The sequence below is a fragment of the Hydra viridissima genome, unplaced genomic scaffold, assembly GCF_058129835.1.
Source record: "Hydra viridissima isolate aposymbiotic clone 2 unplaced genomic scaffold, HvirCarnegie_v1 scaffold_19, whole genome shotgun sequence".
NCBI classification, from domain to species: Eukaryota; Metazoa; Cnidaria; class Hydrozoa; order Anthoathecata; family Hydridae; genus Hydra; species Hydra viridissima.
In genome coordinates, this window is record NW_028324318.1 from 189,040 (window position 1) to 443,465 (window position 254,426).

At 28.5% G+C, this 254,426-nt stretch overlaps 16 protein-coding genes, 1 long non-coding RNA gene, 3 other non-coding genes and 5 pseudogenes across 34 annotated transcripts; 11 read left to right on the forward strand and 14 right to left on the reverse strand.

The window, feature by feature from the left end:
• Positions 1-16,190: 16,190 nt before the first annotated feature.
• LOC149876495 (DNA-directed RNA polymerase III subunit rpc1-like) lies at positions 16,191-23,174 on the forward strand. Its single transcript, XM_090075254.1, has 4 exons — positions 16,191-20,454; positions 20,540-20,683; positions 22,810-22,824; positions 22,936-23,174. Exons 1-4 carry the CDS (start codon positions 16,191-16,193, stop codon positions 23,172-23,174), a joined length of 4,662 nt encoding a protein of 1,553 aa, XP_089931380.1.
• Positions 23,175-36,671: 13,497 nt separating this feature from the next.
• Positions 36,672-43,221, reverse strand: LOC149876496 (uncharacterized). The gene is made up of 2 exons (XM_090075166.1): positions 41,106-43,221; positions 36,672-40,971 (listed from the first exon to the last, which is right to left on the reverse strand). The coding sequence occupies exon 1, from the start codon at positions 43,219-43,221 to the stop codon at positions 41,446-41,448; it is 1,776 nt and encodes a 591-aa protein (XP_089931292.1). The 3' UTR covers positions 36,672-40,971; positions 41,106-41,445.
• On the forward strand, positions 40,431-41,414 carry LOC149876497 (uncharacterized). The gene has a single exon (XM_090075255.1). The coding sequence runs from the start codon at positions 40,431-40,433 to the stop codon at positions 41,412-41,414; it is 984 nt and encodes a 327-aa protein (XP_089931381.1).
• Positions 43,222-50,646: 7,425 nt separating the features above from the next.
• On the reverse strand, positions 50,647-51,465 carry LOC149876498 (uncharacterized). Its single transcript, XM_090075256.1, has one exon. The coding sequence runs from the start codon at positions 51,463-51,465 to the stop codon at positions 50,647-50,649; it is 819 nt and encodes a 272-aa protein (XP_089931382.1).
• A 3,405-nt stretch (positions 51,466-54,870) lies between these two features.
• Positions 54,871-59,136, forward strand: LOC149876499 (uncharacterized). Its single transcript, XM_090075170.1, has 2 exons — positions 54,871-56,046; positions 56,154-59,136. The coding sequence occupies exons 1-2, from the start codon at positions 55,691-55,693 to the stop codon at positions 56,557-56,559; spliced, it is 762 nt and encodes a 253-aa protein (XP_089931296.1). The 5' UTR covers positions 54,871-55,690; the 3' UTR covers positions 56,560-59,136.
• A 3,575-nt stretch (positions 59,137-62,711) lies between these two features.
• Positions 62,712-68,451, reverse strand: LOC149876500 (uncharacterized). Of its 3 annotated transcripts, none has more exons than XM_090075219.1 (7): positions 68,336-68,451; positions 66,732-68,253; positions 66,219-66,383; positions 64,126-65,997; positions 63,954-64,043; positions 63,370-63,426; positions 62,712-63,241 (listed from the first exon to the last, which is right to left on the reverse strand). In XM_090075219.1, the coding sequence occupies exons 2-6, from the start codon at positions 68,224-68,226 to the stop codon at positions 63,392-63,394; spliced, it is 3,657 nt and encodes a 1,218-aa protein (XP_089931345.1). In that variant the 5' UTR covers positions 68,227-68,253; positions 68,336-68,451; the 3' UTR covers positions 62,712-63,241; positions 63,370-63,391. The 3 variants fall into 3 exon arrangements, with proteins under 3 accessions (XP_089931345.1, XP_089931344.1, XP_089931346.1); XM_090075218.1 differs by having other exon boundaries at positions 63,370-63,728; XM_090075220.1 differs by lacking the exon at positions 68,336-68,451 and having other exon boundaries at positions 63,370-63,728; positions 66,732-66,836; positions 67,669-68,010.
• A 711-nt stretch (positions 68,452-69,162) lies between these two features.
• LOC149876501 (uncharacterized) lies at positions 69,163-74,716 on the reverse strand. Its single transcript, XM_090075257.1, has 5 exons — positions 74,307-74,716; positions 70,197-70,220; positions 69,521-69,583; positions 69,427-69,447; positions 69,163-69,218 (listed from the first exon to the last, which is right to left on the reverse strand). Exons 1-5 carry the CDS (start codon positions 74,665-74,667, stop codon positions 69,163-69,165), a joined length of 525 nt encoding a protein of 174 aa, XP_089931383.1. The 5' UTR covers positions 74,668-74,716.
• A 1,840-nt stretch (positions 74,717-76,556) lies between these two features.
• LOC149876502 (uncharacterized) lies at positions 76,557-77,670 on the reverse strand. The gene has a single exon (XM_090075169.1). It carries the CDS (start codon positions 77,668-77,670, stop codon positions 76,711-76,713), a length of 960 nt encoding a protein of 319 aa, XP_089931295.1. The 3' UTR covers positions 76,557-76,710.
• Positions 77,671-77,866: 196 nt separating this feature from the next.
• LOC149876503 (uncharacterized) lies at positions 77,867-78,922 on the reverse strand. Its single transcript, XM_090075167.1, has one exon. The coding sequence runs from the start codon at positions 78,920-78,922 to the stop codon at positions 77,876-77,878; it is 1,047 nt and encodes a 348-aa protein (XP_089931293.1). The 3' UTR covers positions 77,867-77,875.
• A 23,787-nt stretch (positions 78,923-102,709) lies between these two features.
• On the reverse strand, positions 102,710-111,854 carry LOC149876504 (uncharacterized). Of its 9 annotated transcripts, none has more exons than XM_090075226.1 (6): positions 111,572-111,795; positions 110,416-110,436; positions 109,983-110,012; positions 108,707-108,823; positions 108,399-108,570; positions 107,828-108,301 (listed from the first exon to the last, which is right to left on the reverse strand). In XM_090075226.1, the coding sequence occupies exons 1-6, from the start codon at positions 111,591-111,593 to the stop codon at positions 108,127-108,129; spliced, it is 537 nt and encodes a 178-aa protein (XP_089931352.1). In that variant the 5' UTR covers positions 111,594-111,795; the 3' UTR covers positions 107,828-108,126. The 9 variants fall into 9 exon arrangements, 7 of the variants coding, with proteins under 7 accessions (XP_089931357.1, XP_089931355.1, XP_089931351.1 ...); XM_090075228.1 differs by having other exon boundaries at positions 110,547-111,793; XM_090075231.1 differs by lacking the exons at positions 107,828-108,301; positions 108,399-108,570; positions 108,707-108,823 and adding exons at positions 102,710-105,359; positions 105,442-105,465 and having other exon boundaries at positions 111,572-111,854.
• Positions 106,972-107,992, reverse strand: LOC149876505 (uncharacterized; annotated as a pseudogene).
• A 16,413-nt stretch (positions 111,855-128,267) lies between the features above and the next one.
• Positions 128,268-128,439, forward strand: LOC149876506 (U1 spliceosomal RNA). Its single transcript, XR_016448688.1, has one exon. It is a non-coding gene; the product is annotated as a U1 spliceosomal RNA (small nuclear RNA).
• Positions 128,440-129,172: 733 nt separating this feature from the next.
• Positions 129,173-129,291, reverse strand: LOC149876507 (5S ribosomal RNA). The gene has a single exon (XR_016448683.1). It is a non-coding gene; the product is annotated as a 5S ribosomal RNA (ribosomal RNA).
• A 1,520-nt stretch (positions 129,292-130,811) lies between these two features.
• Positions 130,812-227,668, forward strand: LOC149876508 (uncharacterized). The gene is made up of 11 exons (XM_090075168.1): positions 130,812-130,835; positions 206,999-207,079; positions 212,046-212,205; positions 212,691-212,848; positions 217,824-217,950; positions 218,746-218,804; positions 219,369-219,488; positions 226,822-226,908; positions 227,002-227,059; positions 227,152-227,238; positions 227,497-227,668. The coding sequence occupies exons 2-11, from the start codon at positions 207,002-207,004 to the stop codon at positions 227,586-227,588; spliced, it is 1,026 nt and encodes a 341-aa protein (XP_089931294.1). The 5' UTR covers positions 130,812-130,835; positions 206,999-207,001; the 3' UTR covers positions 227,589-227,668.
• On the forward strand, positions 136,292-136,463 carry LOC149876509 (U1 spliceosomal RNA). Its single transcript, XR_016448689.1, has one exon. It is a non-coding gene; the product is annotated as a U1 spliceosomal RNA (small nuclear RNA).
• On the forward strand, positions 136,849-148,933 carry LOC145183184 (uncharacterized). Of its 4 annotated transcripts, none has more exons than XM_090075173.1 (13): positions 136,849-137,287; positions 138,432-138,507; positions 139,381-140,059; positions 140,204-140,332; positions 143,367-143,464; positions 144,967-145,096; positions 145,325-145,415; positions 145,598-145,667; positions 146,334-146,390; positions 146,484-146,543; positions 146,638-146,709; positions 146,803-146,874; positions 146,960-148,933. In XM_090075173.1, exons 8-13 carry the CDS (start codon positions 145,664-145,666, stop codon positions 147,334-147,336), a joined length of 642 nt encoding a protein of 213 aa, XP_089931299.1. In that variant the 5' UTR covers positions 136,849-137,287; positions 138,432-138,507; positions 139,381-140,059; positions 140,204-140,332; positions 143,367-143,464; positions 144,967-145,096; positions 145,325-145,415; positions 145,598-145,663; the 3' UTR covers positions 147,337-148,933. The 4 variants fall into 4 exon arrangements, with proteins under 4 accessions (XP_089931299.1, XP_089931298.1, XP_089931297.1 ...); XM_090075172.1 differs by lacking the exon at positions 136,849-137,287 and adding an exon at positions 137,391-137,437; XM_090075171.1 differs by lacking the exon at positions 136,849-137,287 and adding an exon at positions 137,391-137,437 and having other exon boundaries at positions 139,381-140,332.
• LOC149876510 (5S ribosomal RNA) lies at positions 137,197-137,315 on the reverse strand (annotated as a pseudogene).
• On the reverse strand, positions 153,235-154,209 carry LOC145184952 (uncharacterized). Its single transcript, XM_080060731.2, has one exon. It carries the CDS (start codon positions 154,078-154,080, stop codon positions 153,235-153,237), a length of 846 nt encoding a protein of 281 aa, XP_079916857.2. The 5' UTR covers positions 154,081-154,209.
• On the reverse strand, positions 154,239-157,164 carry LOC145191556 (uncharacterized). The gene is made up of 2 exons (XM_080068675.2): positions 154,378-157,164; positions 154,239-154,262 (listed from the first exon to the last, which is right to left on the reverse strand). The coding sequence occupies exons 1-2, from the start codon at positions 157,162-157,164 to the stop codon at positions 154,239-154,241; spliced, it is 2,811 nt and encodes a 936-aa protein (XP_079924801.2).
• Positions 172,339-172,851, forward strand: LOC149876511 (receptor-interacting serine/threonine-protein kinase 1-like). The gene has a single exon (XM_090075258.1). The coding sequence runs from the start codon at positions 172,339-172,341 to the stop codon at positions 172,849-172,851; it is 513 nt and encodes a 170-aa protein (XP_089931384.1).
• LOC149876512 (uncharacterized) lies at positions 172,938-173,815 on the forward strand. Its single transcript, XR_016448652.1, has 4 exons — positions 172,938-172,969; positions 173,233-173,277; positions 173,428-173,481; positions 173,761-173,815. It is a non-coding gene; the product is annotated as an uncharacterized LOC149876512 (long non-coding RNA).
• On the forward strand, positions 173,922-180,190 carry LOC149876513 (uncharacterized). The gene is made up of 10 exons (XM_090075259.1): positions 173,922-173,977; positions 174,229-174,421; positions 175,035-175,184; positions 175,641-175,703; positions 175,862-175,927; positions 176,012-176,056; positions 176,275-176,346; positions 176,530-176,586; positions 176,691-177,771; positions 179,477-180,190. Exons 1-10 carry the CDS (start codon positions 173,922-173,924, stop codon positions 179,527-179,529), a joined length of 1,836 nt encoding a protein of 611 aa, XP_089931385.1. The 3' UTR covers positions 179,530-180,190.
• An 8,510-nt stretch (positions 227,669-236,178) lies between the features above and the next one.
• On the reverse strand, positions 236,179-243,242 carry LOC149876514 (uncharacterized; annotated as a pseudogene). The gene is made up of 4 exons (XR_016448608.1): positions 242,109-243,242; positions 241,690-241,983; positions 241,367-241,497; positions 236,179-236,667 (listed from the first exon to the last, which is right to left on the reverse strand). The product of XR_016448608.1 is annotated as an uncharacterized LOC149876514 (transcript).
• On the reverse strand, positions 240,332-241,312 carry LOC149876515 (uncharacterized; annotated as a pseudogene).
• A 1,271-nt stretch (positions 243,243-244,513) lies between the features above and the next one.
• LOC149876516 (uncharacterized) lies at positions 244,514-250,124 on the forward strand (annotated as a pseudogene).
• The last annotated feature ends 4,302 nt before the right edge of the window (positions 250,125-254,426 follow it).

Here is a 254,426-nt window from a genome sequence, read left to right on the forward strand (position 1 = left end):
TATTTCATCTTTTTTTTCATCAGTTTTAGATTTAATCAAATTTTTTAGTAAAATATTATTATTGTTTAATTTACTAGACATTTTTAATAACAATAAATAAGAATACTTCACTAAATTAGTATTTTCAAATCTGTTATTTTTGAAATCAAATTACAAAACATAACATATCAAATAGTAAATGTACTAATTAAATAAATTTGAATATTATATTATAAGATAAATAAATTAAATATATATTAATTAATTGTGTTGTTAAATAATTAAAATGAATAATAATCAATGTATAAATATTACTGATTTAAAATGTGATTTTAATCTTAAAGAAAAAACAAAAATAACTAATTATTTTGATTTTCGTCTAATTAATGGAACTAGTCATAATATGGTATATTTCTATATAGAAGTTGATTCTAACATAGATTTAAATGATATATATGATAAAATTTCTAAAGCTAAATATATTAATCATACTAATTTAAGACACACAGTGGAGGATGCTGTATATGATTATAAGAGCAGAATATCTCGTTTAGGAGATAATTTAAATCAAATAGCTAATACATTTAATAACATTATTAAAAATAAACAAGATATTATATCTTACGATAGTGTAATAAGTATGTTATCTAATAAACAAAGACAAACAATAGAAAAATATAAAAACTATATTATGTATGATGTGCGAATAATAAATTCATATTTAGAATAAATTAGATTACATTATGATTTTATAGTATAAATAATTTTACTTTTTTTTTTGCGTAAAAAAATATCGATATTTATTTTTTTGATTAATGGTATAATTATTACATATTACAATATACATTTGCTTACACGTTACACCGTATTACACTGCACTGCATTATATTGCATTTGCATTGCATTGCATTGCATTTAGTTTATTATAGCACATTATCACTTATCTGATTATAGTTTTATTAGTTTTTTCAAGTCAATGGAACATAGAATAAAAAACTCTATCAGAAAAGATTTTGATGTTAGTAATAAAAATCAAATTCTTGAAAGATTTAACCTAGTATATAATAAAGATGAAAAAAATGGGATAGATTACAAGAATGATGGTTTATATTATCCGACTAAACAATTAAAGGATATTGAAGACTATAACAACTATGTAAAAACTAAAAACTATGAAGAAATTCTAAGAAGATCTCAAAACAAAATACAATGCGATGTAACAATAAAATACTTATGCTATATAGATGGGACAAATTCTTATATAGATAAAAACAATATCTTAAAAGAATTAAATGAAACAGATGTAGTAGTCAAAGTTAATGGAGAGGAAATTTTGATTACTATTCCTTTAAATACACTGAAGGCTTTTATAGGAACCATATCCTGTGATTTAAAAAAGGTAAAAAATCATAATTCTAAAATAGGTAATTATGATAGTATGTCAGAATATGATAAGGAAATAGTCAAAAGTAAAATACATGATTATGTGGTTAATGAAGCGAAAACTTATTTGAAAAACAAAAGTTTTATAATAAAGGAAGAACCAATAAGAATGTCAAATAATAATCCTTATTTAAGATTAACAGAACAAATTGAACGCGAAAGCAGGTATAATGGAGCCTATAAAGATTATGGAGATACCTTACGCAAAGCCGATAAGCATATAGACGATCATCATAACGAAAATCGTAATAAGGTAAAGGAAATAGAAGAACGTATAGCTAAGTATCGTAACCATGATCCATGGTCTAAAGTAAATACTAACAAACAGTGTTAATTTTTAATTGTATATATATTTACACTTTTAGCACTATAAAATATAATCATGTTAAATTTTTAACCAAACTGTGTTATACATCAAAAATGTAACAGTAAAACAAAAAAAAAATAATATTTAATCTTAATTTTTAACACTTATTATGATACGTTTAAGTATCAAATGTAAATACATTAGCATTTTATTATTTAATAATCACATATTTATTTACTTGTTTAAAACATCACAATAACAATTTAATTCACCTTCTTTTGTATAATAATATTCTTCATTACATAAAATGCATTTTAAAGTCTCTTTAAATCTTTTAAATGAATTTCTATCTAAAATAATCTTTAAATATTCTGGATAACACCAACACACTTCTTGTTTATCTATATCAAAAGCAACAAAGTTATTGCACTCTTTGCACTTTTTTTGTAGTACTTTCATTTAATTTATATTATTTATATTAATAATAAATAATCAAAATATATTATATTTTTTTTCTGTTAATTAAAAAACATTACATGTTTACAAATTTGAATTTGCTATTTATTAATTTAAACAATTCAATTAAATATTAATTTAATATTAACATTAATTTAAAAAAATGAGTAATAGAGAATCAGAAACAGAAAGACAAAGAAGAGAAAGAGAAAAAGAAGAAGATAAAAGAATGTTTGCCTTTTTAGAAAAACAACGTCAAGACAGTTTAAGGGCTAAAGAAGAAGAACAAAGAAGAGCAGTAGACGAAGCATTTAGAAGAAGAGAACGTCAATTATTAGAAAAAGAAGCAGAAGAAAGAGGAAGAAAAATCAACTGGAATATTACCTACAAGCAATAAATATAATAGAATATTAATTAATAAATCTAAAATAAAACAAAAAAAAATAACAGCAAATTAAAGATATTTAAATATCTTTAATTTGTTATTATTTTTTATACTATTGTTTATCAGTTAATCCGCTAAAGTGACTAACTGATTTTAATTATATTTAATTAAAATTATTTAATTTTATTTAAATTATGGCTATACTATATAACACATAATACTATTAACAATGTTAATAGCATTATATATTATATTATATAGTATGATTAAATTGTTTTATTGAATTTTCTCAATCTAACAGATATTCCACTTTTTAGTTTATTTTTTCTTTCATTAAACTTGGATTGTATCATGTTAAATAACTTTTCAAAAACAGTGAACATTTTTTCTATGACAACTATTAGTTTTTCTATAAAACTTATAATAGTGTCTATTTTGTTGAAATCAAAGTCCATTATAAATTATATTATATAATTTTATAAGTAGAAAAAAAAAATAATTTAAATTAATATATTTATATAAATATGCAACATAATAAATATTTTTTTTCTGCTAAATTAATACACTAAAAAATAAATTAGCAAGGATTATATATTTGAATTAATAAATTATATAAAAAAAAATGTCTAGTTATATTCTAACTACTACATTAGATGATAATAAGCAAAATAAAATAATAAATATAATTAATAATTCTATTAAAATATTAGAAAATTACATTGAAAATAATATTAGACACCAAAATTGTGAGATGCAGTATATAATAGATGATAGCAAAAAACATCTTGTTCTATCTAACTTAGCAATATCTAATATAATATTTAAAATAAAAAAAACATCAGAAAAATATAAAGAAAAAGGAAAACATGAGCATTTTATTAAAACTATAGAATTATTTGCTTATTTTATTAATGAATTTAACAGAAAAAAAACTGGATTGCGCGCAAAAATATTATATAAATACATGTATATTATATTTAATATATTGATGTGGCGAATACTAAACACAAATAAGTATAAATTACGCCAATGTTACATAAACTTTGTAGTTAAAGAGCTAAATAAAATAGATAGTTATTATACTGCTAGCAGCTTTTTTTTAGTAGTAATACATGATCTAATAGATATTTACATACCAGAGCTAAAAAATTTATATAAAATAATAATATTTTTAGATGAAATGATAGAAAGAAAAAAAGAGATAAAAAACATAAAACTGCTAAGTAAAATAATATTATATGAATTTATGATAAAATATATTATAGATATAAATAACAAAGAAAAACTAAGTTGTAGTTTAAATATATTAAATGCTTTAAACTTTATAAATTATTATAAATTAAATAAGATAAATATATATATTGAAAGATTATTACATTTAGTTGAAATAACAGATAAAATAACAAATATTTTATATGCTTTGTATAACAATAATGAAATATTATATTATATATAATCGCTAATTAGCAGAAAAAAAATACTTATTATGTGTCAATTTAATTTTGCCAAAATTAATTAACAGAAAAAACATTTATTTTAATATCATTTGTATAAAGTAACTTAATCTATTTTTTTTATGCTAATTTAATTTTGCGTAAAAAGATTAATAAAAGAAAATATCAATATAACATATATATCAATTTGATATTTAAATAATATAAATAAATACTAAAATGACTTCTTGTTTAAACGAAAATCAGCTTTGTAAAAAAATACATTATATAATATTTAAATACAACAAACTAAATATTAAATCAGAAGTAATTAATATCTCTGATAATTTAGATTTTGAATCAAAAATATATAAAGAGTGTTCATCTGATTATCAAAATAAAATAGTTATTAATATAATAAAAGAATCTAAAATAATTTCACTTAGCCCTTCTAATTTCATTTTTAAATATAACAAAGATTTTAACAAAGAAGAAAAAATACAACATTTAAATTTAATAATAAATAAAAAAACACTTGAAAAGTATATTGAAGATAGAAAAAAAACAATAAAAGAAAAAAATAACAAGGAAATAAATATTAGCAGATGTATACTAACTTTTGATATAATCAATGATAATATTTATGAAATGTTATTTGACGAAAATAACATAAAAATATTAATATAATTAGTTAATTATTAAATGTAAAATATAAAAAATAAATAATATTTATATGTTATTTATTTTTTTATATAAATTATAATAATTTATAATAAGAATATTATATACTTGATGTTATTAAACCAGTATGTTTGCTAAAAATTATATTAAATCTTCCTTTTATTATTAGAAATATTAATAAAAATTTTGCCAGATAGATAATTTAATCTAAATTAGTATTATTTAATATCATATGAAAATTTAACAGAAAAAATATTTATTTTTTGTATATTCTATATAAGGAGATTTTAATTTAAATATTTTTATGCTAATCTAATTACGCGAATTTAGTAAAAAGAATATTTAGGTGTTATTTATATAAATAATATAGTTTATTTTTTTTTTCTGCTAAATTTCTATATTTTAATTTGATTTTATAACTTATAACTAATAAATTAATATTTATTTTTCTCTTACAAAAATGAACAAATGTCGTGATTACCATCTTTATCATTGTAGTGATCATTATTATTATAATATAAAAATAATGAAAGAAAAAATAGATACTTTTTATGATGATATTTCATCTTATTTATTTGAAAAAAAAATAACAAATTATGATATAATTATAAATCATATAGATAAAGCAAAAAAAATAATTAAAAAAAATATTATAATTCTATATTTTAAAGATCCTCTTCTTCAATATGAAGAAAATACAGCTGAAATAACAAATAAAACAATAAAAAAAATATACGAATTTATAGAATATAATATAGAAAATAATAATATAACAAATTTATCTGATGAAAACATTAATAATATAATAGATAAAAACTCTTCATATTATGATGATTTTAATAGTATTATATTTTATATCAAAAGGCAGATTGATAAAAACTCTTATTACCTTAGATTTAGCCTAGAAAAACATCATTATAATAATCTTCAGTTAATAAATTTGCTTTATATTATGTATTTTAATATTAATATTATATCTTTATTTTATATATCGGTGTTAGAAGATATAAATAAGCTTCTATTAAAATATTATAATAAAAAAAATAATACACTAAATATAAAAAAGATTTTAGCAGCAAATAATATATTAATAGAACAGGAAAAAAATAATTTATATTATATATATCCTATATAATATATAATTTAATTATAAATGATTTTATAAAAATTAATTTTTTTTTCTATTGAATTTACACAAATTTAAATTAGCATAAAAAAAAATTAAATTATATTATTTTTATATAAGCAGCGCCAAATAAAATATTTTTCTGTTAAATTTGAATTATTAATATATTTAAAAAAATAAAATGGAGACTGATTTAGATACTAGAGATAATGATACTAGCTATGATAATGAAGAATATAATAATATGCCTTCTGATAATTTCGCAAGCAATTTTTCAGAAACAATGGTAGATTTTCAGATGAAAAAGTTTCATGATAATATTTTAACTGAAATTAGAGATCATCCTATTCAAATAACAATATTTAATAAATCATCATATGATATAATTATAAATGACAATAATCTTTCTTTTATAACTGATGTATTACACTATAAGATAAAAAATAACTTTGATGATATTAAAATAATAAATGATGTTTTTTATAATGATTTAAAAGATACAGTTAGTGTAACATATGAGATAATTTATAATTTTGTAATCAAATATAATGATGTATTTAAATCATATAATCAATATAACAAAGAAACATTAGATGATTTAAAAAAGCTAATTTTAAAGTATGAAAGTATTTTGCTAAAAAATTTATGTGATATATATAGTTATCAGATAGTTAATTATATAGAAAAAAATAGTAAAGAAGATATTTTTCTAAAAGATATCAAAATTTTGATAAATTTTTATGTAATATTTATAAAAAATTTTAAAATTAGTTTGTTAGAACTTATAAAATATTATTCCAAATTCTAATTTAATAAATATTTTTACATTAATATAAAGGCGATTAAATTGTTTAATAAACATCATATATGGATAATAACAGAAAAAAATATAATGAATGTATAAATTTTAAATATCTATCTAAAATTTTCTTTGTTCCATCTAGAGATGCTTATAAAAATAAAAATGATTTAGAACTTCTAAACTGTTTGTTTTCTGATATATTGAAATATTATAAACTAGCTATGATAAAATTCGGTGAAAACGAAGTGGATATTAAACTAGAAAAAATAATATTAGAAGATGAAGAAAAAAATCAATTTATGAAAGGATTTAACATATATATAACAGGAAAAAATAAAAAGGGTGATGTAATAAATATTTTTGCGATAAAATCAAAAACAAAAACTAATTTTAAATGTATGGAATATTTTTATTTGTCATTTATTTTAACTTTCCAGAAAAAATTAAATGATATAATAAATAATCTCGAGCAAGAAAGCGAAGTAAAGGAAAATTACTATTCTGAATCCTATTATCTAAATAAACTAGAAATATATAAATTTATTTTCAACAAAATAAATAATAAATTATTCATGTTAAATTAATAAAATTAATAGCATATTATTTTAATGTTATTTTTTTTATTTAAAATATATTAATTTAATATATATATTAAAATACTATAAAATAATATGGAAACAAATTATAATAACATTAAAATAAAATTAAAAATGTGGAAAGGAGAGAATGGAGAAGATTTTTTTAAATATCATGATGATATGAAAAATAATAAAATTAATTATTTAGTCTCTTATATTTTAATGGGTTTAAATGAAGCTTCATATATGATGAAAGAAGATATTATTATTATATTTTATATAATAAAAAATTATATAGATAAAGAAGAAGAAAAAAAAGAATATAAATCCTTTGATATATTTATAAAAATAGTTGACAAAGAAGAAAAATTTAATGATATTATATTAGAAATAAATATAAGCAATATTGATGATAGTAGTAATAAAGTTGACAGCTCTTTAGATAACTTCTATGATATTCTTGTTTATTCTTTCTATACTAAATTAGAAAAAAAAATCGAATATTTAACTGTTGAAGCGGCTAATTTTAACCCATTTCTGTTTGGGGCAGATAAATTAGTAATTAAAAATAAAAACAAAGAAAAAAGATTAAAGAATAAATTAGCATTATATAAGAATATATTAGAAAATAAAGGCAAAGATAATGAATTTCCACAGCAAATAAGTATTACTGAGTAGTATAATAATATTATATATTTCTTTTTATGTTAAAATATTAATAGCGTAGTTATAATGTATTTTTTTTTTTCTGTTATTTAAATTTTTTGACAGTAATATCATTATATTATATTTAATTTTAGTTTAACAAAAAAAATAATTATTGCAGTAAATACTAATATTGTCAGTAAATAATAAAAATGTGTATTCAAAGCAATAATACTATGAATAATAATAATGTAATATAAATTATTATGTATGATTATGGCTGCAACAGGCAAAAATAGATGATAGCATTTTATATAATATTATCTTTATTTTTGTTTAATTTACTTGTATGTTTTATTTTATATACGATTAGAGAATGTTTTTTAGTAATAATTAATTGTTTATTTGGTTGATGTTTAAATATATTATATTAAATAATTTAATAAAAAATAAAATAACAAAAATATTATTTTATTTCTTGCTATTTACTAAGATAAAATAAATTAGAATATTTTCTAATTTGATTATTATTAAGCTTATAATAAATAATTAATTTAGCTACTGTTAATAAAATGACAGAAATGTATAAATGTATATGTAATGGTTATAATGATATAATAAAAAGTACACCACCAATTGTAAATAATATAACAAAAATAATGAATGTAACTAGAAATATAACAGAAAATAATAATAAAATTTCGCATACTTCGCCTTTGAATAATGCAGCTTCTATAATATATCTTTTAATCATATGTACAAGTGCAGCATTATATTTTGGCTATTTATGTTTTGGTTTTTGTTCTTATATTGGAGTTATTGATTATTTAATTTGTATTAACAGAATTATATATTAAATAATATGTAATTCATGTAATTTATTTAAAAATAAATATATAAATTTAAAAAATTCTTTAGTTAGCGGCACATCTGATGCTATAGAAAAAGTATCAGAAAAAATTAAAAATATATACAATAGAAAAAATAATAAATATAAAAACATTATTAGTGAAAATTATATTTGTTAATAATATATATACTAATAATTGATATGATTTTTATTAGAATATATTCTAATAATTAGTTTTACTTATAAGACGTTAAAATGTATATATTAAATACAACAAAAATATATAATAAATTTTACTATAAATTATAATAAATATGTAAAATCAAGTGAAAATTCAAGAATTTTTATATATTATATTATTTACAATTATGTTCATTTTTATATTTTATTCATACTATCAATGGTTTAAGTATTGACAATAAGTTATATAATATTAATTATAAAATATCTTAATAATAAAATTAAAGTTTTAATTAATTATTTAATTAATTTATTTAAAACATTATACACAAATTTAAAAAATATCTAACTGATATTATTATAAAATTGTCAAGTGTGATAAAATATTCATATACATCATATATTAAAGAAAATATTATTATAATAAGTGATAAATTTTAATAAGTAAGTTATTTAGCAAAAAATAAAATAACAAAAATATTATTTTATTTTTCTTCTATTTATTTAAATAAAATAAAATTAAAATGATTTCTAGTTTGATTTTAATATAGTATATAAATAAATTATTAATTTTGCTGCTTATTAGTAAAATATTAAAATGTATATGTTTAATATTAATATGACTAAAATAATAAATAAGACTGAAAATATAAAAAATAATAAAGTATTGCATATAAAGCCAGATGCTTTAGCAATGTCTATAATAGGATATATAGGCGCAACAGTTATAATAATTTTTATATTCTGTGCCTGCACAAATATTCTTTATTATTTAAATTATGCTGTTAAAAAACTACGTCCAGTTATATATAATTTAAATATATATTGTAAAGATAAATATACAAATTTAAAAGACTTCCTGGCTGGCGGCGCATCTAATACAGCTGAAAAAATATCAAAAAAAATCAAAACTTTATATTATAAATCTGAATGTGAAAAAACAAAGTTATTTATGACTGGAATTGATAATAACAGCTATTAATCCTAATAATGATTATTTAACAGAAAAAAATAAAATAACATATATATTTTCTTTTTCATTTGGTTTAAATTACGCGTTAACATAATATAAAAAAAATAAATAATTTAAATATTTATTTTTTTTTATTATAATATGTTATTAAATTATAAAATATTATTTATATTTTATTTTTTATCAGTTTCTTCATTTAAGTTTTTAATATTTTTTTCAACATCTTGATCTAAAAAACTTATATGATATAATTGATATTTTCCTTTTTTCTTATGAAAAATATTTTTACAGAAATTAAACTTACACCATCCGTTTATAAAGCATGATAAAATAACTAATATAATAGATAATATAAGAGGAATAAAAGCTATATAAAATGTATCATAGCATTTTTCCTTAGCTGCAAGTTTTACCTGACATTTAAGACATTCATTTATGCTATATAAAATTTGATTGATATTGTTTTTTGTTGCTAGCACGCTAAATTGATTATAGTTTAAAATATTAGCATCGCAAATCTTAGTTTCGTTTAATATTTTAAACATATTAGTATTAATATACATTTTAACTTAACGTTAGTTTAATATTATAAAATTATTTTTTCAAAACAGCTAATATGTTTATCTATTATATATTTTATATTTTAGTGATTATATATTTTTTATCTCTTTTGATTTTGTAACAAAAATCAAATGAAAATAAAAACATTATTAACGAAAATATAGTAAACATAATTATAACAAAAATTAAAAATCCCGTATTTTCATCATGAAATTTTTTTTCTTGTTTCATTAGCTCTTCCTTTAACCAGTTATTTAATATATTTTTATATTTTTCTATGTTTTCTACTTTTGTTTTGCTAACATCGTATGTAACATTAGAAATATGAAGAGAGCTAAAATAAAGAGTAATCGTTATTAGAGACATTTTATATTTGCTTATAATATCATTTATTTTACAATAATTGTTATTCAAATTAGCGAAAATAATTAAGAAAATATTTAGTATTTTTTGCTAGTAATAAATATATCAGTCATCGTATTAAATTTAAAATTAAATATTTTTTTGTCAAATTGCATAAACTCAAATTAGCATAAAAAAATTAAATTAATTTATATTATCCTTTTAAGCGGCGCGCTATTAAGTATTTTTTTTTCTGTTAAAATTAATTTAACTCACGCAAACTTAAATTAACATAAAAAAATTAAATTAAATTATATTACATTCTTAAGCGGCGCAAATATTTTTTTGTTAAATTTAATTTGATGGCTGTAAAGAATTTAAATTAGTATAAAAAAATATTTATAAATATTTATTAAATATAATTATTAATACTGATATTTATATATTTATTATTTTGTTTTATTATTTTTATATTATTAATTATAAACTATTATAATCACAAATAGTATCGGATGGAAATGATATATCAAGATCAGATACTTTTGCTATAAGATTTAATATTTTGTATATTTTGTTGTTATAAAATTCAAAATATATATGATATAAATATATTTGTCCAAATAAAATACTAAACAAATCAAAATACCCTTGTAATTGGTATAAATTTTCGCTTTTTGCATCATATTTAATATTTTTATATTTGTTTTTATTTTTTGGTTCTGTTTTGCCAAGTATTATGGGTTTATATTTTTCTCTATTTATTTTAAAATCTTTTATAATTGAACTAAAATCATCTATATATTTATTCTCATAAGTAGGTATAATATAAGTTTTTAATCTAATTCCAGATAAATTAGATAACATGTTTAAATTATATAATATATAAGTATAATCTCCATCATTTTCAATAATATCTTTATCTATAATTTCTTCAACTTTACCTGTTTTTTTATTTATTTTTCTAATAAAAATATAATATTTTTTATTTAAATTATTTAATATTTTTTTTCTTAATTTTGCTATAGTTTCATCACTACAATTATGATATTTTAAGAGGTTTTTAGTATTAATTTTTATTCTTTTAATTTTTTCTTCTTTATTTATTTTATTTATATTATTAAATTCATTATTAATTATATTGAATTTATTTTTTGGAATAACATATAATTCATATATATGATCAGGATAAAGATCATTTATTTGTTTATTTAAACTTGAAATAAAGCATTCACTTTTATATGAAAAATTAAGGCTATTATTATTATTCATTTTTTTTTTATAAGAAAATAATCAAATTAATATTATAATTATATATTAAATTTAGTAGCGCGTAGATTTAACAGAAAAAAAAATACTTAATAGCGCGCCGCTTAAGAAAGTAATATAAATTAATTTAATTTTTTTATGCTAATTTGAAATATATTTTAACAATAAAAATATAATAAATGGATGAAACTAAAGCAGAAAAAATAAAAGAATTGATTCTACAGAAAAAAATATACAAAATATTAAAACTAATTGGATCATATACTGTAGATAATCATTATAATATTAAAATCAACACCCTTCATGACATAAATAATTTCATGTTGGATTGCTTTGGACAAAAATTTAAATCTTTATGCTATAATATTGGCTTAACAGAAGAGGATTATAAAACAATAGAAATGGCTGATACTTCTAATATTAATATAGGTTATATAACTGCGCGTTATGTAAAAAAATTTATTAAAAATAATCATAAAAAACAAATAGAAGTTATTAAAATTTTATCCTCATTGGATCTCAAAGATGAATATAATTTTTTCATTAATTTAGAAAAAAATGATGTTTTATTTAGTAGAGAGCATATGATAATATTTAGCAAAATTTTAAATAATAATATTAATAAAATTAAAATGATATTAACAAATTTAAATGCAGAAAAAAAATTTAATAGTATAGTTGATAGAATAAACAAAGAAAAAAGAAATAATACTACTAGATTATTAAATTTTAGCAAAATTATCATATTAAAACAAAAATGTATAAATTTAGATTTTTTCATTGAGATGATGTCTAAATCAGGTTATAGCGAAGAAGAATGTATTAAATTTATTAATATACTTGTGAAAAAAAATCCATATAATTATGGCTGTGACGAGTATGGCGTTAACTAAATATATTCAAAATTACAATCACATATAATACATCCATTATCATTTATTTTTTTGTTTTTGGAGAAAATTTCTTCATTGTTAATTTGAGCGCTTATATCCTTTTTTATTTGCTCTGGAAGCCAGTCATATTCTATATTTTTTTCTTTAAATATTTTTTCTTTGTTATTTTTATTATCCTCTTCTTCTTTTTCTTTAGACTGTTTTAGATTTTTGATGCATTGAATCTCACTACCGCAGCTATTATGTATAACACAAGGATGATCTCTAACTATTTTATTTAAATTTTGATCATATAATACATACGTTTTTTTACATAATTTGTATCTTTTTTTCTTACAATTTAGGACATTCTGTACTAAATTATTTTTGGTGCTTATCTTAACACCATAATTATAATTGATTAGATTAGATATTCTATTTAATATTTGCTTTGTTGTTAGCTCTGTTTTTATATTATTTTTTTTGCAATAATTTTTTAGCGCCAAATCTATATCATCTTCTTTATATTTTAGCCTACAATATATATTATTCATTTTTATATCTTTAAACACTTTATTTATAATGTTTATATGAGATATAGAATAATCTTCTATGTTAAATTTTTCATCTGTTATTATTGATTTTAACATTTTTATCTGTTTATTTAATTCAATTTTAATCAAAAATATTATCTATAAATTTAATATAAATAAATTAATAAAATATATATATATTATTTTACAAAAAATTTCAATTTAAATGATAATCTTTTTTAGCAGAATATATTAGAAAAATAAATTTTTTTAAAAAGTAATAAATAACAGGGAAAATTTATAACTTATAATAAATAATAAATAACAGATAATAATTTAATTTCTTATTATAGTATGTTATATAAAAAAAAATGATATAAAGTAAATATATATTATTAATATTATATTTATTTATTATTAGTATTATTAATATCTATATCTACATCAAATATTTTTGCAACAAATTGTAGCATTTTATTAATAATAGGTTCAAAGCATTTTTTATTTTTATAATAGTAATTATCAGGATGATATAAATGTAATTGATTATACATAATATTAAAAAGATCAAAATATTTTTTTCGTTTAAATAAAATATTTTCTTTAATATTATGTTTAATATTTTTATATTTGTTTTCATTTTTTGGTTTTGTTTCACCAAGAATTATAACTTTATAATTTTCCTTATTTGTTTTAAAATCTTCTATAATTGATTCGTAATCAATTATATTTTTATCTTGATAAGTCGGTATTTTATAAACTCTTGTTTTAGTGTTAATTGAATTAAATAACATATTTATATTATATAACACATATGTAAAATCTCCGTCATTATCGATTATGTTTTCTTCTGTTATTTCTTCATCTTTTTTTGTTATTTTATTTATTTTTTTAATAAAAATATAATATTTTTTATTTAATTTGTTTAATATTTTTTTTCTTAATTTAATTATCATATTATCAGTAAAATAGTAGTAGTTGTACATAAGCATATTCCTGATATTATTATCTGATTTTAAATCTTTTAAATTTTCATTCTTTTTATGTTCTTCATGATAATGAATGTTACTTATTTCTTTTTTTGGAATCAAATATAATTTATATATATGATTTGGATAAAGTTTATCTATTTCCTCTTCTAAATCTGAAGTAAAACATTCTTTATTATATGAGAAATAAAGCCTGTTTATATTCATTTTTTTTTTCTATAATAAAAATAATAATCAAATTTGTATTATATAAAATTCAATAATAGTATAAATTAACAGAAAAAAAATAAATTAGATTATATTACTTTCTTAGAGGCGGCGCGCTATTAAGTATTTTTATTTTTTTTTTATGTTAAAATTAGCATTGCGTAATTTAAATTCAGCATGAGTAATATATATATAAATTTTTTAGCTAATCTAATAGTTATTAGTTATCATCATCATCCATTGTTGTTATTCTATTAGCTATAAAAATTCTTTCTTCTTTATTATAGTTTGCTTTTTTTAATAACTTTAAAAAATCTGATCTCGTTATATCTATATTTCTTACGCTAATTATAGTTAAAATTTCTTCTAGCTTTGTTTTTTTATTAGTTGTATTCTTATGTGATTTATATTTATTTATAATTTCTTTTTTTTCCCATTCAGAATTATTATAGAGGCTGACTATTTTTTCCCATTTGGCTATTTTCTCATTAATAGATGGATACATTAGAGTTTTTATATTTTCCCAATCTTTATATGAGAGATTTAAATCGTTATCATTATCATCATTTTGTTTTTTTTCATTTATTATGTTATTTATATACTGTTCTTCTTCAGTTAAACCTGAAGCTCTAAAAAAATCTCTTAATATAACAGCATTATTATTTTGTTTATTATATTTTTTATAAAGAAGATCATCTACAAATCTGTTAGTAGATAATATTGAATTATCTTCTTTATCTCTTATATATTTCATATCATTTTCTGATATTCCTAGCAGTAAACATAAATTTAGTATTCTATCATCGTTTACTGAATTTTCGTAAAAATCGTATAAAATTGGTTTATGTACTTTTTCTGATTTAAAATCACAATCTTTTAATTTTGTTTTAAAAATAGTTTTATATGACATTTTATTTTAGATAAAATATTCAAAATATATATTTAAAAATGATCTTATAACGCGGCGCAAAAATATTTATTGACCGCATTCTTTTAGCATCTCAATTCCTTCTGTTACATAATATTCACCGATCTTTTCTATTTTATTTGGCCACTTACCATCAGGTGAATATATAATAGGTATATTATTTAGTATTGAACTATCACTAGTTCCATGACATTTGCGGCATAAAGCGCCATTATTACACTCAGCTGCATTCTCGACGGCATAAAGATAATCAGTAGTATATGTGTTTGGGCATAATATTCTTTTGCCTTCTGAATTAACTAAAGGCTTAATTTTTCCACATTTTTTTTCTATTGCTGCTTTTTTATTCAAAAGATATAGATAGTAAGTTAAAATTAAAAGCGATATGCCTATTAAAAAAAGTATAACACTCATAGTGTTTTTGATTATATTAAAAAAAAATATATTTTAATATTACAATTAATTTAATTATATAAGTGTTTAATCTTGATTATTAAATTAAGTTTAACAGAAAAAAAATACTTAATAGCGCGCCGCCTCTAAGAAAGTAATATAGTATGATTTAATTTTTTTATGCTAACTTAAATTTGCGTAAGTTAATAAAAAAAATTATATTTTTGGTGAAAATTTTATTTATTATTTGTTTAAAAAAACATGGATGTAAAATATAAAATAACAGATATAATACCTAACGGTTATGTAATAGGATGTTCGTTTAAGCTAATGAGTGATGAAGAGATCAAAGAAAAAGCAGTTATTAAAATAACTTCTAGTGCTAACGCCACGCAAGATAAAACTCCTCATGCTTACGGCCCGCGAAGTCAGTTTCTTGGTACAGATTCTAACAGATATAAATGTTTAACATGTAATCAATCAAAGGAACATTGTAGAATAGGTCATAATGGTTATATTAAAACCTTTGCCCATTTTAGTCCACATAAGAATATAATGATGATAACAAAAAAAGTTATATCAATTTTGTGCCCTAATAACAAATGTAATAAAATTATTTTTTCTCCGGAAAAATTAGAATGTGAACGGGATTACATAAATCAGAAAAAAAAAGATCTATTAAATCATATGTACGTAATAGCGAAATTGGAAAAAGGCGTATGTTTTAGTTGCAAAACACCAGTAAGAATAGCAGAAGATAATAAAGCATTTCCAATGATTTTTAAATATGTATTAAATAATAATATAAGAAATGATCTATACCCATATATGGTGTATGATACTTTAATGCATACATCTGAAACTGAATTTAATAAATATTTTCCTGATGTGCGACCAAAAGAGCTATGTAATACTCTCGCGCTAATAAGTGGTATACCAATGCGCCTTGATTCTATTTCTGCTGTTACTAATAAACCTGAGCCAAACGAAATAACTACAGCATATAATATGATATTAAAATTAACAGCTGAGTGTGGTAAAGGTTTTAAGCTATCATCTAATCAGGAGTTAACAGAAAATGTAAAGAAAAATCAAGATGCTGTGCTATATCTAATATATACTATAGTTAATGGTAAAGTATCAATTGGACAGGATTATGCTAAAAATGAAATAATTAAAAGCATAATATCCTTTATAGATAGAAAATCGATTGAAGGCGGTATAGCAAATATATCTGGTAAAGATGGTCCGGTTAGAGGCGGAATTTTGGCAAAAAGGATTAATAATATAGGACGTCTAGTAGCAACATGTGATAATACTGTTAAATTTGGCGAAATTGTTTTACCTGAAAATCTCATGAAGAATTTATATATAATAGAAGTATATAATGAATTTAACATGATAAGATTAAACTCTTTTTATGTTAATGGCGCTAAATATCCAGGCGCTGAGTATATAATACGCGCATCAGATAATAATAAATTATATTGTGAAGAAGTTAATAAGACATATATTCCTCAAATAGGTGATATAATAAAAAGAAACATTTTCTCTGGCGACTTAGTAATAGTTGGTAGAGCTCCAACTCTAATGCCTTATAACATTTCTGCTTATAAAATATCAAGAAAAATAAATGAGTTAGGCGACTCATTAGGTATAAAGTCGTCTGAATATAAGAAACTAAGAGATGGAGACTTCGATGGCGACGAAAGTTCTATAATAGCGCCTCGTGATATGAATGGAATGGCAGAATTATCTATGATAATGAAAACAAAGAATTTAGTTACAACAATAAAAAATGGTGATGTTTTGTTGGGGATAGAATGCAATTCATTAATTGGCGCGTCTATGTTAACGCAAGATACTAACATAAGTATAGACAAACTAAACTGGCTTATATGCTCAATACCTGGTGTTTATGAAGATAAATATAAAGATCTAATGAACAAAAATATAACACCAAATAGAATTTTTACTGGGCGTCAGATAATATCTTTGTTTATGCCGCGCGGTTTGTATTATACAAAGGCATCTTCATTCTATGATAAAAAAATAGAAGATGTTATGAATTACACAGAAGATGAGAAAATGGTAGTATTTAAAGATGGCTATATGCTTAGTGGTGTATTAGATAATGATACTATAGGATGTTTCTCTAATAATTCTCTGTTTAGAGCCACGTTAGAATGTGTGGGAGCAAAAAGAACATTAGAAATAATGCACTCATTTAACACTCTTTTTATGCGATATTTGCGCAGCACAAATCTTACTTTATCTATGAAAGATATAACTCTCACTGATGAAGCTTACAATTACATTGATTCTAACATCAGAATAAAAGAAGAAGAAATAAAAGAACAAAATAAAAGATTTTATGCTGGTGAAGTTGTGGCTAATTATAATGAGACGCCATATAAAACATTAAAAAAGAACGTATATGATATGTTAAAACCAACAGATGAAAATTTTCGTCATATCATAAACGGCTTAGAAGATTTTAGAAATAATAATCTTGTTAGATGCGGCATGGCTATTGATGGTAACATAAGTAAAGCTATATTAAAATTAGGCACCTCGCTTGGGCCGCCAATATATAAAGGCGAGCCAATTGAGCACCAATTTGGGCGCCCATCAAGACATACTAAAAGAAATCATCTAGATTTAGATACATGCTATATTAAAGGAAATTACATTAGAGGTCAATCAGCATTAGATGTAATAAAAGGAACAGTTACTAGAATAATGGCGTTAGTACAAAGAATAAATGGCACCGCAAGTGCTGGAACAATAAGAAGAGAGCTAATGAATGCATTATCTATTTATGTTTTGAATAATCATGGTCATGTTACTTATGGTGACTATACAACTGACATGTATCATTCTAGTCTGTCTTATGGTCATGATGGACTAGCCGTTAATAAAATCATGTGCCCTGCGATTTTTAGCAAATTTATTAAAATGCCAGTAAGTAAGATATATGAGACATATTTTAATATTGACAGAGGAAATGAGGAGCTGCAAAATTACGCAAAACAAACATGGGATATGTTTAAACTTATAGTAGAAGAAGTAAAATCGAGTATATTACTGTTAAGTAAAAGCGGCTTAATAGATTCTAATTATTATATGAAAATATCTGTACCATTTATAATAGAGTATAAAATAGATTTAGATGCTAAATTTGACCTCGAAAATGCAGAAAATAATATTTTTATTGCTAAAGATTGCATAAACAGAATTAATAATGTATACTCCAATGAGTTAAAATATGTCAAAGACGATTTTATAGTAAGAAGCAAGCTAAAAATAACTATCATGTATTTACTATTTTCTTTTTCACCGATAATGCTTGGAAAAATAAGCAAAGAAAAGATGAAAGAACTTAGTGAATATATATATTTAAAATATATTGACTCTATTGAATGCGCTGGCACCGCAGTTGGTATGATAGCGGTTTGCAACCAATCTAAAACTATGGTGCAAAATAGTCTTGATGCACCCAAAAAGCAAGCTGATAATACTATGCTAGAAGACGAAAAAACTCATAACAGAATAATATTTCCTAAAGGCATACTAACTGGCGCAAATATATATATAGCTCCTCTGTTAAAGGAATATCACGGTGTAGATATTAAAAACGAAATTATAAACAAAATAGTAGAAGATAGTCTATCTAATTATATAGATACTATAAATGTTTCTAATAATACCATTACTGACGAGCAAATATTTGATCAAATAACCAAGAAGAATATGAATAACAGTGTTATAATGGATTTATATCTTACTGTTACACTTGTGAGATCTCAGCTAGTAAAGAAAAACGTCAAATTAGCTGATATAATAGAAAAAATAGAAGACTATAACTCCGGCATATTAGTAGCAGAAAAAAAGAATACAGATTATAATAAAATATCATATAAATCTACTATACTTCTTCTGTTTACTGTTGAAGCTGGCAAAGTTCTATTTAATGGCGTAACAAATGATATGTTTAAAATAGCAATCAAAAATTTTACTGATTCTATTATTGTTAAGGGCTTCCCTCATATAATAAACGCTGATGTTGTTTATAACACAATATGGGAGGAAAACAAAAATGGCGAACTTGAGACAAAAGTTATACCTTATATTAAAATAGTATCAGATAATATATATGGTGTGTTAAATTTAAAATGCTTGGATCTCAGATATTTATGCTCAGAAAATCCTAACATATCATTAAAAATGAATGGATTAAATTCTGCTAGGGTGTCAACTATGTTGATGTTAATGAAAATAGCAAAAACTCATATAACACATATAATGCAATCTATTGATGCTTTATTTTATAGAGGATATGCTATAACATTTAAATCTTCTGGTTTATCAAAAAGAATACCTGATTCTACTCTGATATCTGCTGTTAGCTCTGATCCTAAAGGCAGAATAATAATGGCGGCAAAGTCAAGAAAAGATATACCAGTATATGATATAATGTCGCGTCTATTCATGGGTCAAAATCTAGAAATAGGAACTAGTTATTGTAAGTTATACTACAAAAAAGAAGAAAATGAATCAGATGAATAATAATTTGAATTATGATATTATATTTAAAATAACAATTATAGTGCGCAAAATAAAGCTAAATATTTGTATGAAAATAATGACAAAAATAAATTATTATATGTCTGTTATTGCTGGATTATATTACAACTATAATCATTTGCTAAATATAAAAAATTATCCACTAACTGTCGATTTTCTATTAATAAGTTTGTGTTCTATAATTATAATAAAATCAGCTCTAAATATAATTAAAGTAGTAGCATTTAAAGACAAATTAGAAAAATATTTCAGTTTCATTAATATTGAATACTTAATATATAATAACAAATCAGAAAATTTAAAAATTGCTATATTATACTCATATCGTTTTATAAAAACAATAATTAAAAATTATTTAATTAAAATAATATTACGCTATACAATATATAATCACATATATGCGTATTTATTTAACACTGATTTTTACTACTCTTTTATAATAATTTATATTTTAGTTATATCAAATATTAGTTATAGTGTATTACTTAGCGTAACATATGATATTATTTACGTATCTGATTTAATAAATAAAATTTTATACACTTATATTGGAGAAAAAAAAACAGATAATAATGCTTCAAATAACAAAGATATAACAGAAGAAGAAAAAAATAATAATTATAATATATATTTAATATTTTTGTTATTAAATGTATTATTAGGGTACATAAGATTTATTTACTATTAAATTAAATTAGAATTAAATTACTATATATATTAAAACTCAAGTAAATATTTTTTTTTATGTTAAACTTAAGCAGTATTAGATTAGCATAAAAAAATTAAATTAAATTATATTACTTTCTTAGGCGGCGCAAGTAAATATTTTTTTTTATGTTAAACTTAAGCAGTATTAGATTGGCATAAAAAAATTAAATTAAATTATATTACTTTCTTAGGCGGCGCAAGTAAATATTTTTTTTTATGTTAAACTTAAGCAGTATTAGATTGGCATAAAAAAATTAAATTAAATTATATTACTTTCTTAGGCGGCGCAAGTAAATATTTTTTTTATGTTAAACTTAAGCAATATTAAATTAGCATAAAAAAATTAAATTAAATTATATTACTTTCTTAGGCGGCGCAAGTAAATATTTTTTTTTATGTTAAACTTAAGCAGTATTAGATTGGCATAAAAAAATTAAATTAAATTATATTACTTTCTTAGGCGGCGCAAGTAAATATTTTTTTTTATGTTAAACTTAAGCAGTATTAGATTGGCATAAAAAAATTAAATTAAATTATATTACTTTCTTAGGCGGCGCAAGTAAATATTTTTTTTATGTTAAACTTAAGCAATATTAAATTAGCATAAAAAAATTAAATTAAATTATATTACTTTCTTAGGCGGCGCAAGTAAATATTTTTTTTTATTTTTGGTATTATTTTATAATTATTATGATAATTAATCATAACATTGCGATCTTCTTTTGTTTAGCAAAGGATTATTACTTATTTCATCTATACTTTTTAATATTATTTTTTTTATATTATCATTATCATTATCATTATTATTATCATTATTATTATCATTATTATTATTTATATTTTTGCCATCATTTGATTCATAATTATTATTATTTTTTTTATCTAATATTGTTTTTTTGTTAAAATCAAAATAAAAATTTTCTTCTTTGGTATTATTATTTGAAGACATTTTTTTTAATTATTTTATGAATGTATTAAAAAAAATCAAATCTATATATGATCAATCGTATTTTAATTAGGAAATAAAACATCTAATATATTAATAATTAATATTATTAACATGCTAATTTCTAATATATTATATATCATATTAGATAGAATAAAGATTTTATTATAACTATTTATAATTATCACTGCTATTTTTTTTGTTAAACTTTTTAATATTTCAAATATAGTAATAATAAATGAGCATAATAAAATAACAATTAAATTATCTTTAATATATATTATTGTATTTGCTTTGTCAGTATAATAAAAATACATATTAATTGTTAATATAATTAATATATAATCTGATATATTTAATTTTTTTTTCATATTTATTTAATTTATTTTAAATTAAAAATATTAACAGATTAATAATATATAATTTTTTTCGCTATTAAAGAAATGAGTCATACAGATAAAGAAAAAATATTAGAACTATATAATGATTCAATAAAGGAGTTCGAAGATTTTATAAAGGGAGATATTAATAGCGATTTATATACTGTTGAATATATGTTAAATAATCTATCAAAAACATTAAATATTTTTAACTTTATTACTGTTTCTATTTATAATTTAAAATTATCTCATGATTTAGAAGAGCTAGATAAAGGTATTATAGTAAGCTTATATTTAAATAAACAAATAAAAGATACAATAGAAAAAAATAAAGATAATCAAGATATAGAAAATATAAAAGCAGATTTAAAAAACATTCTTTTAGAATACAATAGTGTTTTAAAAATTTCGTCTGATTATTATACTATAAAGACATATTATGATGAAAAACCTCTTGAAATTAGAAATGATTTTGCTAAATATGGCGGATTTCTTAAATTTATATCTGATTTATTAGTTGAAATGGATAAAATAAAAGCGAAATATAATAATAACAACACTTATGAGGCTTTTTTAATTATATATGATTATATTAAGAAAATATCATATTTAGATTATGAATAAGAATTAACTAAATATATTTCATTTTTTTTTGCATCAATAAACATAGTAAAACATATTATATCAATCATATCGTTTTCTTTGAAAGCCGCAGATTTATATTCTTTTTCCAAGAATTTATAAATATTGTCATGATTTACATAACAGAAAATACCATTTTTGTTTATTTTTTCTTCACTTATATCTTCGTCAGTTATTAGCTTAACCGCATCTTTTTTGCTATATAATTTAACTATATTATATTTATTTTCGTTAATAAATAAATCTAAATATTTTTTATTTTTATCTGACTCACATGTATATTTGTTTATATAACATTCTAAATTTTCTTCTGTTTTTGGGCGCTTATCAGTGTAATATTTAAAATTTATATATTCTATTTTATAATATTTTTTTGCTATCAAAGATATATTATTCTGAACCTCTATTGAATTATTTTTTTTGCTATATTTGTTATTTAAATAGCAGATATTATATTCAAAGTCAACTATTAATTCAAAGGTTATACATATATTTTTTTCTTTTTTTACTGTTCTATTTAAAAAATCCCTTATAGTTTTAAAATTTATATATTCATTAATATTATCTAGAGTTAAATTTTCATTTAATTCTTCATCCTTTATTAATTTAACAAAGCTGAAAAATGTATATTTATCTGGATATCTATCTAAATTATACTTGCTATTTTTTTTGTTTTCATCTTCTTTCTGAACTGAAGATATAAAATTTAAACTCATTTTAATAACCTGAGATGAGAAAGTTTCTTCATATATCATGTTTTTTTTATTCAGATTTTCTTCGTTTGATTTGTTATTAAGTGAATAGGTATATAATTTAAAGCAATTCATTTTATTTGTTTTTTTTATCTATAATGAAATCAAAAATATTATTTACCAGATGTTATATTTCCTTTCTTCAAGTTATTTTCATTCATTTTAGTATTCAAGTCAGTTATTCTAATACTATAATAACAGATTAAATTAAATATTAAATCAAATTTATAATACACAAAAATATATATATAAAAAAATATAACAGTTAAATATGTTAAATAAATAATTAAAAATATTTATATGGGATATTATTTATATAATCATCTGAATCTTCTAACCAGATCGATTCATCTACACATAAAAAGGCGCATAAATCTAGTCCATAATAATCTATAAAATATATTTTATTATTTTCATTTGTTTCTTCTACTATGCTCACATGTCTGTTATAATTTCCTCTTGAGTTTATAAGATCTTCATCTATGCAGTAATATATCTTTAATATTTTTAAAAACATATCTTTTAACATAAATGTTATTTTATTTTGTATATTCTCACTTGTATACCATCTTTCCCTGTTTTTTTTAAAATATTTTATAATTTTTTCATAGCTTTTTTCAAAATCTTCAGAGCGATATATTATTTTATAATATTTTATTTTATAATTATATGGTTTAAACTCTTCATCCCTATCATTTATTTTAACACCATTATCGAACATATGATAGTTATTACTAATATTAAATATGTTAAAATCTTTTCTTAAATTAATTTCTAATATTTTATTTTTTATTTTTTCCTTATCACTTGTTAAATTTAAATTATTAATAGCAAAGGCATTAAGCCCAGTAATAGAAATATTATAATAATCTATAAAATGTTTTCTATTATTTTCATTCGTTTCTTCTATTATATCTATCGTAATTTCCATTTGAGTTTATAATATACTCATCTGTACAGTAATATATTCTTAATATGCTCAAAAACATTTTTTTTGACATTAGTGTTATTTCATCTTGTATATCAGAACTCTTATTATATCTTTTTTCATTTTTTTTGTAATACTTCATAATTTCAGTATAATAATTGCTAAATTCCTCAGAAGGACACGCTAGTTTATAATATTTATTTAATCTGTTATAAGGTTTATATCTTTCATCTATGTTGCTGATTTTTATTTTATCATCTCCAACATCAAACATACCTGGTTTTCCATATTCATCTAAATGCCCCATATTAATTTCTATTATTTTTTCTTTTTTTATAATACTATTTTGCGCGTTAGCAGGCTTATTAATAAAAATCATATTAGCCGCAAATGAGATATATTAGTATTTAATAATTAGTATGTATTTCAAATTATTTTTATTAGAAGAAAAAATTATATTAATAATTAATATAACCTTTTAATGTTAATATAATATTATAATATTATATATTTATTAGTTATTTATTACAATATTTATAATACTTAAATAAATTTTTTCATTAAAAGTACAAGATACATATACAAAAATAAAAATATAAAATAACAAATATAAAATAATAGTATATATTAAATATAATTTTAGCTACTAATAAAATTGACTTTAGGTTATACATTTTAGCGATATTAAAGTTAAATTACATATTAATAATTTTAAATAAAATAATGTTATAATTAATAAATTTTAATTTTTATTTATTTTTATATACAAATTGTAAGCTAATAAAAAATAACCTCTAAAAAGGAAATAAATGAAGATAAAAAATTAAGTATATAACTAATAAAATATAATAATAACTAATATAACAACAAATGCTATTATATAATTAATTATACTATATTATATTAATAATAGTTTTAAGAAATTCATATTAATTTAATATAATTATATATATTTATTATTTATAAGCGCTATTTATTAAAGATAAATTCAACAGAAAAAAAAATAAATATTATAATTACGTATATAAAGCAGCCTAATTTAATTTAATTTTTTTTATGCTAATTTAACTAAAATCAATTAACATAAGACAAATATTTATTATATTCTTTTACTAATATTTTATTTCTATTTCATTTTCGAAGAAATTTAATAAACCATATAATATAGAGCAGTTATAAATTGAAATAAGATATTTTATAAGTATGTTTGTCTTTTTTTCTTTTTTTAAATCAAATATCGGAGTTTTTCCTTTATTTATACAAGCTATATTTATTAAGGATATATAATCATTTTTAAGTATATCGTTTATATAATTATAAATTGGTTTAGATAAACATTCATTTATTATGGTGAGATGTTTTATCATATTTTCGCTTCTTTCTTTTGTTTTGCCTAATGTAATATCAACACTATATATATATGCTCTTTTTTCATAAAAATCATAATAGTTATTATACACTTTAAAGGAGAGACAATCAAACTTTATTAATTTTTTGCATTTTTCAGATTTTCTATAATAGTAAACTTTATTTTCTATAAAGAAATATATATTACTTTTTTTTTTTTTAGAATAATTTTCAATAAATTTATTTATATTATTCCATATAGAAATAAGATCCATGAATTTTTTTGTAATTTCACCATGACGACTAAATGATCTATCATTTATTTTTGTGTAGTAAACTAAATTTTTATAATCATTTTCATTTATTTCATCAAAGCTAACAGAATACATTTTATTATATAATTATTTTAAATTTATATAATTAACTGTTATTTTTTAATTATGTTATTATATTTCAAATAAACAAACATATAATAATATAAAAAAAATATTTAACTATGTTATTTCTTCGCTAAGAATTATTAAAAACATATTACTGGAAATCGTTATTATTATATTATTAAATTAGTGAAATTATTTTGATGTCAAATTATTATAGCCGCAAAAATAAACTAAACATATTTAATTACATCTGAATAAATTATATATATTTATAAATTTGAATTAATTTATTAAATAATAACTACAATTAGCAGATAAATATTAATATAGTAATATATAAGTAAACATATTACTTTATATTTGATTACTAATAATGATTAACAACACTGCTGATTTTAAATTATCTTGCCCAATTAATATAAATAATAAAAAATCCAATTTGACTTTTAAAACAGATTCTAAAAATAAAAATCTAAAAGGGAAACAAAAAAAATGCAAATTTTGTTATTCACCTCTTTTTTTAGAAGATAGTGAAATGACATGTTCAAATTTGTGTTTTTTATATGGAGGTCAATTTAAATAATAATATTTAATTAAACTGAAATATTAAGCATCAAAGAATTAAGTATATTTTTAATTTATATTATAATATTATTTATAATTTTTTTATATTCTTCTGTAAAATCATTTATAATAGATAAATTGTTATTTTTGTTTAAATTTTTTATAAAAGTTTTATAGGTATTTATCATGTTTTTATTAAAATTTTCAATTTCTTGATTATATTTTTCTGCTGTTTCTTCAATATTTACAATATTATAAAGACCTAAAAAGATCGAATCAATCATAAATTTTTTAAAAGATTTTTCACTATGAAATATACTTTTTTCAATAATTTCATAATATTTACTTAATTTAAAATTTTTATCGTCATAATATTCTTTTTTTTTGTTATATGCTATATTTCTATAATTATAAAATAATTCATAAAGACATGATAAATGATTTATATAAGATATAAATAAATTAATTTTACTTTTATTATCATATATTTGATTATCATATATATCAATTGATATTGTATTTATTGTATGATAATATGTTAGAAATCTTTTTAAATGATATAAGTAAAAAAAACTTACTAAGTCTGCATTATTACTTTCGCCTAAATTAATATTAACATCACAAGTAAAATTAAAAATTTCTTCATATGTGCTAAAATATCCATTATAATTAATTATTAGTTTTATTTTAGAATTAGCATTATCTAAAGATAACATTTCAGATAAGTCAGTGTATTTTTTAATGTTTAAACTTATTTTATTTCTTTTGTACTGATTTTTATTAGGAAGAAAATTGCTTATTACTGTGATTAGTGAAAACATTTTAGTGTGATTTATTATAATCATAAATAATAAAATAAAATAAATAAACATAAGTTATTTAAATGAAATTAAGTTTAACAGAAAAAAACACTCAATAGCGCGCCGCCTCTAAGAAAGTAATATAATATAATTTAATTTTTTTACGCTAATTTAAATTAAATATATGTTAATAAATAAATAATATTTACTTTTATTTAATTTTGGCTATTATAAAATTATTTTTATACCATTAATATATTATTAAAAATTTCTTATTTATAATTTTGATTTTATTTTATTTTTTTTTTATGTTATATTTTCTTTTTTTTAAAATTATAATTTATAATTAATTTATTATTTGTTTTAGTAAATATAACAAAATAAAAATGTCAGAAATACTAAGTATTGAAAAAGAATTAGAAATAATGAAAACTGTGATAACGAATAAAATAATTGAAGAGATAAAAAAAATGACAAATTTGAAAGGTGATTTATTAAAGGTATCTGCTTATGATTATACTATATCTGATACATGTCATGGTGAATACATAACACTCATTTTCATGTTTTCTAATCATGATAACTCATCATCTTATTATACTAATTTCTGCATAGAATTTATTAATATAACTTATAATAAACATACAATGCGTAAGGTGTATAACTTAATACGTATGGGTTTAAATGAGTTTTTTAAAAGTGAAGAATGTGGAAAAGAAAATGCTACAGTTTTTAATAATATTTATGATTTTTTAAAATTTGTATGTGATGCTCTTAATTCTAACAATAAAGAAGGTAAATTTAGAAATACAAACCTTATTAAAACTCATTAATATTCTGTATATATTACTTTCATTTTGTACATTGTAAATAACATAAAAACTAGCACCTATAATCCATATAATCAATAGCCAAGTTTTTGAGATATATAAAAATCAAACGTGTTATGATTAATCTTAATAAAGATTATGATAATATAAAAACGTAAAAATTTTTATATATCTTTTTTATTATTTTTACATTGTTATAACTTTGATTTTTATTTCTGTTATTTTTTTTGTTATATTTTACATTTTTTAAATTTTAGTTTAATATTAAATTCAATTACGCTTGCTATTTTAATATTTAAATATAAATTAATTAAAATGACTGCTAACGTTAATCTATCTAATTTAATAAAATTAATAGATGATATTTGTGAGTGTGCACTTAACAGTATTAAGGCGATAAAGGTTGAAAAACTTGACTTTCAAACTAACATAATAAATAAATATACAGCAAAAATTAATGTTATTTTTGTGTTTGAAGAAGCAAAAAACTTATATGAAATCAAAAACTTTTTTATTTTTGAAATAAAAAATGAAAATCTAATAGAAGAATGTAAAGAAGTAATATCGAAATTATTCGAGTTAATATACTATTTTATTACCGAAAGATGTCATAAAGAAAACATACTAATTAGTTGTTCTTCTTATAATGATGTCAAGATTTATGAAACTTTACTACTTTTTGGGGATTTTATAGATGAAATTATTGAGAAAAATAAAAACGGATGTATTATTTCAAATGATGATGAATTAATTATATATCACACCGATTTTTAATTTATTTTACATCTTATAAATGATGAAATAATATCTTGATTAGTTTTTACTTTTAATGAGTTTTTTGGTATAAGAAATTTTTAAAATGCTATTTAAAAATGACTCTAATAAGTTATAATATAATTAAATAGCATTTTAAAAATTTCTTATATTTTTTATATTGTATAATTTTGATTTTTATTTTATTTTTTTTTTCTATCATGTTTTTCTTATTTGAAATTTCATATTTATAAATAATTTGACTTGAAAGTAAATAACTAATTGTAAAATTAGTCGCTAAAAAAACTAACATGGCTAATTACGAATTGGCTTTCAAGAAAATAAACAATAATAATCTCAATTTTTCAGATTTTATTGAAAAGTTAAAATCTATTGTTTCTAGAGAAAAAGCGCCATTGTTTTTTGAGGAAAAGGAAAAAAATGAATATGAAGTAAATAAAATATTCTATCATATAGTTCATTTAACTATAAAAAATGAATTAAATAATAAAGAATTCAACTTTAAAGTGACATTTCAAACTCCATCAAGTGAAAATTCTAGATCTATTTTAACAGAAAATATACGTTATATTTCAGATGAAATAGATAATTATATATCATTTCTTAATATCAATGAATATTATAAAACTGTAATAGATAGAAATTTTTTAGAAACTTTACATAACATAAATAGTTATATGTTATTTAAAATATTTTAGCTAATTTTAATTTTGTTTAAGTTTTATATTTATAATCTGTAAATAATATAAAAAACTAGCACATGTAATCAATATAATCCAGCGAAGTTTTTTAATATATAAGAATCTATTAAATACATTTATGATTAGTTTTATTAAAACTATGATACAAAAAATGTGTATAAGATTTCTTATATATTTTTTTTTATTAAATAAAATATCAAGAAATAATTTATAATTTATATATTATTTAAAAATAATATATTTTTCTGTTAAATTAATTTATATTACTTTTTAGTGGCAACACTAAATAATATTTTTTTTTGTCAAATTTAATTTACACAAACTTAAATTAACATAAAGAATAATAATATTCAGTTTGATTAATTTTTTGGTAAATTATTATAGTTATCTTTTTATTTGAATAATTTAAATGTTCTTTAATATAATTATTTTTTACTAGTATTTAAACTAATATTTTAAAATAAAATGAGCGAAAAAAAAATAACATACTTTAATGTTGATATTTGTTTAAATATAATAGGTGTCATAAAAGAAAAATCATTTGAAAGAAAAATTTTAGCTAATAAAGAACAAATAATATATACATATTTATATTGTAAAGTAAAATATAATATAAATGATTTAAAGAAAATAATAGATAATATTTATCCTGATATAAATGAAAAATACGATTCAGGATTATATGATATATGCGGTCCTGGTTATAAATATAATTTTTATAAACTAAAAGAAAATAAAGATATAATAACAAAAGAAATGTTATTTGATTTGTTAGATATTAATATTTATAAAGTAAAAGATAATCATAGTGAAAAATTAAATAAAAAAAGTAATACAAAGAAAAAAATAAAATGTTATAGTAAGATAATAAAAAAAGAAAAAGAACTAACAGAAGAAAATAAAATGAAATTTATAGAAGAAAATATCACTTATTTATTTGATTATTGTTAAGTAATAAAGTTATTATTGTAAAATTATATAATGATAAATTATAAAAAAAATATAAATATAATAATTATTATTATTTTATTTTTTTTTATATTTAATATACGTAGTCTATATACAATCTGATATATTTATTGCTTTATCTATCACATTTTTAATTCTTATATCTAAATTATTTAAATAATTAATTAAATTACTATATAATTTATAATATTCATTGCATTTTTTACATCCTTTATCATTACATTCTATTATATCATGATTAATTTCTTTTTCTATGGCTTTATAATAGTTATTTTCTTTCAGAGTAAAATTATGTAATGTTATAATTTTGCAAAGAAAATCATATCCTTTTTTTGTTTTTTCTGATTCTTTAATATTTTGGTTTTTTATATTCAACATTGTTATTAAAATTATTTTAAAATTTTTGAGTTCATTATATATTCTATTAAACTCAAAAGCAAATTTTTCATTTATACCGCTATGTAATAAATCATTATATAATTTTGTATTTTTACGTTTTTCTTCATTAAAGGCTTTAGTTATTTTTTTAAAATCATTTAAATAAGACATTTTTTAGATATTATTTAATTTTATTACTATATATTATAATATTCAAATATGTAAATAAAGTCTTAGTTTAACAGAAAAAATATTTAATAGCGCGCCGCCTAAGAAAGTAATATAAATTAAATTATTTTTTTTATGTTAATTTAAGTTTGCATAAATTAAATTTAACAAAAAAACATTTAATGACGCGTCATCTTAAATAATAACATAATTTAATTTATATTTACATGAACTAATAAAAAAATATTTTAATAAATAACCGCTAAGAAAGTAATATAAATTAATTTATTTTTTTTATGTTAATTTAAATTTAATTTTATCTGTTGCTAAATTAAATAAACTAATATGTTTTTATTTTTGATTTTTAATTAAAATAAGTAATAAAATGGCGTTTGAAGTTAGATTTAACGAAAATAGCTACATTAACACAGATGGAAATTTAGAAAACGGATATTATATTAGAATAGTTTCAAAAAGAAAAAATAAAAATAAAATATTTTATTTTCATTTTATATTAAAAGAAGAAACACATATATATGATGATGATATTACATTATATAGTCAAGATAAATGTGAAATAAGAAAGTTAAACGAAAACGAATTTAATAGTTTAATGCTTTTAAATAATAACATAAATGAAAAAGAATCAATTGAAATATTTACTAATATTTATAAACAAATAATAAGAACTATGATATTTTACTTTACAAAGAAAATGGAAAAAAAATGAATATTGATGATATATATAAGTATAATGATGTTTACATTTTAATTAATATTATAAAAAATCTTTCATTAAATTCTGAAGAAAATCCAAATATATATTTAGTCAGAGATAAAGAATATTATGACAACAAAAAAATAAATAATTTAAATAATTTACTTAAAATTTCACCACATAATGTAATAGATTTTAATTATAATAATCTTATTAACAATTATAATAATCTTTGTTATTATTATAATTATTACAATGATTACCATAATGATATTTCTAATAATGTTAAAAAAACAATTATTTATATACATGAATTAATAAATGTTTTAACTGGTTTATATAATAGTATTACATATTCTACATTTGAAAATTTTTTAAAAGATACAAAAAAAAATACAAAAATACGCAAATTTGTGTATGAAATATCTAAAAAATATTTTTCTAAATTAATAGAAAAATATGATGTAGTAGATTTATTAAAAATATATTTATGACGACGCAAGTAAACATTTTTTTATTAAATTTTGCGCAAATCTAAATTATTATATTTTATATATATAATAGATATTTATCAATTTTATTTTTATAATTTTATTATTTAATTAATTTATATTAAATATAATTGTTTTGTGGTAAATATTATTAATATAAAAAAAAATGGCAGGTTATGGTAATAAACCTGATTTATCTAAATTTAAGGTAGATGATAAACATGGTCATATTAAATTAAGTAATGGAAATGCAAATATTTGCTATAATACTTATAATGGCACACTTTATTATGAAGAAATAAATAAATTACCTAAAGAAGACTCAAGTAATGAATGTTCAGATATCATTATAAGAGATATATTAAAATTATGTATTGATAATTTAAAAATATTAAGACTTGAAATGAGAGATAAAATAAAAAATTTAGAATTAAGTTTAGAAACATCAAACAATGATAATAGAAGTAAAATTAGTAATGTCAATAATATTAATAACAATAATATTAATAACAATAAACATAAATATAATGATAGTGATAGTGATAATGATATTTATTAAGACAATTATAATTAATATTGTAACAAACATTTACATATCTATTACTTAATTTAATATGTTTTTGAAGTAATTCATAATTTAATTTCTTACTAATATCATAAAGTTGAATTGAATTTTCTATAATACTTTTTATTAGTTAATATTAAGCTATTATTAATTAAATAGATAAAATAATATTTTTCGCCAATTTAATTTTAGCTAAAATTAAATATGCGCCAAATTTAAATTAGCATAAAAAAAAATAAATTAAATTAGTTACTTTATATAGAGTATACTAAATAAATATTTTTTTCTGTTAAATTTATTTAGCTAAAATATAATATATTATAAATTAAGATAAAATCTAGTTAATAAAAAAAAATAATAATTCTTTTGTTTAAATATCTATGCATGCTATAATGTTTATGTTTTTGAATATTATTATAATAATATTTAAAGATTAGTATTAATTTAGATTATTATTTAAAATGACTGATATCTTAGATGTTAAAATTACTAATTTCGATAAAGAAAGTAATAATATATCATGTGATAATACACTTAATACACTAGATGATATAATTAATAAAATTGATATTAGTAAAAAAAAAGAAATTATAAAAAACGAAAATATTATTAATAAAACAATTAATAGTATATATAAAAAAGCAATAGAAAAAATTTCTGATAGAGACAATTACTATTTTCATGTTTTTAAATATTTTAATGAACTTAGAATTCAAATAACTAATGAAATTATACGAAAACAAATATCTCTGATATTAAACAAAAATATAAAAAATAATGTCATTGATTATAACTTTTTTCACAATATTAAATTTGTTTTGATCTGAGTTTTTATTACTGTATACTTTTGTTTTTATTACTGTAAAATATATTTTTAGATGTTTATTAAATTATCAATTTTACGTGACGAAGATAAAGAAGAAAAATTATACGACGATTTACATCTTCATGTGCTTTCCAATAAAAATTTACAAGATGAAATGGAAAAGTTGGAACGATTTAGTATACAGATTGCAAAATGTCATTCGATTAGTACTAATAATAAAATAAAAGTGGAATGTATTTTCTCAGAAAAAACGATAACCACAACTTACAGAAATATTTTACCTTTTGATTACACTTATTCGTTTATATTTCTACAACTTCTAGTGGCTGCTGCTTTAGAAGAACATCGTCTATATAATACAAGGTTCGTTTATTGTTCTGAAAACGTGAAATATATCGATGATTGGTTAAATGTTATAGATGAAAATTGGAATGAATTTCTAAATCCGCAAAAAAAGCATTTGCGTTTGGGTTTAACGGTAGGACTGTTGGTTGGTTTTTCATTGGGACTAGCTATTTCTACTCAAGTCATAATACATTTTTTTTAACAGAAACACTTTTTTAAAGTATATTGTATAGATTTTACTTTAAAATGTCATTTGTTGAAAAGTAAACATGACAAAACATAAAACTGATTTTTATTAGTTTTCGAATTGTTCATCCTATGATAATGAGACAACATATTCCATTTTTAAATATCTTCTCTAAATTTATTCTATTGAAACTTGTACCTTCTAGCTGATTATTTAGTGTTACTATTTTTTTTAGATGGAAATAATGTTTTTAGTAGAATATGTTAATTCTGATAATCAATCATTTATACAACGTGAATTTCAAAGACTTAAAACTAATCGTGGTTTTGATGAAAAAGAATTTAAAGAAATTGTTTATCAAAAGTTATCACCGTTAATAGATAAAGATTGTCGAGTTTATTGTGTTGGTATATTTTGCAATCAAGAATTCAAATTATCATTTAAATTAAATAGTCATTTATATGAAAAAGAAATTTTTTTAGAGTTAACATAACAATGTTTTGTTACATATGCTATATTATTATTAACAATAACATAAGTTATTTTTAACATATTTATCTAAACTAAAACTACTTGATTACTCACAAACTTAATCAAGTTATGATCAAGGTTTTGTGTTTAAATAATCGCTATTAATAAATGTTTAAATAATCGCTATTATTTAAAAAATTGTAGAATTTTATAAAAAACTTCAAATATTTAAAGAAACACCACCAAAAATTTATGCACCCGAAAAACGCAGATAGTCCAAAAATGTATCTGGCAAAAATGCAGATAGTCCAATTTTGTTTTACGCGGAGATTGCATATATGCCAATTTTGTTTTTGGCGGAGATTGCAGATATGCCAATTTTGTTTTTGGCGGAGATTGCATCTATGCCAAATTTGTTTTCCGCGGAGATTGCAGATAGTCCGATTTTGCGCGGAGCCATCGATATATCAAATGACATATAGATATAAATGCTGTTAATTTTCACATGGCGTTTAGTTTAGAAAAAAAATGGTTCGTGTTATCTATTTTCAAAAAAATCGAATTAATTGTGAACCAACGTTTCTCGATATCGATAAACTTCCGAATGATAAAGATTTATTAAGTTATTGGTTATTTCCTACTCACGTGGTTTCGTTTTTATCTGGCGCTAAAATCGAAGCGTATCGCGAGAACCCCGACGAAGAACGTTTGTTGTTTATAACTTTGACGAAAAAACAAGACGTTTATATTTCAAAATGCAATGAGGATAATAACCTTATCGATATAGAAGAAAATTTTTTGGATGAAAGTTTTGAATTCAACGAATACGGAATAGAAGAATATGTTTTCATCGTGCGGGATTTTTGTTTATCCATAGAATAATTCTAATAATAAGAATATATTCTAGACATTGTTTATATACATTTCTAAAATATACTTTGAAGTTAAATTACGATTTGTTTTGTTTTTTATTTAATATCGATTTAATTTCTTTTTTAGTGATGCCTTGGATGTTAGTAATGAATAATTTCACGTTGTTCCTTTCAAACTGTTTATATTTTTGAATCCATTCGGTGAGCATGCGTAGTGTTTTCATGGATTTGTTATCGTTAAAGTCTTTAGCTATCATGTTAATTACAGTTTTAGAAGCTTTTATTTTTTGGGCAATAAGCGGCCATACTGCTACCATTTTTGAATTTGAAATAACGCGGAAAAAATCTTCCCATTGTGAAATGTTTTTAAATCGGGTTTGATTCATGCTCATTTTTTTTAAGGTGTTGACCAGTTTCTTTTTTTCTTCATATCACGCATCAGCGTTTATTTTTAAGTAAATATTTGATGCAATACAATCGCTGTTAAAACTCCGGCGAAAATTCCCCAACTGATTCTTTTTAAACGAACGTGTTTACTTTTTCTTTTGAATAAACAATCGCAATCGATAACAGCGTTATTCGGATGTTTAGCTTTTATCTGAAATAACATAGCTGAAAAAGGTTGATTTTTTTTAGGTTATCGTGAGTAACTTTTTTTAAATATATTTACATTTAAAATATTTCCTGTACCTCATTGAAAGATAGTTCGCCGATGTCTTCGTTCCAAATGTTGTCAACAACACTGCGTGGCAAGGTTTAAATTTTTTTTTATGAAGAAAAAAATTCAGCATTCGTTGACCAGAAATGAAAAGTTGGTGTTAAAAAAAGCAATATCGACAGTAGATAAAAATAAAAAAAACGGTTCAGAAAAAAAATACGAATGGATTTCAAATCGAACTATAATAAACTATTCGAGCAATGTGGAAACCCTAGTTATGTTAGAAGATTTGCAAAATTTGATGCATTGCATGTATGAGAATGAAAAAGGATTTACTTTATCGATGTTTTTATTGGGTTTGTTTTTTTACGAGAAACGCTTACTGAGAAATCATTATTGTAAAAGTAAATTTTTTTCTTGCTTAAATGGACGATATGAATCCGATGTTTTAGGGCATACTTTAAAACAATGTCGTTTTTGTTGCAATATATTGATAGAACGTATTAGAAAAACGAAATGGAATAAATATTTAAACGAGATGAAATAATAATTTTAGTTTCATTTAACTAAACTGTATTTGTTTTATTCGTATTTTAAAAATTTCAGTTTAGTCTAAAATAATAGAAATGGTTCGAGTTTTGTATATTCCGATCAGTGAACAAGAACAACCTTCGATTCGTAAAGTGAAAGAAATACCCTGCATGGAAGAATTTCTTTCCATTTCTCCCCACCATTCGGTGTTGTATAATATGCATACTAGGGATGTATCAAAAAATTATCATGTTCGGAAATACGCGTTGTTGAAAGATATAAGAGGAGAAATATGGATTGTTCGAAATGATGAAGAAGGAGAATCTATAGACGTGGAGGAGAATATTTTAGAGCGATTGCCGAGCATTATGCGAAACGACGAAAAAAAAAGGAAATGTGGGAATTCATGTCTAAAAAAAAATAAAGCGAAGAATCCTTTTTTAATAGTTATACTTAGTAATTTGCTAAATAAAAAAATTATTTTTTTATAAAAATCTTTCCCAAGTAAGATTGTTTATTTCTTTAACCGTGTTTACAAGTTCTTTGTTGTAGGTGTTGTTATGAAAATCTTGCATGTGCCTTAAGGAAGGCGAAATTTTAAGTAAGTACTTGTTATAATCAACCGCGTTGAGGAATTGCGCTGATTCGTTTTGAATAATAGTTGGAATGCTGCGAATGTCGTTTCCTGATATTTTGGTGTCATCATAATCATTGTTTGTTCTTAACAAGTCTAAACTTGTCAATATGTTTTTAGCGGCGTTTTGTTGAGCGTTAAATTCTTTGAGTGTATCGCGTTCAGGTGAAATTTGATCTACTTTTTGGTTGAGCACAGTTTGAAGCGTCACTCGTTGATTGTGCTTTTCAGTCAAGGAGATAAAGTCTTTGGTAAACATTTTTTTGGCTTGTTCGTCTAAATAATTCCAAAGTTTGTTTTTCACAAAGTAGATAAAATCGTTATAAGCATGGAGAGCGAGAGAAGCGTTTTGGAAATAATCGACGGGGAAAAAGTAAGTGTTCAGTAAAGAGCTTATAAAAAATTTGTCCATTTCTTTGAAGTTTTTAAATTCGGGTGATTCTAAAATTAGATGTATGAAATAAGCGCACCAAGCTCCGCACAGCGAAGTGTTATCTGTTTGATATTGTTGTTTGTTATACATAAAGAATACCGTCTGAAGTCTATTTTCTATACTGAATTTGTTGACAAATCGGGTGAAAAAACTAAACTCGCTTCCTTTATATATTCTGGGATTTTCTTGCAACTCTTTGGGATAATAAAGTTCGTTGTAGTTGAGTTCGAGAGTGCCAATTTCGTTGTTTAAGTCGGATTGAGAGGCATGTTCAAAAAGTTGTTGGTTCTCCATAAAAGTGATGGGGATTTGAGATAGAACGCTTTCTTCACCGAAGCTATCAAAGCAAAATTGGGTTTGTCTGTCTATTCTAAAAAGCGCTCTCCAATGCATTCCTCCTTTGTAGCTCGGTTCGGAATTGTAAATAAGAAAGCTGAGGTTTTTGTCTAACGTGTCGCTCGATTTAAACGCATTTTCTAATTCATCGAAAGCATATACGTTTATAAAGTACGGTCTTTCGTTTTTTTGGGCTTTAAAAAAACGAATCAGCGAAAAATTAGATGCCATTCTTCGCACGCGAATGTTCTTTCTTTATGTCATTAAAAAAAACTACTCATTATTTTATTTACAATAAAAATACTACGCAAATTATTCGCTCATTATAGCGCGCATTTATATAGTAAATGAAATGCGAATATATGTTTTTTCAATCGGTTTCTATTTTTGCAAAAACTATTTCTAAAATGATGTTAACAAAGGCGTGAGTAAATTTTAAGGGGTGAACATTTTCTTCGTTCACGCTTTTCAACAGACCTTCGATGTCTCGTTTGAAACCCGAACTTTTTTGAGCAGTCACCAATTTGTTTTTGAATAATTTTAAGAGATTCATAGCGGAATCGAAAAAGTTTCCGTCTGTATTATCGTCGTTGTTTAAATGTAAAACGTCTCGCTTGAATATAAAATTTTCTAAAAATGTTTTGTAAATGTCTAGCACGACGTGAAGTTCGCTTTTGTATTTGTCTTTTTCGTTGATTACAAACATTTCTATTTTGCTTTAATGAGGTCCGCACAAGTTGGTGTGAAATACTAAACTTTGGAATCGAGGAAAATCTTTGAGTAGTTGATTGATCACGACTTCGTTAAGAATTCTGTGTTTAGAATGAAGCGCCTTTTCGATGCTTTGAACTACGTTGTCGTGAAACTCGTAATAGGTTCCATCTTTAACGCTTTTGTAATCGCAGAGAGCGTACGCGTTAGAAGAATGGACCGTTCCTTCTATAGAAAAAAACCGCAATGCATTTTGGTCTTTGTATTCACCGAAAATAAACAAATCTGTGTTAATGCTTTTTAAAATATACAGTCAAGTAATTTAATTTAAAAAGACTTTTCAAAATGATTTCAAATGATACAATATCTTGTGATAAACTAATAACTCATTCTATTAAAGAAGATATTACTGTTGAGTCAACAACAACAACAAAATACCGCGGTGGCATAACTTGTTGTGTTCCATTATGCAACAATAATTCGCTCAAAAACAAAAACTTATCGTTTTACATCATCCCAAAGGAAAGTAATTTGAGAAAAAAATGGCTATCTTTAATTAGTAGGAAAAACTTTGTTCCTTCTACTTCTCATCGGGTTTGTTCAGTTCACTTTATAGGAGGAAAAAAGACTTATATGAACAACTGTCCATCTTTACTGTCAAAACAAGTTAAAGACAAGTTAAAGACAACATAAAAAAACCAAGAATCACAGTAAATAGTTCTATTGGATATAAAAGAAAAATAGACGAAATTGAAAACGAAAAAAATGATGTTAATTTTTCATTTGAAGAAACCGAGTCTGAAAAGTTAAAAAAAGAAATTATTATCCTAAAGGACAAACTGAACATTATAAAAACTAAAAAGAAAGAAATGAAAAATATTATTATGAACCAAAATCACACTATCAATCAATTAAAATTTACAGTTGACAGATTTAAACATAATCAAGCCCACTTTAAATTTTATACTGGCTTTGAATCATACAATCTATTTAAAGTTTTACTAGAATATTTAGAACCTGCTGCAAGCAAACTTATATATTGGGGGTCAAATACAAACATTGAAAAAACAACAGACTTTAATTACAATAAAAAGGGAAGAGAACGCATAATGAGTTCAGAGTCTGAATTGTTTTTAGTTTTAACAAGATTTCGACTTGGCCTTTTGGTTGAAGACATGGCACTGCGCTTTGACATATCCTCAAGTCATTTTAGTAGAATCATAGTGACATGGACTGATTTTTTGCATTCTCAAATGCGTATGCTACCAATTTGGGCAACAAAACAAACTGTAAAAGAAACAATGCCAAAATGTTTTAAAGAAAAATATGAATCAACAAGGGTAATCTTAGACTGCACTGAACTGTTTATCGAAATGCCTACATCTTTTCGAAGCCAATCTGCAACTTTTTCTAATTATAAACATAAAAATACAGCAAAAGGATTAATTGGAATAGCACCAAATGGAGCCATAACTTTTGTTTCTGATTTATACTGTGGTCGTTTTTCGGACAAACAAATTACTAAAGATTGTGGAATATACAACCTGCTTGAACCAGGAGACAGTGTAATGGCAGATAGAGGTTTTGATATTGCTGATGATTTACCGGAAAACGTTTCATTAAATATACCACCATTTCTAAATGGAAAAGCTCAACTCAGTCTAGAAGATGAGAATGAAACTAGAAAAATTGCTGCTGTTCGTATTCATGTAGAAAGAGCAATACAGCGAATAAAAAATTATCACATTTTACAAACACCATTTAAATTGTCTACGGCACCAGAAATTAATAAAACTTGGATAATTTGTTGTTATTTAGCAAACTTTTTGCCACAACTTGTTTCAGATAAATAAAATGTTTGTAAAAAATATAAAAACAATTAATCTAAACTGCAAATATATTTTCTTGCATAAACTCAAAGTAAAATTTAGTTAATTTTGGTAAAGTAGTTTTTTCCCATTGCTCTTTAAGAAATTTAATACTCTCGATAAAAACATCTTTTTCAGTATAAACTATAAAATCTAGTTCTGTGACCTCTAATAATGCCATAACACCTTGACATTGATAAAAATAAACATGATTTTGTTTAAGCATTGTTTTACCATCAACAACAGAAAGAAAAAATGTTTTATCTAGGCAAGCTTCAGCTATAGTTAAATCTTTTTTTGAATAAGGACATTTGATTTCAACAGCCCTTATTTTTTCATTTACAAATACAATTCCATCAGGGCTTGTACCAAGCCAAGGCCATTTTGGGTTTATGATAAATCCACATCTCGTTACTGATACGTTTTTTATATTTTCATACTTTTTTATTGCGGTGTTTTCATTTATTTTACCCCAATTACAAGCTTTGTTGCAAGAGCTTTTTTTATTGTTTTTCAAAATTCTATTCAAAATAGAGGCAGGAAATATACTTTTTTGTCTATTAATAACAAAACCAAAGTTTGAAGATGTCAAGCGTTTTTTTCTTTCTTCAAGCCATAAACTTGTAGATTGTGATAAAGTAGCTCTTTCCAAAGTCTTTATTTTCTCTTTTGATAGAACTAAATATTTTGTAATAAACTTTAATTGAGTTTCATCAAATTCAAATGAATCACTGAATTCTACTTCAAATCCATTAATTATGGTATCAACAAGATTAAACATAACATCAGAATTTAAATCGAGTTCTTTTACATTTAGCTGATATTCAGATATTGATGTTTCATAGTAGGACGTGGAATGATAATTGTTTCCTTTTAAAAGATTTGCAAATGCTATTCCTTCTCCTAGATTATATAAACTATCAGACAGTTTTTTAATTTTTTCATCACTTGGATTATGTGCAAAAATTGGGGTTGCACAAAAGTTTCTATTTCCTGATACAAAAGGACGCTTTCGTGAGTTGTTTAGATCCTTTTCTAAATCACTCTTTTCAAAGGAAACTTTAGAAAGTTTAATTGGTTCTGAATTTCTTCCTTCAGCAGGAACATGCCATTGTTGTAACACTTCTGTGCATGTTTTATCGAATGGTACAGAGTTTAAATTTAATTGCTTATATTCATTTAACTGAAATAATACTGCCGCAACATGCTTGCAGCATCCTCCCATACCAGCTTTACAATTACATTTAGCATACAAAATATCTCCTTCTTTTTGACAAAAATGTACATAAATAAGGTACTGATTTTTTTTCATTGAAGCTGAAACATTAGCTCTAACAAGAAAAGAATTTATTTCAATCTTGACATTAGGTTTTACAACTAAATTTTTAACGAAGCTATCCTTAAATAGCTGATACCCAGAGATTTTATGCTTTGAAGCACCTCTAGCTCCGAAATCAGTCGAACTATCGTCTATAATTAAATATTTGTGTATTTTTTCTTGGCTTATATTAGGTAGTAAGGAAAGACATCTTGACCAAGTGCTTATTTGTTCTTGTACAACTTCTTCAGCATCTATTTGATTAAACTGACTAGATATTTCTCGAAATACTGGTTGAGAAATACTATTTGAATCATTTTCCAAACTAGTTTCATGGCTATTAACTTTGTTTATTGCTGACATGATAATATGTTTTGATAATTTGTTTATTTTCGGTGAATACAAAGACCAAAATGCACCGCGGTTTTTTTCTATAGAGGGAACGGTCCATTGATTAGTTGAGCCATGTAACATAAATTACAATTATTCCATTTCGATAAATTACTCAGGTAAATTTCCCATTGTATTTTCTGGCTTTTTAATTCTTCCTCATCCTCCTCTTCTTCAATCGAATTTTCGAAGTTTTCTTTAGGAGCGATTTCTTTAGTTTTTTCAGAGCTCATTTCTGTGTCGAGTTTAAGTTTTAAATGAAACATCCAAACGATGCGCGCAGTTTTTATACTGAGTTTTATAACCTCCTGGAATAATAAAAAAAAATTTTTTTTGTATTATAGACACCCCAATTTTATTTGATGGATGTAGAATATTTTACTGTTCACGATAGCAGATTTCACGCGCATCGCTGCATTCGAGAATTAGCCCTGTTAAACACGCATTCGTTATCGAGTACGAATATTCATTTTTCGCCTTGTTTATCCTATGAAGAGATGATTAAATGGAAAAAAGATAAGGATAGTTTTTCCCACAATTTCAATTATGTGCACGGATTAAGTTATTATCCATCTCATCAAGTGAGTCCGCTTCGATGTTTAGACGCGATACGATAATGTATAAGGGCGGGGACATCGAAAAATGGATAGCTCACCAAATCGGATGTAAAGAATTCAATATCGAGCATTTCAATGTGCCTCGTTATGACGATATTATAAAAAATTTCGCTTTAACGGGCAATGTAAATGGATGCGGTTTTCATAAAAAAGGAACTACGCACTGTCCTTTGTTAGAAATAAAGGTTTTTTTATAGTTACTTATTAAAAAATGTAGACGAAAGAGTGTTGCGCGATAATTATAATTTTAATATAGAGAAAAATAAAGTGTATTGGGTTTAATATTTGTATTCTAAAAAAAAAACGATATAAAGTATTTACAAAATGAGGGGAAAAAAATAATTTAGTGTTTGTGTTTTCAGCGTTGACGTCTTCCTTTGCCGAGAATTTTAGAAGCAGCTACTCCAGCAGCGCCAGCTAGAGCTCCTTTAGCGACTACAGGAAGAAGTCCGGCTAATAGAGGTAAGAAAGGTAAAATACCTCCGCGTTGATATCTGGATTTAAATACGGGTGAACCGTGTTTAAACGTTTGATTGACAAAACGAGGTGATTTATGTCGATTTTTTTTTCCACCTCTATTCGGAAGCGAGTTTTGAATGGGAGGAAAAGTTCGTCGGGGTCTGTTCCCTCCTTTCATCTTTTCGATTCGATATTTGATTCCGTTAAAAAAATTAACGATAGGATTGTGGGCGACTTTAATTTGTTTCGTTTTTTATTTAGTTAAATTGCCTCTTCTTTTTACGAGATAATCTAAAGCTTGACCGCCTAACGCTGAAGCTAATCCTCTGTCGAGAAGTGATTTGATTTTAGCCAATCTACTACCGCCTCTTCTTTTTTTATGATGTGTTCTTCGACGTCTTCCTCCTTTGAATACTCTGCGAATTCTACTTTTCATATTAGAATACTCATTGAAAAAAATTTTTTTTGCTTTATACGAAGCAAAATACTAAATGCTAATGATGAATCGAATAGAGAGATAAGACTTTTATGTTGATTTGATTAAAAATAAAATAACGTTTTAAAAAAATGTCTTGCACACCCGCGAATAGAAGAATTTTAGTTGGCTTTAACTTTGTTAGGGAAGAAGGTCAACTGCGTGTTTTTGCCGTATAGAGTTTGAATAACTCCAGCCATAGTCATGACATAAACTGACACGACACCGGTCATTTGTTTTTTTAGGTTGAGAATTAATCTTGTAGAATTTTGTCCGGTAACTACGGCTGGAGGTTTGTCTTTGATGAAATTTTTGTCCGAGGTCAAATCGATATATACGAATTGATCGAAATTGCTATCCGGGTTAAAATAGGAACTGATAGTTGGAATGAAATTGTTGTTTTCGGGATCGTATAAATCTTTCAAGTTATCTATGTTGTACGTAGTAGGAGTGTTTCCGTTGCAAAATGAAACGTAATCAGCGTAAAGAGATTCTCGATGTTCTGGTTTGTTAAAATCTAATTCGTATTTGTCGCCCGGAGCATTCACGAATGATATTCGTATGTTTTGCAAAGACAAACTATCGATGACTTGAGTGCTTAGCTCTCTAGCGGATTTACAAAATTTAGAATTATGATCGGCTTCGAATTTATTTTTGATGCTAATAATGATACCGTGCGGCACAACGTCGGAAGTTTTGTTTTGCCCCAAAGAAATTTGCACTTCCGATTTTTGCTCGAAAAAGAATTCGATTCGTTCAAAATGCGGAAATCTTTCTTGAAAATAAGTTTGGTTGGGATGTTGTTGAAGTAGAGCTATTTTTCGAGCTGTAACTTCTGTCGATACTCGATACGATTGAAAACATAAAAGAGGGTTTTCCATAATGAGAACGGCGTTGGCATTTCTAGCCACCAGATTTTCGGCTTCGGTTCCGTCGTCTCGGATGGGTCTAATGTGTTCTAAATATTTATTGGGATTAGTTTCTAAATTAATTTCTATTTTGGTTTTGCAGTTTTTTAGAACGTAGTCGTTGACTTGAAATATTTCGCAAAAAAGTTTAAGCGGTACGGTGAATCTCATTCCTTCGTTAGATGTTAAAGGTTCAATGTAAGTGTTACGCATAAGGGTTTGATATCTAGACGGAGCAGTGGCGTCTTTAGCTGCTGTGCCGTAAGGCGCAGCCGCAATTTCGGATTGAGCCACTGTTGGTAAGGTGTAGGCTACTGTTAGATCTTCGGCAGTTACTATATTGCTTAAGTACCCCATTTGTCTGTTTAATTAGAGATCTTTAAATCCTCTTTTGTATGCTTTTTTATTAAGCATGGCTTTTAACGTGCTGGTTTCTCTAGACCAAACGTTATTGTTAGAACAGTTGTCCGGGTCTAAGTCGGTGTTTGTAAATACTTTGATGCTTTGTATCCAATAATGCATGAAATTTTCGCACAAAGTAATTTTATCGACTGCTGCCGCGTCGGACGGGTTGGTTAGTCTGTCGGCTCCGATCGGATATCGAATTTTTTCGTTATCCGTGTATTTTTTATAGAGTTTAGCAGTAAATTCTAAACGAGCATCAGCGGGTATGATGTAATCGTTAAAATCGCAATTGAAAACGAGTTGTTGATTTAAATTGGAGTTATTGATGGGGGCAAAAGTGATTCGACTCACTTGCAGAATTTCTTCTTGAGGAGTAGGAATGAGAAATCCTGTCTGAAGAATGGGATGAAGAGAGTGAATCATGTTTTGTTGTCGAACGCAGTCTTGACACCTGCTGTGAACAGCGTCTACGGCTTGCACGATTTTATAGCATGCGCTGCATACGTAGTTCTTTTCTCCGGTTTGGGAAAAAAGTTTCGATTTTTTGGCGACGTGCTGAAGGTTGTTTTCGTTGGATGGATTGTAAGAAAGATATTCGCTATAGCTATCTCCTTCATTGTCTAATTCCTCTTCTTCTTGAGTTGATGCGGGAGTTTTTTTAATAGCTGTTCGTTTAAGAGGAATTTTTTGTCTTTCTAATTGTTGTTGTTGTTGTTGTTTAGCCTGTTGCTCTTCAATTTTTTCTTGTTGATATTGAAATTGTTCTAAAAGCTCGTTTTTAGTTTGAGTGTGCGCTTGTCTATTTTCGTTGTGCACGTCCAATAGGTTTTCTTTAATGGATTGAAGAGTACTATTGAGCAAATTTTTTTGTATGAGAGTGTTTAGGTTATTTCCAGGTCCAAAAATTAGCGGTTCTTTCTTAGAATTTAAAAAGGCGCATTTCATTTGTTTGAAATCTTCTAGATCGTTAAAAGTAAACGTTCGGACGTTTCCATCGCGGATGTTGTTTCGTCTTTCGGCAAAGTTTAAATTGAGAAAGGTTTGACCCGGCACATTGAAATCTTTAAAATTGAAATACGAAATGATGTTTTTTTCTATCACTTTGTTCATAGTCATCTTCGGCTCCGCTTAATGTGATAAAAATCATTTGATCGTCGGGTGAAGGAAAATTAATGATTGTGTTTAGAAGATTCCCGATTTGGTTAATAGTCATGATGATTTTTTTCGGTTTTTGCTTCCCTTATCTTAAGTATTGAATGTTAAGACCGTTTATTATGGATTGATCAACCAGGATGGTAAAAGGATTGTTCTCTACGGCTAACGCCGTTTGGTCGCGAACTTGTCGGAAATAACTCGGAACGCTCGTTTTGTTCATGACGGGAGAATAAATTTATAGAATGACGTTCTTTAGCGGTAAACTGTCTTCCCAACGTTCGACGATGTTTTTGTTCGGCAACGTTTGAAATACTGTTCTTCCGTCTTCTCTTTCGGTAAAAAAAGACAAGTGCTTTAAGGGATCGTTTTTTAACAAGCACTTAAATACGTTTCTCCACGTGCTGTATTGAGTAGACAGTCCGTTGTTCACACCGTCTATAAGTTCACACCGTCTATAAACATGTTCGTAATAAATTCTTGTTCTTGTTGGTTTGATTGAATTCGCACGATATCTCTTCCGTACAAATTGATTTCTATTTTGGGTTGTGTTTTGTCAAACATGTTAGTAATGTCACTCAACAAAGAGGCATTTTGAATGACGTTAAAAAGTCTGTTGGGAATACTAGTAGGAGCGTTCGGATCTTCAGGCACATTTTTGTTGGTGGAGTTGTTGAAAAATAGAATATCTGCTAATGCCGATATTTCGCTTTCACTCACTTCTTGTTGAAAAGAAGGCAAGCACCAAAAATTTCCCGCTGACGGATTTCCGTTATCAACCTGTATGCAATTAGCGTATGACGAAAACCAATTCACAAAAAAATCTAGATTGCTTGTGTTGGTGTTGTATTTTTTAAGAAGGTCGTTTCGGTTTTGCAATTCCAAAACGTTGTTAAAAAAATTGTGCATTTGTAATTGTCTTTCGGGCCAAAGACAAGTGCTAGCGTTAAACCAAGGTAAAGGCAAGTCTTCGACCGGCATCGAGGGCGTTTCGATTCTTATGTCAGTATCTAACAGGTTGTCGTCTATGACCATGACGTAAGTATGGAATAGAAATTCTTCCGGCATGATGTTGTTTAGATAGACTAACCATTCGTTTAAAGTGTTGGTGGGTACAAATGAAGATTTGTCGAAAAAAATATGATATTGCATTAACTTTTCCATGTAAGTTTTGGTAAATTCGCTGTCGATTTTCATGAAATAGGGAACAGTGGGATCTGATAAGCATTCCCAAACGCTTTTGATGTAAACGTTTTGATGGAGCAAGGATGTTGTTTCGTTTGCATTGTTTGTGACTGTAATGTTTGGAGTGTTGTTTAAAACGTTTTGCAGAGCAATAGCTAACGAATGCGGAATAAAATGCATGTTTCTAGGAGCGCTGTCGGCTTTGTTGGTTAGAAAGACGCACATTTTAGCTTCAAATGGTGTTGAGCTAGTTGGAAGGATTGTAATGTGAATGGGTCTTTTGATTCGATCAGCGAGGCGCACGCTTGGTGCTAGGGGTGGATTTAAAATGTCCATGTTAGCGTTTGCGGGAAACAATGCTGATCTCTTAGGCTGTTGAGCGAAAATCAAAAACGGAAATTTGTCGTAGTTGTCATAACATCTGTAAACGTTGGGTGTCACGCTTGTGTCTAGGTTAGCATAATTGGATACTGTCTAAGCGATGAGGTTATCGTAATACGAATTTACGGAACCACTCCAGGCGTTACCGAAATTGATGCTGGTTTGCCATTTATAAAGGATCAAAGAGGAGAGATCTTGTAAATGATCTCGAAAGTAAGTTTGACGTTGAATTTCGGTTAGATTGTCTGGATGAAAAAGATTATCCAAGTAGGTGTCGTTAGAGTTTGCCATTTTATCGAAAAAAGCAAAATTTGAAAAAGACTTTTCCGTAAAAGATTCTCCTTTGGGATATCCGTTCGAAAGAGTATTGGGTATTTGCACGGTGGGAAAATTTTTTCGGTAAGCGTTGGCGATATTTCTATTTTGGTATTGAGTTATGGCTTGATGAAAGTACCAAGCGAAGTTTTGATAGATGTTTTCTTGTTCTACATTGAGCATGATTTGAAGTCGATCTGTTATTTTGTTGTTTGCGTCTTTTCTCAAACTGATCTGAAACATTTTATTTCTGTTCGGGCCAGCTCCAGAGTAATACACAAAGTCTGCGTTTTCGTCTTGTTGATTGATGACTTTAGAAGGAAGATAAATATTTCCGTCGAGTTGTTTAGATACGATAGAATTGACAGGTGCTAAAAGATTGGAAAATTTCAAATTTTCGTTGGTTGACGGGTTGAACACAGTCAGCTTTTTAATGAGCATGGTTTCGTCGACGTTAAAATCAATACTAGGAAAAAGTGGGTAGATAGTTGATATTGGAAAATTGTTGATCATGTCACTTGACGTTACTATGCTTCCGGGAGTGATTACATCAAACACTTTGACTTGAGTATAGTTAGGATTAGATCCGTGATGTTTGTAAATGGAGCACACTTTAGAGGTGTTTAAAAGAAATGGGAAAGGTTGTGTGGTGTTGAGAACAACATCGTTTTTAACGCTAGCTATGTAATCGTTCATCAAGGAAATGTTATTTTGAAGACCTTCAGTGAAAATAGTCATGTTCGTAGGAATGTCCATAGAAACTAAATGCACAACGCTGTTGTTGGGAAATGTGACAGGACCGTGTTCGTCGTCTACGAAGGGCAATTGAAAGTCGTACAAAACATTAAAGTTTTTAGAGTCATTGGCTTTTACCACATCTTCTATTTGGCTGAAGAAGAAATCTTGGCAGGAATAGACTTCGGGATCGGAGAGTTGCTCGAAAAAAATGTTTTCTGCCATTCCGGAGGTTTAATTCGGTTATAAAACTTCTCTTTGTAGTGTTCAAAGTTAGAGTAAAATGTTTTGGTGTCTCTTTTATCTACGGGCAAAATGTCTTCTCTTTTTACAATCAGACTTTGTTGATCTTCTAACGCTTCCACTCTGTATTCGTAGACGGGTCCGTAATCGTTGGTTACGACGTTTTTATGTTTAATAACTTCTCTGATGATGTACAATTTGGAAGGCCAAAATGGTCTTAATCGAGTGCTGCTTTTAGCAAAAATATCTTTAATGTCCTTTTTAAAAGATCGAACATAGCATTTTACACCGACTCGAAGTGGTTTTAAAATGGACAGTTTTTTGTTTTTGCTCTCTTTTTCTATTCGATAGTAGTTGTTAAAAATAAAGTTGTTTTTTCGTCTAGCGCTTTGCGCGTATCCGTTCACGAGGAGAAGAGCTTTGCTTTCGGGCGAATTCTTTTGTTCCAAATCGTTGGCGCTTATGCCTGATCGTGTTTTTTCGGTGTTGTTTAACTTTTCCTCTACAGCTGGCAAGTAATCTTTCCAATTTTTTCTTTTCAGTTTTACTTTGAGCTTTTTGAATATGTTTTTTACTCTAGCTATAGCTGATTCGGCTAAATAAGCTTTTCCGTAGTTCAACGATGAATAGTGCTCTATTTTTTTGGTTTTACACCATTGGTTAAATACGTGGTTAAAAAATCTAAGTCATACTCCTCGCTATATATTTGCACATTCTGCGAAGTAATTTCTTTTACTATTCCCATCATACCGTTTACCAGTTTCAATTTAACATCTATATTTTTGGTCAACATAACTAGAGCGCCTACTTTTAAACTTACTCTCTCGGGAACTTGAAAATCATTATTGTTTATAACGTAGTCTTTATCTATCGCAGTCGTGCTGCTAAGAAATGTTTTTTTTACACTTTTGATTTCTTTTAAACGTAGATCATATTTATCAATGTCCGAGTTTTTATAAAACACCCGCAAATGCGTTGGGCATTTACCATCATCATATTTTAACAGTCTACTAAAAAGCGCTTTTTTTGATTCTTCCTTTAATTTCTCATACCTAATTTCATTCAATATAGTAAAAAAAGCAGCATCATTCTCTTGTCTAAAACTCTTTCTTAAATTCACCCATTTAAAATTTCCGCTACGCCAAGCCTTACTTAGAAAACAAAAATTCCTTTCTACCGGAGGTAACTGATAAAAATCTCCGCTTAACAACAATTGAACTCCACCAAAAAAACGATTATTGTTTTTCATGCGTTGAGCGACTAAATTTAATAAATCAAATTGAAAAGCGTTCAACATAGACACTTCGTCTATTATTAACAACTTAACTTTCTTCCAATAATCTCTACTTACTGAGTTCATATTTCGAACGACGTACGTTACGCATCGCTCGATATCATAATCAAACCTATCAATGTTAACTACTCCTATACCAGAAAAAGAATGCACTGTCATACCTGTTTCAAACTGCACCGCAGCTACACCCGTAGACGTTGTAACAAATACACCTTCTCCGTAAGTATTTAATAAAGACTTGATTATAAAACTTTTTCCAGTACCAGCATCTCCAGTCAATAAACAATTATAATTTTGCCATATTAAATAAACTAATTTATTTTGTTCCTCCGACAAAGCCATTTCATAACGTTATGTATTTTCCATAAACAATTATAATTTCAGCATATTAAATAAACTAATTTATTTTCTTCCTCCGAATAAACCATTTCTTTACGTTGCGTATTTTCCATCGCTTAACTTCATTCTTTCACTAACTTCATTCATGACACTTTTTACCGAAGTCGCTTACTTGATGAACTCTACACTTTTTCGAAGCCTTTTTAAACGTTTTTAAAATCCTTGTAATGTTTTTTTTTCCAAAAATAGCTTATTAAATAAAACCACTTTCCCATTCATCATATTACTTTCACCTATATCATGTAACTTATCCATCCCAATATCGAACCATCGTACCACTTTTTTTTAGAAAAATGAATGAAACTTCACCTTATAAGGTAAAACAAACAAAACTCATCTGTCATAACCTGCGCGAATATAAATAAATATTTCAATAACTTAGATTCATTTCGCGCTTACGCTTCTCTTATCACCATCAAACATGGATACTGTTACAAGCATTTACAAATCTGCCAACAATGAAAAATTCAAATTGTTATCAGCTTGTATTTTATTTAAAATACATTTCGTGTCTAAGGACATTCATGGCCATTATATTCAAGCGGAAATTTTGCCCTTAGCCTACTACGACATGCTCGACAAAACATGGTACCTTTATAAGGAAGAAGTTATTCCAGATTGCATATCATGTTTAATTCCCTATAATCGAGTGGAAAAATCTAGCGGCAATCACAACAAAACCGTTTTTTATAAATTCGATTTCGATTGTCATCCCACTAAACATATGGCAGAATGTCAAATAAAACGCAAAAGAGAAAAAGGAGAAGAAGTTTACAACAGCTTTTATACGAAAGAGGAATTTTTCTATTGTCCAACCTTCGATGTAAAAAAACCCCAGGAAATTCTGAAAATATGTCTTCCTCAAATAGCGAAAAAACAAAATTTAATTTGGAAAAAAAGATTTAATGAAGGAAAAGATCCACAGAATTTCACTACTTCGCATATGCTCAAACAAGCGATATATAGTCAAACGAGTAAACCTTATTTTAATACTGACAGCGAAAGAATTATGACGGTTTACGGAAATCCAGATAAAATAACGGAGAGAATTTCCTCGCAAGCGACAAATTTAAAAAATCAATCGCTTATAGAATTTGCCTCATCTAGTCAAGGCGCCAGCGTTAAAAAAACTACCAAAAAGAAAAAGGCTAAACGAATCGAGAGCGACAGCGAAGAAATCATTCAAACCTAATAAAAAAAACATTGCGCTTATTTTCATGTTCGTGTCTAATATGGAAAATAAAAAAAAATAATCAACGCTTGATTAAAAAGATTTTATTTCATTACGCTTATGTACATTAATTCGCTTGTTTAAAAAAATAAATATGCAATCTACATCTGTTTGTTTTTCATTCGTCATTAAGTTCCAAAAAAAAACTATCCATTTTTTTATATTTATTTTCTATATATATGTCTAAAACAAGCTTTATTCTATTTCTCAGCTACTTTCTTAAAAAACACTGTTTAATAGCAAACAACTAAAACATGCCTACTAAAAAACGCAAAACAATCAAATCAAAACATAAAAGACTCAGAAAATCTACTGCTAAAAGATCAACAAATAAAAAAGATAAACGTCGATTATTGAAAGGAAAAGGATTGGTTCAGTACGTTACACCGCAAAACGTAGCTCTAGCTGGCGAATTAGGTTTATCATTATTAGACTTTTTGAAAAGAAAAAAAAAAAGCGAACCCGATTTCCAGCACATCCGTTTCTCCTATCATCAAAGCTGTAGCAGAAAACGAAATGCTTTTTAATAAACGAGAACTAACTGAAGCTGAAAAACGTTATTTAATAGAATGAATTTTAAAAATTTTATTTTATACCTACGGAATATATTGGAAAATATTCAGTTTATAAAAAAAAAGAAAGTTATTTAGCACGCGCCTATTTAATTGAGAGTTTTTTTAGTCGCAGTTTTTTTGCTTTTCATGTTTGCTCTAAAACAAACATACTCATCTAATCCCTCGTTTTTGACGCATGTTTATTCTAAAGTGGTGAGACTTTTTTTCTTTCCTTTATCCACTAAACTTAAGTATAAAAACGCAAATTCCTTATTTAATTGGCAAAGATTTCGCTACGTTTTTTAAAACTTCAAAAATGGCATTATCTGGTGAAGAAGAAAAAACGATTTTTGATCCAGCTATAGCTAAATTAGCTACTTCTATAGATATCGAGTCCTTCGATTATCTATATTCAGATCTGACAAGTTTCATACAAGACTATGCAGTAATTTTAGAACAAGAAAATTATTACGAACAACTTCGAAACAATATCTCTTATTGGAATGTTATTTACCAAAACATCGCGTATATCAGTTTTACGCATAAATGGCACAGAATTTTAACAAGAAAACAATACCGCGTATTATATCAAAACCCAATACGCAATATAACGGTATTCAAACACACCGCTAGAGAAATAAAAACTAGGTTACGAACGATGAATCACGTTTTTAAACCGCTAACTATTAGCTTAAGCAAAGCGAAATTTAACACCGAAGGTATCGCAGTTAATTTATACGTATACTTTCATCTTATTACTTCATTAATTACCATTCCTTTTTTTTTCAGATCATTTTATTTACGAAAAACATGTTTTATATCATTTTACGCTCTATTCATTATGTACTGAAGATGAAATCAGCTATAATTTGTTTTTCAAAAATAAAGATTGTTATTTCGAAGAGCACACGGTATTTTATAGATTAACGCCGCTGGAAATAAATTTTCATGTCATTTTTTACGAATACCCTCTAATAAAAACGTTGATTGTATTAAGAAAAAATTTTATGATGGATTTTATGTATAAGCGAACTGAAAACGGTTTCGATCTAACTCGTAGAGACCAAATATACCAAAGCTATATTTTGTAAAATTTATTTTATTTAAAATATACATTTTATTAATAAATGGCTACTTTGTGTTTTTTTAAACATTCTCTTTCGAAAGGAAAAAACACTTCTTTCCCATCTAGCGTCGTGCCGGCCTTAACCAAACTCAGTTCTCCTCGACCCTGACAGAAAACACACTCCACCTGGTATTTCGTCGTACGACCGTTTTTTTTTTTTTAACAAACTCCATAACACCATCTCTCTTGCAGTAACTACAAACCATCACTGCCACGTCGCTTTCGTTTAAATCTTCGGCTGCTATATGAATACATTTTCTTTTCATCGATAACCTAGTTCGACTTCGAGTTTTTATTTCTTTCTCATCTCCTTTAGCTGCTTTATCGGTTTCTTCTTTAACGACCATTTTTTGAAACTGCTACTAAGTTATATAAACGCCATGTGAAAATTAACAGCATTTATATATATATGTCATTTGATATATCTAAAACGAAAACAAATGGAAATTCGATCCTTTCCGTCGTACGATCTACGCGTCATGCTTACAAAACACCATGCACTAATGTGCGCTTTTTTTATTTTTTTTTTCCCTGAACGAAAGTTACTCGCGCTTTTCAAACACTAAGCTACCTATAACTATTTAAACTATTTCACCTCTATCAGGTATACTTCGCTTTTTACTTATTTAGTCACACTAAATTTCGACGTTTTTCATTTATTTTCATACCCTTGTTAGGAACCATATCGATTTGCTTCCATTTTGGGACAGCGAGACCGATCGAGACTGACACTAATATCGATTTAATTTTTCGTTTTTACCTCGTTAACAAGTATACACCACGCGCCAAAAATCGCATTCCAATGCACTAACATGAGCATTTTCTTAGGTCATACATTTTTTAGGTTTTGGGTATATCGCACATATCATCACGCGTCGGCACGAAACCAGTTTTTGTGTTAAAACTATACCCCTAACCCTAACCCTAACGACGATTTAAGATAGCGCACTTAACCTTTCTGTATTACTATACCGCTGCTGTTCCTCTGTTGGAGGACTTCAAAAGGTGGCTGTGCCTGGTTAAAATGCAGCAAAAAACTAATGCTGCTCTGCATGTAAGCAACGTTACTTCATTATGGAACTTGTTAGACCCTACTTTAAAAAAGTTATTCTTCCTTCTAAAGTAATTCCTTTATGCACACTATGCGATGAAAATCTCTTGATGGATTACTACGCTGCTCCTTTAATTCGAACTATAAAGGAGCAGCAAAAGTTGCCTACGAGGGATCAAAGACCGCACACTCAGCCACTGACTATTGTCAGCAAGCTAGGATCGCTCAGAATGTTTCTGGAATTTTTAATTACCCGAAGAATTTATGCAGGGGTGAAAAACTCTGACATTGACGTGATTAAAGGAAAAATAAGTGAAGTAACCTCCATGCTAAATCCGTTAGTAAAACAACGAGAGATGGACATGAAATATTTGAAAAGGTCAAACGTCCTTACATTGACGTGATTGAAGGAAAAATAAGTGAAGTAACCTCCATGCTAATTCCGTTGGTAAAACAACGAGAGATGGACATGAAATATTTGAAAAGGTCAAACGTCCTTACACAAGCGGTAAGGGAAAAATATTTCAACAGCAAGCACATCAAAGATGATTGCAAGAAACTGCTCCATCTGGATTATTTGCCATTAAAACTTGAAGTGGTGGATGCAAGAGACTATCTGTTGGTAATGATATGCATGTTTAATGCTACAAGAGCCTCCAATCTTATCAACATGATGTGCAGTGACGTTGAGTCCATGGTACAGGATGAAACATACCCTGACGCATGGTGCTTCAAGTCAGATCGATACAAAACATCTCTTCTCTACGGAACAAAAGTGATCATTGTTGATGAACCTTTAATGCACGAGTTGGTAAAAATTCGTGATGGACTTTTGTGCCAGTTATCTGTCCTTTCTCTGATTCTACCAAGCAACCACTCTTCGGAACAGTAAGGAAAGTCTAAGATTTCATATTCCGCATTTTCGAACGGAATGTCGAAATTTTTCTCGAAGGCAGAAGTGTATACTGCGGCAAGCGACTTTAAACGGATCTGTCCCACACGAATCAGAGTCTCAATTGCAATAGAGATGTGTGGGATTGGAGAGGAAAACTTGACAGAGTTTGCAACAGTAAGCGAGTTTTCCGTAGTTCTCTTACACACTGTTGCTTATGTCTATAAACTAGTTTATAATTGAATTTTTTTTATCATTTCGACATTCATGAAGAACAAACCATCCACAACTGAGAAGTTTTATGTTGCTCACTTTGCCAATCGAGCTGCTGCTTCGATCAGTTTGAGAGTGGGTGAGAAGTTCAACATCTACAGAAAAACCGAGAACCACACAACAAAAGATCTGAGAGTTTGGATTACACAAACTTCCAAGCACATTGAAGAGGAGTTCTCAGTTAAGTATGAGGATGATGAACTTGCTTGGTTAACTATGAGGATGATGAACTTGCTTAGTATCTTGAGGCAAACGTTAATGCCCAATTCGAGTTCCTGAAGAAGTGGAAGGTATAGTTCACAACTATTCTTTAACTGAACACCATTTAAACGTCAATTTAAAAACGTTAGTATGTTTTAGAAACAGATTTGGTGATGAAAACAAATGCCATCGTTGAAAAAGAAACTGTTCCAGAGGCTGATCCAACAGGCAACACATTATTTAGAGTTTTAATTCAGATGAACTAACTTTTTTATTTAATTAACATTGAAACATTTACCATCAGCTTAATCTGCTTTTATTTCAGACATTAACTTTTTAATAAGTGGAAGTCGAAGTATTAATAAGTCAGAATAGTCAGAAGAGTACGCAGGTAAAGCATTTAAAATCCTTATTATTTGTTAACATTCGCTTTTCATTCATTAAATTTTTTATTTTTCTCTCGCCCAACTATGTTTATCTAAAACTTATTTTAGTTTTAACAAACAAGTCTGATACTAATTTAGTAATAAGTAAAACGGACACAAGCTTCACAAGCAAGTCAACAGGTAATGTATATAAGTAAAAAAACGTTTGGAATTTAAATGCAATTTTAAGTAATGCATATATATAACTGTTTCTTTCTGGCTAATAGTTTTTTCAGAAGTGAAACCCCAAGCGAAGCAAGTCAGTGTGAGCAGAGAAGTGTCAACAATCGGTAAGTTAAAGTGTGGTATGTTTAGAATGGAAAAACAATATTTACTAGATAAGAAGCTTCTTAAACTAAACATGTTTTTATTGCTTAGATGGGCTAATTATACCAAATGAAACTGATTGGTACAAACCAAGGGGTTAAAAATACAAAAGAACTACGTTCTTGGCCATTGCTCTAACCGCCCTTAGAATGATCATTTCTGAATCCATTATCAAAAGAGAATGGAAAACAGCAAAAGCTGAAACAGGTCTCCACAAATTTTATGCCAATGTTCCTTGGCAAGAACTACGTTGCATACTGCGTGATATGGCAGCCAAATACAATAACGAAGTCTGCCACGATAGTCTAAGAGAATATATGGCCTACGCGCAAACATTATGGAACATTTGCAACAGTGCTTGAAGAAATAAATTACCAAAGTTAAATAATAGCGTTTTTAATCCATTTGTGATTGCTAATATCTAAAACATTTGAAATCCCTATTTTCAATCCCTAATACATTTGAAATTTAGACATATATGCGAAAAGATAATAAAAATCCATCATATTAACCTAAATAAGACTCAAAGCTTCCAATAAAATTTAAAATAACAACAGACCCGACTTAACCCCATGACCCTAAGGGTTAGGTTTAGGGTAAGGGTTAACCCAAACCCCATCGTTTGATTCAAAATCCCTAATAAACAATCATTATACCACAATAACACTTTTATATTCGTTATTTTACTATTTTATGTTGATATATGAAGAAACAGAATGATTATTCAGAAACATTCGTTTAAGAATAAAAATACATAATAAAATTAAAAATTTGCGGGGGGTTAACTTGAGGTATTAGATATAAAAATAAAGTTTTAGATCCATACATTTTGCTAATAAACTATCTTAACTATTTTAAAAGTTACTTTATTAAAAAGTCACTAACAGAAATTTTAAACTTATTTAATAATAAAAAAAACCTTATAAGATATTCTCGACAATTAATTTCGAGCCCTTTCTACGTTATAAATAAAATGCAAATGAATATGTTCTTTTATTCAACGTCTTCATTCTATCAAAATGAAAACCAGGCCGTGAATTCTTTGAAATGATTACTTTTATACAAAACATCATTTTTTAAAAATCTAACTCTAGCGTTTAAAAATAAATGCACATGAATTAATTATTGTTGGTCCTTTTCCCACATTTCAACCTTATCCTTTATATTGTGCCTCATCACGTAACACCCCAGATATCAAAGTAACCTGTAGGAGAATCAAATTACTGATATCTAGAAATTTTAATTGATGTTGATAATACAAGTCCGTCCGGAATGTCGAACATATCGGTTGTTCATAATGGTGTTAACGATGTGTCCCACAGTAGTAAATTTAGTAACTTAACATGCTACTGTCTCTACTACAATTCGCGTTCATTTTTTATAGACTTTCGGGCTTTTTTTTTCCGAACTTTTATTTTAGCTTATATTTTCGGGTTATTTGTATTCGGCTTTATTTGTTCGGGTCTTTTCTCAGTAAATTTTCATTTCAGATAATTTCAGGTTTAAAATTTTTCCCAAATATTTTCATTACTTAATGACAAAATTTGAACTATAGAAAATGCGAGAAAAAGCAACGTCAGCGAAGTATAAAAGAACGATCAACTAGATTTTGAAATGTTAAAAAAGAAACTTATAGAACGAAAAATCATCATCAACAGAATGAAGATCTAATAAAGATTTTATATTATCATCTAGAAATGAAGATATAGCGGCACTACTACATTTCCCCCCCCCCCCCCCGCCCCCATTTTTTTTATCATTGATTATGATAGAAATATTATACTGATTCAGAAAAATATAAAAATATAGACCTGAAAATCAACGGAAAGTGCTCTAATTCGAAGTCAAAGTTGTAAAAAATCTCACTAAAAACCCTTATATTCGTCATTTTGAAAATAATAAAATGATCTTTTTGCTGAGAAAAGCAATACATTAGTAGCATGGTTTTTATGTTAAAAAAAGTCGTAAAAGTATGTTTATCTAATTTTTGAGGCAATTAAAATAGCCGTTTATTAATATATTATTCATCAATTTGTCTAAATTCTCAAATTCCATTTTCAACCTTTGTTTGAAATTTTTCATTAATTTTATTTCGTTATAACACTTTCGTTATAATACTTTTAAATAATAGTGAAAAGGCTGATGGAAACCATGTCTGTTCATTGCGCAATGTAACGCTAATTGATTTTCGTTAAAAATGAAAGCGTTTTGAAAAAAAATGGCGAATATTAGGGTTTTTAGTGAAATTTTTTTAAACTTTGACTTCGAATTAGAGCACTTTCCGTTGATTTTCAGGTGTATGTTTTTATATTTTTCTGAATCAGCATAAAAATCCCTAACATAAATAATCATCAAAAAAGGTGGAGGTGGGGAAGGTGGAGGAACTGCAGTAGCGCCGATTTAGCTTAGCTCGGGCGTCTTGAAAAAATTTTTGTTTCAAGACATTACAATACGAGATCTCGAAATGACGCTGAGTTTCAAGAATAGTTTCGATGGAGATATGGTTTTTACAACTTTCAAGAATTTGTTTCGAGATTTTACGAGAAGTATCGAGATTTTCGATTGAGAATTAGCCACTAATATTCCCTTCTCAAAACATCCAAGGCCCCAAGTGCGATGAGTTGCGCAAATCGCTATAAACTTTAAATGTGTTTTACTCCTTTGGCTATAGAGATTAGATTTTAATTTTTTCATCTTGTGATATCTGAGACATTGCAGATTAATGCCCCATCGGTCGTTTTTTCGGTCTTCAAAATTGAGGTTGGGACCATTTTTGGATAGGTGTGCGTAATACGGGTTATGGTCGGTCTGTTACTTAATTTATAGTGGCTGTTTTCCACAATTTTTAAGTTGCAACACCTTAACTAATACCCTTTTAGGGTATTAGTTAAGGTTTTGCCCTTTAAATTGTAAAGATTAAACCATCTGCAAAAAGAAAATAAAAAATTTGCGGAGGTAAAATAATTTACCAATTATTTAACATTATTTTCGTAATTTACATGACATGAGTCATATCAGAGTGGGGCAAAACCATTTTCCTCTACATTACATAATTCAACATATTGCGTTTTTAGTTACTAACACAAAATAATAGCGCATCAACATGCTTTGAATTGACGAAAAAATAAATCGGAAATATTGTTATATTTTTATATCATGTAGTTTATTTAATCACATTAACGTAAAGCGAACGTAATTTATACTTGATTTATTAATTATTTAGTAGCTACTTGTTACATGTTTCTTTAAGAAAGGAAATTGACTTTAAAACGTTAAATACACATTACTTAATAAATTTATAAAAAATAACTAAGCCATTGAGTACAAATACGTTTTAAACAAAAAAAAGTTAATTTACAATCAAACATGTGTATAACAAATTTAAAAAATGTAAACTTTCATCTTTTATATTGCATTAATGCGTCATACGATAATCCTAAATAAAAAATTGTAAAATATATGTAGACATAGAATGAAGAGAGAGGGAGAGAAAGAAAAAAAAAAAACCAAACAAACTGAAAGGCAATATACCTGAGTTTCGGTAACCTGTTGTTGTACTTAAGCTACTGTCATGCAGCTCCTCGGTGTTGTTTTATGACGTTATTTCATGTTGGCTCTTAGTAGAATTTAGTTTAATTTAAAAGACATTACAATAGATTTAAAATACTAACTAAAAAACAAAATAACTAATGCTTCAAATAGCCAAACAATAAATCGATAAAAAAAGATAAAATGAAATTGAGATTTAAATAAATTGCATTTATATAGCAAAACATATTGACTTGATTTATAGAAAATTTTAAAAGCAGAGAGTTCAATAAATTACGAGCCGTTAAATACAGGAAAGTCTCCCTATTTTGATTGGATGGCGAAAAATTGGTCTACAAAGTCCGAAAAACATTATTCTCGTTTGCCGGACTTAGTGACTTCTATATGATATATGTGGAATACGTATATGAAATATTATAAATATATTTTTAGAGATAAGGACCGCGTGAGACACATATTTTAAAACAATAGCTAAAAAAACAATTTTTTTTGGATAAAATGGCACTTGGAGCCGTTGCCAAAAACACTAAAATTTTAAATTACCCCAGCCATCGCATCTAAAAATTTACACAATTTTAACAAAATCTTTTTGCCATACTGAAAGGGTTGTTCGAAAGAGATTTTTCACAATTTATAATAGGCAAATATATTTGACCTAATTTGGGGTAAAACATTTGACCGAATTTTGTAACTTTTTTGATCTGTTCCCTGACTCGAATCAATTTTATAAAAAATCTGCCGCGCTTAAATCACAGAAGACAATAAAACCGCAACAACCCCCGTTTTCAGAGGGAGTAATTGCAATTGCAAAAAGAAATAAAACAACATCTCTGTCCTCTATTCTTGCTCTGATAAAAATATCTCTTCACTGAAAACCATAAACAGCTGCCGCTGCTGCTTCATGGAAGTAATAAACAAATGCTGTGGAGAATGAACTAATATTTTTAATTATAGATTTCATGGTGTTTATTTGTAATTGTTGATTTAAATCCACATTGGGTACGGTAAAAAGTGTGTTGTTGAAATTTTAAAAGTTTTTTTCTTATGTGAATACAGAATTATGTATAAATATATTAATTGATATTTCATTTGCTCTGAAAATTCTGAATACACCCAAACATAGAAAACAGGTTAAAAGCTGGACTTATATAATGACTCATTAACTCCAACATTTGCTTACTCGAATTAACTTATCTGCCCCTTGGAGAGCCGACATATTGGGAGTTAAATATGCAATTAAATATCTACAAAACTGCAATTACAAATATAAATTGGTAAATGAAAGAAGTTTTGGGAATGAAATTATCGAAGTTTTTATTAAATTAGTTTAAACTAATTTAATAAAAATACTTTGTTGTATAATACATTACACAATTATGTGTTGCAAAAGCTCTGTTATTTAAATAATATTATAATGATGTAACCAACATTATTTCTTTATATAATCTATTAAAAACAGACTACTGAAAGGTTATTAAAACATCAAAAAATGTAACACATCAAAGACAAGTAAAAAATATTTAATTAAACAAAACTAGTTAGAGTGAAACTTTTTCTAAATTGTAAAAAACCACAATCAAATCTTTTACTTTAACACTTCACACCAAAACTGTTAATCTCAGTAATGCACAAATGTGTTGTATAAACATTTTCAATAGAAACTCCAAAAACAATAAGAATCACACTACAACATAATTTATCTTGTTCTATTACTGAAGTTGCATCAACATTTTTTCTAATAACTCCTTTTTTTAAACTAACTTATCATCACTCTTTTTCTTAACTGAAAAATATTTTTTATAGTAACTACTAATCCAGTGTTTGATGTAGTAATTCATGTTAATGCTTGATAAATCCACTTTCAGTTCTTCCTTGGCTAAAAACAATGGCTAAAATGGCTTCTTTGGCTAAAAACAAAAACAATTTCTTTAAAAAATATCTAAAGAAATTGCTGCATAAAGTCTTTCATATTAATAATATCATCAATAGTTGAGTATTACTGGATCTTGAAGACAAAATATTTAATATTAGATACCTTCAAAGTTATAGGTACATAGTTACCAATTTGATACTTCAACTTTGGCCACATAGTCTTTCATAAAGTCAAAAATGAAAAAAAAAAAAATTTTTTATATGGCTATTTCATTAGTCAATGAGTTTATTTGCATAGCATTAAAAATTAGACAAAGTAAATACTATATGCATGGTCAAATAAACGTTTTTTTTTAACTTTGACAAATACTTCCGGATATATTAAACTTTGGATAATTGTAATGTCATGGTTAATTATTTCCGGAGATAGATGAGCAGTATCTATGTTCAGTTCATTTTCAGTCAACATATGATTTGTATGCGATTTTCTGTACCCAAAAAATTCCAAAATTTTTTTCTGATCTAAATTTTAATCAATCAAAGTAAAATAATAAAAATCAAATTGCAAAACAATCAAAAAGGTAAACTAATTATTGAAACAAGGGTTTCAAATAGGCTAAAGTGTATATATGCAATGGTTTAGAACTTATGCTAGCTTTAAGTTTTGGAAAAAGTAATGAATACAACATATATGACACCAAATAAGCAGTATTGATTGAAATTAAAAAATCAAAAAAAGTATTTTACCTGGTGATAAAATGTTTTTTTTAATAATACAATTAGTTTGTGTTTCAAGTTTTGGCTTCTTTAATTTACTTGATGACTGTAATTGAGAGTCTTGATAAAAAAAAAAAACATATTTAAAAGCATAAAATTGAACATATAGATATCAGTAAGGCCAAAATATATATATATATACCTTTTATTTTTAAATTCCAGTTGGTAAAATCAAGAAAACTATCTATTTCATCTGCAGAAGGCTTTGCAAGTCTTATGTTTGATGTTTTACGCTTTTTTTTTGTTGAATAAAATGGAGACTGCTTGGTTATTTGAGTGTTTGATGGAACATTACTTTTGAAATGTAATTCATTTTGCTTATTTGTTGTTAAGTTTAAAAAGGTATTTTGAGCTAATGATATATTTTTGTGTAAGCTCTTCAAACCTTCTTCATCTGATACTGTACTACAGGTAACTAAATTAACTAGATTGTTTAAATTTTTAATAATGGTATTTTTTAAAATATTAATATCTGCAGGTTCACATCCTTTTACAACTTTACACTCTAATTCAATAGAATGTGTTGGCAAATGAATAGGTTCATTTTTTTTAGTTTCACAAACCCTGCTAAGACGATGTATTAAATGAATGTGTTTACAGGGGATATTTTTGGTTAGAAAATCCATACAGTCGCAACTATATAAATGAGCACATACTTTACATTCTGGACATTTTGTGAGGCATTCGTTTATTTCACACAATTCTTGGTGTTTTAAAACTCTGTATAGGCAAGCATTTGTTTCAGACTGTACTAGCCTTGCTCCTTTATCATCCAAAGTAAAACTTTCATTCAGTTGCAGACTTGCAATGTGCCTAGAATGCACCATTTTCAACTTGAAGCTGATTTTACCTTTAGTTAATTTTATTATTCTTTCATATACTTTGTCTCTGTTAAACTTTAACAAAGCAAACAAGCAATTATCAATTCTTTTATTATGCTTGCCTTGTAGGTAACTGTACTTGAAGACTTTGTGAAAAGATTCAACATACATATTTGTATTTATGCCAAGACCCATACGATAACAGAATGCCCAATTTTGTTTATTACTGACCCAATATTTCTCAAAATACTCCGCAAATAATTGTGTTAAATCAGATGATTGCAAGTAATTCATTAATAATTGTAAATAGTCATCAAATAGGTTTCTATCACTTAGCTGTAAAAGAAAGCGAATACGTTTGTATATATCTGCTTCCATTTCAATATTGTGTATTTTTTTATGCAATTCTTCTCTCCAAGCTTTATCAACATGCCAAGTACACCAGAACTTTAAAGGCTCACACAAATAAGCATCACAAAACGCTTCGTAATATTGTGATGCCATATCACTCATTATCCAAATTGGACAAAAATTTCCAGAATGTTCTTTTAGTTTTATAAAAAATAATTTTAGAAATCTGAATGAATCACTATTTGATATGCACCATCCAACAGGTTGCCCCTCTCCAAATTCATCAATAACTAATATTGTTGTCAGCAGAAAATCATAGGCATTTGTGCCATGTGTAGAATCAATACAAACACCATTTTTGCCAAACTGTTGTAAAATTTTTTTTTGATGCTCTGTTTGCATTATAATGATAAAGTCAGCATCTTTAAGTTTATTAAATGTATCTGACTCTCCCTGTAATTTATAATGTAAAACATGATTATTTTCCTTCATTTGCCACTCTTTTAGCCAAATTGCAACACTATCTTGGTCATTAGCATGAAGCTGTATAGAATTAATGTTAAATGCTTTTTCGAGATTTTTAATATCTTGGTATTGAGTTAAATGTAATCTGGATTGAACAGAACCCATTTCATCTCTAATATCATCTAGGATTCTATCTTTGGTTACACCCATTTTTAGTTTGCTGGCAATTTCTAGTCTTTGAGCACTTGATAGGGAAATATGTTGAATTTCATTGCTATGTCCATAGTGAGAATAACAAGCGTGAACCAGAATTGTTCCATCTAAGTTTTGGTAAACTTTTAGAGTGGATGTGCAATTTTTTGCAATTTTTCGAGTGCCTATTTTGTAAAATATTCATTATGGTAATAAATAATCTATTATGGTAAATAGATAATTGTAACTATTAAGATTACAATTAACTGTACTTATATATTATACATAACTTTTTAAATTGTTTTAAAGAAAGATAATAAAGAAAATTCTAATAATATAAACAAAACATAAAAATAATTAAAAAATAAACAAAGTAGTCTTCAGAGACTATTTCAGTGAAACATACCACTACTTTTAGCTATTCTTTTCTTTGCCATGCTTTTATAAAATCCACTTCTGTTGCATTGATAGTATGATACTTTCCTACCATTTTTATCCAACTTTTCACCAGAAGGTAAAACATATTGCATTGAGTTATTACTTTCAATATCTGATTTCCACAAATCAAATTCTAAACATTAACAAAAAAATGAAACAACAATTATAAAAAAAAGGTAATAAGAAAGACAGATAACTGATTGTTTAATTCCTTTACAAATTTGGCAATGATTCATAATATAAGAAGCTACTATTCTGAAAGATGCATTATAAAAGGGCCTGCAACAATAACTTACAATATAAACTATGAATAATCTACTCCTGTGAGTATTGTGAAATTAGTTAACTATTTAATTTTTTTTTTTTTAAATCTTGAAAACAAAATGAAACTCAAATTTAAAGAAGTAAACAAAAAAATAAATAAAAATCATTTTTTTTATAAAAGCATATAAAACAATTTACTTCAAAAACATATAACTACCTTTAAAATTAGAAAATGATAATTTTTCTTCCTGAAAAGTATAAAAATGAACCGCAGATAAATGTTTTCGTAAACCATTAATTTGTCTGCATTGAAAACCACATTCTAGACAAAAAGAAATGCCTGACTGAATATATGCTTGAGCTTCATTAATCAATTTGTGCTTATTTTTTATATGTCGCTGCATATTCTTTTTTTTGGTGAAAGTAACATTGCAAAATGCACATTTTAGAGATGAAAAATTGTTACTTTCTATATTAACAATAATATTCTTATTTAATGATGATTCAGAAACATTTGTATATTTGAAATCTTCATTAGAAGGCACTTCGAAACTGCTAGAAACTTTGCCTAAAGCAGGAACAACAAAATCCAAATTTATTTCTTTACTAATAAACCATGACATTAAAACCAATCTTAAATATTTAGAATATTTTGTAGGCTCTTGTAGAAAAATGTAATTATTGTTCTCTCTTTTATCATTGCTTATTATATGTACAAAGTAATCATAATTTAAACAAGATATCGCACAAATTATTATAGTAATAACTCCACAAATATTTCCACATGTCTGCTTTGGGTAGTTTCCTCTGCATAATGAACTGCATTTTTTGACGCCATATCTGTGCGTTTTTGGATCATGACAGTATGTAATGCTAACCTCTTTATTTAAGTGATACAATTTTCTGATCAATAATTTAACTTTACATAAAAAATCATCTGGAACTGACCAACCTAATGAATCTCCATAGTAAAAACTACACTCAATATTATTATAAACTGCAAATGCCCAATGGGAACCAGGATTAAAATCTGTGCCAGAGAATGTTTTTTCATTGTTTCCTCCAACATTTATAATTAATATCAATTTAATAGGGACAGAAGTTAATCTTGACACATAATGCTCAATATTTCCTATAAAGTTAAAGTAAATTACCTTTGAATGGCTTTGAATAGAATTTAAAATACAAGATATTTGCATCATATGATCTGAGGAGAGCCATCTAGTACAGCATAACTCAGCTAAAGTATTAGGGTTCATCCCATATTCTGAAATTTCTGTACTAGCTGGCTTTCTAAAAAGCAATTCCTTGAATTTTTCAATTAAATTTTGAGGAGGGAATATACCAATTGATTTTGGTACCAACTTTGGAGAATTAAACCATGTCAGCTCTTGATCAACTGCTAATTTGATCTCTTGAACCCTATGAAGCGCTATTAGATGCTGAACACTTTCATAGAGGAATTTCCCTAAATTACATTCTACGTAATGAATTCCACTTGCAATATTATTACGGAGAGATAATTCAGTTGACCATCTCATTAACTGATGTTTAGGTGGCAAACTCATAAGAGAAAACACATCTTCAACTTTATCAAAAGAAAACTGGCTGGTTTTGATGGAATAATCTTGAACAGTTTTTATAAATTGTTTATGTGACTCGTATGCATCTTGTCGATTATAACTATTGATCGTAAGCTGATTAAGCTTCATTTTGTTTAGAGATAAGCTACCAGATACCTTAAACATAAAATTTGTTATTTAGAAATAATAAAAAAAAAGTTTAAAATAGTTATATTATTAAAAGAAGTAGCTAACTCACAATCGTTATTGCGAATTAGAAACTGGAAACTGTAAGCGTGCTCTTTAGTATATATATTTCTATATATATATATATATATATATATATATATATATATATATATATATATATATATATATATATATATATATATATATATATATATATATATGTACATCCATACATGGTCATAAAAACATAAACTTTTTTACGATCCGGCAAACGATTAAGTTGTTATTCGGGCTTTGCGGAACAAGATTTCTTATCCAATCAAATTAGGGAGACTTTCCTGTATTTAACGTTTAGTAATAAATTAAACTACCAATGAATTATTTTTAACAAAATATTGTTATATTATGAAGAATGTTTTATTATAAAGAATGTGATTTTAAGATATCATGTTATGCTGATTGAGTAATGGTTCAAGTTTACTATATCTAAGTTTAATTAATAAATTTAATTGGTAAAAATAAAATTTTAATTAAAAAAGACTAAAACAAACCATATAAACAAAATATTTTATTAAAGAAAATTAATAAAAAATTACAATTATAAAAAAAAAGTGAAAAAAGCGGCAACAAAAAGGTTATAAATATCATCACTGATAGAAGACATTTACAACCTTTTGGTTGCTGTTTTTTCTTCGGTGTCTCCCAACACCCCGGTATGGATGGGCCCTCCATTTAAAGGAAGGCTCATCTATACCGCAATTGGTACACCACTTATTAAAGGACCTCTCCGAGAGAGGTCCTGGGTGTTGGGAGCGATATCTTTTGTATTGCTCAAAAGTTAACGGATCTAAAATTAAAAATAGAAGGATATAATAAAAATTAAAAATATTTGCAATTTTATATAATCAAAATATAAAGCATATCCTCACCATTTTCACAGGATGAAGAGGATGCTAAAAATGTTTAAAAAATAAAAACAATAAAAAAATAAAAAAGAGTTAAACTGGTAAAAAATTTAATCTTAATAAAAATGAGTAAAATGCGAAGTTGAAAGATGTCATATTTGAATTTATCTAAATAATATTAATAATTTAAATAATTCTTTCACCTATAACACATATTTCTCCGGAAAAATAATTAAAATTTAAAACACAGTCCTACCAGTTGTACTTCTACCAGACACTAAAGATAAAAAATATACCTCAAAATAATTGATGAAATAATATTGACATAAATATATTATAATTTTTTTTACCTAATCCCTTCATTTCCTCCATAAAGTTGCCTAAAGTAAGAAAAAAGACAGCTGAAGCTAAAACTAACAAAAAGTAAACTAAATTTGACTATAAACTAAACCAAAAATATAAACTAAGATAAACTTTAAATCTTAGTATCTGTACCTCAGAAGACAAAGGTTGATTGTCCAGAAATGGCTTTTCACTTTTTTTAATTTTTGATTTTTAATTTTTTTCAAAAATATATTTAATTTGCTTCAAGAAAAATTAAATAAAACACAAAAAAATAACAAATTTAAACATCAAGAATAAGCCAAAAAAGACTAATTATTTTACTATTTTCTCTCTCCTTGACAATTTCTACAATGTGACAACTGACCTTGGACTTTTGAGTTACAGAGATATATGCTTCATTTATTTAACTATAATAATCATAATCATATAATTTATACTTAGTTTTTTTTCCAACTCTCCTAAAAGAACAAATAAAATAATGCTTAAGTACTTGAAGTTTTAAAATTCCAGTTACAGTACAAATAAACAAATTCCTGTTAGCAAATATCTAATAGCAAAAAACACTGACTTAATTCTTCCTTGACTTCGGTATCTAAATAATCAAAGCACTTAAATGTATAGACGGTAAAATATCTACTTAACTTTTTAAAAATTAACTCATTTAACTTATGTAACTAATACCATTATTAGCTCTTTCTTTAACAACTAAAGAAAATAAATCTTAATTAAACTTACTTGATATAATATAATAAAAAGCTGTCTTACTGAGAATTTTAAATTTCTACTCTTTATTACTGACAATTTAAAGTAGGACCTAAGTTCTTGGTCTTATTGTAAAAATTATATAAACCTACTATTTTACTTTAAAGTCAACAACGTTTTTTTAAAAAACATTTTAGTTACTTTTTAAAAAAATAAATCCTTTAAAACTTACTATCTCTCTCTACATTGTTGGCAACTAAACAGAAAAACAAACAATTGATAGTGAATTTTCACTATGGTAGTAGGTTAAGTAGATTAAATCGATCTTTGATCTATTCAATCGGCTCTAACTGTCTACAACCTTATCATTAAACTAAAACTATTTTCTACAACCTAAAGTAATTTAACATAGACGTATTTTTTAAGTAATTAAAAAATATTTAAGATTATAATGCAAGATTTTAAAAACCTGAAATTTTAAACCTACTTAAAAAAAAAACATTAAAAAGTTTTTTTTTTCTATTTTTAAAAGGTAAAAATGCTTAACTTACTTTCTCCTATAATACTGTTGTCATTTAAACAGAAACGCAAACAAATATTGAATTCGATTCTTTCTTAAACCTCTTTAATTACTTCAATATTAAAATAATTATTTAATCTTTCTGGATTGAATTAATTTACATAGATTTTCGTCTAAACCAATTTATTATTGTAAAGTAAATTTAAATCAACAAACACAAAATAACTGCAATTGCAACATTTCATTATAACAAAAGGGAACAAAACTTACTTCTTAGTAATTCAGCGACTAAAAATAAACATATCTTTAAGAACTAACTACCTAACATGATACGAATCAGTAACATGACACACATCTAAATAAATACAAACCTTCATCGACGATTTGGGACATTCTATTAATTAATTCGATATAAAAATAAAAAGAAATATAATAAGAAACAAATTTAATATAAAAATAGACATATTAAGATATAAAAAAAAAAATGCAAACGATTTAAGTGATAATAGAGTATGTAAAATCAAGATGACCGTGTTGTCATAACAATAACAATTTATAAAGTTCTCTCCTTTCTTCTCAGCTTTTACAATTTATATATATTTTCCAAATTAATTGTGTACAATGAATTTCTTTACAATGAATATATGACGCACGCACAACGCTCCTTTTGATGCGCTATACAATAATGCAATTTTTACGCTAATTACAACACAGAATATAACCTATTTGAAAGATATGATAAGATGTAATAGAACAGATATAATAGAAACGTGCTTTTTTAAATAACTGGAAATTCCAATCTCAAAATTCCAGAACAGAAGAAAAACTAACAGCGCACAAACAAAACCTGTCCTTCACTAAGCGTAACAAAACAACCAAGAGTAACTAAAAAGTAAAAGCGCATTTAACTTTAGCATTACATCATTACAAATTACATTACGATTAGCATATTCAATTAATTATATTGTGTTTAGCAATTTTATTCAATGCCTAAAATAACTCATCAATGCGTCTAACTCATTACGCAAAGAATTAGTTTATTTACTAATATGTGCAGTAAACATATCTGGACATGAGAGCCAATTTGTGTTAACTCCATTTTTTGTGAATGAGTAAAATACAAATTTGATATTTATGTCGCATATTCCGTCTGGGCCATATTGCTTTCTAATCGTTGTTTATTGCGGTTTAATAGGAAACCACAATCGATTAAGTCTTAAATCCCTTTTATGAGCCAAAAAATCTTAAAATAGTATTTTTACTGTACTATCACATTTAGCTTCCACATATGTTTCAAATTGGCTTTAAAGGTTACGTAATGTAGCCTTTAAAGCCAATTTGAATCATTTTTGGAAGCTAAATAAGATAGAACAGTAAAAGTAGTTTTTAACCTGACATACTTTCATGTCTGTTAACCAAGCTGACCGCACCCGGGTCTTGTTAAGTCTGTTCAACAGACCATTTTTATATTGTGGCCTCTTTGTTTCAATAGTTTTTGGTAAACGGTAATTTGCTACCATTTACTAAAAATTCCTTTTGTTACTCGAAATTTAATTCTCTTAAATATTTTGACACTAATAAAGGACCTCCCTTCCCCGTTTTTGCTATAATGGTGGCCAGGAGAATAGTTATTTTCATTAAGAGAAATCAAGTTTTTGATGAAGACCTTTTACCAAAATAATAAAATGTAAAACAATGATTTCCATGTAAAAGAGTTTTTCTTTTTAATATATAAAAATATTTAGGATATTTAAGAATTTAACATATATAAGAATTTTTTCTTTCCTCAAAAGTGTTGCAAATACAAACTAAGCTCATTAATTAGTTAAACACCTTATAAAATTTAAATAACTCGATATTCGACAAATGCGCAAAACTACCATATTCATGTTTTTTAAAGGTTTTTAGTTGCGACCCCCGGTTTAAAAGGATCCCCCAAATTAGGTACAACAAATTATTAGAGATAAAATAGAGAAAATTTAAAAATAATTGAACTAATTGCATATATTTATATCATTTTAACTGACAAAAGTTTACAATAAAAAGAAATCAGCGTCAATCGTAAATCTTAAAGAAAAAAAAAAAAAAAGGAATTATGATACCATAATTACACAAAAAAAAAAAACACCACATAAAAACTGAAAATCAATTTACCTATTTATAGTAACCTATTTTGAAATAAAAGTTCATTTTAAACATGAAAATGTAACTATAAAATCTGTTTCGAAGTACAAAAGGATTAACAATTCTAAAAAAAAAAAAAAAAAAAGTCAAATTAAGATATAAATTTCTTTTTTGGCATAATGATGCCTTGGCTTTTAGTAAATGAACAAAAGCAGTAAGTTTCAATAATGAAACTACCTATTATTCATTTTTAACAATAGACACCAACGTGAAGGTAAGCCAAGTAGTCTATCAACACAAAACAGCACAACAAAAACACATAACAATAGAATATTTACACCCTTGATCCTAAAATCCAGCGAAAATAACAAACCAAATTAAAATATGAAAAGCAAAATTAGAAAACCAATTTAAAGTTAATTATATATTTATCTTTTTACTCAACATATAACTACATAAAAGTATATTTGTTTTTACGTTCAATATAAGTTATTCAATTACTTCAAATTTAGGACATTAAAACACCCTAGATTTAAAGATCAAGGTTGCATACTCTCTCATACACATTACGCTAAACATTAACAGACATTATTATGTGTTTCCAAAATAATTAAAAAAGGCTAGACAACACCTAGCTCTAGACAGTAACACCGCCTGGCACTAAATGCTGCCAAGTCACACCTCTGCTATAAGTGCACCGCTTGGCTGGCAAGATTATCAATCTTGCTCAACATAATGCCAAGTCACACCACTTTGAAAACATGGAAACAACATAATTTAAACATATATACGACTATAAACAAATATGGTGGTATATAACACATATAAACATATTTTATAACAATATTAAATGACAGATATATTTATCAAAAACTATGAAAAAAAATATTAAAATAATAAATAAAGTTATACATACAAAATATGCTCACAACCTAAAAACAGTAAATTTTCGAAATGAAAATCTAAAGACTATAAATTAAGAACATTAGAAAATATAACATTATTTGTGTAACACTTTTCACCTACCATACCTTGAATGAGATGTTTATCAATTTTGAAAAACAAACTATTTAATGCTCTAGTTCTTGAACATGCAACATATAATTGACCATGAGAGAAACACGGTTTTTTGAGATATACCCCAACTCTATCAAATGTTTGACCTTGACTTTTGTTAATTGTCATTGAATAAGCCAATCTGACAGGAAACTGACGACGTTTCAGAACAAAATGTAAATTAGAATCCGATGGAGCCAACTGAATTCGAGGAACAAAAACTCGTTTACCACCAGAAACACCTGTCAAAACCTCTGCATCAATGTAATTATTTTGAAGAGCACAAACCTTCATTCGAGTACCATTGCATAACCCAGCTTTGAGATCTAAATTTCTAAGTAGCATAATTACACAACCAATTTTCAATTTTAAACAATGAGGTGGCATACCTGAAGGAGTTAAGCTGTTCAAAAACTCAACAGGAAAGTGATTTCTTTCATTAAGGTTATCAGTGTCAATTTGATCAGCACTTAAATATATTTTGACCTCACCCGGCAGACATTCAAGCACTTCTTCATTGATTGATAATGAATCAACATTAGTTGGTGTTAAAATCGCGCGTTTTGAATAATCATTTTGATCAGCATCTCCAAAAATCTTTTCAACAATCGATTCATTTTCTCTAATAATGCACTGATTTGGTATTTCAATGCATCCTTTAGAAGGATCCTCTTCTTTGACAGGTATTGTTCCATTCCCAAGTTTTAATAGCCATTGGGAAAATTCACCTTCCCCATCTTGTACTCTCATATTTTAAGTTAATGCAAACTTCTGCACCCATTGCCAATGCAAAGAACATTTTATACACGAGTCCACAATTTCAGCTGGTTGTCCTCTTTTCACAACAGGCAGAATTTGCCTAAAGTCACCACCAAAAAGAATGATTTTTCCTCCGAACGGATAGTTGTTGTTGCAAATATCTTTTAACAACCTATCAATTGCATTTAAGGCATGTTTAGGTATCATGGATGTTTCATCAAGCAAAAACAAACTAACTTGTCTTAAAAAATCCCCGTGCATAGAGTTAGGAGTTACATTACATGTGCTATTATCTAATATTGGAACAGGAAGTTTGAATAAGCCATGCAATGTAGATCCATTTGAAAGAAGAGTTGCTGCTATGCCAGTCCATGCAGCTGTAGCAGATTTAAAGCCCCTACTTATGGTTTCAGCAATCAAATAATTATAAGTAAAGGTTTTTCCATTACCAGCTGGTCCATCCATGAAAAACAATCTAGAATGTTGATTTTCTACACTTGGTTGCTCATTCAGTGCAGCAAGAATAGCATTACATACATTTAATTGATTGACATTAAGCAACAGTCTCATTCGATTGGCTTCGTCAATAGATTGTTGAACATTTTCATTAAAATTTTCTAGATTTAAGCCTATAAACTCATCAATAACAGGCAGATTGTAATCAGCCAGCGTTTTACCACTTTGATTAATAATCTTCTCAATTTGATGAAGAGTAGCTTGTTAAGCTATTAGAAGAGGGACTGAGCGGTGAATGAAATCTTCCATCATAAAAGCTTTGTATGTATTCCAGAGATGTATAGGATTGTCAGGTTCACAAAAGGTCAAAATAATTGAAAACAACTGTCTAATTTGCTTTGGCGTATGTGTTAAAACCGCCTCAGAAAGAGTATTCTGCCATTCAGTGTCATCTTGCAACAAACCTTTCAAAACACATGCTTCACGAAACGTTTCAAGGACAATACCATAAACAGTACACACATCCTCCCAAGACGTTGCTCCTTTTACTTGCAAAAGTAACAGTCTAAGAAAAAACAATTCTCCAGTTGGATTAACTTTATACATTCTTACTATCACCTTATCACCACCCCTTTGTTTAATCTTCCATTTACAATGTTTGTCATCAAATACAAAGTGATAAGGAATGTCTACATACGAATAGCAATGTGCTCTTTCATTTTCTGTATTTAACTTAAACCATGCTGTTAGGTGCGTATCACGTTGAGCTGCACGATCTTAAGCCATTTGTTCTGCTCCTTCTCTAAAATACACTAACTGATTTTTAGGTAGATGAACTTTAAGGCGTATAATAGTGTGTGACATATGACTTATTGGATACTCAAAAATTCGCCACAATGCTTCAGGTACACTAACATAACGACAATCTAAAAAAGTGTTTACTTCATCATGATTAATTTGTTCACTTATTTAAATATTGGCACAGTTGTGACCCTTGTATATGTATTTGTACAAATATTTAACAGCCTTAACAGACATGCAAGCTTCAACATTAATGTGAGCTTGATATTTCTTTGATAAACATGGATTGTAAGGTACCACCCAGCGGTTATCTACATTGTCACCTTTAATATTTATAACCAAACCATTATCACGACGTCTATATCGCGGATAACCATTATGAACTGCTACTGTGTTAGCATTAAATTCTTAAGGATTGTTTTTGCTGCACACCCCATCTTTCATGCAGGGAGAATTCGGATTCAGTATGCCACATGGACCGTGAATCATGCAAGTTTTAACAACGTCATAAAGGTCTCGATTAACAATCGGATCTGGTATTTCAGCAGATATTAAATTATTGATATCATGTGCTGTTTCAAGCTTATCATCATTTGCAAAGTGAATTAAAATAAGAACATGTGGCAAACCACGCTTTTGAAACTCAATAACCTGAACATGTGTTACAACTTTCCCTAATACACCATGCTTAAAAATGTCATTAAGAAGGTTATTTAATTTGAGTTTAAATACTCGAATAACCAAGTCAGGTCTATCATTTGCTGTCTGACCTGGATATTAATTTTCAGTTATCTCGCGCCATTTTGGGTTGCAAGTGAAAGTAATAAAAAGATCTGGTTTACCATACTTTTTAATTATAGCCATAGCATCTTCAAAGTTTTCTTTTAAAGCTCTAGGACTTCCTACATAAGTTGATGGCAAAACTACAACACGCCCTGGTCTAACATTATGATCATTTCTGAGGTTGTTTACATGGTCGTGTAAGACATAATACTGCTCGCTTCTCAGTTTGTTTTGGTTATTTCTGATGAAAGCAAGGCGCTGGCCTTCAATTTTAACATACGCATCAACAGAATATTGCTGAAACATTTTTTTGCCATAAAAGAGTGAAGAAAAAAATTGTCTAACTGAAAGTTTATAATTGTAATACTGAGATAATGTAACATGATTTCTAACCAATGTAGCACGCTCAGGGTTGTGAACCAATTGATTATGCCAACCAGCATGACCCCTCGGAAAAAATAGAGGATAAACCATAGGATCTAAGTTGGCAGACAAACTTGATATAGTTTTAAGAGGATGACCTCTTGGGTAAATAACAACTTCCCTGGAAGCAGGTGTTGCACCATCTTCACCAACAAATACAACTGCAACTTCGTTATGTGAAGGGAGATTATAGCGACGTCTATCTTGCCCTTCAAGTAAAGGCATTTTTACAACTGACACTGAGCGACCTTCTAGAGCTGCTCGACGAACTTCTTCATCTTCCACTTCAGCCATGTTTTTAAATGCAAGAGCAAATGGGTTCTCTTCACTAATAATAGTTTGCAATCGAAACATTAAATCATTTAAGCAAAGATCATTACCACGTTGTTGCATTCTAAAATTTACTGCTGCAAGTGGATCATAGATGTATAGTTGACAATATGTTGGCAGAACATCTTGATTTGGTCTTAGATTACCTATACGATGAAAAACTTGACCACATATTCTAAAACATGGCGGCCCATGGTTCATGGGTTGAACTACATTAGCTTCAAATGAAGCAAAAGAAAGACAGGCATTATAATTTCTAATATATTTTAAAAAATTCAGATTGGCATTTCTATCTGCATAGTTCCCTTTAAATAAATCTTCTAAATCTTGTGGAAATGATGAAGGTTGCGACAAAACTACCTTTCCATTATGGCAACATAAAAAATGTGTTTCATCAGGAAATTTCTTAGCCACCACAATGCTGACAAATATAACTCATTTCTCCTAAATAATTATAATCTGGAATAGTATTGCTTCTTGCTATACAATACATTCTTTCGTATCTAGCAGCATTTCTAGCATTTTGTCGATTATTAATTTCATCTCGCCTAAGTCTATCTCTTTCATTTCTGCGACGATTATTTTCAATTCGTCTAATTAAGCTCTCCTCATTTGGGTTTGAATTATTTGCTGCTTGCCGAGCAGCATTTCTAGCATTTTGTCGATTATTAATTTCATCTCGCCTGAGCCTATTTCTTTCATTTCTGTGACGATTATTTTCAATTCGTCTAATTAAGCTCTCCTCATTTGGGTTTGAATTATTTGCTGCTTGCCGAGCAGCATATCTAGCATTTTGTCGATTATTAATTTCATCTCGCCTGAGCCTATTTCTTTCATTTCTGTGACGATTATTTTCAATTCGTCTAATTAAGCTCTCCTCATTTGGGTTTGAATTATTTGCTGCTTGCCGAGCAGCATTTCTAGCATTTTGTCGATTATTAATTTCATCTCGCCTGAGCCTATTTCTTTCATTTCTGTGACGATTATTTTCAATTCGTCTAATTAAGCTCTCCTCATTTGGGTTTGAATTATTTGCTGCTTGCCGAGCAGCATTTCTAGCATTTTGTCGATTATTAATTTCATCTCGTTTGAGCCTATTTCTTTCATTTCTGTGACGATTATTTTCAATTCGTCTAATTAAGCTCTCCTCATTTGGGTTTGAATTATTTGCTGCTTGCCGAGCAGCATTTCTAGCATTTTGTCGATTATTAATTTCATCTCGCCTGAGCCTATTTCTTTCATTTCTGTGACGATTATTTTCAATTCGTCTAATTAAGCTCTCCTCATTTGGGTTTGAATTATTTGCTGCTTGCCGAGCAGCATTTCTAGCATTTTGTCGATTATTAATTTCATCTCGCCTAAGCCTATCTCTTTCATTTCTGCGACAATTAACTTGCCTATTAACATTTCCATTTTCTAAACTAATATCTGCTTCTAGCCTAATATCATCCATTTAAACTTCACTTTCAATTGAAAGTTATACGAATCAGAAAAGAAACGAATCCTGAAGATCGCGATCTTTCCTATATAATTTCCTTTCTACTCTAAATAGCACACACAAATAATTTTTAAATATAACAGACTGCCATTTAAATTAAATTATACAATAATCTTATGACTATAAAAAAATATATATATCAGCTGGGAGATGTTTGAAAAAAATTGGCTTAGCAAATAATTAAAAAAATTATTAAAAACATGCAATTCTAATAATAAACATACTGTTAACAAAGAAAAATTAAAAAAAAAAACAAAAAAAATAAAACATTGTAAACCCTTTTTTGCAAATTTAAACATTATTTCTTCAAAAAAAATTATTAGCAAACATTTTTTAAAAATTCACAAAGCTCTACAATATTTTGTTCTTCTATACCACATAAATACATCATCTGATAAATCTAAAATAAAAAAATGTAATGAATAAGTAAATAAATAAGAAAAACATTACATACAAAAAATGAAAATCCATGAACCTTATAGAGAAAAGCTGTAATGATTTACCAGAGGAGTTGTAAAGTATTAATATTTTATGCTACCTTTTACAAAATAATTCATGCTGGAACATCATGATTCCAGAATATTTATAGCAAAATCATGTAGTAAACAGCGCTAAAGACAAAAAATCAAATTGAGATAAATCAAATTGTATATATGGCAAAATAATTTGTATTGACTTTTAGATTATTGATTTTTAATAAAACTACCTATCCATTTTTAACAATAGACACCAACATGAAGATAAGCCAAATGTCTATTAACTCAAAAGATAACAAAAAAACATCACAGCAGCAACACACAACAATAGCACACACCATAAGTTAATATAATGTATGTAGATAATAACTTAAGTAAGATAACATTCATATAAAACAAAACATAAGTAACAACATTACGCAAAATGTTATTGAAATACATTATTATGTATTTTTAGAATAACCTTTAATAATAAAGGCTTGAAAACAGCTAGACCTAAAGCAGTAACAGTTTGACACTAAACACCATTGTGTAACCCTCTGTTAAAAGTACATCACTTGGCTGGCAAAGTTGACAAATCTTGCTCTACACGTTTACCAAGTAAAAGCACTTTGAAAACACGGAAACAACATAATATAAACATATGTACCAACTATAAACACATTAAATATGTTTAAATATGTATATAAGGTTAAATATATATACCTCATATACATATTTAAACACATTTTTAAAACAATTATATAACACATATCAACACATACACAAACAATAAAAAAACACTTTACTTTATTTTAAAAACACATTGATAAAACTATCCCCCACATCTATATGGCCCGAATTGGACCATATAGATGTGGGGGATATGTGGTTTCAACAGGATGGTGCCACTTGCCACGCAGCTAACGGAACAAAGGCTCTTTTGCGCGAAAAATTCAATGGCCGTGTTATCTCACATGGTGGCGTTGTCAATTGGCCGCCAAGATCATGTGATTTGACACCGTTGGACTTCTTTCTTTGGGGGTATTTAAAAGAAAAGGTGTACGTTGATAAGCCAGCAACAATTCAAGAGCAAAAGGATGAGATAATTCGGCACATTAACGCCATAGAACCTCAATTATGCCTCAGCGTCACCGAAAATTTGCACCATTGGATGAAGGTGTGCCACCGAGGTCAAGGCGCCCATTCGGCCGATATTTTATTCCATACATAATTGAATCATACCATATTATCATAATAAAGAGATGTTACAATAAATTCCTTAATAATTTGTGTTTCATTCAAATTTAACATCGGCCCTTAAAATTTAACCACCCTTTATTATCAGCAATAATGCAATACAATTTCTTCTTAAATAAAATGATTTTTTTTGTTATTAAGTTTCCCTTTTTTATTGTAAAGTTTCGCTTTTTTTTCAACTAATTCTATGAAATAGAGGTAACATAGAAAGTATAATGTAATAGAAACAGGAATTTTTTGTATCATTAACAAAACTATGTTTCTTACATTCATACATTCATAAAGTGAATTTTGGAAATTTATTCTTCTAATACATTTTTAGTCAAAAATATATGGTTCTATTGTGACAAATAATATATGACTTTTCTATTTTACTTAATAAGAAATGAAGATTGTTGCTAATCCCCTTATTTCCCATAGATTAGATTGTGGGTTTTTTGAGTTATTTTTTCATTTTGGAAATCTTTTTTGACTGATGGATTTTGTAACCCATTTTGATGCATATTCTGTTAAACTGATCTGTATTTGCTGGAGAGCTGAAATATTATGTTCAACATGGAGATTTATACATCATTATATAAAATAAAATGAAGTTTCCTTTATTTTATTAGCTTTCATATTGATTAGCAGACAGTTCAGTAGTTTTTTATAAGAATGATGAAATTTAAAAATTATATTGCTAGATGGCTACCTAGTTTTGCTAGATCGCTCGCATTTAGTTTGGTAATATAAGTAAAAACTACTAAAGTAAATTATTTATTACTTGATGCCCTCGATGGAGAAATTGCCACATTTAGCATTTTGTGACAAACTTAAACTTTAAAACGCTTGTGTCTTAAATGAAAAAAGAGGCCGCAAAAACCATTTAGAAAGATTAATGTGTTTTTTAAATAAGTTTTAGTGAAACTGAATTTTAAGTAAAAGAGAACTGTTTTAAAATTACTTATATTAAAAGAATATCTTTTATTCCTTTTTTCTTATTTTAATTGGACTTTAAGCATTATATCATTAGTTATAAAAGAAATTTCATTAGTTATAAAAGGCACGCTATTTTTAAAAAACCAGGAACAAAAGTTTTGCTTTTTTTTTACAAAAGTCATTTTTTAAATAAATCGAATTCTCTGAAGTTAATTAGAAATGGTGCGTTTTCTTAATTTGTAACACTTAAAAGTTTTTGATGTTACAAATTTGTATTTATTCATATAACGTATTTTTTCTAAATTATTTAAACGGATCAAAGGAAAAATAAGTTTAATGAAATGGCAGTTCTGCGCAACCTCTTGGTTTGAAAGACAAAGTTAAAGTAATTTCAGGGTCTTAGGAAGTCCGTAGATAGGTGAAAAATTGGGTACTTAAGTGAATTTTAATTATTAAACGAACAAAACTCGACTTTTTTTTTTTTTGCTAAGTACGGTCGATTTTCTAATCAGAGCCATACGTAGATATGACACTTTACATACTCTAACTATCATTAATTTTTAAACTAATAACTGAGATGAATAAATGATTTCAAAGTATTAATGAACTACTAATTTGACAAAATAACAAATTATCAATTTTAAGGAAAAAATCTAAAAATGGTTCATTGGCAGACAGGTATCTGTCAAAGGAAATAATATTTTTTTTATCATCTAAGATCTCATTTTAAGACTACAGTATAATTAAAAAGATTGAAACTATGTTCAATAAAAGCTAAAAAAAAAACTTTCAAAACGGAAAAAAAAACAACATTTAAAAAGGAAAAAAGTATTTCCTTCGCTTTTTAATTTGATTTTTTTCAGAGTTAGTAGAACTTCCAGTAGGTTATTTCATGTGGAAGATTTATGAAAAATTTATGAAAAATTAATTATCAAAAAGTCACTTAAAACAGAGCTGCCAAATTTCAATCTGGAAAAAAGTAATAATATAACATTTCTTCAACAGTTAAAGTTTCCTTTTAATGGATTTTTATATTTTTTTATATCTTTTTATTAATAATTAATTTTTAGGAAGAAAACCTTCCACCAGAATTTAAAGATTCACTTTTAGCGAAAAAAGAAAACATGAATTTTTTAATCACTGAGCTTTGACAGTGCTAATATTCTAAAGATGACAAAGATGTGACAATTGCTGGCTAAATATCCAAATAGCTATTAAAAGTACTACATGTCAAGTTCACACCCTCAATATATGATATCAAAGATAACACCAAAAGTTAGTTAAACACTTTGTAAAAAAAAATGTTTGACAACATTTAAGTGACATATAAAAAAAAAAAAACCATAACTTATCTAAAATATTTTGAACTCAAAGTGTCGTTGGTGTAAACAAGACACTCTTATTAAACTATTAATGATTAAAAAGAAATTAATAAAAGAATTTTTCATACCTATAAACTTATTTGAAAGCAGTTAGTTTGTTTTTTCAAATATGAATATAGGTTAAACAAAAAACTGCAGACGAAACTAGAGTAAACTGAACTACTTTTGAAATTTTAAAATAATGTTTAAAAAAAAGTGCTCTAAGTAAAAGCTCAATAACTAGAAGTTTTAAGATTTTATAAAATTACATGTGACCATGAAATAAAACGCAACAGTTGATATATAAGATAACAATACTAGAGCTATATTCAAATGACTTTCTCATGATTTCACCTTTAGTAAACTTGTGTTTATGGTTTCTGGTAAAATATGTTTGTTTTTTTTTTCATCATTGATCAACCTATTACTTCTTTGCTATCAGCTTCTTTCTTCTCAATTATTAAATTTTCAATCTTTCAATTACTTCTTCTGATGTTTGGCATTCATATCTGTAGCATCTTTTTGTTGTTGTTGCTTGTCTTACTTTCACATGCATGAATATTTTGTCAACATTAGCTGTTATTTGACTTTTTTTCATACAAGATCATTTCTAGTGAAACTTCCTGTTTAAATAGTTTTTTATAATTTTTAAAATCATCATCTGTAGATGCTATAAATCATCTTTAAATCATCACCTTGTGTCAGTACTATTAGGTAGTCCTTTAGCAAACAAAAGTTTTGAATTGCTATCAGCATCAATACAACCACTAATGTCTTTAAGTCTCGATTAATATTGTTAATGTCTTCAGCCATCACATTCACCATTTGTTTCCAAAAGAATTCTTTCTTAGATTTTGACAGGGATCAATTTGTCAGATTCTATTGCAGATGGATTAACTAATCCTGCTTTGGCAAAACCCTGCTCTAAATGAGCTTGCCTAAAGAAAACTTTGTAAAGTTTGTTTATTAAAGAAGGAAAACTAGTTTTCCCCACTACGTTCTTCTTTGATTATTTTTTATAAAAATCAGCAAGAATTTCATGCCACACAGATTTGACTTATCGAAAGACATAAATATAAAGGGACTGCAGCATATACAAATAATGGGTTAATAACCATAAATTAATAATGCATTAACTAAGTCAACATCTTATTCATAAGTGCTTTCCCAGCATATAAAGTAAAAGGATTAAATTTCATTCCTGCAGCTGAAGTTGTTGATAACAAATCATTGTAAACTGTTCTTATTGGATCCAGGAGTAATTATTACGGGAATTTTAATTCCCCTTTGCAAGTTATTTTTTTCTTTTTAAGATTAGTGCTAAGACCGCTTTCATCAGTCGACAATTTCGTTCGGTGCACTATAGGATAAAATAATAAAAATTTATCACAAAAATCAAAAATTACAATTTTTTAGTTTTCAATTTAGATATGATTTTTTATTAACTAGTGATTATAAAAATTTGTATTTGAAAATATATTTCACGGTATTGATATTGTAGGTTATCGAAATTTATATTTATCAAATAAAAAAAAAAAAGAAAATTTCTGATATTTCTTGCAAAAAATTTGAGCAAATAAATAGAAGCTTTTCCCACAACACATATTTAATTGTTACAAATGTGATTCTTAGCAATTGATTGCAACTGATCAGATCTATATTTCTCCACGTATAAAACATTTTAAGAAATATTTAGAGATACGGAATTAGTGGTTATTACCATATTTTTGGCTTTACAAGACCCACATTCTTTATAAGTATCAAAAAGTATAAATTATTTTGGTACCAAATGAAAGGTGAATACTCCGGGTTTCAAAAAGGTTAAGGTTATATACCCTCAAAATCTCCGTTTGAGAGTTATAGAATTTAAAACAGAATGATGTAACTTCACAAAAACCTCAATTTTAGGGGGGTGGAAACTTTATAAAGTCATTAAAGCCGATCAAAAAGAGATTATTGAATCAAATTTGAAATTTGTCGATAAATACAAATAAAGTTTAAAATTAAAAAAATAATAACAAATTTGACTAATTGCCCTCATATTTGGGGCTGGGGGCTAACGTTTTGGGGTTTTTGTTGTTCCCTTTCTCCAATCACCGCAATTTTTTGCGTAGCACCCTCATTCCTTATATGTATGAACATACTTAAATCTGGAGTTTTCTTCATGTTTCAAAGTTACTTAGCTCAAACATCAAAAAAAGTTGTCTTCGGCCTTGCTAATACATACATGTGATCATCTTTATAATTTGCATTAAATATTATTTTTGAAAGCTTACATGCACAAAATATTTATTTAAGTATAATTCGTTTTTAAGTAAAAATTCTTGCTGCTCTTAATTTTCACGAACATTTGGACTTTGAAAAATTTGGGTCCTTCTGCCATGTTACATATTCCTTATTTATTAGTAAGTATAAATGGTTCAACATGCACGTCTCTCTTCATAAAATTCTTTGTCATGCAAAAAAGATTATTATGACACTACCATTATCACCTGGATTTTTTGGTGAAGAGGGAGCTGAATCTTGTAATAAATACTATAGGCAGAATTGATGATATCATTCTCGAAATTGTTCTCGTAAAAGTAATTTGCTCGATGTATTTAATCGAGCATTTGGTTCATCGGACCCTATAGTGTCTTCAACAAAATTGGATGTGAGAATGAAAAGAATTAGACAGGTATCAGAAGCTGTCAAAAATTTCCTATTACTTAAAAATTATGAACAAGAAGCTGATTTGGACGCTACAACTGAGGAATCAAATTTCATGGATTTAAAGGAAGGTTCTCTTATTGACTATTTTGAAGACATGGACTTAGATATTTAGCAGTAAATTTTGATATTTATTAACTATTAAATAACTGCAATATCTACCTACTTATAATAACTTATAATATAATTCTTAATGCTATAATAAAAAACCGAAACTAATTTTCATTTACTTTTTATTGAGAACATATCAAAAAATTGAAAATTGGATGGAGTTGTGAAGAAAGGAACCAACCTACAAAATCCTTTGTCAGGACTAAGTCCAATCTTCAAATCTCCAATTTTGCAAATATTCTGATGAAAACCAATATGGGGTTTCTGTAATGACATTTACAGGCATATACAAACAAAATATTTATAACAAATATTTTTGTGCAAAATTTGTATACTTTTGTCCCATTGTGCGGTGTCTGAAGAGGTTTATCATGATGTCACACTATTTAAAATTTTTGTTTAAATATTATTTTAGGCCGTTTAACTGTAGCATCATCAAAGTTTGTTTTAAGTTAAAATGTTTTTATACATCAGGCTTCAACATTTTACGGTGTGTTCATGAGTTTATTTACAATTATTTAACTTAATATTTTGCTGAAATGTAATAAATGCTATTGGGTGGAAAGCTAAAACTTGAAACACGAGGCAGATGTAGAAAAACTACAACTAGAGCAGGCACACGTAAAGTTTGTGTTGATAAACTGGACCAGTTTTTAACCCTTTCTAAAATAAAACAAGATTTTTATTTAATCCCAGCCTCTGATTTATTTAAACAATGTTAACAAAAAGTATATCGCACAATAGAATACCTAGGTAAGTTTTTTAAAAAAAGAACTTGAAAGCAAGACAAGAATTTTTTAAAGAAAATTTTGAACAGTCTTTGGCCAAAAGTGAAGTAAGATTTTATAAAGCGATAAAAGGTTTTTAGTTCTTTATTGATCAAATGGTCGTAGAAAATAAATTCAATAACTACAGATAGACAAGAAATACTGTAAAACACATTGGTTGTAATACTAGAATATGTTGTTCATTTAACATTGTAAGAACCAATATTTCAAATAGTAGAGAATACGGACCATTTTTTTTAAAAAAAAATTTTTGTGGCTTTGTGTATATGAATTTATAAAAATAAATAAAAAAAGTGATGTTTATTTGCAATTTACTGAATTAACTTTCTCGAAAAATTAATAGCTCTAAAATTGAAAACAAACAAAGGATTCAGTGAATTGACTAAGAGTCTCTAGAATAAACAAATTTGTAAAAAAAATTCTTTTTCGATTTTAACTACTATTTTTAGAAATAAATGAAATTTGAAGGTAATTTAATTTCGGTCATATTGGATGGCTCGTGCTTTAATAAATCGTTTGCAAACTAATACCTACAATCATGCGTAGAATTGAATTTTCAAATACACAAAGTGAAATAATGTGTGAAAAAAATGAGTGAAAAAAAAAAGAGTGAAATAATGGAATTACTATTAGTATAATTAAGTCACGTGGAGTTTTGAAAACGAAAAATAATGTTTACACTGAAACTTTAAAGTAACTTCACATCTACTTGGGTAGATGATATGTTAGAGAAATGCAAATAAGCTTAGAAGTAAAAAAATTCCTTTTTGAAATTAAAAAGTTTATTACTTTTAATGGTATTAGCTAGTTTTTTATTATGATTCTACTTCAAAATAGTATGTAAAAACTAGTTTTAACAATAAATTTGTGACTTTTGTAAAGTGACTTTTGAGATATTATATTTATCCATATAACATAATACTTTAGATATATATAGTCTTAAAAATTTGCCAAAATTGATATTTTCATTTGAACTGAACTACTCAAAAAGGTTATGTTTCACTGTATTTTTTTAGCCCAAATAATTTTTCTTTTAAATTTTTTTTTTTAAGTTAAATTTTTTTTTAATTACTCAAGTTTAGATATAAACTTTCGCTTTATAATTGAAGAATCATATTTTGGTATAAAATGGTGCTGCTTTAAATGAAGATAAAACATTAAATTGAGAAAACAACTTTTTCAAAAAAGTTTTAAGTAATATTTTTAATTTCTAACCAGTAATATGTCTGCAAACATATTAAAGGTCGAAAAAATTTAGTTATTTCAAGTTTAAGATTTGTTTTTTCCATTTTATATGAAAGTTTTTGTTATTATGAGTGTGAAGAACACACAAATTGACATACGACTAGTTAGACTTTTAAAGTTAAACCTCTTTAGGTTTATTTAAAAGTCTAAGCTCAAAATTTAAACATTACTGTGATATGAACCACCCCTATTTCACAGTGCCATAAAACTATTTAACAAGAATTCCGGTCTTTAAATTACCAAAGATTAATGTAAACATGTAAAACAGCGGGCAGAATATAAATTTACTATTTTCTTGTAGAAAATATCTATACATATTTTATTACTCCATCTCAAAAGTTATGTTAAATTTTAAACAATATCTATAGATATTGTTTAAAACTTAACATATATTGTTTATAAACAAATGTTGTAGACCGGAAAAAAAATATGTTTGTTATAACCGAGAACAAGGAAGACAAAAAAGTTTTAGAACATGCATTAACGGCGTTGAGTATTGTATCCATGGCTAACTATATTCACGGCCGTATATCTGACATTTTTGAGGGGGAAATTAAGAGGCCGATTTCTGTTTGAAAAAATGGCTGCACAAAATATCTAATTATTAAAATGCAGTTCAAACCTTAAATATTTACTTATATTTCTTTAATATAAAAGTGGCAATTGCTGTTTATCATTATATATTTATTCAAGATATATTAGTTATCAAAGATTTGAAGACATTTGTGTAATATTTGTTGGAGATTTGTAGTCAATGCTAAAATACCAAAGTTAACTGATAGTCACAAAAATTATTCAAATCAAAGTACATTTATATCTATGTATGTATATTATATCTATCTACAATATATATCTATATTCATGTATATTCTTAAACTATAAGAAAAATTTCAAGAAATAATTCAAAGAACTCAAATAGAAGGTAAATTTTAATAAAGTATATAAACAAATGCTATACAACTTGCATAACATATAGCTTATATTTCCAATTTTAAATTTTTTTTTTTTTGTCTCTTTTTAAATGTTTTTAAGTTATCATTGGAAAGGAAATCCTTTGATATTTTATGTTTGTTGTTAAAAAAAAAAAAATTGACAAGAATTTTTGTTGAAAACACAATTCCCAAACTTCCAGGATTCTCTCAAACAAATTTACTTTTTGTTGCATGTTTATATACCATGTATGTTGATGACTTAATGACAGGAATTGATAAAGATGAGATTTCATTCTCAATTAAATCCAAAATGGCAAATACACTACAAACAAATTCTGCAAGCTGTTTGGATGGAACAAATAGCCCACCACGTGATAACAGAGATAGATAAGAGTTATTTTCAAGATCGCAGTCCCCAGCTTTCAAATATGTTTTGCAGTTTTCACATATAGACCTTTTTGATATTTTTTTGCAACAAAGCCTGCTATAGTTATTGCAACTTCTTCACTATTACAATCAAGAGAACTTCCCATATTTTCCTCACTTCAATTATTAAACAGTTCATCAAGTATAGTTAATGAAGGATGAGCATCTGGTAGTAGATTTTTTTCCCAAAAGTTTATATACTCTTTAATTAAAGAATGACATGAAAAAATTCTTTCTGAATTTATAACTTTTCTTAAACTTACAAGAAATCTGCCCCCACTCATTTGCCTGTATTGTGAATCTAAATGTCTCTCAATTGGGTCACTTAGTAAATGATCATATCCATCATTCAAGAGTTCCTTAACAAGCACTGCTTGAGCATATAGAGTGACTACAAATGCTGATGCAGTTTGATTTGTGAGGGTGAATGCAGGTGAAAGAGACCACTGATATCCAATCAGCCAGAGCTTGGTAAAATGTCATTTTCATGTCTGATACAATAGCATTGCCAATAATATTAGGTGAAAGTCTTTGTTTAGAATTAGTAATTGTCCACATAAAATATTTTGATTCAGAATTGATTATTGTAACTAATGATGAGAATGCATTAACATTAGTGGAATGATTGTCTGGCACTATTCTACGCACAGTAAATCCAGCAGCTATTAGGCACTCAAGGTTTTCAGCTATTTTTTGTGCCATTTTCCAGAAAATGTGACTTCTGGAATTGCTTGAACAATATAAGGAAGTGATTCTTTTAGTTCAATTATCATGAATGCAACTATTCCTTTGTACCTTTGTACCTAAGTTGCCTTCTTCATCAGCACCGACATACTCTCCTCCCTCATATTGTGCTACTTTTTGTAAATACATTTCATCTACCATGATAATACAATCACAAGAAATTTTTCCTTTTCCAAGTAGAAGTTTTAAAGCCTTTAAAGAATTAACACCTCCTTGTTAAACCTTATTTAACAAAGATATTGATGGTAAAGGGAACTTTTTAAGTAAAAGTTTGTATGCCTGCAAAGAAGCATATCTTAGAAGTAATGCATACCGAATCATCTCTTCAGAATATGGTGGCCTACCTTGTGGCTTATAAAGCTCTTTATTTTTAATCTCATCCAAAATAGTGTAGCAATTTTCTAATGCTATGTTTCTAGTATAAGAAGGAAAAGTTTCTAGCATACTAATTTTATCAAGTTTTGTATTATATCCTTTAACAACCAACTTTGTAATGGAAGTGGTGTGCCCTTGCAGTGTAAATGCACATTTAGGTCTGCATCAACTGTTATTGATTCTAATATAGTTTATTATAGAAAATATGTCTGTTCATTAAATGCAATATAATAAAATACAGCACCTTTTTCAAATCGTTTAAATTGAAACCCAGGTGGTGCTACTGCTTCATTCAAGCCATGTAAACTTGTAAGTGTATCATTTTCCTCGAATGTATCTAACTGATCTTCTTGGAATATTCTCTTTTTAGGAGGATTTCGAGAAGTCTTTGAAACTGGTAGAGAAGATTTTTTTTGCAAAAGTTCACATGGATACTTGGAAGAAACAGGTTTTATTAGCCAATTCAGGGTGCATTTATCACCTCTAGTTATATATTTATCTTCAAAATGAAGTTCACATAAAACAGAATGCTTTGTTGGAATTCAATCTGAACGATTAACAAATCGTATCCAAAGTTGATTTAAATTTTGGTCTGATGGGAAATGAAATGAAACAATTTGCTTATGTTTGTTGCTTAAATAACCGGAGGAACATTTTGGTGCAGCACATTTGTTGACCATTTAAAATATAATTTCTTTAAACTAGTAAATTCTTCAAGAAGAAAAGATTTTAAAATAAAACTTGAGCAATTTTTTGTGTCAAAAAAATTAAAAACCGGCCTCTTAATTTCCCCTTCAAAAATGTAAGATATACGGCCGTGAATATAGTTGGCCATGTTGTTTCCTACTCTTTTTTTTATCTACTTTCGTTAAATTTTTTTCAAATTTAAAACAAATTTATTTAAGAATGCCATGGGCTATATCTTTCCGAAAAAATTAAAAAAAGATTTTTTATTCGTGAGATATGAATGTTCAAAAGTTATGTGACCGAACTTAAGCAATATAACGTTACTCCAGTAGTTCTTGATTTTATATAAAAAATGAAATTTTTTTGTTTGTTATAAATATAATTAATTATAATATTTTGTACTTAATACCAACACTTTTCTTTTTGCGTAGAACGGAGTTAAAAACGATCGAGAGATGTTATGAACATTGAACCGATCGCAATGGTAATGTAAAAGTTTTTTTAAACTCAAGAATTGTAAGAAAAATGAGATCTTTCCATCGAAGAAACTAAAACTCAAAGAACAAAGTTGCAATACGTGATAACATATTTTGCGCGAAGCTGTTATTACGACCGCAAGCGATCTTTTAAAATTCTTTTGATATTATTAAAACATAAAATGCATATAAATTATTTTATCATTCACTTATATTTTATTCAACTAAATATACATTGTAAAACATTCCCACTACTAAATTAATTTTTTTTTTTTTTTAAGATAAATTAACTTTAATCTTAAAATGTTCATAAATACCGCTACGCACAGAAAAACTTTCAGCACTGTACTTTAAGAGGCATGGGGATGAACCTTGGAAATTTGAGTCAGTTCGCTTTGTAGGCGGTCTAGTACCACCATCCACTACCTCACCGTGATTTATTTTTAATGTTTTGTTTGATATTATTAAGTCATATTAATATATAAATTGTACTGAATTAGGATATTGCTTACACACAGCACTCAGCTGAATCTAATCCAAATTGATTTGAAGAATGTTCAGTACATGTGACGTAACCTGATTTACTTCCAACATTCGAGCTTATGAACCAATTGTTGTTTGAAAAATGTTTCAGCAAATCTGAAACGGATAGACTTTTGTAAATCAAATTTTAGTGACGGTTTTCTGAATCGAATTTTCAGTACTTCCGGTTTCGGATGTTCCCATCATTTATCATCTGTAACTAGTGAATGACCAAAACTGAAACCAAAAGTATAACAATTAAAAAAAAAGAAAACTAAGATTTTAAATTTTTTCTAATTTAACGACTTAATTATAAATCATTTCTTTTCAAAGGCTAACTTTTCTTCGGAGGCCTGGGGCAAAAACTTCATGAAAATATAGAATTTAAAGTATTATATACACACATATATATATTTTGTAAGAAACGGAAACAAATTATTTTTTTTATCTTGTTAATTAGAAATTCAATGAGAACAAATAAAAAAGTTAATGGGATTTTCAACAGCTTTACATTATTTTTTAACTAAAATTCAGATTATTAAGTTTCCAAATTTATTAATCACTTCCATTAAACGTCTGTTAATAAAGTATGCAGAGCTTCTTTATTTGTGGAAATAGCATCAGACGTCCGTTACATCTCTGACTCCTTTTTTTTTTTTCTATTATGCAAATAATAAAATACAAAAAAAACAACTTGACTTTGCATTTTCTTTGCTACTGCTATTATTTTGAATACAAGCAGCTACATGTGTTCAGATTCTGAACCTTTTTCTTTTTTCACAACACCATTTAAATGGTGGGCTATGGTAGTTGCACATGGTAATATTTCTTTTACATCTGCCTTTCCATAATTTGCCCCAACAGCAATCAACTTTCTAGCAAAATTTTTAAAACCCTCACCTTCAACTATAGAAAAAGGTCTTATATCTTTAGCACACATGGATGTAATAGCATCAGCAACTTCTGATTTAACCGATGCCGGAACTTTTTTCGAACTAGCTAATGAAGATGAAGCCCCAAATAAAGTAGTTATTTTAACTGATGGAGTTCTAATCATGCAAAAATCCATATGGGTCCATATGCCATTTGTGCCATCTCGTGCCTTCCATGATAAAACCGTTGTGCAACGCGAGCACGTCACAAACGATGATTGTTGACCGTCTACAAACACTAATTTAAAATTACGCCAAACGTTATTTTTTCCATCATTTACTTCAAAAGAAATTTGTTCGTTTTTTGTATCGATCAATTTCTGATATAAAGTTGATATAAAGCAAAGGAGATATGTACAAAAGATTATAAAAATTAGCTTAAAAGTAAGCATTGTTTATAGTTGCTATGCAGTTGCTTAGGGCTTCTTTTAGAGATAATATTAACAAATTAAGATTTTCTGTCACTAAACAACTTACAAACGTAGTAAAACTATACATTTTTGAAATCGACAATTATTCTATTTTTCAAATTTATAGAAAAAAAAAATCTTAAAATTTTGAGATTTCTTGGGCTTGTACCACCTTAATAATATATATAATAATTAATAACAATTTCCAATCAATTTATTTGATAAAAGTCAACATGGCTAAATTACTCAATATGGCTGAAGATCAATCAATCACTATGACAAAAAAAATTGCTTAACAATTTGAATTACGTTTACTATTGTTATAATGAGATTAGACAAACAAATTTTTTGTGAGAATGAATAAAAATTTGATCCTTCATTTTAACTAATATTTTGAAAAATCCATTCCATACCCGCGGGGTTCCCGCAGTTTCGCAATCCATCCCCATGGGAATCCCGCAGGAACTGAACACATCCCCGCGGGAATCCCGCGGAGTCCGCGGAATTCCCGTAAAACCCAACCCCATGCAGCTCTCTAGTTCAGAATAGTGTTCCAAGAAAGGGTACACTGGTTTGTAGTGGAATTAATTCCATGTTGTTGTCATTTACGTAGAATAATTAAAAAGTGAGAAGTGACTAATCTTAGACTACGCCAGCACATCATCCGACTTTTTAAAGCCATTCAAATATGTAAGGAAGGAGGCTGTTGCTGTTGATCTCAAACAAATCAACAATCTATGCATTAAATTAAGTCACAGATCCAAAAAACTTTTGATGTAAGATATAAAATATATCTAGGAAAATGTTTAGGGCAGAAATAAAATAATCGCATTGCTTTATTTTGAAGTTAAACAATATAAGAAAGATAAGTGTTTCTAAATTGCACCCAAGTTTGTCATATAAAAATCTCCAGATACGGAAGCAGTTAAAAATTTTTTTAACTTTGATGCTGTATTAAATAAAAGATCATGGTATAGGGGTATCTAAAAAACTATTGAACATTTATTTAAATAGAAAATATAAAATGTGTTTAAGTAAAAGTATGATATGCACCATGGGAAATGTGTTTGACTTTTAAAATGACAACGTGACAACTTTTTTAACGAATGATAAGAATAAATGGATTTGTTGCATTTCAAGTTATTTAAAAAATGCTTTTTCTTTTAAAAAAACGTTCTCTTTTAAAAACAATTTTAATGACTTAATTGTAAAATGTGTTACGCACAAAATCTTGATTTCACAGTTGTGCTGTTCACAGCTTTTCAGTTTTGTATGTAAGACTAGAGAGATTCGATAATCAACGCCATTTAGTGATTTTAATATGCTATTTATCACGGTTTTGCAAACAATTGAACTTTTCTTAGTTTATAGAAACATGTATCTAAATTGAGTTCATTTTCATCAAAAATGTACTTACCGCATTTTTGAATTGTGCCACCGCTTTTATTTAAAAGAAAAAAAATTCTGAGTACTCTTATTACGTTTTTAAAAATTATTTACTCTTTTTTTAAAAGGTAGCCGAAGAATAATTTGTGACTTTACTAATAAATAGTAATTAAATAAGTAATCAACTGCTCATTACACTAACCTAGTTGCAAGTGTAATTACTTAAAGTAAATTAGTTAAAGTAGAACTACCAAAATTATTTCATTGCGTTTATCATTTTATTCAACTATAAAATAAGCAAGTAGAGTGAAATTTTTGATCTATTATACGAGTGTTTTTTGCGAAATGCTGGAATAAGGTGTTAGCTTCATTTTCACTTTGGATTTATTAGCGCATAACTTCCGTGCGGAACTATTTCTGTACTTCTCATTGGTTCATCATAACTTCAGGAAAAAATCGATTGTTACTGTAGAGTTTCTTTTGCAGCTGTAGAGTGAAATCAGCGTCAAAAGCGTAAATTTCCAACGAAAGGAGATTTAATCAAAGCTAGAAAACTACGTTATCTAAATTTTTTGTTTAATTAATATCTTTAAGTCTTGAAAAATAAAGTTATTACTAAATAAGGCTACTATCTGAAAAAAAATTGCCTTAAAGGGAAGATAATGAGTGAGTGAGAAATAGAATCAACTATAACTTTGCATGTTTGTGGCAAATATTAAAAAAATGACAAATTTAAAAAAAAACTTGAGTTAAAATGTTTAAAGGTTGTTTTTACACTTTATTATACTTTAAACTTTGATTTTTTCTGCTAGACTCTTTCAATAAAGCCACGGTTATGCTCAATTTTTGACATCATACTTACACTTATAATTATACGTTTTTACGGAAAACTGATTAAGTAATAAGATGTTAATTTACTATTCCTAACACCAGGACGATTATAAACATTTCAATGATGGACTTTCATTCTAGTTTTAATTCTATGTTATCAGAATATAAGTAAATTAAGTTGAACGAAAAACAATACTTTCATGGTATTAGAATACAGGAACATTAAGTTGAACGAAAAATTACAAAATAATTGTAATTTTCCGTTAACAAGAATGTAAAACAGATTTTTAAAATAAACAAAACTCTAATGAAAAACATTGTACGCGACAATTACTTTGGCTTTATGTAATTAAAGATACATGAACTTTAGGAATTCAAAATGGTTTTTTAACCTTTACGTAATAATTTCAAAAAAAAAGTCGCATTAAGAATTTTTGTGAAAAGAATATTTTAATTAATTAAAAACTTAAGAAGACAATTTCAACCTTTATTTTGAAAAAAATTTCTAAGATATCAAGAAAATATTATATTGAAAAAAAAAAAGTCTTATGGTTTTAAATTGCTCTTATATGAAATAAATTTTTAGATTTTTCGCTTTCTATAAATGAGACTTATCAAACTTAAAGAATGTGAAAACCATAAGAATTTTATGACATCACTGAAGCCAATCAAAAATTGTAGCTTTTGAAATAAAATTTTATTGGAAGTTTTTGGTTTGGTTTACTATTAAGTGAGAAAATCGTGTTATGTGCTGCAGAAGATTACTAGCCTTTTTTGATCATCCTTGTGATACAAACTAAATAAAGTTTGTTGGAGAATGTTTTTGAAGACTACTTTTGCATGAACTGTTGCAAGGGTTTTTGTTGGATTTATGTGAGATATTAATGTTTTAATACGTACCGACGCCAACTATTAAAACATTAAATAAGAAGAAATGATTTTTGTTAACTGTTTTAGATACTAAATAAATTTTTCATGACGAAAATTGCAAGCTTAAAAAAAAAAGAAAAATAGCTCATTAAAAAAACTTCATGCAACAGATATTGTTTCTTTCAATCGATAATTACCAGTGAAAAGGTTTTTGTTCAACCAAAAAAAACAACAAAGAACTAAGAAATTAAAATAAATTAGTGCACACATCCATGATTGAAATATTTTTATTGAGAAAAAAAAAACATCCGTAACGAAACACTTCTTCGTGCAAAGTTTTCTTGACTTCGTGTTTTTATTTCACTGCTTTAAAATCGTTAACTTTCGCGATTTGAACAAATTTTGTATTCAAGTTAGTAAATAGTTAATTGAAGAACGGAACATAAAATTTACATAGTATAGATTTAAAACCTCTATTTTCGTACGCTAATCTCTGAAAGGATGAAATGAAATTTGTTTACAAAATACAGACAAGAAAAATGCTTTTCTCCAAAATATAATTTTTGTCTCTACCTTGAGTGCCAAAAAAAAGCTAAAATTTCTCTTTTTGTGTAAGAATTACCAGTTTTACGTGGAATTTGGAAAATCCGTAAGTTCGCATTTTTTTGTAGGATTGCTGTTTTGAAAATTGCGTAACTACACAAAATTTTAATTTATGCAAAAATTTTCTGCATTTACTTATTTTTTGCGTTTTGCGTAACAAGCATTATAGGGCAGGGCCCTGGCTGCGTTGCTAGTGAGCTATTTACGTCAACTAGAAGCACAGTTATCGCTCTTTTTTTCTAAATTCTTGTCAAAACCAATTTTTGATAATTTACGGTTCTTCAATTTTAGAAAAACAACTTTGTTTAAGCAAGCCTTAGTTTTAAAACAATAATTTAGTTTTCTTAATCTGTTATAAAACGGAAAAATTCGAATAAAGTCAAACTAGATAAAGGTAATATTCCAAAGTATTTTAATTGCTAATCTACTTTATTTATTTAAACTAGTGTTGTTTTAATCTTTTCTATTTTTTATTTATATTCATTATTTTTAAATTATTTATTTAATTAATATTTAATTTTATTTATTGAACTTCGATTTGATAGGATTCCAGTTGATAGGAAAGTTTAAATATGCGAAGAAAACGTTGTTCTTAGATAACGAACACTGTACACGGAGTTTTCCATTTATCCATTCTTCGATTAAGCGCATTTTTAGAACGTATCGTAAAAACGTATTTTTTATATAACCTTAATGAAAAGCATAATTAAATTAATATGATAACCTTAACAATAACTAACTTAATTATATAACTTTGCTAAATATTTTACGGAAATGTTTAATTTACTTTATGGTTAAAAAAATAAATGCTTGTTTAATTTATTTTATGGTTACAAAACTAAATATAAATAGTTATGGTCATAATAATTTATATAAATTAAATTATTATGGTTTTAATACTTTACATATAAATCATTATAACCATTATAACTAAACCTTTTCTTGTTATTAAGTAAAAAATGTTTTTGTAATCGCAATTATCATTGAATTTACTTTAATATTTATTTACTTTATATTTATTGTTCTAGAAAAATATTCCTGTTAACAGACCCCTAAAGAAGTTCAAATAAGGCTCAGCTTTTTGCTCTGCGTCTTACCCTGGGTGAGGCCCTATCAGTGGGAGTAATGAAAAAAAAATTTAAGCTTTGTTTTCTATAAGATTTTTCTTGATAACATTGCGTTTTTTGAAACTATTTAATTTTTTTGTAATAAGAAAAAACCGTTGTAATAGTTTCGTTTATGATGTTGTTTTTTTTTTTTTAAATAAAAATTTCGTTGCCACAAAAAATTACAATCAAAAAAGTTCTGCAGGTCAGGCGGCGATTGGAAATCTTTTCCCCCATGTAGTCGTCCCGGGGTTCTAGAAGCCCATCGAATAAGTTGTTCAGGGCCTTGCTTATTCACTATCTACAAGGGATAGCTTTCGCATATATTTTTCCTTTATTTAAATGACGTAGACTTTTATTAATCTATAAAACTAAGGAATAACTATTTATAATCATGTTGTTAATATTATTTGTTGATTTAAACTATTTGTAAAAGTAAATCTATTCAGCGTATATTTCATTTTGGCAATTTTTCGTAATGTTCGGAAAAATATTCAATATGTAAAAGAAATGTGACAGACAGCAAATCATTAGAGAACGTTTTCACTTTCACTCTTAGACTTCCTTTATTCTCTTTTTCAGTTAATTGTAAACCTTTGCTGAGGAGAGTGCTTACTAGTGGGTAGGCAGGAAAGGGATGTGTATTTCTAGACAACTGCAAAAAAACTGTGACTTGTTAATGCCACCAATAAAATATCAAAAAAAACTACACCTAGCCACGGAAACTTTTAAAATTGCTGGTGCTATCAAAAATTTAATCTGCAATTTCAGTACGATAAATAAGTGTATGTAATTTTTAAAACAGTTGGAAATATAGTTTTTCCGGAGCAGACGCTCAGGAAAAGTAAACGAAAACATACGAAAAATTATTTCGCATGTTATCGCGTTATAGAATAAACAAGAGGACGTATGAGACATGAATGATTCTGGAACATCATGAAATTGAGTGGATTAATGAGAGATATAATTTTTGTTTAAGATCAAACGCAAAACCCAATAAAATGATAAAAGCTAAAAAACTTAAAACTAAAAGAAAAATATTAGAACTTTTAAAATCTTTCACATTATCACATATATGATAAGTCAACAGTTTGCATATTTGTTAAGTAAGGAAAACTGGACTTAGTTTTCACATTTTTTTACTTTGATTGACAGTGCAATAGCTGTTCAATCAGAACACATAGACTACGTACGTAAATTATAAGCATACCAATTAAATTGCTTACTAAACAATTAAAACAGAAAAACCCAATCAATATGTATCTTTTTCTCCACAACTTTAGATTTTCATACGATTTCACCTTTGAAGCCAATTTCGTCTAAATTACAAACATTTGACGCAGAGAGTTCATTGATTTTTGCTTCAAGAAATTGAGTCTTCGATGCTTTGAATTTTTTATTTACGTTATCTTTAGTAAAAGGAGCTACTCTGAGCATAGGCGCCGAGTCCACGGGGGCAACAGGGGCAGTGCCCCCCCCCCTCCCTCAGAAATTTATACTAATAATATATTGTCACGGATTATCTCGGGGGCGAATAGATACTCTCGCCCTCATGATAATCCGTGATAATATATAATTAGTATAAAATTCCGGGGGGGGGGGGGAATGACACTGCCCCTGTTGCTCCCGTGAACTTGGCGCCTATGACTCTGAGTATTGCAATTTTTCATGCAGTTCTCTCGTTTCATCTGTTTCTAACGTTTGATGAAAGTACAGTGCCAAGCTTTGCCTGGTTTACTGTTCATAAATAAAATAATACTCCTTTGCGGGTCCTACCGAAACCGGCAAGTTCAATAAGCATTTCACCTTATGTTAATTCAGTAAGAGTACTTAAAATGGTGACTGTGCCAGTATCAATAGAGCTTGCAGGGTTCTTTATCCTGAATGATAAAGTTGTCTTTAGAATGTCTTATATAAGTGGATGCTTTGCATAATGAGAAGTTACCTTATTTTGTTTGTGCAATCGTTGCATTGAGTTGCTGGTCTATGTAATTCCTTGTTTTTTTATTTACAATTGTATGCACCTTTCTTTATTCAGAGTGAGCAATTTTTTTAAGCTACTAATTTACCTGGGTGGCTCATATTTTTATACGGACTTGTTGCATAACTGAATTTAATAAAGTGTGACATATTTTTATAAATATATAAAATAAATAAAAGGGGTGTTTAACCAAACAGAAAACCTTTTTACTTCAGTTTTTCTTCGTATATTTCTTCCGGAAACTAGCAAAGTTAATTCTGAAAAAAGGGTCATCTTCAGCAGAATTTTTGCTGCAAAACTACATTTAATGTTTAACGCTGAATGTTTTTGATTACGAAACTGAAAAGTCAGCGAATAAAATTTAAAACAATTTACTCAAAGAAACTCTTTTTAACTCATGTTAAAATTTTTAAATAGTTTTTTTCCGTATGATGGAGCGAAAAATTCTATACATTAATGTGAAAAAAAAAAAAAAAAAAAAAGATTTTAAACGTTTTTCCCTTTAAAAAGTAGTTCGTAAAAACTAAAAATGCCAGTTGCATAGTTTTACTTAACTTTTAATTATACCCGCTTTTATTCTCCTTAACTAAAAAACTTTTGTGGTCAAAATATTCAAGGAATAAATTGAATGGATTTTAAATTAAACTGAATCAAAAACTTTTGATCGCAACAAACTTCTTTAAAAGCTATTTAATTTAGACAACGCATGATGCTTGGTATTTAAAAAGTTACGGCGTCCTCCTTGTTGCAGCTTTTCTTAATTTAATCTCTTAATTATAATTTCTTTTTTTTGATTACACGAAAAAAAAACTTTTTTTTCAGATTTTTTTTAGTTTTTAAGATTACTTAAATTTTTTATTTTTAATGCGACTTTGTGTTACTATACTTCGTGTTATTATACGCGCGTAATTTATACAATGTAATGACTGCATTACAATGAAATATTTGTTCACTCTCTGGCCAAATTCACCCGTGGATGTCTGTACTTTTTGGAAGGTCGTTTTTTCTCCGCAAAGATTAATGCATTAAATTGAGAAAACAAACGGAGTGCTTTTATCGTAATGTTTTCTGTATTTTTAAATCAAAAAATTAAAATCAGTCATTCGATAAATATCACTATTATTTTATGAGAATGTTACAAAAAAATTGATCATTGCGTACAGTGACTATATAAAATGCAACGAGCCAAGTATATGAGTATCCAAGAAGACGCTGAAGATGAGCAAATAATAAACTTAAACGGAGTTTCATTGAATAAGTTATGGAGAAGTGACATTGTATTTTACACAAAAAGTTATAAAGTCAAAAACTTCAAAGAGCTTCGCGCAAATTCTCACTGAAACTACAAATGATGTACCTAATCATTTATGCCAATTCCAGTGAACATTGCCTGAGTTAGCCCTCTCCCTTTTTCGCTAAACTATTTTAAAAAAGCAAATTAATAAATTTCAATCGAGCAGACGTTGAAAGGTGAGTTTACATGAAAGCTCAGAATTTCTCCGATATAGATCATCTTATATGGCTTGATAAAGTGACGCAGAATTCGTTAAAAATCTTACCAGTGTTTTTTATTTTCAAAGTTCATAGGTGTAAATGTTAGTTGTTAACTTTTATATCATTATTTTTTGGTCACATTTAGGTGCTCTTTGAACTATTTCTTTAATATTATTTTTATTTTACGCATACTACTTCTATCATTATTTTTTGGTTTTATGATATTTTGACCTTTTAAAAAATAAACAACTTTTCACAATACTAAATAAAAAATAAGTAAAAAAAAAAAAAGAGCGAATAAAGCTTATAAATAAAAGTAAATAAAAGTAAAACTATTAAAAAAACTGCAAACTCTTTCAGTTTATTTTAAGATAAAATGATTGAAATAGGTCTTTTTGGGAGATAGTTTTGCGCTATACAAGCCGGTTTAATGCTCAAATACGTCACAAATAATCTATAATGAACGATGATTTACAAGAACATATAAGAGAAACAGAAGCTGCTAATGGTTGAGAGGAGATAATCAGCCGTTTAAGAGGACTTATTAACAAATATATGCTCCGATAATTTACATGTTTATGCATGTAACATAATAAATTAGCATCTGTTTTGAAGTAAATCTCTGACGAAGCAAGCTGTGCATTTAAAAATGATTTGAAATACATCATATTATAAAATCTTTTGTATTATACAAATTTTATCGAGACTCTTACAACTCAGTTTAATGAGCTCTAAAGAATTTCTCAATATGGTCTTATTTAAATCACTCTGTTGCCTTATTTAAGCAATCAGTAATAAATATTCCTGACTAAAAGCGTTTGAAATTCTGTAATTTGAAAGGCACCAAAAATTTACTGCAAGGAAAAGGGCGAACTTTCAGGTAGCCACCTTTCCGGCAGAATATTTGTTGTGGTTGTCTTCGCGTGTGACTAAGGAAAGGTTTCTTTAAAAATAAACAACCATTGTAACGTTTGTTTCTGTTAGAAAAAAGTTAATTATTTTCCAATTTATCTATTTACAAAAAAAACATACAGCAATCGACAAAATCCATGAAAAAAATTCAATTGATTTTTTTAATTTTTCATAATTACAGCTAGTGAGTCCCCAACCAGTTGAAGGCATAAGAAGAAATACTCGCCAAGCCCGTCTCTCGACGGGTACCTACAGTTTTATTAAATGGAATTTTTTGAAATTTGAAATTTGTTGAATGCAAACACATGATTGACTTTTGTAAAAGGTGGATTGAAATTTTTATTAGTGCGCACCATAAAAAAAAAATGATGCGCTCTGACTAAAACTTTGCACAACAAGCTATTTGCTTTTTACTTTATTTTCTACCTTAGTAAACGAACTACAATGGCTTCGTTGCGTAAATTGCGTAAGTTTCTCGTACAAATCGATAAGATCATCAACATAAAAGTTTAATAGTTCTCCAAATCAGGTCATTGCAAATGGTATTCACTTAAAATATATAATATCCTTAATACGATGAAGACAGTAAGAAATATATTTTCAAAAAGAAATAAAAATACACTTTTACATAATTTACAGTAATCACATAAAAGACTTAAAAGTAATGTAAGGAGCAAAGATTGCGCACAAGTATAAAAGAATATTGTTGATCCTAAACAACTTTACAATTTAAGGACTTAATTTAGCAATAAAAGTGAAGAATTTAGATTTTCCTCTAACTCGATAAGCAAGTCGTGAATATGACCCGAAAAAGGTTACACATACTTCAAGTTCTACATAATGTTAACTTTTTACATACACTCTCTAAGAGCATTTCTGCATATTTTTTTAAATAAAAATCAATTTTCCTTATACTGCAACAGTTTTTGATAAGTCTTATGCGTTGAACTTATAGCGCATTTCGAAGATAAGGTAGCTAAGCTTTGGTTACATGAAGCGGAGGATCGAAAAATTCAATGACAATCTTCGACGCAGAACATTTAAAAGATGTGTAAAACAGTATGTGGTTATTTTGTAAGTTATTTCTTATTTCCTTCTGTATTTTTTTTTGTTAAAGTACTGTTCTCCAGTTTCAATTAATAAATATTTAACTTTATCTGAATAATTGAGTTCAGATGCAGCTATGGGGCTATGAGATCCCACTTGCATTTAAATTAGCTAAACTCTATGATTTTGAAAACAATGCTTTAATGAATATTTGGGAAAGTAACCCTTTTTTTTTTTCGCTAATATATAATTATTGCAATTTTATGTTTACTGATGAAATAAACTGAAAGATCTTCATGCAATCATTTTTATCATCAAGAAATATGTTGATAGAAAGTGATTTATTTGTTGATTTAATAATATACTTTCATTATTGAACTAATGATACTTGCAAAAAGCAACCCGTAATACGGGTTATGGTCGGTCTGTTACTTAATTTATAGTGGCTGTTTTCCACAATTTTTAAGTTGCGAAACCTTATTAATATCCTTTTAGAAAAACCCCCCATTTGTAAAAATAAAATAAAAAAATTTCCAAAGGTAAAATAATTTACCAATTATTTAACATTATTTTCGTAATTTACATGACATGAGTCGTATCAGAGTAAGGAAAAACCATTTTGCTCTTCATTACTTAATTCAACATATTGCGTTTTTATTTACTAACACAAAATAATAACGCAACATTATGCTTTAAATTGACGAAAAAATAAATTGGAAATATTGTTATATTTTTATATCATGCAGTTTTTTAATCACTTTAACTTAAAACAAACGTAAATTATACATGATTATTAATTATTTAGTAGCTACTTGCTACATGTTTCTTTAAAAAAGGAAAGTGACTTTAAAACGTTAATTACACACTACTTAATAAATTTATAAAAAATAACTAAGCAATTGAGTACAAATACGTTTCAAACAAAAAAAAAGTTAATTTACAATCAAACATGTGTATAACAAATTTAAAAATATGTAAACTTTCATCTTTTATATTGCATTAATGCGTCATACGATAAGCCTAAATAAAAAATTGTAAAATATATGTAGACATAGAATGAAGAGAGAGGGAGAGAGAGAAAAAAAAAACCAAACAAACTTAAAGACAATATATCTGAGTTTCGGTAACCTCTTGTTGTACTTAAACTACTGACATGCTGCTTGTCGGTGTTGTTTTAAGACGTTATTTCATGTTGGCTTTTAGTAATATTTAGTTTAATTTAAAAGACATTACAATAGATTTAAAATACTTCAATTAAAAAACAAAATAACTAATGCCTCAAATAGCCAAACAATAAATCGATAAAAAATGATAAAATCAAGTTGAGATATAAATAAATTGCATTTATTTAGCAAAACATTGTCTTGGCTTATAGAAAATTTTAAAAGCAGAGAGTTCAATAAATTAAACTACCAATGAATTATTTTAAACAATATATTGTTATATTATGAAGAATGTTACTTTATAAAGAATGTGATTTTATGATATCATGTTATGCTGATTGAGTAATGGTTCATGTTAAATATATCTAAGTTTAATTAATAAGTTTAATTGGTAAAAATAAAATTTTAATTAAAAAAGACAAAAAAAAACCAAATATACAAAATACTTTATTAAAGAAAATTAAAAAATTACAATAACAAAAAAAAGTGAAAAAAGCGGCTACAAAAAGGTTATAAATATCTTCACTGATAGAAGACACTTACAACCTTTTGGTTGCTGTTTTTTCTTCAATGTTTCCCAACACCCCAACGAGAGAGGCCCTGGGTGTTGGGAGCGATATCTTTGATATTGCTCAAAAGTTAACGGATCTAAAATAACAAATAGAAGGATATAATAAAAATTAAAAATATTTGCAACTTTATTTAATCAAAATATAAAGCATATCCTCACCATTTTCACAGGATGAAGAGGATGCTAAAAATGTTTAAAAAATAAAAAAATTAAAAAACTAAAAAGGGTTAAACTTGTAAAAAATTTAATCTTAATAAAAATGAGTAAAATGCGAAGTTTAAAAATGTCATATTTGTATTTATATTAAGTTAAATAATTCTTTTACCTATAGCACATATTTCTCCAGAAAAAATATTTAAAGTTTAAAACACAGTCCTACCAGTCACAGTAGGCCTGAGCATGCTCAAAAAAAAATTTTTGTACCCAATTTTTTCACATAGTAGGTCTGAAAGGTGTTACTTTTCTCAACTCAAATCTGTTAAAATTAAAATGTTTAAACGGGGGTTTTTGAAAAAAAAAGTATTTTCCTTTTTTAAGAGTTTCTCAGTAAAAAGCACAAAAAATAAAATGAATTGCTATCTATGCTGTCTTTAATATTTCATAAATGTTTAGATGTAATAGAAGAATTTAAATATCAATAATAAAAAACATTAATTTATAATTAAAGCTAGTAATTCTATAGCAGTATTGTTCATATATTGATAATAAATGAAAAATCTCAAAATATGAAATGTCATTAGTGAATATTTGTGCATAATATTACAGATATATAATAATGTTTTGTACATTACATCAAGTCTGCAGAGCTATCAACTATTTAAAAAAAACTTTAAATCTTATTTATGTTTTTATTAAGTTTATTCATTTAAAAAGCTTCGATATCCACAACACAAAATAGACTTATTGAGTACTTATTAAAATTAATTTACATAAATAACTCTAATATATACTTTAAAAGTGCGCAATATTGTATGCTGCAACAGCATTCTTTAATGTTTTGGAATAATTTGGATGATACTGCCCGATTTTTCTTCGGTTCCAAAATTGCTTGAAATCTTGGTGTACTGCTTCCAACGCCAGCTCCGTCCAATAACCAAGGCATAAATATTTTTTTATATAATATAATTTAAAGATTTTTTAAATTTGTTTAAATATAAAATAAAGTTTTCGCAAAAATATAGTCCGTATTTAACTAAGTGTTCAATATTATCTAATAGATATTTCCTGTAAAAAAACACTTACCAAATGTGCCCCCTTTAAGGTCAATAAACTCTACAATATGTTTCTCAACAATATGAACTTTAACTGTTACACTGGCTCCTAAGTTTCTGTAGTCATCTGAGAATTTTTTGATGTCATTTTTGTAAGTTTTATACAATGTTTTCCCAAAACATCCTTCTATAACCTTTTTGAAAGATATTAGCGCCTTTATATATTTGGCCCCATGAATACCAAGACCATGTGTACAAAAAAATCTATTTAAAATATCAACTTTTTTTAAAAATATATTCGAAGCATTTCCTTCAAGTCTGCGTTGTCCTTGATATGATACTCTGCCAAGATTAATGGACTTAAGATAGACTGACATGAAGTTAAAACCATCTTCTTTGTTCTTAAACATATTTTTTTCAATTTCGGAAATAATTTTGTCAACAATACCAAGTAGAATATGTAGTCCAGGAATGTTTATTATCTCAACAATTTTTTTGTAAAAAAACACTTACCAAATGTGCCCCCTTTAAGGTCAATAAACTCTACAATATGTTTCTCAACAATATGAACTTTAACTGTTACACTGGCTCCTAAGTTTCTGTAGTCATCTGAGAATTTTTTGATGTCATTTTTGTAAGTTTTATACAATGTTTTCCCAAAACATCCTTCTATAACCTTTTTGAAAGATATTAGCGCCTTTATATATTTGGCCCCATGAATACCAAGACCATGTGTACAAAAAAATCTATTTAAAATATCAACTTTTTTTAAAAATATATTCGAAGCATTTCCTTCAAGTCTGCGTTGTCCTTGATATGATACTCTGCCAAGATTAATGGACTTAAGATAGACTGACATGAAGTTAAAACCATCTTCTTTGTTCTTAAACATATTTTTTTCAATTTCGGAAATAATTTTGTCAACAATACCAAGTAGAATATGTAGTCCAGGAATGTTTATTATCTCAACAATTTTTTTCTCAGGATCTCCTATAACAAGAGGAGGATGAATGCTATTTTGAAATTTTTTGGCCTGACTAAGTTTAGAACCATTTTCTAACCATTTTTGGTGCCATTGATGCAAAGAACTGATTGTGTTTGCCTTAGCTTTAGGCAACAAAGGTATCAGTTTCGCAGAATGGACACGGGTGTTTAGAAGATGCACATTGCTTTCAAACCATTTGTAGTTGAACTATAATATCTTCTGACAATGAGTAGTCTAAAGATCCTATATTAAGCTTTTCAATAAGCATTCTTAAGTTTACATAACTTTCATCCAAGTGAGGTACAATTGCTAGAGTAAGGGTTTTAAAAACACTGGAATCTTTAAATTCTTTTTTTTCATAGCCTTCTGAATATTTTATTCTCTTTTGAGGAGTTTCCTGATCTCTTTTATCAGGCTTGTATGTTATAGAGGCAGTACACTTTAAAAAGCCTTGTCCACCATCTATTCCTACTTTAATATCAATCTCATTTGGTAGTAGTTTCCTGTGGTTCATTACCGATATCAGTTTCTCTACATCATTGCAAATTACCCCAGGAACCTCTTGTTCAATAAACTATAAAATTATTGTTTGATTAAATCAATAAAATTAATAATCAATGTATAACCATTCATAAAACATTAGACTGCCTAATGTGAATTTCCAACTTTATCTTTTGTGAAAACATTTAAAAGTTCAGAACTGAATAAAGGAACTAGTAATAAGTTTTCTGTTACTCTTGCAGCTCTGTAGTTGCTTGCAACAGAATTTCTATCTCCGGTCTCGTACCGAAGAAACTTAGCAATCTCTAACATTTTGTTGTCGCTAAAAATAATTTTTGAGGTATTTGATTTGCTATAACTTTAAATATAATTTATAGGTTTATAAATCATAAAATAAAAACTATATATTAAATTCTTGCCTAACATGAATTTTATTTTGCAGCATTTTCAATTTTTCTAAACCAAAGTGTGGCTTCTTAATTTCAGTATTGGTAAAATAAACCAGACATTTATTCCGGCCATAAGTTTTTAGCTTGATTTTATTGTCACTTTTACCAGCCATATGTTTTAGAGTAGAGGATACAACTCTTTCTAAAAAAAATTTTACAAAATATATGACAATATTTTAGTTTTCTATTAAAATAAATAAAAAATTGTTTTCTTTTTAATTAATATATATAATAAAAATAATAAAATTATAATTAATAATATTATGAAATTATTACACCTTTAGTTTTAGGTGAAGCAGCCTGTAATAAATTGGACAAATTTTTCTTTCTGTCTTTTATTGCATGGATGACGCAAACCTTTTCCTGTTTCTTTAAAGCAGAACATACAGATCGGCCTGACTTTCTGGTGGTCTCTTTCCAAATTTATTTCTAGTTCTTTATTAACTTGCATGAAACTTGGCACTAAGTGAGTCTTATTTTCTTTACTATTAATAGTTTCGCGACCTTTTTTACATATAAAGCATTGGCATCTGGCTCCTCTCATAACTCTTGTGTTCAAGCCTAAAGATAAATCTTTATAACTACTATACTGTGTTTTACTAGGTTACATTAATGTATAAGTTATCTGAGATTAAATACATTAATTTTTTAAACTTTTATATTACTTACTTTCGTATTTTGGTAGAAAACTAAATGGTTTGTATCTGGGATCTTTTTCCTCTAGTCCAATGAGTTTTCTTCTGCATGAAGGACATAATTTTTTAGGCAGATTATTATTTCCAAAATTATATTCTTTCCAGCAATGATTTTTTATGACACGTTCATAATCTATACTCATTTTACAATACTCTCTTGATTTGATAAGCCTAAATTGTGGGCTTCCTTTCTTTTCTTTAGAAAGACACAGAAGACACACTAGTTTTATGAAATCATTGTGTTCTTTTGGTTTCATTTTTTAAAATATTATTTTGTTTGTTTTCTATTAAAAAGTAATAAATAAATTTAAAAATAATGACATAAGACTAGATGAAAGTTTACTTAGTTTGTTAGATTACATAACTTTATATAAATGTTGGTATAGACAGTATGATATATAGAACAGTTATAGTAATAAGTGTATTAACTATTTTAAATGATATCATAATAATATTCTTACTGCAATGTATAGTACCAATAAAATACTATATATACGTTGTATAAAGTATATAAAGTAAGCATTCCTTGTATTTGAAACGAATGTTTACTTTTATATAAGGTATATAAATTTGTTTTTTTTGTTGTTGTTGTTTCTTTTATAAAAAAATTCATAAAAAGGAAAATACTTTTTTTTTCAAAAACCCCCGTTCAAACATTTTAATTTTAACAGATTTGAGTTGAGAAAAGTAACACCTTTCAGACCTACTATGTGAAAAAATTGGGTACAAAAATTTTTGCTTTTGAGCATGCTCAGGCCCACTGTGCAGTTGTACTTTTACCAGACACTGAAGATAAAAAATATGCCTCAAAATAATTGATGAAATAATATTGACATAAATATATTATAATTTTTTTTACCTAATCCCTTCATTTCCTCCATAAAGTTGCCTAAAGTAAGAAAAAAGACAACTGAAGCTAAAACTAACAAAAAAGTAAACTAAATTTGACTATAAACTAAACCAAAAGTATAAACTAAGATAAACTTTAAATCTTAGTATCTGTACCTCAGAAGGCAAAGGTTGATTGTCCAGAAATGGCTTTTCACTTTTTTTAATTTTTAATTTTTAATTTTTTTCAAAAATATATTTAATTAGCTTCAAGAAAAATTAAATAAAACACGAAAAAATAACAAATTTAAACATCAAGAATAAGCCAAAAATGACTAATTATTTTACTATTATCACTCTCCTGGACAATTTCTACAATGTGACAACTGACCTTGGACTTTTGAGTTACAGAGATATATGCTTCATTTATTTAACTATAATAATCATAATCATATAATTTATACTTAGTTTTTTTTCCAACTCTCCTAAAAGAAAAAATAAAATAAAGCTAAAGTAATTGAAGTTTTAAAATTCCAGTTACAGTACAAATAAGCAAATTCCTGTTAACAAATATGTAATAGCAAAAAACACTAACTTAATTCTGCCTTGACTTCGGTATCTAAATAATCAAAGCACTTAAATGTATGGACGTTAAAATATCTACTTAACTTTTTAAAAATTAACTCATTTAACTTATGTAACTAATACCATTATTAGCTCTTTCTTTAACAACTAAAGAAAATAAATCTTAATTAAACTTACTTGATATAATATAATAAAAAGCTGTCTTACTGAGAATTTTAAATTTCTTCTCTTTATTACTGACAATTTAAAGTAGGACCTAAGTTCTTGGTCTTATTGTAAAAATTATAAAAACCTACTATTTTACTTTAAAGTCAACAACGTTTTTTTAAAAAACATTTTAGTTACTTTTTAAAAAAATAAATCCTTTAAAACTTACTATCTCTCTCTACATTGTTGGCAACTAAACAGAAAAACAAACAATTGATAGTGAATTTTCACTATGGTAGTAGGTTAAGTAGATTAAATCGATCTTTGATCTATTCAATCGGCTCTAACTGTCTACAACCTTATCATTAAACTAAAACTATTTTCTACAACCTAAAGTAATTTAACATAGACGTATTTTTTAAGTAATTAAAAAATATTTAAGATTATAATGCAAGATTTTAAAAACCTGAAATTTTAAACCTACTTAAAAAAAAAACATTAAAAAGTTTTTTTTTTCCTTTTTTAAAAGGTAAAAATGCTTAACTTAATTTCTCCTATAATACTGTTGTCATTTATACAGAAACGCAAACAAATATTGAATTCGATTCTTTCTTAAACCTCTTTAATTACTTCAATATTAAAATAATTATTTAATCTTTCTGAATTGAATTAATTTACATAGATTTTCGTCTAAACCAATTTATTATTGTAAAGTAAATTTAAATCAACAAACACAAAATAACTGCAATTGCAACATTTCATTATAACAAAAGGGAACAAAACTTACTTCTTAGTAATTCAGCGACTAAAAATAAACATATCTTTAAGAACTAACTACCTAACATGATACGAATCAGTAACATGACACACATCTAAATAAATACAAACCTTCATCGACGATTTGGGACATTCTATTAATTAATTCGATATAAAAATAAAAATAAATATGATAAAAAACAAATTAAATATAGGAAATAGACATATTAAGATATAAAAAAAAAATGTAAACGATTAAAGTGATAAAAGAGTATGCAAAATCAAGACGACCGTGTTGTCATAACAATAAAAATTTATAAAGTTCTCTCCTTTCTTCTCAGCTTTTACAACTTATATGTTTTCCAAATTCATTGTGTACAATGAATATTCATCGTGTACAATGAATATATGACGCACGCACAACGCTCCTTCTGATGCGACACAATAATGCAATTTTTACGCTAATTACAACACAGAATATAACCTACTTGAAAGATACGATAAGATGTAATAGAGCAGATATAATAGAAACGCGCTTTTTTAAATGACTGGAAAATCCAGAACAGAAGAAAATCTAACGGCGCACACACAAAACCTGTCCATCACTAAGCGTAACAAAACAACCAAGAGTAACTAAAAAGTAAAAACGTATTTAATTTTAGCATTACATTATTACAAGTTGCATTACGATTAGCATATTCAATTTATTACATTGTGATTAGCAATTTTAATCAATGCCTAAAATAACTCATCAATGCGTCTAACTCATTACTCAAACAATTAGTTTACTTACTAATATGTGCAGTTAACATATCTGGACTGAGAGCCAATTTGTTTTAACTCCATTTTTTGTGAAAGAGTAAAATACAAATTTGATATTTATGTCGCATATTCCGTCTGGGCCATATTGCCTTCTAATCGTTGTTTATTGCGGTTTAATAGGAAACCACAATCGATTATGTCTTTTATCCCTTTTAAGAGCCAAAAAGTCTTTAAATAGGATTTTTACTGTACTATCACATTTAGCTTCGGAAAAAGTTTCATAATGGCTTTTAAAGGTTACGTTTCGTTCTTAGTTTTTAACCTGACATACTTTCTTGTTTGTTAACCAAGCTGACCGCACCCAGGCCTTGTTAAGTCTGTTTAACACAGACCAATTTTATATTGTGGCCTCTTTTCTGACCATTTTTATGTATGGCCTCTTTGTTTCAATAGTTTTTAGTAAACGGTAATTTGCTACCATTTACATAAAATTCCTTTTGTTACTCGAAATTTAATTCTCTTAAGTATTTTGACACTGATAAAGGACCTCCCTTCCCCGTTTTTGCTTTAATGGTGGCCAGGAGAATAGTTACTTTAACTTTTATTAAGAGAAAAAGTTTTTGATGAAGACCATTTACCAAATTAACAAAATGTAAAACAAAGATTTCTATGTATAAGAATTTTTCTTTTTAATATATATAAAAATTTAATATATGTAAGAATTTAACATATATAAGAATTTTTTCGTTCCTCAAAAGTGTTGCAAATGCAAACTAAGCTAATTAATTAGTTAAATACTTTATAAAATTTAAGAAACTCGGTATTTGACAAATGCGCAAAACTACAATATTCATGTTTTTAAAGGTTTTTAGTTGCGACACCCCCCCCCCCCCCGTTTAAAAAGATCCCCTAAGTTAGGTACAACAAATTATTAGGCATAAAATAGAGAAAATTTAAAAATAATTGAACTAATTGCTTACATTTATATCATTTTAACTGACAAAAATTTACAATAAAAGGAAGTCAGGTTTTCTTTTAATAAATCGTAACAATGCGTCAATCGAAAATGATATGATATATATTTATTTATTTATTTTTGTTTTTATGATACCATAAATACAAAAAAAAAAAAAAAAAAAACACCACATAGAAATTGAAAATCGATTTACCTATTTATAGTAACCTATTTTTACATGACAGTTCATTACAAACATGAAAATGTAACTATAAAATCTGTTTCGAAGTACAAAAGGATTTACAATTCTAAAAAAAAAAAAAAAAAAAAAAATCAAACTAAGATATAAATTGCATTTTCAGCATAATGTTGCCTTGGCTTTTAGTAAATGAATAAAAGTAGTAAGTTCCAATAATGAAACTACCTATTATTCATTTTTAACAATAGACACCAACGTGAAGGTAAGCCAAGTTGTCTATCAACACAAAACAGCACAAAAAGAACACATAACAATAGAATATTTACACCCTTGATCCTAAAATCCAGCGAAAACAACAAACCAAATTAAAATATGAAAAGCAAAATTAGAAAACCAATTTAAATTTAACTATATTTATCTTTTTACTAAACATATAAATACATAAAAGTATATTTGTTTTTATATTTAATATTAGTTATTCAATTACTTCAAATTTGGGACATTAAAACACCCTAGACTTAAAGATCAAGGTTGCATACTCTCTCATACACATTACGCTAAACATTAACAGACATTATTATGTGTTTCCAAAATAATTAAAAAAGGCTAGACAACACCTAGCTCTAAAGCAGTAACACCGCCTGGCACTAAATGCTGCCAAGTCACACCTCTGCTATAAGTACACCGCTTGGCTGGCAAAGTTATCAATTTTGCTCAACATAATGCCAAGTCACACCACTTTGAAAACATGGAAACAACATAATTTAAACATGTATACAACTATAAGCAAATATGGTTTTAAATAACACATAAAAACACATATTATAACAATATTAAATGACAGATATATTTATCAAAAAATATGAAAAAAAAAAAATTAAAATAATAAATAAAATTATACATACAATGTGCTCCCAACCTACAAACAGAAAATTTTCGAAATGAAAATCTAAAGACTATAAAGTAAGAACATTAGAAAATATAACATTATTTGTGTAACACTTTTCGCATACCATACCTTGAATGAGATGTTTATCAATTTTGAAAAACAAACTATGAAATGCTCTGGTTCTTGAACATGCAACATATAGTTGACCATGAGAACACTGTGTCACGAAATAACTATTAATTCGAACCTCTTGTCCCGAGAAAACCCTTTGGAGGTTTGAGAGTACACATGTGTAGAATTACACTAGAGTTGGTTCTGAAATCTTTCATCATTGTCCGAAAAAGAAAAATCAGTTTAAAGTTTCTAATTTTATGCTTACTTAATAAGGTCAGTAAACTAAGAGTTTTTTTTTCTTTCTCAAAAATACTGTCTATTTTGGTTACTTGTTTTGCAAATAGTACATACAAAATATTTTAGCAAAAAAATAATTAACTACAAAACTCCGGGAAAAACCTGCAAACAGTTTAGAAACCGTTTTAAAAGAACAAGGTGTGCGTCATTTTTCAAAATGCCTAACCAAGCAAAAACTCATGAAGACAACAGGAAAACTGTCTGTTTTCTCTGTATGAACAAAGCTAACAGGCAGCTAACTGATTTTATGATTAAACGCAGTCAAGAAATTTTGGGCCAAAGAATCAACTTTGAAGACCAAAGAGTACCAATTGGAATCTGTGAAAACTGTCGAGTAAGTCTCAGAAGAAAAGGTGAAGGGAGAGATGTCCAACTTCCTTCCTTGCCAGACTATCAAAACATAAAGATCCGTCCTGCAACAAGAGAATCAGCATGTGATTGCTTGATTTGTAGTGTGGGAAAAGCAAAATTCAGAAGCCCTCAGATAAGTGGAGCAACAAACACTGCCAGTCAGCTTATAGAACAGCCAATTGTTGAGAAAAGATGTTCAGCATGCTTTTCATTGATAGGAAGAGGCATCCCTCATGTCTGTACTAAAGCAATGTTACGACAGAACTTACTCGAAGTTGCAGAAAAAGACAAAAAAGCAGCAGAAAGAGTGGCTGTTTCTGTAATTGCCAACAAAGTTCCTTCCCCCCCATGGCACTGTCCGTCTCAATCAAGGAGTAGGAAGACCCTTTCCAGGTAAAAACTGCAGGTAAAAACTGTACTTTTTAAACAAAAAAAACTTTTGTCAAAGGGCATAGCAATAAAATATACACTATGAATTTCGGAAATGATACAATGGTAACTTTCTGTGATTTTTTGCAGGTCGATCGCGACAAAGAGAATTATTTCCTTCATCTACACCCACCTTGACTGCACAACATCTAGTACAAGTTCAAAACCAGATTGGTCTTTCAAATAGAGGAATGAATATGCTTGCTTCAACTCTAAACAAAGTAGTTCCACAGCGTGTTGTGGAGAAAAATTTCAGAGAAAAGTTTGAATCTCTTGGAAAGCAACTTTCTGACCTCTTTGTCACCTCTGAAATTACTGATACATCCAAAAGCACTAGCCAAGAGTCTAAACATTTATTGGTGTGCTGCAATGAAATGGAGTCATTAAGAAACACTGTTGCTGAAGTCAGAGGCCCTCAGTCAGACCAGCTTATTAAGGTGGGGATAGATGGTGGAGGCGGGTTCGTGAAAGTTTCTTTTGGTATTATGAGCTTAGAAACACCAGATACTTCTCCTCCATCAAAGAAACCTCTCTTTAAAAATTTCAAAGACTCAGGAGTGAAGCGTCAACTTTTGGTGGCCATTGCAGAAAATGTCTCTGAAAACTATGACAATGTCAAACAAATCCTGGATAAACTGTGTTTAGAGAGAATGTCTTTTGTGTTGTCATGCGACATGAAGCTTGCTAACATAATTTGTGGCTTGCAATCTCACTCTAGTGAACACCCTTGCACCTGGTGTGACATTGAGTCAAAGAATCTTCATCACAGTGGTGAGCTTCGAACATTTGGCTCCATTCGTTCTGATTTTGAAGGCTTCCAAGCAGCCGGTGCCCAAACAAAAAAGGCAAGGGACTTTCAAAATGTTGTTCACCAGCCAATAATAAGATTTTATGATGATACTCTTGTCCTAGATTTTATTCCTCCTATGGAACTTCACCTTCTTATTGGTGTTGTGAACCACCTCTTTAAGAACCTCTGTCAGGTTTGGCAAAATGCAGATGAGTGGCCAAAGATGATCAACATTCAACAACAACCTTTTCATGGAGGACAATTTGCTGGCAATGAGTGTAGAAAGTTTTTGAGAAATGTTGACTCACTTCAACGACTTGCAGAGAAGCATGCTTGCTTTTTGGCATTTCCATTTATTGAAACCCTCAAAAAATTTGATGCTGTTGTTCATGCCTGCTTTGGGAATACACTCCAACAGAACTACTGTGAGCTTATTGAAGAGTTTAAAGCTTCCTATCTCAACCTTCCAAACACAAGTGTTACCCCCAAAGCACATGCTGTTTTCTTCCATGTGACACAGTTTATTGATCGCCACAACCACTCTCTGGGCATCTTTTCTGAGCAAGCCATAGAGCCACTTCACCACAACTTCAGTCTTCATTGGCAACGTTTCAAGAGGCCAGCCATCCATCGGGATTATCCCAGGAATCTTCGAAACTGTTTGATCGAGTATAACAGTAAACATTTATTTTGATTTCTATTTGTGGAAGAGACATTTACAGTTATTAATTACATATGGTGTGTAAGAGTTTAATAAAGGCTTGCTTCTTAATCAATTGAGTAGAATAATTTTGTATAAGTATCTAGAATCATTAATGTTTTTCACAGCTTGAATTTCAAAGCTGAAAGTAGAAAACTGTTTGTCTTTCAAGAATAGTTTGTATGTATTTTTTTTGGTTTTGCTTTGTTTAGAGTTGCAAACACATTATATGTTGAAAAAACTTATATGTTATAATAGAGAACAAGATTTTTTTAAAGAAATTATTTTTTTGTAAAATTTTTATTCTGAGCAATAAAATTAAAAACTTTAAATTGATTTTTCTTTCTCGGACGATGATGAAAGATTTCAAAACCAACTCTAGTGTTATTTTACACATGTGTACTCTCAAACCTCCAAAGGGTTTTCTCGGGATAAGAGGTTCGAATTAAAAGTCATTTCGTGGCACTGTAAGAAAAACACGGTTTTTTGAGATATACCCCAACTCTATCAAATGTTTGACCTTGACTTTTGTTAATTGTCATTGAATATGCCAATCTGACAGGAAACTGACGACTTTTCAGAACAAAAGGTAAATTAGAATCTGATGGAGCCAATTCGAGGAGCAAAATCCCGTTTACCACCAGAAACACCTGTCAAAACCTCTGCATCAATATTATCATTTTGAAGAGCACAAGCCTTCATTCGAGTACCATTGCATAACCTAGCTTTGAGATCTAAATTTCTAAGTAGTACAATAACACAACCAATTTTCAATTTTAAACAATGAGGTGGCATACCTGAAGGAGTTAAGCTGTTCAAAAACTCAACAGAAAAGTTATTTCTTTCATTAAGGTCATCAGTATCAATTTGATCAGCCCTGAAATAAATTTTGACCTCACCCGGCCGACATTCAAGCACTTCTTCATCGATTGATAATGAATCAAAATTGGTTGGTGTTAAAATCACACGTTACTACTAGGAAGTGCCGATTCTAGCGCATTGATACCTTTCCTATTGGCTCCTCTCCTATACTTAAGGTTAATAATTTTGATGCGTTGACTTACCTTTGAAAAAAAAGTGTTGTTTTCTTTCCGTTAAGTTATAAAATTTTTTCTTGTTATAAAATATTTCTTGCCATGATTATGTTTTCATAAAAAATATCTTACCGCAATGATTTAAAATTATTTTCTTCTTTTAAAAAAATGTTTTTAGAGAGAACAAAGCATGCAGGTGAAATGAAAGCGTTGTTTGATCTTTTGTTCAATAACATGAGGATGGTGTGTTTGAATATAAGTAAAGAAGGAATTCATGTGAAAACAAAAACAACGATAAATTTGATGTTTGAAGTGGAACTTTTAGCAGAGAAGTTTGACGAGTATGTGTTTGATTTTGATGAGTCGTTGCATGTGGGTGTTGAGAGTTGTATGAGCAAGGCGTTTAAAACGGTGAAAAGTGGTAGCGAGTTGACTTTGTCGATTTTGAATGCGGGAAGTTTGGAAACCGCCGTGAGATCTTTAGACCAGTTTTCGTATAATATTATGGTGGCGACGGAAAGCGTTCTAAACGTGAATTTGAGTGAGCGCTATTCTTTTCGGTCAAAGAGAAGAATTTCGGCTTCGAGGTTTAGCGATATGTGTAAGATGATAAAGCCGACTTCGGAATATATAGTGGCTTTAGAGAAAGGGGTGCTGATATTTTCAATGGAGATTAGCGGTTTTTTTTATGAGAGCTTTAAGTTTGGAGAAAAAACTGAGGATCAAGTGAAGGTGCATCGGTCTGAGAGGCTTTATCGAGTTTCAAAAATAGTTTCTTTTTCAAGCGTGTTGGATGTGTTTGTAGGAGAGACGTTGATGATTTCGTCCAAAGGGGAAATAGGGACGGTAAAAGTGTATTTTCTCTGAATTTTTTTTTCTTGTCAAATAAAAAATTTTTTAGAGAATGGCGCCTAAAAGGGGAATGCTTGAAAAGGGTGAATTGGGTCCGAGCAATAAACCGGATCCGGCAGATTCGTAGCCTTTGCCAGTTTTTAAGAAGAGCCCGTCTCCGTTGACGCTTTTAGACCAAGGTCTTAAGTATAAGCCAGAGCCAGCTGCGGTTAATTTCATTCCTTTTCCATTTTTTTTCAAGTAGACTACGCCACGTCCAGCGATTTTGTCAACCATGGCAGAACCGGCAGAAGAGCCAACACCGGCAAAAAGTCCAGTGGCAAGAGCAGGGACTATTGTGGCTAGAGTGCTTACGAGCATGCCGAGCAAAAAGAGTAGTGCACCGATGAAACCTCCTTCGATTTTAGAGTTGTGCATGAGTTGTTTCTTGCTGAGTTTGAGCGTGACTCCTTTTCCGTTGCTGTAGGCTTTTCTAATTTTGTTCAATTGGGAGTTTGTGACTGCGATGATGTGATTTCCTTCTAAATCTGGTTGAGTGAGTTTTATGCTGACGTCGGTTTTGTCTAGAATGGCTTTTTAATTTTGTCAGCTTGTCCTTGCGAAATGTTTAATCTAATTTTTTGATAACTGCTCATTTTCAATAGGAAAGGAAAAAAATTATCGATTGAAAGCGCTTCCGGAGAAAAGATCGGATAGAGTTGAGGAAATTCTTTCTCTGATGTGATATCTGACGATGATGTCTTCTACTCTAAAATCGATCAAGTTTCCATTTTGGTCGACAATTTGCGTTTCCATTCTTAAAATTTTGCTTACAACGAGTGGTAATTATAACAAGTGAAAAGGTTTTTCAACAATTTTCTAGCCGGGTTCAAACCTGTGGGAAAAAGGAGTAAATGTCGTTTTTCCGTCTAAATAAGACGTGCCGATAATGTCGTTGGTTACTTGGATCACCGCAGTATCTTCAATTCTCACGATATTTTCAGACTCGTAAGTGTCGATCACGCTTGTGACTTTATTAGGGTCAACAGGGTCTTCTTTTTTCTCAACGTAGGTGTATTCGTTTTCGTCGAATCCGAGTAAATGAGCTATGCTGTTATTCACGTTAAAATCTACCCAGTATTTTGTCGTTGCTCCAGGCTTTCCAAAGGTCAATACGGATTTAAACGAAGACTCATTTGCTGTAATGTTGACTCCGTCTACTCTGTATAAGCTTCCTGTTTGTTTTTGCATTTCAGTTTGAAGGTTCTCGTTTATCTGATTGATGTCATAGGTTCCTTCTTGAATGTAAATGATGTAGCAGTTTGAGCCAGCGTTTGGACTGTATCTGAAAACGTTATTTTTAGAGGTGATGTTTGGGTAGCTGCGATAGGTTTCTAGCCCCCACAAGCGCCATTTCGTACTGTTTGTTTAAATCCAGCTCTACGGGTCTTTCGAAGTATGTTTTGATGGAGCTGTTTGATACTGTGGGTGTGTCAATTTTCGATTTTGCAAGCAAATAAAATCCGGCCATGTTTTTTATACGTTTGGAAAATAAAAATTGTCAAACCCGCTTCTGTATTTTCCATGGCTTTTTTTGGAGGATAAATCAATAACGGCAAATCCGTGAGACTGAGACCAGCAATATCTGCAAAACTTTTTAAATTCTTCTTTTTTCATGTCGCTCGAAACGTGATCTTGATAAATGTGGTGGACGTTTTTTTGGTCTAGTGGAAAGAGACAGATAAAGTTGGCATTTTCTCAGATGGTTTGTCTTGGAAGCATGAAATAATTTTGAGCGAGGTAAAAGCAGTCGACGTTAGAGTGTCTTCCTCGTATGTAATATTTTTCCCATTTGTTTTGCTTGGTGAGTTGCAAGTCGTCAAAGATGATCAAATTGTTTTTGGTCGAGTCTAAGGATTCAGGTTCAGGCACGTCTTCATCACTTTCGAAAAATTTGCACTCCATGTCTGTTTCTTCGTTCCATTTTTTAGAGACTTCTTCAATGACGGCTTCTGTGTTTAAATTCAATTTTTCCATTTCGTTTTGAATGTTGAACAATTGGAGGATGATTTCTTTTGGCAGTTTCTTTTCAAAGGTGCTTTTGAGTATTTTGTATTCGGGTTGAAAAAGGGATTTGTCAAAGACTTGCAAGCGGTTATAATCCAGCCATCCAGGTCTAAGCAGCAAATTGAGCAGCAACGTTGTTTTCCCGCAACCGGACTTTCCAACGATGATTCCTCGGATGCTTCTTGGCAAAAGCGCGTTGTTTCTTTTGTTTTTACCGATATTCCATGACAAATCAATGACTTCCATTTTGTATTAGGAAAAATTTTTTATTGTATTTAAAACGTACTGTGTTAAATGCAAAAAGGCGACAGAGACGATTCACTTGAAAAATGAGATGAGTAAAAACAACAGACATATGTTGAAAGGGACTTGTGATTCTTGCGGAACAACCAAATGCAAGTTTGTTTCTTCATCAACAAAAGGAGGTGATTTGGTTGAATCGATTAATAAACTGTCGAGCAAAATCAAGTTTCTATGGGCAAAATTTCCAGGAGAAATGCACATTTCAGGAATGAACTTTGCAGGACCGGGAACCAATTTGGATAAGAGACTGAATTACACGGACATGTATCAAGAATGGAGCAAGCCGGTGGACAGAGTGGATAATGCAGCGTATCACCATGATTTGGCTTATAAATATTTCAACAACCGGCAAAACAGGAATGTGGCAGATCAAATGATGCTTGAAGAGATGAATTCGATCCCCAATCCCACTCAAAAAGATATCAATGAGAGAATGCTCATCACACCGGTGATTAAAGCCAAAGCAAAATTTGGATTAGGTGTCTCTGCGAAAAAAAAAAAATGCCTCTGAAATGGACGGATCAGCTTGCATTGGAGCTTCATAAACCGATCATTCGTCATTTTAAAAGAAGAAGGGTGATTGTGAACGACATTGATGAAATATGGGCTGCAGATTTGGTTGACATGCAATCTTTTTCAAAATTCAACAACGGCGTAAAATGTTTGCTCATTGTGATCGACGTGTTTTCAAAGTATGCATGGGTTGTTCCATTAAAAAGCAAAACAGGTCTTGAAGTATCTGAAGCGTTGTAAAAGATTTTCGTAGAAAGAAAATGCATGAAATTGTGGGTGGACAAAGGGAAAGAATTTTACAACAAGCATGTGAGAGCGTTGGGTGTGCAATTGTATTCTACTGAAAACAAGGAAAAAAGTTGTGTCGTTGAGCGATGGAACAGAACGATGAAAGAGAGAATGTTTAAATATTTTTCAGCCAACAACACCAATAAATACATTGACGTTTTAGACAAAATGGTAAAAAATTATAACAGCACAAGACACTCTTCCATCAAAATGACGCCAGTTGAAGCCAGCGATGAAAAGAATAAAAATAAAGTCTGGATCAACCTGTATGGCAAACAGAAAGAAAGAGCAGCACCGAAATTCTTAATGGGTGACAAAGTGAGGATCACAAAAAAGAAGTCTCATTTTGAAAAGGGGTATACGCCGAGATGGACTGAAGAGGTTTTTACCGTGTCAAAAGTGCAGTATACGGATCCTCCCACGTATAAAATCGCTGATGCTAACGGTGAAGAAATTCAAGGCACTTTTTACGAGCAGGAGATGCAAAAGACGCATCAAGACATATTCAGAATTGAAAAAATCGTTCGCAGAACCAAGAGCAAATCACTGGTTAAATGGTTGGGATACCCAGACTCGTTTAATTCGTGGGTGGATAATAAAGAATTAATTAGTTTGCTTTCGAGCGACATTGGCCATTTCTTTTCCCAAAAAAAATTTTTCCTTCCCATTAAAAAATGAGCAAGATGATGGTTTTGTTTGAGCCTTTTATAAAAGAGTACCTTAAGACGGAAGATTACGAGGAGTCGTATTATTATTCGCCTTATGAAGAAAAACACCATTACAAGATTTACAGCTTTGAAAATGATTTGGATTTCACCATTATTCGTCGAATGGATGAATTTGAGTTGAAAATAAAGTGTGGAGGGATTCGTTTTGAAAAAAGCGGCATGGTGATGGAGGATATGTTTGAATATGCTCGAAGAAAAATAAATAAAGTCAGGGAGCAGGATAAAGTCAAAGCGTCGAATTTTGAAATGATCTAAATAAAATTTTTCTTTCTATTAAAAAAGATGAATTTTGTGACGATTGAAAATTTTGACGAGAGCAAATTATTGGCTGGGGAGATTTATTCAGCCACAAAGCCCATTCAGTACCAAAAGATTACGTTGTATTACGAGTATGCGAGTGGAAAAGGTCCTTTCGTTTTAGAAACACCCGTTTTGTTTTCTTTGGGTGTGTTTAAAAACCTCGACACCAAGACAAAAGAGCTGACAGGATATTCCATGTCTTTTGTTGCTTTTGACGAGAAAAAGGGTGCTACATCAGAATAGGAAAAGTTTATGGAGGTTACAGAAAAAATATCAAAATTTCTTCGCGAGCAAGTCATCCATTACACAGCCTTGTTGAAAAAAGGAGGAAGAACTAAAAAAATAATGAATGAGGACTTGTCTATCTTTAAGAAGAGATCAGAGAGTCAAAACGGTATTCTTTTCGGAAAGTTGTTTACAAAAGAAACGAGCATTACTTCCTTGTTTTTAAAAAGGGAGAATAAGAGTGTTTTAAAAGCTGATCCTTTGAATTATTTTCGTCAAAGGTGTTTTGCTGTTGCATATTTGAGGATTGAAGGTGTTTTTATTAGCTCTCAGATTGAGTCCATTCAGGTTAAAATTCTCGAAGTGGTCATTGCAAAAAATGCGCCTTCTTCTTCTGTTCAAAGCATTATGAGCGATTTGGATTTGGGAGAGACTGATGAAGATTTGTTAAGTCAAAAGTGATTTTTAAATTTTGCGCGAATTTAAAAATGATCAACGTTGAAGGAATAAAATTGCCAAACGAGGCTTTGACGAATTTTCAATTGATAGAGGTTGCAAAGAAGCTGAAAATAAGAAGCTTTCAGGGTGTTTTTGAAAGAGACACATTGCCTAAAAAACCGAGAAGAAAAGAATGCGGTATTGTGAATACAGGAGACTCGAGCACAGGTGGTTTTCATTGGATGTGTTGGTTTAAAGACGGTGATAAGAAATACAGTTTCGATTCTTATGGTCAACCTCCTCTTGTCGAGCTCGTTAAACATTTAAAAAGTCTTGTTTATTACAACAGCGAAAGGATTCAATAAGGATACACGGTTTACTGTGGTCACTTGTGTTTTTACGTCTTGAAAAAATGGGACGAAGGGTTTGACTTTCAAGACGTCATCAATACCTTGTGGTGACCAAAAAATAAAATCTGAGGCATATAAAAAATGATTGACAAATTTGGTAGATCAGAATTGGGTCAGTATTTATACAACCCTTATTCAACCTCTCTTTCAAGCGATCTGTATGTCAGGACAGATGAAACAGCACCATCACTGCAGATTTGGATTTTAATTCTCACAAAATCATTAACCTGGCAGAACCGACTACTTCTCATGACGCTGCTACGAAAAATTACGTGGACACGCATTCATCGGGTGGGACTACAGTGGGAACGGCAGACTTGGACTTAAATTTTCACAAAGCGATCAATTTGAACGAACCGACGGCTCTTCATGAAGCTGCAACAAAAAGTTACGTTGATGTCAGCTTGAGCATGAATGTTAAATTGGGCGGATCGAGCACCATCACGAGAAACTGGGATTTAAATTCTCACAAATTGATCAACGTCACCGATCCAAATGCTTTAAAAGACGACCATTGCCAGCAAATTGTCCTCCATGAAAAGGTTGTTGTTGAATGTTGATCATCTTTGGCCACTCATCTGCATTTTGCCAAACCTGACAGAGGTTCTTAAAGAGGTGGTTCACAACACCAATAAGAAGGTGAAGTTCCATAGGAGGAATAAAATCTAGGACAAGAGTATCATCAGAAAGTCTTATTATTGGCTGGTGAACAACATTTTGAAAGTCCCTTGCCTTTTTTGTTTGGGCACCGGCTGCTTGGAAGCCTTCAAAATCAGAACGAATGGAGCCAAATGTTCGAAGCTCACCACTGTGATGAAGATTCTTTGATTCAATGTCACACCAGGTGCAAGGGTGTGCACTAGAGTGAGATTGCATGCCACAAATTATGTTAGCAAGCTTCATGTCGCATGACAACACAAAAGACATTCTCTCTAAACACAGTTTATCCAGGATTTGTTTGACATTGTCATAGTTTTCAGAGACATTTTCTGCAATGGCCACCAAAAGTTGACGCTTCACTCCTGAGTCTTTGAAATTTTTAAAGAGAGGTTTCTTTGATGGAGGAGAAGTATCTGGTGTTTCTAAGCTCATAATACCAAAAGAAACTTTCACGAACCCGCCTCCACCATCTATCCCCACCTTAATAAGCTGGTCTGACTGAGGGCCTCTGACTTCAGCAACAGTGTTTCTTAATGACTCCATTTCATTGCAGCACACCAATAAATGTTTAGACTCTTGGCTAGTGCTTTTGGATGTATCAGTAATTTCAGAGGTGACAAAGAGGTCAGAAAGTTGCTTTCCAAGAGATTCAAACTTTTCTCTGAAATTTTTCTCCACAACACGCTGTGGAACTACTTTGTTTAGAGTTGAAGCTAGCATATTCATTCCTCTATTTGAAAGACCAATCTGGTTTTGAACTTGTACTAGATGTTGTGCAGTCAAGGTGGGTGTAGATGAAGGAAATAATTCTCTTTGTCGCGATCGACCTGCAAAAAATCACAGAAAGTTACCATTGTATCATTTCCGAAATTCATAGTGTATATTTTATTGCTATGCCCTTTGACAAAAGTTTTTTTTGTTTAAAAAGTACAGTTTTTACCTGCAGTTTTTACCTGGAAAGGGTCTTCCTACTCCTTGATTGAGACGGACAGTGCCATGGGGGGGAAGGAACTTTGTTGGCAATTACAGAAACAGCCACTCTTTCTGCTGCTTTTTTGTCTTTTTCTGCAACTTCGAGTAAGTTCTGTCGTAACATTGCTTTAGTACAGACATGAGGGATGCCTCTTCCTATCAATGAAAAGCATGCTGAACATCTTTTCTCAACAATTGGCTGTTCTATAAGCTGACTGGCAGTGTTTGTTGCTCCACTTATCTGAGGGCTTCTGAATTTTGCTTTTCCCACACTACAAATCAAGCAATCACATGCTGATTCTCTTGTTGCAGGACGGATCTTTATGTTTTGATAGTCTGGCAAGGAAGGAAGTTGGACATCTCTCCCTTCACCTTTTCTTCTGAGACTTACTCGACAGTTTTCACAGATTCCAATTGGTACTCTTTGGTCTTCAAAGTTGATTCTTTGGCCCAAAATTTCTTGACTGCGTTTAATCATAAAATCAGTCAGCTGCCTGTTAGCTTTGTTCATACAGAGAAAACAGACAGTTTTCCTGTTGTCTTCATGAGTTTTTGCTTGGTTAGGCATTTTGAAAAATGACGCACACCTTGTTCTTTTAAAACGGTTTCTAAACTGTTTGCAGGTTTTTCCCGGAATTTTGTAGTTAATTATTTTTTTGCTAAAATATTTTGTATGTACTATTTGCAAAACAAGTAACCAAAATAGACAGTTTTTTTGAGAAAGAAAAAAAAACTCTTAGTTTATTGACCTTATTAAATAAGCATAAAATTAGAAACTTTAAACTGATTTTTCTTTCTCGGACAATGATGAAAGATTTCAGAACCAACTCTAGTGTAATTCTACACATGTGTACTCTCAAACCTCCAAAGGGTTTTATCGGGACAAGAGGTTCGATTTAATAGTCATTTCGTGACACAGTGGACGAAATCTGAGATGGCTCTTTATAAAATTTAAAATTATTTTTTATATTATAATCTTTCTAGCAGTTTACAGGTTGCGTTTAAACTAGTAACTATTATTTTATAAGATCAAAGATAAGTTTTTTTATAAGTCTTATAATTGTAATTTATCAAAGGTAATTAAATAAAACCTTTGTTGTATTATACCGCATTACATTTTCATTTACCTTTGAAACAATAATTTAAATAAAAAAAAGTTGTAATATGTAGCATTATTTGTTTTTAGGTCGAATATCTGCGTTCTATTAGCAGTAAAGTTGAACGTCCAAAATACATACGATGTGTGTTGGCAGCCATGTTTTCCAAAAATTTTAGCATTTTATGTAATCTAAAGGGATCTTCAAGTAAGATGATAGCTATTGGAATGGGCAAGATTAAGTTGCAATGTTGTCATTTGTGCTTAAGTGCTTACTATGTAAGTATTACTAGTTACGTAAATTTTTTGTCTATTAAAATCAACCGTATTTTTATATTTACAAAAATATGTTTATAACACTAAGAAAGTATATAATATGTTAGTACTTATGACAATTATCAGTGTTGTCATTAGTCGTGAATTTTGCAAGATATTATGTAAATTTGTAAGATATTATGTTCTCCCTTGGTGACTTGAACTTATTAATGCCGTATTTTGGTGAAAACAATAGACATTAATTGCCAATGGAAACCATGATTTATTAGTATTCATTTAAATGATTCTTAAAGAACATAAAGAAGTTTGTCTTGAACTGATAAGCTAATTGCTCTCGGTTATCATATGCACATATTTTTAACACTGCTAACCAGTTAATGTAATTCTTGATTTGCAAAGTATACGTATAAAAGCTTAAAAATAACTTAAAAATAAATTATAAATAAACAAAAAACAAATTGAGTTTTTAAATTTATTTTCATTTTATTCTTTTAGCAACAGTAAGAACTCAGTATCTTAATTCCAAAGATAAAGATATTTACCTGATCGTTTCAAGATGGTTTCAGGGCGTAATTGATCAAGGAAATGGGCGAATAAATAGACAGACGAAAAGAAAGGTTATAAAAAATCAGTTGCAGTTAATGAAAAGAACATGTCTTCTTCACAAGAAAACAACTCTGTTGTTTATAATCTATTTTATTTTTGAATACGAAAACAAATAGGAATGAATAAGTAATTGAGTTGAACAGTGAAAATTTGAGACAAAATGTACTGTCCAACTGCAATACTGACAATACCTTAGTTTAGCAAGTAATTGAAGCCCAGCTGACTGATTAATTGAAGGCCAGTAATTGAAGAGCCCAGCTGACTGATTTTTCAATTGTACGGCAACAAAAAGGCATGGGGACAAACCACTCGCCACAAGCAATTGAATATTTACTAAAGCTCGACCTTTCTCAGCGCCTCGATAGGCACGGAAAAAACACACACTTCTACTAAGTCACTGTGTGTTAAGGTACATGTCAACTCTTTAACTGTCGAATTTCGTTAGTTTCGGGGCTTCGGGAAGGGCAACCACAAATGTACAAAAGCGAAACATCGTCTTCGGACGCATCAACCATTTATGCACGAGCACGAGATCAGCCAATCGACCAACTCGTACTTACTTACAGTGAGAAAACGTTAGATAGCGGGAAAAAGCATACTTACCTGACGGTGAAGCAAACCTGATCAACATGGGGCTTCTTCCAGGGTGAGGCTTTTGCATAGCACTTCGCCTGGGCTGACTCTGGGTTGACTGCGATTACCGCTAACGTCGGTAACTCGACCGTACACTTTCTGGCTGTGGGGGCCTGCGTTGGCGCTCGCCCCTTTCTCTTACGATGCAATCAAAAGCATCGCTTCTCGAGCCTAAACATTAGGCTCCTAAAGTAGACGCAATGAGCGCTCCCTTTTTTCTTTTTTTAACTGCAGGTGCTGCTGCCCAGTTCCGGCTTCTGCAACTTTTGCCAATTTTCTTTCTCCGTTAAGTGTTACATTACAAGAGCATTATGGAGCTAACTTCTTACGGAGATTAAGTTTCCTTTGTGTTTATAGAATACCAATGGATGGGTGCCAATAAGGTCACGTGCGTGCACACTTTCTATTCATGTTACGCTGGATCCGCGCAAAAGTGAGGAATTTGGTACATCCACGTGACCTATGACGCATTTTTACCAAACTCTCTTACTTTATTCTCCCTTAGGTTATAGTTTATGTTCAATAAAAATGGCTGCCGAGAATGGTTTTGCTTTACACTTTTTCTTCGGAACTTCTGATTTGCTTTGAATGTGCATGCACTTCATTGGAGAGGTATGTCTTTATGCTGTCTACTAGTGTAGTACTATCTTGTTTTGGCTTCCTTGTGGACCCAACCCTAACGTTTGTTCTTTTTTGGGAAGCACCTTAGCAACCCCAAAACATTGAACTTAAAATGTTGGTCAACTAGCATGCGTGTTCGTTTTTACCCAATAGCAATAGTCTCAAACACGGATTTGCAGAAATAAAAGGCACACACTCACACACGCACTTCAAGCTATTATTTTGTTTTCGCTAGGGCAAAACAAAAGCCTACGGCACCAGGAGTTCCCAGGCGGTCACCCATCCAAGTACTACCCTGGCCCGACGGTGCTTAACTTCCGTGATCGGACGAGAACGGGTGTGTTCACCGTGGTATGGTCGTAGGCGAAGAGGTTCGTCACCCATTAACGAGTTTATACTGTAAACGCCTCATCATGCAATTTTAATTGATAAAATATTACAGTAAACAAATACATTTTTGCAGGATTATATTTGGAGGAGACAGAAATACACCTTGTGAGCCTGTGCACCAGGGACCGTCGTTGTGGAACGGAACACATTTCTAAACACCTAGATCAAGAGGAAAACTACGCTAAAACAATTGGAAGCTGAATGTAAACGCTTTTCATTACTTATATGACTTTGTTACATTCAAATGCATACAGGTGTTTGGGAAAATACTCATGAAACTCCACTTTAAGGTTTAACTTTTAAACGTTTTTTTCTAAAATTTTTTTTTTTTTTTTTTTTTTTTTTTTTTTTTTTTTCATTTCACGACTGTGTTAACTTTGTCATTTTTTACTATATACTCTTACATTTTTTAAAATGGAGCTCGGTGAGAAGACAAACTCCTGTTTTATTCTTGGTGCAGCCATCGATTAGTTTATTACATGGAGTTTATTTTGTAAAAAAAAAAGTTCTAAACTAGAAGAAAAAGAAAGAGCTCGCTTTTAGTATAGGTTAGAGTTGCTTATGTCAATCTTTAGATATACTATACGTCAAGATGCAAAAATTCAATTTCACCTTTTTTGAGTCCCTCGGGTACGCTTGTTAAAAGACTAGTAACAGCACGTAACTTCTTACGTAGGAAAAAGTGCTTTTAATCTAAAGTACTACATTTACCTGCTGGTGATGATGGCTGAGTTCATAAATCGAGTCTTTTCGCGTCAACTTTAAAGTTGCTTTTGTAAAGTAAGGAGCATTGATGAGATAGCTAGCGTTTAAGAGACAAACTTAGGGTCATTAAGAAGAACATTAAATTGTCTGCAGATGTTACTCAATTTTGACGGTTAGATCCATTCGAGGAAAAGGAAAAGAAGCCAAGTTTAGTTAATGACTTTTACCAACGTTTTTACGTCGAAGCATGGGCATGGGTTAACAGAAAACAAAGGTAACGACGAACTCATCGATTCTTTTTAACAATTTAGCAAAGCGTGACGAACACAAGCAGAACTTTCAAAAGGAGATTTGCCAAAAGCAGTTTTAAAGAACAACTTTGAAGAGCAGATTTCAAAAAAGAAACAACTTTTAAGAGCAGATTTCAGGGACCAACAAAACGAAAGAAAGGGAAGTAGAAAGTGCATGTCATTTTTACTGGTCGGTTAAACGAATTCATGTTGGAATACGAAAACAAATAGGAATGAATAAGTAATTGAGTTGAACAGTGAAAATTTGAGACAAAATGTACTGTCCAACTGCAATACTGACAATACCTTAGTTTAGCAAGCAATTGAAGCCCAGCTGACTGATTAATTGAAGGCCAGTAATTGAAGAGCCCAGCTGACTGATTTTTCAATTGTACGGCAACAAAAAGGCATGGGGACAAACCACTCGCCACAAGCATTTGAATATTTACTAAAGCTCGACCTTTCTCAGCGCCTCGATAGGCACGGAAAAAACACACACTTCTACTAAGTCACTGTGTATTAAGGTACATGTCAACTCTTTAACTGTCGAATTTCGTTAGTTTCGGGGCTTCGGGAAGGGCAACCACAAATGTACAAAAGCGAAACATCGTCTTCGGACGCATCAACCATTCATGCACGAGCACGAGATCAAACAAACAAACATTTCGAGTTTGCCCTCCACAATTCAGACTGTCTTGCTGCTTTTCTAAACGCAGAGGTCATAGTTAAGGGTTGTGTTCTCCGCTTCAAACAAAAAATCATCCCCAAGGTACATGTGCTAATTCAAAATATTCCTATCGGCTTCCTAAAAAACGGGAACTCTAGTGCCATCGCTCTACTAGCAGAACATTTATCCAAAGGTAGGGGAAAAGTTGACTCCTACTACTGTCAAAAAGTCAATGTCGAAGGAGAGGACATTTGCACAGGAAACGTTATTGTAGTGATATCCGATTGGAAAAACCCAGCGCAAAACCCTCTGCCTAGATACGAAAATGTGGACGGGTTGACTCTGCGTTACAGACACAGAGGCCAACCTGAACATCGTCAGCAACCTCAGACAAACACTTCCAAAACACCATCATCAGAGGAAGAAAGAAAAGTCGAAAAAACCATGAGTGAGGAAAAGGAGTCGATAGACACCCCTATGACCTCTGAAGAAAACGAAAATCAAAACACTGAAGTTTATGTCTCTAGACCTTTTCTAACCCGAAAAAGGCATGGGGGAAGGAAAGAAAAGAGGAGCCCCAAAAAAACAATCCAAAAAAATGTAAATATCATCGCTATCTCTGAAAACAAAAAAGATAACACAAACATTGATGACACCAGTTTTTCCACTGAATTTGACAGCGCTATCGGTACCTTAGACCAACTTTGTGAAGAGGAGGCCGATCTTAGTTTCGAAGAAGAAGAAGACTATAACCCTCCAAAATGAGTGGAAAAAATCCAGTGAGTCTCTTCTTTTTCCTTTTTGTTTCCTTACATCCTTTTTATCTAAATCTGATCTTTATTTTTCCTTCTAGTACTATTTTATTATCCAGCTTTAGTTATGCCTTTCCAAATTATAACCATCATATTAAAAAGTATTTAAATTTTTATCATGTAATCGAAATTTTTCTTCTCACCACATTGACGCATTTTGTTGAAAACAATATGCGTCAGGTGCAGATTGAAACCATGCGCAAGGTGCGTAAGCTATTACCATTTTTGTTTATCATGATAAAAAGAAAAGAACTCTATAAATTTTTCTCAGAATATTTTTTAACACGCAGAAAAGTGCGTAAAGAGCACACTGGTCCTCTCCACCATGGCGCTTAATATTTTAACATGCAACATACGCGGGTTGAATAACCCGACAAAACGCACCAAATTTTTCGGGTTTCTCCAAAATTCCTCCTATGATCTTATCCTCCTTCAGGAAACGGGCTCCGGACCCACCACAGCAAAACAGTGGAGTGACGAATGGTCGGGTGCGTCCATCTGGAACTCGGGTCCCAGCAGCTCGAGTTGTGGGGTGGCTATCCTCTGCAAGCCCAATATTGAACTAAACGAACTAAAAAGGGATAACCATGGTAGAATATTAAGTGCCATAATTTGCTTCGAAAAACACGACATGCATATCATCAACGTATACGCACCGAACATCCCAAGCGACCGTTACGATTTTTTCGACGGACTGCATGACTATTCACAAAACACAGGACTCCCCATCATATTAGCAGGCGACTTTAATATGGTGGAAAACGTTACGCTAGACACACAAGACTCTAACTACGCAAACTATCACACCACCGGAACAGTACAACTGGATAACTTCAAAAACCGCTACAAACTAACAGACGTATGGCGCGCGAAACACAAAGACAAACGGGCTTACACTTGGACAAACAATAACGTCAAATGCAGACTGGACAGAATTTACTGCCGACATGACGACGCGACAAGAGCGACGCGCACAGACATATTGACAAACACTTTCTCCGATCACGACTTCATGACAACCACGCTCCATTTTAAAACGGTAAGGAGAGGACCAGGGTACTGGAAGCTAAATTGTTCCCTTATTGAAATCGAGGAAGTCAAACAAAACATCAAAACTCTAATTCGCAACCTGCGCGCAAAGAAATCATCCTACTCTTCCACTCTGAGTTGGTGGGATGATTTCAAAGCGCTTATTGCGGCGGAACTGCAAAAGAACGCAGCGCAAGCAGGCCAAACCAAAATACGCGAAATCAGGCGCCTTCAACATCACCTTCACCACCTAGAAAAAAATATTTTAGCGAACGCGGATGAAATCAGCGACACGCGAGAAAAACTTTTTGATTTGCAGTTCCGTGGCGTAAGCGTGCGCACAAAACAGAAACTGCTAGAAGAGGGCGAAAGACCGTCAAATTTTCTTGTCAATCTTGAGAAGTCGCAGCAAAAACATAAGACCATATCCGAAATACGGAAAAGCGACGGATCATTGACAAGTGAGCCTGGTGAAATTCTACACTCCCTCAAAACCTATTATCAAAACCTGTTCACGAAAACAGAACTCTGTGAAAACAGTCAAACAGTTCTGGCTCACATCAAGAACGCTCTAAGCGCTGAGGAGAACCAACTACTCAACGAGCGCCTAACAAAACAAGAGCTAAAGGCGGCGCTGAACAGGTTTGAAAACGGAAAGTCACCAGGCTATGACGGTCTTCCGGCCGAGATCTATAAAACCTTCTGGCAGGATCTGGAAGACGACTTCGAAGAGCTCGCCAACCATATTTTATTCACAGAAAAACAAACCACACCATCCATGAGAAAATCCATCATATCGCTCATTCCAAAACAAGGTGACTTAACAGACCAGAAAAACTGGCGCCCCATTTCCCTCCTTGGCGCGGATTATAAGATCATAACAAAAGCTCTCGCGCTAAGGCTGTCCAAAGTGATGGGAAAAATCATAGAGCCAAACCAAACGTGCGGCATCCCGGGAAGAAACATCTTTTCAAATTTGCACCTAGTCCGGGATTTAATAGAATACGCTGAGCTTAAACAAACTCCATGCTTCATCTTGTCCATCGACCAAGAAAAGGCTTTTGACAAAGTCGATCGCTCCTTTCTTATCAAAATTCTTGAAAAATACAATTTAGGCAAGAACTTCATCTCGTTCATAACCACTCTATACTCTAACGTCTCAGCATCTATCATCAACGGCGGATTCTTATCACCTTTCTTCCATACAGAGCGCGGTGTCAGGCAGGGCGATCCGCTGTCGCTGCTGTTATACGTTTTCGTCGCGGAAACGCTAGCTCTGCTGGTCAGAGCGGATGACGGCATCGAGGGCTACCCTTTGCCTGGCACATCAAAACCTTTAAAAATCCAGCAGTATGCCGACGACTCTCTTCTTTTTGCCAGAAACGGCCAGTCTGTTCAAAATTTCTTCCGGAAGGTAAGTATCTTTCAAAAAGCCAGCGGTTCTATTATAAACGCTTCTAAAACGAGAGGTTTGGCTCTGGGCGGTTTCGAACCCGGTTCCGACGCTAGTCTAAAGGACATAGCTTGGACGAACGGGAACGGAATGAAAATTCTGGGAGTCACCTTTCATGCAAAACTATCGCAAACCATAAACTCTAACTGGACAACAGCACTAAACAAGATTGAAAAAACTTTACACTTTCTGAGACTCCGCCTGGTATCATTGAGAGGAAAAGCCTTGCTTTATAACGCTTTGGGTTTGTCGAAGGTATGGTTTTTGGCAAACACACTCCCCATGCCTAAATGGGTTGAGACACGCCTACACGCCACCATCTTTGACAACCTTTGGCAAAAACAAAATTACAACCCCGTTAAAAGAAGCACTCTTTTCCTCCCTACCAAAAGCGGAGGTCTTGGTATACTCTCACCAAAAGACCAATGTCTCGCGCTACACCTAAAAACTCTGTTTCAACTGAGACAGAGATGCGCTGGAGACACACATGACTGCCATCATCTCTATAAATACTGGCTGGCGAGCTCTTTGACAAAATTCACACACAAACACCCAGACTGGACCTTTCTCAGACAAAACGACTTTCCGAAACACTGGGACGACAAAACGCCACAATACTACAAAACAACAGTACAATACTTGACCGAACACCCATCCATATTTGACATACCTAACAAAACTTGCAAATCCATATACACAGAAATAACAAAAAACAAAAAGACAGTTGTGACTGCAGAACGCTACTGGACTGGAGTGACGAAAACAAAACTGCCCTGGACATTAATTTGGAAAAGGAACTTTACTTCGCATGCACACGGAACGACCCAAAACATACTTTACAGATTCTTACACAACAGTCTACCGACAGCGACTTTACTAACGAGAAACTCACGGCAACAATCATTCAAAAACAAAAACTGTACAACATGCGGGCGCGTAGAAGACGCGATTCACACCTTCACCCTTTGTCCTCCCTCGGTTGAAATTTGGGAATATTTCAAACACATTTACAAGTCCTTCGTGCCGAGTAGAAGAATAGAACCGGCAAATTCTATTTTTCTTCTCGACATTGCGCATTTGTCGGAGAGGCACCCGGTGTCGCGTCTGCTTCTGACGCTCACTCAGATTATAATGGGTGAGATATGGAGCGGACGCTGCCACGCGGTGCAAAGAAAAGGAAAAGTGGATTCACAAAATATCATCCGAAAAATCGTTAATAAAATTAAAGGTTTAATCAAGATAAAGTATGACCATCACGCTGAAAGAAACACATTAAACATCTTTCGCGATCTTTTCTGCCATATGGACATATTATGTTATCTTGAGAATGAAAAACTAAAAATGAACATATAAACTCACTCAAGCGGAAAATTTAAACCTCAACTCCGTTCATGAAATCTTTTAAATCTAACTCGTTCTGATCAAGTTATCTTATTTCAATTTAACTAATAAGGATATGATATGAGAAATCATATCAAAAATTCTTTATCTATATCTTCTCCTATTCTCCCAATCCTAAACAAAAACCATTTATCATATCAAAAACCATGTTCAAAAAATTTTTTTTGCTTCTTTTCTCTTTTCTCCTTACCTCTTCTTTCTCTTAACATTTCTTTTCTTTTAAAAAAAAAAAAAATAAAAAAATAAAAAAATAAAAAAATAAAAAAATTTTCCACTCCAACATCAGACAGAAATATTTATTATGAAAAAAGAAAACCTTGTAAATATAACCTTGTAAATAATATTTATGTATATATATAAAACACGCTGAAAACTGTAAATACTTTTAAAAGCAAATATATAATAAAACAAAAAAAAAAAAAAAAAAAAAAAAAACATGTCAACTCTTTAACTGTCGAATTTCGTTAGTTTCGGGGCTTCGGGAAGGGCAACCACAAATGTACAAAAGCGAAACATCGTCTTCGGACGCATCAACCATTTATGCACGAGCACGAGATCAGCCAATCGACCAACTCGTACTTACTTACAGTGAGAAAACGTTAGATAGCGGGAAAAAGCATACTTACCTGACGGTGAAGCAAACCTGATCAACATGGGGCTTCTTCCAGGGTGAGGCTTTTGCATAGCACTTCGCCTGGGCTGACTCTGGGTTGACTGCGATTACCGCTAACGTCGGTAACTCGACCGTACACTTTCTGGCTGTGGGGGCCTGCGTTGGCGCTCGCCCCTTTCTCTTACGATGCAATCAAAAGCATCGCTTCTCGAGCCTAAACATTAGGCTCCTAAAGTAGACGCAATGAGCGCTCCCTTTTTTCTTTTTTTAACTGCAGGTGCTGCTGCCCAGTTCCGGCTTCTGCAACTTTTGCCAATTTTCTTTCTCCGTTAAGTGTTACATTACAAGAGCATTATGGAGCTAACTTCTTACGGAGATTAAGTTTCCTTTGTGTTTATAGAATACCAATGGATGGGTGCCAATAAGGTCACGTGCGTGCACACTTTCTATTCATGTTACGCTGGATCCGCGCAAAAGTGAGGAATTTGGTACATCCACGTGACCTATGACGCATTTTTACCAAACTCTCTTACTTTATTCTCCCTTAGGTTATAGTTTATGTTCAATAAAAATGGCTGCCGAGAATGGTTTTGCTTTACACTTTTTCTTCGGAACTTCTGATTTGCTTTGAATGTGCATGCACTTCATTGGAGAGGTATGTCTTTATGCTGTCTACTAGTGTAGTACTATCTTGTTTTGGCTTCCTTGTGGACCCAACCCTAACGTTTGTTCTTTTTTGGGAAGCACCTTAGCAACCCCAAAACATTGAACTTAAAATGTTGGTCAACTAGCATGCGTGTTCGTTTTTACCCAATAGCAATAGTCTCAAACACGGATTTGCAGAAATAAAAGGCACACACTCACACACGCACTTCAAGCTATTATTTTGTTTTCGCTAGGGCAAAACAAAAGCCTACGGCACCAGGAGTTCCCAGGCGGTCACCCATCCAAGTACTACCCTGGCCCGACGGTGCTTAACTTCCGTGATCGGACGAGAACGGGTGTTATTACCATGGTGTTTTGATTGCGGATAACGTGTAGGTTTTTTAATATATATATATTTTTTATTTTGCTTTATAAAAATATATTATCTTTCTTCCGTCGCTGGATCCTCTTATTGTCTGTGATTGTTGACTTTCATATTTGCGGATGTATGTATAATAATTTATTTATTTTCGTTTTTGTATGTTACATATATCTGTTTTTTTTTTTATTTCAGATAGATTATTATTACGGTTGTTTCATTGATTTTGTTTGTCATTTTGTGTATATGTTTTCTTTTTTTTATATATATCTTTTTTTCATACTTTAACAAATATACCTAGCCTTTTTAATCTTAGTTAGTCTTTATTATTTTGTTTAAGTTTTATTAATATTTTCCACGGTTTCATTATCTTTTTTGGCTCACTTTCCTTCTATTTTTTGTTTTACTCATTACCATTTTGGTCCCTGTCATCAGCTTTATTGTATATTAAATTTTCTTGTGTTTTTTTTTTTTATTCTTGTGTAGTTAAATAGGTTTCCTCTGTTAGTTGTTTTTTTGTTTGTTTTTGGTAACACTATTATTACTATAATCTTCTCTTTCAATTAGATAATGATTTTGCTACTATTTATCTGTCTTCTCCCTATATATATATATATATATATATATATATATATATATATATATATATATATATATATATATATATATATATATATATATATGTATATATAGATATATATATATATATATATATATGTATATATATATATATATATATATATATATATATTTATATATATAAATGTATATATATATATATATGGATATATATATATATGTATATATATATATATATATATATATATATATATATATATATATATATATATATATATATATATATATATATGTATATAGATATTATTATAGATATATATTTATGTATATTTATATATATATTTATATTAGTTGGTATTCAATTTCTATTATTTTTCCATCATAAGTATGCAATATAGATAATTAATGTTTTACTATTTGTCTTATTAAGCAGCATCATTCCATATTTTAATCTAAAATTTTCATTCTCCCTTTATGATGTTTTAAGTTCCATTATATCATGAAAAAGTTTTAAATGATTTGGTTTAATATTTTAATTTTAGCGGAGTCTATTTTTAAGTAATGATGAAGAGAACTTCCACTAAATTGTAGTTGGTTGGTCAAAGGCTAGTTAGTTAGGTATGTTGACTTACCAAATGTATTTCTTTCACAATTCTCTTATTTTGTTTTTGACATTTTTGATTTTTATGTATTTATATTGTTTTTAATTTAAATACGCTATAGCGAGTAACCATGTTAATAAAAGTGTTGAATAAGAAAGACCTTTAATTCTGTTGTTTTTAATTTTTTTTGAACAATCACTTTAGAATGATCTTTTTTTGTTCAACTTAAGCATAATTTTGTTTTACTGTTAAGAAGTTTTGATTTTTAAGTATGTTTTTAGCACTTTTCAACCATTTAGGCAATTTTTATGTTGCCTATATTTAGATCATCTGAAAAACTTGGTTTTTTTAAATTCTGTGTTACTCATATGAAAATATAGGTCTAATAAAATATTGGTCTCAATACTTGTTCAACTAATTTTGTAATATATTTCAACTAATTTAAATAAAACCATGAGTGACGCCATTTCTGATTTGCTGATTTCTACATTATATCTGCATTAGGTAAATAGGCTAAATTTGCAGTTTTAGACTTCCAGGTGCAGCTGTTTAGAAATATCAGTTGGCACCCCTCATTACCTTGAACCTTAAAACTGACAACTTCAAAGCCTCCAAACTTTTTTCTGATTTTTTTTTATGTGAATAGTTTTTCTAAAACTGTTTTCTGGATTTTTTTGTCTCAAAAGTTTTTCTTTTATTAACTTTTATCATGTACGAAAAAAATCTCAAAATTGGAAAATTTCTGAAAAAAATGGTATAAAATGACAAAATGAATTCATCAACAGCTTCTTACAGTTTTCTTATTAGCTGTTATTGTCTGCAAAAAATAGGTGAAATATAAGCTTTTTTTTTTTTTTTACAGATATTATGGGTTCATTTTATTTTAGAGGCAGTCTTCATGAAATCACTTGGATACAGCAAAGTAACAATGCTGTAAAGGCATGTTTATAGTACCAGATGAAAAGCTTTGTCCACAATTCAAATATAGATTAGCATCAGGTGAAGAATCAGAAGTGGGTAAGATGAAGATTGAAGATGATAAAGAGAAAAAAATTATGCTAGAGTCAACAAGATAATTGCTCAACAGTACTTTGTGTGAACTTGAAAAGTCTCCTATAAAAGTTTATCCAGTGAAATCCTCTAACGAAACTTCATTTGGGAAGAGAAATTTAAACTAAATTGAAGAAGCAGTTACTAGGAAACTTGCAACTGTTCTGAATATCACTGAATCTGATCTTAATGCACTAGATAAGATTGAAGTTCCAAAGGAGATTTCAACCAAAGTTGATGAACTAGACTACCTTGTTAACTGCATGAAATGATAACCCTTTAAAAACTTCTACCCTTTAAAAACCCTTTAAAAATTTCTTAAAAAACCCTTTCAAAATTTCTAACAGATGACAGCAACTTCAAATTTTGACATTAACCTTAAAATCTTTGTCTGTCAGAAAAGAAGCAAATGAGTTTTCAGTTTCCAAAAGCAAAATTCAGAAGGGAATTTTTTTACATGAGCAAAAAGGCATCATGACATACCCTGATGTGATTAAATGTGACAGGCTCTCTGACAGGTTGTTGCTGTATATTTTTTTGTCAATATTTTTACCAAAGTCATTGAACCCTATTTTGACACTTTTTGGGGATGATGTTTTATGAGAATTATTCTATTTGAGGATTTCAGCACCATTTCCCTCATTGCCTTTTTTTTATTTTAGTGTAGAATGAAATACAAAGTTGCAATGAGATCATTGGTCATTGTAGAAGGGCAATCTTGGGAAGAACAAAACAGGATATTGTTATGGAATTTTGCAGTTTTGCAGTTCTGCTTGTAATGGAATAATGAGGCAAGGAAATTGTTTTTTTAACATATCAAAACACTATCCAACTGACATAAGTGCATTTCTCTAACTGTAATTGTATCAGATTTCACTTTCAATTTTTGGGTTAGAAAAAGGTTACATTAAAAATTTTTTGCAAGGATGGCCAGAATCACCTATAACATGAATATATTTATGAGCTTCTAAAACTTGTTTAATAGCTGAGTTTGTAAAATCTTGTGAGTTGTGAACAGTTCTAGGTCAAGTTTGCTTCTTGTATTTTGTTCAAGTCAGACTTCAGATTTGAAGTCTGACTCCTTTTCTGACTTGATAATTTTGTTATTGTTGTAAACCAAATATATCTCCCTTTCAAAAAATATAAAGGCAGTTTTAGAAAAAGTTGATTGTATGCGAAGAAAATGTATTCAGAAGTAGAAGTGAGACAATCATAATGGATGAGTGGCTTTAAAATTCTAGTATTCCAATTAGTTTGCAAGCAAAACAGTATAGTTCAAAGGAATACTGTCAGTCTTATCATCAAAATTTGGGGTGAAGATAATAGATTGGAAAGAAGTTTGAGAAATCTAGAGAGTGGTCTACTAAGTTTAAAACTTGTCAAGTTGGAAAAATGTAAATCTAGAGTTCTCTGTTTTGGATATTCAAAAAAAAATTATTGCTCCCAAGTTGATAATCCAAGAAGTCAAAAAGAGGTAAGACTACAAGTCATATAGGAAGCAGAAATTCTCTGGAAGTTCCCAATCGCAGTTCAGGTAAGGCCAAAGGAATCCAAAAGTGCATTACAATGAATGATGAAACCTACTGAAACTCATCTGTTTGATGCCAGCAATTTTATGCAATCCCAAAAGGAACAAAGCCTAATTTTTTGCTAAAAGCAATTTAAACCAAAAAATTTATCAAGAAAATTGTAAATTGGCAACTCATCTGTTCATGTGGTTTCAAAACTCAGCCATTTTTTCATCTCCAAAGTTTATGTTAAAGAATGCTTAACAAAGCGACTTATGCCTATGATCCAAAAGCATGATCATCCACCCATTCTCTGGCCTGATGATGGATCTTGCCATTACCAAGAAGTGTAATCGAATTAACAAAAGTGTAATTGTATTAACAAAATGGTGTCAATATTTTTCCAAATAACATGAATTTAGCACACATGCCACCACTTTGTCCAATTGAAAAATTTCAGGCAAGTATGAAATATGAGCTGTGTAAGAAGGGCTTAATACAGTAAACATCAATAACACTGCTGAATTTGGGGTGTGGCATCACAAAATTTTATTAAAATTGTTTTCCAAAAGTTAATGTGAGGTGTCCACACTAAATTGAGAAAATATCCTGATCAGCTCAGCTATCAAAATAAGCATGGCAAACTGTAAATTTATAACATAACTTATGGTTAGTCATTTGAAGTGTTTACTAAAAAAAAAGTTAGAAACATTTAAAGTGAAAGTGTTGTCAAAAGATTGACAAATAATAAAAAACGTTTTAATTAAAACATGTTATAATTTTTTTACATATGCACTGGTTCTACTTTCAAAAAAGTTGGCTATTTATGGGCAAATAGTAAAAAAAAAATGAGGGCTACCAAAGCTTTTTCTAAATACCCTATAATTCATGTTGTTTGGTTTTTATGAAAAAGATACAAACTTTTATCATACAAAAAAGGATGTGTAACAACAATCTATGAAATTTCCACCTTTATTTAGAATTGTTAAGACCTATTGGGGAAAGTCATAAAATTTCCTTGATTTCATATAACTAGAGATTAATTTTATATAACTAGAGAATTTTCATATAACTAGAGAATTTTCAGATGTTGGTATTTCTCAGCGTCTATCTTAATAGACTCAGTGTGCAAAGGTGGTATTTCTGTAGTTTTCAAGTTCATTTTTTGTGACAGTGGTTCATAGCTGTCAATTCAACTTGAGTTCAATTTTAAGGTAGGAGTACAAAAATCTAAAAGTCATGTTATGCTACTAAACAGATTGGTATGATAGGTGGATGTTATATAAAATATATTCTGTGTATTACTTAAAAAAATTTACCTATGAGTTTGTCATTTAATATAAAAGCTATACTGAGATGACATTTTAGATTTGTTTCTACATGCGTGTTAATATTTGTAGATCTATTAACAAATTAACTTGAATGAAAGATTTCTATATCAGATTATCCAGTCAATCAATCTCAATGATAAAGTGCTCCTAATTTTTAACTTTTGATAATATTGAATGAAATAAACCTAATCCCAAAGTTTGACTTACTTTCTGTGTTTCTTGAAATAATAAATGAGTTGCACACAGCATCAAAGTCCACCATTTTCAAGTTGTAAAAGGTACTACTAAATTTGATCTTTTTTTCAGAATTCTGCAAAAAAGTTACAGAAATTAAAATTATTACTTCATTAATCAGCAAAATCATAATCAGCAAAAAAAGTTTGAAAAAAGTTGAAAATAAGTGGAAAAATTTGTTCCTGCATTGTTTCAGGTAACTTTACAGCAGTGATGAAAAAAAAAGATCTCTTTTAGAAGTAAATGCTTTGATTCTCCTTCTAATTATTAGAAACCTTTGTGTATGTTTAAGTATTTTGTATTGAGTATTTATTTGTGTATTTTTTGAGATCATCAAGTAAGGCTAAAAAGGAATTGGTACTAAATTAAATACCAAACTCAAAGCTTTAGGATTTCAAAGGATTTAAAAAAGTGAAAATTTTAGAAGGCATTTTCAGAATAAGTTGAATTTCTAAATCAGAAGTTTAGAAAACCAAAAAATTCTCTCTTTGTGCTGAGGAAACTATCAATTCCAAAACAATTATTTTTACCTCAATAGTTTTTTTAGACACCAAAAATATTTATTATGTAAATCTTTTTCTTTCCTTGAATTTAGATAAAGATGAAAAATTTAGCGAGATTATGGTTGAACAAGCATCATCTGACTGGATGAATTTTGCTAATGTCATTTATTTGAATGAGTTTTACAATATAGTAAATTTTATGTCAGTTGTTGATAAATTTCAATTGAACTTGGAAATATTTCTTTGTAGGATTACTAAAATAAATTGATTGAACTATGAGGAAGGGATTGCAAACTGTCTTTATGCTCTAAAAATATTTGATATTTTGTTGGGTGTAGCATTAAATGGTAAGAAATTGAATTTTATTTCTGTGTAAATAGAGTAACTTCTTATCTGTACAATATTTTACTTCTACAAAACTATTTCACAGAATTTCTATAGTTTCTAGCAAAATGTTTTCAATTACAATTAACTTTTTAGTTCCAGAATAATAAATTGTACACTTTTTTCTTTTAAAACTTTTTTTGTAAATATTATTTAACAGAGATAATTAGGATACTTTGGTTGCATTTTGTGTATTTATTTATAAAAAGAGATGCTCATAGAAATAGCACATCCCACAAAAAAGATTCTTTTAATTACATTTAGTAAACAGTGTTTCTATGTATTTGATTTTAATGGCATTTCTTATGACAACTTACAAGTTGGAACTTGCATTATTATTTGGATGTACATATAACAAAAACCATTGTTGTTAAATATTGTTGTATAAAAGTGCTCAATGAAATATCACATGCTAAAGGAAAATCTCTTTATTAAAAATTAGGGTTTTTCAATAAAATTCTGAAGTGGGAATCAGAAGAACAAGGCATTGTAAATATTATTTGTAATGAACATTTACTTTTCTTGTAATTGAACATGGGGCAAAAGAAGCATTGCTCTGTTGAAAAGAAAAAAATGGTTTTAAACATATTAACAAATGAAGTTAATATTTCTAGAGTTTTGCATCAACTAGGGTGTTCTAGAAAATTGGTTCAAAACTGTCATAAACATATTAAAAATGCAATCCAGTGATGATAAAATTTGACAGCCACCACTAAGAAAAACTTCAACCAATACGGATGACCAAATTATTATGATGCCTTAAAAAGATCCTTTTTTAATTTCTCATGAGATGAAAACCAAAATTGAAAAACAGTATCACATAGTTATGTCAGCCCCAAACATTCATGATTGTTTATGAGAAGCCAGCCTTTGAGGCTATATAAGCAAATTTAATTGCTTCCAGTATGATGGGAAAGTATACATTTGGCATCCTATGAAGCAAGAAAACAACCCATTATGTACTCTGAAGATAATGAAGTACAGTGGGGATAGTATTAAGGTTTGGGGAGCTATTTCCTGGCATACTATTGGTCAAAATTGATGGAAATTTGGATCAATACAAATACAAAGATATATTGCAAAATTTAATAAAACAAAAAATGTATGCTAATGATAACCTACCTGTTACTTGGATTTTAATGCACAACAAAGGCCCAAAGTATGCTACAAGATCTGTTAAATCTTGGTTTGAGGAAAGTAATTATAATAAATTATAATTATAATAATAAATAAAAAGTTAATGTTTTAGAATGCCCACCCAAAGTCTTGATCTAAATCCAATCAAGAACTTATGATATTTGGTTGGCTTAATGAAATATATAAACCTCAAATTTAAGGTTTACTTATTTCATTAAGTTTTGGGGGATGTTGGAATACCAGTGCTGTCAAATGAAGTCAAAAGCTTGTTACTTAAACAACTGAAAATGATGTAAAATGATAAAAAAATGATTATTTTTAAATTTAGAAAAAACAGTTCCACTTCAAATGGAGTTGCAATATGGACACGTGAAGAAGCTGGTGAATGTTGGATTTTACCAACAACTGCCTAAATTACTAAAAAGCACTTTCCTGTTGACAAATATCTCCTGGTCTACGTAAGTAAGCTTGGTAGGTCATATGAGGCCTGCAGGCAACAGGTTTAGTACTGCTGGTTTAAGTGTATGACAATTTTTGTCTAAAATGCTTTGATTTTCCAATAACTTAAATAAAATTCTGAACAGTGTAGAAATCAAAGTAGTACTTTTATTGATGACTTCAAAACAGGAAGCTTAGATTTATCTACCTTCTATTCAAAATAATTGTATTACCATCTTTTTTTTTAGTATGATTCTTTCTATATCCAGTTGAAACTGATCATTGTTAACTCAATTGCATCTCTTATAAATCCAATCCTTGAAGGGCAGCAGTAAAAAGGTATTTTAAAAATAGTTTTTACATCTAGAATCAGTGCAACTTAACATGACTCTTAGGTTTGAAATTTTAAACTTTTTTTTGAAAAATAAGCAAAACTTTTATGTAGGACATTATTTAAAAGCGATACTACTTTTTTTAAGGTATCATTTGAACACAATTCTTTCTTTAATGGTCACTTGTAGGTCATGCAATTATGTCAAAGATTGGTTTGTTGTTAAAGCTCACACAAGTTTGGTATTGCTGTTCTTATGAGTAGATTTGAACTTTTATCATTACTATTATTTTGTTACACTTCTTATACCATAATTCTGTATGGTATATTTACTTTAATATAATATTATTACTTTGATATAGGCTGGGATGAGTATTCATTTATAGGTCATTACAATTCAGCTGTACAACGTAAAACACAGTAACCAACATTTTTATCAAAATTTACTTTTTTATATACTCTTTGATACCAACTCATGCAGAATTTTTATGTAATATCCTCTTTGGAAACAGGCAATTATATCAAGAGTTACCACACAGTAACTACAACATTTTATTCTGATAAATAAAAAAAACAATAACAAAACCCAGTATCTACACGAAGTTGTAGATAATGTGTTTTGAATTTGTTATGATTGTAATCTGCCAAAAATATATTTCAAGCGTAGTGAAATTCAAACTCAAAACACAGTAACTAACTACTAGCAACGACTTTTTTTTAATTCTTAAATTTTTACATTAAAATTTAATGGAAAAATTTAAGATTTAAGTTTTAAGACTTAATTTAAGTTATTTAATAACTAATCGAAAAAAGAATTATGGACTGGGATCACAATTATCCATTACCAAGACGCATAAGTAAGTTCTCTTAAGTAATTACTTATTATTATATTATGTTTTTACATTAACATGTAATTCTATTTTTAGTCGACAACGTTGAAGATGATTTAGATCCTGATTTTATTCCTATTACTGTTAATGAAGGTACTAAATGTTTTATACACAGTATTTAGTTAGTTGCACAACATATTAACACATCATGTTATATTTTATATTAGTGTTTATTATATTTTTTAGTTGAAGAAGTTGTAAATGTTTTTAATGACAGCGACTTTGTTCCAATTACTGAAAATCAAGGTACTGAATAATTTATATACACTATAAATTTATTTATTAATATAAGATATTTACATGTCACATCATTTTGTATACTAATATTTATTTTTTTTAGTTGAAGAAGTTGAAGAGGATTTGGATGAAAATGACTTAGATCCTGATTATATTCCAATTACTGAGCATTATGGTACTAAATAATTTATATACACAACAATGCATTTGTTAATACATCATATTTAAATGTCACATAAAGTTGTATACCAGTATTTATATTTTTTAGTTGAAGAAGTTGAAGAGGATTTGAATGGAAGTAACTTTGATCCTGATTTAACCCCAATTACTGAACATCAAGGTACTAAATAATTTATATATACCTACAACAATGCAGTTGTTACTACATCATATTTACATGTATACAAATATTTAACATATTCCAGATAATCAACTTATTGAAACTGCAAGGAAAAAGAAGAAGTTTAGTCAGGCAGATAAGAAAGCAGTATTAGAAGAAAAAAGGGAATTAAAAAATGTTAATGCCAAGACAAAACATCCAAACCGTTCTCTTACATGCCCTGTAGAGTGTAGAAATAATTGTAGAGACAATCTATCCACTGATCATCAAAAGTTTTTATGGAAAACTTATTGGTCTCTAACAACATATGTCCAGAGGAGACAATTTTTAGCAAAATGTGTAATAATTACATCTGTAAAACGTCAAACAACAGCTGAGGGTTCTGTTCATAGTTTTAAAAAGTCACAATCCAGGATTTACAAACTTCCAGACTCCAAAAAAAAAAGAAGTACAGGTATGTAAGACCACTCTTCTAAACGTTCTTGGCTATACAAATGATTCTGTTTTAACAGAACTAGTTAAAAGGATGAATAGTAATTTTTTAATGTCATCTGTTACTGAAAATAGAGGACAGCAAAATATTAAAAAATGTTTACCCAAATATATTGTAGCTGATCATATACGGCTGTACAAAACATCTGTAAGTCATTATCGGCGACTTAATGCACCAAATATAATGTACTTGCCTTTTGGACTAACAGTAAAAGCCATGTATGATGATTTTCGCTCTCAACATAAAAACTATTGCTCTCAAGAGTTTTATAGAAAAATCATAAAGGATTTAAATATATCTTTAAGAAATCCCACAATTGATAAATGTGAAGATTGCTATACCTATCAAAATATAATTGAAAATTCTACTGATGAGAATAAAATTAGAGATAATATTACACTTTTAGAAAACCATAAAGCCAAAGCTGTAGCAGCAACGTCAAAATATAAGGAAGATTCTAAACTGAGTATCGAGTCAACTTGTATCTACTCAATGGACTTACAAAAAGCTATATTAATTCCTAATATGCCAGATACTAAATCTAATTTTTTCACCAGTAGACTAGTGGTATTTAATGAAACATTTGCTCAATTAAAACCAAATGCCTTATGCCACTGTGTACTTTGGCATGAAGCCATTGCTGGGCGTAAAGCTGAAAATGTTACAGACTCAATATTGACTTTAATAAGTAACCAAAGAAATGTACAAGATTTTATTTTCTGGGCTGATAATTGCACTGGCCAGAACAAAAATTGGACCTTATACACGGCATTGGTATGTAACTTAAATTCAACAAATTCCTTATTTCAAAATACAATATCAGTAACAATGAAATACCTAACTAAGGGTCATACCCATATGACTGCTGATGGGGTCCATGGAAATATTGAAAAAAAAATTTTTAAAATTAGGCATATATATGACTTTGAAGACCTTAAGAGTTGTATTTCCCAAAGCCGAAAAAATTTAAATATTTTAGAATTGAAAGATTTTTATGAGTGGCAAAATAAAAAAAGGACTACCAATGTAAAAACAGAGACATTGTGTGGATTTAAAATGAACAGTGTTGTTATGGCTAAATTTTCAAGAGGATCAACTTGTATGGAATACTGGACAGATTTTAATGGAGAGCCAAAGACTTTGGACTTCTTACAAAAAAAATTTTTAAAAAACATTAAAACATATGCCCCTTAAAAAAATTACTCAACATAGAGGAATTAACCTCAATAAAAAAAAAGGAATCGTTGACAAACTTGTTCCAGTAATCCCAGAAAACAGGAAACATTTTTGGATAAATCTTCCAGTGTCTGTCACTTCAGAAGATTTGGTTGATGAGATGGGCATTGGTAATGCTTTCATAACTTCTGATTATGAATAAGACTTGATAAAGACTGAATATGGCTTAATAAAGACTGAATAAGTACTTTACAATTATTTTATTATGTTTTACTATAATTTATTTTGTTTATACTTGTTGTTATTATTATATGAAACTGTAAAAATTGTTCTACCTGAAGACTAGGTATTTTCAAATTATATATTTTATGCAATAAAGAAAGTGATACATATTTGTTTTCATTTTTGAATTTTATTTTAAGTGGTTTTTTCTAGCTTTCACATAATTTTGTTAAATCTGTCATTTATCTGTTATTCTTTAGTTTGAAACCAGTAAATTATGCAATTTAGTATGATAATTGTTAGGTTGAGATTAAAGAAAATTAACAAAATACAGTTTGTGGTAAGTAAAAGTAAATGATTCATAATACCAACAAAATGTGGTGCTTTAAAAGACTAGATTCAACCACTACCATGTGGACGTTACTTACTAATTGAGCATTTAAATAGAAATTCAATATTAGTTTAAGTAAATTAGTGCGAAATAAGCATTTGTTAATTGGTTATTGTTTTGAACTTTCATACAAGTTTGTGTAAATACTCCACTCATAAAACAATTTTAACATTTGTTAGTTCATTGGAGTATTTAGACTTTATTCTAGGAGGAATAGGGCAACTCGATTTTTCGAAATAACTTTTTAAAATATTATCATTATATTATTTATCAATATTATTAATATATTAATGATAAATTTTTTATAAGAAAACATTAATAATAATATTATTAAAGTAATGTAATATTATTAAAACATTATCTAAAATATTCAGATAATGCTAAAATATATTTATTTTAAAAAATTCTATATCACAAATTACATCAAACATGCTTACCTTTTGTATTATTTTTAAACCATTTGTGTTTTCATACTGTTTCACACTCATTGTAAAAATATCTCTTTTACTTTGGCAATATATTTGTGGGTTAAAATAAATAATTACAAAAAAAATCGAAATACGAAAAAAATATAAATATAAAGGTAAGTCAAAACCTTTTATTAAGATAATTTTATTTAAGCATTTTTATTTATTTTTTTTTTAAAATAAATAAATATATTGAAGCCTTTAAAAATAGTTGCTAACATATTTGTACGCAAAAAACCCTAACGAAAACAAGCGCTTCATGTTTATCTCTTACACCTAACAGTTCTTTTTGCTGAAAATCTTAAAACACGTAAAAGATGATATTTTTTATTTATTTTAATGACACATGGGAGCGTTTTACAAACCTTATATTAGTACTATAACTATCCCCGGTCCTCTCTAACAAAATTTTAGTTTAAAAGTGAGGCACGTTTGTAGCTTTTCGCCCATTTTCTAGTTCGCGCTTAATTTTGTCTTTCTTATGGTTGAAATTAAGCCCTTTGCACTAATGCATATTTAAGCATTGACATTCATCTGTTAATTGGAAAAGACCTATCTGGTGGGATCCCAATGTATCAAAAGGATTTGTCATGGCCAATAATCCAGACCCCACCCTCAGTATAATGGCTAAAAGTCTAACAATTGGATTTGAATTTTATTTACATCAATGGGTATGTAGTTTAAATTTCACTTCAGAAAAAATTTCTACTTAATTCAATAATAATATTTCAATATTAATTTCTGCTTCTTGCTGAACAATTATTGTTAATTCACGTGATAAAATTGATATTTGCAAGCTATACTTCATTTTTCTTAAGAGTTTGTAAAAAAAAAAAAGTGCTAACACTAAAAATTGTAGTGCGCCAAAATTAGTTTTTTAACTAACAGATTAAAAATCGTTTTTATGAAAAAGTGAATTTGAACAAATTCACAGACTTAAAAAACATAAAAGAAAGAAAAGAAAAATAAGCAGTTAATTACTAATTAAAAATAAGGCATCTTATTGCAGCGCGCGGTGAATGACTCCACAGCGTCACAAAAGTAGGAATCATGGAGATTATCCCGTGCACTTTTTGGCTGGTCATGTTCAGGTCCTCTGACCAAGTCATGTAATTAAAATACTTAAATCATTCATGATAATAAAAACATTTTTTCCTCCTTTGAATTACAATTTAGGACTTTAAATTAAAAAAAAAAACAAAAACTGGATCTTAACTTTTCCGCATTTTTAAACCTTAACATTTGTTAATCTTTTCAAAATCTTTATTTCAAAATCTTTATTTCAAATGCTTTATAAAAAATTCCTTTAAATGTTAAAAATAAAATGTAATTGAAATATATATTCAAATATGTTCATATTAAGGTTAGCTGCGATCTTTGTAAAAGCAGTTTTATTGATTTATCATGAAGCTCCGATTTGATTTCTTCTCCTCTTCTTCTTTGTTTCTAGAGAACGGATCAAAGAAACAAAGGAAAGTTATTTTCAAGTCCAGGTTAATGTTTAACCAGAAAGTTTTCCTGGAAAAAGGCTATATATATTGAAATCTAAATTACAGGAGTTGCAAGCCTCCTAAATAAATGTAATAAATATTCAGTTAACAATAAATAAAGAGTTAGAAAATGGATTTCTATTGGGAACAGCTCTTTTGAAGTTGCATAAAATCAGCAACAATTTTGAATTTGAAGCAATAACCATAACTCACAGGGCAAACAGTTTTCGTAAAGTGTTTATGTTAAGAAATGAAAATTCAAAATTTAGATATTTTTTAATTTAGTTTTTTCGAATTGTAATTCGAACAGTTAATTGTTTGTAAGTTACAAAAAGGGAGATTGCGATTTTGAAAACATCACCATTTTCCCATGCGGCAAGTATGCTGACCTGATTCAGCAAAATCATGTGAAAATCTACTTGTGCAGGAGTAACTTCTTTGTTTATGAGTATATTTTTTAATTAAGGTCTGAAGTTCCCGAAAAACGGTTTTTCGGTTCTTCGGTATTTTTCGGGGAATCGAAAGGAATCGAAGGTTTCGGTTCTTTATCAGAATCGGAATCGAAATTTACCGAAATTTCGAATCTTGCCTAAAATAAGGAATCGAAAAGAACCGAAGTTATCGGTTCCTTATCAAATTAGGAACCGAAATTTACCGAAGGAACCGTTTTTCGGTAATTCCAATCCTTTTTTTGCTTAACTTTTTTCAAATTAAATCAGAAAAAATGACGTCATCAAGCAGTTTTCAACAAAATTTAATAAGAACATTCTAATTAAAGATGAATTACTTTTCTTGGTTTTTCATTTCTGAATTTTTTGTTTTTAAATATTTTGGTTCAAGCAAGTTTTTCTAATTTAGAATTGTTTTATTAAGATTTGTAATGAAAGAGATCATGCTTTTGATTCCTGTAGATTCCTAAAAATTTCAATTTTATCAATAAAGTAAACTTTTTTTTTTTTTAAGTTTGCTTTTTTCACTAAAGTTTCTCTTTTGATTTTATTTCATGTTAACAAGACACTTTGTGCATTTGGTTCGCATTTGATAAAAGACTTCCTTCTGATTTCGACAAATGACAAATCAGAAGAAAGTCTTTTATCAAACATTTGATAAAAGACTTTCTTCTGATTTGTCATTTGTCGTAACCACTCCTTATATCAAAGCTTATTCAGTTATCTTAGGTTTGAACCTAAGATAACTGAATAAGCTGGTAAAATGATGGTAAAAACATTTATCATTATGGTAAACTTTTTGGAAGAGCATCAAGTAAAGTGTTTTAGTTTTTCAATTATTTTCAAAAGACACCTTTACGATTTTCTTTGAAAACATTCTCCCTAGACTATTTTACCTTAATATTTTAAGCTTTTGCGTTTAGGTTAAGTGACACCTACTTCATTACTTTTAATTTCTTAATCATTTGCCTTCAGTTACTTTTATTTCTTTCTCAAATATTGTTTAAATCGGGTCGTTGATGAAAAATGTATTCTTGCGTTTCAAACATAACACATGGTGAGTAGGGCATCCCATATTTTTCAAAAATCACCTTTTTTTACCATAAACACCAGACCCCAAGCATTTTTTTGCTCAAAGGTATATAAATGTAGGATCTGTCGAAAAAAACTGATATTATAAAGTTTTCATTTGCAAAAATGGACTTTATTGCTTCATTTTCCAGACAAAAAAAATAGTCTTTGGCGAAAATAAAGTTGTTGCGACCACAATAAAAAAACCATCACACTTCTTGATAAAATTAAACTTTTTAACAAACGCAAAACATAATTTTAGAAAGAATACTTAAATAAAATTATCTTTGTGGGGAATTATTTAGATTTTCCCTGAGACACTAAAGAGTCACTTTTTGAACTTGAATATATATTTTACATCTGACTGCGAATCAAATATTTTACAAAATACACACTCTTTTTATATACTTTTACAATCGCGTCATTTTCACACATTTTATGCATTAACAATTAAATACCTTAACACCTAAAAATATTAACACCTTCAAACACGCCTTCACACAAACACACCTTCAAACACGCCTTCACACACCTTCAATTACGTCTTGAAGACTTTATTCACGACACCCTCCCCCGATTAAAGCTGAGACTTCGGCTGTAATCAGCTATCTTCCATCTCGTCTTCCATGATGTAATTGATCTTTTGTCTTGCATCCAATTTCGCCAGTCTCGTTTCTCTTTTCAAGGTATCCTCTTCGGCTCTGGTTTCCAAATTCTCGTCCAATTCGATTTCGCTTTCTGCCCCAAAACTCATTTCCAAGTCACACACTAACTGAATTGGTCGTTCAATTACATAACCATTTCCCAGTCGTATTTTAAAGCCACGAATAACTCCATCCTTCCCTTTAATGTTGTTTTCAATTCGACCGATGTTGAGAAGTGCCTTGTCCTTCACATCGTCTTTAATGAGAACCATGCTTCCGACACCTGGGAGTTTTGCATTACCTCTCTTTTCCTTTGCTTGTTGTCGTTCTTCCATTGCGTGCACGTACTCGTTCATCCATCTTTTCCTTAAGTGATTCTTACAAGTTTTCACAAACTTGACTCTCCGGAGTGCACAATCGCCCCTTGTTATTAAATCAATATCTTCTTCAAGCAAGATTGCAGGTCTCCCCCTCATTAATACATTTGGCGTCAATACTTGATTATCGAATTGGTCACCTTGGTAACATAGTGGCCTATTGTTCATAGCACATTCCACATCCAACAATACTTCTTCCAATTCAAAGAAGCTCAGGATGCCCTTACCGATTGTTTTTGACAAACTTTTCTTCATTATTCCAATTAATCTTTCAAACAAACCTCCCCACCACGGCGCTCTTGATAAATTGAACCTCCATTTTATGGCTGTAATAGCAAGATAGTTTGCAAGATTTTCATCCTTCTTAAGTGTTAGTAACCACTTCCCTGTTGCCACAAATGTCCTTGCGTTATCACTAATCATCATTTGTGGTGGTCCTTTTCTCGCAACAAACTCCTTTAAAATTCTCTGAAATTCTCCTGCCGATAGATCATGACAAAGTCTAAGGTAGACAGCTCTTGTACATGCGCATGTAAAGAGTGCAACATAACATTTTTCGACCAACTTTTGTGGCGTTTTGTATTTTAGCGGACCAGCAAAATCAACACCTGTAACCGTAAACGGTTCGATATCTTCAGTTCTAAAGCGTGGCAACATTGCTCTCGTTGGCGGTAAAAGCGGCTTCACTCTATATCTCTTACATAGATTACATTCACGAATGACCTTTTTTACGGCAACTCTCAAATTCGGTATCCAAAATCTTTCTCTTATGCTATTCATTTTATCTCCTACTCCCCTGCGTAGCGTTTTTGCGTGATGATGCTCAATAATTCTTAGAGTTAGTTGGAATCCTTTTGGTACAAATATCGGATTATACCAAGAGACTTTTCCGTGACATCTCCAAAGCTGTTTCTCATCCTGTTTAAGTTCCACATCGGACTTTATTGCAACAGCTTCTTGTAGTAACTTAATGTTCATTAACTCCGCTTCCATCATCTCCTCAGCTTTTAGCGGTCCTGTTATTTTTACTTCATTTCGACAATTGTATATAAACCTTTTTATAAAGGATGATATTCTTATGATCTTCCAATACTTGTGTTTACTCAATATTTCTTTAAATATATTATGTCCCTTTATTTCTTCAGTTGCCATACCGACGTTCTCTTTCACACTAATAGTTTCACATGATGCATTCGGCGCTTCGATTATTTCTGGTTGGATTGGCCAATTTTCCTTGTGTTTCAACCATATAGGTCCATTTAGCCACAAGCTTGATAATTTCTCAGGACTCACTCCTCTTGTTCCAAGATCACTTGGGTTTTCTTTTGTTGGGACATATAGCCATTTTACTTCTCCATTCAATAAGATCTGCTGAACTCGGTTCCTGACAAACTGTGACCAACTGCCCCTTTCTTTTAACCAGTAAAGTACCGCAGTACTGTCAACCCAATGATATACTTCAATGACATTATACTTGGTTAATGTCTTCCTAACATGATTCATTAACTTGCTCAAGGTATGCGCTGCTACCAGCTCAAGTCTTGGAATACTAAGATCCCGCGGTGCAATCCGTGCTTTTGCTACAAGTAAGTTGCTTGTTTTTGAATATTGATGACTCACTGCAACGTAGACGCATGCACATACTGCTGATTTACTTTCGTCTGAAAATCCATGGAGCTCCATTTCAATGATTCTTCCAGACACGACACTCCGCGGAATTGAAATAGTTGTCTTGATGTTTATTGCCTTGATCCAGGTTTTCCATTCTTCTGAAAGTTCATTTGGAATTTGTTGATCCCAACCGAGTTTTAACAAGCATATTCGACTGTATAGTAATTTTCCAGTGATTAATACAGGTGCACTAAATCCCAATATGTCAAAGACACTGTTGAGAGCTGATAGCATTTTCTTTTTTGTTATTGCTCCTTTATTTCCGATAGTGATGCATGCCGTATAGTCAACCGATAGTTGATCCGATTCTTTGTTCCAAGGAATCCCAAGTATTTTTGTTGATTTAGCCTCAGCGTCGCTTTCCAGATTGCTGACGTTGCTATGCCATTTGTGCAGCTGGAACCCAGCTTCCATTAAGATTTGCGTTGATTCATTTTTAAACCTGATAAGTTCTTCTTCTGTTTCTCCACCTGCCTGTATATCATCGACATAAGTATCTTCTTCCAAAGCAAGCACCGTTTTTGGATAAATGTCCTTGTATTTTGATATATGCTTTTTAATCGTGGCGCCAAGAATGTAAGGACTTGAACTTGAACCAAAAATTACCCTTGTAAATCGTAACTCCGTTAATTCCATTTTCTTTAAGTCCTTATACCAAATTAAGCGTTGTGCGTCTCTATCCATTTCGTGTATTCTAATTTGTAGAAACGCCTTCTTCACGTCAGCTAACACGCAGAGTTTATTCATCCGATTTCGTATGAGTATGTCAAATATCAAAGGTTGCAGCGATGGTCCCACTTCTAGACAGTCATTTAATGAAGGTGATTGAGCGTCTTTCCTAGCTGAACAGTCATAAACTATTCTCATTTTCGTTGACTCAGCATTTTCTTTGATTACTGCTTGATGAGGAACGTAGTGAATAATTTCTCCCGTAGGTTTTTCTGGTGCCATTTCCAATATTCCCTCATTGATTTGTTCCATCATTATATCATTATACTGTTCTAGTTTTTTAAGTTTTTTCAATCGAGTTGTTACACTGCCCAATCTTTTTAGAGCCAGATTTGTGTTGTTTGGCAGTTGAACAATACCCTTTTTCCACGGCATTCTGGTTTCATAGTAACCTTCGTCGGTTTGATGCAGTTTTTCGCTGAAGTCTTGGTGGAACATTGACTCACTGTTTGTGTCTGATAATCCAAGTACTTCTAAACTACACATTTGCTCAAACTCATCACGACCAGTGTTCAATAAGAAACTTTTCTCAATACCAGAACTCAATTGTGTTCGTCTCTTAGAAAGAGTCCATCCCAACATAGTTAATTCTCCTCCTGGATCTTTATCCGGATTTTTTCCGAGAACTACCGGTTCCGTGTTTTTTATACGTTGATAATCAGCAGCACCGAGTATAATGTGAACAGGTTGAAGTTCGTCACTCCCTTCATCATCGCTAAATTTCAGTCTCCTTAGTCTTGCAAAATGCTTCTTAACATCCTTAATCATCGGATTGGGTAAAAAGGTGAGTGTTTCTTTTTCTGAGTTGGTGCATTCAACCTTAATTCGAAATTCCGGTATCGTTGTTGATTCTATCGTAACGTTATAGATTTCCACACGCTTGTCCACCGTTCCATAGAGCTGTTCAATACTTTTATATTCCTTTCGTGTAGGTTTCAGCTTTAGTTTCGTAATCAAGTTTGTACATATATAGGAACTTCCAGCACCCGTATCCAACATTATCCTTGCTTTTTCACCATTTACTTTTGCAATCACTGTCGGGTGAATAGTTGTACTTGCATTTAGCACCACTCCCATGGTTTCTTTTTTATTTTCCATTTTACCATCCATCGTTGCGTTCCCATCTTGACAAATGGACGTGTGATGTTTTTTGTTGCACTTTCTGCATCCTCTTGATTTACAATTTGCCGCCGAGTGTCCGTAATCAACGCAGTTATAACATAATCTTTTGCTTGTTAAAATCTACCTGCGTCTTGCAACAGTTAGCACTTTTGTACAATCCTCGCTTTTGTGATTTTGTAACCCACAGTAGATACATCCATGCTTACCACTAGTTGCCATGATTTTTTTGTCATAAAGACCGCCATTGTACTGTTTGAATGTAGTGCTTCGATGTTCATAGGACCTTGACTGCACGTTTGTGTTCTTTTTATCGCCCTTTGTTTGTTCGTCGCTTGGGTTAAAAGCTGAGTTCAACGGATTCCTTTCAATGTACTTTTGCAACTTTTCGACAAGTTGCTCCAGTCCCCATTCTTCCCATCCATCATCGTTTTGTGTGAGTATTTCACGAACTGGTCCAAGTTTATCCATCAATGAATACACGAATGATTGAGCCGTTTGAAGTTTCTGCATAGTTTTCAATGTTCGTACAGTTCTCGCAAGCTTGTTGTAAAAGTCGTGAACTTCTTTGATTTTGTGCGTGCTGTGTATAGCCGTCAATCCTTCCAAATCTTTAATCAATGCTTTGTGAACCCAAATATCTTTTCCGTAAGTTTCTTGTAGTATGCGTTTAGCTTCATCGTATCCCTCCAACGAATGTGGTAAACCAAGTATGTCCTCTCTGGGCTTTCCTTCGACGAGTTCCAGTAAGTAATTGAATTTGCTGATGTTTGATATGTTTGAGTTGTCGACTTCTACCGTGAATTGATTCCAAAATCGCAACCAGTCCTTATAATCGCCATTAAATTTTGTGATTGTGTACTTTTGTATCTTGACGGATTGCTGAGTAGCTTCGTTTTTGTTTCCAAGTGATTTACGCATTGTTTCTTTCATTTTTAGTTTCTTTAGATGCCATTCTTCTTCGCTTTGAAGTTTTCTCAATGAGGCTTGTTCTGCTTCTTTTTGAATCGTTAACTGCTGTTCCATGATTTGTTTTTCATACTCGAATTTTCTGACGCATTCGTTTTTGTTTATCGAATCCAACTTGTCCACCATTTTGTTTTTGATTTCAATCCTTGCTTCTACTTCCATTACTGGTTTCGAAAGCCATTCTTCTACCGAATCGATGTTTTCGCCGTCGTCGAGCATTTTTCTGGTCAGCTCATCCTTTGCCATTTCAAATCTTCCCAATAAATTTGTTATTTTGTCCAGCGCTAAGATTATGCTTGATTTGTCGCCATTAATCGTGTTGCGTTCTATGCCTTTAATGTTTATTCTTATCATGTTGATTTCTCTCTGGTAAATTTGCTCTTGGTCCATTCTTCGCTAACTCGTAGGTTTCGTTCGTCCTGGCAGTAGTCGCCACCAAATAGTGTGGGGAATTATTTAGATTTTCCCTGAGACCCTAAAGAGTCACTTTTTGAACTTGATAATATATTTTACATCTGACTACGAATCAAATATTTTACAAAATACACACTCTTTTTATACACTTTTACAATCGCGTCATTTTCACACATTTTATGCATTAACAATTAAATACCTTAACACCTAAAAATATTAACACCTTCAAACACGCCTTCACACAAACACACCTTCAAACACGCCTTCACACACCTTCAATTACGTCTTGAAGACTTTATTCACGACATCTTAGTAAAAGGTTTTGAGTTATCTTTACATTTATATTTTTTTCGTATTTCGATTTTTTTTGTAATTATTTATTTTAACCCACAAATATATTGGCAAAGTAAAAGAGATATTTTTACAATGAGTGTGAAACAGTAAAAAAAAAAAAAAGGGTTTAAAAACAATAAAAAAGGTAAGCATGTTTGATGTGATTTGTGATATAGAATATTTTAAAATAAATATATTTTAGAATTATCTGAATATTATAGATAATGTTTTAATAATATTATATTACTTTACTAATATTATTATTAATGTTTTCTTATAAAAAATTTATCATTAACAATATTAAAAAAATCATACTTTATTTTAAGAACACGCAGCTTTGGGTTTTGTTTCTAGAAAGTTTATCAACAAGCGTAGCTAAAAAAATGGGAATAAATTTATTTCTGAAAAATCATTTGGTTCCATGTTTCAAAACATTTCTTTTTTTATATTTTTGGTTTTTCGCGTACATGAATTGGAGTAAGTCCTTATGTAAAGGATGGAAAACCGTGTCTCACACCTTGGATTTAAATATGGTTAGGATTGATGAAGCGATTTATATAACCTTTTAAGAATATCCACTAAAATATACATATACACTGTTTAACAGATTTAATAAAGGATTTTCAAACAATCCATATTTTCACTTTTACTAAAATTATAAGAAAATTTAAAGGTTTGTAAAAAAAAAAGTCTGAACATTCTTCTATTTTTATCTAACAAATTTTCAAATTGACTTTGAGGGTGTTGTGTTGTGAAAACATCATCAAATTTTGTACTGTTATCCTATTCTAAAAAACAAACTTCTAGTCACATTTTTTATCATCCAGTGAAGGTAGGTTAACTAACTACAAAGATTCAAGTGTATAAAAAGAATCAGTTTATAAGTCACTTACTGAAAATTAAATTTAATTTAAGCTATATAATTATCAGTGTAGGTGATGTTAGAAAGCAGTGGAACATCGATCACTCATCTTTGATGCAAAACAGACCAGGCAAATCAATGATTTCGATTGTTTTGGCTGTCGTTTCATAAGCTAGCGCTTTACGAACTTTCGAATATATATAATCCAACCTCCTCAATATAAACCAACCTCCTCAATATTGAAGGGGTGAGATTGTTTACCAGATCACTTTCACAGTTTAACAAGCACAATATCGAAAAAATATTAACTTATAATAAATTTTTTTTTTAAATATTTTGTTTGTCAAAAAACATTTTTTAGTTAAAAAAGTATTGGTAATATTTAAGAAGTTCCACTCTGGATGGAACTTCTCAAATATTACAAATAATTTTTATCTTCTACTTGTCTTTTAAAGCGAACAATTTTCGTAAAAAATCTTCGTCAGAATGAAGGCTTTTTCCAGTTACTTTTCGCTGAGGGGTGTTTTATACAAAAGTTATTTGGTGCTTTCATAAAATAAGTAAAAACACGTTTATTGGAATATTTAGACATCATGTTATCAAGCAATTTCGAATGTCTAAAAAGTCAAATGTAAGCTGTATTAAATAATAATATTAAGTTTTTCTGTTATTTTTTTAGTCATAAGTTAGCCATGTATTTAACTAAACATTAAAATAATATGTATATATATATATATATATATATATATATATATATATATATATATATATATATATATAAGAGCAGTTTACGTCTACACGAAATGTGAAAGTTTGCTATATTAGGTCTACATATAACTAAGGGCGACATATTTCGTGTAGACCTTAATTCAAGCATAATTTTTCTGACTAATTTTTTTTAGCTGATACTTTTTTCACAATCTGCGTGGTTTTCTTTGATCATTTATAGAGTTTCCATTTAATATTTTTGTTTTTTATTTAAAATTTCGCTAAAAACCAGCGTTTTATTGTTAAGCATGTATATCGTACAAATCCTTAAAAGTGAAGATTAGGCCTACACGAATATTTATAACAATTATTTATGTTATTTAAGTCTATATCAAAAAAATAAAAACTGTTTAATAAAGACTTTTAGAATACTTATTTAAAAAATATTTTGTTTTGTCTTGAATACGAGTGTGTATCGAAATAAACAAGATATACATTTTCTTACGCCAAAAAAAATTCAATTTGGCACGGAATCAAAGTTACGTCATTTCATAATTTAAAAGTAATGCGTAGATTTTTAAGTAATGAAAATCTTTTTTAAATTAGTTTTTTTAAACAATATTATGTTATATCAATGTAAACAATATTAGTTATACCAATTCAATAATTATCAAGGTTTCTATATAAATCTATCCACATCATCATAGTTTCTTTACATTTTTACCGCGCTTAACAAGAAATGATGCTTACAATGGACACTTCCTTGTATACTTAAAAACTGTGTTTAACTTAACACCAACCTGTTATTTCTCAACAAAATAATGCAATAACTTCATCCAATGTTACATATTTGTTCTATTGTACTTCAATAAGAATATAAAGCTGCGATATCGATATTATTTTGCAATGATGTCGCCTTAAACTGCATATAATTTCGAATACTTCAAATTTGAGATTAGGCTACTAATATACATTCGATTAGATAGTCGAAATTTTTGATGAATGAAAAGTAATATATATAAATAAAACATGATGAATAATAGATAAATTACAATAGGAATAAATAATAAATATAGAATAAATATATTGAATATACTATGTAACAATAAATGCACAATATGCAAAATGGTAAGAAGTATACATTTATAAAATACGATATATGTATGCAAATCATAATGAATACATGATGTATATCGTCAATACAAATCAAATAAATATATATATTACGAATATAAAACAATTTAAAAAAAATGTTCAAAATTGGAGATTAGGTCTACACGGAACTAACAATATTTTATAGCGTGTCGCCTTAAACTGCATATATACTTTCGAGTATCTAATATTGCAGATTAGGTCTACACGAAATCATTTGAACAACTTACATACTTTCAAGTAATTATTTGAAAGAAATAAAAGAAAAAGTATAAATAAAATACAATAAATAATAAATAAAGCATAATAAATAAAGTATAATAAATAAAGTATAACAAATGATAAATATAGTAAATGATAAAAAAATATGATGAAAACTCAAAGAAAAATAATATAACATAGAAATATGTAATAAATATGCCATATAAAAACAAATTATTTTGTGAATTAAATTAGATGCAAATAATTATACTATATGCTATATATTATAGACACAAATCAAATAAAAATGTATATAACGAACATAAAACAATTTAAAAAAAAAAGTTTAAAATTGAAGATTAGGTCTACACGGAACTAACAAATAATTTACAGCTTGTCGCCTTAAACTGCATATATACTTTCGAGTACTTAAAAATGGAGATAAGGTCTAAACGAATTTTATACATTTTACAGCGTGTCGCCTTAAACTGCATATATACTTTCGAGTATCTAATATTGCAGATTAGGTCTACACGAAATCAATTGAACAACTTATATATTTTCAAGTAATTATTCGAAAGAAATAAAAGATAAAGTATAAATAAAATACAATAAACAATATATAAAGTTAGGGTGGCCTTCGATTTTTTTCAAAAAAACGGGAAAATTGGCAAAAAATACGGGAGTTTTGCTAAAAATACGGGACATTAGCTAAAAAAATTTTATTGTAAATATATTGAAGCAAAAAGTAGTTTTTAATTTGTTTTTCAAAATGTTTTAAATTTTGTAGTTATTTTTAAAAAGTTCCTCAACATTTTCAGATAAAATTTATTTCTTAATGAATGACAAAAGTGCGTTTAAGTAAAAAAAATTGAGAATGCAATCTCAAGTACAACGTTATTGTGCTGCAAAAAAAATTTTTTTTGTCTAATTTAAAATTTAATTTAATGGCTGAGAAATTCAATAATAACTGTGAGATATTTTTTCAAATAAATTAAGTTTTAAAAATAAATTTACTTTTACTTTATATATTTTTCTTTTGAAATAACATTATTAAGGAAGGAAACATTTTCCTTAATTAGATTATGAAAATGTAAGCATTTTAATTTAGACTTGTAATTAATTGTTGTCAATGAATCAACTGTCTAATATCAAACCGATTTTTACATTTCCTACTTTGATACAACATCAAAACTGTTCCTTGACTAATTTATTTGATGAAAACATTATTTTAGTAAGACAAAAGAAGTTTAATTTATAAAACAATATTTTGATTTAATAAAATGACAAATTTAGTTTTTCAAATAGAAATGTTTGACGACATCATAATTTGCAAATTGATTTAAAAAAAAACGTTAAAATTTTCATTAAAAATTCAAAAGTGAAATTTGTACTAATTAATTTAAAAATACGGGACAAATGTAGTCAAATAAAGGACACGGGACATTTTGTAAAAATACAAGACTGTCCTGGCTAAATACTGTGAGGTAGCTAATTCTAAGTAAAACAAGATGTCGTTAATAAAAATAAAACCACCTAAAGCCATTAATTAATAATTTACACAATAACGAATAAAAAATGAAAAGACGCCAACGCCCGAAGCATTGGAACCAATATAAAAAGGGAGATACAAAACAGAAGAATGAGTTGGAGTAGGAATCAGAGAAGAATTAGTTGGGTTTAGTCGGTAAATGAGAGTCAGTCAGTAGTCAGTCAGGAGTTAGTTAAGAGATACGTAACGAGGGGATACAAGACTCAACTTCAAGAATTACGAAGAGAAGAGTTGGTACAAAGTTTTAGGTTCTTCGGAATATAAGTAGACCGGAGGTTTGACTTTATAAAAGGGGTTTAGAAGAATAAGTATTTATATAATTTTCAAGTGTAGAGATTTCAATAACGATTACGGTATATTAAAGAAAAAGGACTGTTATTATTAGAGTTAAAACAAAAGTTTGCACGTAAAGAAAAGTAGGCGTGTTAACAAGAATAAGTCAGAGTGCTACACAGAACCAAGAGGCTTCCCCATATCCCCACACATTTTTAACCCGAACCTCCTAACCTATGCGAAATACCAAAACCCCATCCCAATTCCCTGAAATATACCCATAAGTAAATTGTAAAAAGCCCCACCTCACAATACTCGCAGATGGCCACCCTAAATAATGTATAATAAATAAAGTATAATAAATACAAATATAATAAATGATAAATAAATATAAGGAAAACTCAATGAAAAATCTAATATAGAAATATATAATAAATATACTATATATATAAACAAGCATATTTTATGGATTAAATTAGATGTAAGTAAATATACCATATATTATACATTATAATTACTAATGAAATAAAGATATACAATCCGAATATAATACAATAAAAAAAATGTTTAAAATTGGAGATTAGATCTACACGGAACTAACAATATTTTACAGCTTGTCGCCTTAAACTGCATATATATACTTTCGAGTACTTAAAAATATAAGGTCTACACGAATTTTGTAAATTTTTACACGGTGTTGTCTTCAAAAGCATATACACTTTTGAGCAATTGAAATTGGAGATTAACGTCACACAATATAAATAAAATTTTAAAGCGACTCGTCCTTAAATTGCATATATATTTTGAGCGTTTCAAGTTGCAGATAAGGGCTACACGAAATGAGTTTGTAATATCCTACAGCGATATTCGAAATAATTTCTTAGCTGACTTTAAATAAGAAATGATAAAATCAATCTAAATTTAAAGAATCACGCATATTAACAAACGAAACAAAACTACATGAAAAACTCATCGAAAACAAAGACATTTTTATATGCTAGGTTTTATGTGGAAAACTGAATCAGAGCTAAGGCTAATCTCATTAGATAAATGGTGGATCCGAAATGTATTCATACTCAGTATTAGAAATATGCTCACAATTTAAACTTTTGAAAATTTTTTACTACTAATTATATTTATAATGATGATGGGATTTATTTAACTGTTCTATTTTTTAATGGTGTTCTAAAAATCATCGTTGTTATTGTAAAGGAAGGAAACTTAATCATAATGAGATTTCAAAAAAAAAAACTTCATAAGAATGATATTATCTTTTGAAGTTTTATTGAAACACTTTTGTAATCATTTGTTCCGATAAGATATTTATGTTTTAACTTTCATTATTAATCTGTATTTTTTTAGAAGAGTATAGTTTATTTCTTTAGTAGTAATCTGGGCACTGATGTACAATGATGCAATTACAGATGATACTGAATTTCAGTAATGCAATTACAGATGACAAAGAAAAGGCAATTTCGTTAATTTATTATTATATACAAAAAATAGTGTGATTTCGGTGAACTATATAGAGAATGTCAAGTTATAAATGGCGTCTTTTTTTATAAATAATATCCGTTTGTAAATATTATTTAATTTAAATTGGTACAAATCAAGGAAAGTGTTTTTAGACTCCAAATGTAGAAAGTCTATAACGAAACAAAATCACGGCAAATTTCAAACGAAAACTTTTCTTATAAATCAAGTTAAAAAATCTATAATTTCCAATAAGAAAGGACAATTTATAATTTTCAAAAACAAGTGTCGGGAATTACACTAAAATATTCTTTAATGCGAAAAAATAATTTTAAACTTAATCATGAAGATGTTATCAAACCTGTTTCAGAAATTTGCAATACTTAAGGCGCAACTGTTGCACTTAGTATTCAATACATAAATGTTACTAAATATAATTATACCTCGGTAAAAAATATTCTAGAGAAAGAAAGAGTTTTAGACAATTTAGTGAAACATGGAAAACTTAATTTCAGAAACTATTTCATAAGGGATAGTATTTCAGTTTTTTAGTTGAATACATTTTGAATAGATTTGAATTATAATGTAGTAGCAGCTGCATTATAAAAAAAATCTATTCTAATAAAAAAAAAACAATAAAGCTATCATTTAATTTTTATCAAGAAAAATTTAGAAAGTAAAGCAGAATGTCAAGCTTGAAATTTTGCTGTGGATAAAAATGTAATATCAAATGTGAAAACAAGGCGTTCAGTTGAACATAACAACTTTAACTCTCTCTCTCTCTCTCTCTCTCTCTCTCTCTCATGAGTTCTTAAATAGATTTAGATAAATTGCGCGTTCAAATGAACAAACCCAAAAACGTAGCATTTTTATGATGAGTTTTTTATATTTAAGTTTTACTTTTCACAATAAAAAAAACTAAGTTTTGTTTTGTTTGTAGCCGTAATAGTTTAAATGAATACTTTTATACATTTAGCTATGCTAAATTTTTATCAATATTCCATCAAAATTGATTACAGCGGCTTCCGCACATACAGATTTCCAGGTTTATTAAATTTTTATTTTTACGGGAAGCTAATTTCCTCTTACAGAAGTTTTTACTTATGTATAGAAAAAGCTAACTATCAATTCCAGGATTTTATTTGCTTCTGTATAAGCAACTATGCTTTTTCGTGTCGCGCTCCAACTTCTGAGTATTATTATTTAATTAATGCTTTCATTCTTTCCCTACCTGCTCCCGTGTTTTAAGACAATCAAAAAAATGAGAGTGTAAATGATAAGCTGAATGGCGAAACATAGAGTTCACACGAAAATAGAGTTCACGCGAAATATAGAGTTCACACGAAAAATAATAATTATGAATATATGGAAAATCACGTAGTTATTAAACATCTCCGTAATAGAGAAGTTTAATTAAAATCCATAGTTACAATGTCAAGTTCAAGGTAAAAAGAATTGGGAAACAGCTACCTGGAATATGTTACTTATGAATGCTAACATGGGCGCCGGCAGGATTTTTTACAAGGGGGGGGGGGGGGCAAAACAAAATTTAACAGTGATATTTCAAAAACTACATAAATGTATCAATTTGTCAAGTCATTTTATAAGACCAGTGACAACAAAAAATTAAAGAAAATATAAAAATAAAAACACAAGAATTAAATCATTGTTATTCAGTAAATAGAAATTGTAGTCGTCTGCGTTCACTTCCAAACTTATTTACAATTTGTTCCATAAATTCAGATTTTCTGGAGCGTATTTTTTCACAATGCACGCTCATCATGCAAAGGCCAGACAAACGCTCAGATTGCTAATAATGCTAAATTATACCTAATAATGCTAAATTTTATATTAATATAATGACTAGTTAAAAAACATTAAATGATTTATTACATACAAATTAGACATATTCCAAAAAACAAAACAAAAATTAAAATACGCAGGTTAATGCAAGTTAATCAAATTAAATATATATAATTATAATAATCAACATTTAGCAAGCAAAAAACACAAGGTAATAGTATTATTAAAATGAATATAGCACAATAAATTGGAAAAAATAAATAAATAGAAATACAATACAAACAAGAAACATTTTGCCAACAAACAAAAAAACAACAGCATAAAAAAGTAAATGAAACTGACACATTGACATCTTTCTTCGTTAGTTCGAAGTTTATTTGTTTGTGTAAGAACTTTGTTATTGTAATTCGATTTCTTTTTATTATTATTATTATTTCCTCTCTTTTTTTTGTTTTCTATACTTCTCCTTTATCTATTGTTTTTTCTATTATTCCTTTTTTATTTTTCTATGATCTTTTTCTATCATATATTTTTTTAAACTTTCATTCAAATATCTTTTTTTTAAAACATAAAATATGCCTTTATAAAAAAGCTTCCGCCATCGTGGAAGTCATTGCATTTGATAGTAATATTTGATTTTAAACGGTAGTAGTTTACATTAAAATGAGTAAACTATAAATGAGTTAAAGTTAACAGTTCAAAGAAATTTTATGAATATTAAGTTTGTTATTTTGTTTTTCCAGGAGGGGGCAACTGCCCCCTCTTGCCCTTGCCTGCCGGCGCCCATGAATGCTAACTTCAATATATTCTATTATCTTTCGAAAAGACATAAAGAGAAAAAAATAACGGTATCTGTAATATACTCCCTAAAATGGACTCAAAATCATGCTAAGCTTCAAAAAAAGAAGGAAAAAAATTTAATTTAATGCTTCCATATTTCTTATAGCTAAAAAATTTAAGTTTTCCAGAGTTTACAATACACTTAACAAAACTCTTAGGTAAATTTAATCACTAAAACGTCATTAACAAATTAATGTTGTTTTGTTATGAGTAGTGTGTTTTGTCATGAGTATTATGCTATGTTATAACGCTGATAATAAATGTAATAACAATAATAATAATAATAATAATATTAATAATAATAATAATAATAATAATAATAATAATAATAATAATAATAATAATAATAATAATAATAATAATAATAATAATAATAATAATAATAATAACAATAATAATAATAATAATAATAATAATAATAATAATAAAAATAATAATAATAACAAATTAATATTAATAAATTTTAGAAACAGTAATACTAACAATAGGAACAACTTAAACAAAAATAGGTACAACAATACTAATAAGGCGCTTGTGTCAACCTTTTTAGCGCTGTCATAAAAAAAACATCTAAGTCGAGTTAACATAACTTTTTTAAAACTAAAAATATAAAATGGAAAACATCCCAAGAACTTTTATATTCCTAATTTATATTAAAAAATTAAATTACAAATAAATTTAATTACTAAAATGAAACTTTTTACAGCTTTTATTATGAACTAAAAATTTTTGCAAAAATAGTTTGTTCTCAGTGTTCGTGTACTCAACGTGAATTTGAATTTGCTAATTTGCCAAACTTAAAACAGTGAATGTAACCTTCAGTTTTTTCCATAGGTCACATTTTTATGATAAATGAGTTTTTTATATTTAAGTTTTACTTTTCACAACAAAAAACTTAAGTTTTGTTTTGTTTGTAGCCGTAATAGTTTAAGTGAATGCTTTTATACATTTAACTATGCTAAATTTTTATTAATATTCCATCAGAATTGATTACAGCGGCTTCCGCACATACAGATTTCCAGATTTATTAAATTTTTATTTTTACGGGAAGCTAATTTCCTCTTTCGGATTTTTTTTATTTATATATAGAAAAAGCTAACTATCAATTCCAGGATTTTATTTGCTACTGTACAAGCAGCTATGTCTTTTCGTGTCGCGCTCCTACAGTAGAATATCAATACCTTCTATAGAATATCAATACCTTCAATCTTTTTTTAAAACTAAAAATATAAAATGGAAAAGATTCCAAGAACTTTTATATTTCTAGTTCATATTAAAAAATTAAATTAAAGATAAATTTAATTACTGAAATGAAACTTTTTACAGCTTTTGTAATGAACTAAAAATCTTTGCAAAAATAGTTTGTTCTCAGTGTTCGTGTGCTCAACGTGAACTCGAATTTGCTAATTTGCCAAACTTAAAACAGTGAATATAACCTTCAGTATTTTCCATGGGTTTCCAAACTTCTCGTGCTATTTGATTTTTATTTGCATTTGTTTAAAAATATAGTTTCAAAGTGTGACCCAATATCAGTGCCGAGTTCAACTTTAGCAGCAGTTTTTTTACAAGGAGAGAAACGCTAAAAAATTTCATTCGTCATCTGTAATTCTTGTGATTAATAAGAAACATTTCTCGAAAGAACGAGTTACTATTGATGAAACCTAATAACTTGTTACAAATTATGGAAAAAAACCTATTTCGATTTTCGGTAGAATTAACGAAGACCAATCAATTCGACGAATATATAAGGGTTTAAAGAAGAATAGTTTTTTGACAATAATTTATGAGTTTTAGTAGTCGGCGTTCACTCGTAAACATGCGCAGCGAGATAAATTGTTACACTCCTGTAACCAACGATTAGATTACAAGTTGCAAAGTGTTACGATTATGTATAAACCAACTGTTAAACAATTGAAATATTGTGTGCGTTTTTCTATTTGTTCTTACATAATTGTGACTAGATAATTTACAACGAACTAAAAAAGATGCAATTATTCGTAATTTAAAAATATAAAACGCTTTTATTTCAGAAACTGAAGTAAAAGTCTGCCTCATAATTATGAATGACAAGAAGAGTTAATTTATGGCTGTTCCGCAATTTTACTAAAAGGTAAAGAACTTCGCAGACTTAAAGTCATCTATAAGAAATGAATGCAGTATTATATATTTTTGAGTAGTGAAAATGTTGTGGGTAAATTATCATCTTTTAGTACTTGCTTCCAGATTTTCTAAACTGTTGATTCTTGTAACAGTAAACTAACTAGTAAAGTTCAAGAAAGAATTTTAAATTGAGATATCGAATGACTTCTCAAAGATACTATTGAAGATTAACAACACTTTTAAAAAAGCTCACAAAGGAATAATATTTGTGATATTAAAAATGAGGCAGTTGTTAGTAACACTTAGTTTCCGAACCAGAATGATATTTTGCATAACAGTTTGAGGAAGTGAAATCAGATTTTTAACCTAATTAAGAGTGAAAGTGGAAATTGGATTTAAGAACAATTAAGTAGAAGTAAATAAATTAAGAACGGGTTAACAAAAGAAAAGCAAACAAAGACTCTAATACCTTTCGAGTAACCTTTTACTGTTAAAAAGTTGTTATGAAGTTTAAAAGTCGTTAATTTAATAATTCATCTGCTTAATAAGTCGGTAAACTTAGAAGTTGGTTTCTATCCATCACTGGAATTTGACTTCATTCTTTTCAAAATGTTTCCGATTTACTTTAATTCTCATTTTAAAAACGTGAAATTGACTCCTTGAAAACGTTTAAATAGCCTTTAGGAGATATCAAAAGGCATATGTGACCGAAGAAGAGTGTGAAGAGTAAGAGATAGAAAGGTATTTCTTATTTTTAAAAGTTTTGTGTTAGAAAATTCGCGAGGTTATAATAATTTTGCTCTATCTCCATGTTTAAACGTTGGGAGAAAGTTTTTGATTTTTTCTTAAAGTAAAAATTGTTTAAAGTTTTAGCTGTAATTTAAAAAAAAAACAACAACAACTTATGCTTTAAATAATTTGTTTAAGCAAATTATTTAGAAAAAAATGTGTAAAATAAAGCGTGTTTTAAAAGTTATTATTGCTAACTAAAATTAACAACTCATTTTCTCCCAACTTTTAAAACGGGAAATGGAACAAAATAATTCTAACCTCGCGAATTGTTTCTTGATTTTTTATAGAGTATTTCAAAATTACTGTAACCTAATATCAAGAATCTTAGAACAGTAATAAAGGTAACCCAAGTTGAGATTACCTGGTTATAAATGAAACCCATTTTTAAGTTATGTTTATTCTATATTTACTATCATCTTTCAAATAATTGGAAATGTTTTCAAAAACAAGTGTTTATAATAAAAAATAGACGTGGATTTCAGTTAAACATTGAAGCTTGAGCGTTAAAAAAAACACTTGTTGAGTTTTTAAAAAATGTTTATGGATCTCATTATAAATTTTGCCTAATTTCTACATTAGCTACTGTAATGTGCAACTTTGGAAACCGAATTTCATGGCATATAATTTGAATTTCTTATAAGTTTCAAACTTTGGAAAATTTTTTAAAGAGATGTAAAATTTTTTATTCACCTGTAATTTAACGTAGTTGACTGGATTACTTACAAAAATAAATAAAACTAACAAAAAATTTTATTTATCATTACTGTCATAAACACGCTCTCTTGGTTTATTAGTACAGTGAACAAAATTAAAATAAAGTATAATAAACAACTAAACATCTGCTTAACATGGTTTTACATTAAGAAGTAGAGAAATTAATGTTTTTTCTACTTTAAAATTATACATGCCACATCAAAAGCAACATTAACTTAAAACTTTATATTTAGAAATATTTTGAACTGTTTTCCGAAGTTCTGAGGACTATTGAAAATGAGTTCTACGGTAAGCAAATTTACTTTTTAATATAGTATTATTATATAGATAAAATTTCTTGGATAATCAGATATTATTAAATTTCATTACTTATCAAATTTTTAACATTACTTAACTGATTAATAATCAACTGAGTAATTATAAATCTGGTAATACCTGACAAGAAAATCTAAGATAATAAAGGTTTTGGATCACTAATATTTTCAAAAATTCAGCGCAGCATTCACTACTATCTCATCATAAGTTGTTACGTCACTAATTTATAAATTTAGCATAATTAAACTTTAAACGTTATTATTACTGATTTATATTACAGCTTGTAAAAGATGTTGCTGAAACGGACTGCATAAAAAACTATGAAGTATTTGATATGCCTATAAACTTGGTTTCCAAAATAGGTGAAGGAACATCAGCTTCAGTCTTCAAGTATAGCTTAGGAAACAAACAAACGGCCGTGAAGTTGATTAAAACCCAGTTTTCTCAAAGAAAAACAATGCTAATTGCAACAAAATTAAAAAAACTACAACATAAAAATGTTGTAAACTTTCTAGGTTATTCTGTAAGGCCAACCGCTTTGTTTTTTGAATTATGCGCCACTAATATTGAACAAATGGAAGTCAATAATCTGTCTCAGGTCATTGATCTCCTAAATGAAGAGAAAATTTTTTTATTTCAACAAAGATTAGATTTTCTTTTACAAATGTCAGAAGGAATTGAATATTTGCACGAACACAATATAGTTCATAGAGATATCAAGCTTTCAAACATTTTAGTGACAGGGCATCAGTACAATGTAACTTTAAAAGTCAGCGACTTTGATGACTTTGTTGATATAAAAGCAACAGTTACATGTAATAAGACGAAGCCCAACAATCAAGGAATGACCCTTGCCTACACAAGTCCTGAACTGTGTAATTGTGAGGTGGAATCTCCAAACAAAAAATCCGATATGTACGCTCTTGCAATAACTGCATTCGAGCTATTTAGCAGTTTTTCCACAACATGGCATGGTGTTATACCATTGTTTAAAGATATACTTTTGCTTGATGCAATCAAATCTGGAAAACGACCAAACATAAGCCACATTACCGGTTTATATACGGAAAATACAATTAATGTGGTTATAGTTACTAACCTGATCGAGACTACATGGCAAGACAATCCAACGGCTAGACCAACCATATCTGAGGTAATAAAAAAAGAAAAGCTTTAATTTCACTTTCACTTTGAAATTTAGATATAAAAATATACTAAAGATATATATAACAAGCTCATTAACAACATTTTTTTAGTGGAGAGAAACAGTGTCAAGTATAACAACATCTGTCATGGTAGGTGACCTTTCATGATTTAGCTATAGCATTAACAAACATTTTTATTGCAAACTTGTAATTTATTTAATTCAAAAGTTGTTTTTTTAATATGCATCCTCACATACCTATTCATTAAAAATTGACTACCACGCCCACCTTTATACTAGGCTAAAAATAAAACTTCTGAAAATTTATTTCATGCAATGTGAGAGTAACAAGAGTAGTACAATATTCCAAATGTTATTTAACACAGTTCATTATAAATACTTATATTAAATTAGGGTGCACCAATTCAAGCATGTGACATAAATACATCAACATTGCAGGTTTGTTTTTTTTTAAATAGAACATGCAAACAAGAAAGCTTGCAACTTCTACAGACTTTTGCGTAATTCACTTTTAAAGAAGTAGTTCTGAAAATAACCCTTCAATAGCACACAACTTTCTTCCTAACTATTTCAAAAATACAATTATAGGTATCAAGTAGCATTCAGCCATATCATGAAGAGAAGATAGTAAATAAAAGTCAGGTAACAAACCCATTAGGTTACTAACTCAACAATGATAACAACAAAGAGCATTTATATAACTTAGACTTTAGTAATTATCATTATAATATTTATAATAATTAAAATATATTATAATAATTATAATAAACTTTATATTAAAATTTACTTTTGCTGCAGAATTTTATTCATATAAATCCAGAGGGAAAAAAAAACAACATTTTGACTGTCCATTGTTTTTATATTGTAAATAGCAAGCCAATTTTTTAGGAGAAACTCAGTGACTAAAAATTATAATTTTAGAGAAAACGACTTTCTCCAATTAAGGAAGCAAAGCACTACATTTCATTAAAGGAAGATCCAAGTTATTTAAAAAGAGAATTTATTAACCAAACAAAAGGTCAGAAAACTTGTCAGAAAATATATTTCTACAAACTTTCTAATGTAAAAAAAATAATATCAGAATGAAATATTACATAACAGATATCAAATATGGTTTTACTTGTATAGGTTTTGGAGTGTTAGCATGCAAAAGCTTAAAAAAAGGAGAATTCATAGTAGAATATAGGGGGGATTTCGTTGCAAAAAACACACTGGAAAATAAAGAAAAGTTATACGAAGAAACAAATGCTGGCAGTTATGTTTATGACTTTTTACACAAAAATATTGAATACTGGTACTAAACTAAATTTTATTCTAAAATTCATCTAAATTTTATAATGTTTTCTTTATTTATATTGATATTCTTTTAAAACAAAAATTTTTATTTAGCATTGATGCAACTCCATACAATGAATACTTAGGACGCTATGTTAATGACTCAAAATACTTTGCAAATGCATACATGAAAAAGATTTTGCATTGTGATGTTCCTCATTTATGTTTATTTGCTTTGAAAGACATTTGTGTTGGTGATGAAACTCTCAACTTTTATGGAGTTGATAATCTAAAGTGGCATGCTGAGGTTTTTTTTATTTTCTTCTCAAGTTTTAACTACTTATTTTTATATTTTGCCAATTATTTGCATTCCCTGGTGATTTACTTAAAATGTTACTAAAAAACCTTTTTTTAACTCAGGAATTTCAAATGAAGACAGAGCAAAAAAGAATATCAAAGGTAAAAAAACCTTTTAAAAATTTTATCCACACTTTATAAGATAATAACTGTGTGCACAACTATTTAATAATACCCAAATAAATTGTTTTGTAATAAACAAAGTTTGCTGCACCCTACCTCTAAAATCATTTTCACATTGTTAGAGCCGTTCTGTTTTTAGGGCTATCATAAATTACACTTTTTTTTTTCTTCACAAGGATGAATAATAACTTAAGTGAGAAAGATTTATTTTTGAGAACAATTTACTGATTTTTTTAGTTCTAAAGTTAATTTTTGATTTTGAAGCATTATTTTCTTGTTATCTCAAAGTCAATTTAAAAAAACAAGATATTTTTGAAATTTTTTTTATATTCATGTTATATTCACTCTTGTTACTAAAAAAGTATAATCAAAAAGTGTTTATTTTATATGAGAAAATTGATCATTTTTTTTTTATTGAAAAAAAAACAACAAACATTTAGATTGAAAAATTACAAAGACCCAAAAATGGCATAGGACCAGTTGAGAAAAGTGCACAGTTAGATAAAGACAAAGAAGTCAGAAGTGATGTACAGTTTAATAAAGTCACAAAATTGGCAGCTACAGATTGTGATGAAAAAGACAATATTCAAGTAAATATTTCTAAAAAAAGACTAAATGAATATATAACAAACATACATGATATTATTATTTAAAAGCAAAATTTTTTTGGCAAAAAAAAAAAACTTCCTTCACATGTTTTGCAACATACTTATAACAGATTCATTATTTTAATTATATTACTTCTTGTATTTAATCTTAAAGGTTCATCTGATGTACTCTAACCCTAAAAATATTCTTAATAAAGTAAGGATATTTTAAATATAGGGAGTAATATTTTTTAAAACCTAGTATTTATAAGCAAACTCAAACTCATAATGAAAATTCAAAAGATATTTGACTAGATTTCTACTTTGATTCTGTTAATTTTATTTCTTTTTCAATTGTTATTATACTTTTTTCATCATTGGTTTTGGCTAGTGACTTTATCAATTATCAAAAAAAAAGAAAAAGAAAAAAGAAACATCTTTTTATTTTGTTTACAATAGATTTTTTCATCAATCACCCAAGAACATCAAAGTGAAAAAGAGTCTTTACCCCAAACTCCACAGGTATACTGCTTTTGTAAACAAATTCATGCTTTTTAATATTTGAAGATTGATTAAAACTAATTGATCATTTGAGAGCAAAAATATTCAGCATTTCAAACTTTAATGGAAATATTTTATGTGCAACAAATGATATAGATTTTTAAAAATTTAATTTAAAGTCCTGTGATGAAGAAAGAATTGATACTCTAGAAAATGAAAGCACATCAAGATCAGATTCCAGTGAGGTATGTGAAGTTTTAACTTTAATTTACTACCACTTCGCATTTATGATATGATTTGATTTAAACAAAATGCTAATGATTTTTTAGGATGACATTGATTTTGAAGCTCTTAACTACAACTTAGTTTTAGAGGTAAATTTATTATTTTATTTGTTAAGCTGAAAACAATTTTAAATACACAAAATGTTTTTTTAAATACACAAAATGTGTTATTTAATTTAATTTTTTAAATGTTATTTGATTATGAATAACTTTTCCATGTTTAAAGTGATCAAAATCAAGTTAAGTTTATTGCTGTTTGATTTATTTTTGATTAATGTAGCAAATATCTTAATCACATTTCTTTGCAGATATCCGATATTAAAAATGCCAAAATAGCATCAAGCACTTTTATGATAGATGATGTGACAGACAAATCCCAGGTAAAAATTAAGTTGACTTTTTAATAAAAAATATTTTAAATACTTAACATTTTAAAAACTAAGAAAAACACTGATTTTATACTAAACATAATAAATCTTTCTTAGCATTATATGAAATAAAATCAAGAAAAACTATTAAAAAAGAAAACATCTCTTACTTCATACTATTGTTAAATATTCTAGGTAGGTCAAAACAGCCAACCAACATTGCCTGATGAAGAAATGCCTAAAAAAGTTAAGGTACCTTTGAAAAATACATTTTTTTTACACAATTTATAAATCAATCTGAATAAAGTTAAATCCCAAAATTTTCAGAAATTGAAATTTAAAATTCTAAACTTTAGAATGTAAGAAAAAAGAAGCCACATCGATTTTGCATTTTTTGTAAAAAGTTTACATCATATTTAACAAGACACATAAAGCTTATGCACAAAAGTCATCCAGAAGTTGAAGTTGCATCATCAATTAAATCAAAGAAAGAAAGAGATGAAGCTTTTGGAATGTTTAAAAGAAAAGGGATTTTGGAAGTCAATGTAGCTGAAGCTGGAAAAGCGGAACCAAAATATGAAAGAGAACGAGAGGCTCAAAAATATAAAGAAGTTAGTTATTGCAGTCAATGCCTTGTGTTTGTTTCAAAACGATTCTGGCACAATCATGTGAAGTCGTGTCAAAAACACTCATGTCAAAAAGTTCTTCCTGTTCCAGTGGGGCTTCTAAGATTACCTGAAGAAGCAAGATTAAGTGATGAATTTAAAAAAAACATTTTATCACATTTTCGAACAGATAAAATTGGTCAGATTTGCCTAAAAGACATAACAATTCTTAAAATTGGTTCAGTCTTTTATGATAAAGAAAAGAGGAAACTTGATAAAGTTATGGAAGCAAGAAGCTCTGTCAGAAACGCCATGAGACAATTGGCACATCTTTACAACCTATTTTTACACTTCAAAAACTTACCAACACAAAGTAAAGATTCTAGTAGTATGTTTTTGCGCTCTAACTTCTTTGCCTTAAGAGAAGCAATAGATATTTTTACAAAAAAGGCAGATTCAGGCATCAAAGCTGGTTTAAAACAAAATTTATTTTATTTAATAAAACGTGCTGCAAAAGTTCTTAAAGCATTATATTTATCAGAAGCAAATGACAATGATGCTAGTGAAACTGACAAGTTTGTTAGTGTTTTAGAAATGTGGGAGGACTTTATCTTTGGAGATGCCACTTACCAACTAAATAAAAACAAAAACGTAAAATCCCGTAAACCATCTGAACTTCCAGTTGAAGAAGATGTGATTGCTTTTCGCAATTTTGTAATTACAAAAATGGCAGATTTAGCAAAAGATTCCTACCAATGGTTTGACTCTGAATGTTTTGTTGAGCTTCGGGATTGCGCATGTGCAAGACTTACATTGCTAAATGCTAGAAGAGGTATGGAATTACAACTATTTTTTTTTATACTATTTAACAAATTCTAAAATAATATCAGCTATTAACATCATATCATTTCAGGATGAACTGCTTCCATATAACTTGCATAATCTTAGTTTTTTATAATTACAAATACAATTTTATCTAAGCTTAAGAAAAAAAAATTAGAGCTTGTAACTGATGTTAATGTAATTTTAAATAGTGTTAATTTAGCAAGATAACCTTGTGGTTTTTTACTATAAAAGATATTTTGTAAAACATAAAGGTTTTCAACTAATATTTATGAGATTGACATAAAAGCTTGTTGTTCTCACAAACTTTGTGGCTTTAAAGTCTGTTTACTTCATTTTTTATGTTAATTGTATACAAGATCTTTTTTTAAAATCTATGCCTACTTTTTAAGTGATATAACAAGGTCAAGAATTATAACACATGATTAATAAATCAATAGTTTCTGCTAAAAAAATAAAAAATAAAAAAAAAATAAAACAAGAATCCTCATAAAACAGTATTTGAGATTTTTCTTTGATTAAAGTAAAATTGTTCTTCGAATAGAATATTAACAGATTTAAATAAAACAAATAATTAATTATATTGGTAAACTAAACAAACCTAGTAGAATAAACATATGAAATGGTAGATCATTATTATAAATATATGGTAAAAATATAAAGGCTAAGTGTCAATAAATATCTTTTTTTTTTTTTTTCTTTTATAATAATAATAACAGTAATAGTAATAATTATTATTATTATTATTTATCTTTTAATTTATTTTATTTAATAATATCATTATAACTTTATATATTTTATTTAATAATATTATTTTTAATATTACTATTTATTATTACTACTATTATTATTATCTTTATTATTACTATTATTACTATTATTATTATTATTATTATTATTATTATTATTATTATTATTATTATTATTATTATTATTATTATTATTATTATTATTATTATTATTATTATTATTATTATTATTATTATTAGTATTATTATTAGTATTATTAGTATTATTATTTTTGTTATTATTATTATTATTATTATTATTATTATTATTATTATTATTATTATTATTATTATTATTATTATTATTATTATTATTAGTTTTTATTATTATTATTATTAGTTTTTATTATTATTATTATTATTATTATTTTTATTATTATTATTATTATTATTATTATTATTATTATTATTATATAAGTTTTTTTTATAAAAAGTTACTAAAAACTGCCATTAGAATAAGAGTTCACATCATCCTTCTCTTTCTCAATGTCTAAATAACCTTCATTTATTGATCTTACATGTTTTCTTCGTTTTTTATTAATATCAGTCAATTTTCTTGACATACTTGATTATCACTTTTTATCTTTTTTGTAAGCTCCTTTTTTCGAAATTAACACCTCCAGAAAACCCAAGCATTTTAAAAATGCAACTTAAAGAAGAAAATCCATCATTGTAATTTAAAATAGAAGAATAAACAGATATTCCAAGAATTTTCCTTGCAGTAAAAGTAGTTTTAGGGCTTCACTTCCAAATGAAACCACTAAATGACTCTGCAGTTTTGTGTCATCCCATGTAAACACTTTCTTAGCATTTCAGGGTTTGACAATTCTTGAAAAATAGGTTTAATTTCCTCCATAATTGTCACAGGTAAATTAATTTTTTATCCATTGCTTATTTTACCCATAGCGTTATCTGATTGCCATTTACACCAACTGTTTTTCACTTTTAAACAAAATTGATGACGAGTGACTTCATATGGAAAGTTTGTACAATGGTAAAGTACAGCTATTACAGAATTTCCTATACTCAGTAGGTTATTTTTATTTTGTCTTATAGCCATTTCAACAAAGTTCTGAATTGTGTCACTAGCTTTGAACTAGAAGCACTTCGATTTATAGATGGTGATGAATAAAATGTACTTTCAAAGTCACAGTTTGGACATTGTATTATAATTCCAATAGAAAATCCCATACCTATAGATTCATTATGAAAAATAGTTAGCTTGCTATTACACTCACTGCATGTAGAATACTGTTCAAATACATTTTTAATAATTCTAAGGTTGCAAATAAAGAAAAAACTGTCAACTTTGGAATCACAATTTGTTGCAGCACTTAAGTCATGTTATTTATTAAGCTTTGATACACTTGTTGTTTCTAATTTCCTGCTACGACCATTTACTTCCTCTGCTCTCCATGTATACCTATTTCCTTGATATTTTCACTTTAAATTTCTAATATTACTTCTTTTGTTCGCCATATCCAGATAGATAGCTTTCAGTTCAGTTACATTGTATTAATGCTACAGAGCATATTTTTAAGAAATATTATATTTTACAGAACAGTAGAAAAGCATAATAGATCTAACATTGAAAAATACTTCAAAACTTTAAGTTGAAACCTTCCAGAAGTAATGAATAAATTTGTTGTTTATACCGTTGCTATGACGTTGCTAAGGAGAAGGAAACTGTATTAACCACAAAAATGGTATTTTTTGTTACTTTTTAAGCATATAATAGTAAAAATATATTATGGATTTTGTACTTCAATGCTTAAAATATTTAATGTATTATTGCCAAAGTAATTTAATTAATTTAATTTTAAGTGGGAACCCATAAAAAACCTTGTTTTTATTTTTTATTTTAATTACTTTTTACACAAAGTATTTTGAATTTGAATTTTAAATTTTTTTTTAAAGTATTTTTTACAACACTGATAATAAGTAATTAGTGTGAAACAATCTGAAATTACGCAATCTTACAATAAAAATTTAAGATTAGTAAGAAAAAGTAAGGATTGTTTTCAGGAGGGTAATGAAATATTAATCAAAAAAAAAATTTTTTTTTTGAAAGGAGGTAAATATACTTTAAAACAGTACTTATAGCAACATTCTCAGGTATTTTAATTCAATTCTCAAATTTTTTAAAATAAATCTTAAAATGTAATCAAAAAAAAAAAAAAAAAGACAACTTTAATAATCTTAAATTTACATATATTACAAGTTATTAACTTTTCAAACTAACCAAGAAAAAAAAAAAAAAAAAAACCACAACTACCAACTTGTGGTCTTAAAGATGTGATTGAATGAGTCAAACTCAGGGCATAAAGCCAAAAACTGAAAAGGATTCGGGTATTAAAAAATCCAATACCCAAACGTTTACCCGATAATTTATCTGTTTCAGTTCTCGTTAACCCGTTCCATCATTGTTTCGGGTATTTAACAGGTCTATACCCAAAAAATTTTTTGAAATTACCCGTCGACGGCTGAACGGAACCCGGTGACATAAATAATTTTTTTAATGATCGAAGAGTTATTTTTTTAATGATCGAAGAGTTATTAATATTTTTCTTTTTTTTTCTTGATTAGAATGAAAGACTTTTACTATAGGTATTAGTTATTTGATGGGTTTGACCTTAAATTATTGCTAGCTTACTTATGACATCTGGGTAATATAACACCATTTACTATATTACTTATGACAACTTTCCAAAATTCTTTTTTTTTCTTCTTGTAATTAATTTCACTTTTCGAAATTCTTTTTTTTCTTTGGAAAGTAATTTCAAATTTATACACCATTTCAGTTTAATTGTTACCTTTTTTAATTTCTTAACTTTAATAACTTTACCATTTACTATATTACTTATGACAACGGACTTTTTTGTATTTTTTAGTTTTGTTTTTTTTTTTGGTTGTTTTACATGCTCAGGTATCACAGTAAAAATATATTTAACACCAATATATATAACACCAATAACAAAAATATATTTGTCACCGGGTTCCGTTCAGCCGTCGACGGGTAATTTCAAAAAATTTTTTGGGTATAGACCTGTTAAATGTCACCGGGTTCCGTTCAGCCGTCGACGGGTAATTTCAAAAAAGTTTTTGGGTATAGACCTGTTAAATACCCGAAACAATGATGGAACGGGTTAACGAGAACTGAAACAGATAAATTATCGGGTAAACGTTTGGGTATTGGATTTTTTAATACCCGAATCCTTTTCAGTTTTTGGCTTTATGCCCTGAGTTTGACTCATTCAATCACATCTTTAAGACCACAAGTTGGTAGTTGTGGTTTTTTTTTTTTTTTTTTTCTTGGTTAGTTTGAAAAGTTAATAACTTGTAATATATGTAAATTTAAGATTATTAAAGTTGTCTTTTTTTTTTTTTACTTGTACTTTTTTTCTGTACTTATGAACGTTACTCACGAACTTACGATTTTCTTAATTTTTTTTTGTTTTGATTACTTGTCTGTAGAGAACTAACACACCGCTAAACTCATGATTTTTTTGCCTCAAAATATACTAAAATATACTAATAAATAAAATTTAAAAAAGTTTAGTTAAGTTTCTTTTTTTTGTTTTTTTTCTTTCTTTCTCTCTTTTGACGGTGTAATTTCACTATCATATATATTTCTATTTTTATTTTTGATCAAAATTTTTTGTGAAAGGTTCCTCTATAAACTATTTTTAAATTATTTCGTTATATAATTTCTTCTACAAATCTCTTCTATGGATTTCTTCTTTTCTTATCTTTTTTACATTTCGTCTTTAAATTCCTTTTTCTAATTTCTTTATTAAAATTTACACCGAAGAGATCAACAAAGTCGCACTCAGCGCTAACGACGACAAAAGATTCATCTTAGAAGACGGAATTCACATCTTGGCTATCGGACATTACAAAACAAGGCAATAAACCAAGCGAAGAACAGACATCTTGAAGAACTGGTTTTTAAAAAACTTAAGATTTTAAAACTAATTTTTATTGGTCTTTTTTGAAGTTGATTTTAATTTTTTTTTTTTTTTTTTTTTTTTTTGATTTACAGGAATTAGCGAAAGAGAATGCCAACCTCGTGTAAATAAATTTTATCTCTGTATAAATTAGTTATTGATTTGATATAAGTTTTATTAAAGAAATGAATTATAACTTTTTATATTATTGCTTTGACTTTATTTTTTTTCTTTTCCTCATTATTCAATTTCGATTGCATAGCTTCTTGTGAAGTTAATACAAAATATGTAAAAAAAATTATTCTTTAGAGAATGAATTTTTAAATTATTTAAGATAGTAACAAAGAGAAAACCTCCATGAGAGCAATTGGTATTTTAATTATTACATATTCGCAAATTTTTTTTTCTAATTATTAACTACCGTTTCCTTAAAATCCTTGTTCTCAAAAAACTGACTTAAAACTTTAAAATTATAAAAATAGAGAAATTATTTTAATAATTTCAAAACAAAAATAGAGAAAGTATTTTAATAATTTCAAAACAAAAACAAAAATAATGAAAAGAAAATTTTTTAGTAACTTCCTCCTCGTGTAAAAGTTGTTATCATCCTGTGTATATTGTCATTTCAGTTACATAAATATTTTAACTTTAAAATAACATCACTAAAAAAAAAAAATAATAAAGTTTATTTTAAAAAACTTTATTTAAAATTCAAAAGAAAAAAAAAAATTTTTTTTTTGATTTTTAATGGGGGTGAGCCACCTTAAGGAAATATTTCATAAAATGTATATGAGTTGAAAATATTAAAACACGAATATCTATGGAACCAAATAAGCTACAGGAGTGGTTGAAACCATTTTAAAAATAAAATATATTAAGTAATGCAATGCATTTTTAATAAAAAAGATTTACATTGGCTATAAAAATTGCCTAAACTCCCTTGTAATATGTAAAAACAAAACTCAGGCTAACTACGCAAAGCGCGAAATGGTTAAAAAAAGATTGAATTTTTTATTTATTAATTAAATCAACATAAAAGACGAAGTTTATTAATTATTCTAAACTTAATTTATAACAATTTAATCAGGCAAGTTTTAATTTTTGTAAGTGTCTCTCATCGGTCCAGTTAAACATTTTTGCGCTTGACTATATTTTGAAATGTTCTCAAAACATCTATGAAGCCGTGGGCAAGTTGTCGCAACTAAATATTGTATGCGTGGTCAAGATCAGAGTGCGATCGCACGCCTTTCCCGACCAAGCCTGACTACACTATTTTATATTTTAGGCTTTGTGTTTTATTAGAAAGATTTATTTATGAAAATTTTAGTAAAGTTTTGTATCTTTTTAAATGGTTTACTTCAAAGTAAATTTTCCGAATTTTTTATAGCTAAATCCTGGAAAGTCCTGGAATTTTTTTTTTGGGGGGAAAATATCCTGGAAAAGTCCTGGAACTTTTTTGCGAAATTCCTGGAAAAGTTGGAAAATGGTCCTGGAAAGTCCTGGAAAGTCCTGGAATTTTGATTCTTTTTTTCTGTGGGAACCCTGAATATGTATTTCAGTCTGTATTAATATACAAATTCAAATATATATATAGTAGAATAAAATATATTATCGCGCTTTATTATATATACTTTACTATAATATAATTTTAATAATGTTAAATTGGTATTTAATACAATGGATATAATTATTTTAGATTTTTAGTAAAAATATTTTTTAATCTCCACTTATTATAGCTGATTTATCCTGGTTAAAATGGTCACCTCATTCATCACTTACATATTCTGGATAATGGCGCTCGCACATTGGAGCTAAAATTTCCATAGCGAAAAATAGTTTAAGTAATAAAAAAAATTTGATGCATGTATTTGCTACTAGATTTTAACTTAGGTTCTATAAAATATATATAAGTTTCATAAAAAAAAAGGATCGTCTATTTCTTTAGAAAACTTACAAGACAATATTCGTAATTTTTGACAATGATATTAGAAAATAGAAATGTCAAAATTTAAAGTCTTCTTAAATCACCATTTAAACAAGCTACTAAACTGATGCAAATAGGACTTGTTGATAACTAACTCTGGGGTTTTTTAACTTGTTTGATGCATTTGCGAAAAATTATTTCTATTGTTATCCCAATTGAAATAATTTAGCAAAAGGCTGGGATAATTTTAAAACAATATTTTCTCTGAAGAGTACTGCATAACAATCCTTTTGCATTGTGAAAGACTGACTCATATGTCAGTTTAAAAATGTGGTCATACATTGGTCGTTTTGTTTAAGTTAGATCATTAGAATACATGTATTGGGGTTTGACTTACGTGTAAAGCTTACGTATAATGCTAGTAATTTAGTTTATTTATTTCTAAAAAACACAATTTTTATCAAAGGATATAAAATGATGAAATATATGCTGTACTCAAAGCAGATTGCTCCATTTTTAATCACATTAAGGTGGCTTCACAGGAAATAAAAGGTGTAAAATCAAAAAAAAAAAAAAAAAATTGAAAAACATGATTTTTGAGACTTTTAACAATGCTGAAAATGATGGTACAATTATTTTTTAATAATTTTAATTTTTTAAGCAACAATTTTGCATTTTGCAGGTATGATATAAAGTAGCTTCCTTAGCAACGCCTATAGCAACGGAAAAAAGCAGTATGAAAACTTTTGTTTAACCACTCTTTTGGTATGTTTTCGTGTTCTGCAATTATAAAAGATTTAGTTTAGAGACTAACCATGTTCAGTTTTAAAAATAAATAAGTTAGAATAGGTTCACGTTTGAGAAGTCGACGCAAAGTGTCATATGGCAATAAAAAATTGTCTGGAAAAGGGAGATTAACTGAAGCAAGTGTAAATACATTACAGAATGCTTTTGGTATTGCTATCAGGCAAACAGCTGCAAAACAAAATTTAACTGATGAACAGAAAGTGTATCAAATGAAAAAAAACATAAAAGCTGTTTTGCGCCATTATACAGATTTTGAAGACAAATCTCATCGACATATTCTTTGCCCAATTGGTCCAGATAGCTGGTGCAAGTGGAAAAAAAGTAAAAATGCAGATGCAGATGAAAACTAGTCTCCTAAATTAAACTTGCCTGAATGGATTTATGAAATTATTAAGAAAGACTTTGATGAATTGAGTAATGACAGTTTATTGAAAAAATGTCTTCATGGGCAAACTCAAAATTGTAATGAAGGACTAAATAATATCATCTGGTCCCGATGTCCTAAAAATGTTTATGTAAAGACAGATGTTCTTGAAATGGGAGTAAACTCAGCAGTTCTTTCTTTTGATGAAGGTTCATCTGGTATTTATCGTGTATTTAAACATTTAAATCTAGACTTTGGAAAAAATACAATAACCAGTTCAGTAAAAAAAGACCGAAAGCGGTTACAGAATATGGTGAAAAAAGGACAACCAAAAAAAAAAAAAAGAAGAAAAGAGTTGAGTGGAATTAGGAAAGGTTGGATTGATAAAGATCAAGAACAATTATCAAAAAATAGCTACAAAAAGGGATGTTTTTAAAACTTTTTTAACTTATTTGCCTTATATCTAAAAATGAAGATTTTAACATAATTTATAAACTCAAAACACGATATCTCAACATTAAAAAATGCTTAGACCTTCAAGTTTTCCCTAATTGTCCAATACATATATATGTAGAGAATGAACTAGAATCTTGATAATTGAATGAATATTTATTGATTGCTAAGTCTTTTTTTGAACCCTACCCCCTAAAAATTAGTCAATTTTCAGTTTTTAGGGACTTAAAAGAAATGTTTTTGTTTTTATATATTGATCTTAGTTCATCCTCTACCTCATATATCAGATAATAATATTGCAAAGTTGCGAGTTGTTTTAATTAGCCATTCTGGTTTAATCGTGTTTTGAAAAATAAATAAATATATGCTTTTTTATGCGTTTTTTATAAATAAAGTCCTCTTTTTTTTTTTTTTCAATAAGCATTTATATTTTATTGTTATTTTCATTAAATTGAATTTATAAAACTGATTTTAGAACAGATTTAAGTTATTTTACTAAAAAAAAAACATTTCCTGTGAAGCCACCTTAAAGGGTGCGCATAGTGTTTACATTTAACACTTCATAATTTGTCATAGAGTGAGCCAGCTGTGGCCAAAACCACAAATATTCAATATAAATGAAACCTATTTTTTATATTAAAAAAATCAAGCATGTACACTAAGCATTACAATAACGGATTTTTTAAAAAGAAAAGTCCTGTTTGGTTCTCTATAATATTACACTAATGAAATTCACGAAAATTCTTAGTGTGTTGAGTTTTTATCATATATCCTAAAATGTTTTTGTAACCAATATCTATACATGCTGTTAAAAAGCAGAATCTTTTTTGTAAAAATGTCTTAAAATAAGTTTTAGAGAAAAAAACAAAAACAAAAAAACATTTGTTACACTTTTCAACTTTTAACAACAGGAACTTGTTTTTCCCAGAATTGCTCAGTTTGTACTTTAAGTCTATATATTCTCCAGGCAATATAGAGTAAAAGCAAATAACAACTGTTTGCTAAAAGCTAAATTAATAATTAGTTGAAGCAGTCTAGAGAAGAAAAATCTTAGTAACTTGCCTAATCTATGATTAACTTGCCAAATCTTTGATTAAAAACACCAAGTTCAATATAAATGAAAAAAAAAAAAAAAAAAAAAGCGACAAGAAGCTTATAAAAGTTTAACCTAATATATTAACTATAGATCATTTTCTTATATACAACATATAAATGGCGCGACTCAGTCAGAGATTTGCAATTAACTAAACAAAGAATAACAAAATCTAAGAAGTGAAGCTATCAAAATATTTATTTAACTATTGTATTTCGATGTTGAATGTTAAATATATTTTGAAAGTACATATATTAATATTATTAAATTTCACAAGAAAGTTTGTGAAGTTTTGTAGGTGAGAACGCACGCACTTTGCGTTTTACACTCGACATCAGCTTTTGCAAAATCTTCGGCTGGACTTTCTTGGTAGCTCTAATCCATTAATTTTTGAATTCTTTAATGTTTTTTGCTTCTTTTACATTGAACCTTAGTTTTCTTTGGACAAGAGCCCAATATCTTTCGATAGGACGTAGTTCGGGACTATTTGGTGGATTGCAGTGTTTTTCAACGAAATCTACTTTATGATCTCTAAGCCAGTTTAAAGTTGTCCTAGAGTAGTGACATGATGCTATATCGGGTCAAAATAACGGGTTACCCGTGTGCGTTCTTAAAAACGGCAAAAGACGTTTCTTGAGGCATTCTTTTATGTATATTTTGGTGTTAATTGTTCCTGTAGTAACAAAACAAGAGCTTCTTTCACCACATTCACAATCTGCTGGCCGAACTAAGAACTTTTCAGCGAATTTTTGCATTCCAATGCATTTATAGTTAGAATTCAGTTTCTTGCAATTAATTGCTGAATAATATTGGTGTCCTGGAAGAGATCGGAAATATGCAGTACAATAAGTTTCATCGTCAATAATCAAACAAGGTTTTTTAGCACATAATTTTTTATATCTTTTTTATATATTTTGAACATCGAATTGCGACATTTTCTTACTTTTCTTCACGACGAGGAACTTTTTTCTTTTTATAGCCACAATTTCTCTTGACTCTTTGTATAGTGGAAGCACTTGTCTTAAATTTATTCGCTAAAGTTCGAACAGAAATCTCCGGTTTTCTGTCTGAGGCATCTTTCACTTTTTTTTACCAAGATCTCGTCTAACAAAACATTTTATTCTTCCACTTCCTGATTTTCTTTTGATTTTATCATTGTCCTTAAATTGTTTCACAACGGTCTTCACTGTTCTCAAAGCAATCTGCAGCTCTTTAGAAATTGCATTGTTTGATACACCAGGATTTTCAACTAGAAAGTGCAAAATTTTTTCTCGCTTCTTATCTTGATTTGATGGCATTTCAATTAAAACTAATTGTTTTAATATCAGAGTTGTTTAAATTTTAAATAACATTAATATGAAGACACTTTAAAACAATTAGCTATTTAAAATGATGCGCGGTTTCCGTAAACACCACATCAGAATACGCGCAGATTTTTTTTTGTACATGTCTTAAAAAGTTTTATTAAAACTTTTGAAAGAAACTTTTTAAGAAACACCCATAATATATCCTCAAGAATCATTGCATGTGATTTTTATTTTAACAAATTACTCATTTAAAGCTGTCATGTTGGGTTCTCTCTCTCTTTAGAGTAAACTCTAGTTAAAACAACATCTGTATCATTTCTTTCCTGTATTGTATTTCAATTGAGAAAAATTCTAAAATCTTTCCTAGTGATGTGTTAAATTTCTTTGAAGGACCGATTTTAAGAGACTTTGTTTTATAAATAGAAAAAGTTTGTTCATTTCCAGTTGCACATATTTTTTATGATTAAAATTATTTTATGTTTGTTGATTGGTTCAATATTTTATAGTTATAAGGAACAGGTGAATACTTTAAATATGATAAATATATACCACAATAAAAAAAAATTAGTCAATAGATAAATTTTCTAAGGTAAGAACAACCTAACAAATGGTAACTAAGCAAAGTTTACTGTTGCTATGCAGTTCAGGTGAACCTAGCAACCGGTTGCAAGCTTACAAAAATAAATTGATATTAGATCTGCAATAGCAAATTTGATACATTTGGTGGTTTAGTGAAGTATGTCATGACTTTTATTAACATTAAAAAGTTGGTTCTCGCTTTGCATCTTAGGTGTTCCCAGCGATCCCAAACAATCGAAACCGTAAAACAAAAAACAAACAATATCACCATTTGATCCACATTAAGTCTAGTTAATAAATTTAATAATGATCCATTTAACTCACAAAAAGTTGTTAATTTTTTGCCTAAGATTACAACTCTAACTAAATGTGGGCCGATGAAACAAATTTGAAAAGGGATCAGCACAGTATGTCTCTTAGTTAGTAACATAATTGGTGACGAAATTTCCGAAGAAAAAGGATTTCTTTTATGATTCTTTTTCAAGATTGAGTACTTTTTCTCAATACATTCTTTTGATTTCTATAACTTTTTATGCTTAAGTAATTTAAGCAAATTAGTTTGTAATATTAGGAGATGTATAATTTTGGGAGATATAGGGGAAAACCTCAATGAATGGGACAGTTTTTGCAAAATGCTTTTTAAACGTAGATAAAATTGTTTAATATATATATTTAAATATGTTTAATAACCACCGACTCTTGCTCAATGATATAGTAAAACAATAAAATTGGATTTGCATTTGGCTATTGGAAAAAAGAGAGTTTTATTGGAGCATGACATTTGTCCCATTCATTAAGTATGTCACATTGAATGAGACAAACATAAAAGAATTAAAAATAAACCTATTTAATTCAATCATTTTTCAAATTAGTTTGTTAGTTGTAAATGTACTTAAATATATAGATACATACAGAAAGACCACACAAAAAATATTTTTAACTTTAAACATTTTAACTCTAATTAAATTTCAATCAAAGCAGAACTTTCTCATTTTAGAATAATATATTTAGTTATTTTTATTTAAGTAAAATATTGCAGTATAAAAGTGTGTAAATAATACCCATTACCCATGGGGATAAAAGTAAGGGACTGCAGCATCCCTCTGCTGAGCTGTAAACAATACTTTGTTAAATTCATTCAATAGGTAGTATTTTGTCCCACTCAATATGCGCATCACTTTATCCAAAAATGATTAGTCACACCAAAAACACCATTACTGAAGCTTGAATGTTTTACTCACTGTAGTACTAGAGACTGCTATCTATTTTAACATGGAATTTTATTTTCCATAACTTAAAAAATCGCTGCAAAATTAGAAAAACAAAAACATTTTTAAAAATTACTTTTTACATTCGAAAACACAATAACATCCAATGTCATTACAGTCATAGCACAATAGGGTGGATGAGTCGGTCAGTTGAGTTCTTGTTTCTATCACTCTTTGTTACAGAAATTTGAATATCCTTACATCGATGCTTCTATAAGAATCTGAGTTTGTCCCATTCAATAATCGTCCCATTCATTAAGGTTCTCCCCTAAAGCGTTTTTGCAGAACGTCTTTAATTGGTTTTTCTTTCAGACGTTTTCATTTTTGTTTAAATAGTTTGAAAAAGTTTTCACAAAACAAAACTGGTAGAGGGCTCAATTTATTTATTTATATCATATCTATTTCTAATTAATTCTATTTCATTTGGGTGACAAAATGATTTGAAGACTCTGACGTCTACTACAACCAAACTAGGGATCGCCGATGTACGGTATACTAAAAATTTAGTGTACAGTTTACCGTATAGTATACCGTAAAGTATAATGTAAAGTATAACGTAAGCTTAACTTTTTACCTATTGATATTTTTTATTACTGTTATTACAAATTGTTTCAGATCAGAGAAATCTGTAGAATAAACAATCTTAAGTCTTAAAACGGTGAAGAGCAGCACAAACAGCCTGGTATAAAAATATAACAACTTAACAAATTGAAATTTTTATTAAGTAAATTTAAGAAACAAAAATTGAATTAAAAAAAAACAAAAAAACTCTTTAGTCATGATAAGTCAAATAATAGACATGGTCTAGTAATTTAATTCATTAAGAAAATATAATTATTAAATTTTAAAGCCAGTCCAAAAATATTTCACAAATAAAAGTAAACAGGTATACTAATCTGTATACTAATTATTAGTATACCAAGTATACGGTAAAGTAAACCGTAAAGTTAGTGTATCGTAAACTGTAACTGGCGATCCCTAAACCGAACACGCTAACTTAATCTTATTTGTAAATTTAAGGAAAATCAGTAATAAAATAATAAATCTTTGGAAACAAAAATAATAAATCCTTCTGTCAGGTAAAATAAAACTAATAAAGTGTAATTTTTAAAATCTTTTTTAAAAATACTTTATATAAGTGATTGTTGTTATGTGAAGTGCTTTCATAAAATTCACTAAAAAAAAAGTTTTTTCACTATCACATTTAAGAGTCTTTAACTGCTGCGTTTAGTTGCAGTAATCTAATTGTTGTGATGTGAATATCACCTCAGTTCAGTGAATATTCTGAGATCTTTATCACTGACTACCATAAATCAATTGTTAATATCTAGGGTAAAGTAGGGTAATTTCGGCGTATCAAGCTATTTTGTTGTTTATAGACAATGGTTGCTTTAATAACGTTAAAAAATCATGCATATCGATGTCCTGCAGATATATCTATTAAATAATAGTTAAAAAGTTGTTTCAAACTTAGAAAGTTTTATGTAAAATTTGTTTTACAAAATACTCAAAAATGACGAAATTAGCGACCTAGTATGGTAATTTCGGCACAATGATACGGTAAATTCGGCATACTTAAGAAAATTAAGATGTTCGTTGAAAACGCATTAATATAATTAAAATATTACAAACAGCTATAAATCTGCATTATATAAAGTAATTGTCTCTTAAATGGAATTTGTTACACCTAACTGGCATTTAATTAAGGGCGTTGCAATTGCAAAGATTCATATTTTTTGAACCACCTATTTTAGTAAAGTATGAATACATCACCCAAAACAGAAGCCTTATTAGAAAAATGTGCTTCCAAAGTAAAATTGTAAATAAAATGATTACTAATTTCTATGATTTCGATGATTATTTCTAAATTATGTTAAAATGAGAACTCATGTTTAAGCTTATAAGTAGTTCATAAAATAATATTTTACATAACTTCAATAGTTAAACATAAAAAGATAAAATACAAAATTCAAAGAAAACTTTATAAAAAGAGATTTATTGAAGAAAGTTAAAAAACAGTTTATCAATGTAACTTTTTTTTAAAGAATCAGTGTTTCATACAGTCATCACAAGTAAATATTTTTTTAGCATAAACACCACATATAGCAGCACATGTTTCATGCAACCATCTACAGCATTTATGGCATTTATTCCAATTATCCTTTAAATATGGATTGACAGGATCCCCATAACTGTACTGACACATTGCACAAAGTTGTTTATTAATCACACCTATAGCATCAAGGTTATTCAAACACGTCTTTTGATGTGTAGATATATTTTATTTAATGCACTTTTTGCGTGGCTGCCTGTTCTTATATTTCAAAGTTAAAGATTCCTCTAGCTGAGATTTACATGGTGATCCAGTAATTCTTCCAGCATGATTTACCCTCCATTTTATTCCTGTTCGTTTTGTATTTTTAATGTCAAGTCCAGCTAGTGGACTTGACATTAAAAATAAAAAACTAACATCATGAGGTTGTGAGGTTTCATCAGAGGTGGCTAGTTCTAATGACTTCTGAAGTGTAAATGATTTGTTTGGTGAAGAAGATTCTAAATATAAATATTTAATCAAAAAAGGTGAATAAAATTAGGCAACATGTAAGTTATAAAAAATTTGAACTATTTTTTTAAGAAACTTTTTTTTAGGTTAATAAGACAACAGATAAGTTATTATTTTGCTTGATTTAAAAAAAATTAATTTTTATTTTAAGTAAATGGTGGAAGATGGTAAAAATAATACATCTTTTAAAATAATTTACGTTTCTGAGAAGCAATTACACATTCTGTAACAAAATCAATATGATCTAAATCTTTAACAGAGTCTAAAGCATTGTCGAGAGTAGGGTGCATTTCAGAGGTAATATTTGATTTTGAAATTTTTGATACAACATACAAGTGATTAGTAGCCTTAGCTGCAGCAAAGTCTTCTTTAGTAAACACATTTCTATCAAATGGATATATTCCACATTTTTCAATATTTTACATGTTTTGAACCCATTATATGATGCTAACACACACACACACACACACACACATACACACACACACACACACACACACACACACACACACACACACACACACATACACACACACACACACATATTATTGTATATAATAAAATATTAACATATTATTGTATATAATAAATTATTAACATATATTTAGTTTATATTGTGGGGAACTATTATTTTACTTAGTTTCACAGAGACACTAACGAACTCGTTATTATCTTATTGCTATCCGAATTTCTGAATTACTAAAATCAATTCTTCTATACATAATATTTCAGACGCTTATTTCCCATTTTGGTTTCAGAGAAAACACAGGTCGGCAAATTCGGCACTGCCGAAATTAAAAACCATTTATATGCCGAAATTATCTCCTTAGAGCAGTCCTTGGGGAAACTTTTATATCTTTTAACATACTTTGAGTTTCATCTTATTGTTGCTCACATTTTATTCAGTTTATATTTTTGAATAAAATAAATAACAACTTTTGGTAAAAATTTCCTAGAAAAAATCATTTATCCTACATTTTCAAATTGGTAAAAATGTTAAGAAAAAGCTAATAATCATAAATTAACGTACCTGTAATGTAAAAATAAAAGTTTAAAGCAGTATTTTTAGGATAATTGTTTATCTTGCTACAATACCCAATTATGATTTTAACATTCCAATAAATAAATATTTTTAGGTGTCTTTTGAAGGGGTGCCGAAATTATCTCCCTGCCGAAATTACCCTACTTTACCCTAAATCTGCTCGATGAAGAATGCGGCAACATTTTTATGATTTTAAATTAGGTTTGGTATCATTTTTTTAAAAAGCATTTTAAAATGTTTTTGAAACTTTTAATATCATTAAAATATTTATAACTAAATCATTTATGCATCAACTTTTTATTCCGAAGGAACTTGGTGACTATGTTATCAATTAACATAAAATATCAATACATAAAACTAACGAGATCTTTTGAAAGAAAATATTAAGAAATTTCTAAATACGAATGGCATACAACTGAATGCCAGATAGTTGAACATAATTTTTTTTGCTCATTTTATACTGCATGGGTGAACTTTACGGCTTAAATTTCTATAAACTAGGAAGCCATTTTTCAAAAAAAATGTCTTCTTTTTTAAATGATGTTCAAAATGAAATTAATGTTTGACAAATTGTAAAATTTAACCAAACTCAAGCAATGAAATATTCTAATCAATGATTCATTTTTACAAATAATTAATTTTCGTGCTAAATTCTTTTCTAATCATTTTTTTCACATTTTAAGTGTTTCGTTTTATAAATATCGACTCTGACCAATCGTTGATTACTCTAGTTAGTTTCAATAATATTAAAAACTAAAGTTTCTTAATATTATTATTATTGTTGTTGTTATTATTATTCAAAATTTTTCTTTATGCTCATAATAGTGGTGCATCCATACCAATATTGTCCCATATACATAAAGGTAGTCCAATTATTAAAAAAGTATATTGATTGAAAAGTTCTTTTTATAACATGCCATTAAGAAACTGCTTTTAAATTATGATGTTTTTACGTGCTAAGTTTAAGTAAAAATAATTTTGATTAGGTGTTATTTTATAATAAGCATAAAGTGTCGCCAGCTCATTTTAACTTCCACCGTGCTTAAAAGCCACAATGGCTTCGTAACCTTATTCTATTACTATCCGCGTCAATTTAAGTCAACAATTCGTTGATTCTAATTTAAAAGCTAATAATTTTATTTAGTTGGTTTTCTTAGTCCAGCGCATATATCGTTGAACTAATTTCATGATTATCATTTAGTTGTATTTGTTTGTAATACTATTCAGTAATATCACTTATAAACTGAACTTGGGAGGATTGGTTTAGGGTAAAGTGAACTTTTGTCAAAGTCATAAACTTTTCATATTATTTTTGTTTGATGATATAAAAATGATTGGTCACTTTAAAAAAAAGGTTTTCTAAGAAGATACATTTTAACGATAGCATCAGCTGTCCTGTTACTTTCCCCACTCTTCCACCCAGTCATTAGCCGTTACAACCATAAACATACATATTAGTCGTCTCACTTCATTATTTATCGCTATTTTTCTGCAAGTATTACTGCTTTTAACATTTTTTAAAATTAGATTTAGTAAAAATGAATGTATTTGAAAAAAACATTTTGAAAAAGATTAAGGAAACCATGTATCAGACGATTGGTTTCCATAAGTATAAGATTTTTACACAATAAAACGCATTGTTATGTGACCTCATATTCTTTTTTTACGTCATTCAATTTTAACGTAATCAAAGCGAAGAAACCGTAAATGAAAATAATAAGTGGAAATAATGAGAAAAAAGAGAAAGTGGAAAACTTAACAAATATTTGATGGAATACCACGATCTTTTAACTTTTTAAAAGGGTTTAATAAAAGGAATCAATAGGCTAAGTTTGGAACGAAAATAATTAGTGGAAGTAACTATTTTATCAATCTTTAAAAAAATGAACCTTAAACCTTAAAATCTAACGAAAAATATATGTAATTGATGATATACTAAACTTATATTAACAGAAATTCTGTTTTACTGACAGATCCACCCGTTTACGGCAATTCCACTTATTATCAAGATACTTTTCCTAATAATAATAATAATAATAATAATAATAATAATAATAATAATAATAATAATAATAATAATAATAATAATAATAATAATAATAATAATAATAATAATAATAATAATAATAATAATAATAATAATAATAATAATAATAATAATAATAATAATAATAATAATAATAATAATAATAATAATAATAATAATAATAATAATAATAATAATAATAATAAAAATAATAATAATAATAATAATAATAATAATAATAATAATAATAAAAATAATAATAATGATAATAATAATAATAATAATAATAATAATAATAATAATAATAATAATAATAATGATAATAATAATAATAATAATAATAATAATAATAATATTAATAATAATAATAATCATCATCATCATAATAATAATAGTAATAATAATTATAATAATTAAAACAACAGTGTATTCATATTAGCAATATTAATAATACTTATAATATTAATAATTAAATAAATAATAGTAATTATTCAAATAACAGTAGTTATATAAATAATAATAGTTATATAAATAATAATAGTTATATAAATAATAATAGTTTCATAAATAATAATATTTATATTAATAATAATATTTATATAAATAATAATATTTATATAAATAATAATATTTATATAAATAATAATATTTATATAAATAATAATATTTATATAAATAATAATATTTATATAAATAATAATATTTATATAAACTAGCAAAAAAGCAACCCGTAATACGGGTTATGGTCAGTCTGTTAATTTATAGTGGCTGTTTTCCACAATTTAAAGTTGCAAAACCTTAACTATTGCCCTTTTAGAAAAACGCCTTCAAATTAAAAAATATGCGGAGGTAAAATAATTTACCAATTATTTAACATTATTTGAGTAATTTACAACTGAAATAGGTCATATCAGTGTAAGGCCACTCTAGAATCTTAAATTTCTTCAAATTTAGGAATTCTAATGTAATTTTTGCCTTGTGCTTTGAATCATTGTCTTGCATAAAAAGTGTCGAACGAATTTGCTTTCGCCATGCTCGTAAACTAGGCAAATAGCCATTGTTTAAAATGTCAATATAATGTTTCGCGTCCATTATTCCGTCAATTTTTACGATTTTACCAACACTAGACGAAGAAAAACATCCCCAAAATAACAACTTTCCGCCGCCATATTTTACTGTTGGAATAAAGTCACGATCAGAAATTCTTTCTCCAGCTTTTTTCCATACATATCGAATGCCATCAGAGCCAATCAAGTTAATCTTGCTTTCGTCTGTCCAAATCACCTTACTCCACTCAGCAAAAGTCCAGTTTTCATACTTCTTTGCAAATTCCAATCGTTGTTTACGATATTTCGGTGTTAGTAGTGGTTTCTTGGTCTTCTTTTTTGCCTTGAATCCAATTCTCTTGAGTTCTCTCTGCACTGTTCGAGTACTTACCACTGTACCTTGAGCATTATTTAATTGTTTCTTTACATCGTGTGCTGATTTTGCTTTATTTGTCATGATTAATCTAGAAATTGTTCTCTGATCTCGAGTAGTGAAAATTTTCTTGCGTCCATTTTTGTTGCATTTCTCCTCTATATCGTTTCGCTTCTTAATTTTATAGACTAAACAATAAGATATATTAAGTTCTCGTCCTGTCTCACGAAGAGACAATCCTGATTGAAGCTTCTGAACAGCTAAATTTTCAATTTCTTTCGACACTTTTTTCACTCTTTCAATTATAATTTTTCTGTTGTTTACATTACGAATTTTAAGTTTAAATAAACCGTTTATTACTAATTGAGATATGTTTTATTTAAACAAATTAAAAATATAGCCACAAAGTATTAATTTCGCATTAAAATTAATAATAGTATAAATCGCGACAAAACTGTTTACATCTGACATTTTGTTTCAATAAATAATTTGCTATAAACACTTCTCATTCATTTAAATTCAGGCTCAAAACATGAAACTACAATGAATTACCTTTATTTTGGTATATATATATATTGATGTATAAACATGTGTTTCAATCATTTATTTTAAAAAAGAATATTTTTCAAAAACATGTAAACACTTTTGTCGCATACTGTATAAAGCGAACGTAAATTTTACATGAATTAATAATTCTTTGGCATCCCCTTGATACATGTTTCTTTAACAAAGGATATTGTCGTTAAATGCACGCAACTAAATAAATTTATTCAAAGTATCTGACCATTTGACTATTGTTATTTATGGCACTAATCTGACCATTTTTATATATGGCCTCTTTGTTTCAATAATTTTTAGTAAACGGTTATTTGCTACCATATATTAAAAATTCCTTTTGTTACTCAAAATTTAACTCTCTTCAATAATTTGACACTAATAAAAGACCTCCCTTTCCCGTTTTTGCCTTAATGGTGGTAAGGAGAATACATTTATCTTTATTAAGAGTTATCAAGTTTTTGATGAAGACCTTCTACCAGAATAATAAAATGTAAAACAATGATTTACATGTATAACAATTTTTTCTTTTTAATATATATAAGAATTTTTTCTTTCCTCAAAAGATAATTAACTAGTTTAACACCTTATAAAATTTAAGTAACTCGATATTTGACAAATGCGCTAAACTACAATTATAACCCCCCCCCCCCCCCATTTAAAAAGATCCCCAAAGTTGCGTAAATCAAATAATTAGAAATAAAATAGAGAAGATTTTTAAAAATTGAACTAATTGCATATATTTATATCATTTTATCTGACAAAAATTTACAATAAAAGGTAATCAGGTTTTTTTTATAAATCGTATAAATGCGTCAATCGTAAATCTTAAAGAAAAAAAAAAGGAATTATAATACCATAACAAAAAAAAAACAACCAAAAAACCAAAAAAAAACACAAAAAAAAAAAAACACCACATAAAAACTGAAAATCGATTTACCTATTTATAGTAACCTATTTTGACATGGCAGTTAATATAAACATTTATCAAAAATTTAGCTATAAAATCTATTTCGAAGTACAAAAGGATTAACAATACTAATATATATAGATATTTAAAAAAATCAAATTAAGATATAAATTTCATTTTTAGCATAATGTTGTCTTGGCTTTAAGTAAATAAATAAAAGCAGTAAGTTTCAATAATGAAACTGCCTATCATTCATTTTTAACAATAGACACCAACATGAAGGTGTTTATTGTTAAAAATGAACTTGAACACAAAACATCACAACAATAACACATAACAATATACTATTTACACTCTTGATCCTAAAATCCTGCGAAAATAAAAAAACAAATTAAAATATGAAAGTCAAAATTAGAAAACCAATTTAAAGTTAACTACATTTATTTTTTTACTAAACATATACTAGTAAATAACTTAGTAAATACATAAGGTATATTTGTTTTTATATTCAATATTTGTTATTCAATTACTTCAAACTTAGGACATTAAAACACCCTAGATTTAAAGATCAAGGTTAACAGACATTGTGTTTCCAGAATAATTAAAAAGGCCACACAACACAACCTAGCTCTAAAGCAGTAACACTGCCTGGCGCTAAATGCTGCCAAGTCACACCTCTGCTAAAAATACATCGCTTGGCTAGCAAGGTTATCAATAATGCTCAACATATTCCCAAATCACACCACTTTGAAAACATGGAAACAATATAATTTAGACATATACAACTATAAACAAATATGGTTTTATTTAACACATATAAACACATTTTATAACAATATTAAATGACAAATATATTTATCAAAAACTATAAAATATATATGTATATATATATTAAAATAATAAATAAATTTATACAAACAAAATGTGCTCACAACTTACAAACAGTAAATTTTCAAAATAAAAATCTTAAGACTATAAGTTAAGAACATTAGAAAATATAACATTATTTGTGTAACACTTTTCACCTACCACACCTTGAATGAGATGTTTATTAATTTTGAAAAACAAACTATTAAATGCTCTCGTTCTTGAACATGCAACATATTGTTGACCATGAGAGAAACTTGGTTTTTTTGAGATATACCCCAACTCTATTAAATGTTTTACTTTTATCAATTGTCATTGAATAAGCTAATCTGACAGGAAACTCAAGACGTTACAGAACAAAAGGTATATTAGAACCTTATGGAGCCAACTGAACTTGAGAAACAAAATCCCGTTAACCATCAGAAACACCTGTCAAAACCTCTGCATCAATATAATTATTTTGAAGAGCACAAACTTTCATTCGAGTACCATTGCATAACCCAGCTTTGAGATCTAAATTTCTAAGTAGCATTATTACACAAACAATTTTCAATTTTAAACAATGAGGTGGCATACCTGAAGGAGTTAAACTATTCAAACACTCAACAGGAAAGTCATTTCTTTCATTAAGGTCATCAGTATCAATTTGATCAGCACTTAAATAAATTTTGACCTCACCTGGCAGACATTCAAGCACTTCTTCATTGATTGATAATGAATCAACATTAGTTGGTGTTAAAATCACGCATTTAGAATAATCATTTTGATCAGCATCTCCGAAAATCTTTTCAACAATCGATTTATTTTCTCTAACAATTCACTGATTTGGTATTTTAATGCATCTTTTATAAGGATCCTCCTCTTTGACAGGTATTGTTCCATTCCCAAGTTTTAGTAGCCATTGGGAAAATTCACCTTCCCCATTTTGTACTCTCATATTTTCAGTTCATGCAAACTTCTGTACCAATTGCCAATTCAATGAACATTTTATACACGATTCTACTATCTCAGCTGGTTGTCCTCTTTTCACAACAGGCAGAATTTGCGTTAAGTCACCACCAAAAAGAATTATCTTTCCTCCGAACGGAAAGTTGTTGCTGCAAATATCTTTTAACAACCTATCAATTGCATTTAATTCTTTACATGCACATGTAAGACATTATACTGGTTGCTTCTCAGTTTGTTTTGGTTATTTCTGATGAGAGCAAGGCGCTGGCCTTTGATCTTAACATACGCATCAATTTCATATTGCTGAAACAGTTTTTTGCCATAAAAGAGTGAAGAAAAAAATTGTCTAACTGAAAGTTTATATTGTAATACAGAGAAAATGTAACATGATTTCTAACCAATGTAGCACGCTCAGGGTTGTGAACCAATTGATTATGCCAACCAGCATCACCCTTTGGAAAAAGTAGAGGATAAACCATAGGATCTAAGTTGGCAGACATGCTTGATAGAGTTTTAAGAGGATGACCTCTTGGGTAAATAACATCTTCCCTGGAAACAGGTAGTACACCAACAAATACAACTGCAACTTCATTATGTGAAGGGAGATTGATAGCGATTATAGCAATTTATGCTGGAACATCATGATTCCAAAATATTTATAGTAAAATCATGTAGTAAACAGCGCTAAAGACAAAAAATCAAATTGATATAAAACAAACTGTATATATAGCAAAATAATTTGTATTGGCTTTTAGTAAATGATTAAAAGCAGTGATTTTTAACAAAATTACCTATTTAACAATTTTAATAACAGACACAAACATGAAGCTAAGCCAAATGTCTATTAACTCAAAAGATAACAAAAAAAATCAGAGCAACAACACACACCATAAGTTAATATATGTATATAATATAACTTCAGTAAGATAATATTCATATATAACAAAACATAAGTAACAACTAACGCAAAATGTTATTAAAATACATTATGTATTTTTAGAACAATTATTAATAATAAAGGCTTGAAAACAGCAAGACCTAAAGCAGAAACAGCTTGACACTAAACAATATCGTGTAACCCTCTGTTAAAAGTACATCACTTGGCTGGCAAAGTTGACAAATCTTGCTCTACACGTTTACCAAGTCACAGCACTTTGAAAACACGGAAACAACATAATATAAACATATGTACCAACTATAAACACAATAAATGTGTTTAAATATGTATATAAGGTTAAATATATATACCTCATATACATATTTAAACACATTTTTAAAACAATCATATAACACATATCAACACATACACAAACAATAAAAAAACACTTTACATTACTATAAAAACACATTGATAAAACAGCTATAAGAGTGCAAATAAAAATTTTAAAAATGATGCTAGAAAATTTAAAAAGATACAAAATATATATTTACAAACAATACTCTTTACCTTCTTTTTTTTTTTTTTTTTTTCATAAGAACTGTAATCCTCACAACAAAATTTAACCTTTACATACTATAAGATGTGACATACCATGTCAGTGTTGGCACAAAATTTTAATTTACTTTCTAAATTTTCTAAAAAAGAACAATAATAGTTAATAGCATTACAGAAATTTCAAAGTAGTAATAATTTCAAAGTAGTAATAACCATTTTATGGAAATAGCATTAGTATAACTTTAAATAACATCCATACCCTTATTTTCCTTCTAAAAAATAAAATACCAAAAAATAATAATAGTTATATAAATAATGATAGTTATATAAATAATAGTAGTTATATAAATAATGATACTTATATAAGTAATAATACTTATATAAATATTATTACTTATACAAAAATATTACTTACGTAAATAATAATGACAATAATGACGGGCAATCCATGGTGGCGGGCTTAATATTTCTTAAACTGTATTACTTAAAGTATATCTGTTATGAATTCCTTTTTCTCTCTTTTTTTACTAAAATATAATTAATCTGAAAAATACAAATCCCTAAATTTTCGATTCGATTGGTGTATTTATTAACAAAGAGCGAGCCTTAATTTACAAATGCTGGATGTAACTTGAAAGTTTGTTCATCTAATATTCAATTTTTACTTTGGTGTATTGTAATTTTAATAAAATGCAAGCGTATGCGAACTAATACCGACTGCAAAGCGATGAACAGAACATTACATCTTAACCAATATCGGTATTTTTTTTAAGTCAGAAGAGAAGTATGATGAAGTATCACTTTGTTATGGATATACAAATTGTGTAAACATACTGAGATAAGATTAACCTGCCACCCAGGATCAAATCCAGCTAGTTTATCTCTTTGGATGACCAAACCAACATAGAACCTTTTTAAACGTTGTTTTTACCCAGACTGACTCCAATTACACAATTACAAAATTGCCTTCTTAAACGCTGAGAGCTCTTTCTTCCACATGACTAATGAAATCAGTATTCGGGTGAGCCTGACAAAAAAAATCATAATAAGTAGCCATCGATACATAGACAACATTATATACAAATGTTAAAGAAACTAAATCATGAGTAAAAATTAAACTGAACAAACCTGATGATATTTCTGATTGATTGGCACTGTATGAGTTTCAAAGTCTTTTTTCAGATGATGTGTGATGAAATAACCCGGTGACGTATCTGACACTTGTCCAACTTTTATGACAAACCTTTTAATTGGGATAACACAATGAATTGATCGGTTTGAAGCACAGTGACAATTCCATCTCAAAAAATATCAGTGATGTCATTCATTTCATCAATATCTTGTTAGGGTATAAAATGAATTTCATTGTTTGGATATTTCATTTAAGCAACTTGATAAAACTATTCTGCATTTTTGAATTAGTTTCTTGATCTTTCCATATTGATCTCTCGACCATGCCCCCAATTCCGTCAAAATTTCCTTTTCCAACGCTTGAAGCAAAAAAATTCCATGTGTGGTCAATATTAAATAATTTTTTCCAGTGAGTCAGACTGGAGAATAATTATTTCTAATTAAAATGGCCTGGGGAATGTTCTAAAACATATTGCAATATGTAGTTCATGAATACAAATACAGTATTTTATGTTTGGAAAAATGTATCTGAGACAATGACACTCCCTTTTCAATCACCTGGAAACCATGTGTGCAAAGTGAAAATTGCTTTATGTGTCCAATGAGCACACTGACTCTCATCCTGTTCAACAAAGTTCTAATTTTCAGCAAAGTCAAGCTGGATAATAGCTTTTGAATCATTTGCGTTTTGTTTGCCTTGTTTAAATTTCAAAGCCTGTATCCTTTTTACATACGTGTCCACACAGAGCTGTTTTACCATGTCTTTTAATTTCGAAAACACAGCGAAAGGCGCGTCTATGGTCTTTGCCCTTTTATATTTGTTACCAGATAATGTCCATTGAATATAGTTAACCACTAAATCGATTATTTCAAGAACATATCGTCTAATTTGTGTTTGCACAAAAAAAATTTGCGCAACTTTTCTTGTCGGTCTGATGACGAGTAATCTGGGGTATAAAATCCGAAATTGATGCACCAAGCTAAGAATATACTTGTAACACTGAAAGAAGAAGGCGGACATTCTCAGGGTTAATACAAACACACACATTGTGTGGTATTTTTTAATTAATTTTTACATGAGGTGATCTGAGCTCACAAAATTTTGATTTGGCAAAGAATACACTAGCATGGGTCTGTAAATAAAGACAATGAGCTTCATTAAGTGATATGAGCACATAACTGGCTTGCATATTACTTTTAGTTTTCAAATCCTTCTTATAGTTCTTTCTAATCACTACACATTCTTTCTTTCAGAGCATTTGATAGATTTCTTTCCGGGCATTTGATTTGATAGAGACTTTCATTTTATTTTGTTTGAGTGACGACACAGCATCACTGCAACAAAATAAAATGACTGTCTCCTTAATTTCATCACTAAGGGCTCTCTTGAATATTGGCTTTGGTGTTAAATTGTTTAAAGTGAAGCCCTCTCTTTTGCAATAACTGAGTGAAATTGTTTTCTTTTTCTTAGAGATTTTGGAAGAGGTATTTGTGCACGTTTAACAGTTTTACCTAGAGACTGAACAATGTAGAGTGTATCAATTGATTGTCTCATAGCCAATCAACTGAAACACTCCACATTGTTCTTAATATTATCATTAATACTTTTGCATAATAATTACGTCTTTTTTTCCTCGTTAGCTTTTGCCATCGGTCTCTATAAACAAAAAAATAATTAAAAATGAAAGTACTTAACAAATTTTAAATTTTAATAATATACCTTGTTTCTATGAAATGAAGATAGAGTGATGATGTCTAACAAAAAATTAAAATTTGCAAGTGTGACATGTAATACGCTTAAAGAATGTTACATCCGGCACCACAGTTTATTTGATTATTACAGTATTTAAAAAGCGAATTTTTTATTACAAATAACCTTTCGTAAATTAACAAAGAAAACCGTCCTAACTATCTTAACAAATCTATTGAATTTGAAATAATAAGCGTTTCGTTTGTTTTTGGTGGTAGATGGAACACATAAAGTGTGCATCATAGAAACATGATTTATATATGAATGACTTAGAACTAGTAAGACATTCTTTGCGAACATAATTATTATATATTAATGAAGTGTATAATACATTTAAAAAGATACTTTCTATAACGAGCAAGACTTAAAATACTTTAGTTTAAGAGGAAAGGTTTTGTAAAAAAATTGAATGCGAAATGTTGTCTCTTCAGCTTATATTCTATTGTTTATTCTATTTTCGATTTCAACTAAAATCTACATATTATCAAACACTGGCATTTTAATCTTTCAAAAAATATAAAAATTTTGAAAATCTATAAAAAAATTTTTTTTTCTGTCCATGGTTTATGTTTTCGTGGAATCGCCCTAATAATAATAACAAAAACAATGATAATAAGAATAACAATGATATTAATAAAAAAAACTAATAATAAAAACAAAATAATATTAATGATAATGGTAATAATTATGATAATAATAACAATAGTAATAATAATAACAAACATAATAATAGTAATAACAATAACAATAATAATCCGGATTTTTGAAATAAGGAACGATTTGTTTAGTCAAAGGATCAATTTGCAAACTGAAAGGAACAATTTGTAATTTCCGAGGAACAGTTTGGGAATTCTTGGAACGACTTAAGAATTCTTGGAATCAAATGAACAAATTTACGTCGGAATAAAGAACGAATTGCATCTGCGAGGAACGGAAAGCTATATCAGGGAACAATTTGCTTTTCTTGAGAATGCTCAACGTTTTTTTTATTCAACGAACATTTAAATTATTTGTTAAGACGGAAGCTATGAAAACGAGTATATATATGTATATACATATATGTATATATATATTTATATATGTATATATGTAAGTTTATATATATACGAGTTATATATATATGAAATATATATACATATATATATGTATATATAATTCATACATATATAACTCGTATATAATTTACATATATATATATACATGTCGCGAGGTTAGAATTATTTTGTTCTATCTCCAAGTTTAAATGTTGGGAGAAAGTTTTTGATTTTTTCTGAAGTAAAAATTGTTTAAAGTTTTAGCTTTTATTTTTAAAGAAATAATAACTTATGATTTAAATAATTTATGTTTAAGCCATTTATTTAGAAAAAAAAATTTAAAAAAATGCGTATTTTAAAAGTTATTATTATTAACTAAAATAAATAACTCATTTTCTTCTAACTTTTAAAATTGGAGATAGAACAAAATAATAATTATTTTGTTTTAACCTCGCGATGTATTAATTATACATATATTTATATATGTATATATATATATATAGAATTATTCTAACCTCGCGATGTATTAATTATACATATATTTATATATGTATATATATATAAGTTTTTATACATGCGAGTTATATATGTATGAATTATATATACATATATATGTATATATAATTCATACATATATAACTCATATAATATTTACATATATATATACATATATTAATTTTACATATATACGTATATATATATATATATATATATATATATATATATATATATATATATATATATATATCCATATCCATAATAAATGCACATGGATATATATTCATATGTTGCATAACTAATTTATAAGATGCAAAGGTTGTTATACTTAGTATTTCCTAAAAGTTAAAATTAAGATATCTAAACTAGCTTTTGTTCCAAAAAAGCCAGACTTTTTTGAAACTATTGTTTTATTTTTTAAAAATTACAATGACTTAAAACAACTGAATTTTAAGTAATAAATGAATCAGGTTTTTTTACAAGTATTTATATGTACTGTTTTACATAGAAAATGGCACAAGTTTCTAGAAATTTCTCTGAATCATTGAGTCCTCGACAGACCACTGTTAGTCTTCAAAACGTTGGAAAGGTATATTATTACTTGATCTTAAAATGTAAGTTTAAAGGATTTTTGTTTGCATTTATTATTTTTATATATTTGCATAATATTTGGTTATAAGTTTATTTGTTTAAAAATATTTTATCTAGACTATGATTAACAGTACTGTGAATAAGGTTTAGCCCACTTATTAAAACTTATGTTTTTTTAACATATTTTGAATAATAGCTTCTGAATATTTTTTTAAACAAAACAATGTCTTATTTTAAACACTACTATACACTATTTTAACAAACTAAAGCAATAATCATCAAAAATTAAATAGTTTGTTGTATTTAGATATCTAAAGTGTTTATTTTTATAATATGCTGACCTAAACCCAATTCGTATCAGCTCGTTTAATTTGGTTTCGTCTTGAATTTTTGTTTATTAATTGCTGTGAAGACTTCATATAAGATGATTGTACAGTTTACAAAGATGTTTTTTACACTTTGTGTGTTTACTATCATTTTTTGTTTTTCCAAGAGCAAAACTTATTTTAATAAAAGCTTTTTTGTTTTTTTTTTGTATTATTTTGTTTATTATTAAAGTGCTGAAATGGGTAAAGTTCCACTACTAAAATGTAAAAAAAATGATCCTCCTTTATGTAGGATTCCTTGATGAAAGATTCTCAACAACAAGTTGTCCGAAAAACAAAATATTCAAGGACAGCCATTAGAGAAATTATAAAAAAATTTTAAAGCTCGAGATCTCTTGAGGATAAAACTTAAAGTGGAAGACCTCAAAAGCTTAAAAAATATGACATAAAGTATTTAAAAAAAGTGTTTCTGCGAAATTGGAAAAAAACCTCCAGTAAACTGGCCAAAGGCAATCAAGCTGCTACTGAGACCAAAGCTTCCTCATCTTGCATTCGACGAAATTTGCTAAGAGCTGAGTTAAGAGGGTGTGTTGCAGTTCGAAAGCCTTTACTACGTCGTCGAAATAAAGAAAAAAGACTTATATATGCAAAACCGCATAATAATTGGACGCAAAAAAATGTTAAACCGTGTACTATAAACAGAAAAATCAAAATTTGAATTGTTCGGTAGCAGAAGACGGCAGTGTGTAAGAAGAAGGGTTGGAGAGGCTTATTGCCCTGATTGTCTACATCCAACAATCAAGCATGGGGGAGGTTCTGTTTTAGTTTGGGGTTGTATTTTATTATCTGGAGTTGGTGATTTAAGCAGAATTGATGGCAAACTGACAGGAGAACAATATACAGAAATTTTAAGACATCGTGCAATACCATCTGGAACGAGACTAATTAGTAAAAAGTTCATTCTACAGCAAGACAAAGTCCAGATTTGAACATTATTAAACATGTTTGAGATTATTTGGATAAAAATAAGCCTGAATATAACCCCAAAAATGTCGACATATGTTTCCGAAAATTAAAAAGAGAGTGGGCCAGTATTCGGTAAATCTACAGTGAAGCGGCCTAAAATAATTTTACATTTTTGCTTTTAAAAAATACGGTGGAGAGTAAAGAAATGCGTTTAAATAGATTAATAGATGCACGGATGAGTGATTTTAAAAACGAAATAAACTTTTGAAGTTGATAAAATAAAAGTAGTGCAGCGCGCTTGATTTTAAATTACTATACCATATATTCATGTATAACATACACAAATATCAGGTAAAACTTGTTTTAAATCTTATCGTAAATTGCGGCAACAGTTCCGTATAAACGAAGATTTGTTCACTTCCCATCCTCACGAATTTATGTGGCGCCAACAGTTTAAAAATGTCCCTATATTCTCAACATTTCTTTCTTGTGTGTCCCGCAATATCCTCTGTAATTGTTAAACTAAACGGCTTTTTTAATAGCCACATATCTTTTAAAAACACATCATCATGAACAATTATTATATTAACCTATATTCTTTAAGTATAATTGATAACTAATCAAAATCAATTTTACACATAGCATATAGAGTAAAAAGATAATAACAATATCATTAAAATAACATAATAACCATAAAAAACGTTATATAAAAAGGGCTATCATATGAAATTTTAGAAAAATTAGGACATCATGTCTTTTTTAACCTGTGAAATCAGGACAAATATAAATAAGCAGAAAGTCTAAATCAGGACAAAAGCTCGTCACACTAAATGTGAAAATGACAAAAAATACAACATTAAAAACCAGCTTTATTTTACATTTTTGTAATGACTACAAGAATTATTTCTTTTCTTTGCTTTTAAACCAATCATATTTTTCACTAGAGTGTACTTTTTTAAGGAACAACTGGTCATTTTTTATCTTTTCATAGAACTGTGAGCAATTGAGATCAATATTTAACTTACAAAAAAGCAAACTTTTCACAGTAGAAACTAGCAAAAAATTTGCTACTGAAATGCCCTTTTCCCCAAAATGTTTAACCATCAGGACCCATTTTTCTTCACAACTCATATCATCAGATTTCCAAGTTTCAGAATTAGTTGACAAGTATGCCTTGACCAAAACAACTTCATCAAATAGTTCATCAGTATTTATTGCTGTACATCCAATTTTTCGGTTAATTCTTTCTGCAGCTTCTTCCAACTCTGGAAATGTTATTGCATTGTTTTGAATCCACATGAACTTTTCAGCATCAGCAAAGCTATCTTTCCAAAGGTCAATATAAGAAAGGCATCTCTCGTAAAAACCAGTAAATTCTTTTTTGACAGCAATTTCGTCAATAATTTTGTCTTCAAATAGTTTTGCAAATATCTTTTCAGCTTCCAGTGGAATAAACTTATTCTCAAATCTCTCCTTCAGATTATTCTGCAATACCTTTATCTCATTAACAATATCACATACACTTGCTCTTGTTTTTTCAATTCTCAGAATTGTTTTGTTGAATGTCTGAAGCTGACCATGAACAAACCAAAGATACATTTCACCACGTTCATCGCTAAAGAACTTACTAATTATCACTGGAGATTGCTCTTGAGAACAGAAGAAAGATTTTAGTCCCGCAAAGATTTCCGAAATTCTCTGAATTGCGGGTAGTAAAGAGAGGAATCTTGTGCTTCCATGCTGCAAAACTCTCTTGTAGTGAACATCAGCAAACTCGCAGAATTCTTGCAGTTGAGTAACTCTGACAGTGTAGATGTGAAAATATTTGTAAATTTTCACCACAAGAGCTTCAACATCAGTTGGTAAACCATCGACAGCTGTTTGAATGCAGTTGTGAGCTATGTGAGCTCCTCAGCCAATCCCAACAATCTCTCGACAAGAAACTTTTTTAACCGACTGTAAACATTGTTTTGTCCTCGTCTTTTCACTCCACCAAAGTTTGTGTTGCAGTTGTCACCACAGAATCCAATCACTTTCCTTGATAAATCATGGCTATTGATGGCAGATTGCAGAGCATTGCACAAAGTTTCTGATGTTTCACCAGGTACATTTTGAAATTCCAGTAATTTAACTTTTACTCCAGGCACAAAATATCTAACAAGGACAGAAAAAAGTTTCAGTTCATTTCGGTTAGATGTATCAGTTGCAATGGTGATAAAAGTAGCTTTCTTCAACTCCTCCATAATTTCTTCAGAAATCATTGGTAGAATAACATTGAGAATAATAGCCTCACATTTTGTTCTTGCAAGTCCAAACTTTGGTTCAAAAAGTTTTGAAATTAATTTGGTAGAGCAATCAGCAGTTTTGAAGCTCAAATCATGAATTGCAGTGTGAAAACCAAAAGTAGCCAATACTAGATCTTTATCACTTAAATTATCAGTCTTGAAGAACGATGTTATTGATGCAGAACTTGCTGATGCTTTCAAAGCATTTTTGTGTCTCTCCGTTGTTAAATGCTTGGTGATGTCTGTCCTTCCGCCATTTGCAACAGAAAAATCAGTCAAACAATCTCCGCATCTAACTTTTTCACCACTTTCATAAACTTTATTCAGAAAAGGAAATTCATTCTTCAGAGTTTCATTAAAATGGCACTTTCTTTTCGACATTTTGACTTTAATAAAGGATTTTTTTTAACTTTAAGTTAAAGTAAAAGTTTAACACTAAAAAACCCTCTGTCACGAAGTAGAAACTTCGTAAAAGTGGAAAGTACCAAACCAGCAAAAACAAAAGTAAAGTACTGCCTTATCATGTCTGCTACCACTGCCATTTCTGCCAGCACTGCCTAAAATTGCAAGAAAATAGTAAATATTGAATGGAGAAGTTGGAGTTGCCAAGTCAACAATTTTCTCTTTGCTTTATTTTTTAGTTTTTGTCAAAATGATATTTTTTTCTTTTTTGTTATGGTTTTTTAAAATCAGGACATTTTGGCACCTGATCAGGACAGTCAGGACAGACCCTTCAAATCAAGATAGTCCTGATGAAAATCAGGACTATGATAGCCCTATATAAAAAGTACACAGTTCCAAAATTAGAAAAAAAAAAAAAGTAAAAAAACTACTTTATAACTTATCTAATTTGCTTTTAATAAATAGTCTATGACGTTTTCAGTCTCCGCGAACGAGAGCGCAAAAAGCAAAAATGTAATATTATTTTAGGCCGCTTAACTGTAGATTTACCCAGTATTCTACAAAGTTTCATTACAATTCCAGGAGATTCGCTTCTGTGTTTAATGCAAAGGGCGGACTTAGGAAGTATTAATTGTTTTTTCTTCATGTATCATAATTGATTAAATTATTTCAAGATATTTTTGTTTGTAATATATGTGTCTATAAACCTAATTTTTTTGTTCTTCATAAGTCCTTCATATTTTTACAATAAAATCAAAAATAATTATAAAATTATGGTGGGCTAAAACTTATTCACAGTACTGTAGCTGTCTTCATTAAAAATGAAACATAAAGTGGATGTTGTATATGTATATACGTTAATGTAGAAAATTGGAAATGAAAGGATATAGCAATGCATTTAAAATATCTATTTATGCTGTATCATATTTAACAAAGAAATTTTAGTATTTTAATTACTAAAATAATTTTTGTTTAAATTTTCTAGTTCCGCTTAGTAAATGATTTGAAACCAACAGAACTGACATTTATCTTGTTAGCTTTTGTGAGTGTAGTAAGTGCTGGTATAATAACTGTGGTGCGTATACGTGAATCCAAGCCTCCAAGTTCAGACTTCACTTTTGCTCTTTTGCTGTTGATAAATTTAAGTAAGTTTCTATTATTTCACTGTTTTGTATTTTGTAAATACATGTTTCAAAAATATATTTTACACACACATATATGAAGTTGTTTAAATTTATTATGTATAACGCTGCTACAATTACTTTTGTGAATAGGAAAAACTGTATGCACATATTGCACATATCTCATATATTTAACATATTCTTTTTTATTTTAAAAGCAGAGTTCATTAAAATTAATGAGTTTCTTTCTTTCTATTTTTTTACTTTCTTTTTGAGAGTGGTTTTATGTTCCTTTCTAAAATTATTTCATTGTTAATTAAAAAAAGGAAAAGAAAAGATATCGTCCCTTCATAAACCAAAATATTAGTTTAACTGATATAATGGCTACCAGTAATTAGACTATTAAAGATAAACAAAAAGCTTATGTATGGTTTTTTTGTTTAATATTTGTAATTGATAAATTTAAATAAAATCTGTAAATTTTAATTTTGAATTTTTTCTTTTTATAGTATTCATTATGTACTATATTATACATGGAATTTTTCGTGAGCGTCCATTTGAGCTGCTTGTGTCCATTATTGCTACAGTGATTGTGATGCTGTACTGCATTGTTGAGTTCGGAGTTAAAGGTCGGTATGATAAGAACGGTACATATATCTTAAAATTGGTAAGTAAACGATATAAGTATACATTCTTTATATGTTTTAATCATAGCACTTAAGTGATAACTTTTACTCAATTCTGAATAAATGTTTTGCACTCCCATTTCAGTAGGGAAATATGTGCAAAAAATAGAAAATTTCAATAATGCTGTATTTTTAACTTTAAAAAGTTAGGTTTTTAATACAATCTGGCCACATACTAAAATTTTTGCACACTTAGTTCAATAAAGTTATAAGTGTAAAATAGAAAAATCATGGAAAATGAAGAAACAATTTTTTAAAACTATAAAATTACTCGTAACCTAACTTTTTTTAATTACATAACTAAACAAAGGAATATAAGTGTAGCTGCACATGTATGCAGATTAAGGGGTCAGCAAAGTTGTTAAACAATGCCATAGAGTGAGTTTTATTAAATGTAGCTGTATTGGATCAGAAACATAACATGTATATAGTTAAAGATACGGTGTTTTGAAATTTTCTGTTTTTTGCACTAATGTCCCTATTGAACTGGGAGTATGGTTTATGTATATTACAGTTAAAACAAATAATTAAGTAAATTAAAGTTTAAATTACCAAAACTATTTAGGATATAATACTTAAATTTTAAATTATATAATTTAGATCTGATGAAGCCAAATATTTCTTAGCTTGCTCTAAGGTGTTACGGAAAATGCTCATTGTAACATGAATTCGATATATATTTACCATAGTGTAAAAACAGATCAGTTAGTGTCTTATAATTTGCCTTTTTATTTATAAGACCTAAATCTCATGTCATGTACAAATGACCTCTTTTTGATTTTGTCAAAAAAGAAGAGATCATTTTTGAACGAATTAAATTTTTAAAAATAGTTTTCTTAGTAATTTTCAAAAAACAGCTTCAAGTTGTTCATATCTTTGGGTATGCAATTCGTTATGAAATAGACCAAAATTGTTGCCACATTCAGGTCTTCACAGTAACTCTTGCATCGTAAATAAGCTGAAATAAACTTTATCTGAAGTCAACTCATAGTTGCAAAATCAGTTTAAGGATAAGTATCAATAAAGGTGTATGTCATTTGTGGTTTTATTCAACTATAAAATTTCTTTCAAGATGTTAAATCGAAAGAAATTTGTTGCCTTTTTTTTTTGTTTTCACTTTACTTCCTTGTGCAGATTGCTTTTGTATTTCTTTGCTGCAGCTGGCAGTCTCTTTCCATTTAAAAGACCTCGACTATTGAGAGTTTGCATCAACTGCTGATTGATGTTAGAAACACATTTTGCAAGAAACTCATGTCACTTAAGTTAAATATCGCTGAATGGAAATCGGAATGAGATGCTGAAACTGTTAAGCTTACTCAAAGATATCTTTCAATAAATCTCATTACTAATACTAGCATCTGGATGTTTCTCTTGAAAAACTAAAAAAAATTTATGTATGTCATTTTGAGAATCATGTTATAGAACTTTTTAAAGGTATAAAAAAGGATGAAAGTAACTTTTATAAACAATTATTTTTGAATTATTTATCAAAGAACTTACCTATGGTGTTAAGAGGACTCTTGATTCTTTTGACGTGCCTATTGGTGATACCGAAGAATGCCATAAATAAAGCAGACTTGCACTAGTTTTGTAGGCTAATTGGCACTAATGACGCTGAAAAATAAAAATATGAGTTCAGCGTATTTTTATCAGACATTAAATTGATTTTTGTCTCTAGATCCATCTTTCCTGCTCATTGGTTATTTGAGAATATTTAAGATACAATGACAGACTAAGCAAATCACATTTAATGATCACACATTGCTTTTGTCTCTTTCTTTTGCTTATAAACTGGAAAAGGCCATTATTTATGTTGATAATATTAAGAAAAACTCTTTTTGATTAGTTGAGTGGTATTACACATATTGTGAATGATATCTAAAATAATATTGCAAAAAGCTGCTTCCAAATAATTGTTATAAAAATATTATAATGATGCTTAGATATTTATATAATAACTGAAACTTAAGGCTGAGATTGTCATACTGCATTATCAAATACGTACAACTTAAGTTTGGTTAATAAATAAGTCACAACTTGTAAACTGTATAAATAGAAGGGAAAAGGTATACGTTTTATTTGCAGCCAGGTTTCAATAAAGAAAACTATTAGAAAAATGAAACTTTTAACGCATGAATCTTTCGCTCTTTACTAAGGCAAAAGTTAGACTCAAGTTAATCCTAACAATTTCAACTCTGGTAGGCATATGCCAGAAGAGAATAAACTACAATATTTTATTGTCACTGAAAAATATTTTTTCATATATTCTCTAAAAAGGAGCACAAAAAATAGTTTGTAACATTTATATGAGGTAATTATACCTTTTTCATACAGAAAGTTTGTCTTATTCTGTTTTTTCCAATGCATACAATTTCTTATATCATCTTTTTTAAGGGACTATGCTTGTCCAACAAAGCAATTTAAGTTTAGCTTGTCATATAAATCACTTTTTAAGAACGTTGATTAACAAGCCTTCTGGAAGTTATGCGATTTAATAGCAAAAAACATTATGAAAGTATAAACAAAAGGACACTTATCGAAACGTATTGGCAAAATGGAAAAAGCCTTTTAAGAAAAGTAAAAAAATAATTTAAAAAAGATAAAGACACCAGAGCAAATTGTTAAAATGATTTCAAGCTGATGCAAGAAAAGCAGAAACTGGAACTTGATAACCTATTTGATATTTCTCAAGCAAATGATTTTAATCTGTTAAGTGTGTAGCTCTCTCGCAGCGAACACAACGTTTCAATTCTACATTCTCTCTTATCCTAAAAACTCTCCTCTACCAAAATTTTGCATTTAATTTATACTTAAAAATTACCTCAGATACGTTCATAAAAAAACCGCTGAACCTATATGTATAATATTTCAAAGAAACTACTTCAATATCCGCTTTGTTGGTTCTTTGTTCTTTGAAATATTTAAAGCTTTACGTAATTTCTTCCGCGCAATTTAATTACACTCCTCCTTAATCCTTAGGGATCACATTCGATTCAAACCGGCTCTTTCTTTCCGGAATATCACATTAATGCTTTTTTTTTTTGCGGATCCAAATCTCAGACACTGCTTCTAGCAATCTAACTACAAGTACAAGTACCATCCCCCTTGTTAGGTTACTTCGCCAGACACGAAAAACGTTATAGATCAGCAAAAGAGACATCCACTTTTTCCTCATCTTCCGCTTCATATGCAACTCATGCCACGTAGGCATCCAAAGAAAAAACTCAGTAAATATAAACACATCTTCGATTCGCTTCGCATCTTTCTTGTCTTCCACTCAAAAACCATTGTAAGCACCACTTCGCAACAAGACATGAAAGAGCACTGTCAACAAAGCAATGTGCTTCTCTGCAACCACTTGATTCGCTGCAGCCAAATCACGGTTTTGGATGTACCATCGCATTTTTTCAAAGATGTTCGAAGGAGACTCCATCAAGTGCCCGGTTAGCTTATAGCTTTCTTGCAGCGAACACAGCGTTTCAACTCTACATTTTCTCTTCCCCTAAAAAACTCTCCTCAACCAAAATTTTGCATTTAATTTATATTTAAAAATTACAATAAATACGCTCATAAAAAAACTGCTCAAACTTTATGAACTTCTTCCACGCAATTCAATTACAAAGTGTACAGTATGATAACAGTTTTTGAATTACTTAGAGGGAGAGAAGTTAACAAGATTTGCCTAAAAGTCAATAAATATCATACTAAGCAAGAAAGAATCATTAAGATGAGCTTTTAATAGCTGATGATCAACAGTTCTGGATTAAGTCTACTAACTGTGCATATCTTTTAGTGTAGCAAGCGTAATCCAAAATTTCGAAGTTATAGTGGGTCTCTAAATTTAGAAGTTATAGTGGGTTTTTTTTTCATAAAAAACTAATTTAAAGGCGCTTTGTACTTAATGTTGTTTAGCCAAGTTTTTGCGAAAGATAGTTTTCCTGAGGTATTGATCCGTAATACTTTTAATGCAAAATGCAGCCCCAACTCCTTAGTATATAAAAACAGCCCTATACATCCACCATGCTTTGCAGTATGTTAAGTATACTAGGGTCTAAGCTGTACCAGCAGAACTAAAAAAAATAACTTTCAAATAAAGTTTCGGTTAATTAAAGCTTGTGGAATTTGCTATTTGAAATAAGAGCGCTACTCGACTTTCGCACCCTCCTTTTTTTATAATTGATAATGATAGACATATTTATGCTGATTAAGAATCGTATAAAGATATAGGTATCAAAGGTTAATGAAAAGTGCTCTAATCTAAAATTGAAAGTACAAATATATTCGACAAATCCTTAATGTTCGCCATCTTGAATATTGATAGTTCTTTTTCTAAGAGTTGTCTTTTAAAAGTATCATAAATTTTATAAACTTCTCATTTAAAACTCACTTAGAGACAATTTGGTGGTTTAAATGACTATTTTGGCCAAACTATTATTTTGGCAGTTTTGATTCAATGATTTCATTAGTAATAAAACATATATATTGAGCAAATGTGATTTCCTGTATCTGTTGTTAATTTAGACAACAGAAGCAACCCCTGCATATTAAAATAATTTCACCTAACTTTACCTGTATTATTTTCTCATTTATAAGTACAAAACTGCGTGATACACAAGTAAATATTTCTCTATTATAGGAAAAGCTGTAATATATTATATAAACACTGTATATAATATTGCAAATATATATATATATACTTACTTATGCATGTATCTATATATATATGTATCTATCTATCTATCTATCTATCTATCTATCTATCTATCTATATATATATATATATATATATATATATATATATATATATATATATACATATATGTGAGTGTGTGTATAGAGAGAGAGTAAACATGTTTGCAATAAAGTAATATATAATGCTACATTTATACCTTTTGTAAATAGTATAAATAGTTTAACGTACTTGTATTTATTTTGTTTTTTAAGACTTCTTTTTAGGTTCGTCTAATTGTAATTTCTGTTCTTGGTCCATTTGATATTGTCTTGGGGATAATTATTGCTTACAAGTTTTACAGGTCCAAGAACCTTATTTTTAAAACTGTTGGTGGGAATCCATTATTTCAAGGTATGTATCATTATATTTAAGGCCTCAGTACTAAAGGTACTTAAACCATATTTTTGTCATATAAAATTAAAATAGCATTTAATGTTAATCCTATTTTTATCATTTTATTTCATTTTATGTGAATTTAAGATCTAATTAAGTTTATATTAGCACAGACATTATTGAAGCAGCTGGAACTTGATAATCTATTTGATATTTCTCAAGCAAATGATTTTAATCTGTTAAGTGTGTAGCTTTCTCGCAGTGAACACAACGTTTCAAGTCTACGTTTTCTCTTATCCTAAAAACTCTCCTCTACCAAAATTTTTCATTTAATTTATACTTAAAAATTACCTCAGATACGCTCATAAAATTTAGTGTCCATTTAGTGAAACAATAAAGTAAAAAAAATAAATAAATAAATATGGTATACAGTTGGAAAACCTCCTTTTTTCTAAATTTTATATAAAAAAAAACCATTAACAGATGAAAATATAAAACTCCAATTTTTCAGGGAAAGAAAAATTTTGTGTTAAGATAAATTAGGAGACAAAAAAGTATGCGTATCCTTTTAAATATGTTTTTAATATGACAAAAATATATTCATTATCAAATATTAGCCATTGGTTGAAGTATTTTCAATTGAAAGCTTTTTGAAACAAAAATATTTTTATTGCAAGAAATTATAGCTAAACACTAGTCAATAGAAAAAGAATTTCAAATGCGAAAATTAGTGATATTGGATGTATTGTTACTATTTGTAATGTTTAATGGTTTCAGTATGAAAAGAGAGTTTTTTTGTTTGCTATGCTTTAGACATGTGTCAAACAATGTTTATTTTCACTGTACTTTTGAAGTTCGATTTCCAGTTGGTAGTAAGTATTGTCTCACAAAAGATAATGTTGCAATTTACTTAATATATAATTTTTTAAATGATTCTTATCATTTTTATACTTGTTATAAATAAAAAACATTATTTTTAAATATCTATAAAAAATAGTCGGAAGGTTTATTAAACATACTTTAATGCCATTTCTTTTTTATAATTGTTATTTAAAAGCATATATAGCAAACGTGGTAATTACTTTCTTAAATGGTTGCATGTTAAAAGCAAAAGAGTTTTATTAGAAGCATTACTTTTTGATTGTGCTTTTACTTTTGTCCACAGCATCTTGTTCCGCTTTAACTTAAGAATCCCTTACATTTTTCAAAAAAATGTTTAAAATGGTTACATTTAAGTTAGCGCTACAAGTGTATTGTTGTCCCTTTGGCGAACCAACAGTGGTCTTAAATCAGCAGCAGAAAAAAGTTCTGCATATTTGTTAAAAGTTAGATCTGTACAATATTTTTTAGGTTTTAATTGTGTGAGCGGTGAAAAATATTTTAAAATATTTCTTAAAAATTTTAATTCGAAACAACTAGCCTATATTTACTTTTAGATAAGCTTGCTTATTTTGATTGTAAGTGGTAGAAAGAGATCGCAGGAAAGGGGTGAAGATCTTGCTCTGAGTTTTGGAGTAGCATTGAGCTTTATCTGGGTTCTTTTAGGATTCTTAATGGTAAGGAGTGCAATATTGTTAAAAGAAAAACCCTGTTATTTAAAAATGGTCAACTTGTTTAAAAATATTCCTTTCGATTGGTTTGGAGGAATCATCAGCGTTTTTTTTTAACACACCAAATAAATTTTCTGTTTTAAAAACATAAACAGTCCAATTTGATAAACTTCAGAAACTCGATTTATCTTAAAACTCTGAATTATAAGAGTGTACTGTATTTGCTATTAATTGTTATTAAGGAATAAACCTAAGGTCGACGCTTCGTTCAGAGTAAGCACCGGATTCTAAAAATGTTTTTCATTCCAAGACGTTTTGATACGATACGAGAAATTCTAGATTGGTTTCGAGACCATTACGGTACGAGAGCGTATTTTTTGAAAAAGTTTTCGAGAAGATACCTACTGCTTGAGTTAAGGTTTCAACGAGAAGAAAGATGAATCCACTTCTTTTTTCAATGCAAATTAAATGTTGAAACATGGCCTTTTTTAATTTTGATTGTGTATAAGTGTATATCATCAATAAGAGCAATCACGTTGCAAGACTGGTATTGGTTTGCCTATAAGTTTAAAATTGCTTCCTACAGATTTTCCTCCCACCGGGTGCGAAATTGCGACCTGACATTGATCATGGATTACTTAATACTTTGTTTGTTTTTTTCTTAAATTATAGCTATTTCTGTACATTAAACTCTAAATGTTTCAATAGCTAAGGGATCTTGTGCACAAGTCCATAAAGTCAAGGTAGGTCGCGGGTTCGCGCCCTATATTTGGTTAAACTTTAAACTTTGAAAGATCAATTAGATTGCTGAAAATTTCAGAGATCACAAATTACGATTAATGTTGCCTACACGTGGAGTTGCTGGCTTTTCGAAAGCAATAAACAAATTGGTCATCATAATAATCGCTGAAAGATTATTTGAAAATTAAAACATTGAAAGAGAAAAATTTGTTCCAAAAGAAACCAAAAAAGCAGTCCATTAAATTTTTGCAAACACTTTTTTTATTTTTAAAATAATTATAAATCTGAAAAAGTAATAAATTCAGCTGCGAAAAATAAAATAGCACCACAAAGCGTATTTCCCTTTTTGTTAAGAAAACACCATGCAAAAAATAAATTTTTTTTATAGCTTTTCTGTTTAAAATATTAGCTAACATGTTAATTTTCTAAAACAAATCGTTTTGGGAAAAAAACTGGTTGGTGTTGCTCGATTTTAATCAAAAATGCCAATTCTGACCGAAAAATAAAGTAGCACCACACAGTCTTTTGTTGTAAAATACTCTAGTAACGGTAAAAATAGTTGTGAAAATAGTAAGCGTTGGTTTTATTTTGCTGTTTTATTCGTTTTATGTTAGTGCGTATTAGTAGGAGACATTTACATATAAAAATGGGACGCGGAAAGCATTGTTGTGCAGAAAAACGAGAACTGATCCGAAAGTTGATATTAGCAGGGAAATCTTATAGAGAAGTTGGTCGTTAAGTTAAGTGTTTCAAGAAAATTATAAGAAATGCCATAAAATTTCAAGAAAAGCCTGAAACACGTGGTCGAAAACGTTCTATTTCAATATTACTGGCCAATCGCTTAGTGCGACAGGCTAAAAAGGAACCTTTAAAAACAGCTACCGAGCTTAAAAAGGACTTTAACATCGATGCAACAGTACAAACAGTTCGGAGTTGTCTGCGAGTTAATGGATGAAAAGCCTGTAGCCCCAGAAAAGTTCCACTTCTAAGTGCCAGACATGTTGTAAAGCGTATTGCGTTTACTAAAAAAACACTCAAATTAGCCACTCGAAAAATGGAGGAATGTTTTATGGACAGACGAAAATAAGATTGTGCTTTATGGTGGAAAAGGCTCTCGGGCGTATGTCAGAAGACCGCCGAATGCAGAATACAATCCAAAATGTACCATCAAAGCTATTAAACATGGAGGTTGTAGCATAATGATATGGGCATGCTTTTCTTATTTCGGAGTAGAGCCCATTCATCACATTACTACTATTATGGACCAACGCGTTTATGTTGATATATTTGATAAAGTGATGTTGCCGTATGCAGACTATGAAATGCCGTTGTCCTGGGTGTTCCAACAGGACAATGACCCAAAGCACACTAGCAAGAAGGCGAAGAATTGGTTTGAGGAGCATAAAGTGAACGTTATGGAGTGGCCAGCACAGTCGCCAGACCTTAACCCAATCGAGAATTTGTGGGCTGACGTAAAGGAGGTGGTTGCTGCTGCCAAACCCACCACGAAGGAGTCACTTTGGAACGTAGTTAAGGAGACATGGAGCGAAATTCCGCTAAAGCGATGTCAGGATATGGTAAACTCAATACCAAGACGTTGTGTAGCCGTCATTGCCAATAAAGGTCACGCTACAAAATACTAATATGTTAAGAAATAACTAATATTTATTGTAAAATGTTTAAAACAATTGATCTCATAATATTTCGTTATTTTAAAGTACACATTAAAGCTGTGGTGCTATTATTTTTTTCGCGTTTTATTTGATATTTTTTGAATTTTAGTTTAATAAATGAATACTATATATTAAAACTTGTATATTTTGTTTTTTATAAAAATTTTAAGCCATTTTACTTTTAAATATGTATTTAAAAGATTTTCAAACTATCAAAAATAGCTAAAAATTCTAATTTCAACTAATTTTTGGTGGTGGTGCTATTTTATTTTTCGCAGCTGTATATCGTAATAATAGTTTATTCTTTAAAACTTCATAAAGTATTCTTTTTAAATAAGAAAAACACCGCTGAAACATTTCTTACAACTTAATCCCTTTTATTTCATTTAAATATTTAATTATTTCTCTATATTGTACTATGTTTCACTGGTCAAGTGTCTTGTGCACTAGTCTAATGTACTAAAGGTCTCGCGGTCGCGCCCCGTCAAAGGAGTAAGTTTATGTGGTAAAGTCTACTTGAATTGCGTTGTTTTGATACTTATCAAGCAGTTTTGATTTCAAGTTTCTAAATTCTTCTTTCCTTAACTTAACATCATCATCGCCGCTGAGAAAAATCACATTCAAACAATCGTCTTCTGTTACTTTAATTAATGCCCTTTATCAATTTAATGAACATCATAATCATCAACTGCGGACATCTCCTCATCTGACAATTAAAACAAATCTTTTTACTGTAAAATTTATCAAACTTGTTTAGTTAATATATTTTTTATTTATATTAGTTTATAATAATTTATTAGTGTAGTTCAATTCTTTTAAAAACATTCTAATACTAAAAATACATTAAAATCTCGATAAGTAATAAAAATCTCGTAATAATAATTTATTTTTAAAAATTAAAAAAAAACAAGAATTTAAAACAAAACAAAACACTGTAAGAATAGTTCTTACTCGGGTGATTTAAGGCCAGTCTGAGAAATTTTCGTTTTATTTTCGTGTTACTTTTGTTTAAACGCGTGTGACGTGTTTTCACCTCGCGGGATTGATCTCATTAAGAGTTAGACGTTAAATATACCGTTATCAAAAGCCGATATTGTTTTTATAGAAACAGCCGATAATAGATAAAAATATACATCTATCAAATCTATACATTCATATTTAACAAAAAATAGTACTTTATTTTTATTAAATATAAATGATTATATTTACCTATATAAAGTGTAAGTTCTTACTGAACTTGAGGTTCCAAAATATTACATCCTTTTTGAGAATACTGCTCAGAAATGCCTTTATTGGTTCAACCAAATTTTTTTTAAAGGAAAAAATATGACAATTTACTAGATCTTTCTTCGATACAAATGTGAAGAAACTGGCACTGAAAAGTTTTCATACTTTTTTTTGAGAATGATGAATTTCTTTTAGGCCTCCTAAAATTTTAGCTTCCATATAAAAACACTTAGAGAGTTTAGCTATGTTCTTAGGTTCAAATTTAAATGTTCCAAACCTATTCAACTTTGTACACTTGCATGGTAGAAATAGGAAAAATGTAGTGAAATACCCCCTAAAAGTCTTTTGACTTTTTAAAGGGTATTTGTCACTTGCCTTTAATGCAAAAAGGCTAAAGGTTGACGCTGGTGTATATTATTCCTGATAATTTTATTTTTTCACTTTTCATTACTCCAAGCACAGGCTACATCTTAAAATTTGACTCAAACAAATCAGGAGATAATAACTTAATTGAGTTTAGGAAATAAAAACTTATAGATAAACATAAGGTAGTAAAATATTTTCTTTCTAAAACAAAATACAGTTAAAGATTGTCTTTTAAACTGCAGTAAAAATAGGTTTATTACCCCTGCCATCAGTCTGATCCACCATGTGCCTTATAAAACCTTGTATATATCAGCCTTTGTCAACTTACAAAAGTTTTCCAAAGTATTTTCTAAAAATTAACAATAGAGAAGCTGAATGAAAGAATGAAATTTAGCAAAACCCTATTGTGAGATTTAATACAATTATTTAGAGTGATCAATTATCGGTAAAAAAAAAAAAGATTAATTAGTATTTAACATTATCATTTCTTACCTTTGCGATGAAATAATCTGCTTAACACTATGATCTCATTTCCATATATTGCATTTTGAAGAGTGCTTGATATTTATTTTTCATTGCCCAATGAGAAACAAGGATTAAAAAATTGTCAATATTAATCCAGCACCTTGTATTTTATACACATTATAATGTAGTTATCATATAATGAAAAAAAAAATGTAATGGAATTCAAGGAAGAAATAAAAAAAACTTCTCTTTTATATTTGTATAGGTTTTATTTAGACCCACTACCAATAAAAGCTTCAAGGTTGACTAAAGACAAATAATTGATGAAAAACATTTGGATTTTGCAACTTTTCCTTGTACTTTCTAAACTTGTCTTGTTTTTTATCATTATTACATTTGCTGAAAAATGAAAATTTCACAAAACTTGTTGTAGTAATTCAAAAAATAACAACTTAGATGTATGTATGAATGCATGAATGTATGTATGTATTTATGTATGTATGCATGCATGCATGCATGTATGTATGAATGTATGTATGTATGTATGTATGCATGTATGTATGTATGTATGTATGTATGTATGTATGTATGTATGTATGTATGTATGTATGTATGTATGTATGTATGTATGTATGTATGTATGTATGTATGTATGTATGTATGTATGTATGTATGTATGTATGTATGTATGTATGTATGTATGTATGTATGTATGTATGTATGTATGTATGTATGTATGTATGTATGTATGTATGTATGTATGTATGGATGCATGCATGCATGCATGCATGCATGCATGCATGTATGTATGTATGTATGTATGTATGTATGTATGTATGTATGTATGTATGTATGTATGTATGTATGTATGCATGTATGTACTTCCTACATATACCAAGTATATTACACAGAAAATGAATCATAAAAATTAGAAAAGATTAGGTGAAACATTAAATTCATTTTCAAGTAAAAACCAATAACAAAAAGATAAACATAGCAACAAGACAACTGGTTTAACATATTTTCATGTAAAACTTTCAAACTAGAAAATGATTTTGGTTTTGCTTGAAACAGCTGCAAAATATTTAAAAATCTAAAACTTCATGTCTAATAAAATGTAAATTTGGTCACATGGTTTCACCCGACAAAAAAAATCTTAATTATTCTTATTGACTTTATTGCTCTAAGTGCCGTTAACGATGATTGCTTCTTTTAGTAGTGTTAGGGACGACGCCGGAAGATTATAAAAAACGTCGGATTTTCTGATCGTACCATCAATCACTAATTGTACAAGTGGATAATAACAATTATCGAAGTGTACTAGATTGAACATTACTGGAATAGATGTGCATAGAGATCATTTTGTTAATTTTTAAAGATATTCTTCTTTTTCAGAAAAGACAAAATTCGTGATAACCCATAACGTCGTAAAAAAATAATATTTTAATTTTTAACAGCTTTTGCTTGGTAATGTTCATTTTAGTGAATTGTTTCCCAAAAAAAGTCATGCTCAAAAGAAATGTTTGGTGGTGCAACCGAACACTCATAAAAACGAGACATGCCTTAAATCACCCGAGTACAACTTAAACCGTTTTATATGATTTAAATAATAATTTTCTGTCTAATTTTAACAACTTTTCAATGCTCGAGCGGTCTTGTGCACGGTTTCATTAAACTAAAGGTTGCGCGTTCGCGCCCAGTGGAGGGACAAAGTTTATGTGGTAAAATCGATTTGCACTGAATCATCGCATGGACTGAGAGCAATAGTGTTCCAACATCATCAGTGTCTTTAATTAACTTCCTTTTGGTAGGAAACATCATTGGTCATGGGCATTAAAGTCATTTCTGAACTTGGCTAATTCACTTGGACCTCATCATTTTCACTGAGGACAATCACCATTGTCTTCTCTTCAGTTAAATGGACATCATAATCACCCTTGAAATTCTCTGCTCCACAGTGACCATTGAAACAAACTTTTTTCTACATTATATATTAACCTTGTTTAAATAATAATTATGTTATTTATATTGTACATTGTTTCATTAGTCAAACGGTCTTGTGCACTAGTCCAGTGTACAAAAGGTCGAGAGTTCGAGCCCTGTAAAAGGATCAAGTCAATGTGATTGTCTGATTTCTAAGTTGGATGACTTCTTAAAAATTACAAATCTAAGTTGCAGTTGCTTGCAGATGGTCACTCTTGTGTAAGTTCCTGGTACCTACCTGGTGCCTACCAATATATCATTATAACCTTGAAGAAAAACTGAGTTGGTTATTACTTGGAATCTTCATCATCACCACTTGAAAACCCACTTATAAAACCATTGAAACAGAAAAATTTTTAAAAGTTTTATTTATTCATAACAAAAAACAAAATTAGAAACAAAAATGTTTCATGGATCGCGAAAAGAACAAAAATTCTCGTTGAAACTTTGCTATTTTAAAATTCTCGAAATAAAATTTTTTTCCACAGTCTCGAATTTTTCCTAAAATCTTGAAATGATAAGAGAAATCTTGTTATAAATGCAACTCTCGAAAATCTCGTAAAAACTTCATTTCGAGAGTCTAGGAATAAAATCTCGAAAAAAATCTTGTTTGCGTCGGGGTTTATTATATTTCGTCTCGAAACTTACGAGATATATCGAAAATTTTTAAAAGCGATTTTGAAATGTCTCGTCTCGTATCGCATAGTAATAAATTTCTCTACTGATTTTAATCCGAAAAGTTTCCAGAATCCGATGCTTAGATTGGAGATATGTTCAAATAACTATCATATATCAAATGCTTAGTTAAATTATTTGAAGGCCATTTGTAAAGTGTGTCAAATTGTCAAAGGATACTAAGATTTTTATTTTTATCTTCATGCTAGGTGCGTTATGAGAAGATTCGAATCAGCTATTTTTTCTGGTTATTAGGAATAATGGAGCCAATATATATTGCTTGGTTGTTCAAAAGGGTTATACAATCAAATTTTGATGTTTTTTTTTACATAGATTTTAGTTTATACATGGATTATTTTTTAGTCTTTTTTAAAAATTTTGTTTATAAGACTGCTGAGGAAATCAACGCTGAAGGAAAAATCATTACGATTTGCATATTTGCCGCTGGTAAATTATTTTTTGAATAACTCAAAGCACTCTATATGAATTTGTGAACTTTTGGAATTTTTGAAATTATAACAAATCCGTAATTGGTCTAGGCGTTGTGGGCTTGCTTCTACGCATAATTGTCTATACTTGGTCTTATTTCGTCACAAAAAATTTCAGAAAAGGATTAAAAGAAAAAGGTTTGTGTATTGATCAAATCAGAAAATCGCGGGGATATTCATATGTTTGTTGCGTAAGGATATTCTTACGAATCGTACACTTGGATATTCTTATGCGTCGTGGAATGATTCTTATGTTGGACTTTTTTCTATTTTCTTTTTAAATTAGTTAAACTTTTGAAAAATTATATAAATGAAAGTATTAAAACCACTGGTTAAAACAAATTTTTTTTAAATTTAATTATTATTATTAGTAATTTTTTTATTTTTTTGCATTAGTGTATGGACAAGGTTCTTGGTTACCATCATGTCCTAAATTGGCTGAAAGTCCGCAAATTCAAATTAATTACAACGCTATGCAAACATTTTAAAGTAGTCCATTAAGCAATCTTTGTAAAATTGCTGATATTTTCGCTTTTTAAATCTTTTTGTTTGTCCATAACAATAAAACTTTCATATCCAGAACTTCTTTTTATAAATGAGTTTTTGCAAAAAGTTGATAAAAAAGTTTATCACATCAAGAGTGTAATAAAATTTGTGCCTACTGTTTTTGTCTCACATATTTTTACTTTCGTTTGATGACTTTTTATAAATATATACTTTCTGTATAAGCTGTTTAATATATTAATTATAAATATTTTTTGTTCTCAGTTTATGTTAATATTTTTTACAACTCTCTTAGTAAAAGACGATATCGGTTATAAATATATCGAAGAAATAAATCATTTTTACACGAACCTGTTTCTAAATAAAGCTTGTTTTAACAATTCTAGATTAATAGTAGATTCTATCTACAGTAACAATGATTGTTCTACAATAAAGAAGATAATGCATATTAACCTACTGTATTTTCCGTTCGGTAATATAAAGTCTCCACTAGATTACAGCAAAACCATTTTTCAAGAAAAAACTCATTCCCAAAATCTACATATTGCAAATCTTGGGATGAGGTTTTAAGTTGCTCATAATATCTTTCCTGAATACTTTGTAACATCGGCCTCGTTATTAAATGATGTTATTAAAAATCAATTGGATGAAAGACTCCATGGCCGCCGAGGGGGGGGGGGGGGGGAGGGTGGAAGGGGATTACCGGGGCCCCGTGTCGGTACAAATAGTTTTTTAAAGTAATTTTTAAAAGATTTAAATAGTTTCGACTTTTAAAAGATTTAATTAACTTTTATTTTAAATTTTCAATGACCAGAGCACACTTCTTTTGGTTCTGGGTATATAATTGATCATAATGAGGGCCCCTTAAAAAAACTTCCCCGGGGCCCGAAATTTCTCTCGGCTGCTATGAATGACTCTGTATGATGAAACTTCGGAAGTAAAAGAAGATTTTAAATCTTCGTATATAAAAAAGGTACCCGATAGATTGAACGTCTTAAAAGTGACTTCCGCAGAACAAAAAGAACCGACCACAATGAATCTCTAAAAGAAAATGACTATATAGTTTCTGCCGAAGAGAAAGGTATAGAAATCGGTAAATCTCGAGCTAAGGTTAATAAAGCTAAAAAATTGCAACTAAAGCGTTAAGATAAGGTGAGGATATTTAAGAAGTGATAGATTTAACAGGTTTATCTAAAAAAGAAGTTGAAAGTTTAGAACCTAAAATGAGATCTTAATGATTAATGTTTCATTATACTTGAGAGTTAATAATGGGGAAAGATAGTGTGAACTATACAACAAAACAAACCAAACGTCAAAAACTAGAGAAGTTTTTTCAGCATTTGGGTAATGATGACTAGTGATTTCAAAAATATTCTCCAATTGAATTCAAATATTTTTATCAAAAATTGTATGAGTCGCTATAAATCCTATACAGTAATAGTTAAAACAAAGTTAAATGCATACAGTAAAAATACTCAATAAGCCATACAATATTCATAATAATTCACTCAAGCAGATCTGCGAATACATAAGTGGTCACTTCGATTATGGATATGGAAAAAATGAGCATTACCTTGATGAGGGCACAGCAAGAAAAAATGATGAAGCTGGTAGTCATGCAGCAACCGAAAAAGTCATAAGACATCTACAAGACATCCAAGCCTTAATGCTATCGGTATCGACTAAATATGGATTATCAATTATATAAGACAATGAGTTAATTGTCATGAATACCATACATCCAGATATAGTAATAAGTAATTTAATAAATATTAACATTTAAAGATAATGGAGAGTCTTTTTAATGAGTATCTATGTTGTGGTACTCACTACAGTAATAAGAAAGAACAAATTATATCACCATCAAATATAAAAAACTCAGATTTAATAGACGTTGCAGACAGCAAGCTAAGGCTTAAACATGCATAGGCAAATCTTTTAATTTTCAAAATATAAAATGCATATGCAAAAATTTTAAAAATTTAGAACAAACCTAATGAAAAATAAATTATCAAACAGTACAATGGAGATGGCAACTTTTATAAATTTGTTGAAGACTTTACAAAAAATTTAATCAATTTTATTCAGCATAATAATGTTTGCAACATAATTTAAAGTTTAAAAATATAATTTAATTTTGGGTGAAAAACTAATTCATTTTAAATAATGAATTAGTTTTTCAGAAAATGGTATTACAGTATTGACACCCCACCTGAGCCATCAATGTAATATCATATTAAACAATTTAAACTCAGCTTGTGATGGGGTAAAATAATTATGCGCAAATAACGCAATTTAGTTGTGCAGATACACCTTATGATCTAGATTCCTTATATAGGAGGTTAGCTACGGGAAAACTCATCCAAAACCAATATTTTTTTAATATAAACTTTTAAGTCTTCTTATCATTATGGGTCCTCTTCATTCGATAGATATAACAAGCATAAAGCTTAAATTAAATTAAATCATAAATAAGGCTGAACTGGTAAAGCTACTCTAAGTGACTAAAATATCAGCTCCAAGTACTGTTATTCCGTAGTAATATTTCAGAAATTGGACAGTGATTGCTCTCAAAATATTGATTATCACTAAATCCAAAAAAACCATTTAAATCTTCGAAGTTATTGATTATTATATTTACAACTATTGCTGATGCATGATGATCATCATCGTAGCTCCTTTTTGATTCATCAGGCTCTGTTGAGCTTCTAGAGCAAACATTATTCCTTTGTCTTCAAAATTTTCACCAAGTGTGTTTAATTTAACGCCGTACCAATTCTCAACTAAATTGTTGAATACCTTTGAAGGGAATTGCAGAGCTATTGAGATTTTTATCAACTCTTAGGAACTTAACTTTGCATTCCTGTTTTGTTTATATAGATTCCTTGCTTTGTATTTCTCTATTCCATTCACTCATTTTAAGAAATTTTTCAACTTTTTTTATGACAAAAGGTTCATTACAAAAATTTTTCTCTGCTTTTCTTTATTCATTGCATAACCAATCAAGTAAATATTATTATCTCTTGCTGCAAGAATATCATCATCTTTATTTTTATCTTTTTCTCTATAATCATAAATTAGTTGATATGGTAAAAAATCAAAAAAACTGCTGCTCGAGATAAATACTAAGTTTTACTGCACGTTCCATCGTCTTTAGCATTTGACTCGAAGTTTCGTTAAAACTTTAAAAAAACTGTGACTTTTGCAAAACTGAAGGTTTAAATTCATCACTAGCTAATTCAAAACACAAGTCATTAGTTAATAATGTAGAGCAGTTTCTTATTTCTTTAACTTGATGAATATATTTAAATATTAATTCCTTTTCTTTTGATTCCGCTGATTTCAATAAATTTTGGTAACTTTTGAATGTGCTAAGATTCTGCATAACAGTTGATTTTTAAGAACAAAGCTCACTTAAAAAATGTTTGTTACTACCACTTGGCAATATTTAAAAAATGTATTTGTTGCAGGTAGAGTAGTAATTACAATTTTTTCATACCCTCCTCATCTAAGAAGCAGAACATCTGTCATCATATTACGACCAAGCATTTTGTAAACTCCAACTTGCACAAGAAAATTTTCTTTTTCAAGACTTTTGATAAGCTTCTTCAAAAAGTTCTCTGATTGAAAAGTTTGTTTTGTGTCCACATCTTCAAGTACAAAAGTATCGGTGCTTTCATAATCAAATATTTTTAACATTTTGCAATTGTTAGGTATAATTAGATCTAAACTTTCTTTGAATATTTTAAATTTTTCTAATAAATTTTTTGATTTGATAGTGTGAGGAGGGAGAACTAAAATAAAACGACGATCGATAAAAAGACATACACAAGATAACTCACCAACTCTTCACATAAATAAGTAATAAAGCGTTAGAAGAAAAGTTAAATACAACTGTGAAAAAAAGTAAACATGAAGACGCGTAAATGATAAAGCAAAAAAGAATTAAGCTAAAAACAACTGAGAAAAGACGTAAACGCAAAGACTCGTAAATGATAAAGCGATAATAAGAAAAGTTAAAAATAACGATCGGAAAAGACACATACAAGATGACTCGTCCACTCTTCACATAAATAGATGATAAAGCAAAAAGAATTAAGTTAAAAGCAACAACTGAGAAAAGACGTAAATGCGAAGACTCTTAAACGATAAAGCGACAATTAGAAAAGTCAAAAACAACGATCAGAAAAGACTTATACACGATGATTCACCGATCTATCACGTAAGTAAACGATAAAACGGAAATAAGAAAAGGCAAAAACAACTGAGAAAAGACGTAAACACGTAGACTCATCAACCTTGCCATATAAATAAATAAAAAAAAATATCGCAACTGGAAAACAAGCAAAAACTATAAACACTCAAAAAAAGAGAGCCTTACAGATTTTGGAGAGAATTACAGTTATTTGAGAGAATTAGAGATAGAGAGATTAGAGAGACTAATAAGTACGGTCGTCTCTTTAGAAGAAGAGATTTAAAAGAGGATTTTAAGGGAAAAGAGTTTTTAAGAGGTTTAAAGAGAATTTTAAAGAAGAGAAAGAATTTTGTGATAAGAAGAGTATTTTGATCAATAAGCAGTTTAATAAACAGTTGAATAAAAGAAAAGAAGATTATAATATTGATTGCTGGAGAATAACCAGAAGTTTTAGTTAAAGAAGAGATATTTGTAATAAAAGAAGATATAAAAGAAAGAGGAGTAATTGAAATAAACAGTATTGAACACTGCAAAAAGTGTAAGAGAATATTATTTGTATTATATAAAAGTTATTAGAGTAAGAGTGCTAACCATTAAACATTAATAGAACATTTGTTGAGTTTTATGATATTATAGAATATACTGAGGAAGGCGATTAAAAGTTTAGCCCTTTTAGATTAAACCTTGCCCATTCCTAACCAAACTATCCCTAAACCTCGCCCTAACCTAACCAAGTACTCCCCAGACCCCTAATCTCGTTCCCAACCTCCATAACCTAATCCAAACAAACCTTAACCAAAACCTTCCCCTTCCCCTTCCCTCTGTTAGCTTAACTAAATAACAAACTAAACGTTAAACAAAAGTTAAATAAATAACTTGAAACATTAAAAAAACGCCACCCTCACAAAAGCTTCTTATTCTAGTTTACTAATTATTTTATTATATTTATTCACAAATTTTGTTTATGGAAGGTCTATATTTTTTGATTGCTTTTCGTAAAGCAAAAATGTGCCGTAACTTTGTTATCATTGATTTTAAATCCAAATTGTCTTTTTGCTTCTGCTATTGATTTTCTCTTACTAACAACATTTAAGACTTCAATAGATGTTAACAGTTTCGATGACTCATTACAGCGATTATTGCTGTTTATTATTTCCTTTAGTTTTTATTCTTTTTTAATATGTTTGATTAACATATTTGGTTTGCTGTACTTTTTTAAAGTTTATTTAAATTACGCGTAGCTTTGGTTGAGAACAAATCATGGAGGTTTTCATGTCTCTTAATTGCTTTCTAAAGTTTTGGAACAGATTGAAATCCTGAAGAAATTTCAAAAGTTTTAAATCTTTTGAAATTTCTTCAGGATTTCAATCTGTTCCAAAAGCTGCATTGTTTTTCTCGGCAAAAGTTGCGGCTAACTTTTTAGGTATATAAAGAAACAACACCCCAAGTTTTTGTTGTATTTTTTTTTTGCTTTCTCAAAACTTTTAAATTTTGTATTTCTTTTCTGTACATTTGACAGACTGATCATATTCGACAAGTTGCTAGCGCATTAGAAATATCTCAATCGGTATGCTGAAGGGCATTCTTTAAAACAGCAAATTCGTCTTCAAATGAAAAAACAGCTGTTTCAGTATTGTTCTGTTGTTCAATTTCATCTTCTTCCCTTTTTTCAAAAAATGAATTCTTACCAAACATTAAACAATTTGCTCCTTGAAAACAATGTAAACATCTTTGCATAAACTAAAAGTTTGAAGATCACATATTTTTCCAGATTTTGCAAATCGCGATCTCTTAATTCAACCTTTGCAAGGGCATAAACTTTCATTTTCTTAAAAAAAAAGTTTTTTTTGTTTTTGACTATCCATAATGTTTTATTCATGTTTAAAAATTGTGATACTAGTTGCTAGTTGTGTGTTTGCTAAAGTTTCTGGTCTAATCTATTCTTAGTTTGTTTTTTTTCATTTACTTGTGTAATATTTTAAAAATCAGCATGCCAAGGAAGTGTGCAAGTTTAGTGGACAATTTTTGTTAAATTTGTGGTGAAATAACAGTTTCCTTACAGAAAGGAATTGTAGCACCTCTTGTGCATAACCAAAGAGAATGATTGAAAAATAAAAAAAGATCTTTGGCGTTTGCTGTTTCTATGGAATGGAGAGAGCCGAAAAACCATACAGATGACTGCTATTTCTGCTTGACCCCACCCATAAAGGCAGGTTTGTGTATGAAGAAAATAGTTATGGTTAAATATCCGAATCTTCCATTCAACCTATTCCACATTCAGATAGTTTACCAGTTCCAACTCCAACACAAAGTTGTGAGTGAGAAGCAGAAAATCAAGTAGAAATAGAAGAAAACAAGCCTTCCATATCATATGATCCTGATTTTGAGTTAACAGATGTTGTGGCACAGATTGAGTCAAGCAGAATTAAGTGATCTTGTTCGAGATCTGGACTTGTCAAAGGAAAAGGGAGATCTTCTAGGGTCAACGCTAAAGCAGTGGAATCTTCTCCAACTTGATGTCAAGGTTTCACATAACGGAAAACGGCAGCAGAACCTGCTTTCTTTTTTTGAGAAGAAAAATAATCTTGTTGTTTGCATTGATGTTTTTGGATTAATGAATTGTCTTAACTTGAACTATGATCCAATTGAATGGAGATTATTCACAGGCTCATCTAAGCTAAGCTTAAAAGCTGTATTACTACACAATCGAAACCGTCTTCCTTCTGTTCCTATTGGCTATGCTGGGATAAGTTTACTCACACGGTTATTTGTTCAGGAGAACTTTTTTGTTGTGTATATATGCTAAGAAAATGATAAATTCAAAATACTTTATAAATTTCTCGTCTGTAAACATCTTTCTTGAAGAAGATATTTTTCCATGAAGTAATAATTTACTTTTAGAAGAAAATGTAAAAATATACAACTTCCGTCTTCAGAATTCAAGATAGAGGCAAATATCGCCTTAATCGATAATTTCTTCATACACAAAGATATACGGTTCTTAACCTTATTGTTTCGTTTTTCCATCAAATATCTATGAAAAAAAACTGCCATTACAATATTAAGATCATTGTAACTAGGACTCTGGTTTACAATTATTTTAAAAAATGGAAAGCACGGAAAGTTAAGTTGTTAAACAGCAAAAATAAAGGCGACACTGTTTTGTCGCCTCAAAACGTTTTGTTACAACTGTCTACTTAATCGGCATATATATATATATATATATATATATATATATATATATATATATATATATATATATATATATATATATATATATATATACGCAATAAAGTATGCTTACATGTATAAAGTCTCGCAAGGAAGTTGATTTTAAGAATAAAATGAGAATTAAATAAAGAGTGACAGAATGCGAAGACGCTTTAAACACGTTTCAAAACGAGCATGAAAAAACAAAAATGTTTTGCGAGAAAAAAACATAATTCGACCCACGAGAAAAAGGAGAAACTTTTTTTTATATTTCGAATTTGTACAATAGGCCATCCCATGATTTTTTTTTTGACAACCAAATTACATGCGGAGTTGCTAATGAGTGGTGTAGAGGTCATATTTATAAGTAAAATTTTTTTTTTTTTAATTTTTTCCTGTTAGAAGTATTCGCGCCGGTCGTTCGAAGTTACGCACTAGGCAATTTATGACCAAAATTGAGTAGTTTTTAAATCGAATCCAGTTAATTTTTTCATTTATATTCTCTTCATGTGTTCCCATACCAAAAAGAACACTGTGCTTTTCGAGTTAAGAAATATATAATGCCTACCGTTCACTGATTTTGATAGAAAAATCAACATTTGTGTTATTTCAAAGTGCCTTTCTGTTGATCTATGAGGTCATTTTCAGTCATGGTGCAATATTCATTTTGTTTTGCTTCATATTGGTATCAAATGATGTTTTTAAAAAAATTACTTTTATTGGAACTTAAGATTAAAGAAAGCCAAACTTAAAATGGTTACCCCCAAAAGATTTGTTATAGGACTTTAAATATTTTGCTGTAGATTTAACTTGATCAAAATGTGTTGATATATTTCAGAAAATATCTACTTAGATTTTGTGTGTGTTATTTTAAGTTCTCATTAAATTTTAAGTGCTCATCACAGAGCACCGCGGGAAAATTTTTTACTAGTAAATGTCGTTTATATGACTAAGCCGGCATCAATCCTCAGACCTCCGATATTAAAGTATAAACTCTAAGTACTGCCATTGTCGCTATCATATTTATTATTTATATAATAAATTCTTTCCTTTAAGACAAATATCTCTAAAAATTACATAACTTAATTTTTTTAAATTACATTTTTAAGGTTTAGAGTCTACAGTAAGGTAATTCTAATTATTAGAAATATTGGAAAGGTTTTGAATTATTAACTCACAGCCAGTAGCGAGGGAGCAGGCGTTGTAACTGACTCCTTGTATCCATTCTTCGTCTTTTTAAATGGCTATTTCCAAGAGCTTTTCATTTGGAGAAGGTTCTGAAGCTTTTCCTCGCTCTTCGCACGCTCTACATTATCTTGAATGAGTTTTACTGCACGTTCTGATGAGTCTTTAACAACTTCGACAGTTTTACGAAGCTTTGAAACCCATTGTATCCTGGAAATTCTTTCCAAAAAATCTGAGGGAGTTTCATACTTTGACATTTTTCAGAAGTATGACCTAGGATATTAAAAATTAACGAGGAATCTGGCGAAATATATGATTGAAGACCTGGTGGTTGGTCTATATTAAACAGAAAACTGTTATCAGAAGGGATTTTAGCTTTGGTTCTACCCATTCCTACATTTTTAATGCCACTCCGTTGGGTTGAATAAAGAACTTTTGCCATCTTTTCCATTTCGATGTAGTGATCTTTATTTTTTTTTTTTTTTTTTTTTTTTTTTTTTTTTGTTCTTTAATCTTTATAAACTCGTAATATATAATACAATCTTTACAGTTTAAGTATAGTTAAAAAAAAAAAAAAAATCACAAGATCACGTTATAACAAATATTATATGAAATAAAACTGTAAAGTGTTAGATTACTTCAAAGAACGCGGGAAACTTGCAGAAGACCGATGGTCTTGTCATCAAGAAACCGCTTTGCGTTATTAATATTTTTGGATACTTCAATTTAAAATAAATTTATATTTAAAAAATCATGTCATCAGTTTCGACAGAATGAAAGTAAAAATGCAAAAAACAAAGAATGCAGACAAAACAAAAAAAAAAAAAAAAATTTTTTTTTTTTTTTTTTTTTTTTTTCTTTTCCTTCCCCTCTCTTTTTTTCCCTTTAATTTTTTAATTTTATTACAATACACATAAATATAAGTAGGTACACGATTTGCTAAATAGGTAATATAAAGTCGTTTTTTAATATATAGTGTTGATAAATAAAAATTTATTTATTTATTAGTGTTGATAAATAATATAATTTATTACTGTTGTTGTTGTTGTTTGTTTTTGAGTTATTTACAGTTTTTAGAGTTATTAGAGTTGATATTGGTTTCGGAACAAAGTTAGTTTTATATATAGTTTTGAATGTTTTAGGCTTAATAAAAGTTCATAGAGTTGTTAGTGTTTAAAATAAGACCTTTTAATAATGTTTTCAGAGTATTTAAGTTATTCGATTTTTCCAGTTGGGTATTTTTGGATACTAATTTGTTATATAGACAAGGACCACGGTACGAAATAGAAAAGCGCGAGAGAGTAGTTTTTTGGAAAGGTACTTTGAAGTTTCCCGTTCCTCTGGTATGGTATCTATTGTTGCTATTTTGAAAGAAATTCTTTGAAAAGTGAGAAGGAACAAGTCCAAGTTTATATTTGAGCATAAATAACAAATTTTGGAATATATTGATTTGATATACATTTAATGCTTTCAAATTTTTTAATAGTGGCTCAGCATGCGAGAGTCTATCCTTATTAAAAACTATTCTTGCAGCATGTTTTTGTTTTCGATATAGTGTGGTTAGTTTGGATCTATGTGTACTCGCCCATGCAACATTAGCGTATATGTAGTAGCTTTGTATGAACGAGAAGTATAAGAACTTTAAATTATCAGGAGACAGTATAGAACTTGCTTTGTAAAGGATACCAATGTTTTTTGATATTTTAGTATTTAAAATATCTATATGTGATTTCCAAGAGATGTTCTCATCAATAAGTATCCCTAGAAATTTAGTTGCTCGGGTTCTCTCTATTTCTTTATTATCTATATTTAACGAAGGTAAATCGGAAGGTATTTTTATAAAGTTAGGATGAAAAAGAATGTATTTGGTTTTTTCTGTGTTTAGCGATAATTTGTTAGATTTTAACCAACTGTTTATTTTTTCAAGTTCAGTATTTGTAGTTTCATAAAGTTCTGTAATAGATGAGGATGCATAAGATAAATTAGTGTCGTCTGCGAACATTATGACATCCAATTTACTCGAGGCTTTAGGAAGATCGTTTATGTATATTAAAAACAAAAGAGGTGCAAGAATGGAACCTTGGGGGACACCGTATTTTATTTTGAGTAATTTTGAAGCTTTTTTTTAATGAGCAATAACGCATTGTTTTCTGTCTAGTAAAAACTTTTTGAACCAGTTTAGTGCAACACCTTTTATCCCATATTTTTCCATTTTCCTAATTAAAATAGCGTGATCTACTGTGTCAAACGCCTTAGATAAATCAACAAAGACTCCAAGGACGTATTTTTTGTTTTCAAAGGAGTTATTTATATTATTAATAAGATCTAGAATTGCGTGTTCGGTTGAATGTTGCTTTTGGAAGCCAAACTGTTTTTCATTTAGGATTTTGTTATTTGTTAGATATTTATACAGTTTATTGTATATTACTCTCTCCAAAAGTTTTGAAAATACAGGTAGAACTGAGATTGGTCTGTAGTTATTTAGTGTAAATGAATCTCCGGTTTTTAATATTGGTATTACCTTAGCTATTTTTAATTTATTCGGTACAGATCCTGTAATAATTGAAGATTTAAATATTTCATATATTGGTTGTTTTATCACTGAAAACACATTTACAACTATATAGCTACAAATGTCGTCTATCCCAGGAGCCTTATACGTCTTAAGTGAGTTTTTTGCAATTTCTAGTTCTTCATGGTTTAGTCCAGAGAAAATATTTAAACAGAGATGTTGGTTTGTGATATAGGTTTCGAAGGAGATATCAGGGCATTGAATATTTGAAGCCATGTTAGGGCCTATGTTTGCAAAAAAGCTATTAAAGTTTTCAGCGATAGAATTTTTGTCGATATATTCAGTTTCATTAACGATAATTTTATCAGGTAAATCATTTGATTTTGTATGGTTTTTACCTATTATTTCTTTCAATATGTTCCAGGTTTTTTTAATATCACCTTTGCTTTTTTGTAGTTGTTTTGAATAATATATTTTTTTAGAATTCTTTCTAATTTTTTCAAACAGATTTTTGTATTCCTTGTATGTAGTTAAGTTAGTTTCATTTCTGTTTTTTAAAAACTTGATATATAATTTTTGTTTTGTTTTTGATGATTTTCTAATCCCGTTAGTTATCCATGGGCAGTTTAAATGTTTTAACTTTATTTCTTTCTCTTCAACAGGGAAATGTTTATTGTAGTGGTCTAGAAAAATATTAATAAACAAATTGTATGCGGAGTTTGTGTGTCCAAGGTTACATTCTTGATATACTCCATCCCAATTTACTATAGATAGCGAGTCTTTAAAATTTTTGATAGAGATTTGATTGATTTTTCTTTTATAAATTTTGGTTTTGATATTGTTAGAGGTTTTTAGATCTTGAGATAATGAAAAATAAATAGGAAAATGATCTGATATATCGGTTTTGATAATTCCTGCTTTTAAAGAGGTTTCTAGAAATGTATTTGTTAATATATTGTCTATAGCAGAAACGGAGGTTGGGGTTACTCGGGTAGGTTTGTTGATGATTGGGAGGATACACAATTGAAACAGATTATCAAAAAAGAGTTTAGTATCAGCGTTTTCTTTGTAGTTTAAACTGTTAATATTTAAATCCCCTATAAAGAAAATATTTTTTCCCTTATCATTTATTTTGAGAAAGATTTCATTAAAAAAATTTGTAAATTTATTTATATCACCTTCTGGAGGTCTATAGCAAGTGGAAATTATAATACTTTTTGATTTATTACCCGTTATCTCAATAGTAAAGACTTCACTATCAGTATCAGAGATAGAGAGGTCTTGTCTTACTTTAAACACTTGATTATTTCGGATATACGTTGCGATCCCTCCTCCCCTTTTATTTGTTTTTCTTTCAAAAGATATTAGTTTATAATTTGGAATTTGAAAATTTGTGTTCGTTTGAAGTAATTCATCAGAACACCACGTTTCGGTTATGCAAATCATACTAAATGAGTAATTGCAATCTATTAGAAAGTGTTTTAGTTTATCAAAATTTTTATTTATACTTCTTATATTTATGTGTATTGCAGTAAAACTATTTTTTAAAGTTTCGAGTTCAATTTTAAAAGTTTCAGTTTCAAAATATTTCGAATCAAAATTATTTCTGTGAAAATTTTGCGCATCAGAGTCGTAAAAATCGTTTAGTAAAATATTATTAGCAGTTTCGAAGGCATTGAAACGCAGCGTTTCAAAATCTATTGTTTTGTTTATGTTTGCGTCAGTCATAGCGTAAAGTGCGATAAATCAAAACGTGCTAGCATAATAAAAAATGTACAGAACTATTTCACATATCTCGATTAAGTACTTTTTTAAAATTAAAGTTATTTACGAAAATCTCTGACGAATATTTTATCATATTTGATTATAGCAAATTTACCTTCCTTTCGGAATCTTAACATCTTCCCATAGCTTTTTTCTTATTTCCATCGTTTCGTTCGCGTAGTCTTCATTAATGAATATTCCGGTTCCTTTGAGTTTTTTTGATAGCGTTAAGATTTTATTTTTATTTTGGAAGTCTAGTAGTTTAATTATTATAGTTCTTGGAGAGTTATCTTCATTTATTTTTCCAATGCGGTGAGCTCTTTCAATTATTACGTCTTCAGAGATTTCCAGTTTATTTCTAAATAGATCTTTAACTTTCTTTGTACAGTCATTCCAAGATTCCATGGGCAGCTCAGATAAGCCATCAATCCTTAGGTTATTACGGCGTGAACGATTTTCAAGGTCAATATTTTTTTTTTTTAAATTGTTAATTTCGCTAGCCATCAGACTGTTTGTTTCCGATAATTTTTTTAAGAAATTTTCTTCCTGAAAGTTGATGCTTTCCTTTATATCGTTGATGTCTTTTTCAATTATTTTAACCTTCGATTTGCTTTTATTAAACTCGTTTTCAAGTTTGTCAAGCCGATCTGTTAATATTTTTAGATTTGCACTTATGATATCGCTAAATATCTTTTCCTGTTTTTTTAAAAGGTTGATAGTTTCACTAAGAATACCTTTTTTTTGTTCTTCCAGTTTGTTGGTTATTAGTTTTTCAATATTTTTCATTGTAACTTCCATATTGAAAATTTTTTCAAAAACACGTCTTGCTCTTACGATGCCGCAAAAAAAAAAAAAAAGAAAAAAAAAAAAAAAAAAAAAAAAAAAAAACATTAATAGAACATGCTAGCGCCAGCACCACGGTTGATTGATCCAAATACCACATATGGTTTCGCCACGATTTTAACACCACTTCTGCGGCAGGCTCATACGCATTGTAATGGTACATCTGCCAATAGTTTCTTTGATCCTAAGAGTGTGAGTTAAAAATAATGCAATATACATAGTAAGTAAGGTTGATAATGACATGTCTAACATCAAATGTAATAAGTGTAATTTATTTATGTCATTATTCTAACACAATTTAGTTGGTCTTTTTTTGAAACAAATTATTCTTAAATTATGAGACAAATATAAAAATATTTAGGAAATTAAGTTTTACTTCAAAAGCTGCAGAATCAGAAAACTCGCAGGTCAAAAACTACCATGCCCAGAAAAGAGAAATGTAGTCACCCATTCTGTTGATCTCTTTGACAATTTCATCACTCAGAAAAAGAACCTGTCTAATCTTAGGGAGAACCAAATTGAACTTCATATAGTACAATGCCTTTGCCATGAACCTGGCGTGTGAAATAGCTCCGGTTTTGTGAATTTTATACTTAACTGTCTGATCTTCTTCAAGGAACATAACTACAAGCTCTGCCAGTTCACAATAATCTTTGCGCTTCTCAAAAGTCTAAATGTATATAATTTACAATTTAATTAGAAACTTTTATGTTTCTTCTTTCTATTTTTACAGTTATTATATATATTTGGTATAAAGTTGTTTTAAAGTAATATAATTTTTTATTTTAATCTTACCTGACTATTTCTTAACTTGTTTTTATCTATCAGGTCCTTGCAAGTTTTGAGCACCAGTAGAGCCTGCTTCTCCAATCAGGTACTCTTAACATTCTGGTGATTAAATTTCAACAGCATCTTCTCGTTGTTTGCATCAATACCATGCTAGTTCTGCTTTAGAGATTTAAATAGTTGAATCTCTGGTCCAACAGATTTGTTTACTGCAACTTAATTGCAAAAGTGTTTTATATGGAGCTCTCCTGCATGATGGCGGCAGACTAACAAGAGAAATGGTCGGCCATGAAAATTAGATAATCTTACACAAGCTCCTTTTAAATAGCCAGTGTTTGAAGCAGTAGTATCAAAACAAACTCCGTGGATGAACTGCCCTAGATCAAAAGAATCTAATAGATTTTGAGTTGCTGTGAACTGAGCCTCACCACTGCCGTGTTCCAACCCTGGAGCGCCCAACAGATGGAACTGATTGTCATGCCTTATAAGCACACAAATTCGGTTTTTTGTCTCATCTATGCTACCCGTATAATCTTTGATAACTTTGCTATCAAAATGCACAATGATGGGTTTGTCGCTCGTCTTAAACATAGTGGTTATGTTTGCTCTAAGAACACCAGCATCTTTTCTTATTATTGTATCAAAAATCCTGTGAGTTGAGCTGTGGGATAATGTTACGTTTTCTATATCTCCACCGGCTTTGCAAAGAAAAGAAGAGATAAGTGCTGTTGCCTGGTTAGTAGATATTCCCATCCCAATAGCAGTTCTGGCAGTTTTTGAAAAAATGTCTTTTGATATCTTTAGAGTCATTTTTTTAACTGTCTTCTTCTTTGATGCGTTACCAATCTTAAAATCATCTTCGGAACATGCATCATTAGAGTCATCAGTAATCATTTCATTGTCAGAGGAAAATCCGGAGAAATCATGGAATGTTTTTTTTTCTATACCAGATGTTTTAGAGTTATTTCTTGACGCAGATCTATTACTAACATCTACAAACCGACCGTCCAACGCTCCAATCACCATCTTTCGGCAACTTAGCTGGTCCTGTATGAAGGTTAAATCTTCAATCTTATCTGCTTCCAGTCTTAGCCTATCAGTCTTTAAACTACGTTCAAGAAGCGTAAGGTCTTCTCCAGCCCAAAATAATCTTTTAAATTTAATTTTATTAGGTAAGAACAAGAAAAAGTAAACTATTTACTTCACAATAAATTAGCTTAGTACAGGGTGTTTGACTAGAAAATGTTAAAATTTAATAATTATCCCCAACCTATCATTGATTTCTCAAATTTATTGTCTCAAGATAACCAATTTCAATTTTTTTCTGGGATTTCTTCAATCCTATGTACTTTTCTACATATTGCTTGGCCTGATACATCATCCTTTTGTCACTGATGTCTTTAAAGCCAGTTTTTCTCCAAGGAATTAAGATTCCGGAAAGGATACAACTGATATTGCAAAATTCATTGTTTGTTATGCATTTTAATCTATGAAAAACTTCCGTAAATTAAAAACATAACTTATTAAATTATCTTTACTATATTTGACATAAAACATTAAATAACGTTCTTATCTATTGATTTCTAAAGCTAAAAGCTTACTGGAAAGTTTTGGACATTAAAGGACAAGCGACGAGATCCTTAAGTGCTTCCTTTGGAAATTGTTCTCTTAAAAAAAAGTAGCGTTAGATAACGTGAATCCTTAGGGGCAGCTGGTTTGTTTCTATTCTATCCAGAGTGATCTCGATCTTCTTTTTTAAACCCCTTCTTGGGACAGGGATACACCTCAGATACTTGAGCTGTCATAGCTAGCTTCAAAACAAAATTTCATAATGTTAATCATTGTTTTATAACACTATAAACATTTTCATAATTTGTATGAAGTTTAAAATTTTTTAAAAGTTTATTTAAAATATTATAACTGTTTAAATAACCTAATTTATTTAACTATAATTATAAAATATAACATGCATTATTATGTTATGTTGTTATAATAAACTTACTTGAGGTGGAAATAATAGATTTTTTAAAATTAAAAATTGTTAAGTAGCTCGATAAACAATTGTTTTGTAAACAGCGCTTTTTTTAAATATTACCCGATTTTTGCGTTTTTAGAGTACCACCTGGTAACATATATGATAATAATAAAAATGCGCACAATCGGTATGAATAAAAAACCTTCCGTTCTTTGTATTGACGCAATTAAGTTGCTAAAGGTTTATAAATTTCTATTCGCGCTGATCATTTGAAACTGCCCATAAAAACTCAAAAAATGTAAAAAAGTTGAACTTGAAACAACTGGCGCGAGTATAAATACTCATCCAGAATAAAAAAAAAAGAAATTCATTAACAAACCAATACTTTAGGAACATTTTGAGACACTCCGTGAAATAAAATTCGTTCATGAGGGTCAAAATGGGATGGCCTACAGACCATTTTACAAAAAAAAGAAAAACATTTCTTGAGGCAGAAAGTGATGGTGATATTTCTGATGTGTCTGAGGAAAAGTGTAGTTTTAGAAAAATCAAAAAAAAATCTAAATCACCTTCAGTAGATGATCCAGTTCTTATTTCTAAAACACACCACAGGTTCAATCTACCAGCTGGTGAAAAAAAAGAAGTTCTAACAAGATTTGGTTAGCCTATTTTTTTTCTCAAGATTTCAACTGTCAACAAAGCTGCAAAAAAGCCACTATTAGATTTAAATGTAATGGAAGAACCAACAGTTGACGATTAACAGATATTATCGCAAAGTAACAACTAACTGATAATTAGGAAGATTTCAAATTATATGAATATTTTGAAAATAGGGACGACAAATGCTCCTTGTCAGCAGGCTGGAAAACAAGACTCTGATAAGTCCTTAGGTGTCCAAAATCTTAACCATGTTTTATGTTCTTAATCATGTTTAAAATAACTGCAAGAGAGCCATGCAGGTAGTTTAAACATGATCCTTTCTTTCTTTTTTCTTTTTTGTTAAAGATGTTTTTTTATAAGTGTATTTTCATTAATAGGATCGCAAGTAGATTTTGCAGTTAATGAAGCAAAACTGACGCATTTTGATCAGCATTTTTTCATGAAGAGATTTGCGGGTAAGATTTGATTTCTTATTAGGGTTGTATAATTAAAGTTATTTCTTTAAAATCAATTAACCCTACCTTTTTTGAGAGGACAACTTCTCACTTTTTTTAACTTTTAAAGTTTTCTTTAATTTAAGTTTTCAAAGTTAGCTATAAAATAAGGTGTAGGTGCTTGCAAAATGAACATAGTAGAATATAATAAATGAATAAATAAATAAGAATTATTCTTTTTAGTTACTGCGGGTCTTAATATGAACTGTGTTTTATATTTTTATAGAATTTGAAAAGTCATGCTTATATCTTCTCAATGGTATCCGTTATGATATTAAAAAGATTAAAATTTGTTTGGACAACATTGAGAATAAGCTGTAAAGTTTTAGAGAACCTGCTGTTGACCAAACCATGTTAGCAGCATCAACTTTACTCCAAACGCAATTGTACAATATTTTCCCTGTATTAAGTGACACAGACTTAGAAAATATAGTAATTATTATAGCGGAAAAAACTGTCAGAGCGTCTTTGGTGTGAAATGTATATTTTCAAATTACAGTCTTTTCATTATTTTTAGTTAGATTTTAAGTAATGTGATAAATAATTGTAGACAGTGTTTATGATAGATATACATAATGATGTGATGCATTTTATACAATAATTTTCCTATGTTTACCAAACATCACTCTTAAATAAAAAATTTTAATAGTGTGCAGTATTATTTTAATAAAAGGGCTTGTTGTTAGTCAATGCTAGTTATAATTATAGGTATATGTAAAATGCAAGTTGCAGTTAGTGGAGTTGTATAAGGAACATGACTTATGAAATATGGAAGAAAACTTAAATTTTCTTGTAGATACTTTTATTATTAATTTTTCCTTGTGCACCAAATCTTTTTGTCTAAAATATTTGGCTGGCATGCAGTGTTGATGAATATGTGTGTTCATCAACACTGCATACTACTGCATACCTCTGCAATGTAATATTTAAGAATAAGGATTTGGTACACAAGGAAAACTTAATATCTGCAGTAGTATGCATACACTTCATACAACTGCATGCTACTACAATGTTAAAGGCTATGGCTGAGAGCTAAATGCTATGTATAATAGGACATTATCTGCATTATTTACAGTGGCGTACCAGAGAGATTTGCAAGGGAAGGGGGGGTTGTGTTGATATATGTCTAATATCTATATGTATATGCCTAAAATTTAATAAATTTAAAAAAATCTAATAAACATTTAAAGTTGGTATAGATTTTTTTTCACCATATTTATCTTCTTTCTTTATTGCATTTCGCAGTGCAATTTTTTTTTTTATAGAAGAATTAATAAAATTGGTAATAGTAATAATAATAATAGTAATAATAATAATAATAATAATAATAATAATAATAATAATAATAATAATAATAATAATAATAATAATAATAATAATAATAATAATAATAATAATAATAATAATAATAATAATAAAAATAATAATTATAATAAAAATAATAATAATAATAAAAATAATAATAATAATAAAAATAATAATAATAATAAAAATAATAATAATAATAAAAATAATAATAATAATAAAAATAATAATAATAATAAAAATAATAATAATAATAAAAATAATAATAATAATAAAAATAATAATAATAATAAAAATAATAATAATAATAAAAATAATAATAATAATAAAAATAATAATAATAATAAAAATAATAATAATAATAAAAATAATAATAATAATAAAAATAATAATAATAATAAAAATAATAATAATAATAAAAATAATAATAATAATAAAAATAATAATAATAATAAAAATAATAATAATAATAATAATAATAATAATAATAAAAATAATAATAATAATAATAATAATAATAATAAAAATAATAATAATAATAAAAATAATAATAATAATAAAAATAATAATAATAATAAAAATAATAATAATAATAATAATAATAATAATAATAAAAATAATAATAATAATAATAATAATAATAATAAAAATAATAATAATAATAAAAATAATAATAATAATAAAAATAATAATAATAATAAAAATAATAATAATAATAAAAATAATAATAATAATAAAAATAATAATAATAAAAATAATAATAATAATAATAAAAATAATAATAATAATAAAAATAATAATAATAATAAAAATAATAATAATAATAAAAATAATAATAATAATAAAAATAATAATAATAATAAAAATAATAATAATAATAATAATATGTAGGATACTTTTGAGTTATCCCAACTGAATACTATCTGTGCCCCGTATAGGTTCCGTTTGCTATCCCGGCTTGGTCCCTTTTGTGTTTTCAAGCGGGAATACCGCACTGGTCCCGTCTTGATCCCGCGGATAAAAACCGCTGGAACGCGCCCGGGTACTCTAAGGGCTGGCTAGTTGGCCAGCAAGTACAGCCATACAGGACCCGAACGGGAACCATCTGGGATACCAAACGGGAACCGTACGGGGTTTGTCCGCGGGATCAACATGGGAACCGTATGGGCAGAATAAAAAAAAAAAAGAAAAGTCTTTCGGTTGCATCTTTTCCACGTATTGACCCCAGATTTCTCCCGGATGTGCTTTAAATAAATTTTATTTATAGATTTTTAATTTAATTTCATTATTTATAGTTTTCATTTTTTAGAGTCTCTCGACAAACTCTAAAAAAATGTAAATTATAAACAATAATTATAAAGAAACATCAAAATTTAATGTTTTTTTGTTTCATTTTAAATAAACTGAATGACCATTTAAATCTTGGTAGAGTGATTATTAATGTAAGTTGTGAAGGAAAAATTTGTAGCATGTATATATTCAAAATGAATATACATTTTGCATATATACCTGCTACAAATTTTTGAATAAGTAGAAAAAAAATTAAATCAGTAGAATCTTATATTTGTTTGTTGGTAAAATTCAAACTAAGAACTGCGAACCTGTAAAATGGAAACTTTTTTGCAAATCAAATCAAGACATTCTAAGGACCATTGAATTTTACCAACAACCACCTGATTTACTAAAAAGTGCATTCCGGTAGACAAATGTCCACACAAAAATGTTTAGCAGGTCACATGTGTCTCGCAGGCAACAGGTTCAGTACTGCTGTTTTAAGTATGTAATAGTTATAGCTTTTTTTTATATATAAAATAGCTTGATTTTGCTATAACTTTAATAAAACTGTGAACAGTGTAAAAAGTTAAGTAGTAATATTATTGGTGACTCCAAAACAGGAAGATTTATTTACCTTACATTCCTGATAATTGTGTTACCATTTGCTATTTCTTCGTATGATTCTTTCTATATCCAGTTTAAACTGATGATTGTTGACTCAATTGTGTCTTATTACTCCATTCTTTAGAGGGCAGCATAAAAAAGTTTTTTTAAAAAGAATTGTTATGCCTTGAATCAGTGCAACTTTACATGACTCTAACTCATATTAAGTTGCACGGATATGTAGCTAAAAGTTTTGAAATTTCTACATGAGTAAGCTTGAACTTTCATCATTGTATGCATTTTGTTAATCTTTTTCAATTGTTTAGCATCATTTTATATATTTAGGGTTATACATTTAGTTAACACTAGAAAAAGGAAGCACTAAACTTAATAACATAATGCTACTAGGTAATCAGCATTACATATCTTATGACAATTCTGTATGGTAAAGTTATTTTAATATAGACTGAGACGAATATTCGTTTGTAGGTCTCAAGCATTACACTTCTTTAGCCATAATTGAAGGCCTTATAGGAAGACCCACAGTATAGTTGGGAACCGGTAAATTACTGGTAAATCGAGATTTTTTTACAGTATAAGTTTACCGGTTTTTATATAATCACCGGATTTTACCGTCTGAAAAATCAAACAAAAAAGTGTTAATGGTATTATTTTTAAAAAAGATATACATTTTTGTTATTTTGAACATTTTATTTATTCATATATAAGAAAAAAATTTTCAGAAAGCAAAAACTATCAAGGAATTCAGCACTCGTTCGTTACCTTCTTTTTGTAGCAAAGCAACCTGCAGTACAAAATGCTCTTTCACTTTCAACAGAAGTTGGAGTAATTGTTTTAAGTGTCAATAGTTTAGTCTTTAAAATTTTTGTTTCACTATTTCTTTCATACAGGTGGAAATCTTTGGACAATGACTTTAATTCTTAATGACTGCTATACTTTCCAGTCAGAGACTGAATAACGATCTGATCTAATTCTTCAAACAACAGCTTCAGTTGAGTTTCAGAATTTTGATGTTGTGAGAAAGCTCCAAGTTAGTAGTACTAATATTCTCGTCTTCTTTAAAGCTGCAAATGTGATGTAGCATTTCTTTAGCTACTTTAAACCAATGTCGGCTTTAAAGGAACTAATAAAAAATCATCTGTTTTTCCGACTGATTCTGGTTAATTCAAATATCTTAATAAAGCAAGAAAATTGCTCTGTTTTCTTTCTCTGTATCTTTTTAATACAGCTACTTTCATGCTTCCTGCAAGTTAGGACATATAATTTTGAAAATTCTTCTTTAACATTTCGGTTATTAAGTTCAAAGTTTTTGATCAATACAAAATTATAATAGCCAATTCACTTAACAATCAATTTCAATAAATTTTCAGCAAAGAGCCATCCAATGACAATCTTCCCCGTTTTTATCGTAGAACTAACACAATCCTCGATAACATATCTTTCGATACTCTGGCCACTCTTATGGAACTCTCAGCACTAGATATATCTAAATCACTTTTTGTAGACAATATCAGTCCTCATGTTTTACGCTTTTGTTCTACCTCAATGTCTTCTCCACTTACTCTCATTTTTCAAAAGTCATTTGACAATGGTGAAATTTCAAGCTCATGGTCCAAAGCAAATGTAACACCTTTATTTAAGAAGGGCTCTAGAATCGACCCATCAAACTATAGACCAATATCCCTCACCTAAATCCCGTGTAAAATAATGGAGAAACTAGTTAAGAAGGCAATTATGCAGCATCTAAAATCAAACAATCTTTTATCAAATAGTCAACATGAAAAAAAAGCATGCGTTACAAATTTCCTTGAAACAATCGACTTCTTGACTGGAAATATAGCCAGAAAGCTACCAGTTGACGTCGTATTTCTGGATTTTGCTAAAGCTTTTGACAAAGTCCCACATTAACGAATGCTTTTCAAATTAAAAATGTACGGAATCAAAGGCAATCTTCTCAATTGGATAAAAGCTTTTCTACTCAGCAGGTCTCAAAGAGTCATCCTTGGTAACACTCAATCGAATTGGTTACCTATGACAAGTGGAGTTCCGCAAGGATCAGTCTTGGGTCCAATTTAATTTGTCATTTTTATCAATGATCTGCCGGATGTAATAAGTAAAGAAAACAGTTGTAAGATCTATGCTGATGATGCTAAAATCCTAAGAATTGTCAACTCACTTGCTGCTCAACTTCAACTCCTATCAGATATTGACCAAATTGTTCGTTGGACTAAATCTTGGCTCACGGAGTTAAACGCAAAGAAATGCAAGATCAAGCATTTTTGTCAAACAAAGTTAACTCCTTTCAAGTACTCAATGGAGGAATTAGGCCCTTGTTCAATAACGACTCAAACTACATTGGAAGCAACCACCTCTGAGTGTGACTTAGGAATTCAAATTACCAATGATCTTAAAGTAGAAACCCAATCCATCATTGCCTCATGTAAAGCAAATCAAATGCTAGGCATTCTAAAACACACTTTCCAATCTCGTGATAATTATTTATGGAAACAACTCTATTGCACCTACATTCGTCCTTTACTTGAGTTTACAATTCCGGCTAGGAACCCTCATTTGGTGAAAGATGAACAAATTATTGAACTAATATAGCGCAGAACTACAAAAATACCAGACAAACTGAAAAAGTTAGACTATAAGGCCAGATGTTTACAACTTCGCCTTTCTTCTCTAGTTGAACGTCGTAAAAGAGGTGACCTCATCCGAAAATATAAAATTATTAATAACATTGACATAGTCAATTGGCGCTTTCTCCTCTTCATAATTCCACCAAGAGCAAATCAGAGAGAAAGACTTCACCGTGAGAAGTTCAGTAACAATTTAGCTCGTTTCCACTTTTTTAACAATCGTATTGCGAAGGCAAGGAACATGTTACTTGATGAAGTAATCAGTTCTCCAACTGTCAACAGTTTTAAAGCGAACCTCGATAAGCTCTAATGTTACTACAGCTCGCAGCTTTCCTTAGTGAAAGTTGCAATATGAGCTTGACAAAAACTAACTGTAATCTGACAATCTATGATTTGTATTTTGTCAATTATTTTTACTTTTGTTGTAACAAATATATACTACTTCTATACTTCTACTACCTATGGAACTTATTTATCCTGAGTTGCTTCTTGATTTTCAGCAATACTTGTAATAGCTGCATCGGTTATTCTCTAAAAGAGCTTTTTTCACCATGCATTTTGGCTTCATCAACTTCCAATAAATCTATCGCTTCGTTCCATCTAGCTTGATACAATTAAGGATTGCCATAAACAAATCCCCAAAACAACTTTTGCATTAATCCCATAAAAGCTGTTTGATTCTCAGGATACCCTACTAGGTACTTTTTTTCACTTTTTATTGCTTCCGTAAATGATTTAAATTCATTACCCATAAGCTTTTCATAGTTCTTTGCAATAACGTCTAACAAAGCCTTTGCTTCCATACTTTTTCCTAGGCCTACATAATGTCCAAAAAAATATATGGTAGCCTCAAAAAAGGCTATTTTATCTATTTTCTTTACTTCAGGGGCTAGTACCCATTTTTTAATTATGTACTTTACGTCTTCAAGTTGCTAAGGCACAGATTCAATCAGTTCTTAAAAAAAATATCTTTTTGTAGCATTAAATATTTGCTGTAGCCCATGTTCTTTTTTTGTTTGTTTTCATTATAAGCTTTTTATTAATATTTATATAGAAATCTAACGTAGGCAAAAATTTTAGTCAACGATCATAAGTAAACTTATGAGTATTCGTACATGCCGTTAAAATCTCCTGTTGCCACTACCTCGCTTGGCTCCCTACCGCAAGCGCAATCAATTAAAAACAAATCTTTGAAAATCGCTTTGTGATTCACTGCTTCAACCGTTTTAGAAAAAACTTCTTCTTCCATTTCATAATCAAGCGCTACTAATTCGATGAACTTTTTAAATATTACTAAAGCTAAACTGCTTGGAATATTCTGGAACTTTTTTGTAAAGATTCATAACATAATATGGATATAAAAACATGCTTAATAGCTTTTCTTGCTAATTACTCTATATCTTGTGCAACTTCTGCTCTTAATACTACTTTTTTGTTATAGTCGCCTGCCCGTATCGCATTTTCTTGTTCTACTCTATTAGTTTTGCCTTCTACTATATCAAATAGCGCTTTTTTCTTTTCGCTTGCGGAAGGATATACCTCCACAACTTTTGCTCCTTTCAATGAAGGAACAAGTACATATTCTTCTAGAGGTCTATAATCAAAAACATGATATAATTGCTTCGCTACGTGAAAACTTATTGATTCACCTAAAGCACCTGACCGTACTAAACCGTCATTATACATCCTGAGCTTTAACCGAATTTGACCATCGTCATATTTTTTATGCGCACTAATATCGTTGATTAACTTTAATTTAACGTTATATTTAATGTTGTAACCTTCATTGTCTACAACCTCTTTAGCTGCTAAATCAATTATACCTTTTTGAATTGATTTCGTTATATTATCAAATTTACTTAATGCCTTAGCTACTTTTTGAATTATAGAGCCTTTGTTACTAACTACTCTGATCCTTTGACTTAAACCCTCCCTGTTATCTAGTCTAATTTTTACACCGGGAGAATTCTCTATATCATAACTCTTACTTTTACTCTCCCGCGGATCTTCTTTTGTGCTACATACCCTAATTTCATAATTAATCTGCTCCCTTCTTCAGGAAAAGCTGTGCAAGGTTGCAGATAAAACATCGTAAAGATAAACCTTGCCAGAGCTTCGCTAGTTATAGTATGGTGTTTTGGACCATTTATTGCTTCTTGTAGTTTATATAATGCTCCATTAATAAACTTTTCCTTTTTCTCATTGCAAACTCCTTCGCATCCTTCAATATCTTGTGCGCTTAAATTTAATACTTAGTTCCAGTCCTTAGGAAAGTCTATACAACTCATAAGGTAATAAGTATATTTTGTAGTCTCCAACACTTTTCCCTTTGGGACTTCTTTTATAAATGTTTGCAATTGCTCGCTGCTCTACGAAAGAATAAGGTGTTACGTGACGCATTTGCTTTTTACTACTATCCATGACGTTAGGACGACCTAAAATTATTGCTTCATCTCCCGTTATATCCACTGAAACTTTATTACTAATACCAGTGTCTAAAACATTTTCTAACAAGTTATATATCTTAGCTTTTTCTAACCGTGCACTTTGTAGAACTTTTATTTTATGCCCAAGCTGCTTATTCACATGTTATAATAAAGCTAATATACTGCTTTCCTCCTTAGTGTTAATATTTGTTTTCATACTTTAAAATTATTACCGCTAATTAAATACTTGCTAAAAAGAAGTAAAAACTTATAAACTTTTTTAAATACAAATAAGCTATTGACTAAAAATAATCTTTTAACACTGTTAAAAGTGAAAGTAATAATTTATTATTTTAAAGGAGCATGTTGAAAGTGACATATATTATATAATTGTTGTAAATGGGTTTTGTAAAATGTGGCATTTTTGTAATTTAGTTACTGTTATTATTGTTAATGGTTAGTTTATTAGTACGTTCTTTTCACAGACCTGTTTTTTAATTACATATTCTGTTGGTGGAGCAGCTTTCGCACTTTTCAAATTTGTACCAATTAAATACAGTATCTCCAAAGTGAAAAGATCATTTTTTAATCCTCGAGATTTTACATGGCGCCCGATGAAAAACTATGAAGAGATACCGAATTAAAAGATTAAAGAAAGAAGTTTATCAAGATTTAAGAAAAGTTTGAGTTGTTGAACATTAAAGTAAATGGAGTATGGTATTTGTAATTTGTTTAGAAAGATTTGATAGAATTTATTTGTTTAAGTGTTGATTGTGACGAAAATTCGATTTTATTATGGGTTGTTGTACATATTTATATAAAATTGGCGACCGCATTAAGTTGCAAAGTAGCGAGAAGGAGAGCATTACAAGTTAGTTTTGGAAATTTGTTGAGAGAAATAAGAGAGGAATTAGAGAGTTAGGAGT

Coding starts and splice junctions, on each gene's coding strand:
- LOC149876495 (XM_090075254.1), top strand. CDS start 16,191: ATGGATGTAAAATATAAAATAACAGATATAATACCTAACGGTTATGTA. Junction 20,455..20,539: donor AGAAATAGGAACTAGTTATT/GTAAGTTATACT, acceptor TAACAATTATAG/TGCGCAAAATAAAGCTAAAT.
- LOC149876497 (XM_090075255.1), top strand. CDS start 40,431: ATGAAAAATATTATTATGAACCAAAATCACACTATCAATCAATTAAAA.
- LOC149876496 (XM_090075166.1), bottom strand. CDS start 43,221: ATGTTACATGGCTCAACTAATCAATGGACCGTTCCCTCTATAGAAAAA.
- LOC149876498 (XM_090075256.1), bottom strand. CDS start 51,465: ATGACAGTGCATTCTTTTTCTGGTATAGGAGTAGTTAACATTGATAGG.
- LOC149876499 (XM_090075170.1), top strand. CDS start 55,691: ATGGAACTTGTTAGACCCTACTTTAAAAAAGTTATTCTTCCTTCTAAA. Junction 56,047..56,153: donor GACATGAAATATTTGAAAAG/GTCAAACGTCCT, acceptor ATATTTGAAAAG/GTCAAACGTCCTTACACAAG.
- LOC149876500 (XM_090075218.1), bottom strand. CDS start 68,226: ATGAAGCTTAATCAGCTTACGATCAATAGTTATAATCGACAAGATGCA. Junction 64,044..64,125: donor CTGGAATTTAAAAATAAAAG/GTATATATATAT, acceptor TTTTTTATCAAG/ACTCTCAATTACAGTCATCA. Junction 63,729..63,953: donor AAAAAACATTTTATCACCAG/GTAAAATACTTT, acceptor ATTAAAATTTAG/ATCAGAAAAAAATTTTGGAA.
- LOC149876501 (XM_090075257.1), bottom strand. CDS start 74,667: ATGAGAGTACAAGATGGGGAAGGTGAATTTTCCCAATGGCTATTAAAA. Junction 69,584..70,196: donor TAAAGAAAGAGCTAATAATG/GTATTAGTTACA, acceptor ACTTTTTGTTAG/TTTTAGCTTCAGCTGTCTTT. Junction 69,448..69,520: donor GGAGGAAATGAAGGGATTAG/GTAAAAAAAATT, acceptor TTTTATCTTTAG/TGTCTGGTAGAAGTACAACT.
- LOC149876502 (XM_090075169.1), bottom strand. CDS start 77,670: ATGAACCATGGGCCGCCATGTTTTAGAATATGTGGTCAAGTTTTTCAT.
- LOC149876503 (XM_090075167.1), bottom strand. CDS start 78,922: ATGGATGATATTAGGCTAGAAGCAGATATTAGTTTAGAAAATGGAAAT.
- LOC149876504 (XM_090075225.1), bottom strand. CDS start 106,903: ATGTTTAAGAACAAAGAAGATGGTTTTAACTTCATGTCAGTCTATCTT. Junction 105,466..106,524: donor CCTTAAAGGGGGCACATTTG/GTAAGTGTTTTT, acceptor AAACATTTTTAG/CATCCTCTTCATCCTGTGAA. Junction 105,360..105,441: donor CTCTTCATCCTGTGAAAATG/GTGAGGATATGC, acceptor TTGTTATTTTAG/ATCCGTTAACTTTTGAGCAA.
- LOC145183184 (XM_090075173.1), top strand. Junction 146,544..146,637: donor TCCAATTACTGAAAATCAAG/GTACTGAATAAT, acceptor TATTTTTTTTAG/TTGAAGAAGTTGAAGAGGAT. Junction 146,710..146,802: donor TCCAATTACTGAGCATTATG/GTACTAAATAAT, acceptor TATATTTTTTAG/TTGAAGAAGTTGAAGAGGAT.
- LOC145184952 (XM_080060731.2), bottom strand. CDS start 154,080: ATGATGATTAGTGATAACGCAAGGACATTTGTGGCAACAGGGAAGTGG.
- LOC145191556 (XM_080068675.2), bottom strand. CDS start 157,164: ATGGATGGTAAAATGGAAAATAAAAAAGAAACCATGGGAGTGGTGCTA. Junction 154,263..154,377: donor TGAGAGTTGCCGTAAAAAAG/GTCATTCGTGAA, acceptor TTACGGTTACAG/GTGTTGATTTTGCTGGTCCG.
- LOC149876511 (XM_090075258.1), top strand. CDS start 172,339: ATGTCAGAAGGAATTGAATATTTGCACGAACACAATATAGTTCATAGA.
- LOC149876513 (XM_090075259.1), top strand. CDS start 173,922: ATGAAATATTACATAACAGATATCAAATATGGTTTTACTTGTATAGGT. Junction 173,978..174,228: donor ACTTGTATAGGTTTTGGAGT/GTTAGCATGCAA, acceptor ATTTTTATTTAG/CATTGATGCAACTCCATACA. Junction 177,772..179,476: donor ATTGCTAAATGCTAGAAGAG/GTATGGAATTAC, acceptor TTTTACCCATAG/CGTTATCTGATTGCCATTTA.
- LOC149876508 (XM_090075168.1), top strand. CDS start 207,002: ATGGCACAAGTTTCTAGAAATTTCTCTGAATCATTGAGTCCTCGACAG. Junction 227,060..227,151: donor GATTTGCATATTTGCCGCTG/GTAAATTATTTT, acceptor TAATTGGTCTAG/GCGTTGTGGGCTTGCTTCTA. Junction 227,239..227,496: donor AAAAGGATTAAAAGAAAAAG/GTTTGTGTATTG, acceptor TTTTTGCATTAG/TGTATGGACAAGGTTCTTGG.